The sequence below is a fragment of the Xiphophorus hellerii genome, chromosome 23 (genome assembly GCF_003331165.1).
Source record: "Xiphophorus hellerii strain 12219 chromosome 23, Xiphophorus_hellerii-4.1, whole genome shotgun sequence".
In the NCBI taxonomy this organism is placed as follows: domain Eukaryota; kingdom Metazoa; phylum Chordata; class Actinopteri; order Cyprinodontiformes; family Poeciliidae; genus Xiphophorus; species Xiphophorus hellerii.
In genome coordinates this window covers 4240865-4529222 of record NC_045694.1, presented here as the reverse complement: position 1 = coordinate 4529222, position 288358 = coordinate 4240865, and the positions used below count along the sequence as shown (strand labels likewise).

Here is a 288358-nt window from a genome sequence, read left to right as displayed (position 1 = left end):
CTTCAAAAACACATATCTATAGGCTGAATAAAACCATGTAAAACCCAATCACAGGGAAACAAAGTACAGCTTTAACTTTTTGTCCAGGTTTTACCTATTTTGTACATATCCTGGGGTTTTCAGTTAGTTTTTAACAGACTTTTCTTTTTGCATATTTCCTCTCACTCAGAGACCATATTGTGACGTCAAAGTACTATATACAGTATATATATATATATATATATATATATATATATATTGTTTTTTTTTACTTTACCTTCAGACCTCAAGAAAAGTTGTTTCTCCCTTGTGTTACCTCATAACCTGGTTAAGACAACATAATGTTTATTTTTCTTCAAAAGGTGATTTTTTTTCCATACTGTTTAGCAGCAGTTGCCTTGAATGTTTTGTGGAATATGTGCTTTATTGCAGTCTAAAACTACTTTCACACTACAATATTTTTATTATTCCTCTGAGCCGATGTAGACCCGGGTTGTGTCCTGACATCTCATAAGATTCAGATGGTGAAAGCAGGATATTTATGCTTTTCATTTAGTGAATTCCTAAATGGGTTAAAATGTGAGATGTTGTTGTTTATTGTACATCTTAATTTTAATGGTATCTGAAAAACTGAGAAAAAAATGCACTGCTGTGAACTCAACTTATAACTCTCACATATGGACAAGGTTATATGTGTATGCATATCAAGATTATGCAATTTCATAAGTGTGTCCAGTTTAGCAGACTCAAACAAAGGTCTGGAGAGTCAGCGGGTTCAAACATCTTTCAGTTTAAACGTCACGTCTGTCCATTTACACCAGCCTTCAAGAACAACCATTCAGAAACTTTGTGATGTATCCCTGTCCCTATATACATGTAACCATGTAGGCAGAAATTAAATACTTCTGTTATGTATATGTTTTCCATGATGCTGATTATTACACAAAATATGCACAAAAGTGCATTATGGTTTCCTTTATGCACCAGTCAGACTGGGGCTGAATGCTAACAGCCATTTTCCTATCCATAAAAGTTTTTGCAGGCCAGTCTGTTGCAAATGTAAAATAAAATTATAACAATGAGTGTTTTCAAGCCCATAAACATCCTTGAGACATTTTGCTTGATGAGTGCACATCCAATGAAAAGGAATATTACATCTGGTGCTAAATTTTCATTAGCACAATAGTAGCTGGCAGCACAGCACCAATATAATAACACAGTAAGGGGGCGACGTAAAGCTGTCAATCTGACTGAAATGGATGGGTCCTGGTCAGAAGGGGCTTTACGGGACCTAAATCAGTTTGAGTGAGACTTTGTGGCGGGGTGTACAGGCGTATTTGAGGAAGCATGGCAGGAAGGAATGTTTATGCTGTCTGTGGAAGTTCCTTATGAGTGTCCATGAGGCCCAAGGAAGGATCCAGGCCCTCCTCCTCCCCCCAGTGCTCTGCGGATCCTCTCCTGGCTCCAGTCGGGCTCTGGCTCTGATTAATAGCCACCGGAGGTGTCCAGCAATGGCTGATAAGGGACCTCCATCTCCCCCCTCCCTTTTCTGCAACATAGGGCCTCGTAACAAGCTAGCTCTCCTCTCTTTCCCCTCCTCAGGCACTCAGGGAAGCCAATTAAGCAGATCTTAAAACTCAGAGCGGTGACAACTGGTCTGGGCCTCTGGCTGAGGGCCATGATGTGACAGTGGCGTTCATTTAGAGGGTACTGCAACACATTTAACCTTGAATCTAAAGTGTCGGGTCAAAGGTGAGAACAGCTTGCATGTCTCTCCCAAGAAACACAAAGCTTCATTTTTAAGCTAATTAGTTAATCAACGTGTTTACCATGAGGAATCCTTACTAATGCAGTTGAAGTATAATCGTTTGTCAAACAATCCGACAATCCAGCTGCCCCCCACTTTGCAGTGATTTGGTTCCCAGGCTCTTCGCTAGGAGGGGAGGAGGCTTCTTCTGTTCTAGACGAGAACACAAGCTTATCCCAGTGGCTCGTTCCTCTATTTTTAAGTTGATTGCCAATGCTACAGGTGATCAAAGCACAAGACCATAGGAAGGAGCTTAGGGCACAGCAGCACGGCGAAACGGATTGCTTCCTGGTGATTTGTAAGTAGGAAAAGACTTTTGACATGAAAGACAACCTCAACAGCACAGGAAGAAGAATAAAGCAGCTGTAAAATGCTTCTTGTTGAATTGATGCAGAGGGTGGCTCCCACAACTATTTTTCTTTTGCTTTTTTGTGGGTGCCTGGCATTTCCTACTGAGCCATTTCTACAGTCACATGCACACAACAAAAGGCTACATCTGAAGGGGTGGGGAGCCTGGGGTCTTAGGGGTAAGGAGATGCTTTGTGCTGGGATATTGTGAAATCAGACAACTCCCATTTCTTTTCACTCAAGCCATGTTCGAAATTTGGTTTAATTCTTTGCTGTGACAAAAGTGTAGTTTTGCTTTTAAAGGATTAAAACTAAATGGATTTGTGATGGATCAGTTGTTTATAACTGAACAAGGCATTCTTCAAACAAAACATGCGTTTTTCTTTAGAGTATTTTATCCATTAAATTAAAAAAAACAATTGAAGAACAACTCAAATATAAGTTGCAGTATTTCCAGCTTTTAATTCGGACAAAAGTAAGATAATGGCTTCAAGGAGAACTGGAAAGGATGCTGATGTTGGAAAAAGTTGTCAGTTCCTCAATTGCTCTGAATGTCATCCTCTTACAGAGAAATCTGCACATCATCCTCAAGCAAAAATATTTCAACAGAGATAACATTTTTGTTTGTGAAAAAATAATAAATAGGCTTAACTTTGTTCAACAGACAAGAATCTGAAGACCATGGGATGAATTATGTTTACCTCCTTAATGTTGGGTCTTGTTTAATGCAATCCATTGACTTTAGATGTCATCTAATTAGTAAATACAACCCGACTGTGTGTAATGTAATCTTAATATAAATCCAGTTGTGCTGTAAAGATCTCAGGTTTATTAGAAAAGATTAGTAAACAGCACCAGGAAGACTGAGAGATACAGCATAAGTCATATGGAACGCTAGGGAGAAGTTTAAAATGGAGTTTGGTTATAAAACAAATATACTTCAGTTTGACCTTCTCAAAGACCTCTTTCAGTCCATCAAATGAACATGGAAAGATAATGACAGCACGAAACAATCATATAAGAAAAGCTGTACGAGGCAGCAAAAGAGGTTTACTTTCCAGAAGTACAATGATTATGGAATGGCCATTTATATAATGACCATCATAACCAACATTTGTTGTTGCAAGATGACAAAATGTGAAAAAATTCAAGATATTTAAACTCTTGTGCAAAGCTGTTCTTTTCCCAGTAGCTTCCTCAATGGTAAAATTGCATATTTTTCCATTTATACTGTTGAAATATTTATATTTTATTTAAACCTGTTATAAGAGCTGTGAAATTAATTCACCTCCTGTTCACATGCAGCCAGCTGAAACTTGTCTGACAGTTCTGGGAAACCTCATTGCAGCATTCAGTGGCACATGAGATGTGTTAGTATATTTCATGACAACAGATTTGGGCTGATACCTAGGCCGCTGATGAAGTTCAAAAGCACTGTCAGGAGAGGGAGAAGGAAAGAAAAAGACAGGAACGAGAAAGTATAAACTTCCTGTGGGAGGAATGTAACTGCTACCCATCACAGCTGGAATCTGTGGGGTCGCATACCAGAGGAATGGTAAATATTTAACATTTAATTTCCTTGCTGTAAGGTAGACTGGACACAGAGCACAGCCAACAACCATAGTGCACAATATCTGAGACACATAGATTGGCACTCATAGTGGAAAAGAGGCATAAATCCAAGAGACACTGTTAAAATATTTAGACAACATTTCCACATAATCAGCAACATAGACCTACAGAGGTAATATTTATCTTTTTAGCATCAATGCAAATGTTCCCATGCAGTTTTCAGGTTACATACTGTTCTAGACTCCAGTTTCATTGTTTTCTTACAACAGGTATAACAAGTTTTTTGTCCTTATTATACTCATATAAAAATATCAAAATAAAAAAATACTCACAATGTCTGAGATATTTTTATAGTGATCAGAATTAAAAATGGAACCTTGAATAACCAGGGATGGATGGATGAGGCTGCAGACAGAAAAGGAGAAGATAGTACAAGGAAGGATAAAAGGAATGAAGCAAGAAAGAAAGTAAACAAAGACAAGAAAGGAGAAAAGGCCACAACAAAGGAAGAAAAAGTAAGGACAAGAAAAGGAAGCAGGGATGGAGAAAAGATAAGGAAATATGAAAAGAGGTATGGAGAACACAGTAGCAAGATGGTGAAGTTGGGTGAGTTGGGCATTATAACTTTCTTCCTTTAATTTAGCAACCTACAGACCTTCAACTGATCACCAATATAGTGTTCACTCCTGCTGCACATAACAGAGACTAATGTCAAAAACAACAGAGAAGTTGATAACTGTTCCTACCATGCTTACCAGGCAACAGTGGAGACGGCATCACAGTTTGCACAGAAAAACCGTCTATTTTGTAGTGCCCAAGTTTACGCTGTGGAGCCTTGCTTTTTGTTTTGGAAATGCACAACACCGATTCAAGAACATGTTCGGGGAACAGAACAGGGTCCAATCTGTGTTGGTAGAAAAGGCGGCAGAGAGGACAGGACAGACAGTCGGAAGGCCACAAGGAAAGTAGAAAACAAAAACAAAAAGGTGAAAGGAAGCAAACCGGGAAGGCAGGGCTCAAGGAACGGAATCAGGATACAAAGAAGGAGACAGGATAAAATGGAGGAAGGATGAGTTAAAGAAAAAATAACAGAGAAGAAAGAAAGGATACGACTTACCCAGATGGAATATATTGAAATCTAATACCAGACTTTGCAGGAGCCGTGTAATGTTGAGAACATTTATTTGTACGACTTTCCGTTCAGCTTTACTAGCTTATTTTTAGAAGACCCTATTGTGCTGTAACCTAGATTTGTACAAGATGATTTGTAGTTTACCAGCTAGGACCACATTTGAAGATGTGTAGAATGCAGACGGCCAAATGACAGACTTGTCTGTGACCTCGTTTAGACAAAAGGAAAGCTAAGTAGCCACCTTGAGGCAAACAGGAGTGATCCCAACAATGACAAGTTATTTAAGGGGAGACTGAGGGCAGTCAGGTGCTAGAGAGACTGAATGCCAAAATTCAGCATGGCTTGATTCAAACCTTACATCACCCCTTCACCTGAGAAATGTCTGTGTTTAGTCTATACTGACCAAAATAAATCTATGGCTGAGCCATCCTTTTTTATCTGACTGGTGTCCAAAAGTTGGAGCTTATGGTTCGTTTTCCCAAAAAACTGAATCTGTTTCTGTAGATTGTTACTGGTGATAAATAACACCCGTTACTGATCAGTAGAAAAACAGGTTCAAACCCTTAAATGCACAGGAAACAACCTGAATCATGTTCACATTTTTACAGCTCAAAGACATTAATGGCTGCAGCAGAAGGCAGAGAGAAAATGTCAACATAGCAGAGATATAATGTGGTTTTAGCAAAGCAAAACTACCCTGTATTTATCTTACTATGATATTGACAGCAGTAATATTAAGCTACATTACTTAATGTTTTTTTTCACATACTAACTAATGAAATTTAGAATTACTGCCTAGTTTTAAGTTGTAGTACATAACTTTAACCTATAGAAAGAAAAGATAGATAAAAAAAGATAGCTTTCATATCTAGGTTTGCCACAATAGAAGCAGGAAAAGCACCTTACTTGGTCAACCGTGCTTTGTACTCTCCTGGAATCAATTTGTCTCTGTTCATGCCGGTCCAACCTCAAGGCTCCAAAGCCCGAGGGACAGCCAGGTTTCTTGTCCAGCAGTTCTTTGGCCAAAGGTTGAGCTAAGGCTATCAGAAGGACCTGGCCTTTAGTCTGGGATTTAAGGAGCACAATGATCATTAGGATTTTTAGTTTTCGCAAAACTAAAAATCATTTTATGAATTTCAGTTCACAAAATGGATAGTAGAGTTACTTTCAAGGCCATACGGTAGCAGGAGCATCTTACAAATGTGTAAATCAAAAATCCACTCTGCCACTGTGGCTAAAAACATTTGTTGGATGTTTAGTTCTTTTTGTCCAGGTTTTGCTCTTAAAGAGAAATAAATTTTGTTCAACTTAGTCATATGGGAATTATAACCAGCAGACAGTGCGTTGGAGCTGACTGGAAAGGATGTTCTGTGGAGCAGAACTTTGGTATGTTGCACTGGACCCTGTGTACTGCCAGCAAGGAAACTGAACAGTCATGGAAGTGAGAGGAAGGATGAATGACTGTGTCTGGCCTCCCTCATTGATATCCCTCCAGACTGTTTAGTTGACTCACTGATGACGCAGGCTGCAGCATAGTTTTGCTGTACTTCCTGGAAGCAGGGCGAAAACTAGGGGTTGCCTTGAAATTACTAAGACAGCCATCACCATGGTTCAAGTCATGGAAACCCTGAAAACACACACTCACTCACCACTCACAGCCAACTGCAATCGTGCACCAAAAACGTGAAACATCTGGACCTTATTTTCAAATAAGGTTTATTTAGAAAATGTGGTCAGTTTCTTTGGCACAGCGACTTTCTATAAATATTTAGCAGTTATAAGCTTTTAGAAAAGAGATATTTAAAGAGAAGCTTTGAGCCAGCACTGCAGGTGCTTCAGATTTATTTCCCAACTTTGGAGCTTAGGAGTGACAGAGTAAAAGAGTTTAATGACTTTAACTAAAATAAAAGCAAATTAGCTTGTATTGCATAACCCTAACCCATGGTTCTCAAACTGTGAGAATAGTACCACTGGTGTTACTTGGGCTACATTCAGTCTAGATAGTCAGGAGAAATTTTAGCTTACAGGGAAAAACTAAAACTATTCAAAATGCTCTACAAGTTTGGGGTTATTTCAGTCCTTATGTTAACGCTTCCAGGTTTATCAAAACCCTGGGGCAAAAAGATTGTCTTGCAGAGTGACTTTTTCTTTAATCACTGAATAGAAATCCTTCCTGTTCTCCTGTTTACTTCCAAAGGGACCACCAAATTTTTCTGGAGCAAAACCAGCTTCTATATTATTTAAATGTATCACCAAAAATTTATCACTGATCCATTTGATGTCTGTGATGTCTGTGAAAAACCATGATCAAAGTAAAACTCTGGTTTTATGGCACATGAGGCTCTACATGTGTCAGAGAAGTACCTTTTAAAATGACTTATCTGCATTGAAAAACAACTGTAATGTAGATTGAGAAATAGTTGTCATTCTTCCAAGACAGAGCTACATTTTAGGATTATAGCATTGGCAGCTAGCTAGATTGTCATATAGTTATCTAGCTAGCTATGGCACTAGCATTGTAGCTAGCTAGATAGAGACAGAGTTGATGTCAAAGCATATTAATATGTTTATTGTTCCTTACTTTTGAGCAGACTTGCTTTACTAAATTTTCTTTGCTCCTTGGAACTTGTGCAATAATGTGCAGTGTCGTGTTTGGCAACTATGACAACTTAGAAAAAAATCATATATTTACAAAGTAGTTATCAATTGTCCATCCATCCATCCATCCATCTTCTTCCGCTTATCCGAGGTCGGGTCGCGGGGGTAGCAGCTTCAGAAGGGAGGCCCAGACTTCCCTCTCCCCAGCCACTTCTTCTAGCTCCTCCGGGGGAATCCCGAGGCGTTCCCAGGCCAGCCGAGAGACATAGTCCCTCCAGCGTGTCCTGGGTCTTCCCCGGGGCCTCCTCCCGGTGGGACGTGCCCGGAACACCTCACCAGGGAGGCGTCTAGGAGGCATCCTGACCAGATGCCCGAGCCACCTCAACTGGCTCCTCTCGATGTGAAGGAGCAGCGGCTCTACTCTGAGTCCCTCCCGGATGACTGAGCTTCTCACCCTATCTCTAAGGGAGAGCCCAGCCACCCTACGGAGAAAACCCATTTCGGCCGCTTGTATCCGCGATCTCGTTCTTTCGGTCATGACCCAAAGCTCATGACCATAGATGAGGGTGGGAACGTAGATCGACCGGTAAATCGAGAGCTTCGCTTTTTGGCTCAGCTCTCTCTTCACCACGACGGACCGGTACAGCGCCCGCTTGACAGCAGACGCTGCGCCAATCCGCCTGTCGATCTCCCGCTCCCTTCTTCCCCCATTCGTGAACAAGATCCCGAGATACTTAAACTCCTCCACTTGGGGCAGGACACCCCCCCTGACCCGGAGAAGGCACTCTACCCTTTTCCGGCTCAAGACCATGGCCTCGGATTTGGAGGCACTGATCCTCATCCCGGCCGCGTCACACTCGGCTGCGAACCGCTCCAGCGAGAGCTGCAGATCACGATCTGATGAAGCCAAAAGGACCACATCGTCTGCAAAAAGCAGAGATGAGATCCTAAGGCCACCAAATCGGATCCCCTCAACACCTTGGCTGCGCCTAGAAATTCTGTCCATGAAAGTGATGAACAGAATCGGTGACAAAGGGCAGCCCTGGCGGAGTCCAACTCTCACCGGAAACGAGCCCGACTTACTGCCGGCAATGCGGACCAGACTCTGACACCGGTCATACAGGGACCTGACAGCCCGTATCAAAGGGCCCGGTACCCCATACTCCCGGAGAACCCCCCACAGGGCTCCCCGAGGGACACGGTCGAACGCCTTCTCCAGGTCCACAAAACACATGTAGACTGGTTGGGCGAACTCCCATGCACCCTCCAGGACCCTGCCGAGGGTGTAGAGCTGGTCCAGCGTTCCACGACCAGGACGAAAACCACACTGCTCTTCCTGAATCCGAGGTTCGACTATCCGACGGACCCTCCTCTCCAGGACCCCTGAATAGACCTTGCCAGGGAGGCTTAAGAGTGCGACCCCTCTATAATTGGAGCACACCCTCCGGTCCCCCTTTTTGAACAGGGGGACCACCACCCCAGTCTGCCAATCCAGGGGAACTGCCCCCGATGTCCATGCGACATTGCAGAGTCGCGTCAACCAACACAACCCTACAACATCCAGAGCCTTAAGGAACTCCGGGCGGATCTCATCCACCCCCGGGGCCCTGCCACCGAGGAGCTTTTTAACCACCTCGGCGACCTCGTCCCCAGAGATTGGAGAGCCCAACCCAGAGTCCCCAGGCTCCGCTTCCTCAGTGGAAGGCATGTTGGTGGGATTGAGGAGGTCTTCGAAGTACTCTGCCCACCGGCCCACAACGTCCCGAGTAGAGGTCAGCAGCACACCATCCCCACTATAAACAGTGTTGGTGCTGCACCGCTTCCCCCCCCTGAGACGCCGGATGGTGGACCAGAATCGCCTCGAAGCCGTACGGAAGTCTTTCTCCATGGCCTCTCCAAACTCCTCCCACGCCCGGGTTTTTGCCTCAGCAACCGCCCGAGCCGCATGCCGCTTCGCCCGCCGGTACCCATCAGCTGCTTCCGGAGTCCCACAGGCCAAAAAGGCCCGATAGGACTCCTTCTTCAGCCTGACGGCATCCCTCACCGAAGGTGTCCACCAGCGGGTTCGAGGGTTGCCGCCGCGACAGGCACCGACAACCTTGCGGCCACAGCTCAATTGTTCAATCAATTGTTCTGTAAAAAATTTAATTACTTACTGCATATTGAATTCCAATGTATATTTGTATGTTGTTATTTGTTTAGACCAACTTAACAGCACAGTTCAGTTGTGCTGTGGGAAAAAATTCTCAAGTACAAAAAAAAATTTATAGTGTTCTTATTTGTCATTCATTCTTGTGTAATTGTACATCTGAGGCATCCTGTTTGTGTGACCGTGGTTGTTCCAGGCAGGACTGGCTCAAGCCCCTCACAGTGCTTTGGCCTAACAGCTGGGAATGGCCTTTCAGTCTGACAAGACATGCCGTTCCTATGACAAATACCCATAGAGCAACAGTAACATGTGTCTCCCACCCCTACGGGTAGCCCTCCCCCTACACCCTCAGCCACACATGCACACACATACGCATGCACAAAGCTGTGCAGTGTACTTAATGAATAGCACACTTGGGGCTGCTGGGGTTTTTGCCGGAACAGCGAAAGAGGGGAGGGAAAAGTAAAAAAAAAAAAAAAACAGCCCCCAGTGACCTCTGAGGACCATCTGAGATAATAAATCCATGACCCTGAGTTCCGGAGTGCTTTGGGCAAGGTTGGGGTGGCAAATTTCCCACTTCCACAATATCATATGTTAATGGTAATTCCTTTTAGCCCATGTGTAATGGAAAAGGAATGTGTTCTCCTCCGCCTCATCTAGGGTTGGTGGAATCTGTTGAAAATGTGCGACAGCTGTGAAACTTGGCCAGCCTCAGCCTGTGAATGTATAAGTTTTGGAAGTGATTCTGAGCTGGGGGTACATGGTTGAAGTGCAGTCGGGGGGAAGGGGTGAAAAGGAAAAGGGTGAAGGGGCTTGTGTGGTTGTGGTGAGGTTTACTTCCTTATCTGGTCTCTGTCAAAACAAGGTGCCAAAATAGGGCTTTCTCTTCCGGCACAGATGAATCATCTGCATTATTAAATTAGCAGATATTTGTTCTGATATTTCTACAAACAGCTTAATGTCTCCATGAAGGAAAATTAGGCATTTGTATTAGATTTCCTAAAATGTCTTATTGGAGAAAAAGTATTTTTAAATGTAGTCATACTGAATCACTTGATGAATAACTATCCAAATTGTACAAACAGTGTATCAATCACTCATTGGTTGTTAGGCATAGGTTGTCTCTTCTTTGGCTAGTTAGAAGAAGGCTCTGCCAATTTTACTGGAATATGCCATAAAACAAAGATTTTAAAATATTCAGTCATTTAGCTCAACTAAACAGACAAAAGAAGTTCAAGTTATACTGCTTTTGGAAAGTATTCACAGCACTTCACTTTTTCCACATTTTGTTATCTTACAGCCTTATTCCAAATTGTATTAAATTAATCTCAAAATTCTACACACAAATACCCCATTATGGTGAAGTGGAAAATGTTTTAGAGATTTTTTGCAAATTCATTAAAAACAGAAAACGTCTTCACTGCCTTTGGTTAATACTTAGCTCATCCACCTTTGGCAGCAACTATAGCCTTGAGTCTTTTTGAATATGATGCCACAGGCGTACGTACATCATCAACATGTTTAAATGGAGAAATGCAAAATGCATTCCATACTGTTACAGTCATCCAGAGTAGTCTATGCAAATTTAAATAAATTGTTTTGTCACTACAGGATAAGAATCTTGCTAAGCCTTCTCCTTCTACCACAGGGGAGTTTCAAGAAAAAAAACCCTGAAAAATAATGAACAAACCGAAAAATGAGAGCTTTGTTAAGTATCCCAAACCAAAGCCCAGTGAGTGACTCCCCTGACACATACTTGGGTGAAATGTCAAATGTCACCTTATAGCAGAAATGAAAATGCTCTACCAGTTGCTGCACACTCTAGGTCGACAACAGACAGCTGTTAGCATGTGCACAACTGGAAAGAGACAAAAAAAAACAATGCAGGGAGGAGTGGTAAGTTTTCCTGAATCACTGCTTTTAAATATATTTTGCCAGTAGTGTGCTGGAATCTGCAGACTTCATAATAGCCAATTAAAATTCTGCATGTAGCTGAACACCTCATATGGCCATTGAGAAACAGTAATTACCAGGTCTTAACACAGTGACAATTGTAAACTGCATATATATTTAGCTTGCTGTTGGTAGCTTTCTAAGTACATAATATTGTGCTTTATCACATCAGCCTTGTGTTTCATACTTCCCACCTGGGCAGGCGTAGGAAGAAGATGGCACCAATCTTCCTCATACTGTTTCACAAAACACTCAAAGCTCAGCGAGACACTTTCTTGCCATCTTTATCTATTTTCTGATATAACAGATTACTGGATTTTAGCCAAGGGTTGTTTCTCTAATAGAAGTGATGTTTGAAAACTTAGTAAAACTAATAGTGTCTCACGACTCTGATGTTCCACACCCTATAGAATAAGAAATGCCTAACTCACATTTTACATGCAGCACTCTATCTTCAAAGCTCTTCATTGCTGCCCTGCACGGCACATGTCCAAATAGATTGTTGATTTATGCCAGAGATTTAGGCCAGAGGCAGGTTAGACAGAAGCTCACCTGTGCAGTTTTATGATAGATCGGTTTTGGCAAGATTATTTTTCTATTTAATTCTCTTAAGATAAATTTCACACAAATTGAGAAACAGTACCAGCAGCTGAAACCAGCTATTGACACTGTAAAAAAAGATGTTACTTCTCTCACTTCCTGACATCAAATCAGTCTAAGGTTTTCATGGTTTATGGAATTTAAGATTACTAATCATTTCTTTTTTTAAAATATCAGAATATTGAGATTTACATCGAGATTTTTTTTATTATCTTCTTCAAATTAAGATTACACACATTTTCTTTTTTAGTAGAATTCCTTCTTATTTTGTACAAATTCAGCTAACATTTTGTTTTCTCTTCTTCTGGATTCTTACAATACTGATATCAGAACCTTTAATTGTCAATCATAAACAGTGACCTTATTGCTTGTAATAAAGATGCATTGGCACCCCAACCTATACTTCCTGGCTGTCTTGAGATGTTGCTCATGATGCCAGGGATTGTGAAGTGCAGCAGTTCATCCGGCAGCAAATCAAAATCCCACATCACGATGCTCCTACCCTTGTATTTCACTGTTGGGATGGTGGTCCTAGGTTTGCAACCTTTTCCTTACGAATGTAGCAATTCTCATTCATTTTAGTCTCATCAAACTGCAGAACATCTCTCCAAAGATGTAGGTCTTTATATCTGTGTGTACTTGCAAATTATACCGTGTGATTATTAACATTTCTGTACTTTTGAAAAGTGAAGAAATAGGAAAGTCTTGAAAACCAAACACCTCTCACTTCTAAATTACGAGAGATAATTTATCAGTCTGCAAAACTTAAGTTGTGTTTTTTTAATAATTGCTGGCATAGTTTGTTTGTATTTTCAACTTAACTTTATCAATAATCAATGGCTCTATAGTGTTTTACACAGGTGCAGCTCTCTGCCCACTCTGCCCTTTCATAGTAATCAGCCCAAAAGGCAGGCTAGGGGGTGAACGGGTCACAGCAGCAGATAGTATTTCTCCAAAAGGCACTGCTTAGACAGAGCACTCTTTGTTGCCCTCCTCCCCCCCACTTTAAGAACGGCTTTCACTTTGCTATTGTGAAGGTAATTCCTGAGCTGTGCACCATGAGCCTGTCCCACTCCGGGAAAATCGTGACCTGCAGTCGGAAAAACATTTCCACCAAGGTCATCAATTCTCTGTCTAGTGAAAGCATTACATTATTAGAGAGACTGACTTTCAATGCAATGGAATGAAGTGCAAAAACATGTTAAATACAGGTTCAACAGGCAGATGAAACACTGCACACCTGTTTGATCACTCCGGGGGTACACTGAATGAAACTCAGACTTACTAATCTAATCAGATGTTCACCTTCAGTGAATTATGCCTGGCATGTTAAAGCTCTTCTATGGGAAGACATAAATGCCAAACTATCAGTTGTTTATGCTATCAAAAATTAAATAATGACATAAGTCTATCATCAGTGATACGGGTGCCACATTCCCTCAAGTTTTACAAAAAGTTATACAAGTTTTCTGTTAAACAAGTTTTAACAGAAAATGTCAGGAAGTAAAAAATTTTTTGCTTCCCACTTGTCAAAACGGCACAGTTGTAGCTTAGAGTTATAGAAATGACAAATGTGTTTTGAAAATTCATGTATTATTATTTTTCAGATTATTTTGCAGACTAAATGGATGCTCGATTTTAGATGTTTATGTTATTACTAAAAAAACAAAAATAAAATTTTTGTTTTGTCACAGGATGATAAATCAAATTTATTGTTTACATATTCTCATCATAAGCAGAGATGAGACTATAACAGCCCTATCAATCTAATTAGCAGAGTAGTAATGTTAAAAGAGGGGCATACAGGCTGGAAATCAATCACTTCTTGTGTTAGCAATGGTTGCCTGTAGTGAAAAAACAAGGCATTCATCATACACTTGGATCAAACTGGCCTCACATGCAGGAAAGTGATGCTACATTTCCAGATCCTCACAGTGAGAGATTTTGCTGCATTTAGAAGGGCTTCTCACATTGAGCTTGCTCATCGTTAGTATGTGGGATGTGCATTTGAACATATAGAGAGGTGAAGACTTTTAGATGATGGCCTTAAGAGAAGAGGGTAGAAAAGTGTTTTTCCAGTAATTGCATCAAGTAATCTGTCTGCACAGTAAAAGTCCTTCTGTGAATGGTTTTATTTTGAGATTCAGACAGCTTTACATTAATTCACAATTTGTCAATTTCAAATATTATGGTTAACATAAACCTTTCTTTTAATGTTTATTCAGTTATTACATGGTTGAAACCTTGAATATGAGAATCAGCACCAGCAAGGAGACAGATTGTTTACATTCCCAGTCTCTCTTTCGTCTAAAGAATGCAAAAACATCAATTTTTCACATTAGTTGCCTCATGCAACATGGTTTGTGCAATTCCCCATGTATGCTTCTGATTGACTGATCAGACAACTCTTTTTCTGGTTAGCTCCAGGTGCAGAGAGCTGAACAAAGCCAAATTAGACTGAATTGGTGCAAAAACACCATCAGATTCTTTTTGATATTTTGGTACCACTAGGTTCTGTCCAAAGTAAGAAACTGCAAAGACATCTTCTGAATTAAACCACAACCAACAGCCTGGTTCCTTGAACTTCAAGTTCAAGTCCCCTTTTGACCTGAACAGCTGGTATTTATTTTGTCATCCAATAACTGTAAACTTTAATCAGATCTAATAATAACACAAATACTACTTTTTTCAGAAAATGTTTTTTTTTCTATATTATTTTTGGCAATCCTAAATAAATCTAAAAAAATAAAACAGAAACACCTTGTTCCTTTAAATGTGTGGTGGAATGAGAAGGAAGAAACTCTCTACTTCAAGTAGATATTTAAGATAAAACCTATTTATTTATTTTAATGCAGTTTAAGGCGGTCTAATAACACTACAAGCTGATAATGCTGCATAATGCTCCAAAAATTTCATTGGGTTTTGATGTCATCACTGACATTACTTTTCAAAGATTACAAAGATGAACATCTTTTTCTTAAACAAGGGAAAATATCTGAAATTATTGAGGGGCACCAATCCAGATCAATGTAAAGATGATTGCTACATTTGTCATCATGCAGGATGAGGAGTAGTGGTCCAGAAACCCTTTCAAGAAAACGGACAAACAAAACATAAAACCAAGCGGAAACGTAAACCACCGTTACATCTCGCCCTCCGCCGCTCTACTTGATCCCAGTGTATTCCTCTCAGACCTATTGAGGACAGAGCATTCCTGGCACACCACACCCAAGATCATTGTATTGAAAATTCTTGCATCCCTGCCAAATGGATCCAGTTCCCCCAAATCCTTTTACGGAGCTTCACCAGACCCCTAGGCCAACATAGGTTTGACTGTGGCCTCGTCAGTGGCTGGCCTCTGTGTGTGTGTTGGAAGAAGGGATAAAGACAAGTAAGAGTAGCTTAAATCTGACGTTGCTTTAACAGTTCACTTTACCAGGATTTTCCATTTCATATCTACTTCTTTTCTTCAAAAAGTCTTAACCAGAATAGCAATATGTTGGCATTGATATAAAAGTGACAATTTTAGGCATCATTGCAAAACAAGCTGATGGTCACATTTTAAGGACATGTTTGCTAGCAGCTCTTCAGACACACATTAAGGAGTTGAGAAATATATTTTTTCAACTTCCCAAATAGAATGATGATTCAAATCTCTAAAACTAAAACAAACACACCATGAAGTAGGGTTTAATCATTTGCTCTGGCAAAGCCTGCGCTGTCTGGGAGTATTATCCTGAAAACCACAGAGGAAACATATGTTCCATATGATTTCAGGTCCAGCTCACAGAGAGAAGAGAGAAGTTGTAAATTGCTGTATCTGCAGCACTGTCTTGCTGCCATCCCTGAAGGAATCTAGTCTCCTTTGTATATCCAAATGGGTTCTGGTGAAGCTGGAATTAATTTTATGTGTCAATATTGTAGAAAATCAAAACAGTATTTTCTATTAAATACCATCATGTCTTCTGTTGCATTGACACAATATCAGCTGCCAAACTTGCAAAACCCAATTAGCTTTGAATGTCAATTCAAAATTAAAACTCAAAATAGGTCTTTAAATATTCCATCTGTCTCCACCCTTCATGGTTTCGATATTGATTCAGTGTCTAAATCCAAATACCTATTTTATTTCTAGCATTTGGTATAAAACAAATGTATGAGTGCGTGTGTTTGTAAATGAAGCTAACACACTTTTCTACTGAATTAGTGTTGGTCTTTTTTTGTGACATTAATTATAGATAAGTGTTTTATGTGAATATTTGTCGTCAATGTTTGACAGTCTACCGATCTTAGAGATTGCAGAATCATCACCAAATTTTTTTCTACCTTTAGATTGTATCGGTACAAAAATCAAACCATCAGCATGGCCTCATGTATAAAGCTACAGTAGGTTACCATGGTGACCCAGTTACCTGTTCCTAATCATGGTGGCAAGGCATCTATTGAGGCGGGCATAAATAAGCAGCTATATATTCTGCTCCTCACCAATTTAATCAACTCCAGAATCAACACTTTAGGGAGCTCATCTCACTGAGTTGTAATAACTTGTAAATACAGACATCTGGATGTTATAATTTTAAAGATTACAGTTTAATAACTTAGACTAATGTTTTAGTGACTTTGATGTCTTATGTGTAGAAAGTCTCTGTGTGTTGTATTTCACTGCAGCTTAAAGCTGCTTGGCCATCTTGGCCAGGACGCCTTGTAAATAAGATTCTGAACACCACTAGGTCTTCCCCCGTCATATAAAGTTATATAAAGGATAAACAAATAAAACATAAAAGTACTGCTTGGTTTCGGAAACACTGCCTTTCTTTTGTAGTTTCGGTAATTTTGTGCCCAATTTTCTTCAAACCACAGGACATTTTGTACTGACCGTTTGTCAATTTGAACCAGACGTTGAAAAATTTTGTGCCTGGTTGCTTTCACCATTCAGTCAACAGTAAGAAAATATGTTCATGTGCCTTCCGTAATAATATCCACTCATAGGAGGTTGGTCAGTTATTTTTATTTTATCAGAGGTCATATTCTCTCAATTTTCATAGAAGTCAACTAGAAAAAACAGGATTAGACCTATCGGTAATGGAAATAGGGTGCAAAATTATATATAGTCAAATTCCATTTGAGATTTACACTTTTTCATAATTGACTCTGTCATCAGAAAACTTAATTAAGAGAAAAACTGATTTGCGATGGTGAAGTACATTGGTATGAAATGTTTGTTTACTGGTACAATATTGAAGTAGATTGGGATAAATACTTATACAAGCTGCGGACAAAAACTGGCAAAGGGTCAAGCTGACTCAGTTATAACCTTACACCATTTCCAGATGACAAGCTCTCTTTCTCCCTTTCTTTGTACCTTAAACATTTTAGAGCTACAAAGGAATTATATTTTCAATTACAAATAGAAAATTTGAGGATAAATATTCAGCAAATTTGATCAACATCCATTCAATACTGCCAAAATGGCTCGAAAAGCAAATGGCACCAAATGACCTCATCCCCATGATTTACCCAACTTCTTTCCCCAGTGTATTATAAGCCTTTCGAGCCACCAGGCTTTACTTGTGCTCTCACCAGGCTAAGTATTGCTTATTTTTTTAAGTCTTTTTAAAATGTTTGCATTTTTTAAGACTTTATAGCTGGTGTTCAGGTATTAATCTTCCAGTCTTTTAATAACACATAATTATCAAGTGATATTTTCAAATTTCCTGTCAACTTTAAAAAAATTTAACTCAAAAAGATTTATGACTGCCCTACCGCCCAACCACCAGGCTTAGCAAGTTTTCTGGGGGAAACCCTGTTAGTCATATGTATGGTTCCATTTTCTCAAGTTTTTGTCACATCCATCCACAACTTTACCATTATGAAAGTTGATAAATATCACTTTATTTCATATTTTAAAAAGCTGTTGGTGATTAGTAGATATGACACTGAGATAATTCCTCAACACACTTTATCCTCAATTGACTAAATGGCGTACAGTTACACAATACATGTTGTGGTTAAGCTGTTAGTATTTAACCCACAGGTGGATAAAACAAGTTCAGACCTGCTTTCTGAGAAACTTTACTGCCACTCTGGGAAATGCAGGTTTTATCAACATGTCTAGAAATCAGGTTCAACCCTTAAAGGACCACAAAACATTTGCTAAACATATTTTCTGTCGTTTATGGATTTCCCTTCTGTATCACACAACTTCTCCTTTCTCCCCCAGAATGAAAGTTGGGCAAATCATACTTTTTTCACTCAGTGTTGTATGGCAGCAATAGTTTTTTTTCTCTGCTTTTGGAAACACACCATATCAGATTTCAGTTTACAGATTCTGATGAGCCAAAATGGATGTTTCCAAATTTTGATTTGAGTAAGCGAACCGCTAAGAGCATGGAGAAAATCGCTCCAAAAAATCTGGCACAGAACAACGTCCTGCATATATCAGCTTCTCATAAATGTTACATGAGCTTTTAATTTACAGCATTAAAACATGCTACAGCTGCATTACTATTTACCTTTCCATATCTGATAGCCACGGCCTGTTGCCATGGGGCTTCACTCATATTCAATCCCGGCCCCTTTGGCACACACTCTTATCTCTGTTTAAATATCCGGTTACTTCCCCCTCTGGTCCAGACACACAGAGACATGTCATTAAGGGCAGTATCTCTCGCCAACCCAGGCTTCCTTCCTGTGTGCATGGTGACGGATTGATTTTCTGGTTGGGATCCACTGTAAGAAATATTCAACTAAAGAGGTCATGTAACTTTGCAATTTCTTAAAGTTGAAGGTTTTGCTGGTGTACTGTGCCTTGCAAACATATTTATATGTCTTTAAACATTCAATTTTGCTGCATTGCAACAACAAATGTCAACATAATTTATTGGGATTTTGCCTGATGAACCAACAAAAAGGTGCACATAATTCTGAAATGGAAGAAAAGTTATGCTTTGTAAACAGTATAACTTTTTAAGCATTAGAAACTGAAATATGGTGCTATGATATCAGCAACAATATATCAGCTAATTGTTGTGATTAAAGCTCAGTGTAAATCCATCTGTTCTCTGAAGGCCTCAGAGGTTTGTTAAATAACGTCAGAGCACAAACAGCATTAGGAAGACTAAAAGCACAGCAGGCAGGTCAGGAAGGAAGCTGTAGGAGTTTAAAGCAGGGTTAGTTTCTAAAACAAATATCCCAAGAGTTTAATTTCTCACACAGTTCTGTTCAATTCATCATCTGAGAATGGAAAGAGTACAGCACAACTACAACCTACCAGGATATGGCTATCTGTGGAAACTGAAAGCCTGCCCAAGGAGATCACTAATCAGAGAAGTAGCCAGTAGTCCATGGTGATTCTGGAGAAGCTGCAGAGATCCTCTGCTCAGGTGGGAGAATCTGTCAATAACAGTAATTATTAATCATGTACTTACCCAGGTAAAGTAGGGAACACATATTTTTTTGTGCTTACATGCAAAATGCAATACAAGAATGTGGTGGAAATTAAATGTTGCATATCATCCTGAACATCCCATGTGGAAACATGGTAATTGCATCAAGCTGTGGGGAGGCTTGTCTTCAGTGGGAATACAGAAAGCTGTAATGAAATGGCTTAGATCAAAGTACACTGACATGTTAAAATGTCCCAGAAAGTCCAGCTTGAACAATTCTCCAAAGAGGATGTTTGACTCCTTAGCTGTACAAAGCTGGTAGAGGCGTGTACGTGACATTGTTTTTGCCAAGCAATCAGCAAAACTCTGTGTGCAGCAACAGGTATGGTATGTAGCTGTAAAAATCAGATGCAACTTATCTTGTTTTAGGTCAGTTAGGATCACCAATTTTATCCATTTTCTAAATATCAAAATGACATCCTCAAATTCAGAAGTCTGTGTTAATTTTCCTTCACATTTAGTAAAATTGCCTTTAAGCTGCATCACTTGCATCAAACATACATCTTCAGCTCTAATCACATGTTCTCTATGTGATTGAGATCAGACATTTGCAGTGGCCACTCAGTAACAATGACTTTATTTTATTGTTCCTAGATTATTTGTGGTAATTCTCCATTTTAAAAACCTAGTCAGCTTTTTCTTCTGGGCTGATGTCTTGAGACATTGGTTTCCACACAATGTTTTTTCCTCATGATGATACTTTGTGAAATGCACCAGTCCCTCCCATAGTCAAACACCCTTCCAACATGATGCCATCAAGTACAGGGATGTTCAAACACAGCAATGGCCACAAATTTGTAATCTGGATTTTTAAATTGCATCTGGAGTAAAGATCAGTTTTTGTGTAACTAACGTTGCAAGGTTATGTCAGTTCAGGACTCATTTCACTACAGATAGCCTCCCGTCAGTTTCAGCAAGTATTTTCTCAAGTATCTTCTTGACCAAAAGATCTGGCTTTTGATCTGGCTTTTTTTTTTACAAGTACTGCCCAGCAAAGCAGCAACAAGAATAGCCCAGGAGAAGCCCAACAGATTTACTTTAACAAGTGAAGCAGGGACAATCAATTGACCACACCATCCATCCATCTAGTGGGGTCAGGAGGAGTGCTGATGGCCTATCACTCCTATCTCCAGCGAGACATTTTGGGCAAGAGGTGGGGTACACCCTGGACAGGTCGCCAGTCCATCACAGGGCAACACAAAGACAGACAGGACAAACAATCATGCACACACATACACACTCTCACCTAAGGAGAATTTAGAGAAACCAATTAACCCAACAATCATGTTTTTGGACTGTGGGAGGAAGCCAGAGGACCAATAGAGAACCCACCCATTAACACGGAGAATATGCAAATCCATGCAGAAAGACTTTAAAGACCAGGACCTTCTTGCTGCAAGGCAACAGTGCTACCAACTACACCACTGTGCAGTCCAATTGAATAAATAAAAATTTAATCTATTCTAATTCCTTACTGATATCATGGCTGACCTTTAAAATTTCAAAAATCCCAACAGTGCCATCAAAACCTGCAGGCTATACCTCAGCCTAAATTGGAGAGATATTTTTGCAATAACAAATTTGTTCCCTGTTAAAACACCTCAGATAATTTTTTTGCAGCGGATGCTTGGCTCTATGGCTTGGTGTCTGCTCTCCACAGCAGCCCTTGGTACCCACAAGAGTCAAATCTCCCTCCGGTGTTTCTGAAAGAACAGATGGTCTTAGGGGAGGTTTATACTGCAGCATCTTCCCAAAAATCAATGGAAGAACTTCCGTGCTCTCCTTGTCCTCCACATGCACGAAGGACATATTGATTACAGCCCCTCCATGAATCCTGACTGCTTGTAAATGCGTAACCCGAGAGATTTCTGGTGATGTCTTTCCAGCACAGACCAAAGCTTCAATTTTAGGCAGTTTTTTGCTCTGTGTTTTTTCAAGTTTTATCAAAACCCATCATCATGGAAAAGTTTTTTTGTATAGGGATATAATGTTGGCCCTTAAAGTCATCCACTTTACAGCTTTGTGGAGTGAACACCCCATAAGGAAACAGTCATCCTGAAGTATAAAATTCCCTTTTAGCACCCCTGATCTCCTACAGGTTCCATTATGATCGTGTTACATGTCCCCACAGTAAGAGCGAGGGGAGTGGGCCACTACTGCACGTCTTTATCATAAAAATATTTGTCCATTGTACAGATGCCCTGAATTTGAACTCATAGAAAGGGTAAATAGAGCGGGGTATGGCCATGCAGGCCCTTCCTTCTCTTTCAGCTGCACTAATGATGTTGTGCCGGGCCACAGCTGTTTCTTCGTGGCAGGTGTGCAAGTGGGAGCCACAGCAGACTGCACTCGGCCCGGATCGGAGGAATGCCAAAAACAAGACGGAAGGAGAGGAGACAGGGTGCACAGTGAGGCGGTGAAATGAATATCCACATAAGATACTGCTCCCCGAGCTCCCACAAACTTGGACACAATATTCAATTGAGAATTTCCCCTCAACACCTGGCCACCAGCATAAGTGGGATATTGATGTGGGTCCCACGCCAGAACCCAACAGCTTGACTCATTCGAAAACCTCAGGCGATTTCATGCAGCATTACGGCAAAAATGCTTGGACAAGAACTCGTCTGGAGTCTTTTCCTGAGACGGGACATTGCCAGTGTGTCTTAAAGGTTAACTCTGTTCATGTGTGCTGTGCAGACAAAATGCCCCAGAGATTATTTCCTGCTTGGATCAGAAGTAGGACGAAGGAACATTTTTACAAAATACCTTCTCTAAAGATTGGGTCTCTCTGTGGATTACCTGCAAGTTTTTTCTTCTGTATGCATTGCATAGTTGGTTTGTACATTCACAAAAGTAAGTATTTTGATCAGCAATTTAGGATAGTTTATCAAATTCAAGAAAACTGGACATATTGTTTTTAACAATGTGTATAAACTGGAAGTGAAAATCACTGGACCATAATGTCTTTAATTCATAAACTGACTTTTTAAAAGTGAAAGGATTACAAAACTAATAATTTATAAAAACTAGACCTGGGTACACAAATTTGATTTCATGTCATGTGTAATCTACACACATTTAAAAGTACATAGAGGCTTAATGCATTCACCTCCACTAGTATTTGGATTAAATGTCCTTTCACAAGTTCCAAAGAAACCAAACTTTTTGTCATCAAGTTTGTGCTTTCATCTCATTTCTGTTGGGATATTTGGCCATTATTAGAACTGGTAGAGTTCTTCTAACATGCTGGTCTTCTGGAATCATCTTTCTTTTTGGCATAGTACATAAATTGTCAGTTGGGTTCAGGTGAAAGGAATTTTACCATTTGTTTGTATCAGAGTCCTGTTGGAATATCTAAATGTGTTCAAGTTTTAAGTATGTGGCCATAATTGTTACATCAGAACCAACCCAAAAGCCATCAAGGGAAGGGGAGAGGGGGGGCTGGTTAGCCTTGATTTAAAAGAAACTCTGTTGGTTGTTTTGTAGTTTTCTGGACATTTGTTCCAGATTTGTGATGCATAAAGACTGAAACACAGATCAGTATCAGTTTTGGAATGAAGACATCATGCTAGAGTTAAGCTTCTGACTGGAAATATGTGGACTATGCTTAAAAGCCGGGTCAGTGATACAAAACAAAGTAATTTAATTGCACTATGCCAAGAGAAAAGATCGAATATCCATCCAGAATCATGCCAGATGCTTGTTTATGGCTACAAAAAGGCTGTGGTCAAAATGAAGCTTCCTAAGAGACCCCACTAGAATTCCACCATATTTTAGTGGGGTTGTATGAGTTAGAGAAAAGACTAATTAAATCCCCACTAGTGCATCAAAGAAATCATTAAAAGCCTAAGATTGGTGAGAGTTGTGGCTATGGTGAGTTTATGTAAAGAGCTGACAACTGCAAAGAACAATTTTTCCAGATTGCATTTACAACAAGTTCAACTCTGCTGCCCAGCTGTTTTTTTATGTCCAGCTCTAATGATCTCTAAATAAAAACAATAAAAGGCTTAAAAAGGAAATCTTTAGGATTTACATTTGGAGAGGAAGTAAGACCAGAGAGAGAGTTCTGTTCTCCTTTGACTTGTACCTCCGGCTAATATTAAAGCTGAGGCCATACGTGGTAAATATTAGCTTTTCTCTCCTGTGTTGACAGTGTGTGCTTTTCCACACACACAGGACAAAGGTCTGCCATACTGCACACCCACCTGGGGACTCAGATGGCTCCAAGTGGCGCTAAGTGTTCATTGCCTAACAGTGGGGTTTCTCATTGTGTGGTTTATGATTATGAAGATAAACGCCTCCCTCAGACCACATGAATGACGGTGATAATGAAAATAGGAAATCATTACTATCCTGTAGTGGATCAGATAATTATTTATAAAGAAGTGTAAAATTGTGGCTTGGAGGAGGGAAGCCTGGACTTCTCGGCTGAGGCCCTGCCCCCTAATTAAGCAGAAGACAATGTATGGAAAAAACAATTTAATCATCTCATGGAGCTCTGTTCAAAGTCATCATCTAAAAATGAAAATGGCATGGCACAACTTCAAATCTACCAAAATATGGCTGTCCAAACTATACTGACACGCTGAGCAAGGCTTGTCAGAGTTTATGCGCAGATGGATGGAGCTAAAAACATGAAAATCATGTTTTTTAAAATGTTGGAGGCTGAAACAGAAGTGTGTGGCCATCAGGACAACTAACCAAATATATAGTCAGAACTACAATGGAATGCTTTAGATCAAAGCATATTTATTTGTTAGAATGGCAATGTCAAAGTACAGACCTAGATCATATTGAGGATTTGTAAGGAAAGGAAAAAACCCAATATCAGTGCTCACAGACATAATCCATCTAATTTGAGTGAGCTCGAGTTATTTTGCCAACAAGAAGGGTAAAAAAAGAAGTGCAACAATGGTGGAGACAAATCAAACGTCGCAAAATGTATAAAAGGGTACAAATACTTTTTGCAAGGCAGTGTATTCTTACAAAAGTTTATTTTGACATCCAGGTAGCAGTGAACTTCTTCAGAAAGGTTAGTAACTTTTACGTTGTTTCGAGCAGCATTTAATTATTAAACATTGTATTTAAACATTGTACTGTATAATTTGACTGACGCGCCGGTGAATTCAGAAATGTTTGGCTCAGATTTGGGACCACAGTAGCTACTGTGCTGAACACAAACAGAAAATATAACATTTCCCCATTTATTAACATGATTAACTTGAAGCATTTTCTTAAAAACAAACTAAAGTCTGATAGTTAAAAAAAGGTCTCTTTTCAGAACACATTTGTTATATGAAGTAAAATGTATTCTGTTGGCACAAATGCTTCTTCTGTATATCTAAACGCAAGAAAGGTCAAAAGTCATTTCCTAAAAAGCCGAATACCAGCGGCTGAGGTCCCATCAGAGCAACAGTCTTCTCCTCCTCCAAGCCCCGTCTCAAACACCTCCCTATCTTCTCCCACTTCTCCCACTTCCTCCCCTCCCCTCTTTGGCCTGCCAGTGTGGTTTGCCTTGGCTGACTGATAATAAGAGACAAAAATCCTCTTATCCCCTCTCCTCATTTTTTTTCTCCAGTGAAATGAGTCACTTCCTTGCCAGAGCCTTTGGTTCCTGGACTGCAGCCAGGAGATACCCTGCTATTTATTACCCCGTTTCCACCCTAGAAGAGGGGAGACTAAGAAGGTTTTTTCTTTTTTTTTCTAGAGGCAAGTCCACAAAAACACACATCCAGTTTTAAGGACACATCATAAAGACATGCACACATGCAGAGAAAAACCAAGCGTACTCAGGCACACAGTGCCTCTGGACTGGTTTACACATCCAAAAAGTACCCAGAACACATTCTCCTTGGATTCATACGATTGATGTTTGCGTTCCTCCCCTGAGCTGCAAGCCCACTGCCTTTAAGGTCTCCGTTTTCCGTGTCATCCCACCAGGAGCTGGGGAGATTTATACCCTCAGCTCAGGGCATTTTTCAGAGGGAAACGGCCTCTTTTTCTCTGACCACACATGCGAAGCAAACAGTCTTGCAAAGAGGCACACAAACAGGCTCTTATGATAAAAACAGAACAGGCTGGAGTTATAGCATGGCTGAAAGCATGCATAATTTTTTACACAGATGTTTTGTATACAGAGACCATCTTTCACAACCAGTTCATGTGTGTAAAAAGCCACTGAAGCTGCAGCTGTGCATTCAGGTTTTGCAGATTTTAATAAAATTCCTGCATGCACATGCAGTGAGACAGGGGTCTATTCATTTAGAATGCACATTTAACACAAATATACACACATTCAGTGTCACACACAGGATCCTTGTAAATCCAAAACATTCCTTTCAGCTCAAGTTCAGACACATCCCCCTAATAGAGGGGTTTGCATTTTATTCATAGGCCCTTCTTTGGAAATATGGCTGCTTTATAACTTTGTGCTGAGCTCCTTTCTTCACTGCGATGCATTGTCCCTCCAATGTTGCTTTGGAACACAGAGGATTGTAATTTAAATGGCTTTTGAGTACTGCTAATCCACCGGAGGCACGTAAGTTACACAAAAGTAGCTCCGAAAAAGGCAGAGTAAATTCCTGCAAGCAAGAGGAAGTCTTAAATCCAAAGCTCGATTTAAATACCATAGAGGTGACTTTTTAATGGGATGATTTTGTCTGGTGTGTATAGATGGGTCTTGATCAACTGTGATGGGCTCAGGTGGGTGGAAATAATACCAATACACCATGACAAAAGATGTGGACCAATAGAAGCTGATTGGTTCTTTTTGCTTTTTGTCCAGGGTGAAACAGGAGGAACGGTGTTCCTGTTTGCTTTTGAGAACAACCATACTTATCACTTATTCCAAACAATTATCAAAAACATTGCAACATACTGAACACATTTGTTTAAACATTTCACAGAGCGGCAGCTTCACAGACAGAAGGTTACTCCCACTTTAAAATGAGCATTTAATGCTTATTTACAGTTTCTTGCTGTACTTTGAGCTACTTTGAATGTTGTGATTAACTGGTCTGGATTAAGGCCTAGTCTTGGCATAGATTAAACCCTCAACCAGTCCAGAAAGTTTGCCCAGGAGGAGGAATTAACTGCAGAGAACAGGAGAAGGTCCTCAGAAGGAGAAGGTTTTCTAAATAATTTAAAGTGTATTTATGTAACTAAATCTGAGAAACTGCCCAGAGAATGAAACAGTTCAGTGATGCAGACATTTTCAGTGTCCTCCTGGAGGAGAGAATGGATATTGCACATGCCTGATTTAACTTTTTTTTCCCCTCTCCCACCCCAAGGAGAGCTGCATTACATTCTCAGATGTTTGACTTCATCTACCATTTCAATATCTGTCTGCTGTATCTTCTTTCTACCAGTAAAGAACGATAGAGTGACAGAAATAATGAAGAGGAAATTGCAAAAACACTGGAAGCAGCAAAAGACGAAAGAAGATACCGGTTAGAGGGTAGAGGGAAGGTAAAATTTATTCTGCTCTTTCGCTTCGATATAAAATCCCAAGTCAATTTCCTTTTCTGCTGAGATTAGATCTATCAAATAAACTCCTTTGGAAGCAGCAGGGGGTTAACCTGCTGGGTTGAGTAAAGATGTGTTAGTCTAAAAGCAGAGTATTTTTCCTCTAACCTTGTTCTAGGGCCCTGAGTGATCTGCGGCTGAAAGGAGCACAAACTGCAACACATGAGATCTGTAATCTAGGCTGGAAACATGTCCCAGCTCATTTCAATATATACACAGTATCTACATAACTATTTAACACAGATGCTAATAAGATGCTAGCCGTCTTCAAATTCTTATATTATTGACCAACTAGTAATGTTTACTATCTGTAAACATTGATTTCTGTAGGTATTCCCAAAAGCAGTGGTCCCCAACCCTGGTCCTCAGGGACCGCTGTCCTGCATGTTTTTGATGAGTCCGGACTCCAGCACAGCTGATTCATATGATTGCATTACCTCCTTTGCATTCCTGCAATTGCTATAGTAGTTGGTTAATCACCTATTCATTTAACCCAGGTGTGCAGCAGCAGGGAAACACCTAAAACATGCAGGGCAGTGGGCCCTGCAGACCAGGGTTGGGGACCACTGCCCTAAAGAACATATTGTAAATCCTAACTTACTGGATGCCAAATAGTGATGTGCAGTCACATGAGGTAGTGCAGTAATATATCAACGTTGATCATTTTGTCAACTTCACTGTTTTAACAAAAAAATCTGCATGATTCCGACAATGGTCAAAAATAGCTGAACTTATGCAATCTCAGCTCAAATACATTAGACAAGGGTAACATGTAGTAGTCTGGTAGTGCTGTGTCCAAATATACTTTAATATGTATTAACATGTACAGTAGAAACTGTCTTGGCACTACCACACAAGCTAGCATTGATGTCTTCCGTCAAATAACCAAAAATATGTTACATTTATGCTCTTTGATGATGACACTACAATAATATGTTCTGTGAAAAACCTGATCAACTAATGATTGAAACATAAATTTGATATCAATAAATTGTCCTGTTATGTTCCAAAAACAAAACTAAGGCTATTTGGAAAATGTGAAATCATTCACATGAAGTAATCAGGACATACATTTTAGAAAACAACAAAAGGCAATAAAAATTCTCCATAATTCTATTTTGAGAGATCTGTTTTTAAAATACAAAATACAAAAATTTGGAAATTAGTAAATTCAAAACTCTACAAATAACATATTAAGCAAAACTAAATGTACAACCAGAAAATCTTCAAAACTTTCTTAGTGACAGTATACAATTTAAAAATGAGACCTAATCTAAAAAGCACAATGTGCTTAGGCTACAATAAAACAAATGTGCATTAGAAAGTGTAGAGTGGATTTATGGAATAGTTTCAGTCAGGAAATAACAGTCTGTACAAAACTACATCAATTTAAAAGACATCAAAAATGTAATACTTTTTTTTAAAAGGGTGAGATTGAATGACGGATATAACTGGATAGAATAGGCTGCATATAATTTACTTTATTTTGCACAAATTGGATTTGCAAGAGGGGGTACAAGCATAAAAGTTTTACTTAACCTTACTCCCTTGAGCAACTTATGTTCTTCTTTGCTTTGGATGAATATAGATTTGTTTGTCTTGTTTGCTCAAATAAATGAATGAAATGTAGTGTATCTTTTTTCCGCTTTTGGTGTCATAGCCAATTAAGCGGCAAGAAAAATAAATATCGCTCCTGGATTGCCTGCTTTACAAATGCATGTCAGGCAGCATTGTGGTAGATATTTTGAGTTATGTGTATAGAGATATAAATAAGCTAATCAATGAGTACTGAATCACTAATGGCCAGGGGTCCACAGTATTATTTACTTTTATGTGACCAATCAAGAAATTTCAGGCATAATATATGGAGAAGCTAGTTGCCAAGGACAGCATTACTCTACATGAAGACTTGAGATGCTGGATTTGCTTTTTTAAATTACAGTTGCATTTGCCATCAATGCAGAGAAGATCGTATTAATAAAAGGTAAACCTTTAGGATTATTTATACATGTGAGAATGTGTGGAGTAGGTGGGTGTGTGCTAGTTTGTCACCTGGAATTGCAAAGATGTTACAATGGTGAGTCCAAACCCAGGACATTTAATTAATACTTTGCAAAAAAAAACAGAAGGGGCAATAGAAACCTGTTTTTCTCAGTTTGCAGTGGTTGTATAAGGTATATTGCTTGAGTGAAACTATGAGCATTACAGTCCAACCGCCTGCTGAAGTGAAGGCTTGCAGCATGGGGTTAGTTAATGTTTAGCCAGAAAATATGTAATTACAGACTTCCCCCTAATAAACTGTTGCAGAATGCAGACCACAATCCTCCTCCTGTGACATTGTTATTATCCACAGGCTTCAAGAACTCACTCCCTCTCTGCCTTATATACACAAACACACTTATGGCTCCACATGCACACAAGCCTCCAACAGACAGGTGAAAGGCACCAAAAACTGCTTAAGCACATGATAAGCCCAGTTCCAATGAAGTCCAAGATCTGGACCGATGATAAAACATTTGAATTTGAAACTCCGATAAGAAACTGCTGAGTTATTTGGGAAAAAAATTATCCTCTAATTGCAACATTTACACCACCAATCAGAAGTTTACATACGCTCGACACTGACATGACTTCTGTTCAGTTTTCAGTTCAGTTTATTTAACTTATATAGCACTAATTCACAACAAATGTCCTAAGATAGTAACAAAGAAAAAATTAAATCAATTCAGTGCAGTCACAGAAAGATTTAAAGTAAATTACATGTTTTCCGATTTGATTGAAGTTATCAAACAATGCAGTTGATTTAGTTTACAGCGAACTCTAGTATTCTGAGAGGTTAGGGACCAGAATCATCTATTAATAGTTGAAACACACAAACGCTTGAGATTCCTTCTAAACATTTTTGTTGCTTTATGAAAAAAATCCCAGAATAGAAAAATTTTCTGCAAATAATTTGGAATGACATTTCACAGATAAATATGCAAATAGGCGATTCTGCAAATCGGTGGCTGTTTTTTTTTTTTTTTTCAAAATGATAAAACAGTTTTGTAAGGAGAGAAAACTGAATATCATAATTTTGACCGTCTGCCTTTTATTAATGTGTCAAAACTTTTTTTGTCTGTGTGTAATGGTTACAGAAGTTAAACAGCGTACTTTTTTACTTTGTAAAAGAGAAAAAAACTGAATTGGGAGCTAAAGTTTGTATTTAGCAAATCTTTCCTCTGCTCCACATTGATTTCAAAAATTACCTATTCAGATTTCAAATATATTACACACACCCAGACCAAAATGTGACTATAATTCACTCAGCAAGTTACAGAGAAACTACAAACTTTCATGGTCTACAACAACTTGGCATAGTTCTGGCTGGGTATTTGACCATTTGTTTATTCAGGAATGGTAGAACTCATTTAAACTGGCTGACACTAGCACTTTCATGCATAGTTTATTCCACTTCAACATCATTAAAGATTATTCCAATAACTTAATGTTGGCCTGTTGAATCCATACAAAGTATCTGAGATCATTGTCTTGTTAGAAAACCTAACTGAGTTGCATTTTAACCACCTATAACAACTGTGAACAGATATTGGTTAACATTAAAATAAAAACAACCAAAGAGCCAAAGTAGTTCAAACCAGTAATAAATGGAAGATAGTGAAACAGTGGCATTGCCATTTTAAGTCACTATGGACCAAGTGGAAGATGACAGAAAGCTTGACTGAAACTGTACTTATTGTCCAGTGTGATGAAGGTTTGTTAGATGGTTGAAACTTTGGCTGTGTTTTCCAATAGAAGAATAATCCCAGAAACACATTAAATTTCGGAATGGACAAAGCAAGATGACAATAAGGTTGATCAACGCTGTGGATCAACCTTGTCAAGTCAAAGTTCTAGACAGTGGAGGGTCAATGTCAAACTGATAAGGTTGCTTCTGGCCCAGCAGGTCTTGTGAAAGGTGTGCATACACACAGCAAATAGTATTTTCTAGAAAACACAGCATGTTTATTATGGTAAATAATTTAACTCAAATGTTCATGCACGAAAAAAATCCTGTGATGATTTAATACATACCAACCAAATTGCAGTTGAGTGAATGAGTGAAGCAACTAAGGTGAACAATTTTGCACTTTATGAGCCAATATTAAATCTTGACTTTCAAACATTACCATCAGCTTCAAATAAAACAGCAGTGCAGCATTAACTGCGTACGTGAGGGAAGGTTATTACCATTTTTATTTGCCACCCAATAAAAATATTCTAATGTCAAATTTGCTAATTATTCCTTTAAGGAAAAACTAATTTGCAGTAAAGGTTTTTCTTTTTGTAGTGAATACCAAACAGCACTGAACCAGTCTGGAAAAATGTTAGAATTCAAATCAGATTAAAAACTAGTTATTCTGTTTCTCTGGCTGTGGAAGTAATGTTTAAGCCACAAAGCAACATTGGAAGTCTCAGTTGAAGCTGTGGCTGGTTGACGTAGCCTATATTCATGATTGCTGCTTAAACCATGTCTTTAAAAGACCATTAGGGATGGCATTATTTAATGCTGAAGTATTTTTACATTCTACAGGCACATTTCTGTCCCCTATTTGAGCATTTTCTTCTTTTCAAAAAGATTTGTTGGTTTCTGTTTTCTGTTAAGACCCACAGATTTCATGTGTTGCTTCATGACCTGAATTTCGCAGATTTGTTTTTACACCCATTGCCTCGGAAGCTGACATGCAAATTGGACATGGTTACTGAAGACAGATGTTTTTTCATCCATTATGTCAAGTCTTCAGCTGAACACTAAGCAAATCTGAGAGATGTTGCTTTGTTAATTACCTGGTGATGTCTTATTTCTTATTTAAATCTCAAGAAATAGGCTTGCACATACAGTATTTGTTTTTGACCAAATTTTGATCAAACAGCATCTCTGAATAAGCAGCAAGCATCTTTCCAACCAGATAAAAAGGGATGTATTTTAAAACCCATATATTTGATGCTTTGGAGCAAATCTAAGCACAAAAAAAAAAAATCAATGCAAGGATAGCTTGTTTACCATCATTCACAAGGTAATTCCAAGTATCTATTCAGATTTTAGAAAGGTATCTAAAATTATTTTTTAAGCAACACATTAAAAGTAGTAGAATAAAATGTCAAACATCACATGAATAGAAATAGTAAAATCCAAATTAGTCTGGCAACATATGCAATTTTGAAATGGAAAAGTTGTCGGAACATAGTTACATTAAGGTTGGGTTCGTGAAGAGAAGTGCTTCTTCGTCCCCCTCCTCTCTCTAATTGAAAGAGGGCATGCTGGCATCTCTGAAACCTTGAATTGGGGGGTTGAAGTTGGACGGTGGTGGTAGTGGTCTGGTGCAGTTTCTATTTTCCTCTCCTCTAAATCCATACTGCCCTGCTGCCTTTGACCACGCCTCTTCCGTGAGTTGGGTATAAAATGTGTGTGTGCTTAAAGTGGGTCTTATGGAGCCTGAACAGAATGGAACCCCTCACATTGTCTCACCTCCTGCACCCCAACCCATCGCCGTCTCACCCTCGTTCTCCCTCTTTCCTCTCCAGGGACAAAGAATGCCCTGAATGCCTGGCGTCTCCTGCAGTGTCAAATAACCAAAGGATAGGTCGAGTGGTGCAACGCCAGAGGAGGAAGAAGAGCAAGTTGAATGAGAGCAATACAGTGAGATCTAAATGGTAAACTGGACATTTTTCTTGCCTGGACTCATCCCAGTTACTTTAGTTTACTCCTAGAGTACAAAAATATGTCAAATTAATTTGCACAACTTAAAACTCCCAGTGTGTGCAGAAAGCATTTTGGGGGAAAATGTAATATTTTACTCTGTTATTAAATTTTCATTCGAAAGCTGAATATTTCACTTATTTTTTTCCCCCCTTTCCGAGTACTGTTGATTCATGTAGAAGAATCATCTTAAAACAATATTCAGCAAAAGTGGAGAAGGTTTAAACAAAGTTTGTTTTTTTCCAAAGAAAGTTGTGTACTCCAGAAGAAGACACTTTAGCTTGATGAAGATCAAGACTGAACTTTCAGCCAACATGAAAAAGACAACGTGTGGGAAAAACCAATACTCCACGACTTGAATAAAATCAACCAAGCTGAACACAAGGAAGTGGCAGTGTCATGGTGTGGGAATGCTATTTCTTAGGAGGAGCAGTGATTCTGGTCAGAGTTGAGAAAGTGGATGGAGCAAAGCACAAGACAATCTATTACAGACCAAGACTTGAAACTGAGATCATATCCATAAAATTCCAGGAAGAGCTGAAATAGCGTCAATGAGATCAATACATGGCTATTCAAGAAGGGTCTAGTTAAATTCTTGACCTAAACCTAAAAAAAATAAAAAATAATTCAAAGTAATAATACAAAAACTGTGGCAAGACTTGAAAACTGATGTTGACACATGCTTTTCAATCTCACTGAGTTTGAGCTTTTATGCAAAAATAATGGGCAGAAATGTCAAAATATGGGCAAAGCTGGTAGAAAAGACTTTCAGCTGCAATAAGAATGATGCAGCTTTACAAAGCATCCAATCTGAAAGGACAAAAGAAACATTTTATGTGTAAAACATTTATCTGTAACCTTGTGGTGGCTGATAACATAATATTATCTTTTAAAATAGAAATAAAACGTTTGTGGTTGTAATTTTGTCAAAATGTAAAACATTTCCTGTGATTAGTTGGTCGACAATCTCAAACTTCTTGACATTAATAATTCACAATCCTAGTATGTCTCTAACATACCTAAAATCAATGAATAATCACACATTGAGATGTTTATATGTAGTAAAATCTAAGGCTTTGCACATTTAAAATCATCTGGAAGGTGTTTAGATTATATTGACCACAGAGGCTGCAAGTGATCACACGTTTGAACATTTCTTGAAGTTCTTGTTACCATCTCATTTGTGTGAGGAGGACAATGTTCATTCGGCCAGGAAGTGTTCATATTCGTTTCTTTATATGTTGAACTTCAGCACAATGTTCAGAGTGTTGATGTGACAGAGGACAGAGTGAGATGGAAGCAGAAGATCGTTTGTGTGGTTACCCTAAAAGGAAACAGCCGATTGAAGATAACGAGGTTAGGAAAAATCGTCTGATGGTAACCATCAGACGATTGTAAATTTTAATTTTAAAATTTAGTTTTAGTTTTTCGAGTTTTTCCCTCCCATGTAAACCGAATGCTGAAGGACATCTTTCCTCAGAGGAAAAATCCAATTTCTTTTTGAGCTTCTGAAAGTAATAACCACCTCCTTCTCAGTGGAGACAGATTTATTTTTGTAGCACTTCTGCACGCATTAGAAAACACGTTTGGTAATATTTTTACCTCATGATGATAATTTGAATGGAATTGAGTAATCTTTCGGTTTGATTGATAATGGGAACAGATTGTTCTCCTCCTAAATACCATGCAGCAGTATGAGCTCCAATAACTCATGGGAAACTGTTTTGTTTCCTGCATCTGAAAGCTCTTAATTGTTTACTGGCAACACTCAAACACATATTTCACTCGTCACAACAAATATTTGCCAAAGCAGTCTTTTGAAACTACAAGTGTGGTTTTAAAATTGTCCCATGAGGTTTAACGTCTACATCTACAAACACACTTATGCCCTTTTCTCCTTCTCTCACATGTTATAACTTAGACATGCTGCATCCCTATCATGCAGGGAGTGTAATTGGTGGCTGTACTAATTGCTGCAGCACTCCAAAGCAACAAGAACAACATGGCCTCCCGACCACATGAAATTGTCCTATTTTACCATCAGCTTGTAGAAGAATCCGTCAAGCTGCCATGCTAACCTCATCCTCTCTCCTCCAAAGGTCAAATTGTTTTCAAACCATAAATTTACAGGCTGCTGCTCTGAAAAACACAGCCCAGATTGAATTATTTGTCTTTATCTGGTTGGTGTTATTGGGTCGGAATAACTTCCAATTGTGCTGCTCAGTGATTTGATGTAGAACCTAGCCTTAAATTACCAATAAAAGAAAGATACACAATTTGTATAGTTCTGGGAAATTTTAATGCCAGTGATGGGAAAAATAATATAATCCTTTCAAACATGCTACACATGTTTGGTATTTCGCCAACTCTCCTGTCAAACTTAAGCATATTGTGTCAGGGTTGCAGATTCTGGGATGGAGCTCTTTGTCATCTTAGCAGTGGGTGATCTGACCTGGGGTTGAATATTTTGGAGCATCCAATCACTGGAAGATTGTCAGCTGTCTTTAAAGTTGTCCCACCTGTGAATAATCTTTCTTAAGCCTTGATCACACAAACCCTTGTCTTTGTAAAAATACATATCCGCCACATCGTTTAAAAAAACAAAATTGTACACACAAGATCGGTTTAAGAAAAGTGTTCATCCACACAAATCCACTTAACTAAGCCACAGAGTTGTTTTAAACTTGCCAAACCCATAGGGCAAAGCTGAAACCTATGTAAGCCAATCACAATCACTAAACAACCACAACTTCCTGTAAGAATGAAACAGGGTGCCACAAGGTTTATTTGAGTGGGACAGACGGAGAGATTGAACTACTGTTAAGTACCGTGTTAGGAAATAAAGTTAATAAGACACAAGACAATGTTGATTAGGAATTGTGTCAAAGCAAGTTTGAGCTTGCCAAAGCAAATTCCATATTGGGAGCGATGGTTTGTGTAAAACAGCTGACCTCCAAATGCTCTTTCTCCTTTGCAACTCAATATATTGGAGCAGCAGGGTTGGGCTTGTGCAAAAAAACAAGCAAAAAGTGTCTGAACCAATGTAAAAATCAACACCTCTCTAAAAGCTGTATTTTTTCTCCACTACATGGCCAAACAATAATCGTCACAAATATGGTGTCAGCGCTGCATTATTTGTTGTAGTCTTTAATACGATTAAATTTCCGGTTTCCAATGTACACATGTAAACACAAATAAGGATAATTCTCAAATGTTCAGAGTTTTTATTAATAATAATTTTTTGTGATTGTTACGGCCCTGGGCCTTATGGACTGGGTTGCAGGTGTCTTGTTGTCTGTCTTTGTGCTCCTCCCCTTTACAGATTTTATTCATTTGCAGTGATATTAAACAGATTTTATGAGTGGATGAAAGGCCAAATCGCATAAAAATCTGTTCGATTTCCCAGATATCCAGCTATGTGTGTACCAGGCTGTACTCCAGAATAATGGACAGCAATTCATGGGCAGCAGGAGTTGCTTCTCTGTGGTCATTGTTAATGTCGTTCCATCTTGTGTTGACATAACCCTGCAAGCTTCACCCTGCAAGCTTCACTCTAGCAAACATCCTGAAATTCATCATTGTGAATAAATCAATCAGTATACTACATTTTTATTAAATCAGTTGGGTTTTTTTTCTTGACTCCACTAACATGGAAACCCTTTCTCTGACTGTAAGATGCAATTTAATTGCAGGAAAACATTTGTTATCTTCAGCAAAAATATTACTTCGCTAAAACTATGTATCTATTCAACTATTAAAAAGGACATCAAAATCAAAACATTTATTAAATGAAATGAAAACAAAAATCCGGTGCAGAAACAGTTGTGTTATATTTAATTAGCAACCTGAGTTCAACTCTCCTTGTGAAAGCTAAAGTTTTAATGGCTAAGCTTTAGAGAAAGAATGTAACTTCAAGACCAGCAGGTGGCAGTGTGAAGGCTCCAGTGCCGTTTTGGTGCCATTTGGCGGGACACCACCAACAGTGGCTTATACCAGCAGAGACAGGATGAAAGTTTGGCTTAGTACTGATCTCTGGTAAGATATACAGCTGCTCTGCAAATGGGCTGTTCTGCAGCTAAAAACTACAGTTACTTTGCTGTAGCACAAGGCTGCAAGCTTTCCGGGAGGGGGAGGGGGTTTCTTGTTTTTTTTTTTTTTTTTTTTTTTGTCTTCAAGTTGACAAAATTTCTTTCATCTGTTGATCAAAATCAATGTGGGATTGTGATATGTAAGAAGCCTGGTTCAGGTCCAATTGGGTTTGGAAGACTTCAGGGCAAACACACTCCAACTCTTATTAGATATAGAGGAGAAAAATCAGATGGAGCTCATTCCTAACCAAAACAAGAGAAAAAAGTGACAGAGTTGTTGCAAATGTACAATAATTGCCAACAGTAGGAAGTTTTTTTGAAACAGTGAAGTAAAATGCAGAGAGGAGCAGAATGACAGTCATGTGGATTCATCAGACACATGGTGTTTGTGTTGTGAAATAATCAGAAGTGTTTTTCCCCTCTCCTCCTGCTGACATGAGATATGTTCTGCAGGATGAAGAAAGAAAGTGAAGGCAATGCTAGAGAGCCAGAAATTAAATGTGCACATGTGCATGCACCCAAACAGCCCCAAGTTAGAAGGTTTTGTGCATTTCTTCCACCTGGAACAGGACTCCTTAAAAAGAAAAGCCTGAAAATCTAAATAAAATCTTGGGTCTTGAGCTTCACGGCCACCCTATCAAATACACAGAGTAGTTAAATCAAATGACTGGAAAGTGCACTCTGAACTCAGCCTTGGGCTAAGGTCGCATTCAAGCGGAAATGTAAAAGTTCCTGGCCCCCAACAGGGCCCCCTGTTCAGAGCTGTCCCTATAAAGAGACTTATAGCTGGTTACAGGGCTTGGAAGGGAGCCCATAGATGGTCCAACAAGCCTCGACCGGCATTATTTCCTGTCTGCCTCTTTGTTTGGCGAAGCCTTTTATTTTGGCATGGTTCCTATTGCAGCACTCGACATCCAATTCACAAAACAACCCACCCTTCCTCTGCTCATCCCTTCAAGCCATGAGCATAAATTGCTCTTGTAATGTAGTTGTGAGCCACAGTCCCCAGGTTGCTGGCCTTCAAATTTTCTGAAACAAATTAGTCAAGGCTGGCATGCCTTCTTTAGTTTATAACTTCTTATTTGAAGCACCAAATTTTGAAAAACTGCTACTTTAGCCACTTACTGCCTGGAGTTATTTACAATGTTTACAATGTCTACTCACATTGTGGATGTTTTCTTAAACACTTCCAGGCTTTAGTGAAATACTTACTCCATATTGGCGGTGTGATAGTTGCAAGTTAATTCTCAACAACAGTCTATAACAGGTTAATGGTTTATTCCTTAATTTACATGTATGTGTATGTTTCAGAATGCAGTGGACGCCTGGTATTCACAGGGGATTAGGAACCATAACCTTTCAAAAACAGCTAAATTCCGCAAATACTTGAGCTTCTTTAGAAAATATTTTTGAACTGCTTATTTTAATAGATCAAACACCAAATATACCTGAACTTAAACATGTCACCACCCAAAACATGTAATAGGTCCATGGCATTTATGGACCTATTACACAAAAGTCAATAGGTCCATGAATGCCAGGAATAAACCCAATCCTTTTTAACCCTCCTATTATGTTCGTTTCTGAGGTACAGCAATAATGTTCGTGGGTCAATTTGATCCGGGGAGTGTTTAATCATGCAATAGTGTCAGAAACCAATAAAATTCTCCAAAACATTTTTGCATCTGATTGATAACTCCAATACTAACCATTTAGTATTAAATCAATATTTGTGGAATGACGTTTTTTTATTTCTCACAAATAAAGGATCAATGACGACAACTTGCTCATTTACTCATTTGGACATAAAAAAATGGAATTTACATTTTTTTTATGTCCACTGAAAAAAAACTAGACACAAAAAAACAATAATTTCTTTGAAATTGATCGTTTGAATTTTTTTTATATTACATTTTGATCTTTTTTTTCAATGGGTGATCTTTATAATTGAACTTGAGACACATATACTGTTCTGGGTCAAATTGACCCGCTGATTAAAATCAAGTTAAATGAGTCATGCAGAGAGTATTTATGTTTTGCCCACTTCTGCTGAGTGTCCACTCAGAATGGGTGGAATTTGCCCACAGGAACAGTAAATGTTCCCGTCAAAAGTTGTATGAACACCTGCTTTCTCGCAGTTTCCTAGTGAAGTAAAGAAAATAGTGAGAAAGTGAGTTCATGGGCATGCACATGCGCTTGTAGGGGTGTTTGCCTGTGTGTGGTGAAATATGGTCCACAGCTGCAAGGAGAGATATAGAATTGGACATTTTTTTAAATCTTTTTTACTTTTCAACTTGACTGCCGGGTCAAATTGACCCAAACTGTATCTATGTAAACAGTAGGCGCAGGGGGGGTTGCAAATGTGTAAAATGAATAAATTTTCAATTTATATGTAGAGTGCACCTATTAAGACAAATAGAAAAAGTTTCATGGAAAAACAATACTTCCAACAATTTTTTAAAAAAAAAAGATTTTTACTTTAAAATGGATCAATTTGACCCGCAACATAACAGGAAGGTTAATTTAAGTACACAAGTAATGCTCACTATTGCATTTCACATATTTAAAATAAAACTCTTTATTGTCACAATAGAACGAGCAAAGTGTCACAGATGATAGATTTGACCAGAAACACATTTTATAGTAAATATAAAGTTTTTAAAAATCTGACCACAACTTTCAGAAAAAGTTGCTGCAAAATATTCTATTTTAAGCCATAACAATCACAGAAAAAAAACATTGCATCATCCTGAAGGGATTTATTTTTGCATATTAAAATAGCAGCTTAACATAAAATACTGGCATGGATTAACTAATCATTCTCTAGCTAACATAAAAACATTATGAATAAATCATAATACTCAGATTATGATTTATTCATAATTTGAGTATTTCTGCAGATAAAATGGCCAGTAAGTTTATTTCTATGCTCATTCATCACCCACCCTCTTATATTCTCATCTACATTTCTAAGCGCCACTTTGTTACCTGAACCAGATACCGTCTGTTGTGTCTTTAATTCAATCAGGCAATGTGTGGAATATTCTGCGCTCCTTGTTTAAGAATGCAAATCTGCACCAACACTGCAAGGGATCCGGACCCACAACACTGCTTAAGCTCTCTGGACTGGATAAACACACATATGTGACCGGTGGACTTCTGCGTTGTGTGTTTACAGGACAAACCATAAAAACACCGAGTCTGGGTTTGGAGGCTCTCCGTTTATTCAGCCTGTCAATCGGGAGATATTAGCATTAGCACGTAGCATGTGCTCCAGTTCTCCAACCCGATCTCTTCCCAGTGGAACGAGTAACAAAAGGGAAGAGGAAATGAACAGCTTAACATTTATATTGGTGCTGGAGGACCCTGAACAAAAGAAGAAGAAAGTAGGGCGGAGCTGGAGGACCAAACCCCTCATAGCAGACACAGAGGAACACAAAGACAGACAAGTATAAGAGGGCAAATAAATTAAAGAAAACATTTTGTGAAAATATACAACAATATAGACCCAGTTACACATACAAAAAAGAAAAAAAACTTTCAGGGTCAAATTTTAAAGGCTTTAAGGGATATGTCAATCACGTTTATAGCCATAACGTTTTATTTCACCCAATCCCCAGAAGTTGGTGTAAAAGAACAAAATTTCCTGGTTATTCGTTTCTATTTATAAATGAGCTGCACAAGCAAAGTTCTTTATTCTTTTATTGTAGGTGTAATTCATAAGTGTTCCAACAGTTAATAGTTTCCTTACCTCTCTTGAACAGCTTGAAGAGAATTGGAGCTCCTAATTAAATTTGAGCCAAATTTATTGTTACCCGATAAAATAAAGTTACCCTCAATTACCAGATAAATTACCCTCAAAAAGGTCCTGTAAACAATTCTATTTGGTCTTTATTTTCCCCTCATGTGCCTTTCTGAGCAGAAATGACTCTTAGAAGTCAGATTGAGTCATTTGGAGTAAATGAGCCACGGGGCTGAAACAGGTTGGCATGGTTCGACATGTCAGTCACAGTCCACAAGTAGAGCACAGTAGCACCTTTCCATGTTGCCCGGCCGCCTGTCAGCAGCTACATTAAGCCATTACACAAGTGTGGAAACCGCCCCCGTGGCTGGCCCGCAGCAGCACACACATCCGCTCAGGGATACATACCATAATTATCCCCCCACTTCATAGTCATCTCCCCTGGCAACTGCAATCATACAGCCGAAATAGCTTGGGCTAATTCATTACTTCAGTGGAGGGAAGTTGGCTGCCTGTAATGACACCAATTGCCCTGACCTAAACAGCGGTAATAGGACCTCTCGGTACACTGGCGAGGAAATGGCTGCAATTGAGACTCTTCTACTTCCTAGCAACCAAAGCTTGGACCTGTAACCCGGAGGGGGAAATGCTTTGCATTACCTGTGCCCCGCAGCTTGAGACGCAGCCTAATGAAGGCAAAATTGCACGAATTAAGCTGACTTTAGTGGGAGGCAACAAACAGAAAAGTGGAAGCATGTGTGTCAAATGGGGTTTCTAGCTGATACACTAATGAGTAGATTAGAGCTAACCGGAATATGCTGGTCAGAAAAATCAGGAAAGACCAGAGGGGAAACAAACATGGGCCGCCTGGTGAGTCCCTGCTGGACAGACACACTGTGGGGAGGTGGAGAAAAAGGTGTTGATGATGTAAAAAAAAGGAGGGATATAAAAGTTAAATCTGCAGTATGTAACTTTTATAAAAACTATTTTTAACATGTTTTTTGAAACTGTCTATGTCATGACAGTATGTTATGAGCAGATAATCTGTGAAAGAAACAAAAAACAGCTCCTCTGCCTTTCTCCAATGCTAACTAGCCACAACCAATCAGAGCCAGAAGGAGGGTCTTAGCGCTGTCTATTCCTGCAAAGTGCACACCACTCACAACCCCCTCCCTCCCTCTCTGCTAAGATACAGTTTCTATTGTGAATGCTAAGTGGCTAGTTAGCATAGATCCTGATGACAGCAGATAAAAGGTTCTCCTCCAACAGAGAGTTGTTTCTCCTCTATAAGCACATTTAGCAGCGCTTTCATGAGGTTGGCTGACAGCGCCAAGATGTACTTCTTCACTGCAATAGCATAGGGAGTAGGGCTGTATAATTATATTGATTCTACGATATTTATCGATTTTTTTCCCTCCTCGGAAGGTATCGATTTTTCATCCGCGAGTATTGATATGTTAAACCATAGGGGTCCATAGGCTTATACCATCTTATAAGAAGTAGCAGCAAGACTCCACCTCCTCCAGTCTCACTTTCAACTTGTGCTTAAAGTGCACATTATAAACTACACACCAGTTTTTAAATTGTGTTAATAGGCCACATAAAACTGGAGTTATGCTAAAATAAGTAAACCATATTTTTTCGAATGTCAGAGAAATGTCAAAAACCGGCTTTTCCGGTTATGTGAAAGGTTATGAGCTTCCAAACGTAAAAAACGAAACGCAACATTAGATTACTTTGTTTTTGGAAATTTTGCAAATCTTGAATAAATAACGATGGACTGTATTGTGTTGCTAAGAAACGAAGTAAAATTGCGCAAGTAACCGTGAAAGAGAAGCGGAACGGAGTAGCGGCAAAAGCAGTGAGATTGCGAAATTAATGCAAAGTTTGTATATCGGAGCGACTAGTGGCATCCACTTCGTAATTTGTGCTGAGCTTAGTGGTTTCTGTTCTGAATATAAAGGATTACCTGAAGAATGAACACGCAGCATGCAGTGGCGCTCTGTTTCGAGCTGGAAGACGAAGAGGGGAAACCCGCAGTCGCAGTCTGGGCGCAGTCAGGATTGCCATGATGAGATGACTGATCGATCATTCTTATTAGGAACTGACAAAGAGTATCAGAGACTGAGAGTGCGATGAGATCCTAGCAGTCTGAAAGGTAGCTACGCAGAGATCCAAGGAGGGGAATGGCGGCGCTGCGCAGCTGCAAGGACTCGATCACTAGGGGTGAGGCAGAGCCACTCCCACAGCAGCTAGTAGTAAACAGCTTACAGCCATGGCTAACTCCGGGAGCCAAGGTAGAAAAGCCTTTTCCCTATAGTCCTAAATACTTGTTTTACTCCAAAACGCAGGCACAGTATGTCCAAAACAAAACATATGTGCAATTATTTTCATACAGAGGCTGATAACCTCCCCACTCAGCTCCTGGATCACTTTGAGTTTTATGTCAAATCCACATGAATTAAATGACAGAAACTAATTTTCTCACTGCATCTTTGATTCGTTTGATCCAGCTGTAGACTGTTGGACTCTGTCCAATCAGAGTCAGGTATTGTGTAGTTGGCGCTTTTAATCAGTTTTCAGTTAATTAAATCCAAGTCTATGGAACACAAAATGTCACTAAAATCACTCTGTCCTTCTAAAATCTTTCAGAAAAGTGCACCGAATCGTATCGAACTGTATCGTTTGCCAAATAACGTGATAGAATATATCATATTGTGAGATTATTGTATAACTACACCCCTAAAAGGGAGGAGATCAATCTTTTCACAGATTATCTGTTTCATGCAATACTGTCACAACACGGTGATAGTTTTATCAAATATATATACAGTATATATACTGTAATATATATATATACAGTATATATATATTATAAAAGTGACATACTACAGCTTCAAGGAATTTTTAATTTGCAAAAATTATGTTGGGTCAAACAATATTAGATACTGTATATCCCATACCAGATGGTTTCTGCATAGAGTTGGACAATGCAAAGGGTGAAAGAAAGTTCATCCAAGCAAAGACAAGGGAATGTTTCCAAAAGTGTCAAGAAGGGACAAAGTGCTCTGAAGAAAGACTGACACAGGCCGAGAGCTCACATGGTCAGGGGGGAAAGCGTTGCATGAAGAACAAACACCGTCATTATTTACAACACAAAGATGGAGCTAAAATGGAAAATCTGTGTAGCAAAAATTAGCACACCCTAAAATTCAGTCGCCTGTTCTGCGACAATAACTTCTAATCAGTTTCTGTATAAAATCCTCCCAAGCGATTCATATTTATGGAAACTTTTCCTAACTATCCTCTTGTGAATGTCCAGAACAGCCTTTTTTAAAAAACAAAACAGATCTCGTAGAGGGTTGTAGTGTTATCAGGTTCTCCAGGCTAAACTCAAGTACATTCATGATTCTGCTTTGGGAAAACAAAATATTGAACTTTAAAAATCAGTTTATGGGTTGTGTCAATTTAAAATATTTAACCAGTGTTAAACAGCTTCATACAAACACACCTACTAACCCCAGAATTACCTCAAACAACAGCAGAAAATACAGGTTGGCCCCATATTACTGGTGGATCACATCCCTGCTCTCCTATTGGTTGGCCCTTAATAAAAGCAGCTTTCTTTATACAGCTCATCTGTTGGAAAGGCTACCTGTGGAATGAGGTATGGATCCAGGCGCCCGATTGGTCCATAGATAACGCCATCTGGCCAATCTTCAGTCAGTGAGGATGAAGCCAAGAGCCCAACAGGGCCAGAGAACCATTCCAGTGGTGGAGTGGTGGGCAGATGGGAGCCAGCAGAGTTCATCTTCCTGCTGTAGTCCAGGTGGAGGTCCTGGCAAACTGCTTCATGACACCCTGAGCACACAGACACAACAGTTTGTCTATGTATGTTTAAAAACATCTTGTTCAGTAGTTTCACAATATTTTCTCAACAATTAAGTTCAAACTTTCCTGGAAATCTAACAGAATCACTTAAAATTACCTTAGAGCCCAGCTGGATTCCCATGGGCCCAAACATTCTCTGCGATGAAAGACACCTGGAAAGAACCAGCATGAAGCAAAATGTCTGCAATCAATTTCTTGTCTGTTTTGAAATCGTCAACAGGTGTAACTAAACCAGAGATGCATCATTGGGGAAAAATGAAGAGCGAAAATCATCTCAGCTGTTGAAAGATAAAAACCACTGCTCTCAGTGGGAGTGCTTCCTGTGGCCTCAGAAACCCAATTACTGAGCTGTACGGGAGCATGATGGGCAGCCGGGGAGTTAATTTGTTTACATTTGAATTTGCAATGCGATTCCTGCTTGAGAGGTGTTTCTATGTTCAAAGAAGTACTACTTTTGTCTGTAAGGGTTTGATTCATCCATTAACCAGGAAAAACAAGCTGCCACTGCTTATGAAAAAAAATACTAAAAAATATATTACATTCCTCGATGGAGGTTTTACATTTTACAAGCCTTTTCTTTTCACATCTATTCACTTCTTTTTCCTGCTGTTCTACATAGAAATCCCATGAAAACATAATCATTTTGATCGGTTTGAATACTTTTGTACAGCACTTTTATCATGACATTGAGTAAGTCCGTGTTTGTTGATTGTGTTTGAGGATTTTAGACAGAAATAAGCTTCAAACACTCACCAAATGTCAAAGGTAATTCTTGTGCGAAGGCTACTTGGTTATATGTTTATTTCCTTGAACTGTCTGTGTTGGTGTTGCCATTTCCTGTCCCCAACACCTGCGTGTAGTTTGTTAATCACCACAAATGCTTCTTATCTAGTCACTTCATCTCTAAATAGGTCTATTCTCTACTTGTAAGTCATTGAATGACCTAGCTAAAAGTGCTCATTGGCAACATGGGACAAGTGTTGACATGTCCAGCAGCAAACGTCTTCATCCGCTTTCTCTTCTTCTGAATAAGTGCGACCTACTGGAACAGAGTTTTGATCGGGATGCAAAATATATGCCAAATGGATTTCATAAAAAAAATATAACACAAAACAAACAACACACACTGTTTTGTTCTGCTGGTGATTGGCTCATGTGCAACAGGGTAACATATTTCCTACTTCAAGTACACAAATGATTGTTTCCATGGCAACCCATCTAAATCCAACTGGACGTGCTTCCGACCAGGCGTCAAGGTGTTGCTGTGAAATTATAATACCGTGATAAGCCTGAAGCAGGAGAGGTAGTATCCAATGACTACCATGGAGACTGCAACCATACTGGTAAAGCAAGGATCCACAGCCCCAGTCCAGTAGAGCTACCATTCTGCAACTTCTGGATGAATTCTTTCTCCAACTATCATGGCATATTTGGGCCATTGTAGACAGAAAAAAAAGTACATTTCCACCAAAAAGTCAGAAATTCAGAGATTAATCTCAGAAATTTTCCAGAAAAAAAATGAATTTCTGTTTCAAAAGTTGAACGCTTGCTAGAAAAAATAATATTTTTAATCTCACAAATTTTCTAGAAAAACCCAGAAATTTCCAAAAGTAAATAAATATTGATTTTTAATTCTCAGAAATATTTGTGTTTTTTTTTTAAAGAAACATGTTTTTTTAGGCCGAAATTTACTCCCTTTTTTTCTATGTACAATGGCCCTACTCCACCATCGTACACAGCACACCTGACTTCCCTCATCAACTGTCATTCAGTTCTGCAGAGTCCTGGTAGCGAAACATTCAGATGATTCAGGTGTGTTGGATAAGGAAAGCATCTAGAAGTTGCAGGACGGTAGCTTTTGAAGACTGGACTTGGGCACCCTGGCTCTGTAGCAACATCTCCTGTTGCTTGGCTGTCAAGAGATATTGCATATTGCATCATGAGTGCACAATGAATTTTCAGCAAAGAAAATCAGTTGCAAAATATATTTTCTTTAAAAATAAAATTTTTATTTAGAGTTGCTTATAGTTAAATTGAGTTATCAACTCAATTTGGGTTCAACTGGAAATTGAACCCATGTGAATTCTGTAATCTGAAAATACTGGGATGTGGACTATGTACCGAAATTAAACTAAATTAAGCATTGTGGGGAAAAGCTGAGCTCCTCCTTTTGTGTGCTCCATCTGCAGCAGGCCGTGTGTTTGGTGACGCTTTGAGAAGTGGGTCAGAGCAGCTGAGAAGCCCACCATCAGTCATTTCTGGCCGCTTCAAGTCACATCACACAAACAATGGCACTTCATGGGTAGGGGCTCGTCTTCCTTCCTGCCTGGCTTCCTGTCGATCGTTCTGCCTGAACTGGCAAACTCAATGTGTCCCCCCTCCACCACCCCTTAGCCCCCCATACCCACTCCCGCTCTCCACGCCACCTCCTCCTACCCACTCCAGCAGTCCTCTCTTCTTCCTGAATCAAACAGCAAAGCTGGTAAAATGTGAGCAAAAGAGGGGGGCTGACAAAGTGACAGAAAATAAATGATAAATGACACCAACACCACATCTGTGGAAGTGGAACATACCAGGTCAACAAGCAGGGGCTATTGTCATGTAGATGGAGGAGGCGTTGGGGTGTGAAGGTATTGAAAGTACTGTTTGGCACCTACAGTGCAGTAAACTTTTTACCCCGCCTTCACCTCCAGCTCCTTTCTGATGCAAGAGCCTTGGAAACAGATTGATAGTATCCGTGCATTTCCTCTGCATAGAGCGCGACCTTTACTTCATTAATGGCTGACTGTTGAACATCCAAGGCCACAATGCTCACAAAAGAAAGTAGGAAATCCTCCTGTGATGGATCACTTTTGATGAAAACATAGTATGAAGGGAATCTATTTAATTACTTGCACCTACAGTTTACATCCTCTCATCACGAGAATGAGTGTTATTTTATGGTTTATTTCAACTCTCCTTGCATTGGGACTGGTGAAATAATTTTTAAATGTAAGACAAGTGGACAAGACTAATGTTTTTGAAGAGAGGTTTTATTGTTTGGAGGTTTTGGCTACAATGACCAGAAGTACTGTATGTTTGGAAGATCAGGTGAGGATTTCCGATCTAAATACACTGTACCAACTGTTCAGCAAAGTGATGGTTGTATAATGCTGAGGGTCTACTTTGGTGCAAGTATTGTTGCATTGCTGAGAATGGATCTAATTATGAAAAATGCCTTTTATGAAATTCAAATCAAGAATAGAGCAAAATATAAAAATCCTTTAGCAAATGGGAGCATGTAGATTCACATAAAAGTAGGACATATGAAAACAAAACAAAATATTAGAGAGTACAGCAAGGGCAATTATACAACATGAGGAAAATACATGACTTTATAGTCATTAAAATAGCATTCTTTGTTTCAGAGAAATGTGGAACTGATATGATTTTGACAAAAGTACATGTGCATGTGTATTTGTGCAGAAAAAATAACAGATTATTTACAATAAATGTAAAAACTCAGTAAAAACATTGTTTTTTGTAAACTTGGGAACAATTGTGTTCAAAGAGGAAAATAATCCAAAACCATTTTTTTAATCTATAAAATAGGATAATGTTGAATATCTGGAATGACCCTCATGGCAACCTAACTAAAGACTTTTGCACATTGCCTAAAAGTTGGGTCTGTGCAAGAAAACTGACTGATATGAATGAATTCCAGCAGGTCTGCCAAGAAAAGTTTCTCAAAATGTCCACCAGAATGAGAATATTCACCCAATTTTTTTTTAAATCACAGAAGTTGCATGTTGTATAATCAGTCAACCCTGAAAATGAAGGATTTTATTGTTAATATGACATTGAAGCTAAAGAAAGAATGTAAAGTTATTATTCATGTCCTTTAGCATCTAATTTGTAGAGAATAGCAGTAAAACAGATCTCTGCAGCATACCTCTTAACCCATAACCTCTGCAACACTGTAGACTCTTTAACTGTTAGAAGGGTGTACTTCCTGAGGATGCGAGATAGCTTATCTGCAGCAGACCTATTTAGGTCACTTGTAGTTCAACATGTCCGCTGCACAGGCAGAGGAAAAGTAGCAACCTTTAGCATTAAGAGCAACAGTTTCATCTGCTCAGGATGATTTATTGCCATTTTAATGGCATCCTGACAACTTAGCTATCAGCAATTTGAATCACAGATTACGGGTGGAAAGTCATAAAGTCCAAAGAATACCTGAGAGCGCTAGGACTGACATCACCGTGCTAGTCTGCGGACAAGAGGAAAACCTACTGACAGGGGTAGACAGATGGTAATTTGTATCTGTTTGTTTTCTGAGTTCCTCTCAGGCTATAATTGTAGATAAAGTTCATTCATACCATTTATGTAACAAAATGTTCTCTTTGTCTGTCCTTCAAGTGTCATGGTGGATTTTTTTATGTACTCCCTCTTATAAATCAGATTTGTAATGTTTTCTTAGTACACTGATGGTGTTTGATTAATACATATACACATTTGTTGTACAACACAATAACATTCTCCTTTGATCAGTTATACCAAGTTAGAACTACTCCACAGAGACAGCGATATCCCTAAATCACTATCATCATGCAGCTGATAGGAAGGAATGCAAAACTCAGAGTCCTAGTCCCCTGGCATCAGATGCAACAAAATATCACTCTGACCTTTAAATGATCATATAAAAGAAAGGAGTACTGAGAAAGGGGGATTTTTTTCGCTTTACTGCAGGCGTTCAGTCTGCCTCCAGTGAGAGCTCTTTTAAAGTTGCACCTGTGCAGCATGGCGGGGTTAAGTCTGCAGGCTTGATGTGGGCCCACTGTGTTCTCAACCCCCTCAGGAAAGGAAAGTGTTAGAAGGGGCTTTGTTGTCTGCTCTTGCTACACCTCATATATATTTTAAAGGGACAAACACAAAAGAGCAGTCTGGCCCTCCGTTGTTTATAAAAATCAGCGAGGTGGAAGGCCTCTGATATTCCCCTAAAGGTAAATTAAGCGTTTCATTGTGTCCACATTTCAACATGAATATGAGCCTTCACCATCGCTTTATCGCTCACAGTAGATGAGGCACTTCCAGACAGCTGGTTTCACTTTTTCGCTCCTCTCATGCTTTTCTTTTGTTCAAAGTCTACCTCTTTTGATTCATCCTGAGTAATGGTGTGAGATTCCCTTTATTCTTCTCACACGTCTTCCACAGCTGGTCGTCCTCTGAGCAGGACACTGGAACAGCCACGGATGTGGAACTGTAGACCTGTCTACACGATGGCCACAGTTTCCATTTGCTTTTTAAGTAACCAGCTGTCTGTACATGTTGTCTACCTGCACTCTAAAATGCTGCTGTTTAAATATACTGCACATACTGTATATCACTTTACAGTATGTTCTGCTCATAATCTGTAATTAAACATATTTATTGTAGAAATCAGTGATGTTAAGACTTTCACACCATTATAACAAGGACAAAGATCGTTAAATATGTTTTGAATTTGAATCCGTTTTATTATATTTGAATAAATTATACACAGTAGTGTCTTAGTTCCCCTCTTAAAAAAGATTCACAGCACTTTTGCATATATGTACATATATAATGCATGTTTCTCTTTTTGAGTTAATTCACTTTTTTATTCCATGTCACAGTTAGAATTCGCAGCCTAGGCTCTGGATATTGTCTTTGAGAAAGGAAGGGTTTAAAAATACAAAAATTGTTAAACATTTTACCAAGTCTATTTTGTACTTCTGCTGTACATGAGAAAAATTTCTGCTACTGGTGTTTAAATTAAAAATAAATGATTAAATAAGAATGGTTTGAGAACTGCTGGAGATATAACATTACAATTCATGACACTCCTGTCTACTCCAGTCTAGTTAAGTTTAGTTCAATTCATGAACAGAGCATTCACAACCGAAATAAGTCTGCACAAAAAGAAAGTCCAGCTGGTTCCAATTAAATATAGTTCTTCTCGTTCTCATGTTCTTATATTTCCTCACCTGAACTGGACGGAACAGCTTTACTGATTTGAATTCACCAGATTTTTCAGGTATTAACTTCAATACTATCACAGATATGTGATTATGTCCAGGAGTCTCCACTGTCACTTGACTGCCTCCAAAATAAACCTTTTTCTTTATCGTTTAAAGAAAAAAAACAGACCAATTTAAACTGGAGCACTTCTTGATACAAACATTATATTACTTAAGATACGTTGGTACATTGAGAGACTTTGCTACCGTCAAAAATATATTTTTCCAACAAGATATCATGGATGATTACATATGACTGTATTTTATATCAAATAGCCAGAGTCAGTGGTCCACAACTTAACAGAAGTCGACGTGTTGCACAAGCCTTTCTCTATTTCTCCCCTGAGCCTACACACATCCTATGAAGTGCCAATCATTCCACAGCTCACCATGTCAGGGTCTCGCCAGGCCCTGTGATGGACAGGTTTTTTTCTGCACAGAGGTGTGGTCTGCAGGAGTCAAGCTGAGTCGTATTATTGGGGGACATACTTAATAAGATCTACAGCAGGGAAAGTGCCGGCCCTTAAGGTTCGATTTCCCCTTTGGCATAATACCGCCTTTGTGGGGCATGGAGATAGAATCACACCTCTTGCAGAGTCCTAAATTGAAATGTAAAGGAGCGAGCTGGGTGGGAAAAGAAATGATTAAATTATGTTCAGAGGGAAAACTTCCAAATCCTGCCAGTGAGAAAAACATTCTTTCTACGTCACATTTGACGAGTTGTTGTCATTTTAATAATGATTAACTTATCAATCATTATTGTTAGCACTCTTAGCGCCTCGTTAAACCTCTTAAATACTCCTCCATGTCCAAAGCCGAGGAGAAAACAAAAAAGAAATGGAAAGAAGGTGATTCACTGATCCAACGCTGTAATTCCTTGACACATTTCTTGTAACCACTGCTTGATCTTAAGCCCAGAATCAACAACAGATAAGCCATTTCTGTGTCTCTTCTCTTTGATCTAGAGTACCCCTCCTTCAGCCTCCCGCAGCCCTCGGGAGTAGAAATCATACGGTTCTTGTTCTGGACCCCCGTTCTGGATCTGGTGCTGAAGACCCTTGAAGAAGGGGAAGGGGGCCCTGCTAAACAGATGCCTGAAAGCCTTCCACTGGGCCTCATTCCTTCACTGTAATAGACTGTCTGTAAACACATGATGATATGATTATGAAAAGTATTTTTAAAGGATTTCAATGCTAAACTACCTCCATCTGTAGTTTGTGCCTCTTCGTCCATACACCAGGGATTTGAAGCATTACTTACCGAGCATTTTAGTGTGTTTTACTTTAAAAAAGCAGTGACTTAAAATACCCTAAAAGGAAGAGAAGAGTCACATAAGGTCAGCTCTTTTATGGAGGTAATCAGAGTTCTCTTCCTGTCTATTCTTGTCCTATTCACAGAAGCTGGCCTTCTCTCCCAAACTGAAACTGGACACCCGAGGGTTTTGTTATGGGTTTACAGCTCCAGAGGACAAGGAGACAAATAAGCCAAAGAAGGGAAAAGGTGGGGGGTGGGGGTGCAGCGTTGCCTTTGGTGTTGGAGCTCTGCTGTAAAACTGACATGGAAAAATACTTCTGAGGTTTGTGCCTTTAATAAAAAATAGTAGTTGCGTTGCATGACTATGTTTATAGATCAATTAAACTAGTTTGAAAAGAGCTAACCCACAAAGGAAATAGATGCAAACTGTGAAATCATGTCATTGCATCCTGTAGGGATACTACTTCAGTTTGATCCAAGTTCATAAAGTCTGCACAGACAAAAGGAGACAGGATTTATCTAGCTGTAACTCACTCACCTGCAAACGTTAGGTGGTCTGCTCGGATATTTAAACAATCTTCCTACCTAAAATGACAGAGCTGGTTTCCTGATAGGCCTTTCAACAGGGTTGTGTTCAGCAGGGTCATTTCAGAAGCTTTAATGTTTGATGTTTCTATCATTCTCCTGTTAGAAAACCCATTTGTGACCAGGTTTCAACCATCTGACCCAAACAATCTCCCTCAGAAGAGAGGACATTAGTCAGATTATGCAAGAACAACATCATTGACACCAAAGCCTTTGTCCAGATAGAAGTGAGTCAAAATTCAACATCTTATTACTGATGGGAATTCTTCCCTGGTCTCCAAAGTCAACAGCTTCAAGCATGACTTATATTTCCACTTGGCTAAATGGACAAAAAACGCATTTGACAGACAAGACAAAGATTGATCTGTTTGGTCATTTGACAAGAACTTTCAGAGAAGTTAAGGTGATGTTTTCTAAACGTAAAACCGCTGTACCAATTGTCAAGCATGATGGTGGCTGCATCATGCTGAGGGCCTTTTCTAGTGTCAGTGCAATGCACAGCAGAGAGGGCCGTGTCCAGATTCACCTCCATATTATGCCAATAGCGTCGTAAAGCAGAGCTAATTTAGTTGCGTGAACTGATAAACAAGCAAACTGTAAACAGATCAGTGACTGACAGATTTTTGTCTACGGTTCCTTAAAAGATCAAATTCGGTCCCTGTTGTTAAACGTAGAAAAAAGAAAAAGTCAGAGAAAAATTCTATTCAAGAAACCCAAAGACTAAATAAATTAACTAAGACAAAGCCAAAAAAAAGAAAGAAAATCAAACATAGAATACAAAATGTTCCTCACTGTGGAATGTAGAATGTAAAAAAAACAAAAATCAAAAGTTGCAAAAATGCAACAAAATAAATCTCCAGGGGCAATTTTCTCTCCTAAAATGATGATGAATCAGGCAAAATAAAAAGTTGGTACAGATTTGGCATCCTCACCTCCCTGGGATCAGAGCTGAGTATTCGTAGAGAAACTGGTATTTCACAGAATCAAGGCCGGCCTGATCTGAAGCTCGACAAGAGGTCAAAATATGTCAGCAGGCCCACCTGTTGGTGGACCACACAGCAGACTCAAAGGTCTGCTGATAGTGCAGGAGATTAAAGTCTATCTATCTGTGTCTGGGCAGGCTCTTAAAGGGCGGCGGGGGTCATCAAGAAAGGGAGGTGAAGGAGGCTTTGAGGGTCGAAGGGTGAGCATCCGGCAACTGGGAGGTTAACCATGGCACTGGGCATGGGGGTTGAAGCGTTGGGACTTCCAGTCGGTCACTGGTTGAGTGATGGGAAAAAAAAGAAAGTCCCTCATGACCCCCACCCTTTTGCTCCCCAGCCGAGAAGAGTTGGAGGGGACTAAAGCCCCCCATTGTTGTCCCCTCACATGGGATCACCAAGTCCCTGGCAGGAGGAGGAGGATGGGGGGGCTGGAGAAAGGATGGCGCTGTTTTGGGAGGGGGTGGGTATGGTGTGTGTGAGTGTTGGGAAGTAACGGGGGGGGTTGTCCCGCCAGCTCAAACACAATCGTGTGATAGGACTTGGCCCTATCTAATCAAGGGCAGGAGGTCACTTCCGAACAACTGGGCAATAAAAGATTATTTCCAGCCACATAACAGAGGAGCCGTTGAAGGGGGAGGAGAGAGGGAGAGGGGTGGGACTGAGCAACAGCAGGATGGGGAGGGGGGAGAGTGACTGTCTGTGACGAGAGGAAGTGAATTGAAAAAAGCCAGCAGACGGGAACCATCTGTCTGGATGCGTAGTCTAATCTCAGAAAAAAGAGGGAATGATGTGGGGCGGAGGCGGGGTGAGGGAATAAAGAAAGGCCAAGCTTCCTCCTCTCCGTTGCCAAATCCGTCTGTCTTTTCTTGCTGTGTACCTGATGTGCATGTGGGATGCTTTTTTTTTGTTTTCGCTGGTTGAGATATCAAAGGAGAAAACGGAACAAAAGTGGGCACAGGGGGGCTGGAATGCAGAAAACACATTTAAAAAAAAGTTCCACGGGGTCATTAAAGAGGAACAAGGACATGATTTTTTCAGAGGAAAAGCTTAGAGATAGTTTTTAACTGGGAGAGAGGGATCTCGTGGTTCTTCATCATCAAGGTGATTTATCTACGATGCAGGCTCTAATTTCTATTTATTTAAGATGAAGTACTGTCAATACTTTGATGTGCAAAAAATTTCATACCAATTAAATGTTTTCAAAAACTTTGATTTACTTTAATTGGATTTTAAGTGACAGTAAGACATTAAGAAGGAAATGATTCACAGATTTTTTTCCTTTTCTACCATTTATCTAAAAAATTTGAAAGTTTTCATGTGCATTTTGTATAGATTTTTTCATTCATTCCCCGCAAAACTGCTCAAGCAGAATTAAATTGCATGTGAAGCATTTATGAACAGCAGTCTTTTCTGTTTTCACGAGTGAAGTATCCCCACAACATGATTCTACCACCACCGCGTTTGATGGTGTGATCAGGATAACATGTAGTTAGTTTTCTGCCACATAAATCTGCTTACGTTTAGGCTTTGATTTTACATTTTAACATTTTACATTTTAACATTTTTATTTTATTTTTTTTTTTACATTTTTTACATTTTGATTTTACATTTTAACTTTGGTCTCATCTTAGCAAATTCTTCAACACAGTTGTTTTGTTCTTCACATAACTTATGACAAACAGAAACATGTTACAGGTTTCCTGTAACAATGTCAACTTTTCTTTCTTTTCTTTTTTTTTTACCATTTTTGAATAAGGCAGCCAATAAGGCAGCCCGTCCATATGCATAAAACATGTTTAGAGCTACAAATGTTTCATGACCTTTTATTAAAAGACAACTTGAAATTCTTTAATAAATATCTACTATTTATTAAAGTAGATAATATTCCTATCTTTCCACATATAGGAAATTTGTGGTCATTTTTATTGTACCACCATTTTATTTCTGTTTCTTCGATTTAAAACAAAGGGGGAAAATGTTTCCAACACGATGACAAAAAGTAAAAAGTAAATAAATGTAAGCAATTGTGTCATTATATTATGGAGATTCAATGCAGGATTTATTACATGCAAAAAACTAAAAAACTGCAAAAAAAAATTTTTTCAGTACTATATATATTTTCTTTTTAAATCATTGGTTCTATACTATTTTATGCCAATATCAAGGCTGCAGATTGGAGACCCGTGTTGTAGGTCATTACACCTGAGTTGTGGGTCTCTGCAGTTCCTCCAGAGTAACCTTGGGCCTCTTGGCTGCTTCCCTAATTAAAATCAAATTAAAATTCAAACATACTTTATGCATCCCAAAGGGAAATTAAAGGTATCCTCGCAGGTTCTCTTTCCATCTTCAGATGATGGATTGAATAGTGCTCCATATTGTTTTAATAACTTGAGCAGGCTTTAGGATTCTCCCTGACCTCTCCGCTGCGTTCCTTTGTCTTCTACATGCTGTTTGTTTACTAATGTCCTCTAACGAACCTCCAAGACCAGAAACAGAACAGCTGTACACATGCATCCCACATTTCTGGAATTTTTCTTTTGAAAGAATGTTTGAAAGTCGTGAATTATTTTACTTCTACAACTATGAGTTGGTCTGTAACATAAACTACTAATAAAAAACCCTGAAGTTTGTTGTTGTAATCTGTCAAACTGTGGAAAAGTGTGTGAATACCAAAAGGCACTGTATCTTTTCAGCAATTGTTCACACATTTAGGGATCAGAGCCAGGAACTTGAATGCTGCTGTTTACAACAATAAGGCCGACTGATTGAGTTAGCTTACAGCTACCCAGCTGAGAATTGGCAAAGACATTTGTTACATCAACTTTGCAGACATTTTGAGTCAATAAATGTGATGAAACAGGAGCAGTTGATGAACAGCAAAGACAACGTTCAATTAATTACCAAAGGATCTCTGTAAATGATTGCTGAGGGTTGTGTGCTGCTGTGTTGATCTTCTCTCTCTGTGATTACCATTTGGTCCTTCTGGTCTTTGTTCAGGAAACTGACCCACAATCAGATGCTTTAGAGACTCAGGCCCTGGTGCAACACTTCCATCCTAAATAGCCCTTGACACCTGATACAACAGCAGTTTGTTCCTGAAGGCTGTTTAAGGTTCCAGCGGAGAGAAAAGGCTGCGTAAATAACTGTTTGTCCTCTCACATGCTGATGAACAGGAAGCAGCTGGAAGCTAATTGTTGTTTTGGGCTTGTGATGAACCTAAAAATATACTCACAGTTCGAACCATTCCACTGCAAGGTTTTTATGGAAACTTTTCATAAAACTTTTCCTAATTAATTCCTAATTTTTAATCATTAGACATGCACAAGAATTTATTGCAGTTATAATGATAAAACTTTTATTTACAAGTAATGCTTTTTTGAGAATCAAAAACAGATCTGTCTACTTGTTTTTAGTTTTATATCATAAAAAATTCTATTTTTGCATTAGTCTCCCATCGTTCATTACATCTAAACAACTGCGTACCCATAACCATATTTCTCCATGGAAACAGTTGACTTCTTATATGAACTAAACAAAGCTCTGTGTCATAGATTTTGCTTTGAGAGTTATTTCTAATCAAGTAGTTCAAAGTTTAAGCCCTAGGTCAGAGTCACCACCTCCTCAACAGTTCATACTCCTATTCCATACCTGCGAGGAAACCGGTTTACTCTGATGAACCATTGTGCATCATTTATTTCTCTTGGTAGAATATTTTGCTTATTACTTTCCGACAATTGCATATTACAATATATTTCCACTAGTTGTGGTTGCAACCACTATGTGACTCTCATGAAATATGACAGATTGTCACCACTCATCCCACCCAAGTAACTGAACGATCTCTGGTTGGTAAATAATATTTATTGAAGCCACATAACCATATTTTCCTACAATTATATATGACTAAAATTAAAATTTTAATTTAAAAAAATTACTTTAAATTGTCAGTTGTTAAGGCAGGCTTAAAATGGCACACCATTAGTATGACACACCCCATGGCAGACTGCCACATGTCCAAAAATACAAAGTGGTGAAGAGAAAGAGTGACAGAACATGTATTAGAATGTATGAATCCTTGTAAAGTATCAATAAACTATTATTTATCTGGTTGTTAATGAAGATGTAGTGTAATCTTGCTGTTCACCAGGATTAAGTCAGATTCTGCAGATATGTAGGAAAGCATCAATGTAGAAAATGTATTTAGCAATAACCATTTATAGAAACTTCTTACTGGAGGTCTTACAGTGAAGCAAGACCAAACACAGGAGAGATTTTAAGTCTGCTTTAAATCAAAATAGTTCTTCACTGATGTCAAAATCAAGCTGACTAAAAAGGAAAATGATGAGATTCCTTTTAAACTGACAGAGGCGTAGACTTGTTAGGGAATAAAAAATGTTCTTCTTCTTTATTATGATAATAATATTTGATAGAACTGACTCTCTGTAGTTTTGGGGAATTTTTTGGCATCGTTGAAAGGTTTTGTGGGGGCTCATTGATCTTATGTAAATCCTTAAAATGGAAGCTATAAGGCGAAGATAAGTTTTGGTAATGTTTATAATTTTGGTCTTTCATCTGGTGGCATGCAGAGCATTTATTTCTGATGTTTGAAAGTAGATGAACTTTTATCAGGACCTGTACCGGAAATAAAATCCTTACCCAACATTCCTCAAACTTCATGCGACGTGTTCCTCGCCCACAATAGAGCAGGATATCTGAGTAGATAACTTTCATAAACTTTGGTCTAAAAAAAAAAGCAGCCTTTCCTGTTAAAACCCCTCCACCTTCTTGTATTTTTTTTGTTTTGTTTTTTTTATCATGATTACAAATTTCTATTTATACGCTGTGAGGGGAAATAATGAAAACCAGATGAGCGTGGGGAGGAAAGCTGAAGTAGGCCTTTTTGGTGATGAATGTTGTGGAAGGCGATGACTGTTTATATCTTGCCTTGCCAGCAGAGATGCCCTGGCTAAGAAAAGGACTGCCCCGGTGAGGATGTGTGGACTGGAGGTTCCATCGTGACTCATTTGGTAGTCATGCATGTTTGTACTTTGGTAGCCCCCCTAAAAAAAACCCTAAAGCTGCAGTAATGGACCAGCCAAAGCTGACAGCATTACGTGGGCGTGTAGAGCTGCCAAATGTACTCTGAAACAAGTGCAAAAAGGAGGAAAAAGGGGGGCGATGTCACTGTTTGAGTCACATTTCAGTTTTTCACATACAGTGGAGACAATAAGTACTGAACAACTTCAGCTTCTTAACAAGTTTTTAAATGTTTCCTTTGTTCTTCCTTAAATTATATAATGCCTGAGCCATATGCTCAAAGACTGTCCCACACCATAATATTCCCAATATTAGTACACTTTTGGGTAATGTGTGGTGCCAGGATGAACATCCAAATCAATTTTGGTCTCATCTGACCAGACTATGTTCTCCCACTATTGCTGTATTGTTTAAGTCAGCAGCTTAAGTAATTTGAACATGTTTTTTCTTCAGTGGTTGTCTTGAGCAGTGAAAGTGCACAAAACTCACTGAGGTGAGTATATGACATGTTGCAATTATGTTTTTAGGTCTTTCTAAAGCTCTCCATGAGTGCTCCTTGAGTCCAGGCAACTCTCCTGCTTATTCATTTTGCAAGGAGCACCGAATCCTCGCTAGATTGTGGTTAAATATTCTTCCCAATTCCAGCTTATGAATTTAACAATGCTCTCTTCAAACATTTATACTCTTAGAAACACACATATTAGCAGTTCAAATGGTTATATAAATACAACCTATTATGAAAATCATCTAGTGTGATATCTTGGTGATTAAAAACCCTGTTAATTTATACAGGTTGGGTTTTTTTTCTACATACTAGTCAGTAAATAATAGTTTATTCTATAGTGTTCAAGAGTTCTTCTTTTTATTCTATTTTACTACACATAACCTACTTTATGGTTTTAATTATTTTCATATTCAGTAAGTATGGATTACATAGGTTGTTACCAACATACGTGGTGAGTTTGGAACATATTTACTGAGAAAAATGTTTAGTATTTATTTTCCCTGATGTTGCAAACTCTTACTCCTTAGACTTCACAGCTGACCTGATTAAAGATTTTAAAATAAGTATTGTTTTCACTTAGGTTGGAAAATGCTATGTAAAGACTTGCCTTCCTGTCTACTGACTCCTGAGTACAGTTTAGATCTCCTCCATACACCCCCAACCCTAAATCCGTAGAGGAACTACAGTGAAACCTGAAAAAAAAAAGAGAAAAAAAAAGAAAAAAGAGGCCTCCTATTGTTTGCTATCACCCAGAAGCCAGGAACAAATGGGGGGCTCAAATTACCAGACTGAAAGGTAGCAGGAAATTGACAAATCGCTAATCCACTCTTTAACTATTCAAGGCAACAAAAGGTACATTCCACCAAAAGCACACTGAGGAGAGAAGGGCCCGTTTGGGGAGGGTGGATTTGAGTCTGAGCAACAAAACAAGACACTTCCTGTCTACTTGGGTTTTAGTTTCAAGAAGAACCATTTATTTCTAAAGTGCTGAATCCAAAGATCCCCAGACATGTTTCATGTAGGGCAACATTGCCACCATGTCGCAAATCCAGCTGGGGGACATTTCTGTTCTGTTCCCAGAGGAATTTCCAGGGTGAAGTGTACGCTTCCCAAACTGCTGTTGCTTCTTCCTGACCAACCAACACTCAAAGTGATGATCTCATCCCCTAGGGGCCTGGAGGTGCAGAAGTGTGTAGGTGTCAGTTAGTAGCTGTGGGGGCTGGAGGGGTCAACGGACTTCCAAAGTGATAAATTCACTGACAAAAAAAAAAAAAAAAAACAGGAGTAGGGGGGTGCTTGGGTCTGGGTGGTGGCTGGACTGGCTCCTGTCGTTGCCTTTAGTGCAGGAACCGTGCCATAAAAGCAAAGCATTGATAGCCTGGGTTTATTATCTTTGAACAGGTGGCTCCAGCTACTCGTAATGGTCGCTCTTATTCCTGCAAGGCCTTCCTGCAACGTGGAGACCATTTGGGAAATTGGGAATAGCCTAATATAGCTGCACTAAAGTTTTGGGAATAAACTACAGAGCATAGTTTCGTGGTGACTCGTTTGGCTGGTGTAAGCGATCCACATAGTTTTTGTAAAAGAATAATGCAGAGATGCTAAGCTAATAATTTTAGTGACCTGTGCTGTTTAAATTTCAAGCCTGCTGTGGAGAATCACATCAAAAAAACCTTTCTGAGAATGTCAACAGTTGCTTTCAAGTTGCAAGATGTTTGTGCATGTTGCTCTTGTTTTGCCAGAAATCCCCCTCACAAACACACACGCGCACGCACACACCCGCATGCACACACACGCACACAAATGCAGAAAACTTCTTCAAAATCAGTTACAAGTCCCATCTTCTCAATCAAGACACCACACAGCACCATATTTTTCATTAATTAATATATTTTCTGCATTAAAGTTAACATAGTTTTCTTTTGTGCCACCCTTTAATTTTCAGTAAGTATTTTTGATATTTTGTTATATTCAGACATGAGTAAATTTAAGACTGTCTCTTGCAATAAATATCATAAAATAATAGAGCTTCACATAATAAATATTTTTTTACAACAAAAAAAAAATGTTTGACAGACATTTTTTTTCTTTCTTTTTTTTTAAAATAGCCAAAATTCCTCTTACGGAGCATACAATTTACACAAATAAAAAAGAAACATGGGAAAATGCCACAGAATGAGTGTGAACAGTCCAGATGGGTGGAAGGAGAAACATATCCAAGTGGAGAATACTATGAGATGGATGTGCTTTTGTTAATGCAACACAAGCAGAGGAGCCACGGCTTTACTGTGGCAGCAACAAACCTGTCTGCTACGAACACCAGGTAACAGCTACATAATCGCCCTAAAACAGATCGTCCTTCACAGATTTGGTGGGAGGCAGCCCCCAACAGGCACAGGCCAGAAGAAACTGCCAGCCTCAAACGGAAGAAGCACTTTTTTCATTTTTAATTAGAATAAAAAAATAGTGTTATTCAGGGAGCTGGGGGACAGACAGAGAAAGAATTAAGGCAAACACTGGTCTGTAAAAACATGGTCCTGATCCAGAGAAAAGCAAAAAAATGAAAAATAATTGAGTGGTTTTCGTTACTCCTTTGTAGCTCCTTCGTGTTCTGCAGCCAGAAGAGGAGTCATGTGGGAGGTGCTTGATAAACATTAATCTGTGACTGTCATTGTTTTTACTGTCATCATATGATCCACATCGGGAGCGTCCTGCGCGCACTCACAGGAAGCGATCAGGAAGGTTTCTCCTGGCTCTGTGGGGCCCAGCTCTCCAGTTTACAATACACAGTGTTGGAGTTCTTGCAGCGACAGCCGGGCCTGTTGACCTGGTCATAGCAACCCTGGCACGCCTTCAGACAGCCCTTGACAGGTGGGTAGCATAGCAGACAGGGGAAGAGTACCGACATTAATCCCATGCACAGGAAGCGGGAGCAGCAGTGGGAGCGCGACAGCGAGCAGGGGTGGTCAGCGCATGAGTCCCCCTCGTCATCATTGGAGCAGTGGTAGAAGATGCCTTTGACCAGGCACATGCACGTGCCGTGCTCCAGCGCACTCTCCGCCGAGCACAGGCACTGGCCGTTGCAGGCCAGACACGAGGGCAGGCTCCTGGGGGCCGTGCAGTCGCTGCACTTGCACTTCCCACAGCGCTCGCAGATAAACTGGTGGCCGGCAGCGGCGGCCGCGACCCCAAAGTCCGATTTCCCTTTGGTCGGGGGCTTGAGCGGAGCCTCCGGGGGCGGCTGGTGGAGGTGAGGTCCTTGCTGCGGCTGTAGCAGAGGTTTGGGTTTGGGCTGAGTCCGAATGGGCCGCTCTGCCCGGTGGTGGTGCTGCAAGCCCACACCGGGTCTCATTGGGGGGGAGCGTGTGAGGAGTCCCTGCTCAGAGGAGGCGCTGCTGTTGCTCCCCGAGCTGGCAGCACTTCCTGTGCTGGTGGAGCGACTGAGTCCCGGGGCCCGGGGGCCTCCATACTGTGGCCCCGAGGCCACCACCACCACGCCACCCCCACCGTGATGGTGGTGACCCGACGGCTGGCGCTCATAGTTGTTGTTCACATTGACGAGGATGACCTCATGGGTCCTTTCTTGCTTATCCTGGGGCCTGGGGGCCACACGGGGTGCTGGGGGCCTCCGAGCCACCGAGGGCCCCTCTGTGTACTCATTGCTGGAGCGGATGGCCTTGATTTGTTCCAGGGAGAGAATGGCGGCATGCTGGAGCTCCCGCTCGTAATCCGACCTCTGCCGGGTGTCGAGGGAAGGCTGCTGGATCACCACTAATGATCCGGCGGGGCCATGTTGACTTTGGAGCTCCATCTGGGGGGATCACCACTTCCGACATTCACCGTGGACATGCATTGGAAAACCTGTCCGGAAAAGGGACCAGGGAGAGACAAAGGACAGAGGAGATGCGATCAGATTGAGCTCACACTAGAAAACACACAGTGCCCTTATGGAAGAAGGGCAAAACACATTTCTAAGGAGTTTTCTGGTTACCGAAACACAGTGCTGTCATCTTATTATCATTATTACCAAATTGCATCATAAAAACAGGATTAAATTATGTCAAGTTCATATTTCTCCTTTACACAGTCCTTAACTTCTGATCCGGTGAAGTGAGGAGGAAAAGTTGAGTATTAACGAGACTTTTTGAGACTTTTCTTCCCAACACACACAGATCCAAACTTCAACAGGCCCTACAAACACTTCCCCTCCTCATTTACATTTCTATGACTAGTTAACATTTAAATGCAGCGCAGCGACGAAATGAGGACACGATCCAAGGGAACTAAATGAGCTGCCTCACTTAGTATTCTATTACAACACCGAGGAGAAGCTCAGAGACATGGGGGGCAAAACTACAGCATTGGGAATAAATAAGGTCAGGGCAAATTCACTCTGTTTGGGAGGGATGAAGGGTTAAAATGTGTTCTGGCAAAGTAGATTTTGGGAGTTATTATAGTGCAAATATTTCCCCTGATGTGCATGTTTACACCATAAATACGGGCAGGAATTTGAGTTTTAGCCTTCAGGGTGTTCTGAAGCAAACGTCAACCTGCAGGAGGCCGAAAGGCAGCAGGACTGACACAAAAACACATAAAGCCTTTCTGTCTGCTTAACTCAACACACTAAAAAGATCGATTTTTGGCTGTTTGGCAAATAAACAGACTCTTTCATGGTCTGTTCTCCTGCGTGAATTCGCGCACCTCGTTTGGATGATCAACGCAAAGCGCGTTTATCTGAGCAGGAAGGAGAGATAAAAACGGGATCCCGTGGAAAACACTCGGGAGTCAAGAGATCGGGACGCTTCCAGAGACACGGAGGAACTTATGAATGAAAACAACCGCCGTGGGTGGGGGAGGGGTGTTTATTACAGTGCAGTCACGGAGCGACACGGGCATGGAGATCCATCAACCAAAAACACCGTGAAAATGTTACGGAAAGTCCGAGCATTCGTGCGCAACTGTGCCTGGACGTTCAAATCGGAGCCCAGAGTGCTTCCTGGGCTTTAATCGACAAACAAATAACCGAAAACGCAACACAAATGACACAAAAAAAAACCCGACAGGAGAGCGCTTACCTATAAGCAAGCATCCATAACGTGGAATCCATCAACCAAACAATTTAGCAAAACTCCATTCAACAGGAAAAGGTCAATGTCCAAGCGCGGACTGCGAGGTCTAACGCATAACATTGAGTTTGATAATCCAAGCTCGAAAGTATCCCTTTAACTGCGTTATTCCTTTTGTTTTCGGTGTCTGCGTGGAGAAAAAGTTCAGCGCTGGGTGCGCATGCATAAATCCACGGCGGAGCTCTGATGAAGAAAAGACACAAGTCACCCGTAGGGAGCTGCTACGCACTTGTGGAGGCCGATCTGTAAATGCGAGTTAAAGGAGTCCAGTTGGCAGAGTTGCAGAGACGGAGAGAAAAAAAAAAACACGTCCAGGAGGAATGAGAGCTTATATCCAACCCTGCTGGGAGCACCGATTGCGTTCTGTCCTTTAGTTCTAGTTCAATCTGCGCGGCGGTGCGGAGGAAGGAGCAGGAAAAACAAAACGCTGCGTCCGCCGTGCGCTCCCTCCAGCTCTGTGGGCCTGTTCTGCACTGAATGAATGGGAACGAAGCGCTCTGTGTTTGCTCCACAAGCCAACTCCCATTGGCCATTCACGGCTCTGAAAAAGGATACACCGCATCCGCTCCTGATTCATTGGGCAGATGTGGAAGGCCGGCCGATGGAGAGAGAGGGCGCGCTGAGTTAAGGTGGAACGGGTTTTCCATTCTGAGCTGAGGAGGAAGAGGAGGAGGAGGAGGAGGAGGAGGACCAGGCAGCGGCAGAAACAACTACTTTCCGATTGTTATGATTAATGACATGAATGAGGTTAATATGACTAATAGTTATGTAATGAGCGCCCCGGGTGGTTTATTTATATCATCTTTCTGCTAATATTTGCTGCATAATTGAAATTTTTTTTAGAACTTTTGTACCAGCTCTGGCATTTTTTAAAATTTGTAGTTCTATTACATACAGAGTGATATTAAACTTTCATTTCTGTTCATTTTTACGTTAATTACGTACAAACTAATGAAATACCAAGATGTAAAAGTGAAAATATTACAAAAATGATTACAGAAACAATTTTTCAGGTTAAGAAGTATTCCACTCACAGATGCTGCTAATTCAAGGCACGTTAATAGAAAATTGTGTGGAAGGAAAAAAGTGTAAGGTATTTAAAAAGGGGTTTTTGGTAATGTAACTACTGTGAAAACATATTGGTTCAAAATATATTTTTCCTTCTTTTTTTGACTTATGTTCATCATAATGCTATGGTATGAATAAACATTTGCATTTAAATGGATTTTAAAATTGAACAAATGTTATTTTTGATGTTTGAAATTATAATTAAGATTAGCTGTAATTCCTGATACAATAGCTACAGTAGTATCTGTCAATATTTACATATAAGATCCATTTACGTGGAAAATGGGCTGAAAATTTGCCGTTGATGGAATTCTCCATGGGATATATAAAATTTTTACTATAAAATATTTTCCAACAGAGTAGCTGAAGCATATTGTGATTACAAAGGAAATCATTTGGTGTATTTTTAGAGATTAATTGAGTAAGTTTATGTCCATTTTAAGGTCAGTGAGATTTATACTGGTTGCCCTGTGCTGTCTTGATTTGCATATTGTTTTTTTTTTTTTTTTATCTTAATAGATACCATTACTAGAACCAAAATGAACACCCATTTGGGTAGCTTAACAAAACTTTGTAGTGATTCTTTTATTCAGAAAACCTTGCTTCCTGGCAGACCTCTACATGTTCCCAAGTCAAATTAGCCTCTCACAATATGGCGGACACACTCATGTATGTTTGAAAGAAAGCACAATGCTATGTCTACTCTTCTTCGTCTGTGACTGGGATACTCCATCTCTTAGAAACATAACAATTATGGCTAAGAAAGAGGGTCAGCTTGAGCTCACTGCCTCTTGTGATGTCATCAACCCAAATATACAAAAGCTGCAATCTGCATTTTCTTTTTTGGACTATTTAAAAAAAAAAAAAAAAAGAAAAACTTTGCATTTCGTCAGGTCTCACTTTGAAAATCCACATTCAATCTCCCAGTCGTAGTTTTCACTGTCACTGTTCTCTTTAAACAGCTCCGACTTCATTTGCGTGACTTTCCCAACAGATTTATGGAGGAACACATCAACAGGATGTCTTCTGAACTCCCTATGTTCCCATTGCGTATTCATGCATGGCATCAGAGGAAATGAAATGCGTGGCGGCGAGTTTTATGCATCATGCTGAAGTTCCGTTAATGTGTTGATTTATTTTTTCTTGCATGAGGCGGAAATAGGGTTAGTCTGAGACCACCTTAAGAAAAAAAAAAGGCAGCCCTGCAGCCAGGGGGAAAGACTCTGCCCCCCTCTGCGCCTCTCTGCTGCCACCAGCCCCCTCCCCTCGCTCCTCTGTTCCTGACTGTCTGCTTTGATTGGTGTCGCGGATGCGCTACATCCGGATCCATGAGAAAAGGAAGTTCAATACAAAGTCAATTTATCCCATTCAAATGGAAAAATCAATAGATGGATGACCCCAGGCGCCAATTCGGGTCAGCAAATGCTTGGGGGGGAAAAAAAACAAAAAAACAAAAGAAAAAACATAAAAATATCTATAGGCTTTAAGCTGAGAGTTGAAGCGAGTTTGTGGCGCAGTAATGAGTGGATGTAAAAGTCCAACCTCTTGGTGATACTGCAAATCCCGCGACAGATGGCCGCCTGGATCCCCACTCTTAGTGGTCGGAAGTGCGGACGGAAATCTCACGATTACAGCAATTAGCCTATTTTCCATGTATGGATGAGATGAATATACCAGCCGTGACCGTTTTTCTCCCCCGTGGATTCTGATCTGAAGCTTCACGAAGCAAAGTTTAGGAAGCAGAAGCAAGTTATTTTTTAATTAAATGCATTAAATAACTGCGTATGAACACTTAAATCTAAAAAAATTCTGTATATATATATATATATATATATATATGATATTGTACAATACAGGATATTTTATATTCTATTCCATTTATTGGGAATGTATAGGGAACAAACTTTGCCTACTTTAAAGAATATACTTTATGTGGATTTCATGTAACAGACCAACATAAAGTGGTGAAAAGAAAGGACGTATTTTAGTAGTAGGAGTTACATGCCTTTGTGTTCAGACCCCCATGTCAAAACTTTAGAGAACTGCATTATGTTTCACTTACAGTGCAGTACTTCTTTGTAAAGTACTTTGTGATTTTAGTCTGTGAACACTCTGATATAAATAAACTTTATTTACTTATGGTAGCAGCTTTTGTACATCTAGAGGCTAAAAGTTTGTCCATTGTTTATTAACAATTCAATAACAAATTTTTAAGCCTCACCACAGATTCTCAATTGCATCTCAGTCTGGATTTTCACTAGGCCATTCTAACGCTTGTATATGCTTTGATCAAATGTAAGTGACACAAATGCTATTCCAAGAGACACTTTTCAGATTAAATGAAAAATTGTGAAAACTATGCTTTTTTTCCTCTAACTGCACTGCTATGTACTACCTTGTCTATAAGATAAAATCACAATAAAAAGCCCTGAAGTACTTTTGCAAGTTACTGTAAAGTACTATACAGCATGGAATTTTGGAAATATTTTTCTTATCAAACATGAAACACAATTACACAAAAATATTGTCACAAAAACAGGATTTCAGCGTTCATGACAGTCACAAAATATCCAGTTTTATTTTGTGTACATTTGTTTACATTTGGATCAAAATTCAATACATAGTATGCAAGTGAACATGTGTGCTACTGCAGTGTCAAAGAGTCCAAAGTGGCGTTGTCAGAAGAAACAGAAGCCGCTGTGCTGCTGCTGATAGCTGACGTACGACTGGACGAGCGAGTCGGGGATTCGAGGCTTCACTGTGTTCAGGGCACTTTCAAAGTGTCTGGCCTCGATGTGTGCAGCTTTGATGTCCTCCTGCAGGGCCAGGAGGGCGGCCTCTCTGCATACTGCTGTTATCTGGGACAGGAAACAGACACAGACATTCATCTGTCAGGCTGAGCGGTCAACTTCACCGCGTCATGTGAGCGACTTCACAACACAGAGCTGCGGTTTACACCAGGCATGGAGCTATAAAAGGCTGAGAAACAAAAACATCCAGTTAAATTTGCTCATATTAAAATCTAATACAATAATAAAATTTTATATTTATTAATTCAGATCTACATAAACAATATTCATTAGATTGATTCTCTAAGCTCAGATCGCTTTGATTATCAGATGTAAAGATGGAATTAAAGAAAGAAACACATCTTTGTCATCTTCATACATACCTGGATTTGAAAAAATTACAATTGCCTTCAGAAGCGGCCCTAATTAGAAAATAGACTAATAGACTAGACAACTCAAAGTGCTTTACATTACTGACACATTCACCAAACTGCACTCACTATTGTGCACAGATTTACACAGCCATATGCAGAGTTGATGTTAAGTACCTTGCTGGCAAAATCCTTAAGTTAAATTGGTTATTTAAATAAAAAGAAGAATAAAAATTCCTATTTCATTTTCATGAATATGAATTTACTTTTGCATGCCCAAAAATAGTCTTGTGTCTTTAGAAAACAGATCTGTAAATCATACCAGATTTGAAGTGTAAAATGAGTCTTTAAATTTAGCTAAAATTAAAGAAGAGGTACTTAATTTTAGGACTAATTATTAGGCTATTCTCAGCAAAAAGTCTCTAGATGTGTGAAGGTAGTACAGACAAAAATCCCAAGACTCACAGCAAAACATGCAGCAAAAGGTGTTTCTATTAAGTATCAACTGATTGAAAATCGTTTTTGTTTAACTTCACAATTATGCACCACTTTTAGGCTGGTCAATCCCAAAAAATTCCAATAAAATGCAATAAAGTTTTTGGCAATACTGAGGCAAAATGTTAAAAATGTAGTTCAGTATGACTATGAATGTATCTGTTTCTTATGCAGAAAGAGGCAATGTTGTGACAGCCTTTGGTTTTACAGCTTTTTGTCTTAAATGTAAAGCAGATACACCAAAGTGGTTGTTGATGAACAAAATTCTTTTATAAGTATCCTAAAATGATCCTCGAATGACATACTCAGCCATCCCTACCAGAGTCGGACTACGAACATGTAAGAGACAGGAAAAAACACTGTCAATTGTTAAAGCACATGACGATCAAGGCGTTTTTCCAAAGCTGGAGAGTAAAGCAGAAAGAGATGGAGGTCTGAACGCGCTCAAGAATGCTCGCAGCATGCACGTCTCGGGACAGGTGCTTTGCAGATGTCAGGATGTGAGAGGCCTGTTTCCCCCTTTCTTCTGTTTCAAGCCAATGAGCTGCACGATTCAGGCAGGGTAAACACGCAGGGCCGGGTTAATTTTGTATAAGAGCTTCCCATCATTCAAGTCATTTAGGCCTGTCAGTAATAATGATGCAAAACAATGAGGCTATGCATCCCCGCCGCCTGTTTACAAATGCAGAGTGGCGACTGAGAGAGATGCCACATGTTGAACAATGAGAGTTCATAAAGTTTCCAGGCAACATCCACAAACAGGAACAGACAAACACTGCCGCACAATCAAACTGCAATTTCTTATTTATGCAGAAGCTTCTGCAAGCGGCATTGGAGCGCATTTGACTGTTTTGTACCACGCCCATCAGGTTTAATAAAAAGTTATCTGAAATACACAAACGGTGTGTGAAAAACACACACAAGCCCTCACATTCATCCTGTTCTGCGAGGCCGATCAACAACTCAGTGTTTCCTGCTGAGTGTTTGCTCGTACGGACCTTAAAAAACACCAAGCCACAAAGGCAAACAGGACGAGCAAAGAGCCGGGCTGTTTGTAGATGTGAAGGCATTCCTGAACTCAGCCAAAAGCCCAGCATTACCTTGATACCCCTAAAGATGGGCCCCCCATGCTCCTGTGATGGAAAACTGGAGGAAGGGAGAAAACTGCAAATGCACAGAAATGGTAGGCGTGTGTGGGGGTGTGTGTATGTGTGTGTCGTCAGTGGCAAAGATTGCTGACTTGTGGCAGGCCAAATAAATTGCAGAACTCTCTATTTTAATGTTATTGCAATGCAGACTTCATTTTTCAGTCCTGTCATAAATTCTGTCAGCAATCACTTAAATATATGGGGCGGGCTGAAGCGATGCACTGCGCTGGCAGCTCTCCGGTGGGCGAACACCAAGCTCCTGCTGGTGGCACGCAGCCAGTCATAAAGCAAAGCAAATCCCAAAAAAGTAATCAAGAGCCTCTCAGTTTGAAGGTAAAACCTGCTGAGTCATGATGAGGATAGAAGTTAAAGGCCAAGAGAAAATTTTGATGAGACAGCAAAAACCAAAGTAACACCTTGTACCCTAATGCTGCCATCATCCTACCAATTTACTGTAAACAGAAGTATCTTCAACATTTTCAATAATATATATATATATATATTTATAACAGATTATAACAAAAGTCTTTGTCAGTCTATTTTCTCATGTCTGACGTGAATCTAAGTATTTACAGAATTTCTACACAATCGTAAAAATTTCAAACTTTCTCAGATAGAAATTTAGAGAGTTCTGAGTTTTCATATTTAATTTTTATTTTGAATTTATTTAAAGTGTCTGAAATCCCTCCAACATTTCAAGATGGAAACAATAAACATGGATGGGGGGATGGATGGATGGATGGATGGATGGATGGATGGATGGATGGATGGATGGAGAGAAGGAGATGTTTCTGCAGAACAGGAAGTTGTTTCCTTCATTATCAGCTTCCGCATATAGGGTAGAAAACAGCAAAACCACAGGAAGTTCAGCAAAGTAACTGATAAATTTAAATACAAAAGATTTGGTTTTGCAAAGACTGCTCCCTACTTCCCAGTGGGAATTCTTTAAATAATGCAAATCTGGCTAATTTAATAATATTTATAATATTTAATGAAAGTTTATATTCATTTAGGTCTATATAACTGAAGATCAGATGTTACTTTTCTTGCACCACAAATGTAAAAGAGTTGACCAGATATTTAGGCCCAATAGCTGCTTAGTTCAAGTTTAACTAATGACAAATGTGCTTAGCATGGTTTTTGGAAACGTTTCTATATTATCATCTAATTTATATCTTGTACTTTGGCTTGAATGTTGGAGTTTGGACATTGAAGTCATTTTAATGGGGTTATGAAATGAAACTGGGCTGATTTTCACTCAGTGCCGCAGGCTGTTGCTGCTCCAGCCAATAGGGAGCCACAACCCAGAACCCTGAATACAACAGCAGCCTTTATGCTCTGCTGGTCACTGGACTACAGTCACAGCTATACCCTACATCATGCTGCTTCACTACACACAGCAATACTGAGCTGAAAAGAAGACACTGGACACACAAAGTGATACATGGCAGCATGTTGAGGTCTGCGTGTGACGTCCTGTTGTTGCAAGATAAGACAACTCTCAACCAGAATGTATAAAACAAGAGAAAATAGTAGCAAAACATTCAGCAGGAAATAAGGAAGAGTTTGAATGAAAATACTGTACAAACGCTCTTCTATCCTCTAATACCAGGTTCTAAAAACACCAAAATATATCTTCAAGCACACAGAAGATTCCACATTATTTATTAAACAATAATAAAACAGAAAAGCTGGGTTTAAGTAACTACGTACACTCTATGATTCAACTGTATGATTGACTCAATCTCAAACGAGGTTATAAAGTTTGAAGAAATTTGTCTCTATGCAGGTTGAGAATCTACCACAGCATTTCAATCAGGTTGAGGATTGGGCTTTGACTGGACCACTGAAACCCTTTGATTCTTCTATTTCTCAACAAGTAATAAGAACAAGAGTTCTGGTTGTTTTGGAAGCTGTGGTTGCATAACAAGTTCAACTCATCACACACAACACAACAAATCAAACATCTAAGTGTACTTGAAATAAGGTAAAATTAACAAACAAGTAACTTTTCAGCAAGATATAGGAGCTTATTTTAGGTCAATGACTATTTTATGTTGATGAAACAATGCTTGTTCCACTAGGAGATTATTTCACTTATGAAAAGGGCAAAATATCTTAATATAAGTGAAATAATGTCCCAGTGGAACTACAGTAATACATTTTAAAATAAATATTGAGAAACTCTTCACCTGAAACAAGCTTCTAATATCTTGCTGAAATCATTTCAGCAAGATATAGAAATGTTACTTAAAATGTTACTTGTATGTTAGTCTTGACTCAGCACTCAAAAACTAGACCAAAAATACTTGGTAAGATTTTGTGTTTTTGCAGTGAACTCCTTCCCTACCGTGCTTAACAGATAAATGCATGATTTAGAGCCAAGTTTACTGTTCCAGAATCGTTTTGAAGCTTTAAGGTGAATCAGATGGAAAGTTTGGCAGCTATCTTAAATTTGTCAACATTTATCAAAAGCTTTTCTCTCTGTGGAAGGATGCAACTATGGAGCAGCGAAACTCCTGCTTTTTTACAGCTCTTCACATTCATAAGCCAAATGCATTTGATCAGAAGCACCTGGATTCTTCCTTCCCTACTAAATACTTATGAAGAAGCAAAGGTGTGCATAGTGTTTCAGTATTTCTAAGATTGAATAATTTTTACTGCATTCTGCTAGGTAAAACCCTAGAATTATTTGCAAGAAGACTGCAAATATGTATTTTTGCCTGCAATATTTTACCCGGAGGAGGTAAGAAGCTGCACCAGTTAGAGGACAACCTGTTCAGCATGACAAAAATAAATCCTTCTCAAGGTGGAATGAGAGGGGGAAAAGCTTGTGACTGCTGGCAGCACATACCAACGTTCTCAGGTCAAATCTGTCTGGCGTACTTTTTGCTTCCTACTTCAACAAAGGTGCTCAGTGAGTGTATCAGACGGCCTTAATGAAGGGCTTGTTAGCCAGGCTGCTGGCTGCAGATCCACTAGACTTGGAGTGTGTGTTTACTATCAATCCGCCCTTGTGTCTACGGTGGGCCACATCCACTCCTCCCGCAGCCCCTTTCTTGCGCACACAAACGGTTACATTTACAGGAGCGAGCTCCGACAACTCCCCCTCTGCTCTGCCTCCCACCAAAAACCTCTCCTCCATCACTCTACAAGTCCTTTACACATAACCTACAGTGCACACGCCCTGGCTGACACATAAAGAACTGCATGTGTGCAAACACTCATGCAATCATTTCCATTTGGTTTATTAATCCAAGTTTTGAAGGAAATCTTTACGCAACCATGCATGCATGCACAAACACAAACACATACTCCCCCTACAGCGGACTCTGCATGCACACGCTACATGCACATGTCAGCCTGCTTGCAAAGACTTGCGTTCTTGGGAAGTGTTGAGTAAACACCTACATGTGTTCTTAGCAAAAAAATCAGTCATTCAACCCTCAGTAGTTGCAGCTAAAACACAGTTTTAAGATTAGAAACTATAAAACCACAGAAGAAGAAACATCCCATAATCAGATCTTTTGGTATAATCTCAGTTTGTGGAGTTTGCAGTACCGGAAATTATGGATATAATTTCTTTAATCAAGTGAATGTTCAAGGCATCGCCCTGAAACAACACTTTCCAAAATTATATTGATACAGGAAGACGTGAAAGAAAAACAGAAATGGATTATTTTGGCTTTAGTGGGGAACTTTATGCTTTACATGAATCACTCTCCTAAAATATGCCCAAACAGCAACATATTACCGCCATCCAGCATTTAAGTAAAATTAAAAAATTCAGGGATGTGTTGCATTCAGTTTTCAGAGAGGAAATTAAATAATACGTAAATCAAACAATGTTGGGGGTGGTGGAGCGCAGAGCCTGAAGCCTCGACCAGAAATAAAACATTTCATTCTTCAAAAAGGCTGAGAGGAAGTGTCTGCAGTGACATGCCTTGGCCAAGAGAAACAAGGCCTGACCACAACTCCATGTGAAACCTATTTAAGATTACAAGGCGAGTGAGAGGGGAGGTTAAAGAGAGGAGGTGAGGTTAAGCACGGAGGGAGGAGCGTCATGCGGGCGGGAGAGAACGGAAACATGGCACATGATCATAAATAGCAGAGTCGAGTGCCTGTGCCGTGGATGAACGTGAGCATGCTTGTGCTCCCAGCAGAGGAATTTAGGCTCTGCAAAGAAGTGTGATGATGAAATAGAGACCGTGTGAGCTTTCGTCACCGTATTAAAGCCCAGACAAAATGAGCAGAGGGAAAATATCTGATATTACAACAATAAATTATCCCTAGATGGATGTTTTTCTGTTTAAATAAGGCTAAACCGTAGTGTAAAACATCAAATGCCTGACACAAAAACATGTGGGAGTCTAAATTTCTGGATAATTAATATATCACTTCAGTAGAACCTGTTTGACAATATGAAGTAAGCAAAAATTGAAACACACCAAACCTGAAGACACATACAGTATCCAAACATTAGGAGGGATGCATGTGTGCGTTTCAGCCTCAATGTATCATTTTGATCCTGGGTGAAATTAATTCCTAAAAGTCACTTCATGTTATATAAGGTTTTACTTTGGAAATATAACAGTTAAAATATATATAATATACAGTCCAGCTTAATGATTTCTGGACTGGAATATTTGGCATGAAAGTGAAATTTCCCTCACATAAAAAAATATAGAAGTTTGTTTCTCATCTCCATAGTTACTAGTATAGTTTCTAGAAAACTAGAAGCATCAGGAGAAACTGTTGATGAAGGCTGTCTGCTACAGTCACTGAACATCTTTGCTGAAACATGGCTGCTTATGAAAACAGAAGCAGCAAAAACTCAAGTTGTTTTGGCTCCTAGACAGCTGTTTTATTTTGTATTGCAATGTTTTGATCTTTCATCCTCAATTAAAAATAAGGACAACATTGTATCTATTATCCTGAGGATACAGTTAGAACTTAGTTTTTCAACTTTTAAAAAATGATAAATTGTAGAGGAACTGATTTCACGCAAAACATGGTTAAAACTACTCAAATTTTGTCAATAAATTCAATAAATATATCAGTACAAACAGTACAAAACAAAGAAAAATACATCATACAACACATCATATTATATAAAAAGTACAAAAGAGTCATTAAAACTAATGAAACTGACAGGATTTATGCGTAAAGTCACCTGACTCTTGCTTGTGTTTTAATACCTTTGTGGGGTAACACCATATCCACTTGTGATTTACGAATGGCCAACGGGAGGTCAGAGGTCAAATTTGCAGGTTTTTAGATTGAAATGTTGTGTGAAAGAGGCTTATGCGTTCCCCCTACCACATATTAGGCCTTATTACAAAATCTCTTAGCATAAGCTTTCCAATACGTACAAATAAGTTAGCAACAGTCCGTATGTCAATAATATCTATGGAAAAAAGAAGGAAGTAGCAACGTTGGAACAAACTCCCTGAAAACCTGAGATGTGCTAAAACGTTTGGATCTTTTAAACCAAAACAGAAATATAATAATTTACTACAGCTTTCTCACAACAATATTTTATTTAATGTTTATGTAAGCTCTTTCAAATCTACAGATTACTGTTTCTTACTTCTTATACGATGGGTTTATGATGCTACATAAATAAACCATCTTTGTCTAGGGGTCACACCAGGCAAAATCAAGTATCCCAAACTTTAATTTATCTATTTCTAGGAATCGTTCCAGCTGGTTAGGAGCTGAAGTTTGCTGTAAACCAGCAGTGTTGTATAGTTCTGAGTTATACAACTGACACCTCTGACCAGATTGGAGTATGATTCAACTCATATTACCAAATAAAAATTAGTATGTAAAGCACAAAACAATAATTGAATAATAATTATTATTGAAGTTGTTTTTCATTTATAAAAATGCTGGAAGAGCATACTTTCTGTTTAAAACTGCTCATTAACTTCTATATGAGGGATTCAGGTGTTGTTCCACCAGACCCTCAGGGAATTTTTGTTTTGGAAAGAGCCATGTGGGATCGCACCTGTGCTGAGGCCACACTGTGTTATGATTATGTCTATGTATGGGTGTGTGTGCGTGTGTGTCTGTATGTGGGTGGGGGGTACAGTTGGGCCTCTTCTTTAGGGGGGGCAAATTTGTTTTTGCTCTTTATTCATACAAACAATACAACACCACATTTTCCCCCGGCTTAAGGAAGGTAGAAATGGCATATTTACCAAACACGCCCACACTGAAACGGTTTGGGTGTGTGTGTCTGTTTAGTAAAGTCAATGCAGGTAAGAAAAACCCCCTTGTGTCATTAGAGCTTATTTAAATAGATTTTTACTACCTGTTTAGCCTTTAACAATAAAGAATATAGACAAATCCCCAGTAGCGCAACTTGAAAAAACAGCAATGAACTAAGCACACATTCCTACTGAAATTTAACTGCTATGATAAATAAAACCAAAGGAAAGAAATAAAATTAAATAAACTAAAGGAATGGTTAATTTGCATCAAAAGCAAAAGACCAGAGGTATATATGAGGGAGTAGCCGCCTTAAAAGAGCAACATATTACCTTAGTTTTTGTTTTACTAGATTAAAACAAAAAATAAATTATTAAAATTGACATTCTTTGCATCTTAAGTTAGGAATTAGTGCTTAGCTTTAATAACGGTAATCATAGATCTCCATATGTATTCTCTATAGCACTAGTGTTTCAACTTGTTAATGAAATCACAGTTTATAGTTTACTTCTAAGTCCCTATAGACTACTGTTATAAATTCAACAAAAAATAACCAAACAGCCAAGGTGGTCTATGTATACCACTAATGCCTGTTGATGCATATTGAACACATACCAAAGATCCTAAAGGAAGCACACACATCTGCCTTCCTTAAATGTTGTCTGTTCTTGTCTTTCCCCTTTTAAAGAGTAAACTTAATTCCTTTATATATTACATTAAAATTTTATTTTTTTTAATCTAACCGTACCAAATTAAATTTAAGAGCATTCCCATTCTTACTGAATACATTTAAAACATATTAAACCCATAGTCTGTTGTAAAAAGTATTTATTTGAGGCCCCTGATAGTCTTTGGACTCTAATTCTGGTTTCTCTTTTCAAAAACTTTAATGGTCAGGTTTTAATCTTAATACAGTATAATAAATTAATCACATTTTATATTTTTCCTTCACTATATTTTTACTCTTGCCCTCTAGCTTAGGTTCTTTCTCTCTTTTTTGCCCATTTTCTACCACATTATTATAAACTGCGTGTTGGGCACGCTTGATGGTTCATATTTCCCCGAAAAAAAATCCAATTGGTTCTTCACCATGTACTTACACATAAACCACAGCGCAGGCTTTATATTTTTGAAATGTAAAATTAGGGCCGAATGGAAGCCTCCTCTGATCCATGGCTCTGTTAAGGGCCAAAACAGCCTCAGAGCCTGAAACAGAAGGAGAACTGTTTTCTTTTTTAAACCTTTATTTAACTCTGTCAACTAAAATAACATATTCACGCTGTCAGGAGCCAAAAGGCCTGTGGGGTGGAAGTGAACTGAGGGGTTTGAGGAATTCAGGAAAAAGGTGTTAATAGCTTTTTCCTCGCTTCCTTTGTTGAACGCTGATTGTGTTTTCTTTATCAGCAGCATCTGTCTGAGCTACTATGTGACTCTGTCAGTGGTCAGCCACAAGAAAATAACATACATAAGTCCAGACAGTAAAGTGTATTTTGGAGAATTGCTCATACATTCCATTACAGCTGACATATTCATTTGATGGTTATATTATGTTTTCCTCAGTGATCCTGCAAGGATTATGTGGCTATCAAGAAAGGAAGGATTGTATTTCTTCTTGTATATTAATGTTGCACATTTTGTACCGTCACTATTATTTACACAATGACACGTTTTGTGTTTTCTTTTTCCTTCTTTCTTTTAGGAGCTTGTGTCCTTGGTGATAAAAATCTTTACAACAACAAATACCGGGTCATAAATCAGACAGACAACACACAGAGCCAGAGGAGGAACAGCCACAACCACAACAGGTGTTACGAGGAAACCATTTGTCTTCCTGTGAGAGTGGTTTTACTTGTGCTTGTGTGTGTGTCATTATATAAGACTTTATGGTTTTTAATTGTTGGGAAAAAAAACTGCTGGAATGCCTGGATGCCTATTCAGACTCAAATTCTCTAAAAGACACGAGTTCAATAATATAAATTCAATATGCAACAACACAGTATAAAGGTCAAGATTATACACATTTGTGTTGCTGAAAGCAGAGATGCTTTCTCCAATTCAACTGTTTTTTAGAAATATTCTCAGATCAGACTTGGACCAAAGTGATCAGCTATCATGTCAAATTATTATTATTAGAGCTATATTAACCCAACTTCTAACATCTTTTTTAGCAGGATATTGAATTCAAATGTACCATTTACCATTAAAAATGGATTACCTAAATCTTCAAAAGAACCTACGTGCTTTAACTTTGTAGGTCATAGTTTATATCTATTTATCCTTGTGCTGAAATTGGCTACTTCTTTTTACACAGTTCTTCTCCTCAGGGTTTCTGCCTACAAACCCTGTTATTACTAGTATTATTATATATATGTTGCTTGACAGCAGCATGGGGTTGTGCTGCACAAAGTTGTGCAGCCAATCAGAAGAATTCATACATCCTAAATACATGTCTCAGCGAGCTGATCACACTGACTTTCAGAAACCTAGAAGATACTTTTTTAAAATAAATTAAACTTGAAGGTGGTCATTATCATGATGCTGCAACATAAACAGGTTATTATGAATCATTAACAGCCTGCGTTCTGCAAAAGTCCCTGGTGATTACTACAAACGCACCCTTTAACATGACAACCAGTTATTTATATACACTATCGTAACTCAGAGGGGTCATGAATAATAATTTACTTAAATAGTTTAATCCCTGATTACATCACACAAGGAATTTATAAGGTACGAGTTCCAGGATGTCAAATCTGAGTTCAGTCTTGAGTCTTTAGAGTCCTGTCCAAATCCAAGTCTTTGATTCGGAAACTTAAATGTCTCTTTACAGACAGTAAGATTGGGAAGATGGTAGGGTGGGAATTTATTGTATTATTTATCACAAGAAACTTCTCATTATAATAAGAGATTTGATTGATCATTTTAGTGATAAATTTTGATTAATGACTTTTAAAACACCCCAAATCTGTCCATAGTGTCAGAAGAGTTAGTTTGACTATTTTCTGCACTGGTTGTTCAATAAGAGTATCAATAAATATAAATACATATGCATCAATTGCATCAATTATATGCAGTTGCTGTGTGCAGTGTGTAGGTTTTGTGGTTGGTGCCCTAAAGAACACATTAAAATTGGTATGTTTTTTAAAAGCAGTATTTGTGTTTGTACCACTATGATTTATGTGCCATCCAGAAACCATACAATTGCCTAAAACAGAAAAAATAAATAGTACTTATCGTTACTTTTACTCTTATCACAATAGCAGCACAAAGTGCTTTGATAAAACTTGAATTCCATAGAGCCCACCCCTAGTAGAAGGTAAATCTATTCAATATTTAATATCGAGCATCCTGCATTTCAACAGGAAGTTTTACTTGCTCTTTCAAGTGTTTTGGTAAAAAAAGGGTTAAAGGAACCGTTGCACCACTGGTTGTTAATGGATGTTAATCACGCGTGTCCAAGAACACCAAGTAGCTCTGCAGAAAAAAGATCTTCATGGAGTCATGGTTGAAGTCATCCATGAAGTTTTATCTTTTTGACATAGCTGAATGGAGCTCAAGGTGCGGATGTTGCAACATCGTGAGATCACGTGCGAGAGCGCCCAGCAAGGTTGGTGCTGCCTGCTGGTTATCACCACCTCCATAATGTCAACTTCTACTTCTGAGCTAAACCTGGCCATGCATGGGAATCTTGTTTTTTCTTCCCCTTCTTTTTGTCAACAAGTTGTCAATGTCTGCCAAGAGCTCATTACTGCAGTGTTTTTGCACTCTGTTTCCTAGAGGTCACATGTCAATCAAGCTCCATGGGGGGGAGATCCATGAGATCCTCATCTGTAAGTGGTGGTAGATATTATTTCAGTCTTCCCAGATTCTTTTTTGAAAAACTTATAACATTAACAGAAAAACCAGCAAATTAGAAGAGAATATTTTTCGTGCTAATATGGCAAAAACACAGTTGAATGGATTTTTAGACAATTTTTATATCAAAATTTTTATATATTTCTTCAAACTCAAACTTTCAGAGTTCTCCATATATTTTCAGTCCAATATAAAAGTTTACTATGATATCAAAGTTTACTGTAGACATTTCTACATAGACAGATGGCAGATAGATGAATGATTGATGGTTGGATGGATGGATAGATAAAAAATAGATGAAGACTTGCATAAAAGATGGATTTATGGATGTATGGATGAATGTACTGATGGATGGACGGAAAGACAGATGATTGATGGATGGATGGATGGATGAACAGATGGATGGAAAAATGAAAGGAGGATGGATGGAAGAATGGGTGAATGAATACACAAACGGATGGATGAATTGATTCTTGTCTCCTTTTTTGGAGTTCAGGGAATCGCAAGGAACGTCAGAAAACAGTAAAACTAAAAAACATTTTGTTCACAAATCAAAGACATTTTGATGTAGCTGAGGTCTGCTTGCTGCCGATGTCGATATTAAAAATGAAGGAAGAAAAAAAAGAATTGCTGAAAGCTGATACAGCGTTGGTTTTTCAACAAAGCAACAAATGAGGCCAGAACAAACTTCATTTATCTAACAGGGAGCAATAATTCCCTAAGGTCTTTTCATGTTAGGGCTTGAGAAGAAGAAGAAAAAAAGAGCAGCACAGCATCACACCTTCTTTGAGGAGCAAGTTTAGCCTTTCTGTTTCTTCTTATTCTTCTAACAGCACTGTGATTACAGTATCAAATGTTGCTTCTGTTTGGAGGACTTGACGACAGAGGTGAGGAAGGAGAGCCGGGAGCAATTTTCTTGCCTGAGTGTGAGTTAAAATCTGTTGTGGGTGGAGGGGTTAGTTAGGGGGAAGGTGATGGTTGAGAAACCAGATGTCACTCCAGGCAGGTAGGAAGACGGGTGAATTTTTTCTTTTCTTTTAGCAATTTCTAGCTCCGAGGAAACAACAAATGTGTCCTGATGAATGACAATCTCAACCCCCATCTTACAACTCAAACTCTCTCTTCTCTCTTACCAGTCTGAAATGCCAAGAATGTAATAAAAGTCGAACCTTCAGGTAGTCAGACTGAAGAGTGAATTGTTCTGAATGTACCTATCTGCACCGCCTAAACATAGATCTGGATACCCAGCACATTTATCAGATTACACTGAATGTAAAAGTCAACTTCTCAAAGTTTGAGGCAGTAGTTCTCAAGCGGAAAAAGGTTGACTGCTCCCCTCAGGTTGGCGGTCAGACTGTGCCTCTAGTGGGAGTTTGAATATCTTGGTGTCCTTTTCACAAGTGATGGTTGGATGGAGCTGGAGAAGGATAGATGGATCAGGGCCTTGTCTGCCCAAGTCTGTTGTGGCGATGAAGGAGCTGAAAAAAGGAAAGCTCTTGAATTACTCAACTATGGTCAGGAGACATGGATCACAAGTGAAAGAATGAGATGCCGGACACAAGAAGCTGTATTGAAATTCCTCTGTAAGGTGGCCAAGCTCTGCCTTAGAAACAAGATGAGGTGCTTGGAGTAAAGGTACCTTATTTTGGAGGTTTTCCAAGCATGTCCCAATCTGAGGAAACCCCTAGATACACATAGAAACTACGGGAAGGACTATCCCTTCATACTGGCGAACAGCTTGGGCTCCAACAAAGGGGACTGGAACAGACCCAGAACTGTGTCTATATATACCTCTGGTCTACAAATGGCTTGAAATTTCCCATAATGATATTGGTAGAGAAGCAACATCGGAACAAGTCCAGGTCTTTTCCTGGGCCAACTGAATCATACAAACCAGAAGAAAACCAAGTCTTAACTATTCCAACAATCAAAGCCTTCACAAGACAAGTTAATGCTGCAATCTTTAAAAAATCAGCTCCAAAAAGAGAAGAGAAAAAAATGTGAAGATTACAAGCCACCTAGCTCATCCAGTTTGAGCTGAGAACACGGTCGACTGCTGCTGTGGCTCAGCAGCACAGCTGCCAGCTGAGTTAGCATACAAAGTCAAACATAATAGCTCCCAGCTCAGTCCCACAGAGAAATTTGGCTATTCCTGGTATTGTAAAGTTACATAACTTTAACATTACAGGCTAACATGTTACCAAAAATAACTAAAGATGTAAAATGGAACTAAATATTTATATAATCTTAAGTTAAAAAAAAAAAGTGGTCTTTGAAGAAACATACTGTAAATTTGAAGCTTTTGTTTAACAAGGTTTTTTTTGCAAGTCAAAAGAATCAATCCTCACATGAAATGTCATTATTCTTCTAGGGTAGAACTAACATGAAGGATTTGGTTTTTTTGACTGGTATGGAGTGATGAGCTTTAATTTAAACTCTTCTCTGAAAGATAACATTCTCAATTTAGGACACATCTGGCAATTCTTTATAGAGCAATGCTTCATATTTTACCTCCAAATTTTCTTGTGATACAGTCTTGTATCATTTTAGATATATAAAAACTTTGGCATACCTTACTGACTACTCTGATAACCCCACATATTCAATATTTCATAGGGTTATATCTCACTTTTCTTGTATCTAACACAAAATGCTCCCTGAAGCATGATAAAAAAAGGTTTTATTCTTCTTAAATCAAGTCTAGTAAGGACGCTGAAAAGTTTAGGCCCTTCTGTCTTCTCATTTTGACACTATATCACTACATATCGGTGGCAGATTGAGGTTACTTATATGGCCTCCCTAAATCCTGAAAGTACAAACTCTTCCCCCTGTTTCTGACAGAGCAACCCCCACCCAGAATTCAGCCTAAAGCAAGCGTACACCTGGAGGAGGTATGCAGCAAGAAACCAAAGCCCCGCTATCATATGTTGTGTTTGACATCAGGGTTTCTGGTGTAGTGTCTCATCTGTGGAATGGAGTTGTGCTGTCACTTGCCACTGAGTTCTCCAAGCTCCACAAAAATTCAAAGGCATGCCACAGTCGAGCCGATAAGAACTAGGTAGAATGGAAAGCTGCGTCTCACCTGGGTGGGCATTATATTTTACATGCTAGCGCTAAAGATCATATTAGATTAGATGAAACTTTAAACTCGCTGATCGCTGAGGGGAAGTTTGGGAGAAAACAGGATACAGATAACCAAACAACACGGCGCTGGAGATAAAGCTGTGTTTACAAGAACTGAGCCCTGAGGGACAAATACAACAAATGAGCACGTAAATAAACAAGGGTATCTCTAAATGGTATGCAACGATCGAATGGATGCACTTTTACTGTAAGTTGAACCAGAAAACTGCAACATTTCAATGCACACTGGAAACCATCACAACATTTACTGGCTTGCTTGAGAGATTCAACACATTATGCTTCAAAATATTGCATTTTCTGAACTCATAATTTATATTTTATAGTATAGAATGTCTGGTATCAAGATCAATCAATCTTCTATGTCTTTAGTCTCCATCTAATCCCTACATCCCAGCATACTCTTATCTTTTCTTTTGTCTCTTTTCTGAACGAATCCTAACCATTTCAGCCTTAATTCTCCAGCTTTGAATTATGGCCAAAGTGATCTGGGAACGATGCCAGAATTGATACTGGGCCTGTAGAGCATGGAGGGATGGGATCACTGTTTTAGCTAACAGCCCCCAAAAAGTAGGTTGGATCTTACCAAAGGATGGTATGAGACTAGCACCAGGAAGATTAATTTTGCCTCAGTATGCATGGATGAAATTGGAATCAGAAATCCGTAAGATTTTGCTGCACATGTACTTCACTACTTGATTGTAAAAACTAAATTAAAAACAATAAAAAGCAGCATTTTAAGAGTTTTGCAGCTGGTAAGTGTAAATGTTAAGCTAGAGAGTAAATTCAACATGATGGTATTTAAGGTTCAGTTTCTGTGATCCAAACAAACCTTGCTCCTGCTTTGTGTCAGAGAAGTGCATGAAAGCAGCAAGCAATCACAGATTTTTTTTCCTCTGTGTAAAGCTGCATTCACAAGTGTATCTAACAGAAACAGCCATGAAAACAGTTTTTTTTGCTACAGAAAAGGCATCAGAGCAAATGACTGTGCTTCTGGTTGTTTTGCATGCCTGTTTCACGACCTGTAAGACTTCTTTTTCAGGTCTGTGACCTTTGAAGTCTCAACATACAGTGGGTATTTACGTCTAGGTGCAAACATGCTGCACATTTTAAAGTAATGTCTTTCAAGTCAAACAGAAAATTAAGTATAGCTCGTTTTCAGCATAAATACAGTCTTGTGTCATAAAAACATGATTTGACAAAAACTACTTCATTCAATGGGAGTGCATTTTTTAAAATCCAAACTGTGATGCATTCTTCATCAAATAGTTTCCCAGCTGCTCAGAATCTTGAAGCTAGTCTTTCGTGGAGGACAGTAGCTGTGTTTCTGCTCGGCACAATGTGAATCATGTGGCAGACAAACACCGAGAAACAAATCTTCTACACAAAAGAATGTTTGTATGATTACTCCCTGTCCACAGTGAGATCACGAGGGCGTTCAGTGACACAGCACAGACACGATGCAGACATCATGGAAAAAAACACTAACATCCCTCTGGAGTACCAGAATCGCTTATCTGTATTCTGGAGTAGCAGAAGGTTAATAAGCTAAAAGATGAGGAAATAAATGTAAATTTCAATAATGCAAACTTGCATCTAGAGATTTATTTGTCAATGACAAATTTATACACAGTAATAGGAACATAATGTAGGGAAAAAAAACTGCTTGGGGTAGTTCAGAAATAGTGTTTCTGAGCACTATTCAGAAACACTATTTCACAGAGGAAACTTTTCTCCTCTGTGATGAAGAGAAAAGTTTGTTTATGTTTTGAAGGTGGCAAAGAGTGTGGCAATCATAACTCTTGTGCAAATATTCAAAACTTTAGTGCATATATAACCAAAAAGGTTTGCACTCTGTAACACTAAAGGGTCTGGATGTGCATGTTTTTCCTCTAGTCTATTATGAATGAGGTATATTAACATATTTTGAAAGTATAACACTTAAAGAAATCAGTTTAATTAATAAGAAGCCAAAGATCATGAGTCATTTTAAAACATGTTTAACTGAAACAAAAAGAGCCTTTTGAATTCTTACATTTGCACTACCATATATAGAAGCGGCTGTTTCTCTGTGGAAACTAATTTTTACACCAAGATTATGAAACAGATGGAAAATTTTTATTTAAGAAAGGGGACAACCTAAAATCCATGGAAAAAGACACAACACAGTTGATCCCATTAATTTGACAGATTACCTAAAGCAGGAAGTCAACAGCCAGACCACTGAGGCGACCATGGGCGGTGTTTGATAGCGTACATATAAACATGCTTTCTTTCCTTTGTCAAAATGAGAGCAGGTTTTATCACAAGTTATAATTTCCCAATGTGGTGAATTACAGATCTATTAGGTTTTCTTTTAAATCTCTGCAAAGAACACCAGTTACCTCACTCTTACTGCGCTATAACACATACAAAAAAATGTGTCGTGAAGAGGAAAAAGACACATAAAAGTTGCACTTGAATATAAGTTGCAGTTATTTAGAAGTTGTCAAACATGAGGAGGACCAATATGGTCATATTGTCTATGTTAATGATATGACCCAGTGACACATGTTCAGTTACCAGATTTTCAATAAACTCACAGAAAGTGCTGACCCTTGCTTGATAGCCTACCAGCAGTTTCTGACACCCGATATCCGTACTCTGATAGACGTTTATGTTACATGAAGTGGTAACACCAAGAACCATCTCCTTGGCAACAACTAGGGCATGAAAACCTAACAGCACCGTTGGCAAGCCTCTCCCAGCAGCACGTTCTTCAAGCAACCATCTGTGAACTCGTTGCTTTCGCTCTGGCTTTCAGACCGCGATTAGATTCCTTCGCTGGTGAAGAGGGTAATGTTTACTTCTTGGTTCATGCCAGTCAGTATCAATTAACATTTAATGCATCAGTGAAACGACTTGACACACTTCAGACTCCAGAAAAATATGTTCTAAAAAAAGGGGTCTGGTTCAACGTAGCCAAGTCGAGCTGCTTTGATTAGGTCACAGGTGTCAAAGTCCAGTCCTCAAGGGCCGGTGTCCTGCAGTTTTTAGATGAGCCACAGGTACAAAACACTGGAATGAAATGGCTTAATTACCTCCTCCTTGTGTAGATCAGTTCTCCAGAGCCTTAATGACCTAATTATTCTATTCAGGTGTGGTGCAGCAGAGGCACATCTAAAAGTTGCAGGACACCGGCCCTTGAGGACTGGAGTTTGACACCCCTGGATTAGGTGATATTGAAAAAAGGCCAATAGTTATTCATTCTGGACATGGAAATGATTATAAATATCTAAACTACAAAAACAAAATAGCAAAATTGAGAAATAATTATGGATGCCTTTCAAAGATACTCCAACTCTTAAAATTTGATAAAGTTTGTGGTCTAATCTTAACACTGCAAGATTCCAATTACTCAACTGTAGTTAAAACGAGTTCTTGTTTTATTTTGTCAAATATTTTGCTTTGTACATTTTTATTGTTCACAGATGCCATTGAACATTTTTGTTTTCTGTTCTCTTCTGGAACATTTTGTTCAGTCATATTCTTTTGAATTTTGATAAATCATTCTCATAAAGCGTGGAACAATTATACCACAAACACCTGCAAGGAAGAACTGGCTGCACAAGTTTGCATTTATTATGGATTTTCTCTGATACTAACAGGGTCAAGATCATATGAATAGGCTTAAATATCTAGATACACTGAGCTAAATATTTTTATAAGGGGTACTGAGCAACACAGAATGTCCTAACTTGAAAAGGTTACAGCCTAGTAGTGTCTGGTTGATAATCATGATTGGCTACAGCGGGTAAATTAACTTTGTCAGCAAAAAAAGAATTTGCTTCCCTGAAATCATTAGAAAGATCAAAACTTGGGAAAATGTAAGAACTCAGAGAAGATCTAAGAGGGAAAAGTGTAGATCAGCACCACTTGGGGAAGTTTTTTGGAGCCATTTTTAAACAACTGCAGATTTCAGAGTTGTGGACATAAGTACAAGTTGTCTGAAAACACTGGGTCATTGGGAAGGCAAACACACACTGAAACCAGTTCCGAGAGAATAAAACAAACTCAGACCTCAACTCAACAGAACATGTGTGCATAATGTTTAACCCTCTCAGATCCAGTGTTGTAACATTATAGTATTTCTATTTTAAAAAAAAACATACAAATATTGACTTTTGTCCTGTGTTTTTTTTGTTATCCAGGCTTGGAGATCAAACCCCTTTGTTCAGTTTTGGAATACTATTGGATAGAAAACTTCTATGTGAGATCCACAACGTGAAAAACCTTGACTGAGAAAGATCTCTGTTAATACCTCTGTACCAGATTGATCAAACAGGAAGAAAGTAAAATGTCTTTTCAAATTTGTTGGATGATCAGTAAAATATTTAGAACATGCACATGTAACATTTTTGGGGCAACATTTATACACAATTCAAAATCATTTTAGATTACATTTAATATTACATTTTCATTACAATTTACCTTACAATTCTCTAAAAATACTCCCACAAAAGCATCAACAAGAACTTTCTTTCTTTTTCTAAACTAAGCAAATTTAATAAAGATTATTAATTCAGCAAAAATTAATTATCATTGTATAATAATTCCAGCCTAGAAAAATTATGATTTGCATTAATGATCAAAAGCCACAAATCTTATTGTTATTTCCTATAAAGCATGTAGATTTACTCACTTCTGCTCCTGAGTACTTGTTAGTCCGAGTGACCAGCTCATCGAGGGAAACGTTCTCTGCTATGGGCATGTTACGGAACTGCAGGGAAAATATCTCCCGTCTGGTCGGACCGTCGGGAAGAGGAACATAGACAATCCTGTCAAGGCGGCCTGGACGCATCAAAGCCTGAGAAATAATAAAACAAAATTGAGTCAAATTCTTTGGGATTTTTTTACGTTCACAAGAACATTCCACATTGTTCCAAGTTCTCCAGCTGTTTATTTGTGACTTAAATTGCTAGGATGTGACCTCTGACCTCCTTAATGGTTGTTTGTTATGGTGAAGAGGTAGAAACTGAAGCTAAGACTCAGACAACCAAAAGGCTGAGAAGAAAATTGTGAAACTGAGGTTTTCAGTAAGGAGACAATGTGGATGTTATCTGATAAAGCCCCCGCTTCCTACAGATCACATCATGGTGACCCCAAAACAGTCCCAGAGCACCCGAAGCCGCCGCTGTCTCGCTTGTCAGACGTCATTAGGTGGCAGGCGCCTCTCAAGCCCAGACAGACAAATATGGCCCATCTACTTTCGCTGTCCTCAGCCTCGCAGTGACAACCTGTGGTGACGAATGCATTCTGACAAGCAGGATGAATTCAGGATTAAAAAAAAAAAATCTTGGTTTTTAACTGAACACAACTGAACGCTCAAGGAGTTTCAGCAATAAATGAAAAACAATGAAAAAATTCCAAGAGTGAGTGGATCTGAGGGTCTGGATCTGGGCCAGAGAGGCCAAACCGAGGCCACACTGGGGCTACACTGGGGCCACACTGGGGCCAGTGAAGACGAAGCAGGAGATAGACACAGACGCAAGCCAGGCAGGAGGTCACGTCAGAAGGGATCAGTGTAGGCTGGAGGAACTGGAATGGCAGCCTTAGCGCTCCTTTTCATACATCATGCTGCTGCTGTTGTTGCCACTTTACAAGTCTTTCATGAGTCTGACATGGAGTTACAAATTTGCGATTTCACCATTTTAGCTTATTGTTACTAAAAAAATTCCCAATTTTTTGGTACTTGAAAAACATTCAAGGCAGGTAAACAAATTGTGAGATGACAAGGAAGCCTTTTAACATCAAAGATAAATCAACAAAATGTCAGTGGAAGAATAAAAAAGATGGTTCGATTTTAATAATAATGTAACTGTACTCCTTTTACATATTTAATAACATTTGAAGAAATATTTCTTTAATTTTCTAATAATATAAAATAGGACATTAAATCTACCAGGGGTATGAATAATTCTGGGCTCAACAAGATCTTGAGGTGTTGAGATCCACCAAATTCAGCACTAATGTAGCAGATAAATGTTCATTATGCATGTATGTATGTAAGAGTGTATTCTCTCACAATTCCATTATTCTAATCATAATCATACTATTTTGGCATTATGAGGAGAAATTGCTGCTTTATATGAAGGTGATTAAATCACAGTGGGGATTTATCATATTTTTATTCATATATTACAATAAATTTCTTATGATAATACATTTGATTTATGGTTGTCACAAATTTCAATTAATGATGTTTAAAACAAACCAAAACTTATTGTCAGGATTGTTAGTTTTACTATTTCTCCACTGTTTCTTCAATGAGAGGATCAGAAAATATCATTAAATGCAGTTTTCTGATACAAATCAGTTTTTATAATTTGGAATGTTTTGCAAGAACAATATTTGTGTTTGTGGGGCTATGATTGATGTCATGAAGTCAGAGCAAAGCAGTTACCTACAACACAAGTGACAAATAGTTTATAGTAAACACAATAGTACCACAAAATATCATGATAAAACTTTAAGTCTACCCCTAATATCGCATACATTTGTTAATATTGTGATTCCGCCTCATACGCATAATATTGAAAGGTTAAACCTGGATTTAATTATTCTGCAGATACCTTAGGATTTCCAAATAATTTATTTGTGGAAACAAAAACAGGATTTTTATTTTTCTCAAGGATATTGCTTAAATTTCAAATGGTGATTTTAGTACTGTTCATCGCCTTCTGAGATGATGCACTGTTATTTTCCTTATAGGTAATTATTCGATTGCATATAATTCATAATTTGCTAAATGATGCCATTGCCTTTAGAGCTGAACGGCAGCAGGAGGTGAGGACAGTTAGGAGAATATAATGGAAGTTGAACTAATTTACCTACAGGCTCAAAAACTAGAAAATTCATTGCAGGTAAATTGATAAAAATAACCCAGTTTTTTCAAGGCTTGCTTTATTTTTTCCATATAAACTGTTTCCAGTGTACTGTGCCAACGGACAGCTTCCCTGCCTTTTATCTCCTGGTTTTCCTGTGTGTCTGTGGAACATGAGGTGACGGAAACCGTAGCTAGGCCCTGGTAACCACAACAGGGCCACGGCTGACAACACAGCCATGGATCATGAGTGGAAATTCTCTTGTTTTGCATGCCTTCGTATTATTCCACTGATTTATTTATTACTGGGGGAACTTTTCTTTATCAAAACCCGAAGGATTCCAGACTTGGTTTGGTTTGCCGAGGTGATTGGGTGCAGGGGAGGACTTCAGCCTGTTCCTGTTTGTCACAGCAGGTTGAGCCGGTAGCAGTGAAGCGTGCTGCATTATGCGGAGGACGTGCCAGGGACACTTCCTGAGTTGCCCTCTCTGGAAGTAACCGGCGGCTGCATGCCAACACAAACCTGCTGACCTCCAGCAAAACAGCCCTCATAGAGCGCAACTCCCAAGCATTCTGGCAAGCAAACGCAAACAGACAGAAATCTGTCCTTTTGGTCTCTTATTTTCTGGTTTCAATGTGAAGCCTGCTGCTTTATGAGGCATTATGTCCCTTCTAATACGAAGGAGACGAGCCTGCAGCTTTCCGGCGCTCCCAGAAAGTAGAGCCGAACCTCTCAGCTTTGAGACTGCTAAACTCATCTGACTGCCCTGCAGGGGAAAGAAAGGCCTTTTTTTCCCCTTCCCTCTCAGCAAGAGCACGGGGCCAATCCATCACTTAACAACATACACTTCCTGCTCTCAAGGATCAGGGGGTAGCTGTGGTGGCGTGGGGTAAGAAGAGGAGGAGGTAATGGGGGATCCTGAAAGATGGATACTTGGCATGTCGGGCAAGCGTTGATGGGCTTTTTTTCCCCACCTTAATGGTACGCTTCTTCCACCTGAAAATTTGGCTTGACTGGCAAGAAGGGAGAAGGGGGAAGGAAAGAAAAGAAATAAAAATAGCTGAAGGAGTTAAGAAAGCCCACTTTAAAGCACTGGAGGAGCAAAACCCTGCAAACAAACACAGATAAGTAGCGTGAGATGAAGCAAATCCCCACATATAACTCCAGGTTCAACAAATTCTCCGTTGTTTTAACATGAGTCTGCATGACAGATTGCATCCACCTCATTGCACCACTGACATGATAGGCACCATTACACACGAGCCATTAGTAATTAGAAATGCCCCCAGGTAAGAAATACCAACTGGCTTTAAGTCAACACTGAAGTTCACCATCAAGTCTGGGTGGGAGCAGTCAGAGAGATTTTCTTTTTATTATGTGGCAATAAAAATAAAATCATGAAAACGTTGCTGGGTTTGGAAAAGGCCATTCGAACTCACCAAGAGAAATAAAAAAAAAAGAAGAAAAACAGTCATCTGCTCTCTCTGCGCCAAGTTTCACTGCCGATAACAACAGTAATCATTCCAGGAATTGCAATCCTCCTCAAGAAGTGATTACCCCCTAATGACAGACGACTTCCTATCTGTGAAGGCCAGTGCCTCTCCTTAACCACCAAGGAATGCTGGGAATCTTCTGCTCGGAGCGCTGCTGCTCCTGCAGCACATTCTTGGCCAGCTTCAATCTGACCTGCAGAGCGCTGTCTACCCACTGTTTACAAATGGACGCCCACGCCATCCAGGTGTCTTATTCTTAGCTCCACGACGACATGGTTACATCAGGAGCGCATCTCTGTTGCAATCACAGCAGGAATTAAAATCAATAAACAGAAAACAAAGTCGGAGATACTAAAATTCCAACCTTATCTTTGTTGTTGCTTTTTTATTACCAAAATAATAACAGGTTGTCTGAGCAGAGCGGCCTGCCTGGGGAGACGTGAGTTGACTTTGTTCCCCGCCTGCAGGCATTCGCTGCATGCGGTTTCCTAACCTGTCAGTCCGCAATCCTTTCAAGCCGCCATGAGTCATTCTGACTCGGTGATGTCTCGTCTTGGATTCAGGCAAAGCTCACTCCAAAAAACCATACAAAATAAAAAGTAAATAAAAACACTCAGAGCACAATGGCAACTGAAAACTCAGGCAAAGGTCACCAAAGTTTGTGATGACTTTGGAAATTTTAGGGGAGGGCACCGACTAAACGCTGACAAATGACGACTGTTGTGTTGATAACACTTCTTCAGGACAATTTGTGAAACATTAACACACAGAGTTATTTTGTAGTTTTTTTCATAAATTCAGATCGATGTTTGTGTCCTTTTAGTTTCTCAAGTGTGCAGCAAACTCACGCCACCTTTTGTAAAATGGTGCTACATTTTACAAAAGGTGAAATGCGTCATATTCAACATGAAGCATGCCTTTCATAGCAAGCATAATGTTATTACTGCATCAAAAAAGTGTGAAGCAACCATCACATTTATCTGACATATGTTAGAGACCAGGAAGTACGAATGATGTCTCTAAGTAATGCGTGTAGAGAGAACTTCAAATGTTGGGAATATTAGCAAGTTATCTCGAACAAAATATTAAATAACTTATACTTCAATGTACTGGAGGTATAAAGTACTTCCATAATAAAAAAAATTTAGATTTCCCTTTGCAATTCTCAAAAGTAGTTTGTTGGTCTGGAGAACACAATGCCAAGCTGGAAAGGAATCAGCAATGACCGTAGAGATGCTACCTCCCATCTCTGCCTCTCTATCAAACAATCTGGGAAGGATTTTAAGGTCATTATTAAAAAAATGAAGTCCGTAGCTTCTCAGAAAGCAGAAATTGAAAACAGGATAACAGCTTTCCCAGAAGTGGATGTACCAGTGAGGTCAGACTGCAATTTCTCTAGATATTTAAAAATCCAAGAGCTCCACTTCAGACTCTGCAGGCCACAGGTGGCATGTTAAAGGTTCAAGGTCATGACAGGACAGCTAGCAAATGACTGAACAAGCATGGCTTGTTTGGGGAGGTGGAAATTGAAGGTCTTTTCTCTCTTAACAGAATATGGTCGCATCTGATCAAAGCTTAAAATCAAAGGAAAAATGCTCTGATTTCTTGCAAGTATAGCTGAAGCGATTATTCATTTTAATCGTATTAATTATTTAAATAATTGTCAACTAATTTAGTAATAGATTAATTGTTAAGTGGAGTACACAAACTTAAAAAAATTGCTGAAAAAACAACACACACACCCCTACTTATATATATATATATATACACTTTTGTCAGGTTTAGTTTTAGGAATGCTATGTTATTGCATTTCAGGTAATAAAGGATTTATTTTCTTATTTAAAAAAGGAAGTGAACTGTTTGGTTGCATATTTTAAGGTATTTCTAATATTGTATAAAAAAGGTTTAAGTGGTTAAATAAAAAATTTGCAGAATTTGCACCTTTTTTTAATACAATTAATCGATTGTCAGAATAATTACTAAAATAATAGTTAGTTACAACCATAATTGGATTTTTTCTGCAGTTTTGTACAAACTCCAATCAAAAAACAAAAGGCATTCATCCTCAACACAGTTGTCCAGGGTTTGACCTCTGACCTCTGGATCTTTGATGCACCTTTCCTTTCTCTTTGCTCCCTTTTCTGTCTGATCATTGTGAATAAAGGCCACTAAAGTAGAAAAAAAAACTGGGTCATGGATGGACATGTGAGAGTTTAGCAAAATCATACAGGAAATAACTACAAAGAGCTATTGCTGCTAGAGGTGGTTCACCATATCATAGGGTGTACTTAGTTTTTCATTTTTACCTTTGTGCTTGATCTCTGTTTAATAAATAATGGTAGTGTTGAATATTTTTGTGTTTTTGTGTACTACAGATCAGACTGAAATACATTTAGAATGTGATCTTAATCAGATCGGATGATTTGTAATAGAACTTTAATTAAAGCTGTAATTAAAAACATCAACCATTTGGGAATCAAAAATGAATTGTGTCCCTTGAGATTCCAGTGAAGGAAAACATGCCATGAGCTCATTCAGTTATATCACATTCCACAAATAAGATTTACAGTGGCCATCGAAGGTTTTTCGGAGCGCATCGCTCCACAGAGATGACATAATTTGTGCATGAGGCCTCGCTGTCTGCATAGGGACACCAGGCCTGCTTTATGTCAGAGCCGAATCCGATGCGCGAAAGGATCAGAGGAGGTACGAGTGTGCAGAGAAAGAGAGAGTAAATCACAGGCAGAGGGGAGGGGACGGCAGAGCCGAGGGGCCTGAGAGTGACGGGGAGGGAGGGACCGGAGTTGGCAACCAGTCAAAAACATGAGAGGCTTTCACTCTGGATTTTGCCCTTGAGTCAAACTTGCATCCGGCAGGCGAGGCCACCGTGTCCAAGAAGCAAATAACTCTGGCGCTGTTAACCCGCTGCAGCCCCACATGCTCTGCACAGCCAGGAGCAAGTCGAGATTTGTAGTCTTAAAAAGAAGCATAAACCACGGGAACAAGTGAAAACTTCTTACTCTTTGGTGCTGAAAAGGAACTAATATAGAAGAAGAATTATCAACCACTTACCCGAAAGTACGGCAAAACACACATTAGAAAATATCAAGTCAATATATAAAAAATACACACTCCTGTTAAAATGGCAAGTTTTTATTAATGTTTAAAAAAAAAAAAGAACAAAGATAAAACTATTTTAAGAACATTTAATGTGATCTTTAACTTGCTTATCTCCACTTAAATACAAGCTGAAATATTCCAGGGAGAAAAATAAAAAGATTGGAGTCGATCACTTAAAGTCCCCCTGATTAGACTAAATGAAGCTCGATTCATCTAGTAGGACTTTATTACATTTTTTTAGTAGCAAAAAGCTGATGGGAGCTTAAAAAAACATCAGTGATCCAAGTTATCAGCTCAAATAATTTCCAACGGATTAGATGCACCATAAAACATGGTGAAGACAGAGATCATAAAGTAGGGAAAATATGACACCATGAAGAACTAGAGGTACCTTTATGATTGATGAGGAGATGAGGAGAAAACTGGTCGGGGAGGCTGCCAGGAGGCCAGCAGTAACAATAAAGCACCTACAGGAATTTCTGGCAGGTAAGTTTTGCAAAAACACATGAAACGGCTCCCAAAACCATGAGGGAGAATGTTTTATTGGTCTGAAGAAACAAATGTGCAACTTTATGGCCACACATCAGCAAATATAGTGGTGCCTGGTGGTGGCAGCATCATACTCTGTGGCTGTTTTTATTCAGCTTTTAACTGGGCATTTAAGGGTAATGCATACAAGAACAAAAATGTGGGGGCTGCAGTAAAAACAAGTTGTTTTTTTTGCATGATGTCCAAGAAAAATGCAGTGGGAGGGGCCTATAAATATCTTTTAGTTCTGCACTGTAGTTCTGAAATATGAAAATTTAGTGTCAGGAAGAACTTTGCTCTTGTTCTTGAAGTCACAAGTAAAGTAAGAAATGTATGAGCATCCAAATAACATCAATGTTGGCACAAAACTTTGAGACTTCTGCTGGAAAACTGGAAACCAACACAAACCTAAAAAGATGTCTACTTTTTTATTGAGTTGTACTCGTCAAGGGTCACATTAAAAGTGGGAAAAGTTCTGAAATGATCTCTTGTGGTGTTCAGACTTTTCATGCTCTGTATAACAGGGATTTTAGTCAGTGTTGAAAACATTTTCAAAAAAGGCTTTTACGTGTATGTGGATGCATTTCAAGCAAAGCAGATAAAACTATATGATAATACTTATGTATGCAAATAATTAAATAGTGCAACAGAAAGAAGCGACAAATTATACCTAAAGGTAAAAAATATAGTCCTCATATACTCAATCAGAAGTTTAAACTGTCTAAAATGTCATGTAGAATCTTAAATATTGTCCATTAACTCATTCACTTTATATATAAAAAAAAAAAAAAAGAAATCAACAAAGCTCCAGTTTTGCACAAGGTCTGTGTGATTAAAACCTTATTTTCTTGCCAAATGTGCTTCATTTTTTTCAACTCTGCTTCGCTCTGAGATTTCAGCAATTAAGTTCTGGAGCGTACTGTTACTGTTATGAAAATAAGACTGAAGCTGTAATAAAACCAAAAATTTCCTTTAACACATAATTATTTGGGTGTTTGTTTAAGCCCTAGAGTGTCAGGCATTCAGATGTTTTATTTGTAAAAAAAAAGAAAAAAAGTGTGGTACCAGCAGGGAGTCTGGCTCCAAACCTCAACACATCTTAGTGGAATGTGTGTTTCTACATACGAAAGAGCATGCATTCATAGCACGGCTGGGCAAACACGCTCATTACAGAATCAGATGTCACACCTCTTTTACCTTTCATGGTACCGGTGTGTTTCTGAGAACCCCCCCAGGTGAAGGGGCTGAAGCAAGGTGAGAAGATTCAACGGCAGCTGTGTTGCTGCTCGTTTTGAGAGTTTGGGGCGGAAGGGTGAAGACTCTAGAGGCAAGGGCCTCACGCCCCTGCAGCTGCCCTGGAGGCCGCAGTCAAGTTCCTGAATCTGTCAAAACAAAGCTGAATGGCTCGCCCTCACACTTCTACGGAAATAAAATTGGCCAAGGCCAAAAAAAACTTATTTTGATAGGAGAAGGTAGATGTTGTGTGTGCATGTCTAAGGAGGAGGTTGTCCACCCAAAAAGGTGAAGAAAAGCAGAGGAAATTAGGCCGAGGCCATGTTGAAATGTCGACTCATTGGAGCCCAAAATAAAAACGCAGTAAAAGTAGCTGCCATAAAACACATGTATGTTTGCTTAACAAAGAGGCGTTTCCTGTGAGCTGTCCGCAGTTCGCAGTTTAACTCTGCAGGACCTTTGCTTTCGGTGTAAACTCGCCAGGTCTGGTTTCCATAATATGCCCCTGAGCCGGTGGGCACCCTGTCGAGCTGCTGCCTCAAACAAATCAGCAGTAACGGCCAGTGATCAGCATTTTTCCAAAAACACTTCATCTCATTATGCATTTGGCATGCTCACGCATTTACTGCTACTGTTGCCTTCATTCATGCATACTGTAAGCGTCTGATTTGTAGAAATTGTGCTGGATGTAAAAACTAAGCTTTAATTTATTAAAAGTTTCTTTAAATGACTTTAAAGGAATTTTCAAAACATTAGTTGTGCTACCACAATCACAAAAGTCCCAACAAAGGGAACGCCACTATAAAAGAAAACGAGGGGGTTAATTTAATAAAGTTCAATATGAGTGAGTTTATGGCAGATAAATGCAAAAATGCACCTGTAGCGATAAAAGTTTAAGGTCCTTGTTTGGGTGACTCAGTTCATGAAAACTCCATTATGCTCTTCATGACTCACATCAGCCATTAGAACAAGGGTCCTCTTTATGCTTTATCACAGCACACCCTGGCCCACAACATGGACTGTCCAGATGCAGCAATATGCTAAAAACTTATTTTACAGTAGAGCAATGCTTCTACTTTAGAGACCTGCGTCCAGATGGAAACAACCAACCTATTTGGGTTTATACAGTGGAAACCGTGGTATTCACAGGGTTCAGGAACATAGCTGCCTACAAATAGCTAAAATCTGCAAATACTTCAGGCCCCTTCACATATTAACGTTTCTAAATGACTGTTTTAATAGTTCCAACATTAAATATTCCTTAATGCGCTTTAATAGACATGGCTGAAACCATCTTGGCAATTCCACAGAAACCAACATCTAAAGTCTTTCTTATCTCCACTCTTGGGGGTACAGCCAATCAGTGTCAGTGGTTGGCTGCTTTGCAAACACATGTGATTTGCTTCTTGGTATTTCAGCTTCCCAAGTTACATTTTCTTTCAAATATTTTAGATATGCTCTCCGAAAAAAATCCATGAATCGGCAGATTTTCTGCAAATGATTTGGAAGTACGTTCAACAGAAAAGTCCAGGAAGAGGTGGGGGCGCCACTGCACTGGCTTGTTTTGGACTCTCTGCTGCCACTAAACTTTCAACCAGGACTCCTATACAATACCACAATACCACCATAGTGGTAAAACCACAATAACCAAACTACACAAGTTAGTTCACGTTCAAAATCTCCACAGCTGTGAAAGTCTATCACCCCAGAAAAAGTCACCAAGAGCTCAAAAAGACCATCCAAATTCTGGATTATTTATTTGTTTTTTTTTTACATTTTACATCATAATAGGTTTTAATCCTGGAACTCGGAGTTTGCTTTCCAATCTCAATGATCTAATGATGCATCGATAATTCTGGAGTTTATTTAGGGGTAAGATCAACATTAAGGCCTTACACTTGAGTAGTTACTGTATTTTACACCGCAGAACCATTTTAATAGATAAACTTCACAAAGAGAGTCTTCACTAAAGAGTGAAAACGTTTAAAAAGTACAACACGTCAGCAACACAAACTCGAAGGCGAGATGCTCTCCGAAATCATTCTACTAAATCTTTATGCTTAAAATAAAAATATCTACAGTTTAATTCCAGTAACCTAGCCTGTCCTAATGCAGTTCGTATCCATATACTGATGACGACTCGCAATCATTGTAATGAAAGTTTCCCTAAAAGAGTTAACATGCTGCATGGAGACAAGACGTTACAGCTTCTGCAGGTTAATGAGAACCACTCATCTACACTTTGCTAAACAGAAGACCAGTGTGAAGTTGGGAGAAAAGTGGCTTTTATCACCAGTCGGCTGCATGGTTTTGGTGGTTCAGGTTGCCTATTATACAAAGTGTGACTCCTGATAGTAACTGGGTTTTGTGTCTCAAGTTTTGCTTGAAGGAGGGTTGTTTAATCTTTCACTTTAGTTCCTGAGTTTTAAAGTTTTGCATACATTTCTGGTGTGCTGTCTCTTAATTCCCAGTAATTATTTATGGTATACTCTATGAACCTCCAATACTTTACAACAACTTTATAGATATAGATTGAGACCAGGGTTTGTAACTCTCTAAAAATGTACCCAACTGATTTCTTTAAACTGCTTGCTAGTTAGCAAAAGTATATTTAAAACCCAGGGTGATATTCATAATGAAAAGTCCTAGCATTGGATTTTACTGGCACTTTTAAACTTTGCATTTATCTGACTTTATAGGCTATATTCTTGCTTTCTATTCCCAGGTGATACTAACATTTTTAAAATGAGCAATTTTTTATTATCCTTTCTAATGGCTTCTTCTGCATGTTTTCCAGCCATTATTTTCCAGAAACACCCACATTTCCCATCATAACACACATACACAGAAGCCCCTCTTGCCCTGAGAGACAGACCGCAGGTGCCAGGCCCACCTCAGGGTCCCTGCCGTGCTCTCGTTAGGTCTGGTGCCATTCAGGCGGCTTCTAACACGCAATCCTGAGTGCTTTGTGTTTCTCTGACAGGCCTTGTCGTCCTCTGCATGTAGTTGTGGAAGAAAAGGAAAGAAAAAAGGAGGAATTCAGGGATTACTTCTTTGGAAAAGTTTAACAGAGCCACAAGGCTGAGACTCACCCTTTACCTAAAGTGGCTTAAATGGACCATAACAGTATATTTATTTCACTTTGGAGATCATTTGCAGCAAATTAAAACATCCATACTGTTAATGACGTAACATCTAAATATCTTTACATTAAATTTGAGTTTTGTCAGTCTTTTTCCATATGGCATTTATGTTATTTTATTAAAAAAAGAGCACAATTTTAGTTCATCCAAGCAATTATTGCATGAAATCAGAAAAACTAGACACTTTTCAGGTAAATTACCATAAAAAAGGTGAAAAACATCTGGACTGCTGTTTTATTGTGTGGCCTAAAGACAAAAATTAATGTTCAGATCATGCTTTCTATACAAGATCATCACCATCAATACCAAAATCATTTCCAAGGTAACAACACAATCATGAACCTCCGTCCAGAGCTCTTACAGGGAACCGCATCACCACCTTACTCACAAAATAAGAGTAAAAATACCATCTAAACACACTAAAAAGGAGAGGAAAACCAAGTGGTCACATATGTTGCCACTTGCAAATCCTGAACGAAACACCCACATACAGGCACAAACACAAAGGAAAACACAAACAGGCACGTTGCTGAGTGACAGAGGCAACTCGGCCAGATCAGTTTCCACTTCCATGAAATCTAAACATTAGCTTGTTTACCCTCATCCTAGGATGATACAAGCATGAGTGAGAAAGAGGAAGCATGTGTCTCTTCAGTCTAATAATGGGAGCATGTCCTTAGAGCAACACAAGACAAGGAACAGGGGAAAAAAACACAACTAAACTTTTAACAGAATAGACAGATAGGTCTACAGAGAAAAGCATGAGTCAGTTATAGTGTCAAAGTACAAGCATTAGTAGAGAAATAGAATAACACAAAGTTGCCCCTCTTTAACCTGTTCCCGTGTATTGCCTGTCAGCTGGCTTAAAGAAGGCAACTCCACATTTTTTTGCACATTGCAAAAAAAGACAAATTTAAATGTTGTTAAGAAAAGAGACATGCTTTGACTAAAGGAATACCTCAGATCTAGGGGAAGTGCAGGTTTAAACTACATTTGGCAGATATCTTTATCATTTGTGGCTCTATAAATAGAACAGCAACAGGCGTATAATTCTGTACATAGTACGTAGTACTATTCAGTAATTATTTGAATAGTACTACTCTATTGCTAGATGTGGCATCACATTAAGCAATGGAGGTGAGAATAAGGGATACAAAAATGCAACTATAAAGGTTTAGATCAAAGCATATTCATTTGTTAGAATGGCTTAATCAAAGTCAAAAACCAAATTGAATTGTGAATCTATGGCAAGATTGTAAATTGATGTTCATCCTGACTAAGTTGGGGCAATTTTGCAAAGTTGGACACTTCCTGGGTCCAATAGGACGTGTTGGACACTTCCTTCCTATGTCCAACCTTCTGTTTGACACAGGAAGTTGGTCCAACACAATTTTGAAAAGGGCATGGTGGGGAGGAGGGGAATAAAGAGATGGCACACTTTTCAGACTTATTTGTGAAAACGTATTCTTTATTATTCAAATATACAGTGTGTTAGTCTTTAAGCTGTAGATGTAAATGCAGCACCTGCACAGCTATCGGGACCCCTGGACAAGATGAATACAAGAGCCTTTTAAATGAAGTATTATCTTGGAGATTTGAGCCTCTTGCATCATGATTAAACATGCAAACACAAACACCCCTTTGTAAATCAATTTGTATTTTAATCGTACAAGTTTAATTGTACACAGCGGTCACAGGCTGTGTGCTTTCAGAGAATGGAACTAGGATTCCAGCTCCAAATAGGTGACCTACTGGAATAACATACAATTTCCTCTGATTGAGCTCCATCTTTAACTTACTACTATTTGCACCCTAGTCTGCTGATTATTCGTATTTTAAATGGACACTGGAGAGTCATCTGGTGATTCTGCTGTCTTTGTACTTGTCACTATCTGTCTATGAATAAATTAGACCATAGATCAAATGCATAGCATCAGTGGGTTAACTTGGTAACTCTGTGGCATAGGGATCAAAACACCAACATTTACTTTTATTTGTCCACAGCAGCTTTGCCCAACATTTTGTGGCTCCCAACAATGAACTAAAGTGTTTTCTTTTAAAATTTTGGTTATAGTTGAATAAAATATACTTTTACGTATGACTGCCCTGCACACAAAAAGAGCTACACGCTAAATGTAATCTCCAGCATCAGACCAATTAGCCATCTACTGCAGGAGATAAGAAAGCAGAGGAAGAGGGAGAAAGGAAGGAAAATGAAAAAAAAATCCCCCATCCAGCATGTGAAAACCTGTGTCAGATTTCGCCATAGACAAGGTCACCCTCTTTTGGTCTCGCCTCAGTGCCCCGGCTGGGTAACCGGATCTGGATCAGAATGGCGACTAACCAGTTTTTTGTCATAGGAGAGGAACTGTCTTGGTTTACAAGCTCATTGTGTTTACAACAACTTTACATGTTGATTTTTGGTTTTTTTTTGTTCATCGTAAGGCTTTAATTTACCTGTGGAGAGATCTGTGGAGGTGTGTGTAACTATGCACAGCTGTGAACACCACTTCAAACATTCCCCTCCCATGCATGCAAACACCGGAGAGGGGGGAAAAAAATGAGGAGGCATGTCCCAATTCCACAGTCTGAGCATCATCACTGGTGTTGTGCTACACAGCCAAGTTAACACTTGGTATGTTTGTAATTGTGCTGCCTATGAAACTGCACAGTAATCCCTTCCAGCTGCCTCCCTCACTCACCCATCCACCTTCTTCCTCCTCCCTGACTCTTCCCTTACAGAGAAACTGTAGCTGCGGCTCAGAGTATGTTTTCCATGGGCTCTGGTGGATTCATCCTGCTGACAGCGCCAAGCCTTTTATGCATCGAAAACACAGTATTTCCTTTCAGGTGGAGAGACGATGGAAGGGAGAAGGAGAACTGAGATGTGGGCGGTAGCGGCGGTGGGGGGAGAGAGCTAAGGACTGTCCCTGCAACAGCCCTCAAACTTCAAAATCTTGGTCCTCATCTCTTCCAAAAAAAAAAAAGGAGAGAGAGAGAGACAGACAGAAAGGAGGGAGGGGATGACGGATCAAGAGAAGAAGAAGGGGAGGCGGCAGTAGAGGAGGGGAGGGGGAAAAAAACAACGGCACAAAGGAGTGCGTAATTAAGACAGGAAATGGGAGAAGAGAGGAGGGCTCTGGGGGCTTTCAGAGAGAGGCTGGCTGGGGTCGCTTTTCCAGAGAATGGAGGAGTGGGGCCGATACCCGAGTCGTCTGAATGGAAATCAGATAATCTGCTAACACAAGGCATGGCCCAGATCCTGCCTGCAGACTGATATGGATAGGCCAGTTCCTGTTCCAATCCGCTGCTGTGGCACAAAGCGCTGCCAAGGCAACCAGCTGTTCCAGCCAAACTTTACCTCCCTCCGAGCTGGCCGCAAAAAAACACAACAAAAATGTAAAAAAATTAAAAAATGACAGGTGGGGGCAACAAGGCCGTTGCAAGCCGGAACGAGGTGATAACGTAAAGTTAGATCAACAGTAAGAAATTAACACCAGTCAATATGAGGACAAAATACTGTTGAACTCTGCCTTGGAGAAATATGTCAGCCAGTAGAACATTAATGGAGAGCAGACAAGTGGCAGGAGAAGAAGAAAATAAAAACATATTATCTATCATTCAGGTCCACAGTGCAGGTCAAAAGTTTACATATACTCCTTTCTGGCATTAATCTCAATAATGATAAATCATAATCAGTTGCAATGGGTTCCAAAAACAACAGTTCTGACTGGTTCAAAATTACAATATATATGTGCACCCCTACTGATATTTGGTGAAATGTGTAATTGCAGAAAAACAATTAATTTTGAAGCCATCAACAATCTTCTGATTTCCAGTTGGATATTTGACAACCCTTCTTCACAGAAATGGTAGAGCCAATTTAAATTGGTTGCTGTCTTTGCCCAGACCATTTTAACGAAAGTCTACAAATCTTCGACAGGGTGGAGGTCCAGAAGCTTAATATTAGCCTGTATTTATCAAAACCAAAACCAGTTTAAATCCATGCTTTCAATCTTGATTGAACATCTAACTGTGTCCAAGTTTTAAAATTGTCAACCATGATAAAAAAAAAAGTTAGGATGTTGAAGAATCACTAGAGTTCAAAGACCTTGTTATACAACAAAATTTCAAATTCGTCAATCAGGTGTAGTGGCATAATAAATAGATTGAAACTGAATATTCAAAACCCCTTCATTATCAAAAACACTATTTTAAGTGTCACATTCTGGAAAAGAAAAGCTGGTGTACATAACATATGGATGCTAAAAGTGCTTGCGTATTGAAGAAAATACACAGTCAGAGCACATAGATCTAGAATAAGCAAGGCCCAACAATACAACCTTGAGAAACCCCACTCATGGTCTTTGATTGACAAATGTTTCAAGTCTATGATTGACATGCGATGATCAACTCTGTGAAACATAGCACTGAAATCCAGTGTACACAACCTGCCCCTTCAGGAAGGGAATAACTAAACTAAAGGATTAGAGCCAATCAAAAGTAAGGCTCCTCCTCCTTGACTCTAACTAGAAAAATAATCTGGCAAAACAAAGGAAAAGACATGAAATGTGATGTTCCCCAGTGCAAATATGGCAGAAAATAAACAGTTAGCTGCATATTGAATTAAATTGGTTGCACTCAGATTTCTGGAGAAAATAAATTAAAAACCAATTTGACCTCACTGCATTGCAATTTTTATCTGCTTATTATGCGGATCTGGTACTGGCCATAAAATGACTGAACCATGGAAATACCGTATAAAACTTATAAAAATGTATGTATGTTTTTCTGCCTGTTAGTTACAGCATTATCTTTAGTGCCACTGCAGTACGTGCCATAACTTTTTACGGCATGATACAGACACTAGAGCCAGAGAAAAGGTGTGTGTAATCCTGTTTCTGACCATTCAAATCAAGTCCTGTCTGAAAGCATAATAAACTGGAGGCCAGATCGATGAAGGTCGCTACTGCTTCAAACTGTTCATTTGATCACATCTGGTTAATATATCACATTTTTTGCAAGTCTTAAGTGATCTAAGTCAAACACTTTCTACGTTTACACAGACTGAAACACTACTGATGGCTCCCTCAGCCAAACTCAACAGTCTCCCCTTTCCACACGCTTCCAAACAGTCCGTTTTACAACTTTAAACTCATTTACATTTTTGTGTGCTTTGTCACAGTATCGTTTGCTGCCGCTCTGAAAAACGTCCAAACCGACTGATCTAGCTAACAGCGGTGTTGGTCCCAATGAGGTGCGAGGATCAAACTCTCCCTGCAGCGCCATAAAAGGGTTATTTACAATGGTTTGAACAACTTTATAGATTCCCCTGGAGGTGAACAGGAGGCCAGAGCTCTAAATCAGAGCTGGTTAGAGGTAGCTATTTAGACCTTTTTAAATCTGAGCTGTGTTCGTATATTTTAAGTGTGACGACTTAACAACAAGGAGGAACAAATCTTTAGCAATAAAGCCCCGCCACGAGACCCACGTTGTTACCCCAGCCTCCTCTATGATTATCAAATATCTGCGCGAGAAGCGACAGGGGTGAAAAAACACACCTCCTACCGGACCTCCACCTCTGCTCCCACTTCAAGTAGAAGGCAGCGTGACATGCAGCGGCGTACCACAGCTCAAACTTCCCCTTCCTCTCAAGGGGAAGCCATTTTATTGTGTTCCACTGAGATAATTGCCAATCCTTTAAATGAAAGGGTTTTCTCTGTGCTCTAGTAATTACTAGATGCACAGCAAGGGTCTTGTGAAGGAGGTGGGGAGGTGGAGAAGAAAAAAATGACAGGCAGGTATTAAAATTCAAAGGGTGGGGCAGGAAGGAAGTCAAGAGAGGGATGTGTTGAAACACAGAGATCCAGGGAGGGCTGCAGGGAGGGCGGTACACAGAGCTGCAGCTGAATTCGTTGTGGGGGCTGAGAAGGGACATGTTTATGGTCTGAGGGTTGGGCAAAATTTTTTTTGTTGTTTTTTTGATCCAGTGGAGCAATCTTATGCCAAGTGCCAAAGACACATCTGCTTCTGGGCAATCTGCTGGCATGGTGAGGTGATTTATGTGGTGATCACTGACCTCTTTTCCTGAATCACTGATCATTTTTAGGAACCCTCCATCAAGCTTGAAGCAGCTGAGCCGAGCTGAATAATTCTTTCAGACAGCACAAATTACATACTGCGCTTCCTCCGCAGTGTGTTGAGGAATGTCTCCCAGTGATGATGGAGAGGCTGACAACCAAAGCAAACCCTAAGTGCACATGCATTCACACACCTCAAAGGTTTCTGGATATACTGGCACAGTTTCACAGCACAACTGTGATTCACCTCAGGTAAACACACACAGAGGCCAGCCGAATAATTGTTGGGTGCAGATGTAAGGATTTCACACTTATTAATTATTTCTGTTCCACAGTTTGCAAATAAAAAGGCAAAGCTGACAATTCTCTTTAGGAAACATTTTGTCATGATGGATTTGTGATGTAAAAAACTGCATGCCATGGAGGCATGTGGCTTCTGACTTCCAAAATACAAACATGTGGTCAGATTTTGAAATGCCAACCCGATCTCACAAGACTTTTTTTCTATGACACAACACCTTGCTTAAAAACAATAAAGTTTGTGCACTGTAAATTGTCCTGTTGACACAACAATGAGCAGAGGTCCCAAATCATTGGTGAGTTGGCCAATGATTTGGCCAACGTATGCATGGAACTCTACTTAGGAGCCCACTCTGTCACCAAAACAACCTCACTGTCTTCAGTTCATCACTTGCTATGGGAAATAATTATTATTAATTATGCCTCCTTTAAGCTAATAGGCAAATAACATATCTAGAGAGGGTGCAGAGAGACACAGCTCAGGTGGGAGAATCTTTGTGGAACAATGGCAAGAAGATGAACCCAACAACATGCCATCACTAGAAATATGAACAAGGTTTCAATTAGATGTTTTCTGTTGCTTGTATTAGTGTCTTTTTGAACCAACTGAGAATGATGCTAATCAGGATTCAATTTTCTGACAATTTGACAGAAAAATCCACTTCCTTACTTAATGCCAACATCATTGTCACTTTCATGGGAATGTTGGTGAATGGCTGACATGAAAATGAGGGCAACAACCCCAGGAATGCAATCTACACCATGTGCAGGAAATAAAATGGAAAAAAGTTTCTGCGTCGTCAAAGTTACAGCAAAAACTCTTCCAGTAAAGTCCTAGTATTGCTCAGGTTAATGTGGGTCATACAGTTCAGTTGTCCTGTAGTGTTGACAGGTATGGCTACTTATCAAATTATCTACTTACATGCCATCAGGTATCACTTACACGCTTTTGCCTGTTGTCTCTGACCCTGGAGAATGGGCCTTCAGATGCCCGGAGAGGCCCCAGGTTTGTCAAAGGCTTGCCTGTTAAGAGCATGCTGGCCTGGTGGAAAAAAGGTGTGCTCCAAGCTTGTTATGTGACACGGAGGGGAGACAGGCCAGAGGAAGGTGAGAAGAGAGGTGAGGGGTGTAGCGTGGGGTAGAGGGTGGAGGTCAAGGCACACAACAAAGGCCTCTCTCAAGTCGGGAGGGCCCATCAGTTAAGTGTGTTTTCCTGCAATTTGAGAAAGTGGAATCTGGTCAAATTGGTGTCCTCTTGAGTTCCGATTGCCTGAGTTATGTGACTGTGGGCTTTAGAAGTGGGGGTGGCTGGTACTGCCTTAATTAATACTTTCAGCTATTTGGAAAGGAGAACAGGACTCACAGTATGTCTGAATGGCGGCATTCCAGGTCAGACTGACTGTCTCCATGGCGACCATGGCTGGGGGGGGGGGGGGGGGGAAGTGTCATTTGCAGATGCGACTGGAAACGGATACGTAGTAGCAGGACAGTACCATGACCAACAAAACACTCTTCAGCCTAAAGTTCACCGGACTGCAGTGGGTTCTACATCTTCAATCTGAGCAAGGACATTCGATACAACGGTTTATCCCGACGTCAATGGCCACAACAGTTATCAATGTCTTCTATTTACTGAAAGCTAATATGATGAATCAATGCTGGGGATCAGGTATTGGACTCAAATATCTGATTGTTTGCTCAAACCAGTAAATATGGTCAATGAGCAGACAAACAGAAACAGAAAGTTTATAGTTGTTTCATACAAAGTCTTCAAGATCTGAAATAGAACATTTGAAATGAACAATATCAGACTATTCATTCTACCTCATCTGATTATATTAAGGCCTGAGGTGAGACGGGTGGCTTAAGTAAATCCACTACTGTTATGCATGTGTGATGCCAAGGGAAGTTATTCATAGGTATTGGTTACATTTGGCACTAAATCTAAGAAGTTCAACCTGAGTCATCAGTTCAGCTGTGACCACAACAACAAAACAAAACATCATCAAACCTACAGATGATTTTCTGAGCAATGCTCTCCTTCCCTATTCTGTCAGTTTAGATCATGGGGGTCCAGCTCCAGTCCTCAGGGGCTGGTGTCCTGCCAGGTGTAAATGTGTCAGCACCAACACAGATGATTAAAATGGTCCAACTACCTTGTCAGGATGTTAAAGTTCTGCAGAGACCTGCAGATGAACAATCATTTGATTCCGATGTGTTGAACCAGGGAAAGAACTAAAAAAAGGTGTTAAGGATAAACTTTGGACAACACTGATTTTGGTATATGGAGTCATACACTTTCCATTTTGAGATGTTGATTTAACAACGTTCAGTGAAATGTTCAAAGAGGGGGGTATTGTGCAAAATTGACTTTTTTGAGCTCATGTCCATAAAAATAATGTGAATTTCTCATTAAAACGTTGATTCTTTGGTGAGTGTTTCAGAAATCCTTGGACTTACCATGGCAGCAATTCGGGGATGGCTAAAAACCTTGCTTATACAAAGGACCACCTATTTACACAAAGCTGCGTCTTGGAGCTCAGTCCCCTGCTGGTTCCGCCCTCCTATTCTCCCCCCACAGGTGCCCTCCTCCCCCACCCCATTACATACTTATGTATGTACTTGCAATGTACTGTACATTATAAAGTTATTAGACCAAATTTCAGAGTAAGACATATAAAGAAGGCTCATCCCTTGTGCAAAGTAATAAGGTTTCAAATGTGAAAGCCTCCAGTGTTCTTGTTCTTCAGTCTAAAAAAGGGGAACAAGATAATGCTTGTTCCATCGTTCCAGCTTGGAAACCCTAACAGTGTACTTTGTGTGCAGTTACAGATTGTGTGGGAATATTGCAACGTGGTGTAAGGACGTTTCAGAGAATTATGAGGAAGGGGTATGATCTCCAAGTACTAACTGCATTATACACAGTCCTGTTTATTCAGTCGACTCAGCAACGCCCTGTTTGCAGAGACATGCATCCTTCCTTTTACAAATGGATATTATTTTACAGTCTCCCTGACCTTGGGCACAAGAAATGAAATGCAACACCACCCGCCAGTCTATTTCTGTATTTGTCTTACAGTAAGCTGCCGGTAACTGAATAATGCTCTCCAAGACAACTACTCGTGAATGTTGCTGTGAACATTTTCCAATTCAGTCACACTGATTAAGAACGAGACTTCATCTTTAAAATTGCAACATATACCTGGCTCGAGTGACCTTATTTCTTCACTTTTTTATTATTACCTGAAGGAGAAAGCGTTATGCAACAACTTAAATTCTTTAACTTTCGAAATCAGGTGATCCACTGTAAAAGTCGGCATCCAATTCTTAAATAAGATCTTATATATTTATTTGGTCTCACAATCCTTAAAGATAATGATGTATAAATAGATTTCTGATGGCAACAGAAACAAAATAGGTCTTTAACATAGTATGTTGGCAAGTTAATTTGGCATCAATGAATATTTTTCATGACTCACACTCTTAGTACACAGTGTCTTATGACAGATAACACCCAGGAGTTATGAAAACAGCAAACAAGAGACATGCAGAAAGAAGCTATGTGTTTATCCAAGCATCAGTCTGGTCTGGTGTAAAATAGGTAATTAAACAGCATATATAGTAAAACATTTCTCACAAGTGTGTTATTCTGTTTCATAACAAGTCCACAAGCAAACTACCTATGTGGTTGTGTAACAGTTCCGGATCTAAGTGATCCCTTTGGCAAAAAAACAACAACCTTCAGTTTCTAAAGATAGACAAACTGGTCTATTCGCATGCTGTCAGATGCCTAATCTCAAAACTAACAAACCACAAACTGAAAGTCTCTAGCTTTCCAACACTAGGTCTCTGCTTCTTTCCCAATAAGGTCAAAGAGCTGGAAATTCACCTGAACATAATCCAACTGTAATCCAGTGGCGGGGAAAAGAAAGTCATCAGTCATTGAGGGAAAATTTGGCCCCTTTGTTACCTGGTTCAGGGAAGTTCAAAACATATTGTTGGGTGAGGATTTTTCAATGCTGCGCCACCTTAAGTTTCTCTGTTTTTGCTTTTTCATAAAATGTAATATGTGACAAATGTTTTAAAATTGCTATTTAATTTTATAAAGGAAAACAGCTGCCCACACCAATCTAGTAATTGTAGAAGGGAAAAAACAGCATCTCTATATCCAGATTTAACTAGGTCATCTTAATGTTGTGCTTTGGATCAATGTTCTGCTGCATAACCCAAGGGTGCATACATACAAGGTTACGAACTGATGACTAGGCATTTTTCTTTTTTTGAAAGAGAGAACAATTTGTGGCTCCATTAATTACAGCAAGCTGTCCAGTTCCTGAAGTAGCAAAATAAATCAAGACCATAACTTTACCTCTGCTACGCTTATCATCTCATTTGTTTTTCAAACATGGTACACAACTTCCAATAAGGTACACTTTTGTTTCATCAGTCCATGGAACATTTTACCATACATTTTTGGGATTATAGCAAAACAGAGAAGTGACACTGTGTTCTGATTGGTCAGCAGTGGTTCTGGCTATTGAGCTCTAAAATGTAAGCCATTTTTGCCCAGTTTCTCTTTCCTACTTGCTGAATCATGAACTCTGACCTTAACTGAGTAAAGTGAGGCATGCAGTGGTTTAGTTATTGTTCAGGGTTCCTTTGCAACCTCCTGGATGAATCATTGATGCAGTATTAGAGTATGTAGACCAGCAACTCCCCCAATGTGGTTCCCTGGAGTCTCAGAGTCTTAGGAATTACTTTGTAAGCCTTTCCAGAATGATAGATGTCTATGTCATTGTTTCTTATTTGTGCTCAAATTTAGTTAGGTCAGGTCATAGTATGTTGCTTTATCAGATCATTTAGCCTACTTCATGTTGCCAGAAAAGTCCTATTTTAAAAAAATACAAAAATCCTTATTCAACATATCGGGTAGACATCAGGCTTTGGTCTGGCTGGTGAAATTAACATCTGCTTTTAAACAATTGAAATTAACAACAGTTAATTTATGAATTAACAAGGAGGGCAGGTAGGTTTGGAGAGTTTTCTATTTTTAATAAATGAAATCGTCTTTCACTGAAATTATCTTTGATAATAAAAATTGTTTGATGATCTTAAACATTTAAACAAAAGCGAAAGATCTGTGAGGAAGCAAATACTTTTTGGCAGCACCGTAAACTGTAGAGATTCAGGTCAAGCTGTCAGGCTGAATGCAGTCGACAAAAACCAGAGCCAGTCCGTTGGGTTTTGGAGGCCTTTCAAAACCCCCAATTTCAACAAAGCATTTTTACTATTAGAGCAACTAAACAACATCGCTGCTACGAGACTTTGGCTGGTGAGAACAGAACTATACAACATCAATCACAATAAAAGCAGAACTTTCACGTTGTTTGGCATCTGCTTGCAATTTCAAGTAAAATCCATCCGGAGGGCAAAAGTCCTCTGAGATAGTCATCTCCTGGGCAAAACTTTCTCAGATGAGGGTCTCAGGTCTAATTTGTGACCATTATCTGTATTTAGGTTCTTCAAAGTGTAGCTAAGTTGTTTGGGAAAGACCTGTTTTTTCGCAATAGCTTTTACAGTAAGACGTACATTTTGAAGCAGGCTTGACTTGGGGGTTCCTGAGCATCTGAGGGCCTAACAAGGGCGGAGCTATCGTGTGGTTTTCAGGTTAAGCAGGCTCTTGGAGACCCGGTTGTGATCAGGCGTTTGATAAGGCATTGTTGATGGGCTGTGGAAAAGCGTTTTATCACTGGAGCATAATAGCGTGCATAAAAGTCATGAACCTGAATAAATACGAGGGAGCACACACCCTCAACAAGACAAATGTGCGAGCACGCTGGCACATGCACGCACGCACTCGAGCTTGCACACCTCGTGTGCAGCAGCTCCGTTCCTGCAGATTATCTTTGTGAAAGAATGGAAATTTCTGAGGCTTTCTTTTTTCCAACTCCCTGTTTTCCCCACACTATCTGCCCTTTTTCCCTGCTTTGCTATCTCCTTCCATGTCCAATATTCCTTCCTCCGTGTCTTCTCCGTTTTGCTCTCCATGCCTGAGTGCAAGATGAGAAGCACAAAAGGAACACCTGGCACACGGATGTGGTCCTCCTTTTCTAATTGTCACACCACCCTGCTCCCACTCCTCCCTCTCTCTCTCCTTCCCTCCCCCGTTGACTCCCTTTTCACAGAAGCACTTGCAAGAATGGCAAACAAGGCTTTCAGCAAAAGGAGGAAAGAGGAAGAGGAGGAGGTTTGCCCCCACCACCACCTCCACCTCTCACTCCCTTCATCCCTCTCCCAGCTCGCCTTTCACACGCCAGGAAGTGCTATTCAGACCAGGAGCTGCATGTACATGTCCCTCTCAGCCAATAATACCTCACTTCTTACTCTTCCACTCCCCTCGTGAGTGTGCCGAAGTATTTGTGTGCAAATACGACAAGGAAAAATGGGGATGAGAAAGCAGAATGGGGAGTTTGTAGTTTATACTCAAGTATCTGTATAAAACATCAAAAACCCAGAAAAAGCTTCCCCAAAGCTAAAGTCACAACAATATTGGAAATTTACAGGAATACGTCTCATGTCCATGACTTGCTCAACACAGGCAGAGGCAGGTAAACTTTCTGATGAGATAAATTTGAGTTTGAAGCAAACACAAAAGGCTGAATTATGAGGCTTTCACTGCTATCTCTGCTGTGGCTTGACAGTTTAATGGCTTAACAAACAGAGAAATATTCACCTTGAATCCACTGTGTGCTGCCATCATTCTGGCTGAGCCTTCGTACATCTTATTATGACTGTCTCACATCTAATAAAAAAAAAAAAAAAAAACAGATCTGCACACACCCACATCCAAGGCTACCAGTAATCAACTTGACATTCTTAAAATTTTGCTTTGTGTTTAGGTTTCATGCAACCTTGTGATCATAATCCCGGAGTTAAGGACATTCACTGTGCAGCGTGATACTGATATTTTAACAAATTAACCAATGAAAATGAGAAGACCTTGCATGACAGTTGAAGCAACCCAAGTTATTTCAGGCAACTTGGGTTGAGTTTTTAGCTGGAATTTAATTGTCACATGAAGTCAACATAATGGAAGAAAAGATGGAACTTTGACAGAAAAAACGTCTAAACTCGTATAGCTTTTATATGATGAGTTTTGACCAAAGAAATATTTACTTACAGTGGACCTTTTCGCAGTTCAGTATTTGCAACTTTTTTCAAAAATTTTTTAAGATAGATGATAGGCTGCACACCCAAAAGAGCAGGTATTTATTTTTAATTGAACCGTAATGATCAAATTGGGTCTTGTAAAATTAAGTCAAATTTACTTGTACAGCACATTTAAGTACCAAGCCAATTCAAAATGCTTTGCACAATAAAAACATAATGCAGTAACCAATTACAAAACAAGGATGCTTGGTGAATAAGTATTCAGTTTGCTATAAAATTGTTATAAAATAGATACCAGACATCAAGCAAACACTGAAATATTTAATGCTCAAAACATAGAAACAGTGACAGAATGACGCAAGGCAAATGGTGAGGGTTGGTCTTGTGATGCCACCCATAAGGACCCTTCTGTCCTGTTATCTGTACTGAATTCACAATAAAAGAAATAAAGGAAGAAGACAACAAAAAAACAGCCAGAAAAATGCTTTTGTTCTCAAAGCTTCAAAGGGAAGAAATCAGGGTCTGAGCACCAGCAGCCCAGTGAGCAGCTCTTCATGTGATCACGTTCCTTTCACACTTCAGTACAGGTACCAGTATGCTATCGGCGGGAACAAAAGGCTTTTCTCTTGTTCTCAGAAAGTTTTTGTGAGGGTCAGGATGTTGTTCTAAGACCCCCCATCCTGGCATCCATATATGTTAAAGCTATCGCTGTTACCATCAGTAGCCAGCAGCACTGCATGCACAGGATGATGCAGGCCAAGTCAGCTATGGGGAATCATTGATCCATTGGGATAAATAATGTGAACAGGTGTCCAACGTGTCCCTAATGTCTGCGTTCAAGTGAATTAACATGTCAATAAATGTATTTATTTTATTGATTTTATATTTATAAATGATTGTAAGTGTTGGGATGTGGTCAAAAATGTAACTATTTAGGCTTTGTGATTCCACTAAATCACTCTTAAATAAACATTGAATGTAGTGATTTAATCATCAATCTTTAGTGTTTTCATGTATATTAAACAATACTACTGTCCATGACTTTGTAGTAAATTTCACCCTCTCACTATGCGGACCTTCTATATCACATCAACATCTGTTACTCATTGTTGGGACAGTAAACTAATAAACAATAGTATTTTATACATTTATTGTGTTTTACATTGTTTTCTGATGATGCTATTTGTTTTATATCACAGTACAGATATTTTATTATGTACTTAGTGGATATAAATTCATATCCCCTAATAAGTGGATAAAATTAATATAACTTCCATAATAGCAAACATATTACTTAAAAAATGACACCTCAGTAAGAAGAAATACATGAACATGTATTTGCAAATATAAGTTTTGTGCAGCTCTGACTGTTTGGAGAGTAGTGAGAGAAAATCTGACCAATCCCACTATCAAAAAGTGTCACTTTTGATTAATATCTTCAGCTCTACTTGCAACAACTCAAAGAAACTGCATCAAACCTCTAGAAGATTCTTAACCATTTTAACGAGAACTAGTTCCTGTCTGCCATAATTTGAGAATACCTCTGATTTCTGTTGAAATAACCAAAACTTCATATCAGCAAACAGTGAACGTTTTACATCTGTAAGCGTACGTTCATAGGATGTTGATCTTTAAAAAACTCCACACATATATTTTACAAAAGCCGTGCAAAATTGTGCAAGGTTGAAGTGAGCAGGTCAATACATAAGATCAATATACACCCTGAAATTGAATTAAGTCAAAGATCCCAGTGTGTCCCCTAAACTCAAAGGACTAAACGGGAAGTTGTAGAAGGGTGTACTGTGTATTCTAACCGATGCATGCCACAGATGTTTCACAGAAACCCAAATAAAAAAGCAAGACATTGCAAAGTAAAAAACATTTATAATATGGTTCCTATTTCTGTAGCTCTTAATGACACCTTCAAATATGCTCCATCTGCATGAGTGTGTTCCTATAAGAGTGGATGTTTGCTTCAGGAAGACTGTGACAGCTTTACTGCACTTTCAGGTATTTATGACTTCAAAACATTTTAGAGCCCCTAACCCAGGGCCCAACGTGCCTCTCTCTGTCGAAGGCCATCATCAGAGTGGGCCTCTGCTGTACTGTAACTCTGCGGCACTTCGGGATCTGTAAATCTCTCTGGGAGTGGGCCACTATATGTGTGTGTGTGTGTGCATGCATGAGGCTTCAACTACTGCAATGACAACGGGCGAGCCGTCCCAGTCTTAAGAGTTGCAATTTGTCTGTCAGACTAAATCCTGCAGCTTGCAGTTTGACTAGAGGTGGCTTTTACTGTCTGTCAAGAATGAGAGGAAGAGAAAAACAGGAACGGAAGTGAAATATGTGATATCTGGTGTGGAAAGTGGTGCATACCAGGAATAGCTTGACTTTTACAACTAGGAATCACATTTTCAGTGGGAGGCATGTTTTTTTTCTCGTTTTTGGGTCTGTGTGCGGAAATGACTATTTATGTAGCAAACACTGAGATGTGTAATTTGGAAGATCTTGTTTCAAGCTTTGTGTTCATGCAATTTAGATAATATAACACTTACTGTCTTATATCCTGTGAGCTGCTTGGTTTCAGCAACATTCCTAAAACATAATTTGTCCATTTCAGCCTTTTTGCCCCTTTCCTGATGCTTAGTACATCAATGACCATACTTACGTTCTTTTTTTTTTCTGAAGTAACCAAAGCTTCATATCATACTTTTAATAAATGTTCCGTTGAAAAATTTAGCCAAAGCAAAACTTAATTTGAGCTGCCCCTTGTTTCAAAGAAGTCCATTTGAGCTCCAGATTTTAACTGTGCACTGTGTAAAAAGAAGTGCATTTAAACTGCTTTTCCAGTTCGCGTTGGTATTTCTGTGCTTCTCAGATGGTCTACCCAAAGTATTTCATCCACAATGACAGCCATATGGAATACTGCTCTGCTGCACACATACAGTACAGAACCACAAAGCAGGGAAGCAATGGAACCAATGGAAACCAGTCGCTGGCATAGTGTACAGAAACATCTGTGTGGAATCCGAATTGGAGACTCCAAGGTCAAAGTGGAAATCACGTCCCAAGGCGGTTGAGAATGACCAAACTAAGATCCATCCCGATACAAACAGAGAGAATGCTGATGTATGATCATCGATAAACAGCCATTGTGATCGTTGTGAGCATCCCCAGTGATGGAAACATCAGGCAAAGGGACACAAAAAACCTGAGAAATACCAAGGGATTGATTTGATTGATAAGAAGGCAAGATAAAGACATCCCAATTTTGAAAATTGAGTTAAAGAGAATTAAATAAACTTGTTTCCTTTAGTAAGTATCAATCAACACAAACTAAGTGGACATTGTTTTTTTTATTTTTTATTTGGGGTCATAGAGTTTAATCTGTCCCTCCACAGGTGAATTAATGGTTACCATGTTCGCTTATCCACCAGGGCTGTGACGTATGTACACCTCCCCATTTGCACCAGGAAATGAGGGTTGACTCTGTTCCTCTGCGACCAAATGACCAGAAAATCTGTAACCAGGTGGACTATATACACAAACTAGAGTGCCTTGTAAAGTATTGGTGTCACAAAATGCCAAAAGGCTTAAGCGGTGTGAATATTTTTTTTCCAAGGCATGCTGTTCTTCTGCATCAGATAAATCTCCCATACAGAAAACTTTACAAAAATTACAACTTATTACAACTGTATAGAAAAATGCAGCAAGAGGAAATACAAATACTGTCCACTGCATGCTTATATAAAGTGAAACGGCAGTTAAAAAATTGGAAATTTCCTAATAAAAGCAACTCCTTAAAATTAAACTAGATAGGCTCTTAGCTATAAAATATTTAGCTTGAGTTGATCATCAAAAAAGGCTAATGAGGAGTGCTTGTTTGGCAAATAACTCATTTCCTGTCCTCAGGCAACACTGCACACAGTTTGTAGAACTCATTCAACAAATAGTTTTGACCGCAGATTCATGAGCATACGTCAGTTGAGGCAAACAATAACATGCCAAAAAGAGAAAGTGAAATTCCATCATGTAACTTGACTTGAGTGCAAAGAAGAACATGCCACCTTTTTAATTGTACTCATATTGACAAAAATCGTATATTGTTCTGCAAACTCAAAAGTAAGACTTGCAGTATACATACAAACATAGTCTGAATGAAAGTACAAAGAGGTCTGGCAGGATGTAAATAGATCAAAATCAGTAAACAAACCTGATTATGTTTCACTAGGAAATACAAATGCTGAATGATCTGTATACTTGTCCTTTTTTATACAAGCCATTTTAAACCTGGTAGATTTATTGTTTTCAGATCTGAGGACCCTTAGTTTGAACTTGTTGGCCTCTGATTTAGACTCAACTTTATTTTGTGCTAATTTGTCACATCAGTTGGCACTGGACTATGTCAGCCAGAAGGTTGCTCTGTAGAGCAGTAATTTGTTGTTCTTCTGTCAGAGGGCATTAAAAACCCAGTCATAACAGTTTGTAGTATGCGCTCACTAGTTTTAATGAGACAAAAATGTGAAGCTGCCCTTTCTTCAAAACATTATTCTGATTTTGCATTGTGTTTTTTTTTTTTTTTGCAAAGTTATTGTACTAGCAATTGTAAATGTGTTTGGTTCAATTACTTTATCCTTGATGCAATTTTTAGTTATCAAAGTGACAATTTACACTCACCTTTCTCATGTTAACTTTATTAACAACGTTAGCAGCTAATATCTGCATTCTTGAGGTTGTACTCGGCTAATGGTATATAAACAATTTATAAAGAAGTTTGAAATTTCAAACACAGCTTTTTATCCGGTCTATTAGAAACTGGTAAGTGGCACAGAAAAAATATAATGCAAAGGTTGTATACTGTGGAATATACCAGACTGACTAGCATGGCAGTGCTATCGGTAAATCATGTGCACACATGCTTCTACATTTAAAACAATAGTTCTGTATTTGATGCCAAGTTAAACAGAAGACTACGCCATCTGCCAATTACATGGTTTCAATGTTTAAATGACCTTATACTTGACAGGTTTTAATGCTAATGCTATGGTCAGCCATGACATTAGCATGCTAACATTGGTGCCCAATGCTAACTACTATACCTCTCAGGCTTTTAGAGTCCTGAGCAACAGGATACAAGTTCACATTAACATATATTTTTTTAATGTGTTATGTCTTTGTGATAAACCATAACACGTTTTCAATAAATAACCCTCCATCATAGCCGTGCTTTAAAATGTCATGGAAACTTGACTTAAAAAAATTGGAGAATCATTGCTCTACCGGTTTTTCACTTGAATCTCACACCATTAGTTTTCCCTCCATCAAAGATTTCCAACACCACTGTGGGGGACACACTGGCATATATAGTAAATTGGGGCCATGAGTTTCTATGCAACACCATGGTCCCGAACATCCATACAGACGTAATTGGAGCCCCTATCCACCACCATCACCATCAACAGTACTAACCCCCCGAAAACCCCAACCCCCGCCTCCTCATCTCCTCCATGGTGTTTATGCACTAATTGGGCCACTTCCTGAGACAGAGGCCAAACAGGGAAGGGAGGAATGCATGGCAAAAGGCCACTCAGACAAGCTAGCGTCAGGGCTGGAGGGAGGTGCAGATGGGAAAGAAGAGGGGTATATAGAGATATAAAAGAGCTGAAGATAGATAATAAAACATACAGACATATGCAACAAAATGTTTAGTTTTATGGGGAGACGGGTGAGCACCTATACATGAGATGAAATGTTAAATATGACTTTAGTCCAAATGGTGCAACATATCAGCAGCAAACATAACCTGCATGTACACTGTCCACACCTACTATTAAGTGTAATGCATAAGCCATGTGGTCTGCTAAGAAAAAAAACTCTATTAATGGGAACAAAATGTATATAAATCAGCAAACTGACAAATGGTAGGGTTAATACTCAACTTTTTTTTCTTTTATTCTAATCTACACTCTTGGGTTTGTTTGATGTGCTGGTCCTTTGAAGTTAGCCCACCAGGGTCTATTGGTGTTTTCCTGGGGTTAGAAGTTTAGCCCCCTCAGCATTTAGGGCCATTCTGTCCAGTTAACGGTTGCCAGATGAGTCTCCCACAGCTCTATGACACCACTGCATTTTCTTTCAAGCACTTTAAAGTGTGTAACAATGTATGAGAATCACTGCAAGAGAAAAGCAACAGTTGTAAAACATTCACATGAATTCCTGCTTTTGCCATTGCTTAAATCCCAGCATTTTATGCAAAATTTGCAAGAAACAAATGCAGTGCACATTGTTCAGTGTGACCAAAGTACAGTACCCTGAGATAAAGGTCACATACACAGCAGCCATTTGCAGAGGAAAGACCTGATTCGATGTGGACCGGTAAACAAGAGGCAGAATAAATACACCAGGCTGATCAAGAAATGATCTGGGGCTTGACACAGACCTCTTCCTGTTGTACTAAATAGCAACAATCAAGGAAGCGCTATATCTCCCAAACTTCCTGACCCATTAGCTCCCGGGGTCTTCAACAAGAGAGAGCTGGTCAGAAAGTAAACATGCTGTTACATCACAGCAGATCCCTGATAAAGAGCTGAATAGTACTGATGGAAGATGCATTCTTTAGTTACATAATCATAAGAAGTGAATCAGGGAATTTTGTTAGGTGCATTCTTTCATTTAAATACAAAATGTTTCTAAAATGACAGAAAAGATGAGAACATATGCTGTATTATAAAATGCTGATGAAAAAAAATGCTACTTCAGAATGATATCCTCATAAAATACCCTCAAAGCTGAGATGGAAGAAAAATTAAAGGAGTGATTATTTTTACATATAACGTTCTGAACTATGGTTAGAATGATAGGCAACTTCTGAGACCCAACAACTGCATGACGTTTGGCTGCTGTTCTTGCTATTTTGGCAGATGTGATCCTGCAGTCTGCAGGTGGCGTGCAACAGCTCTGATACTGGCCAATGGCACTCCGAAAACAGGATGTCTGAAACTCCCCAGGCTTGGGACTTCCTCTCCCGGAACGCCACGGCCTAGAGTTCAGCCAGCTCCCAGCTCAGAGGAAAGCATTACAGATCTGGCACGTGAAACGGTCTGCTGCTCACAACCGAATGCTGCCCCCCCGCCCTCTCTCTTTCCTCTCTCTGCCCCAATCCCCCCTTTTAACAATTTAAAGCTACAGAAATAGTCCCTCTGGTGCTTTTCCAAAGGAAAGAGTTCTTTTTCTACCCGTTCAGCTTGCGTCACTGAGGGCATCAAAAGTGCACCCTCTGCACCGTTAATGAAACCAGACCTTGGCAGCAAATCTGGCAAATTACATTCCAAAAGAGCTGAAAAAAACATACAGATTCAACCTTGACAAGAACTACAAAGAATCAGAGTTCACATGGAGGATGTGCACATCTTCACGACTAAAAACAAATCTCCCTAAACACAAACCGGTGAAAAGTTCTGCGTCACAGCACAAAATACTTGTAATGGTTCCTAAGTAATCCACACACAAAGGCACCAAAACAAATAAGTTCATAAATTATGCATAAGAGAATAATGACGAAATGAAAATACTAGATGTGAGTAAAGAAGGTGTCAAAAAAATAGAAAGCAAGAAAATAGTTGAAATCTGTCAGTATTTCGAAAGAAAAGGAAGCCTTTTGAGTGCAAGACAAAGGGTGGTGTTATGTATTTTCAGGCACATTATGCAATAAAATTGTACAATCATGTAACTATGTTACCTTCAGTTATTATAGAAATGCTGTATATATTGCACAGAACGTAAAAGAAATGTAACTTCATAATTTGATGCCTTCAAGGATTTCTCAAACATGCATAAAAGAATCAAAGCAACACACCGGGTACGTTTTTGATGAGGGGATAAAACATTATAATATGATAAAAAGCTCAGAAAAGTAGAATTTACATTAACACTCCCCCTTTGTCTTCTAGTTCTTCTAGGTTCTAGGTTGTCAAAAAGGCATAGGACACCGACTTATCAACACCTCCAAAAATAACCAAAATTAAAAGATGTAGTTTTTTTGTAAAAACAACAAAAATTGAACTGCATTAAACTGAAGTGACCTCTAGTCACACTCACTTCTCAAGTCTCCACAGCTGAAAAACAAGTATTTTGTAACTTGTTTAAGTTTACTGAGGAACATTTGGAGAAGTCCATTAAATACTGGGAGAATATTGTATCATCTTATAAAAACAAAACTGAACTTTCTCAATATCATTACAAACATGACATTGGACATCATCTCTGTCCAATGTCTTAAGTTTCGAGGTGGGAATATCGTTGTGTGGGTTGTCTTTCAGTATTTGTTAATGAATTCTCAGCAAGACAATGACCCCAAAAACAGCCATAAAATGACGTTTTTTAGAAAGATTTTTATTTCGTTTTTCAGATTAAAAGAAAAAAAAACTTTAAGCAAGGGTTAAACATACTTTTAATCAAGCCAACATTTCAGCATTGGAGTTATATATTTGTATTCTTCTGATGTCTTATAATCTCAAATGTTGTGCTTTCATTAGCTGCAAGTGGAAAATCACCATAATTCGGAGACATATAGACTTGAAAACATCAGTCTGTACTGAATTTCTGACTTAAGCTTTTTAGTAGTATTCTAATTTACTGAAAATAAATAACTTGACCTACAGAGGAATTTGAGTAGATTTTTTAGATATGTCCATTACTTGGTTTGTTACCAACATCTGGTGTAAATTTAAAGTCTATAGCCTCACTAGAAATGACATATTCAACACTTATTTTCCCCCACTAACTTATAGTTTGGATTGTTGCTGGCTTGTAAACTGAAACGGATTTGGCAAAGGTTTTAAGCTCGTGAATGCCGCTCCCCAGTTCTACATTTATAAAGCTAGACGAGTACTTTGCTGAAGCCATGGAAGGCCTTGGGGATATGTAATTTTGCTCATACATGGTAGTCATACATACATGGTACAAAAGTTAAATTCTCTCTGAAAAAGCTGATAGACTGAAGATGGTGAGAATAAAAAATAAAGTTGGAGCCATGAAAACAAACACCACCATTAACTATGAACAGACAGGGTTATATCCTCAAAAAGTCTTGCTGTGTACCACGCACCAACTTGGATCAGAGTGAATTCATTAGGATGGCACACTGCTCCCCAATGTGGTTCCAATTGGGCCCAAACTGTAAATAAACCCTGCAGGAAATGCAGCTGGGTGACAGACCGTCAAAAAATAAAGAAACAGGGATTAAGAGATGAGTATGTGTGGCAAGGGTGCGGGAAAATAAAACATGTGAGACACAAAGAAGAAGGGGCAGGGGGCATGATTAACGACACCGACACTTTGAAGACAGGAAGACACCTGGCGACCATCTTGTCTCTGTGGGCCCTGGACAGACGGTAATGCTTTAGTGTGTAGGAATTAGACCCTACTCATCTCACAGCTTTAGCACGGAAACACTGGCCAGATGGTGACTAAGCCACAAGGATTGAGGAAGACTCTACAGATGACACAAGACTGCTCGCTCAACCGGCAACATACTCAGTGTCTGCAATGATGAATAGTACCTCACTCTTAGCTAGTTGACTTCCCTTATTGACTATGATTGTGTTAAATCCCTCTCATGCTCCTGTACAAGAGAAAACTAATGAAGTGACTTGGCTGTGTGTATTTTCCAAAAAGGATCCTGTATACTTCCTGCCTTTGCCGATCCACAAACACCCATTGTTTTATAGCGCCTCGCAAACAATAAATATCAGGCGCCTGAAAAGTCTCCTGTCTGTGAGACTCTAAATATACAAGCTTAAAAGCCCCGGCTGCTGCACGGCATACAGGCATGCAGGCAGCTAATAGGAGCTTAGAGGTAAACATCCGTGTTTAACAGCTCTGTCGTATCAGGAAAGCATAAATATGATTTGTAAGTGTCATTAATAAAACTGTTTTCCATTTGAGAGCAACTGCCTTCTCCTGTGCATTGCAGTTTAAAAATTGCAGGATATATGCAGTGACTTCCTCCCATTTTTCCCCAAGAAAAACAACAAAAGTCCCTGAAACCTATGTTTATCAAATCCCCCCTCAACCAATAAACACGTGGTAAAATTTCAGCTTGGCAAGTTATAGTATCAGTAAGTTTGAACAGGAAAAGTGGTGACAGCAAGCTAGATTTGGAGCTAAGAATGGCCTCTGGGCTCCAGCCAGCTGTGGATCAGAGTTTAACTTGGAGCCATTAGTCTGAATGGGTGGGTGGGTGAAGGGAGTGGAGATTGTTCCTCTGGCATCCACACCAAGTGCCTTCTTCCTAAGGTTGTCTTTGTAAGTAATTGGTCAGCTACAGTTAAGCATCTCCACAGCATCCCTTGGGGGACAGACCACTACTAGCAATATTATTACTAGGCTTCCTTTGAAGACACCAAAGATAGAGCAGGAGGCTGACCATTCGTCATGCATTTCATTCCATGCCTGGAGAATCCCTGCATTGCTTCTGGTGACAAACCTCTGATAATGGACGGTCTTGCTTGTTTATTGAATGTCTGTTATTAGATGCTGACGTGCTGCAGTTTGGGGCAACTTTTATTTTTTGCTTATATCTAAGTTTTCACAAGCAGTGAACTCATTACAAAATGTGTGATGCAAAGCTGTGGATTAACCTCACGTCTTGAATCTCTACTTACAATAAAGGAAAAACAATGTCTCTACAACTATTAATAACTTAAAAAGAAGCAAAATGATAAAAAAATAAGTCGATTATATAAAAATTGCAAACTCTCAGCTACCATCAGGTCTTCTGGAAGACTATTTCACAGCTGAAGGCCACAATGAGAAAAAGAAGCCACAACATTTGTTGAAATTCTCACTCTAGGTACAAACCAAATGTTTTCCCAAGAACTAATATCTCCACTTTGGTCTCTGGCCAGAGAGGTCTTCTAATTCCTTCATAATCCACTTTGTAAGCCAGGTTCAATATTCGTTTTATTATTTTTAGAAAAAATCATCTTTTTTCTGGCAACCCTTCTAAATCAGCCATACTTGTTCAGACTCTTTTTCACTTTACTGTCACAAACTTTCAACATTTATCTTGTTAATTAAGGCCTCAGGCTGAATTAGCTGGGGCATCCATTCATAGGAAGATTGACTGTTTCAACCTGAGAATTATCCTGCTCACTGTAAAACCATTTGTCTAGAAGTTGCCTTCAAGCTTTTTCCATATATCAATAAGCAACAACCTTTGCAGCTCTATGAAGGTAATGCTGATTGTGTTTGTCTGTAGCATTGCAATATTAAACACCAACATGTTTCAGACAGATGAAATCCCAAAAATGTCTGGTGTCAACAGGTTTTGTGCACAGGAACAAAAGCCTTTCTACTGCAGGTAAAACCTAACAGACTTTGGGTATGTCATGTAGGACTCAGTGGAAGACAATCTATATCTCCAAGATCTCAGAGCTCACATAAACTGAGGTGTTTACACATTTTTCTTGTCATTGAACAATTGTGCTTGCTCATATTGGTTTGAAGACTGTGGAATTGAAGGCATAAACAATAGATTTGTTAAGTCAAAATGTTCTCCTGTAGCAGCACAAAAACTGAATAAAAACCCTACTATTTATTACAGCTTGAGCTCTGTGCTGCTGCATAGATGAGAGACGGATAAAAACAGAGAAGTCATTAAATTCAAAAGTCTATACTCTGCTTGTATACTCCGGATTTTATAAAGTCCTCTTTAACTTTCCAGTTAATAGCGAAATGGATTTCATAGAACCTTGTCTTTACTTGAAATTTACAAGGACGTTTACACAGGGTTCCTGACAAATTCTGTTAAATTAAGGTTCAACATCCTGAAAATGAATTATGTTATATTAAAATGTCTACATTGACACTTACAAAAACATAAAGGACTAGGAAATGGCTAGAGAAATAACTTTAGAAAAGAACAAGTATTCTATGTACATGTTTCATGACCCAGTCTCTATAAATATACACATGGTGGGCCAATACATACAAAACATGCCACAAGAAAGAAAGGTCCTTTGCAGCGAGTGCAGTGGAAAAGGCAGCCGACCCAAAGCTCAGCTTCAAGCAGGTTTCAAATCAGTGCTTGGGGAGAGCAAAACATATGTTAGCTATGTTATGGTTAGAATTAGCATCCCTGGTTTTCAGCGGATGTGGGTTTGATCCCTTTGGCCTCAAGGCTCAATCAAGTCAATCTAAAATTAGTGGGCTCCCTCTTTTTTCCGGAAGAGAAATAATTCCCCCTTGATTGTGGAAAAGGAAAAACCAAACATGTTAAAGGAACTTGGAAAGTAGGACGATGAATGCAACACAGTTATGGTCAAACCAAAAATAGTGACAGGTGCAGAGACCAGCTGTTCCAATGAAACCCGGTCTGACTAAAAACGCATTGAGGAAATGGGTGGGAATGCTGTTTTTAAATATCTAAGAGTTTATCACTTTTGGCATAAAGTTTGTGAAGTCAATAACTGCTAAAAATACAATACATGGCAGAGTCACATGCTTAGAGGTAAAATGATAGCATACTCTGTACAGTCCACTTCCAATGGTGGCTGCATCGTGGAAAATCACTCAAATGAAAAGAGCCCAGGAATACAGAAAAGGGTGAAATGTGCTCCTGTGTTTTTCAATGGAGCCTCTGTCCTGAACAATATGCAAACCCCATACTGGTTTCAGTAACAAACAAGGCATTTTGGCCACTAATTACAGAGGAGCTCAGGGACCGTTAGCTTTGAACGTTTCAACATGCAAGTCACATCAAACTTGGAGGCAGCTGGCTCCAAAGCACATAATCGTAATGCAAGGCCTGTTTACTGGCTTTTCATTTGTCTTTTTCAATGTTCTTCAATATGTCCATATGTAGAATCAGAAAAAAAAATTAATATAACATAGATAGATCCTGTCTACATGTTATCCATTTTTAAGGTTTGGTAAGAGCAAGTCTATCACATCCTACCCAAAAGGAACACAAGCATGTGAAGTTTGTTAGACGCAGCTAGGACTTTGTCTGTGCATGTTGGCCAGATGAAACGAAAGCTGTTGTCACATTGTATATTACCTTGTGGTTTTTGTTTGTGGATTAAAAAACAGCTGTTTTGTTGGTTTTGAGGAACATCAAGTTCTGTCAGATCTTGTAAGTGTTGAATAGTACATGTATACTGGAGTGAAGGATGTAAAATTCAGTGTTCTGTGTGTATTCTATGTGTTTTTTCAATATTTAAAGTTCATATGACCATGTGGGACATTACGGTTAATACTCAAGGAGGCCACCAGTTGAATTACTGAAACACTAGTTCATTCTTTTGTGAGATAGTTCAGCATATGGAGATGAAAAGAAACTAAACTGTCAAACTTGAAGGAAAGCAACAACAGAGCATTACAGACGCAAATCTGTGAATCTTGAAGTACAAGGAGATCCAATAGCATGATGGGGGATATTATTAAATATGAAGGAGGATCTGGGATGATGTGCGTTAGGTCTAAAATTTTAATTAAAAACATGGTGGTCTGTGGCAAAAAAAAATTTATTATTCAACAGGGCAATGAAAAGCTTATGGCCAAATCAACAAACCAGGCACAACATCTATCAACCTTATCCTAAGAGAGGACTTTGGTCTCTTGACAGTCTTGGGAGATTAAAAGATTCCTCCCTCTGTCTTATAAAATAATGTGCAATGCATAGATCAGTGAGTACTGTCCAATTAAAATGTATTATTTTGTTATATCTAATTTTCTTCACTGACTACTGGTCAATAAATGTACTGATACTATGGGGTGGATGTTTATAAATTTTTATTTAACTACAATTAAACTTGAAATTATGTAAGGGTTATTTTAACACAAAGAGTGAATAGTTGAGGATGGCTCCATTAATAAAAAAAAATGTATGTTAGCTCAAGTTTTAGCATGTCAGTGTAGCACTTTATGATATGTTAATTTTTACTGAGCTTAGATTAGAATACCACTCTGACAAAATTACAAAAGAACACAAAAAAAGGAGAAACACGGTAGCTTCTGCTGCTGATGTAATTAGATCCTCAAGTGTTTTCTCGGAAAAGAAAAAAACTGACAAGAAATATGTTGCTGTGTTATCCTGTTTTGTACATTTCCTGAAATCCAAGGTGCAGGGCACAGGAAAAATCCAGTTTGAGAAGGAAGGTCAACCTCCAGCATTTGAGGTCTGGAAAAAACATTACTGGAATGGAAGGAAAGAGACAAGGTCTTATATATTTCCCCTCTTTTGACTTTTCTCTGCATCTAAAAAAAAGAAAAAATGTTCAAGTACTTAATGTTCCTTGGAGTGTCACTGTGGGTGCTGCTGAAAAGGAAGCAATGACGAGAGGAGTCACCACACACTTGTGTATTCTGACAAAATGGGACAACTGCCCAAGCAAATGGTGCCATGGGGTCTTTGGGTCTGTTTGCTATGTGGCCATCTGCTGGTGTGTTTACTCACTTTTATATCTTGGGTGCTACAAAAACCACCTGGATTACTTTCGGGAAGAAGACAAAATCAATACCAGTAAAAGGAATTAAATAATTTCTCATAAAGATCTTATCTCATCTACTTCATGTTGTATTCAAGACTGTAAAACTTCTCCAAAGAGCTGATTTTATTGTACTCCAACATTTGCCAAGGAACTGTTTAAATAGTTTAGAGATGCTTTGGCTCACTTGGATACCTATTTCTGTGCTGCCTGTCTGCTTTGACCACAAAAGAACAAAAAATGCCTTGTGTATCCTGGGTTTACTATGGCAGTCCAAAGACAAGTGTTCTGGGTCATTCTGCCAACTAAACAGCATTACTTTGGAAGCATTCTGCCAGTGCAGGCCCAAGTCTTTTGTGAGCCCACTGTTCAAGAGAAACCCTGTGGCTTTCCTCAGGTGCTCAACGTTTCCCTGCAGCCTTCCAAAGCAAGCGTATTGGTTAACCACCCAAACCACTCGAGCATAATGCAATCTCCGACTCACAACACACAAAATGTACTGGCGGCACTCCAAGGAACCTAATCCAGGAAGTGGAAACATTTCTGCAAACAGACTCTTGTTGTAAAGTTCTAATGAATGGTTTCTCATCTATTCTGAATGGCAAGGATTTTTCCAACTTTTCTCGGTTTGTGTGTTTTTTTGTTTGTATTCCTCAGCTTGAAGTGCCAACAAGGGAGAAGTGCAGACAGACAGTGCTGCCTCTGTGCAAAAACACAGAAGGCAGCTGTCCTGGAATGTGAACTGGCATCCGTGCAAGCTCTAAAATTATGGCTCTGGCCATTGCTAAAGAAAATAAAATTGATGCAATCTGTAGAGCATGCAGCTTTTAATTAGTGGCTTCCGTCTCCTAATTGGTTTCTCTCCATTTCCCTTTGCTTCAATTCAGGGTTGGACCAATTGGCCGTGCTCTCTTTGGAGCGCCGTGTTTGTCTTGAAAGAAACCATACACTATAATCAAGGGCAGTACAGGCAGAAAACAGTCAATCTCTTTCTTTCTCCCCACATTAGGCCTTAATACCCAATATTTATGTTAGGGCTACACTCTATTAGATTGGGATGTTAGTGCTGAATATTTCATTGACTTCAGTATCAATTGAGATCAAACATTGAAACTGTGGCAGTGGCTGCCATTCAATATATTCTGAATCTCTACTTACAGTTTTCATACTGTATGTAGAAAGTGGAACAATGTGCCTTCATTGTGTATCTTTGTCATTTAAAAAGTCCAGCAGCATCATAAGGCCAGCAAAATGTAACCAGTGCTGACTTTTCCTTTAAATATTACTTTTTGTATGAAAAATGAGAATTTGCCCAAGTTAAAAGATGCCTTCATAAAAGCACATGATCTTAATACGAATGTTTACCCACAACCACAATAAACAACAGTCATGTTTATTGCAGGCAACAAAAAGCAGAATGAGTGAAAACAGAGTGTAATACAAAGTCATTGCACACTGTTGTATGTTTATAGCGGCCCCTATGACCTTAAATGAAAAAAAGGCACAGAAAGCAGCTGGAAACTGTAACTGCATGATTGTTGAAACAGACATAAGGGGTAAAGACTGCTGGTTCCAAAACATGCCGAGTGTGATAACACCAGGGAGATCTTTTCCCCAAACAACTACTGCTGGACTTTCAGTATGCAGGAGAGATAAGTGTGGGAAAGAAAAAGAATAGAGAAAATGAGGACAGAGGAAGAGGAGATAAGAGGAGGGAAAAGAGCAACCGCTGCTGACGGCTTGCAGCCGGGCTTCAGGGAGCAATCACTTGAGGTCAGGGACAGGTCCGGTTGCCTGGCACTAGTGGATTTTCACTTACACACACACATTCCCACTGTGTCATCCTGTCTCATGTTTACTGCTTCCTAAAGCTAACAAACCCATTTCCTCGTCACTGAGGCAACAATGGAAATTTATAGGTTTAAAAGAATATACATATATGTCACTTTAAAATGATCAAAAATACTTATTTTCTAACATTTTAGTGTGATTTCATACTTAAATTAGTGGTAGGACCCGGTTTACATTTTTATTTGAGTTAATTGCAGGGTCAAATTAAGTAACACATTTTTATCAAAAGCTATGAAAATAGATTTGTATTTGTACAGAAACAAAAAAACAAAAAAGAAGGAATACTGTAGAATTTTCCCTGTGGCTTATTTTGTGTCAACCTGTCATAAAAATCCTCAATAAAATGCAACTTTTAGTCTTAAAAGGTACTTTATGTATTGTATTTACTTTGCATTTCCACTTCTAAAAGGGCCAAACAGCAACTCGATTATGTAGCCAGGCTCTCGCAGACAATTGAGAATATAACATAATTCCATGCAACATTTAGTGGAGAAACAAGACACATATTGTCTTTGCATGTAAAGCAGTGCATGAATTATGAGGGACAAAGAGTGAAGCAGAAAAGGAGGGAAGGCCTGTGGGTTGAGGCAATAAAGATGATAAAGATAAGAGTGAAAGATAGGTAAAACAAAAACAACACAAGTGAGAATCATAAAGGAGTTCAAGAACAAGACAGAGCTAAGAGGTCCTCCACTCTGCTTTCTGTCTGCGAGCAGTAAATGTTTGAAGGTCCCTTTCTGTCTCTTCTGTCTGTTTACAATTACCGTGCCGGGAATGAATCTTCCACGAATGACCGCTCAACTGGCAGCCCTGACTAGCCAGGAACAAGGGAGCTATTAGTGGAGGAACTGAGGAAGGAAGGAAGAGGGGAAAGCCAAAGTGAAGGCAGGCCAACTTCAGAGGCCCAGTGAGGGAAAGGAGAGGGAGGGAGGAAACAAGCAGTTGTGCTCCAAGCTGAGAGGGAGGGAGGTGAGGAAGCAGTGCAGAGGGATCAGTGGAGGTATAGGGGATAGTAAAGAAGGGCTGAGCCACTTCTCCCTGGGGCCACAGAGGAGGAAGAGGACACAGAGGTGCTAACAACCCCAGCGCTCCCTCATCATAGCCACCCGTCTCACCCTCCCGGCCAGTAAGGGAGAAGATGAAAGAGATTAGTTCTGGGGACTGACCCAAAGGACAGTGGACAGGCTCAGAAATTCTTTGATTTCTCAGACAACAGGATTTAGAACGGGACCTCCCGATGCCCTTTTGACACAACAAATACACAAGAGCATTTCATGGGTGGGACATTCCCTCGACCAGTTCAACCCCCGATCCCACTTGAGTCAAGGCTTTTTTTCAGGCATGCAAAAGCTCCGGGGAACTTCCTGACAAGCCATAAAATACTTTGGCTTTAGAGATGACAAGGTGGGAACCAACAAAAAAAATTGCTGATGCCCTCTTTTTGTAACACTATTAACAGAAACATACACAAACAGACGTAAAAACAGAAAACTTTTCACACGGTCATTCATCAAGCAGGTCCTGTGGAAGAGGAAATGAGGTGACATCCTGCCATCATCCTCTTTCCGTCGCATCTGCCAAGTCCTTGTAGCAGGGACACAGGGCCCCAAAGACCTGCTCTATCTCTCTTCCTGACCTCTGCTAACTATTATTAGGTTCTTTCAAATAAAAAAGTCCTGAACTGATTTAATTTGCAAACTCCATGGACTAAACCTCTCATGGTTTTATTCTTCCACTAGCAAAGCAACCAAAGAGGATATGGATAGTAATAGAAATTCAAACTGCTCTAGCCTGCCAAGCTTATGCAGTGTGCAACTTCTGAGGTCAGGAATGGTCACTGGCGCTATCCTCATGTAGTTAAGCACTACCCACTTCCTAAACAAACAAAGGATAAACATCTTTGCAACTAAATCTCAGTAATCGCTGCCACATTGCTTACATTTGTGGGAACCAATGAACAAATTTGGCCAGCTAAAGCAAAATTAACACATATGGGCTGGATAATGATAAATTTTACATTTTACAAAGTATACTAACAAGTGCTGAAACATTTAATCAACAAGACATTTCATGAAAACACCAATAATCTACACCATGCACCAGTTACCTTTGAGTTAGCCAAATAAAACAAGTAATTTTGGGAAACCAACAAGGCTTCTAGAGAATGTATATAGGAGTTACAGTAACAGGCAAATTTTTTATGTCTTGCTTCAGAGTATCCTGCCTTTCTCAGAATCATTTAAAGCAGCCTAATCAACATTTTCTCTGGGATTTTCCTTTGGTCTAAGACACGGGTGCCCAAAGTCGGTCCTCGAGGGCCGGCATCCTGCATGTTTTAGTTCTCTCCCTGGTAGTACTGTCACGCTCATAGGCGATGACAAAAATGGGAGACAGACGAGCGGATCCATAGACACAATAATTTATTTTATCCAAAATATGCGCTGGGAGAACTGCTCAGCCAGTCCGAGAGAGGCGTGGACCAATGCTGCTTGTCCCGGTATGATCCGGAGGCCAACCAAGCAGACCCAGTGACTGACAGGACGTCAGTATTTATCAGCCACCCGGTGCGTTCAATTAACAGACCATCTACCTGCTTACTGAAAAGAACAAAGAAAACAAATAATGGACTAGAGACACCTACTGGATAGGAGGGGATCGTCACAGTACTAACAACCTTTTCAGCATGTCAGTATTCTTCTTAGGCCTTCTAACGAGCCATCATTTGATCCAGGTGAATTAAACCAGGGAGAAAACTAAAACATGCAGGATGCAGGCCCTCAAGAACCGACTTTGGGTCCTTGAGGGCCATCTTAGACCATCCCTGGTCTATGATGGCTATAAACAGTAGATGAACTGCATTTAAAAGTTAGAAGAAACTTTTAAATATAAATCAGGACACATAACAAGAAAGATGCAGTGTCTTTTATTTGATTCATCTACTGTATACAAAGAATATTTTTGCACATATTTTAGGGCCACAATAACTTCATGATGAAATACTGTTGTTTGAAATATAACTACATGAGGAAGTTAAACATTAACCATACATTGATGTCTCAGTCCTTGTGTTAATAATTCCTATTCAGCACAGAAAAAAGTGAGCAGAAGCACATCGAAACAGAACCCGAGCTCTGACAGCCAAATAGTCGTCCTCAATGGGTAACTTAATCCTGATGAAGACGACTGAAGGATATACTGCAGAAACCCATTTCTCCCCTGGCCTGGTCAGTCCCCACTGAAATAACTGCAGCAAATAATAGCTCATTTGTCTAAGCATTCTCTGAACACGGCACTGAACCTGTTGATGTGCTCAGAAACGAGAGCACAAACTGGCTTTATATCACAGGAAAAAACAGGAGGCACACTGTAGCTCCCTTAGAGACATTAACTGCACCACCCCTCCACTCCTCCTTCAGTCTTACACCTTATCCACTTGTAAGCAGCTCTTAATGTGGTGTTGGGATCCCCAGAGCTGAGAGTTAGGCTCAGGGGGCTTCTGTAGGGGATATTTCAAACATACAAAGAGGGTATTATTTGTTGAAACCCCCAGCTGGCCCCCTGACCAACTTCTATTTTGTATGAGGGTCTGACTGTATCCTGGTGGTGATGAGTGATGACTCCTTCCTATTCCATGATAATTGAACAGACAGGAGATACACCAAGTAGATCAGTTTCTCCCTATCAATCATGAAAAGACTCAATATTTATCTATTATTCAGACTGTTCAATCCTACACATCCTCTATTTCTAAGTTCAAATTAACTTGTGTCAGCATAAAATATTTATTGTTTCCAAAATGTTAGCTGTGATTTCCAATAACTCTCATTGCACTGATATAGCCTATCCGTACACAAACCTGTTGTGTCAGATATTTAACCCACGATTGGAGTAAGATGTTGAAAAATGTAAACACTATGTGGATATAACTCCCTAGCTACTATCTAGTTGTAAGTTAGTTTGCTGATAGTTAAATGTTTTACCATAGCTAGCTATTTGATTAGTCAGTTAGTTTCAGCACAAGATGTTAGCTGTTTCATTGCTAGCCAAATGTAAGATCTTAGCTGTTTCAACAAAAGGCTATTTGCTGTTTCAGAATGTTAGCTATTTCATCATAGAATAAATGTTAGTTTTTCAACATAACATTCAAGATGAAAAATAGTCAGCTACAAATTTGCATGTGTACATAGGTTTTTGAGTTATTTCAACATAAGACATTTGCAGTATTGACACTACTGCACACATATTTAGATAACTGAATATGTGTGCTGTATCTTTCTTGGAGTGGCTGGATTACTAAAATTACTCGGAACATCAATGACACATCCAGGAGGTCACAAAATAACACAGAAAACGTAAAGCACTGCAGGTCTTTCTTGCCAGAGTTAATGATTTAATAATAAATAGAAGTTGTAAAAAATAGCGTTCTTGTAGCATTTGCCAAAAAAGTATTTATGACCCACTTGACTTTTGTGAAAATATTCAATGTACTGATAAGACAAGAGTGGAACATTTTGAAGGTGTGTCCTGTTATCCATAGTATAAAACTAACCCATTTCAAGGCGATGCCTGGTGTAAACTGGTGATCACCAGGCTTCAATTCCCGGGTCCTTTGCTTCATGTCTTTCCCTCTTCTCTCTAGTTTAGACATCTAGACATTGACTACACATTAACAGAGTCCACAAAAGCATAGAGAAAGTTTTTCATATAGAAAGCAAAGTGTTTTGACCAAATACTAGAGAAATAAGATTACAGTGAAATAAAGACAAACTTAGATGAAAACGACAAAAAATATACAAGCTATTCAGCAGTATATTGGAAAGAGCGGGGTTAGGAGCAGCATTTATGAGAATAAACGAGATTTCCTGAACTGAGAGCATTCCAAGGGCGCCGGTGGTCTCAGCTTGCCAAAAGGCAAGACGACACATGCTGGAGATGTCTGCCAGGTAGCAGAGCACAAAGAGCCCTCATTTCCTCCTGTCCCTCCCTCTCTCCAACACAGCTTCCCCCCACCCTCCACACACACACCTCCCTCTCGCATCCCCATGTCTTTCCCACTGTTGTTCAGCAAAATAAAAGTACCTGATGAAAGATGAATACCTGGACAGAAAACAAACTAGTAAAATCTGACATGCAGGTATAACTCATATGGAAAACAGTAAGGTTTCCTTTTTATTATGATAGCAAACCAAAGGAAAGAAAGCTTTATTGTTCATAAAACTCTTGGATGAGCAAGGTCTGGTTATACAGGTTTTTAGTGCTCTGTATGTTGTTGGATTGGAGACTTATTGTGGTGGTACTGGATGCACAAATGTGTAAGCTGACACTAATACAGTCCTTGAAGTTTGATACTTGCCTTGGGATCCTGCTCCCCCTTTACACACTCTCTCTCTCTCTTACACACACACACCTTTTCTGAGCTCATCCCTAGGTGGTATCCCATTTCTTGCATGCAAAGACACACAAGCCTTTTTTCTTTTTTCCAAATGCAACTTTTTTCTTAGCACTTCAGTAGAAACAAATGGAAATCTGTATCCTATATCTTAGAAACATGGGAGAGGCTCCAAATACTTTGAATATCGTAAAATATTATAAAAAGCTTTTAAGCAAAGAGAATATGAATAAAAACACTATCTGAGTTCAGACACGCTAATAGCTACAGTGCAGATAATAATGGCAGCTCAGCGTCAGTAGGACACCCGGCACTGTGGCAGCAGGGTTCTATTCAGAACTGTGCAGTCAGGAAAAAACAGTGAATAAGCTCTAATCCTTTAAGACAGCATCAATAGAGATTCCATCATGCTTGGCTCGTCACGAGAGAAGAGCAAAGCTTGGGAGATGATAACGTCAGTCCAGCACAAAATAAAATATGGCCTGTTTTGACTGGCTGGCTTATAGGCACTCTTTTTGCTAAGGGTAGTTTCCTGTTTAGTGGAAGGGCGGCTCAGAAGGAGGTTTATGCTAAAGAAAAGACAAAACAAAAGCCATTCAGACAGGGAAACTCTAAGGATCCTTGCATGCCCTCATGCCAGGCTTAATAGCTAAGTCTTAAAAGTTGTGGGTGTTGAAAATAGTCTTTCAGAAGAAAGGAAAAGTCTTAATGTACAAACTGAATGGAAGAATCACAGAAGCATTCATATGAGCCAACACACAATGAACAACAAACATGAAGCTCTCTTGGATACAGACAAATATAAGTTTCGCTTTAGGTGTTTCCTGGCAAAACATTCAGGTCATTCAAGTCAGGGGAAAACCAACAAATCACCATGACTCAAACCATAAACACAATAGTAGCAGCATCAACAGTTTAAGACTTCCTCTGAATACTTGAGCTTCAACTCACTTTAATGGTTTGATTCTTAAAACTTGATGATAAGACAAAGTCCATACCAACAGGATGATAAATCATAGTTGGTTAATGCTTAAAAGCCAGGTAACCAACTCATTTAAATAAACTCAAACAATTCTGTCAATTAGAGTAGCCAAACATCCAGGCAGAATTATCCTGGAAGTTTGTTGACATCCATAAAAAAGCATGTCATAAAGAGGCAACTTGTGAAGGGACATTCAATCATTTTTGAAAGTAAAACTATGTAACTCGGGAGATTTTTTATAGATAAACCTTTATGAGACTTGTCTCTCACATCTAGGACTGAAAACTAACTTTCAGAACCTCAGAGGTACATAAAACATCACAACAATAAACATAAAATGAGGTCAGACTAAAATAAGCGATACACTTTGTGCAAAAATTGCATCACATGGCATAAAAAGCTTCAAAATAAACTTGCATGTAAAGTTTCTGTAAGCTGCAAAGACACAAACATACACAAAACACAGAAATGTTTACTGATCTGAAGTGAAGACCATTTCCCACTAGCTTCAGAGAACCAAGACATATTTGAAAATGTCTTTAAAGTTGCTAACAATTATTATAAATGGTCTGTTCAGAAATGTGTTTTTCTTTGAAGTGAACCATGTCTGGTTTGGCACCATCTTCTGTTCAGAAGCAACACTACAACACCAGCAGCAGACTTCAGGGCAGAAATCTGATAAAAATGCAGATAAATGAATAACTAACATCAAAGTGCAGAGAGTAAAATATGTCAGGATGAAGGTTGTAGAGCTAAATATAATCAATGCCATTAACCTGTACTGCTTCTGTTTAAAATTGTAATTATCAAGGCGGTAAACTCCTGTACTATTATATGAATGCTCTATGTGCAGCAATATTAGCAATGTTAGCTTAAAGACTTTGATAGTAAAAAAAAAAAAAGAATTAGCAGAGAACAGTCAATGCACATTTCGTCTGCACAATTATGGGTTACATAATGAGGCATATAACTAAAATATTACAAATACTGTAAATGAGTGGGTTTTACATTATAAACAAATGTTTTAATTCTAACAGTTCACAGGAGGGGAGCTAACAGAGTAGCTTCTAATGGCTAAAGTGGTGGGGAAGTAGAAGGAGTGACCAAAAAGTAAACAATAAAGTAAGATAAATATTTGAAGACAAGGTTTGTTTTCTACAACCTACAGAATAAAATGTGAAATAATAGTTTGATGAATTAGTCATTAAGACAGTTTTATTGCTTTTTATAGTTTTGTTATGCAAACCAAATGTCTTTGTGTTCTATCATAAACTGAACAACATTATTATGAGCCATATAAGATGTTCCATCTGGACCTGCGGAAACTGATCAAGAATCAGAGCATAGACTTTGAACAATGTAATTACTCTGAATCCCCAGTGACAACCAGCTAAGGGAGGAAAATATGTTGAAATGTAGTTTTTGGACTTCTTGTTTGTCTGCATGTTCATGTCAACAACCAGTTCACTGGACAGCTGCTTCACAAACACAGTGACAGGGCTTCTTCCTCTGCTGAACAGGGTGGACAAATATTCCTGGTGGTGCTAATCAATCATCAGAGCTTGGCTGTGGCAGGTCAGAGGTGGGGCACACAGAAGAGAGGAAGTGTAGGAGACTTTTTTTATAGAGTGGAAGGAGGTGTTGGTGTGGGCATTTTTAGACTAAAGTATTTTCTTTAGCACATTATCTCACACAGATATCCAGAAAAGAGAATGCAGTAGATTAGTGATTTCTAACCTTGGAGGACCTGGAAAGTTTTGAGGGGGTTCTGGAGTTTACTTTCAGATAGACTGCCAACATGTTTTGTACATAAAGAAATAACAATTAAACTTTAATTACATCATATTTTGCTTTTACTAACATATATGTCCATTACAAGTGTGCTTAAGGAGTAAAAAGAAGGAATATTTATTAATTGACACTATTAATTGAGTGAAATTACGTTGCAAGTCGAGTAACATTTTCATTTTTTCATTTTGAACTGGTTATGATCAAATACTCTGGTTTTAGGATATTGATCTGTAGTACTTGCTTTGTTTCTGTGTAAATTATTCTTATTATTATCTATTAAAATTTGTACATTTTGGAATGATAAATCATTCAATGTGACTTATATTGAATGATTTAAGTCAAATTGATCATTCAATTTGACTTAAATCATTGTCAAATGATTTAAATTTAATGAATCATTTGATTTAAGTTGAATGAAAACTACCAAACTCAGGTAGTTTGGTAGTTTCAAAACTCAGTTTTGGTAGTTTTGAAACTCTGTACCAAAACTCTTTTGGTAATTTCATTAAACTACCAAAAGAAAGTTTGTTTTGTTACAAAGGTGTGACTTTTTCTGGCCTTTGCACATATTACTACCAACATGGCTCAGAGGGAACCAGATATAAACGCTCTTAACCGAAGATAGCAACTATCTCTAACTAACAATCTCTGACTGATTACTGGGGGGTGAGGGGCAGGGGTTCGTTTTGGCTGATGTACAAATACTAGTTGAGATCGACAATAACCAATCTGCTACTTTAAAAGTAAACATGGCTTCCTCCTCTTCCTCTATCAAAAAGTCAAGGCCCCCGTAGGAACCTCCTCTGCGCCACTAAAACCTGACAATAACTTAATTGACACCCAAGTGTCTCATTAATCTTCATCTGCTCCATCATATCCTGACATCTGCATGGAAATAGCCTCCAGCCAATATCAGCACTCTGAAACATGGCAGAGTGCTGATATTGTGTACTGAGTTGGGGTGTCTGGGTGTCTAGCTGCCCATTTGGCTATTCTTGTATATATTTCCTATACATATGACGTGAAACTCACCAACCACACATACATAGACAAACTCACTCAGCAGGGGATGTGAGCTGGAGGAGGTAATCTGATTTCTCAGCTGCACAGGGGAGCACTTCCTGAGAGCAGCCGGGGGTTTCCCATCTGTCCACCCTGAGGCTTGACCCCCCGCCTACTGTTAATAGGGTTTTTTTTCTCTTCCTGTTGATGCGTCTTTTTCTTTTTTTTACTCAAATACACACATGAAACTACACACTTAGGGTGTTTCTAAGCTGCCACACCACTAATGGAGTTTGAAATGAGACGGCAACCAGTTATGGAGGTGGAGGAAGTTGCTGTCATCCCCCACCGCAGCAATGGATCAGCTCTCCACAAGTGTGCCAGAAATGGGTTTGGGTTTGGAGTTTGAAGAGAGGGTTAGCCAAAATTTGCATGTGGGGGGGATTTGTGCTGATGGATACGAAACGAACAGTTATCAGTTTACATAAAACAGCAGCAAACATGCCAGTTCTTGTCCTGAGCTGCAATGTAAATGTGTATAAAAGTCCTCTGATGGATATGCTATTTTAGACTGAAACTCCTTCTTTTCTGAGTGTGTGCAATTTTTCTGGGAGGAGAAGTGAAAGACAAAAGAAAGCAGCCCGAGTTGGAGCTCTGAGATCACTGTGACATTCTACTTTCCTCTTTGACAGAACACAGACTCCGTCTTTGATCAGCACTCAGGAAATTTCATTAAGACAGAGATGAGTGGATAAGAGACTAAATAAAGGTCCTGTGGTAGAGAGGAGGAAGCAAAGGAGACAACAAGAAGTGTAAATAGAAACTGAAGTGAGGGTAATGATAATATCTCCATCATTTTCTTATTTACACCGCAGGTGGACATATAAGGGCAAAAAAACAATCTGTAACAGTGAAATTTCAATTAAACTCCTTTTTTAACCAGAAGGTAAAATATGTTTCTGATTATAAATTTCACTTCCATTTAACAGCTTAGTTGTGCTGTAAAATTGTTGTAATCAAAATTTAGGCCATTCAAGACAAAGACCAAGACACGCCACTTCCATCAGACTCTTCACAGACCGATCCGATTTTTTCCTGACATACTGGTTCCAACTCGACCTCCCTCTACAGACCACCGGACTCGTGAGATCGAGTATTCATATGAGAGAATGTACCGGAAATCCCACCACCATACCCACAAGCTGGTTTGTCAGTGAACTCTGTACTTCTGGACTCCTACAATACTTTTTTTGAGAGTAAACAATTTTAGTTTGTCATTTCCCCCAAAGCAGATGTGTTTTACACAGTCACAAGGAATCGCTAGCCGTCTGAAAGGCCATATTAACTTAATAATATGTTCTAGTTGCGGCATAAATCATCCGACTCAACTTACAAACTGAACTGAAACTATAGCAAGGTAGCTCTGGTAAATGGCAAATTAAAACTCAAGCAAAAGAATGTTCTCCTTGTTTGCTTAAGGAGAATCAGTGACAACTTATGAGGTTCAGGAAGGGTTGCATGTTAAAACCTTGTGACTTATTTGGAAGCTGAATCGTGGTGTAGCTAAGAAAAAGGAGTCATCCATCGGGTGTTTTCACACCTCATAATACGATAGACTCGGTTCGATTGGGGAACAAAATTGCAACATTTGTAACATTTTCAGCTAGTCCAGTCCGCTTTCACACTCCACTATGTTAAACCAACAAAACCCTTTGAAAAACCTGTTCACCTCCTTGCCTGTGGTGGCGCAGTACCAAGAACCACTGAAGGAAACAACAGGAAAACCTCTGAAGAAGAAACTGAGTGTAACTTCCTTCTTCACAAGATTTTAACAAAAATGGAGTGCCATCATATTTTAGCAGTAGTAAAATTTCTCTTGTGTCTTTGGCAAAAGACCATGAGCCACTTCTCCTGTAAGTGGTAGACTGTGTGTTTGTTGTATTGTCGGATTTACCCAGAATGCTGTGAGCTGTAGACCGAATCGTGGTTTTGGAGTGTTCTCCGGTCCGCTTGGGGTTCACTTATGCATTTAAACCATATGCTTCAACTAAATTGAGACCTAAGTTTGTAGGAGGACCAAAGTTTGCTTTTTTGGTTCATATCAGTTTGATTGTGCATTCAAACCTCTCTAAACAAACTGTACTCTCTAAGCCAATGGACTAGAGTTTGATTAAAGCGGAATAAACAGGGCTGCTGTCAATGCACCCATGGACTTCAAATTTATGAGTCTTCAAAGATTTATGTGCAAATCCTTTGAAACACAACCGCATGCATCTCTCAGAAACCAACCCTCCTATTACATTCATATTCAGCTCTTAAGCATTGTCGTGTTTCAGACCTGTCCATCTTGTCAGCTCGGATCTTGCAGTATGACTTCAAGTTCAATGGAAATAGGACATTTGCAGTTATTGTTACAAGACACCACCAATATCTACAAGGTGAATCAAGCAGAACAGACCAGAGGAAGGACCTTTAACCTTATCAATCAATCATTATAAAAGTCAGGGAGAGGAGAAGAGGAGACAAGGAAAGTAAACACAAAACATCCACTCAGCCTTATCAATCACAGACCAAAGAGAGGGATGGAGAAATGAAGAAAGAGTGCCGGTGTCTTGTTTACCTTATCGATCATGTCAGGTCGGTTGGTGGCGGCCAGCACGGTGACATCTCGGAGCTGCTCAATGCCGTCCATCTCTGTCAGGAGCTGAGCCAGGACCCGGTCACCTACACCGCCTGAACCCGCAGAGCTGAAGAGGGGGTGAGTGAAAAAGTAAGATAGATATGTGAAAAGAGGCTTGCAGCAGGTGAGGAAAGATGAGTGAAAGGAAAATTACTGAATGAAAATTACTGAAGGGATGGGAAAAATTGCATATTTCAACCAATGGTTTTGACAGCAACAGAAATGTTGAATTTCACCCAAAGCAAACTATGGAACCATCATCTTTTTCCAGAGGAAGTACTGTTAAGAATATAATTGTTCTTACTAAGAACTTCACAAAAAGAGGCTTAGTTGCATCAAGTTGGCTTAATAACACCCAGTTCAACAAGCACCACAATCATGTGTGACATTCAGAAAACTAATTACAGCTGCTCAAAGATCAGTTTTCTGGATCATCAAGAACCTCATGATGAACAATTCAATTGAAAGTAAGATGGTTTCATGAAATCCAAGAAATACCAGTATTATCATATCTTTGAGGATTTATGTTGCCACCAGTCCAGAGCTTGCTCATCACTAGCAGTAGCCACTTCTGTCAAAGAAAAAACATCAAACAGGAAGTCTGAAAGAAGCAAATGGATGGAAAGAAAAGGCTGGGGAAAACACAATTATCTGATGAATCCTTTTTCTGATTGGAAAATCATTTGTCTAAAAATAAAAAGGTGTCTTTCTCCTAATTCTGACCCTTGTAATGTTTGGTGTCAAAACATTTTCAAACACCAACTTTTTTCAACAGCCCAGGTACAAATTGGTGGTGATCTTTGAATTTTCCAGTATGATTGAGGGTAAAATCGATCAGATGCTCAAAGATCACAGCAACGAAATGTCGGCTGGCTGACAAGGAAATGCTCAAAATATCAAACCCCATCTGTCATCACAGACACATCTTTATGTTCTGCGTCATTTGTTTTGGTTTCAGGATTATTTGGAGCTTATTATTCTCACTACAGCTTAACCACACCAGTTATTTTTTGGGTTGAGTTTTTTCTTGTGCGCTGCTCTTTGTGTATTTGGTTTAGAGGCTAATTCCTCTTTAGGCTTTGTACACAAGTAGCCAGGTCGTTGTTAAAAATGTGTATCTTTGTCCCTTCATTTAAAAAAAATAATTGTACCGGTACACACAGGATAAGGTTCAGAAACGTCTTCATCCAAATAAGCATAGAAATATCTTTGTTTTCCCAGATATGTGGCTATGTGTGGACTAGGCCTTAGTCCTATCTGTGTTGATTTCTTTGTTAATCAGTCATCTTCTCTCAGTTTTCATTCAGTTTTTCCCAGCTACACTTAACTCTCCTGCCTGGTCACACCTGATTCTTTTGTCACCCATCCACCTTCCTAGTAGTTAAAAGTCAGTCAGTTTCATGATGTCTTTGCCAGATTCTTCCGTTGTTCATTACTTGCATCCTTTCATACCAGCTTGTCTGTTTCCCTTGTATCTCCTCCATTTCTTAATGTCTTACCATGTGGTTCCAACATCATTATCCCATCCTCTTCTCAGCATTTGGGTCCATGTCCAAGTTGGTACCAGCCCCAGCGGCTGGGTAGAACCTGAAGAGGTTGCCAGTTCTACACAGGGAACCCCAGATGCAGAATGATGTACACATAACTGAGGACCATTTAGAAGAGACCAATTATGGTGTTTCTAGGCAACACTGTGCAGTGAATAAACTATGGCAAACAAATTATGATCAGTTAGATATCCTGCCTAGACAGATAAATACTGTCAGAAGGAGAGTCAAGTCTGTATTGTAGAAACATTTGTGTCATTGCTAAAACTTCTCACCATGCTTGCAGTTCATTAAGGAAAAAGAGCAAACACTAACAGAAATGAAAGATGTTGGAAACGGCAACAGATTTTTTTTTTAAAAGAAACCAAAAAACTCAGTAATGCAGCTAATGAGAAGTGATATAAATATGTCAAAAGAAACAAATAGGACTTTGAAGTCATTTTAGAGAATATTTTGATGACGACAGAGATTTAATTAACACTATTGTCACTCATCTTTAGAAAAAATAATCCTCTGGCAGCAATATGGAGCATTCTTGCCAGTGACGTAAAACCCTGAACTGAGAACAAGGCGACTGAAAACAGGTCATTCCTCTGTGATAAAGCAGCACTTGTTGGGAGCCCCGTTTGGACTTGTTAACATGGTTTCTCCACTGAACCGAACTGAGACGAAGAAAAGCTGCAGCAGGCAAACATTTTGTTAGGGATAATTCTAACAGTAACAGTGTGCCAGAAATTAGTGTGCTAAATCAGAAAGCAAAAAGTGTTTCTCTTTACCTGGATGAACCAATTTTGGCTTAATTAATATATACTGAACCAGGTGTACTCTCTACAACAAAAATATGTTAATTTTATAAATAAAAATTAAAAATAATGTGGAGAAACTACTCTGCAAAATTGGATCCAAGAATTTAAATCTGGTAATTAAGTAATGTTTGTAATGTAAAGATGAAGGACCAACTCAGATACACCCTTTTGCCGCTCAATAAAAGATCAGCAGCCTTAAAAAACTCAGCAGCGCATTAGTCATTGCATTACAAGGTGGTTATTTTCCATAGCACAGCACAGACAGCCATCCTTCTGGACTCAAACACACACACACACACAGTCTCTGTTGACAGGGCCAGCGGAAGTGCCAGACGTCATTAGTGCAGACAAGGCTTCAGAGGAGCACAAAAGAGCTCTGTCACCGAGTTACGAGGGAGAAGAAAGAGAGGAGGGGGACAGCGAAAGAGAAGGAGAGAAAGTTTGGGTGAGGGGGCGACATAGCATGCTAGACAGCAAGCTGGGGGAAAAAGGAGAAATTATGAAGAGGGTAAACGTGGAGAAGAGATGGGTAACAAATAATCTTTTTGAGAAATGGAATAAACCAGCATCTGCAGTTGCAGTGGGCGATATGGACTTATCATGATATCATGATATGTGACACTATTGTGATAATGATAAAAAAGATGATTAAAAAAATGCTTCATACTATTTTTTAGGTACCTTTATGACTGACTGTGTGGCACAGAATTCATAGCACCACAAATAGAAATATAGTTCTTGAAAAGCATTCCTATTTGAAATAGGTTTTTTCAGGATGCCACTTACTTAAAAAGTGTGATTTATATCACTTAACTGCAAACGGTATCTACATTCAATCATATTTTCCAATTTATTGATATTTACTTATGCTGTCATGATACAGTGGAGATAATAGTAAAAATAATATTTTTGATTATAGAGTCAGTTTTTTAAAATACCATTAATTGGAATTTATTGAGACAACAAAATTCTAAATTTTTATTGCAATAAGAACGTTTTCACAATAAATGATAAACAATACAATAAATGCCCACAGCACCCACACCTAATCTAATATGAAGTCTGGGGAAAAGAAAAAATATAACAGAAAGGCTGAAATGAACAAAGTCTCAACATGCTTGTTACTTACTCAAATTTCTCTATTTCACCCCAATATTTCAAAAGTATAAATACCAAAATTCACTATGGATTTATGGCAGTGGTCAAGGTTTAAATATAATGTACAAAATTCCATACTGTAGGAGATAAGACTGAAAGAAAAGGCAGAACAGAAAGAAGGTATTTGTATTTTTATTGTGACTTATTTTCTAAAAACCATAACTTGTCATATTATGTCTCTCTGAACTGATCATCTTTGCTCATTTCACTCCACCAGTTTCGACTCGTGGCAGGTAGGCTGACAGATTTACAGGTGCTTCTCATGTCCTGCCTCCAAATGAAACACACACACACACACACGCCCCCACACGCCTACACACACAGGAGCAAAAGCTGTCTGGTTGTGTCAACAGATCTGAATCCGCACTGGAAGTCTGTGAGCCACTTCATTGATTAAACACAGCAGGAAGTAAAGTCCAATAAATAACATTTACAGATCTGCAAGAAGTGCATTTCTCTAAATGGTGAGTGGCCTTGAGGCACAGGTCCAGTCCTGCTTCAACCAATGTGAGCTGGCAAACAGAAGAAGTAGCTGGCACTCGCTGAGCACATATGAAAAATTGATATTCATAAAAGCGGAGAAGAAAGCTCAATCAAAGTAGAAAAAAAACAGAATTGAGGAAAACTGCCAGCTCTACTGGCAAAGAAATAACTGATAAGGACAAATTATTATTTAGTGCAGACTGGAATTAGGCCAAGAAGACTAAATACACAAACAGTGCAAGTGCAGCACAATGATTCAATGAAAGATTTAGACATGATTTAAATAAATTCTAAAATATGTTTTATTTATCCCAAAGGGAAAATAAATGTCTTAACTCATGTCATCAGAGTATCTTCAAATTGTTGCTGTAAAGGGTGATGTTGCAGGAAGGATCTATGGTAGCAGTCTGTGTTGCAATGAATCTGAGGAGGCCTCTAACTAAGGAAACTCATAACAATCAGCTTAATTTTTGTGCAGCAGAGGTGATATTTCACAGTAACGGGCCCAGGATGAACCCAGCAGTTGTTGGCAAGCACTGCTAATCCACCTCAACTGCTTTTGCCACTCCTCTTAAAACTCTTCCAACTCCAATGGGATTTTTTTTAATTTATTTTGAAATCGAACATCCAGACACAGCAAGATATTTGGATGGTTGCAAGCTTGCAGAAAAACATCATGGTTAGCATAAATAAAGACGTGAAAACATAAACCTGTGTGGAATTAATATAGATAATGTGCTTCTCTTAAGGAGTTACTGAAATAAACTGTAAATTATGAAAAAAGTATAAATACTTTGAGCAAATTGAATTACAAAAATGATTATGATTATGAAATTTACAGGAATATTTAACACATTAAAGACCTGTTATTGTTATTGCATCAACCTTCCAGAACCTGTGGGTCTTCTGGTCCCTGTCTGTTCCTGTCTCCATCCCCAGAACTAGAACCAAACACGAAGCAGCACTCAGCTTCTGTGCAGCACAAATCTGGAATATACTTCCAGAAAACTGCAAAACAGCTGAAACCTTTTGTTCCTTTAAATCAAGGCTAAAAACTCACCTGTTTAGAGCTGCTTTTGAACCTTAAAAAATGGAACATTAACCAACATATATGATGTATATTGATGATTTTGATTATGGCACTCGACAAAATGTAATGTTTATTACTGGTTCCTCAATTCTCAATTGACTTTTTATTTTTGTTTTTTCAGCTGATTTGTTGCTGAAATGTGCTTTACAAAAAAACTTGACTGATTGATTTCAGCTGATACCTGTAGACAAAGTTAAATTAAAGTGCAACCTGTCACTGATGACAAAAAATGTGTGGTGAACTAACTGGGTATAAGGCCTGCTGCCCTTTTCTTAGCTCCATCCTGCAAATGTCATCTTTCCCTGGTTTAGCAGGAAGCACGCTGCATATTTGGCCTTCCCCATCTGCCGTGAAAGAGCACAATGAAATGTTTGTGTGCCTCCGGTCCATGTCCTCTACCCCCAACCCCCAGTCTCTTTCCTTCAAGCCACAGATGTTCCCTGTGCCATCCCACTGAAACTCCTCCGGACAACACTCTGTTCTGTGTTCTCTACTGGTGAAAAGCCACACAACTCTGCAAACACTGCATGGGAACCGGTGCATTCATGCAGACTGTTTCGGATGTTTGTTCCTTCTATCATGCATGAATCACAGTGAGATGTCAGAGGAGAGAGGCGGTAGTCGCATAATTAACATTGACCGCCGACATGATTATGAATTTGTCACACAAACGGGAAGAAGCTGTTTGAGATTATTCTTTTTAAAGGAATACCGAGAAAGGACAAACTGTACCTTCCTCTTTCGCTGGCCAGAGCATCGATCTCATCAAAGAAGACGATGGAGGGAGCGACGGCCCTTGCTTTCCGAAACACCTGCGAGCAGCGTCAGCAACAACGGAAGAGGCAGAAGCAGGACAAATGTTTAACAGGACAGATGAATCATCCGAGACACAAACATGAAGAGGAAATACAGCCATCATTAACCTCAGAAATCACACCGCAGGTCGTCCTTTAGGACGTCAGAACTGAACCCGTCAGGGCTCCACAATTCAGCTTGGGAACACAATGATCAGGAAGGATTTTGGTGTATAAAAATAGCCAAACACACCGCTAAAAAAAGTATTCAGACTCAGTAAACTGTTCTAAGTGTAGTCAGGTTAAAATCTAATTTTATTAGCCTTTTATATGATGGACCAACATAAAGCACACACTGCATAAATAAAAATAAAAATAAAAATCTGAAGATATGTAAATAAATAAATCCAGCAAAAACTTTTGCCTGTGTTAAATTTATCCTCATAAATCCAGATCATCTGTTTCTGGCTTCAGAGGTTCTTTAAAGAACATCAGTGAAGAACCTGTGTCAGGAAGACCAAGGAACCCAGCAGATGGGTCAAGAAGAACATTCTGGATGGGTTATAACAGGTTATGGAACAAAAACGTTATCCCAAGATTTAAACATCTCAAAGAGCTAAATTCAGCCCATCATCTGAAATTGAAGAGGAACTTTTTTAGACAGGACTGGCCTCCTTATCAAATGTTTTTAAAACTTTCTGCCAAATGAACACAAATACTCGAGTTAAAAAAGTTTTTCATTTTAACTGTAAACTAAACATGTAATAATTTACTAAAACAAAGATTTTTACCAGTTTTTATACGAAATCAATCTGTAAATCACCCTGTGATACTTTACTTATACATTATCCCTTACTTCCTGGTAACTTCTGCCAGTTATTTCTGCCAGCGATGGAGATATTTTGCAAAGAAAATCTGCAGAAAAAAGTTTCTTGATGCACAAAGCATCAACATATCTGAGCGACCGACATATCTTATGTCGGTCGCAGCAGTTCTATCTCTTTCAGGCCTCATTCTAAGGAGTTGAGTTATACTGAGTTATCTCTGTAGCTATGCTGCTATAATCTTAGGCTGCCGGAGGACAAACTGACCACTTTTTCTCACTTTTGTCTTCTACTGCTCCCCAAATTCACAGTATCTGCTGTTATTTCAACTGTTAACTTTATGTTTTCTCTGTTATATCTCTCTTTATAGAAGCTACACCTGGTCTGGTATTCAGTTTGGCTGTGATGCCTTTCTGGTTTATTTCTTCTGTTTCTTTTGTTTGTGTCTGTGTGTCTGCTCACAGACAACATTTGTATTAAGCCATGCTCTGGTTCTGGTGGAGGTTTCTTCTTGTTAAAGGGGACTTTTTCCTTTCCACTGTCGCTACATGCATACATCAATGACCCAACCCAAACGATTGTTGCTATGCGTTCGTCCAGGAGTGAAAACTGCAAGTCAATGATTCAAAGGGATCTGCTGGGTTTCCTTGCACAGCAAATGTTTTAAACTAATTTGAATAATAAACTGAGTTTAATTTACTGTTTGACAATGTGACTGCATTGAAATATTGAAATAATTATTTTTTCTTTTTGCAAAGTTTCTTGAGATGACATTTGTTGTGAAATGGCGCAACATAAATATCAAAACCTGATTTGAACTGAATTGAACATAAAATCCCCAAAAAATAAATTGAAGTCTTTGGTTCGAACATAATAAAAGGGTGTGAATACTTTTGCAGGGCACTGTAAGGAAGGTTTAAAGAACTTACCTCTCGAACTGCTCTTTCAGACTCCCCAACATACTTGCTCAGTAATTCAGGACCCTGAAAGAATAATGTATGTAGAACAGAGTTACTCATTTTATAACAGCTACAACTTAACGAGTATGATTGTGTTATTATGAATTTAAACAATCTAAACTTCTTCTACATTAGGACCTTTGACAAAAGACAATCATGTCTTTTTTTAAATGGCCAAAATCCAGAAGTGAAATTCTGAGTGACAACTGAAGCATCTGCTCCTTGAACGCAGCAGATCAAACAGAGAGACGGTGATCATCAAGTGTGCGGCACAGCAGGACGTGTTTTGTCTCTTTGTGTGAAATTTTTCCGCTGCTCACTGTACGCTGTGTACCGTTTCATGTTTGTATGTAACACATGTGGCTCACTTGGCAAAGATGCACATTTTCCACTCTGTGAGCATTAAAGTAGCACATCTGCTCGCACCATGGTGCAACTTCTCCTGTTATGAATGCATTCAGGCACATCAAATAAAATCAGATATTCGGGAAGATCTAAGGCATAAAATAGAAGGTTTGTGCTCACAACAGCTTCATAAATATAACCTGCAGCCATATTTGTCAAAGCTGTTGCATGGCTTTCAAGTCCAATGATGAAAGCTTTTTTTTTCCAAATTTTGTTAAAAGAAATAACAGAGGAGGACAATAAAATGAGGGGGAAGCAGAACAAACATTTCCCCAGAAACTTACTGCTATGTCTGCTGTTAACATTGTACAGGATGACCCAAGCCAATCCAAATCTGTCATTTCTGGTTTCCAGTGGAGGGCATACCTCCTTCATATAGAACCACTACAGGGTGTAGATCCTAAAAACAGCACCTAGTGTTGAAAGCATTAAAAGCATTGAGTCCTGCAGTTCCTACATCAGAAAGGAGAGGCTCTCTGGAAACTGAATCTGGTTCCTTGAAAATGCTCTGCAGCTTATGAGACCAAAGTGTTTAATTGTCCTACAAAATTCTTCAGAACCCAAGGTACCAGAACAATGTGCTGAACAGATCATCTGCTTTTTGCCAGCTACTAAACCCGACTTCCAATAGTCTAATGAAGAGAGTCCTTCAATCAGTTGTAGCATTGAAATTGTAGAATTATTATATAAATTGTCATAATTATTTTTATATGTTGTAAAAACTGTTATTTTTCTGCTTTGGCCTCCTTTTAATCAAAAACATTAAACTATTCAGCTTTTCCTCACATAGAAGGTACGCCTGGTAAAGTGCTTTTGTGTTTGGTCTTTCTGTTGGATAGAGCTGTGAGCAAAGCTTTGCTACCTTTGCTTCTATGTTTAGCTTTGTGTCATTAATATAAATATATGGATAGAGTTGGGATAGAGAAGCTCTGAGCGTTAACTTGCAAAAAGTTCAGAAAACAACTATCATAGAAAGTACACCAGGTTCTGAGATTGTGTTCAACTGTGTATCTTATTTTTATGAAGCCAGAGAAAGAGATTCACCAGCATTAACTCTGTGTACACACTGTTTTTCTCCTCCATAGAAAGTACTCCTGGCTCAGTGAATTTATGGTATTCTCCTTTCTGCTTCAACACCTGCTTAGCTGTACTGAAATAAAGTTTTTGGGCCAAAGTGACTTGTTGTGACATCTGTTGTGAAATGACCCATTTTATAAATAATATGAATTTAATTAACTCAGAAAATTTCAGCAACAATTGTTTAAATGTGTTGGGGTTTCACATTTGATTGCAAACATAGCTTAACAATTTCTTCTCTGCAACTTCTTCCTTTTATATATTTTAAACTTTTAAACTCTTGGATGTTTGCCTCTCTCAGAGACAAACATCCACTCAGTCGTTAGAGGAACTTCCTCCACTGCAATCTACTCTTTCATCGCCTCTTAGCTGATGGACGAGACGACACTTAACTTCCAGCCCTTTTGTCTCCTGCAGTAAGTGTGTAGGTTGACTCATTATTCCCAAGCTGCTCGTTTCTTGGTAGAGCTGAGGCTTGGATGTGGTGACTTTTAAAAAACACCAGGCAAGATACGAGGTGTGTGTGCGTGTGTGTGTGGGGGTGTGTTGGCGAGCAGGTATGCATGTGCGACCGTGAGTGTGTTTGAGTGGCTGAAGGGAGGAAACTGAAATTGACAAGATGATAATAGGGCTTTTTTACACAGAGGAAATAGGCTGAGCCCTCAAAGTATCCACATTTAAATCAGGATAATGTATCTGTGTCAAAGCAACCGCCGCACTGGAAAAATCTGATACTGTTATTGCAGATGGTTGAGAGCGGCTTTCAGCAGCAGGGGCAGGATGTTTTTTATCCCGTTTCAAAGAGCAGATTCTCTTGGTGATAACTTTAAACTGGCTGCAGAACCTCACAGCACAAATCTTTGTTTAAGTAACACAGGACCCTCCGCGCTTAGCGGCACCTCAACTAGAGATTTTATTAAACTAATAGATTTTTTGTATAGGTGACCAACAATATCTATGACATCAACCTAACCAAAAAATTTCAGGATTCGTTTTTAAGTTGCATTTTTCTGTGGAATGTGACCACAAATTAATTTTGGAAAATTTGCTTATTCTCTGATTTTTCTTTTATTTTTGAATATTTTAGATTACATCTAAAATGCAGCTTGTTAAGCTCAAATTGGTCATTTCAGCTAAATAAATACGCTACTTGTGACCCTATTGGCCAACTTTTGCAAAACAACCAATCCAGGAGCATCGTTCATTTTCCAATCCTTGGCACTGATTGGCTGTGCAATTATGGCATTTTTATGTTTGAACTGTAAAATAGGCAGTTAAAAGCAACTTTAGAGGAGGTCACACGTATTTGTGGATTTCAGCTCATAGCCAGATACCAGGTGATCTGAGCCACCTTTCAAAATGGGAAAGACAACATGATTTTCAACAGAAATGTTTGTTAAATCTTCAGAAATTGGGAAGTGGGTGTAAAAAAAGTAACTATACACCTAAACATGTCCATATGTACAGTCAGAGTAGCAGATGAGAACTTTAAAACAACTTGAACTGAGACAAACAAAGGCTGAAGAAGAACTGTAGCAGAGAGCTGCTGCTAGGAACGGCCATTTTTGGTCACCAAGTCTCCACAGCCACCGTTAAGATTTTATCTACATCCCCCATCAGAAATGCAGACATGTACAGTTTTGTGAACCACTGCAGAATCTTTACCTGGAACGGCTTGCTTTTGTCAGATAAAGCTTTGGGGTCTGGTGTAAAACAAGGGCTAATTATGTGGAACAGCACCTCATAAATATAACTATGGTAGATTATATGTAATGCTGTGTGCATGTTTCTATTTCTAATCAAATATTTCTGTCTGTGGATGCTCCAACCTTCTGAAATATTAAAAGAGAAGACTAAGAGTGTTTTCACGCATGATAGTCCAGCAGACTTGGTTCGATTGGGGACCAAAGTTGCCACATTGGTATATTTCCAGCTGCTGCGGTTCACTTTCACATTACATTGTGTCAAATCAACCAAACCATTTGAAACACCTCTTCCCCTCCTCACCTGTGGAGGCGCTGAATCATGAGCCTCCATGATTCAGCACAACTGAACTTCCTTCTTTACAAAATGTAAACAAAAATTAAGTTGCATCACATTCTAGTGGTTGTAGGACTTCTCTTTTGTTGTTGGTAAAAGACCACCAGTCATTTCTCCTGCTAGCTCTAGACTTTTGCGTTTGTTTTGGCTGTATTTGTCAAGAAAATACTTTGCACTATAATCCGCTTCCTGCTTCTGAAGCTTGCATCCACATATACATTCAAACCTCGCCAGAGTTCACTTCAGCTGGTTTTTAGCTGGACCACAGTTTGGTTTTTGGTCCAGATCAGAGTTTGGTTGCACATTCTAACCTCCCCAAATGAACCAGACTTTCTAGACGGACAAACTAGAGTTTGATTAGAGCAGACTAAATGAACATGAAGCTACCGCACATTTCATTGAATTGTGGAGAAAATAGGAGAAAAATCACCCTGCTTCACTGAGACAAAAGGAGGGAGGTCACGGCAGAACTGGCTTCTGACTTAATGATGCCAGTTGAGAGCTTCTGTCTGGACTTCCTGTCTTTTTCTAAATATTCACCAGTCAACAATTCAACAAGGCGATCAATCAACATCTGTCGACATGTCCTGAACGAGGGGGGAGCTGGCAGAGAGGACGGGGTGATGAATGAGAGAGGACAAACATTGGGTCAAGGGTCAGAGGAAGAAACTCTCTGCAGCTGTACCACCTTCAGCTCTTTAGGAAATCATCACCACCGGATCAACATCTCTGGGATTTTTTAATTTAATCTGAAATTTTAAGGAGTTTATAAATGTGCCAAATTTTTTATAAATGTACATAAAACGATGCACATGTCTTGAGGCATTTCTCAATTTATTTATGGATGCTTTGTTTCAAAGTTTTTTTGTACACCAAATGCTTATTCTCCTCATTGTCATTCACTTTTTAAGTATGCCCTTCACAAACTGCACAGTGTGCTATTACAGGCCACCACAAGGATGGTTTTCCCCCTATAACTGTGTCTTACTCTGGTGGTCAGCTGTGTTCCTTTTTCCTTTGGGGCCCAAGACCAGACAGCAATTCAATTTTTTCATGAAGTTGTTGATGTAATAGTTTGGTAAAGTCACCCACACTTTTATGAGACATGTAGCAATAACGGATTTTAAATTAACCAAGAAGCTGATCCAGACTGCAATGGGAGAAAGAGGAATGGAGTTCTGAGCAATCAATTTTTAATCAAAGATTTCAAAACGACTCAACTTCATAACTTTCACATAGTCACTTTTAATGTTATGGATATATCAGCAACAAATTTTTAATGAATTTTGCATATGCAGACTTGTGTGTTTAAGAAGAAACAGAAAGGATATTCTACAGTCGTCATTTCTGATTATTTCACAACAGTTACACTCTGAAACAGAATAAAGATAATTTCAAACTCAAAAATAAAATCCACTGATTTTATATAATTAATGTCCTCCTGTCACAAACATGCAGCATGCTGGTACTATTTAATCTAGACATGGAAGGAGAATATTTCATACTAAAATGCTGTAAATTCCCCAAAATAGATGATAGAATCCCTATTACCTGATTAAGGGAGGAAAAGCAACACAATTTGCATGACGAATGTTAAACTGCAAACGCAGAGACTGAGAGACAGCACAACAAATCATCGGTCCTCAGACTAATGGCTGACTCATCTGCACAGTTTTGGCAGAACATTCAATCAGGAAAATGATATGCAGAGGCACATCTGTAAAACATTATGTTTTCATTTTTATGTATCCCATTAAAGAAGAGAAAAGCAGCAAGCTTTGGTACCATTTTTGATTTTGACTAATCAGCAAAGTAATTTGATAACGTTTGGTCAACCCAGAGTGATAGAAAAACAAACAAAAAAAAAAACTTTAATGTAATGGTGAAAACTTACTTTAATAGCCAGAAAGTTGAGCCCACTTTCATTAGCCAAGGCTTTGGCTATCATGGTTTTGGAGCAGCCTGGTGGCCCATACAGCAGGACTCCTTTTGGTGGTTGGATCCCCATGCGGGTAAAGGCCTCGGGGTGCCTCAGGGGCCACTCCACGGCCTGTTTCAGTTTCAGCTTTACCTCTGCCATCCCACCAACATCTGACCAGCACACCTACACAGATGAAGCAAAGGAAACCTTCAACAAAATGCAAGATGATTAATCAGTTAAGTTTATTTGTATAGCACATTGCAGCAACAAGGCCGTTCAAAGTGCTTTAAAAACACAAAAATTAACAAATAATAATAATTAAAAAACAGCCATAAAAACATCACACAGTCACAAAATGAGAAACTAGTAATAAACGTTACATTTGTTGAGTGCCACCATCAGAATCATTAATGCACATCAGATATGTTGGTCAATGTTCCAGTGATCAAAAGCAGCTCTAAACAGATTAGTTTTTAGCTTTGATTTAAAGAAACAAAAGGTTTCAGCTGCTTTGCAGTTTTCTGGAAGTTTGTTCCAGATTGTGCTGCTTCTCATTATTTGAGATATTATCTGGTAAATAAGTCAGAAAATGGATTACAACTATTTAGAATAGTGGAAATAAAGAGGAAAAGACTGTTTAAATGGTAATAAAAAAACAACATCTTGAACATGATAAACAACAGTCAATTCCAACAAAACAGTCAGATGTAGTGTGTGGAGAAGCAGATGTGGAAGAGACGAGCATTATTTCACAGAATCAGAATCCAGCAGGTTCACTGAGGTCAAAAAACATGCAATCAGGAAAATGAATCTGTTTTACATTGGAGGAAGGCAGCAGGAAGAGGTCAAGCTCTAATAAATAATCTTCATTCCAATAATGTGCTGAAACGCACTCCAGTCCTTCATGCACTGCTAATCTGTGGCAGTTTGAAGCAAACCCATCACCAACAATAAACGCAACGAATAAAGCCAATTCTGTTTGTGCGCAGAAATGCTCTAAAGTAACCCATAAAAGGCCCTCTTTTAACTTTGGGATCACATGAGTAAACTGCAAGGAATCTCAAGTTCCTCCAAGAGTGGGCTGAATGGAGCAGAGGAGAAATATAAAAGCATATTTGGAGGGAGATGGAGGAACCGAGGGCTTGGATTGAATCAGGACGGAGTGAACAACAACAGAGCCAGGCTGCCAACAGCTGTCTGTCTGACAGATGGAAGGAAGGAGGGAGGGAGGAGAGGAAGGAGAGAGTCCGGCGGAGAACAACCGGAGGAGATAAAGCAGATAAGCAGGAGAGAGCTTCATCCAAAACCAGCTAACGTCTCTTTTTACCCTTCCTGTCTCACATTCCTCCTTCTTTCCTTTCCGTACTGTTCAGTTTTGTCCCACTCACAGTTGTTTTAACCTCCTCCTCTACATTCAGCCCATCCACTCAGCCTCTCTGCTCCATATCCTGTTTGATCTGCTCTCATATCCTCTCTGCTCTTCTTGTTTGTTATCTGTTGTATCTCAGCATCACTGCTTTTCTGTCCTCCCACACTTGGCTTTATCTTATTACACACGCAACGGAAGGAATCAGGTTTGGCAGGAGAGTCAGAGAGGCCGTCTAAGAAGGTCAGCGATCAGATAGTTTCCCTTAAATGGATCTTTAATTATTCATTGTTTTTTTGGGGGGGGGGTTTGTCAGTTGAAGTCAGAACAAAATGAAATCCAGGTGGGGAACCCAGATATGCTGTATCTTCTGATTAGATGAACTGTACATACATACTTTCACTTTAACCCTTTGTGGCCCCTTCATTTTTTCATTAAGTTTCTGCTGTACTTCATTAATTTGTTTAGTACTGACTAAAGTCTGTTTTAACATGTTGTTGGCTCTTATAAATAAGTTAGATTTGGCTGTATAAATAAAGGCAAAATAAAATAAAGAAATAAATTTTATGCTCCCCTTGTGTTCCTGGGACATAAAACAAAAGCTCCTTCATAGACTCCCATGGAAATAAAATATACAACAATATGTCATCATATATTTTATTACTAACTCGAGTCCTCACCACACATAAAAATCAATTTTCTGAATTTTAAAGTCTTTAAAGACAGTTTTAATGATAAAAGTTTCTCTCCTTAAAACAAACACCAAAATTGTATTTATTTCTTTGGTCTGACAATTCCAGATATTCACAGTGCCTCTATTGGTCTTCATGTCAAAAAGAAGCTTAATTAAGGATTACCATAGAAATGTTATGTAGGACCACGTATTTTGCCATTTAATTTATGAATGCAATGATTATCTTCAGTCCTCGCTATTCATAGCAAATAGTCATGAATGTTATGACATTTATTTTTATTCCTTTTCCGTGGAATTGTGAAGTCATAGTCATTAGAGTGCATAAGAACTTCTGCTCTTGACACCACTTTGTTAAAAATGTAAATTCTGTTGCGACACCTCCAGGCACTGCAACCATCTTCTGATGTCTATTTATTTCTCATTTTGTACTATTTATTTCTTTATCTTTGTATATTGTGTATATACACATAACCTGCATCTTAACTCGAGTCGAGCAAATCTCAATCTCGTTGTAATCTGTTGATGACAATGACAAATAAATTTTATCTTATCTTATTAGGCTGTTATTTTCTATTTTGTATGCAAAATAATAGATTTACAGTTCATGAGAAAATCCTTTAACTACCTGGAAATAAAAATAACATTTTGAAGGAATTTCAACACAAGGGAATAAAAAATTAATAAAAGTAGAAATCAAATTGCAATGGAAATGCTATTCAAAGATGGGTTTAATGGGACGATTAAAGGGACACAGATTGCTTTAGGATTGTACGGGTGAAATAAAAACAACACAAATTAAAAGCTCCCCACAAAATATAAAATTTGAGCACTTTTTATGCAAGACACAAAGTCAAAGTTATCAAAGAATATTCCAACAGTAGGGTTAGGATTCAGAAGCTATAAGAAAATTCAGACCTCTTTACTAAAACACTCCTAAATAAAATCTTATGCAGCCAGCTAGTAAAGAGTCCACCTGTGAAATTTAGTATCAGCTTCCTGTTTCTTAAAGATTGATCAACACCATTTAAAAGATGAACAGAAAGTTTATCTCCATGGAAACAAAGTATGCTGTAATTATATGTATTTTATCTCTTTTGTTTTAGCTTGGTCCTCTCATTAGCTCTGGATCACATGATCTAAATGCTAAATGCCAGGGTTTATAACTTTATCCCCTCCCATCTGTTTGACTTCCTCCTCCCTCCGCCCCACCAGCCCACAGAGGTAACACATCCCAGGCCACCGGCGCCGTCTCCGGGGAGCGAAGCACCTAATGGAAACCTGGCATCTGGCCACATACTGTAAATACCGAACGATTTATGGCCAGCTCTGAGCCAGAAGGAAAGAAATGCACGGAGCGACACGGGGTGTGGAGGAAGAGGGGACAGGCGGAGAGATGGACCAGACGCAACCCAGCAAATCAAAAGTACTAATCTAAAAGCCCAGACAGAGAGAAAATGGAATAAAAACAGGAGTAGAGGGAAAAACGTACTGGGAAGCAGGATTCAGCAGAGAGGTTAGGGAATCAGATCTACACAGATAGAAGTTATGACTAAAACGGCAAATTTGGAGTAAAATTTAAAAAGAATAGCATAGACTATAGCTGTGAAATATTATTGATGTTAATTTTGCTAAATTATAAGGGAATCTCCACTTAAAGCTACAGAAAAGTTAAATTTATCAGTAAATCTGCAATGAAATAATTTATTACAGGTTTTTAATAATACATTTAAACTATTTTTGCAGCGTGGAATAGTCTTGCAACAAACTTCAAGTATTATGCTTTGCTTTTATTGTGGATTTTCTCAAATAGATAAGATCAAAATCATACTGAGAAGTAAAAATATGTATCTCCCTGGACCTATAGGGCTACACAATGTTAGAACATCTTGTAGACGAAAATATTGAGAGATATAATGATGACAATATCAGTTATGATATAAACCTATTGTCTTCCTTTTTTCATCCTCATGCTGTTGACTTGAGTACATTTGAAAAATCTGGAGTCACCCAACTTTTTTCATTACACAACATATGCAATATGCCAGTGCCAGTTAGACAAATCCTAGTGTAATGCAACCACCACCGTGCTTGATAGTTGGTGCACTGCTCTTAGGTTTAAAAAACTAACTTTGACATGAATTAAGTTGAATTTGAGACAGAAAACCAACCAACTTAAATAAAGTTAAATAAGCCTGTTGCTGGCAACATAAACAATGTGGTTGAGCCCAGGAAAGATCCAAAACTTATTAAAGGGGCTCTTTTGGGATCTAGAGTTGTAACTTGTTTTCTTTGCTTAACAAAATAAAAATAAAGCATCAAAATCAATGTTGTTGACAATGTTTGACAGAGTAAATGCTGTAAAAACCAAATCAAAAATATTCTACTTTCTTGTTTATCTTTGTTAAATACTGCATATTTTGGAGTTTCCCCTTAAATAAAATTGTAGGTGTTTTTGGACAAGTGGCAAAAAATAAATAAAAAAATCAATAAATGTAGAAATCAAGACTGATACAGAAGCCTAAAGGTTGTCAAAAGTCAGCCTAAAGATGTATTTTTGTGAAAAGTAAAAACCATTTCAAAAAATTTGCATGTAACCACTATGAAAATAATCTCCCTTCAAGGGTCATTTGCTTAGTTCTTGTGGAGCGTTTGAACCTGTCAGCAGCTGCTTCAATTTGCTTAGTGTTGGCTGGGTTGTAAAGATCCACTTTTTAGTGCTTTAAAAGCATCCAAAATGCTTCTTTGGTTTTCAGCAATTGTTGGTTGAAGTAAACTTTGGAAACAAGTTTCTGACAAATGTCCTCCTTCTAGAGCATATTAATTAACAACATGAGTTGAAACCGTGGAAATAATTTGCTTTGTCAACAATCAAACCGTGCAAAAATCTAAAGTCTAAAAGGTAGGGAAAGTTAAAATTTGCAACTCATCACAGATGTCATGGGCATTTAATCCCTCTGGCACCTTTGTATTGACTATACACCTTTTACTGTTAATGTCATAAAAATTCTAAATTTATGTATTTTTTCATTTTTACTGCATCAGATCCTTCCAACAACTTCAGACCCATAAGTAGATTTAATGTGTTTGATTTTTAAAAAATCTTTCCATGTTCTCCAGATAACTTCTGTTAGCTTCCACTAAATACTATGTTGGTGTAGTGCTTTAGCACAGCTAATGCGAATCGTGTTTTTTGGGTTAGTGCAGCTAACTTTTTAGTTAGCAGTGCCCAAAATGGAAGTATGTAAATTACATAGAAGTTTTTAATTGTAATGTGATGAAATGTGAAAAAGGTCTAGGCGTTTGAGAAAATAACAAAAAGTTGAATCAGTTAGTGTTATAACTAAAACGTGTTAAAATTAAAAGCAAATGCTTTGACTCAAACCCCACTGTGGGGACTCAAACCCCACTCAAACACCAGACACAGTTATTACCTTTTACAGTTGTTTTCCCAACTTTACAAGAGGCCTTTGAATGGGAAAATAGGACAGAGTCTGGAACTTACCAAACAAACTAAACAAAGAAACAGGGAGATAAAGGGTATGGAAATAATAAAAGACAGATATAATAAAGTTAAACCAGACAGCAAGGTCAAAGCTTAAAATGGATGTTAAAATAAAAGGGAAAGTCTTTAGAAAGAAATAACCCTAATTACCCCTTAATTTATTTTATTTACATACAAATAGAATCTAAAGTGAGGTATAATCTTTAAATCCTGTGTGGATATGTGATCCGAGACGGTTTCACAGAAACTCTGGGCATGTATTCATCCGGCACCACTGGAAGTTTCTTATATAAAAGTGGATTAGAAACAAATGTTTGCACTCATGTGGATATAATCAAGTCCGGGGCTCTGCGGCTGGTCTTTCAGCTGAGCTGTGTAAGACGAATTACAAAAAAAGAAAAAGGAATCCAAACTCGTTCCTCTCTTGTTTCCAGGAACCAGCCACAAGGACTGAATGTCTCTGGGTGAGCTCAGAGCGCAGCACTCTGTGCAGAAAGAAAAGGGGAGGCGGGCTGAGGTGAAGGGATCGGACGCATGTTTCTTCTTCTCTTTCTCTTTTTTTAGCTGCTGGCAGGAACCGTCAGCGACCAGATCTGCTTTCAATTACCGGTGGAAGATGATGTTAGCCTTCTTCCTGTCCCTTATGTCTTGCACATGCAAACTCCAAAACATCCTGAAGTCTCACCGCTGTCCTCTCACCCCTCCTTCTTCCTCACTAACCTCCCATGTTTTTTGAGCCCACTTTTCCTCCATCTGCGAAGACAAAGTCGTTCATCTTCATTGCAGCAAAGGGTAAAATGGCCACAGGGTCTTTTCCACTCTACCTCGTGGTAATTCAGTGGTCACCAGAGTAAAGAAGAATAAGACAGTCTGGGAAGAGAGGTACTGCTTGATGAGCTACTTTTAAAAGTGGTGATAAGTGACTACCTTTTTCAGGATTTAGATTATGCTTTCATTGAGCCAAAAAATGCATGATGTAAGCTGGCCTGCTTCCTTTCAAAACCACCACGAGGCTGAATGTAACGCTAGGAGAAGTAGCTTTCAGGACGAATTGTGTCGTTAAGACTGAAGATTTAAACCAAGTAGGAGCGGGAAGAGGCTACTGCATCAGCTGCATCAGTGTACAAGCATCTCACATGTTAAACCCTCACACTCATGTCTTAAAAGATTAAGGATTTCCTTATTTGTAAAAGAAATACCAAAGCATAACTCACAAGATGCTCAACACTACTCATTTTAATTTTTTGTGTTGGAGTTCTCATAAAATTACTGCTTCTAATATGACATTATTGTTATAATATTATGACCTTATTGAAATAATTTAAAAAATGAAAAATCTTAGCCTGCTCCTAATATTCCATCATAGAGTGGACTTGATTTTAAAGTCCAAATAAACAGAAGCTGTAAAACATGCTTGTCAAACAAGATGGTGGCCCCGAGCCTGCATACTCTGAACTATGGAAACTCAAGGAATGCATTATTGAAAAAAAAAAATCCAGATTTATAAAAAACTAAATAATCAAAAACCTAAATATTCAATTAATCAATCAAATCGATTTATTGCCCAGGTCTAATGGATAAGTTGATGGACAGATGGACAGACAGACGGGGGAGGTTTCTGTACCTTGGGAACGTCGATAGCAACCTCTCTCATTGCACTGGGCTTCACAACAGTCATGGCCCACTGGAGGTCCTGCATGGAGACCGTCACCTTCCCCATTAGCTGCTGGTCAGATGCCAGCTGGGAAACTCCCAGAGCTCGTCTCAGTGCACGAAGACCTGAGGAGAGCAAATTTAAGAGATGAAGCTCTAACTAAAGGTACTCATTGCTTTTTCACAGCTTAATTTATTTATGATGAAACAATGTTAACATTAAATTAGTTAACGTTAAATACACTGACACACACAAAAAAAGAATTGCGGTCAGGCAACTCCAGCTGTTGAGGCTTAGAGCCTTCTAAACATGGGATTCTAACAAGTCATACAAATGTTTTAATAAGTTAGTTTAAAAACAAAAAATTCCCCATCATACTGTTCCTATGACTGAAAGTTATTGAGATGCTAGAGAAGGCCACAGTGTTACTAGAGTTTTATCCATGTGTTTGGAGCAGAGTTGGTCAGCGCTTCCTCACTCGTTTTGGCACATTACTGGCCACTGCTAAATGTTGTTATTGCTCTAAGAAACTAAAGGGGAGAAATGTTTCCTACAAAGCAGACAATAACTTTTGTGTGCCTCTTAAAGGTTTTGGCTGATCATCAAACCAAGGTTGTCCTAACGTTTTTGAAACATAGGCCAGAACCTTCAAAAGTTGAAAGTCCTCATAAGCCACCAAAATTTAACCAGCTCAACAATAGATTAAAATGAAGTAAGACAAATATAAGTAGACTTATTTTTGTTGAAAAGGGATTTGTAAATCATACAAGAACTGAAATCCAAAACGGTTGTACAAGTGTGACTGTATGGTTTCCAAAATTCTAGGGGGGTTGACTGATTTTGAATTTCTTGGCTTAGAAAACAAATGGAAGAATTTTGGCCACTCTTTCTTTCAAAATGTTTGCTATATTTCCAAAAGTTTAATAAACCAGGTAAATGCAGATTTGGTTGATTCTGAGTGAAAGTCACTGGATAGTTGTGATCCTATTTACGATAAATAGAAAGCAAAAAGCATGTTTACTAAAAGATGAATATTGTTCTTGTAGCAAACATTTAATTTTAGAAAGATTTCAATTTGTCAGTAAAAAAATGCCCTGATTTTCTTTTTTTTTTTTTTTGAAGAAAATCTTTTCCACGGTATGTAAGGAAGCATTCTGTTTCACCAGCCACAGTTGTTATCCATGTCAGAAAGGAAATGAGGATTGATTAAGGGCCTTGGTCTCAAGCACATTCTCTGCAAAAAATACCATTCCTGCTTTTCCCTCAAGCTGGACTTTAGTAGAGATCATTAGTTTGCCCACAATGATTTTATTGAGAAGGTTTTTTTCTGACATGTGTCACAACATTGCACACAGCAGCTATGTGTACGGTGTGTGTTTTATACTCCAATAAGCTGGGTGACAATTTGTCAGAACCTAGAGCTCACGCAAATGTACAAAGGGAGTGAAGTTGGGTGGGGGTCCTTGCGGGAGGCAGAGGGTTGAGGGCTGGTGGGGAACGGACGTGGACCAGGACCAGGGGCCAGGCAGCAGACGAGAGGGGATTTATGATCAGACAAGACTGCATCCTGTTTATGTTTTCCAGAGCCTGTCTGACTAAGCAAGAGGGAGAGGAAGAAAAGACAGAGGAGCACAATTATTGCAGTAAGTTTGCTTTCTGTAAGCATACACAGTCCTTATTCTATGTCATATCTCTGCTTACAGTTCCTTCTCTGCATATCAGCTCAATTTGTTTTGTGTTCTTAAATTTTTTAGCTCCATTTGGAAACTATAAATGTTGCAAAAGAAAGATTTCTGGTCTGAGCAGCATGGACGAGGCAAGGCAGAGTAAAATATAGAAGAAAGCACGTTTTAAGACTTTTTAAATGTCACCTTGAATTAACTTAAAGACCAAAAAAGCTACATTGGAGATGGTTGGGGGGTCCTAATGTATTACAATCAAACATAGCAGTTGCAGTGAAACTTCTGGTGGTTGATGGCAGCAGGTTTTCACATGCTGACCTAACCTTGTTTGGGTTGGCAACAGAAGTAAATCAGTAGCTAAGAACATCGTCCAGTAACTAGTGATAAGTTTGCATTTACCCATGTTGAACGCGAAAAAAGCTAGCTAGTTAGCTAACTAGCAAAGGTATATTAGCAGCTAGTTAGCAGTAATCACAGAATGCAATGAAGACATCTGTGTGTGACTCAAACTTTTGCCTGACTTCCTGTGTGATTAAAAAAACTACATAGAATATTTAAAGATTAAACAATCATGCGACAAATTTAAGGCCCGTTATTATGGCAAACCTACATTTTTAAAAAGAATTTAAGATTTTTAAGGCCCTACTTTTAGGCCTTATATGTCTTAAATATATATGGATTTAAGACTTTAAAACTTGAGTTTAGTCCATAGTGTGGCTGGTTTGAGTCTCAAAGATCAGATGAGGACCTTCCTCCGCTAAGAAAAACTGAGCATAATTGAGGTGTTAGACTGCTTTCTGAGTGACTCTTCTCGGAGGTTTTCAGGAAGGAGACCCTGTGGGACTAGCTTGAAGGACTATAAATCCCGTCTGGTTTGGAAGAACCTTAGGAACTTTGGCTTACCAAACCTCGAATAAGCAAAATAATTAAAAAAACAGATGGATGTGCATGTTAAGTTTGTTGTCTATAAATTCTGAGTCTTTCAAACTGACCAGAGATATCTTTGTTTTTATTATCTAATATTCCAGACCGCTAATTTAAGCGGTAATGTCATTGCTGCCCCATAACATGAAACCACATCTGACAAATGTTGAGCAACTCTCTTACAAAGATAATCTCTACAGAAAACACTGGGAAATGACCCATCTTAAAGAGAAACATGGTTCCAGTCTGATAGCCTGGAGGATGGCGGAAACCTGATTCAACGATGTAACTTTAATATTTTGCTTTAGGGATTCACTGCCTCCGAACTGCTCTTGGCTGACTCCAAGCACACATTTGGTTTTGTTATGAAAACATCCGATGGGAAGGGAGGAGGAAAAAACAGAGAGGCAACACAACACAGTTTAATCTGAACCTTATGTGGACTCGTGTTCCCATTTACTTTTTCTTGCGCTCTTACTTTCCGGAATCCTTCAAATTCAGCAGTAATCAAGTGGGAAATGAAAGTAAAAGGAGCCTCCTAGATGAACAAGAATGCACATTTGCAAAACATCAGCAAAGGCTCAAATTATAAGAATGAGTAGGAAGAGTTCACAGAGTTTGCGTGGCTAAGGGAAAACAGATTATTATTTGTGTTTTTATGTAACAGAAATGTTCTTAATTATGCACATCAAAAACAGATCTTCCCCCAAAAATCTACATCCTCTCTTTTGGGAGTTGGGTTGGAGGGGTCACATCCGCCTGTACGCGAACCAAATCCTGTAAATTTTATTTGGACTGAATGATCTCATCAACAAGACTTCCTGCTTTCTGCAACCAGTAGGTGGTGCTGTGACTATTAATGAATAGTCTATATGCTACCTCTTCAGACTTGGATCCTGAGGATGAGAGTTTTTTAGTTTATTAACCTTTTCATATTATGTTGACCAGATCAACACCTTCATCAGTGGTCAAATAAAATATGAATGTAAAAATCCTTTAGTAAAAACGTTAAATACAAATCTCCCACTACTCTGCAACGTTTGGAAGCATAAATCACTTTAAAGGGGGTGAATATTTACACAATCACTCGTTTTATGTTATGCTTAATTATTATTTCATAAAATCACTTTTCACTTTAACAGTAAAAAGACTTTTTTACATTTTATTTTGTCAAAAGAGGAAAATTTTGTTGATCATGATTAATTTGTAAAAACAATAAAAGGGTGAAACATCTAAAGGGGCGAATACTTTCTATAGGCACGATAAGTGATACAGTGTGTTGTTCTGTCATAGGGCTGGACAATAAATCAATAATATGCATTGTGATAGGCATGTGATCAATATCAACAGATTATTCATCTGATAGAATTTTCAATCATTTCAATGAACTCAATGAATTTGTTACCAAGCAACTCACTCACTCTTTGGTTACCTTGCAACAACCTGTTAAGTAACTGGCATAGCAGCAGTTTTGCCATTGTGCCTTATAACTGCATAAAAGTTTTAAAAAATACGATATCACCAGTTTGGTAATATTGCCGACATTTGAAATAAAAACATAAAAAAAACAATATCTATTGATATCGACTGAGCTGAAACGCATATACTGTGATGTGTTTCTCAGCAGTGTCGTCCAGCCCTAGTGTCACATAAAATATAAACAAATTCCATGAAATATAAAGTCTGTGGTTGTAAAATGTGAAAAGAATCAGAGGTATGAATACCAAAGAATGAGTTTGTGTCATCTGTCCATGCTACAACTCCCTTCTCAGGTCATTTCAGCATCATTATCTAAACTACATTTATGAGCAGAGACAGAAAGATTTAAATCAGTTTTAGGTTTCAGTAGAAAAGTAAATAATATTTCTGCACTTTAGGCAGAACACATATTTCAAAGAGCGACTCTCAGGCCGGAGTTGTAGTTCCTGAGTGACTCTTCCCTCTAATGAATTATGGAAATACTTTGGGCATTACACTATTACAAAACCACAGGAACGTTTTCATTACTCAGTTTCCGGAGCGTTCTTTGCACCTGTATTTAAAATACCCAACATCTGTTCTCGGGGCTGAAGCACGGCAATAATACGTGCTCTTCAAATTCACTCACACTAACAAATACACGTGCATAAAATGAGCATTACAAACCGATAACCTCAGAAACACACACACACACATACAGATGTGCCTTGGTAGAAGGTAAGTGCAGGGGTTAAGAAGTACAAGCAGCACATTTCCGGGTTTTATAAACAGACGCCTCAAATAAACTTCACATGCTGATCCAACTGATATTTATGTGGCCTGTCCTGAAATTCCTGCAGAGTCTTTAAAAGGACAAACGAGATGGAAAAAGTCCTTTATAAGGCAAGGCTGCTGCTGTAAACATCAGCAAGCATTTAGCACTGTTTGGCTCATTTAGTCTTCCACTGGAGAATTTATGTCAAACACACAAAACTGCGCTCATTTCAGCTGCCGTTTTTCTCCCTCGTTTCGACACAGAGGAGTAATCCTCGTTTCCTGCGCCTGCTGGCCTGGATGATTAATGGTTTTAGGTAAAAACTCTGAACCCCTCAAAGTTTGGCTTTAAGGAGGCTTTAGTAAGATTTTTAGTCATTTTTTTCCTGCACAATCACCATCTAAATCACAGGCATTATTTAATCAAAGGGCTTTCTGTGGGCACAACTCAAAACTCTGAGTTTATCCTTTCATAGAATACATTTTACTGGCCCTGTTTAGGTGCAACGGGCTTCCCCTGTTTAGAGAGGCTTGTAAACACTGCGCCCGGATGTGGTCAAACCCAAACGCACCCCAGCATACATGCTACATAAAATTTGCACTGTTTAGACTGTGGAAATGAGTCATCTACAAGCAGCAAGACCAATTGTGTTCCAGAGAGACGCCAGAGAGACTCCAGAGTCTGTGAGACCACATGAGAGCTTCCAAGAACACCTAAAGGAATCTGTTACCAAATGCTGCTCAGTGTAAGGTTCTGGTTTGTTGGGATCACGGTCAGAGAAATGATCAGGAAGCAAGACTGGGCTGTAAATCTGTTTCTGTGCTCATTTCTGATTTAGTATCTGAGCCAGATGTTTGTGAAATGTTGTCAACATGACACAAAGTGTTGGCTATTCTTTTCTAAGTCTTCATGCTCATCTTTATTCTTTATTTAAAGAAGATGCAGTTTAGCAATAAACTGTGAGGATAAGGCTTTATTTTCCTAGAACTTCCCCTCAAAACTGTAAATTTTTAGTGATTTTTGAGAGCATTTAAAGGGTAGTATTATGTAAAATCGACTTTTTGAGCTTTACATCATCTTATAAAGTTATTCCCTCATCAAAGAGTGTTTGATGAGTGTTGCTTTGATTCTTTCATGCATGAAAAATCCTTTAATCTCCCGTGGCAACTATTCCGTTGTGCAAAATGCCTGAGTGGACCGAGCCCCACCTTTGAGGCGAAGATCCTCTTTGGAGCTGTAGTTTCAAAGCTTCCACCTCACAGAGCAGCCCTCCCCCTTGACTACCCCACTCAACTCCTTCAGACTAGTCAGCACCAATTAGCAAACACCTGGTGGAAGTGCTCATCTGCTGAGCACATTATACAAGCTACCAGTGCAACAATGGTAAAAATGTTGTTGAAGAGTTAAGAGAGGAGCGATGTTATGTTGACTGCCTGGAGGTGGAGTTTCAGAAAGAGCAAGAGTTTTTAAAGCGACAGAGACCCAATTTTAAGACACTAAATTATGAAGTCAGGTTTCTGTTATGTTATATATATATATATATATATGTATATATATATATAAATATTATAATAACTTAAAGTTATTAAAAACTACATTTTCAAAAACCGACTCAGTCTGCAGGGAATTTACACCAAAATGCATGTCTTCTATATGTACATTACTCAACACAATAAACTCCAACATGAAGCAATCGAGTTAAAACTTCTAACCAATAAGAAATAAAATAAAGGATTTTAAAAATAGCTCCATCTCCGTCAGCCTGATCCATAAGAGCGTGCGTAATGACACACGTCAGATATCAGCCACAAGAAATGTCAATGTGCTACATCAGATACAACATGCAGGCTGCCAGAGATACTTTTATAAATAGTTACTGCCGTGCTCTCGTTGGATTCTTGTGCTGTGACTAACACAGTGCAGAACGACGTCTGAATGTGTACATAAATATGTCAGCCTGCATGAAACTATGATGAAAACCACCTTCCTCCTTCAGACAAAGATCCAGAGAGAACATTATGAAAGGAATGTGTTTGTTCACTCAACACTACCAATTGATAGGATTTAATAAATTTAAATTTAAATGCAAACATATTCACCTAAATCTATTAGGACTGTAAACAAAATCCATAGTAATATTAGTTTTTTTCTGAATCATGAAACTATGTAAAAAAGGAGAATGAGTGTTGTAATATAGAATCTGGCCACTGGAGGACCTCGTTTAGAGCAAATAGAACTGAAGTGGGAAGCAATGCTGCAAGATATTTAATTTTTGATTATTAGTTCTTCATCGTTCTGAAGGTTTTTCCAAGTTCTTTAGATTTTAGCACATCTTCACTCATTGGCAATCTAGATCTGATAAAAGAAAAGAAATAAGAAATGAAGGGAAATGTACAACACAAGAAAAAAATACTGTACTGTTATTAAATACTCAGGTTATCAGGAGTGTGAAACTGAGAAGGAAAATCTAGGAAAATACACAAACTGTGCGTATAAAACAAACACATCACTAACAGCAATATGGAAAAAAATCATGAACCCTTTCCAATATGAATCTCAATAGCAGATAATTTTCCTAGTCATATTCCCAAATAGGAACCTTTGAAGTTCTGTGTGGTTTAGAAGCAGGCTAAATAGCAGTAAAGTTACAGTTGTAACTTCTGTCCTGGTCATGTCTCTGCGCACTGATTACAGCTGCAGTTCATGCCACTACACTCTTAAACTTGGTTTAATGATCCAGGAGCCAAGTGTGGTGGTTACCTCTTTCACTGCATTTTTGTTTATTTTTTTTTCCTCTGGTTTAAAAATCATTTCATTCAAGGATCAAAGAATCTGACCTGGATTCCCTCAGTTTATGCAGAAAAGTAAAAGCACTAATTTTCCAAACAAATTGCTCCCCCTGCAGAGGCTTCAAAGGGATTTTAGGTGTCTTTGGTGGAACAGAGTTGCCTGTCGTCTAACGTTTCGTTCCAGGCTCGTCGATCTGAGATCCACTACAGTTCAGGATTGGTTATATAATACATCTGTCGTCAAGACGTTGTTCCTGGGGCTCTGAGTGGACAAACAAAAACTTCCCTGATGACATCAAGATTTCCATTCACTCTTGCGCGCACACACACAAAAACACACACACAGAAAAAACATACAATCACTTGGCCTTGCCATCCTTCCCCTTGACTTTCCTCAGATTGGAGCAGCTGAACTGAAGGTTCTTACTCTCTGATCTAAAAGCAGGCTGGTATTGTCTCAAAAGCAGGATGTGAAACCTAAACTCAAATGTGCGTCTCCTATGCATTAAATATAGAGCAACGGGTGTGTGTATGGGAGGGCGCCTCTCTGCAGCTGTGCGATGTAAGGATCTACTGCGTGACCCGAGCATGTCGGAGTCACCGTGATATGTCCCCTCGTTCTTATTTTTCAGGAAGCGCTGCGTCTCACCGAATGCTTCCCCCCGCAGCTCATTGTTACCTGAGCAGCAGAAGGAAACAACTGGTTGTTTTTCAGACTCTGGCTTTTGTTTTTGCCAGGGAAAGCATGGACTGGCACCATGTGTACAAATTGATGCACATACAAGGAATGCATCCTTATGATGGAAACTTGGTGAATTTACTTTTAACCTTCACATATGAAATGGTTTTTAACAAGACAATCCTAAATATCCAATGCATGAGCAAAGATGAACCCCTAGGAACAATGTGACCACTGATTTCAGTGTGTATGGCGCACAGAGTAGTGCAGCCCTGCAGCCCTGCCCCCCCCCCCACTAGTTGCCCTAAACTGTCAGTCAAATGGAAGTGAAAAAGCTACTACATTTTTCCCTTCCTTACAAGAAGATAAACTCGGCTGATTTGAAACATTTTCAGTTGCAAAACACCAAGACAGCCTGGCGTGGTCACCTAGCAATCAGCCAACACGTTTATTAAGGAAACCGCTAAGAGAAAATGACTGTTAAGCAGCTGACTGAAGCTAGTGATGTCAGTAAACGGACTACACAACCAGCTGTAGGAGTTAAGTGACAAAGAAGAGCAGCAAATAGTACATTATTTATATGATTTGACTACAAACTCCAAACTATTTTTTCTGGATTATCACAGTCATTTTTTTTGTGTGAGACTTGCTATGTTTGCATCTTAACTGGTACAAAATATAATAACTGCAAATAGAAAAGCATATGTTTTAAGTGACAGTGCTTGTATCTCTTTTTTGTACAGCTTTGGCTTTGACTTCAGTGTTCTTTTAGTAAATGGCCTTTTTTTGAGTCTGTATACTCCAGTTAATGATTAATCAATTACTTACTAAGTTGAAAACTATTTAAATCATCAATTAATCATGATTAACTCGATTAATTGTTTCAGCCCCAGTCTTCATAGATGTATCACACAGACTTATCAGCATATGATGGAGTTCATTAAGTTTCCATTATTGGCACTTTTCAGCATGGTACAGACAGAAACGTGAATGGTCCCCTAAAGTACCACTGCCTTAAACATCAGGTCATTGTATCATCTGCACCTCTTTGCAAACACCTGATCATTTTGATTCAGTTTCATCTGCAAAATAAATTTGTTTCAAATGTTATCCAACTGGACTTTTATTTCTATGAGCTGACAAAAAGCAGAAAGCACTTTCTGACTTTTATATGATTCCTGAAGGGCTCTGTGTTTCTCTAAGTAATTTTGTTTTGGATGCATTGGGAGGAAGTGAGCGGATTGGGTTGGGGAGTTTGTTGTTTCCCCCGGGAGGTGAAGAGGTTTCTGCAGAAAACACTCCCAGTCACGTCTGGCCCTCTGCGGATAGTAAATCACGCTCTCAGCCGGAGTGCTTCCGAGCAGCAGTCCCAGCTCCCTCCCCGGCTGGAAAGGCAATACGCCACGACCGAAGGCGGTGGGACCACCCAAGAGCCAATATGGGGTCACACACAGACACATCCACAGTAAAACAAATAAGTATGCAGTCGCACAATCGAGCCCAGGCCACTACACTCGTCCTGGGGATGTGAGGCGAGGTACTCTGTGGCAGTAGGGGTGAGGGGGCACAGGAATTTCACAATAACTAGTGGTTTCAGTGGTTTCTCTAACTGGGAGCACAATACCACACAAAATCCCAACTTCCTCTATGTGAAATAAAAAACAATCAAACGTTGGCTAACCCTGGTGCTCAAAAAGGCTTCAGGCGGAAAACGAACGCCAAGAAAACATGCCATCAAACCATTAAAAACCAAATAGGAAACAAATAATTCAAAACTAATTGGGGTTCCGTCAAATTTCTCCAAGAAGGAGTGAGATCAGGACAACAAGAGAAGATGAAGTGAAAACTCATAAACCGACTGTTTTTTCCGTACTAATTTGTTGGCTAGTCGGCTGAACCATTGAGGAAAACCAGTTCTAAACAACAGGACAGCAAATCTGGGAGTTAGATGAGGAACATAAACGAAGAGACGTTTAATAGCAAGCATCTGTTATCTGACTCTGTTCCACATCTGCTGGTGAAAAAAAAATAATAATTTTGACCCTGCTCAGGAAGACTATGGACAGAGATCAAAACTATTATTTTTTTTATTATTTTAGACTTTCTTGTCAAATTTCAAGAGTTTTTGTAAAAGTTGTTTTCCTTTTGTGGCCCCAATGGATTTTTCGGTTCCACAGGGCTCCAAATTGGGTTTACTACTTTTCTTTTTTGGCAAGATAATAAAGCATAAAAAGGAGGAATGAAAGGTAAAATGAAGAACATAAATATAATTCATTTGAGTGGCCTTTTAAATTTGTTTTAGTTTTGCTAATTTACCAGAATCAGAAACTGAAAAATAAAAATCTAAAGGGAACCACTTTCTTGGACAGCTTAACTATTTTTAACAATATGCCACCTTTCCTTTAAAAAGGACAAGATTAACAACCATCATTTTACTTAGGTTTCTGTTTGTGACTCCACAAACAGGGGACACCCACTCTCACCAAGAAAACCAGTTTGAAATCAATTCCTGGTCCAACAGTGAGGAAGTAGAAACACTCTGAGTTTTACTTGCCTGCTTCTTTGCAAACAGCGGCGAGATCGGCTCCGACGTATCCGTGAGCGGCGTCCGCTAGCTGCGTCAGCTCCACTGTGGTGGCGCTGCATGGCACCAGACTCAGCTGCTTCTGCAGAATGTCAGCCCGCTCTGCACTACCAGGAACTCCCACCTGAACAGAACACGGCATGGGTCACAGGTAAGAACGGGGAACTGGAAATTTCCAGGGAGAGACGTTTTGGAAAAAACTGAACTGCTGAATTTCAGCAGCAGCAGCAGCCATGACTTCAGACATGAGTTAAAAGCTTGTACGCACCTCTAACTCCTTGTCAAAGCGTCCCGGCCTGCGCAGGGCAGGGTCGAGGGCCTGGGGCCGGTTTGTGGCCCCCAGGACCAACAGCTGGCCTGAGTGACCCTCCTGGACACATAAAAGTGTTTCAGTATAACATAAACACATCTTAAACAATGACCTGCTGGAATGGTTTAGATCAAATCATATATAAACCAGAATGGCCTAGTCAAAGTCCAGACCTAAATCCCCTAACCCCCAAAATTGAGAATCTGTTATATTTCTGTTCACAGAGGCACTTCGTTCAACCTCGCTGAGGTTGACAACGAATGTGCAACAAACCCAACTAGTAAGTATTGACTCAGAGAGGTTAAATACAAATGAACAAAACACTTTTAGACACTGTAGCCCCATTGAGTCAGCAGACTAGAGAAATTAAATTACGTTCCAATTAAATTACCCAAGTTTAATAAATTAGTCCACTTAATTTGTGGTCCAATTTGCTAAGAAGATAAAATGAGACAACTTCTCTGATTTTCAACAGCATTTTGAAACAAAAAGTATTTAAATAATCCAATCACCTGAATATAGTTGACCAACTTCCCTCACTGATTTTCAGAGTTTCATGTTATTAAAACATTTAACCATCTTGAGATTCAAACTTGGCTACATCCGGTATTTCTTGAGCTGGTCTGCCTGCAAGATGAGTTGCGTGTTTGTCCTCTCCAACGTTTTTATGCCGAAGGGAGAAGTCAAACAGATAAATTGCATTGCAGACAAGAACACTGAGGAGTAGGAAGTGCTTTTCTGCATTCCAGAAGGCATTCGGTCCTGGTGACCCTGGATCCCCCGGTCCTGCAGACGGGTGGACACAGAGAGCAAGCTGCTCGACTTGCATGACACCATTAATCCTCGTGAAGGCGTTCTCTTCCCGAGGACACGCAGTTCTACTTAAATTCAGTTATGTTGGACCAGCTCAAGGCGACCATCTGTAATTTCTTTCATAAAATTTCTGGGATGTGTGTGTGTATTTTTAGGGGGAAGATCTTTGCTTTCATTAGAGCACAAACAACACCCCAGAGATCCAACCCACAGCGTCTGAAGTGCATCCAGCCTGCAGAGATGGTTTCTGCATGACAATCTACATTCCTGATGAGGAATCCTGACAGCAGCTGGACGTCTGCGTCTACTGAACCAGCACCTCCTGGACCATGGGAAGAGAACAACCTCAGACTGAAAAACGATGAAAAATTCTACCTTAATTTAGCATTTAATCAATAACTGTTGAGAAGCAACTAGAGTTGGGAGGTACCTAGTTACATTTACTTGAGTAATTTTGTTCAAAAAATTTACTTTCAGGAGTATTTTTATTACTGTGCTGTTCTTTTTACTGTTAGTTGAGTAATTTTATTATGAAGAAAAACTACTCTAACCTGAGTACAATTTCTGGATCTTCTGTCACTGTGAGTAATTTCTCTCCCAAAGCTCTGTGGAAACAGATTTGTTTAAATACTGAGATATTTTAAATAAAAATCAGGTGGTCTCTGCAAGAAAGCTGAGAATTGGTCATTATTGAGTCTTTCAGGATATTCCACAAGTGGCAAAAACAACCAAGAAAAGGTTCACCAGACAACAAAATCTTCATTTTTCCAAGGCAACCAGCTCACAGATATAAATATTTTTTTTGTATTTCTCAATAAACACATTTTTTTCTTTAATGTGTTCATATCTCTAAAAGCTTCTCAGTAAAAAATGCCCCCTTTCACTCCTAGTTGTTAGTAGTGCCAAGAATGCTGTGTAACTGATCAGAGACGACCTACCGATCCGATGCCGTCCATCAGAGTCAGGAGAGAAGCGACGACTCGTTTCTCCACCTCGTTCTGAGCTCCTTCTCGCTTCGGGCACAAAGCATCCAGCTCGTCTATGAAGATGATCGCGGGCTGCCTGTCAGAGGAAGGATAGGTATTTACCAAGAATACAGTCTGAACAGTAGGAATGATTCTTTTTGCTTGGAGCCATTTAATGTTTTACAGATTTCACAGTGAACTGGTTGGATTTACCTCTGAGACGCCTCTGTGAATATTTGTCTTAACCTTGCTTCTGTTTCACCGTAGAATCTGAAAAGATTCAAATAAAACATTTACATCTACTCACTATTCCCAATAAATTTATATTAATTTTAATTATTAATTGAACAGTTCTATTAACAGTTTGGAATCAGATTTAGACTCAACTGGACTTTTAAAAACAATAAATGTGTGCCTAAGCCTGCTACCACCATGGCAGTAAAACAGGCAGTGCCTCCAGTTGCAAACATAGAAATTCATGCAAAGTAAAGAGATTCCCGCATTTTTTCACGTTAAAGCATAATTATGAGTTTATTGCAAATTTTCCATTGAAATGGTCAAAATTAATTTTAAGTCACTGTTAACTCTCTCTCCTGAAGAGAGTTAACAGATTAACTCTCTTACTTTTTCTTACTTTTACTGCATTCATCCTTACTTTATGTCAAGTTATAGTCTGTAATCAAAATCAATCTGTTTAAATACCTTAAAAAATAAAAGTGTTTGTGTCAAATCTGTTTGGTTGTTACCTTTTTCTCAACTGCTTACGTCTACATGCAGATTTTGGAAGAGGTATAAATACGTAAATATAACACTAAATTTCTTGCAAATATTTCCAAAATAGCACCACAAAAATTTATGATTTTGATGGGAAAAAAATCAAAAATAATTGTGAAATCCTGGAGGACTGAAGAAGCTATTTAAAATATATATACAATATTTCACGAGAAAAATGGCACATAGATTGTTGATGACTATTAAAACTGTTTCCTCTGCAAATTGTTAACATTTGAACTACCGCCAGTGTGGTTGTATGTAAATTCAAACTAAAGTATCCAAATGTGAAAAACCATTGCAGTGGTTTGCTTTCTAAACTGAAAAAAGAACTGTTCAGATGAATTCATCTTTTCTGATTAAATCCCAAACTGTCGATGGAGAGAATCTGAGCCATGAGTCCATACTTGCTGATGACCTCTGGGCCGTTGATCACCACCATGTGCGCACCTAGCTCATTAGCTATGGCTCGGGCAATCATAGTTTTCCCCGTGCCTGGTGGTCCATACAGGAGAACGCCTCGAGGAGGAGGGATGCCGTAGCTGGAAAACAGCTCGGGTCGCTTCAGAGGAAGCTCGATGGTTTCTCTGATGGCTTCCAGCTGGCTGCTCAGACCACCGATCATGCTGTACGTGACCTTTGACTTGGAGGCTTCTTCATTCAGTTCTTTCTGCCCTCTTTTGATGTTAAACTGGACTTTGGTGAAAGATGTGACAGAGTAGAACGTGTTGCTGCTGCTAAAACCACCAGGGGGAGCTGTTGGTGCATTTCCAGGCTGCTCTGAGCTAATGAGGCTGTTTTCTGCAGGATCGGAGGTGGAGGAAGGAGTGAGAGGAGCGACAGGCGATGAGACTGAGGAGAGAGGAGCGGCGCGGAGCGGGGTACTGGCTGCAGGACCTGGCTCTCCAGCTGTGCCTGGTGCCATGTCATCATCTACAGTGAGCATGCTGAGCTGCAAGGAGAGGTCAGCTGATGTAGAGTTCATCACAGACGACTCTTCTGTTTCGGGGGCCGCTCCCAGAGGAGGATGGGCTCTCTGCAGGGTGACACCATCTTCTCCTCTTATGGTCTCAACCCGAAGGCTGCAGGCGCGACCAAAATAACTCAAAGAGACAACGTTCCCTGGCAAGATGATGCTCCCAGCTGGTGGAGGAGAAACAAAGTTATTCCAACAGAGAAAAAAAATCTGCACAAGGCAACACACCGAAACCGAGTCAGTGGACATGAAAAACAGTTTACATATTATACTGTCAACAGGAACTCACCTAAAGTCCTCACTAAGAAGTTCTTGAATTCATCTGCATCAAATGTGTCATCTTTTGACCTAAATAAAATATTTAAACCACAATAAACCACATTAGTTATACATTGAAACTTAATATATCTCTATTAATTAGAAGGAAATCAGTAATGGTTTAGAACAGGCTGCAAGTATTGAACCTTCCACAACGGCGCTTACCGTATTTTCCGCACTATAAGGCGCACCTTCAATGAATGGCCTATTTTAAAACTTTTTTCATATATAAGGCGCACCGCATTATAAGGCGCATAGAATAGACGCTACAGTAGAGGCTGGGGTTACGTTATGCATCCATTAGATGGAACTGCGCTAAAGGGAATGTCAACAAAATAGTCAGATAGGTCAGTCAAACTTTATTAATAGATTACAAACCAGCGTTCTGAAAACTCTGTTCATTCCCAAAATGAATAAACAGCTGTTTTATTATTTTCCCCGAGGTAAAGTCAGTGACGTGGTATTTTCATGACACAGTATATCTTTTAACAACAGCAAGGTATAACATATAGTGGAGGGGAACTTTTCCTCGATTCAATAAACACGTAAAAAACAGTCTGATACTGTTACGGTAAATCAAACGTTAGTGCAATCACAATATAGATCCACTTCCGCACCATTGATTCGTTCATGTTAAATTCTCTCGCTGCTGCTCTATTCCCGTGTTCTACTGCATGACTGATCGCCTTGAGCTTAAACTCTGCGTCGTAAGCGTGTCTCTTAATAGGAGCCATTTTGGGGTCTTTACACAAAACCCAGCGTGCACCGCGCGCTTCTTCTTCTACGGGGGAAAATGAAGTCGGAGGCTGCTTACTGTAGTTGCGAGACCTGTTGTGGCTCAATATTGGTCCATATATAAGGCGCACCGGATTATAAGGCTGGCTGCACAGTGGCGCAGTTGGTAGCACTGTTGCCTTGCAGCAAGAAGGTCCTGGGTTCGATTCCCGGCCGGAGTCTTTCTGCATGGAGTTTGCATGTTCTCCCTGTGCATGCGTGGGTTCTCTCCGGGTACTCCGGCTTCCTCCCACAGTCCAAAAACATGACTGTTAGGTTAATTGGTCTATCTAAATTCTCCCTAGGGGTGTGTGTGTGGGGGGGGGTGTGTGTGTGAATGCGTGTGTGTGTGTGAATGGTTGTTTGTCCTGTATGTCTTTGTGTTGCCCTGTGACAGACTGGCGACCTGTCCAGGGTGTACCCCGCCTCCCGCCTGGAACGTAGCTGGAGATAGGCACCAGCAACCCTCCCGACCCCATTAGGGACAAGGGTGAACAGAAAATGGATGGATGGACGGATTATAAGGCGCACTCTCGGCTTTTGAGAAAATTGAAAGTTTTTAGGTGCGCCTTATAGTGCGGAAAATATGGTAATAACTTAGATTAAAAAGAACCAGCTAAATCTAGATGTAATAACAAACACAGATATTTAACAGCTTTGATCTTCCTTTGACATTTGCATTTTTTTTTACAAAGATTGACACTAACAGTAGTAATAATATGTTTTTAAATATGTTTTTCATTTGGAATCTTTTTGTTTTACACCATTTCCATTCAACAGAAAAAAAATCCATCCTTGTGTTGCTAAATTTCAGGTTTATCATTATTTAGAAATACAAATAAAATTGTGGTTCTTTAAAATTGAAAACAGATTATTTATAGCAGATATTAATCTAAAAGATTAAGTTGTCTTTTTTCAAAATGTTGTGTAACATTTGCAGATCTAAGCAAGTTTTACTTTTCTTGCTTGAGAGTAAAACTGACTTTTTATGATGATGGCAGATTGCAAGTTTACACTTACTTCCTTCTTTGTGTCATTATTTGTGTGCAGTATTTTCAACAAAACATGGAGTCCCTCACCTCAGGGAGGAGCTTTATTTTAGGAATCATTATTTCTCTTTGTCATTCAGGCCAGTAGATGCTATAAAAATAATATGATTGGAGTAATGTTAAATGGAATTGAAAGAAATATTTATAAGTCCCAATTTAAATTAAAACTGCAGTTATATGTTTTACCGGCAGATGGGAGCATTTACCCCAAAAAAACAAACTGAAGATGACTTTAAACTTTTTCTACCTTTGTGTCTAAGTTTAAATTTTCAGGAAAATATAATCCTAAATATTTTAACTACTTTATTCATTTATTTTGGAAGACTTGAAGCTCCATTTCAAAAATGTGGCCAAATATAGCCTGGTTTACAAATATGATGATTATTCGCAATAAAATCACGTCACAATTTCTAAATATGAAATGGTGCTAAAACTATTCAAACCCAACATCAACACAATAGATTTTACATGAGGAGCTGACATCCCCAATCCTCAAAAAAAAAAAAAAAAAAGGAAACCTCACACACTAAAGGTCGCAGTTAAAGATCCGACAAATAAAAACCAATAGGACCTTCTGCTTTCTGTGAATGTGTTGTGAAAAATTACCGATTAGAGAGAACCAGCTCCTCAATCTGGACCACAGGACCCGTTACCGGGTGCAGCATCACCGCCTCTCCTGGCTTAACCCTCAGATTGTTCAGAGCGCATTTCTGAAGACCAACTTTTCCACCTGGAAACGATGCAACAGGCCAACCCAAACACACCTGAACAACAGAAAACAGGATCCATGATGCTTAGAAGATGTCAAAGCTGAACAGAATATCCAGAGAGTCAAAGTCCATCATTTATCCAAGTGAATATTCAAGCTTCTACAACATAGTAGCAAATAAGATGCAGCATGTTATCTTCCACAGTTACAAAACCAAAATAATCAGATCTTTATTTAAGTCAAAAGAAACAGAATGCCTTTCCTTCATTTAAACAGAAACCAGCTTAAAGAAAAAGAAATGCAGAAACAAAATTGGATGGTTTTCAATACTTTACCTGCAATTTTAACACTTTGAGTGAGAGGACATTAACATAAAGTAAAATACAGTTTTTCTCAAATGTTTTCCTGAACTATTTATGACTCATTTAATAATATAGAGGTTACCTCTTGTTGTCCTGATGGACTCGTCAGCAGGATCGGTCTCCCGATACAAACACCGGCCGACTTCATAGAACTGAGGCTCAGCTGGGCTAAAGTCCGTCTGCAGCTTTTAGGAGTTTTATCATCAGCTAGAAGGGGAAAAGAGGAAAAAAGTTGAGTGTTTACATTAAAGAGAAAACTACTAAATACAAATACAATCAGTTTTTTACTAGGAGCCTTTTAGAGACTCATACAGATCAAATTTTAGAGCTGAATCTAATATGTTAGATTCAACTCTAAATATATTATATAGATATATTTATATTAAATCATTTTCATATAAATAAAAGTAAAAGTTGAGATTGTCAGAAAATTTTACTTTGCTTTACAGTTCTCTTAAAGGAGCAGAAATCTTTTACATCACATTTTTCCCTCCCACTTAACTTTCCCTAAATATGCTTGAACACACCACTCTGGATCGCCCATTTCTTTACCAATGACTTTATGGTTTACCAAAGACGAGGCAACACTTTGCTCTGCAGTTTTTACAATGGTTGTAAACGCCATTACATCTATATGCTAAAAAATCATGTCAAAGTTTGTTATGTTATGTTAGCAGTGTGTTATCTATGCTATTTTTCATGAAATAAATATTATCATTCTTCCACGGGTCCAGCTGGAGGAGAATCTTTCAGCATCAGATCAACTGCATCCTCACTCCACAAATACCTCCATTTTCTCATCAGTTTGCATTAACTTTAGCTGCTAAAGGTCAGACTCCTGGTCTAAATTTCCACCTTTTTCAATGAAATCCATAACAGAGAATGAGTTGCAGTCCGGACTTCTGCAGTTTCCTCCATCAAGTCCAGATATCTGCAGGCTGCTGGACTCATCCTTCTGAAGCAGTGAATTATCTCCCTCACTCGCTCTTTTTGACTTGCTCTTATTCTTCTTGGAAGACATGATTACAGTAAAAATATGCTCCACGTGAATCCGGCGACATGTGTAAACATGGAGAGGAGACATCAACTTCCTGGTTAAAGGTTAGTCCCGCCTCTTTTTACCGTAAGAGCACTGAAGTAAGGGGCCAACTTTTTGCTGTAGCTGTGTGGTCATTTCTGTATGTACAAATCCAATCTAATTAAATGAAACTATAGTAAATTAACTAAGAGTAATTTCTTATTAATGTATTTTTTAATTAAATAACAACTTAACGCAAATATTAGCAAGTGGAGTGACTTCAACTCAAAAAAGATATGTGCAAAACTCCATTGAAATAGCATTATTATTTTAGATATTCTTCGAAATCGACTTTTTAGAAACTAAAACAAGATATGCTAATGATGTTTAAAGCACCTTTAATCTGCAGCCTTATATTCGGGATGACCCTCATATCACATGTATCTTTATTTCCTGTACTTTAAAACAGTTATTTATAATTCTTAGTTAGCCCTTTATGCTACAGTGGACACTCAGTCCGAAGCTCTCGCTGTAATTCAGTTGACATTTATAACATTACTTTAGGATAGTTTGTATATTTAAAAGCCGAATTGTAAAATATTACATTAAGAATATTTAACAGCCAATTTTATAGGCAAAATAACGATAACTGACATTATGATAAGAGTTTTGCTACAAGCATGTGAAGTTTACCTAGCTTCCCCCATGCACATTTAAACTGATCATTATGGTGTTTACGCAATATCCGGTTTGGACTTTATGTAACTGTACTGAATATGACGCTAACATGCCGGTGTTGAAATGAAGACGTTTAGTTTATAAACTCGCGTTCTTTTAGATTTTCTGCAACATGACCACCTATGCCTTCCTGTCCAGACTGTCCCCTCTGCTCAGAGGCCGGTTCGGTTGTAAAGTTCTGCTCAGAGGCCGGTTCGGTTGTAAAGTTCGGGCGATTTCATGCACTGTCACCTGCTCCCAGCTCCACAAAGTGGAGGGACCCGGCGGTTTGACAGGCAAAGTGGATCGGTTCGGTGGTGTGACAGTGAACCTGGCTGAGGTCGGACTCCCGGTGGACATAAGCGAAGATGCATTCAGCAGATTGCTGAAAGGTTTGTTGTCCTGGAGTCACAAAATTAACTCAAATATAATTGAAATGGCACATCTATGAATGAGCTGAGACCCATAAGACACGCAAAAGACAGGTTCCATATTTTTAATCATATTGTTAATAGATGTTTATTACTGCAAAAGCTATGAGTGACCCTGGGAACACGGTGTCCTAAAATCTATCCTTGTTAAAAACACACTCACTTTAATGAAATTCTTGAAATACAGCATCAACTCTACAGTAAAAAAATCTATTTTGTTTAGTTCTAACTGAACTAAAGTCAGTTCAGTTTATTTCAGCTAAATCTAATCATAGAACCAGCTTCACATCTAATTTGATGATATATTCAAGTCTTAATTCAGCTCCTCTGAAAAATACCAACTGGGAAAACAGTTGCTCACTTTCAATAGTCAATAAATAGTAAATAAAGTCCAACTGTGTGAAATCTAATGTCACTATTGCAACGTTTTTGTATTTTTTTTTTTTTTCAAATTTCTGTCAGAGAACATTAATGAACATAAAACATCACTAAAACCACAGCAGGTTACAAAATGTAAAAAAAAAAAAAAAGTTCAATTCAAAAATACTTTAATTATACCAAAAGGAAATTAAATTTTAGAACTCATGTCATCCAAGTACCTTCAAAGAGTCATTGTGGATGGTTATGCTGTGAACAGGAAGGATCACCGGTAGCAATCAGTCTCGCAACAAATCTGAAGACGCCTCTGCTTGGAGACAGTTGTATGATTTTTTTAATGGCTGCTCTGTCATGGTAACAGCTCAATGTCTGGACAACAGAGACAATATTCCACAGTAACAAATCTGACCAGTTCTTCTCAAGCACTGCTAATCCACCTCATTTGCGTGCAGTGCCATGCTTTTAGAGCCGTACCGTTAGATACAATAGTTTTTCATCATAATTTTTGACCTTATTACATTAGTTCCACAAAATATCATGATAAATTATTATCATGATCACCTACCCCTCATTACTGGTGTTAAAATAACTAAAGAAAGGTTTACAAAAAAGAAGGCTGTGAATGCTTGACAAGGGGTTGCTGGTAGTAAAAGATCAATTTAATTTGTGGATTCTTGGTAATCCCTGATATCTGAACTCTCCAGACTCTCTGGTCCAGTGGAAAGCTGAAGGGAAGATGGCGGTGTGGCTACAAGTTCCCATCTCACTGAGTCGATGCGCCACTGCAGCAGCGACTCACGGCTTCACTTTCCATCACGCCAAAAGTGACCACACCATGCTGGCTCTGTGGATGGGAGAAGGAGAAAGCAGGCTGCCGGGGTTTGCTACTCATCAGGTTGGAGTGGCAGGTAGGGATTTATACTCCAGAACTCTTTGGGGTTTTTTAGCAAGAACATTAATCAATACTCCTTCATTTCTAAATTAATGTGGATTAGGAAGTCCCACGTCAAAGCAAAATCAAATATTCGGATTTGTTTTTATTTTTTAATCCATTGTATTTTTATTATGTAATTTCTGCTTTAAGAAATAAGAAATGTAAGTTATGGTTGACAGCTTCATGATCGTCCAGCAGAGGGCAGAGCGACTTTATTGTCTTTACTAAAGGGCAGCATGTCAGAACATGTCCAGAGCATCCTCTTGGAACAAAAGTCCCCATTTTGTTGCCAAGAACTGGAACAAAATTCTGTTGGAAAAAATTGTTTCCAACAAAACAAAAGTGACATTTAAATATGAAACACTAAAGAACCCAAAATACAAAGATTTGTATGTTGTGATTCTTGTTTTCATTCCTGCCTCAGGGGATGAGGTCTACTAATGATAGCCTCCCTGAAGAGGCCTCCTCCTGCATCATATGGCACAAGAACCGAGGATGACATCAATTTCCACTTCCAAGTCCAAGTCGAGCTTTTCGGACAGCCAATCCATCTTTACACATGTGTGACATTCATTCAGCGCGTCCCGTCCTGCGCAGTCAGACGGAGTCACCGGAAAACACAGTGGCCCGTTTTCCTTCCTCGTCTTCTGCCTCCTTTATTCTGTCATCAGCAGCACATTGCTGCGTCTTTTAGTCATAACCTGCAGCAAAAACAAAAACCTTCTAAGGGAGGACAAAAATTTTTATTAATGTTAACATTAAATTTGGACACTGACATCAGTCAATGTTGAGTCACTCAGTTTTTTTAGCTCTGAAAATATTAAGATGTTTTTCCAGTATTTTTCACAAATTACATGTCTGTGTGTGTTACAACTTCTGTCTCTGGAGTTGCTTCGGTGTTTTGTAGGTTTGAACCTAGCTGGTTTTCTTTGTTGATTAGTAGAATAGGTGACTTTTGAAGAAAAGAGATGAGGTTCCCCCCTTACTGTCTTTCCTTCACCTTCAGGACCAGAAAACAAAAATTATCTTATTAAAATAATAATTTGCTTCCCAGTTAGTGTTTGATTGATTGTTTGACGGATTGATGAATGGATTTAATGAAACTAGAGTGAAACAGAATCAATGCATGTAAAACAGAGCATAGAAATGCAACCTTTAGACATTTGATTTATTATTTCATCCTTTGGTGGTGATGAACATGTATCTTCACCAGCGCTGCAGTTAATGATTATTTTAGTAATCAATTTTCTATTGATATTTAATCACTTAAGGATTTTTTTATACAATATTAGAAATACTAATCATCACTTTATGGTGGAGTTGGAAGGATAACTGAACTGAACTGAACTGTTATGATGTGACTGAAACTCAAGCTGCTGAAAGGTTGTTCACTTTGCAGGAACTCAACTTTGATAAAATCTCCCAAAAACCTTCCAGTAAATATTTTCTCACAGAAGCTACTTTCTTACTTAGCAGCCCAGGTAATGCGGAGGCAAGTGTTCTTACCATGTTTAAAATTAACACGTGATTATTCAATTTTTTTTTTCTCATAGGTGCGGTCCTTGATGAGTCCACTGGAAAAGTTCTGGTTGTCCAAGACAAAAATAAGGTAAATCCTCTGATAGATTAAACCTTTTTGCAGGAGTGTCTAAAAGCAGTCAGCCAAGTTTTTATCTTTTTAAAATGCTCTAAAAATGCAGTTCAGGCTTTAAAAATAATGTTGAGATGCACCAATCAGTTTTTCTGATTGGTGCATCTCAACATAGTTTTTATTTTCTCTTTTTTGAACATAAAAAAGAGAAAAATGTGTGTCACTTTATTTGAAAAAGACAAGAGTCTTGAATCCAACTGAAAATAGACTGAGTTTTTCATTTGATGCAATTTATAAACGGAGAGAAAAAGTCATATTTTTCAGTATTTGATCTGTAGAATCCGACCTCTGAAATATTGATCGATGAACTATTAAAAATCATTAGAACACAACAACTACATGGATTCTAACTAAATAATATGTTTCTGATATGAAACTAGACGTCCAGCAACACAGAAGTAGCATGAATGTCTTTGCAAGCTTCACCAGCACCACAATTCAGGCCTTAAGGTAATTAGTAAGAAAAATGAGCCAGAAAATCACAGATATCCTGTCGTTGCTAAAAATGCAGATGATTAGCCTTGTTTATTTATTGACCTGTGTTGGTTGTGTTTATCCAGACTGAGGGTGGATGTCCTCCCAGACATTGGGCTCCTTCAAAATCTCACTTTGCTCCAAGAAGCAAACAGTTTGTTTACATGAGCTGAATGTGTGCTGCACATTGAGCTCTCTCTTAGGACCTCAATCCACAGCTCCCACTGCTTCTCACCTTCAGTTTCAATGAAACTCTTTCAAAATCATTCCTGCACAGCTATGAGTACATTTTCTTTCTGATAGATAAGGTCTCCTCCAACATGGAGAAATTATTGCAAAATGCAGTTCTTAAATTGTGTAATTTCAGAGAAATTAATCATCCGATAAAGTTTATGAGACAGCCGGTAAGAGCCCAAAAACAGTTAGATTTAGTAGAGCCCATAACATTGATCTTACTTTAATTCATGAGATCCACTAGAAGCAGAGTGCTACATTGCAAAAAACATAGTCATCATTTGCCTCTCTTTGTGCATTTATGGAGCTCTGCTTGTTACCTTCTGTCTGAACTGAACTGTGAGTTTCTGCACCTGCCCCTTTAAAGGGAACCTATTGTGCAAAATTCACATTTTGTACATTTTTATACTTCCATTTGGGTTTCTACTGCTTCTAAAAACAGAACATTAATGTTGATGATGAGTGGATGTGAACATCTGACTGCAGACATATTTCACTACAGAGTTTAAGGATGAACGTAGAGGTGGAAAAGTGACTTAACTCTTTTATCTCTTCTGCTCCTCACTGAGCCACGTTTCCTGGAAATTAGGGCTTTAAGCCAAGTCCTTGGCACTAGAAAGCTCCCAGGAGGCTGAATGAGTTCATCTAGAGTTGTGGACTTACTGGAAAGAAACTGAGACGTCATAACTGTTCCATCAGCGCAAACAATGGCCGATCGATTCGTGAATTATGTAAAGGTTACTGTTGTATAATTTACTAACGTTTTCCTGGTGGATTTGGTGTTGGATGCGTGGCAGCGATCAAGCTCAGACACAAACATCCAGTCAAGCAGTACTGAATCTCTTTATTTCTGATAACACAATGCCTGTTATCAGCTTTACATGACAACAAAAGTTGCGGTGCTTTAGTGGTCCTCACAAAAAACAAAGAGGTAACCACAAAAATACACTCAGACGTCATAATTTAACCAGCAGCATACTGTTATTAATCATCAGAGTGTGGTGAAGCAGCTTCATCAGAGTCGCTTCAGCACAGTTAAAGAACCTTTCCCCTTCCTGTGTGTTTATCAGCGCTGATGTGAACTACAAAATACATGTGGCGTATTTATGGAGAGAAGCAGGTGATTCTATGTTTATGATGTTTTCTGTCTGCGATTCATTTCCAGCAGCAGCATTTTGTCACGACTCCTATAAAATGTCAGATTTCTATTTTGATTCCAGACCAAGAACGTCTGGAAGTTTCCTGGCGGCTTATCCGATCCAGGAGAGAATATCGGTGAGTGTCTCACTGAGCAGAAAAAAAAAACAAAAAAAAACTACTACAGTACATCTAACTAAATCCTTTAAAGTATAACATATACATTCATTATCTGTACAAAACAAGACACATGATATATCTTGTTTCTCCCACTGGAACATTTTAAAAGCAGCGTTACAAGTATTTACATGATTCCACACGAAAAGCAGCGTCAACCAAAAAAATAATAAAATCTAAATATACGCCTCTTTTATTTTTCTCCCCAGCAGTATAAACATATTTATAAATGTCAGGATTCTTTAAATGTCCCCATTACAGTTCTGTGCAGAAGTCTTAACTCAACTCTCATTTCTATATATGTTGCTTCCAAGCAGATCAAGTTACCTGGAATCACTGAAAGAGGTCCAGGTTAATAATTTATACGTGTTTCTTTGGACCCTGGTTGCTTTTTCACTCCTGGGTGAGCAGAAGTCAATAAACATGTTCAGTGGACTTGAACCGCCTTAAATAGCAGACCGACACAACATGCTACACCTGAAACATCATCAGCTGATGAAGAGACAGGCTACCGCTACATAAAAGACAGGGCCCAATAATTTATTGTCAGGAGACACAATTTTTCACCATTTTGATCAGCTTTTTTTAAAAATAAAACTAACAATAGAAAGATCCCAAGAAATAGATAAACAGAAGAAAAGGAAGAAAATAAATATATGATTGAGCTCTACTTGGTGGGAAACCCAAATGTGATGATCTTTTTCAATAATCCAAAACAATGAGTCTCCTTCATTGGTAGCAATGGTCTTAAAGAAACATTTATTTTAAATGAACTCTAACGAAGACCAAAATGAAGAAGAGCCTTTCTCTGTTAGTTGTTTGTTACCATTGAACCTATTTAAGTTTATGGCACTTGAAGTTCTCAATAATAAAAACCAGGTTTGATCTAGAGTAAATTGATATTTTGGAGATTTTTAGGAAGAGTTATTAATTTACTTTTGCCTCAGTGACAGTCCTTGGTCTTGTGACACAGGAAGTGCAGTTTATCAACCATTAACCCAGAAAGCTCCTAATAGGCCGTCCTATCTTTAGTTCCTGGCCAATTCAGTCTGAAAAACATGATTCAAAACGTAACCACTGATGGTTCACTTAGTTTCAGCTGCAGATTCTTGTATGTCAACTTCAGGTTGTAAGGATCATCTATCCTACTTTCTACTTTCTATCCTACATAGTTTAGTGAAACTGTCAGAAACTTTGAGAAAAATGACAAAAAAGTTAATTCACTTGGACAGTTTTTGATCGTCTTACTTTGGAGTCTTTGTCAGAGTCCCTTTTCAAATGTTGAAGCTTAAAGTTACATATCTGATTTAAGGGTTGGGTGATAAATTGATTTTATCAATTAATAAAATTTTCTGTATTTGAATATTTAACTTTTGTAAAATCAGCATTTTTTTCATCAATGCATTTCTTGAGTTTCCAAAGACCTGAGTGATGTTAGCACACCCAAGAACTACCATATTGTTTCACAAGTCAGTTTTAAACTTTCTGTTTATTTCAACTTTGAGTTCAAAGATTCCGGCCACAAAATAAGATTGCTTTAAATAAAATTATTGAAATGATTTAAATAAACGCCATTTTTATGATTTTTCTGTAATTTTTCTTTTTTAAGGAAAATTAAGGGGGGAAAAAATCACTTAAAATTGGAAATCAAATTTGGTATAAATTTGGTATAAATTTGATGTACCTCATATGAGATTTCAGAGATTTTATTTTTAAGCTGTACCGCCCAGTTTGAATACATGCAGCATGAAATATCCAAATGTTATTTTTTAATCTTTTTTAAGGGGTAAAAGCCTCAGTTAGGAGGATTATTCCCGCTGGTAACTCACACCATGATGGTGAGGTAGGAAGATTGGACTGAAAAACGAGTGAAAAAGCAACCAAACTCCCAGATAAAGAGATTTGAAATCCCTGGAGTGATCAAAACAACTTTTAAAGATTACAGTAATGTCTGACTGGCAGAAAGCAAAGCGTAAAGAAATGGTTTGGTTTGAAACCTTTGCACAGTGATATAAACGTGTAGCAAATCTCTCTCAGGTTCCACCGCTGTTCGTGAAGTGTTTGAAGAGACAGGGGTGCGCTCCAAGTTCAGGTCCCTGCTCAGCATCCGGCAGCAGCACCGGCACCCAGGCGCCTTCAACATGTCGGACATGTACCTCATCTGCCGGCTGAGCCCGCTCACCTACGACATTAACTTCTGCCCGCACGAGTGTCTGCGCTGCGAGTGGCTGAGGGTGAGCGAGCTGGCCGAGACCAGCAGCACCACGCCCATCACGGCCCGCGTCGCCCGGCTGCTGCTGCACGGCCTGGAGCACGGCTTCGACAAGATCGACCTGACCATGGAAGAGCTGCCGGCCGTCTACTCTGGGATGTTCTACCAGCTGTACCACAGACAGCTTCCTGCTAAATCCTAGAGCTCAGCTGGTGTTTTAATGCCCAGTGTTAACCGGGACTCTTTAGGTACTGCAGATTCTGTAGTTTTCACTTACTCAGGATTAGGACTGCAGCTAACGTTTATTTTAGTAATTGATTATTCTATCAACTAATTGATCATTTTTATTTATTTATTTAACCATTTAAGCCTTTTATTAATATTCTATTAAAATCATTAATTCAGTACCTTTTTAAAATAAGAAAATAAACATTTTATTGCCTAAAAGCAATAACAAGGCATTCCTTTAGTGAATTCAAACTAGGGGAAGTTAAAACTATGCCACTTGAGGAGTTTGGGAAAAAATATTTTCAAGCAAAAGTGTTTTCATCTTAAATGCCAAATTTATTTACATATTTTACAGTTTTGGCTTAATTTCTACTCTGAGTTTGTTTTTTTCTCAGCAAATGGGCTTTTTTTGAGTCTGTATACAATTAATCGATTACTGAATTAGTTGACGATTATTTCAAAAATCGATTAATCGTTTTAGCCCTACTCAGGAGTAGATTTTGTTATTGCTGCTGAAACTCATTGTGGTGGTTGATATATAATGCATTATTTATTATACAAAGTATTAAATTTTTTATTTAATACTTTCTTTCAAATTTAAATCAGTTAAACTGACTCTGATTTTGCACAAATTCTGTTACATAGATAAGAGGCAGCTTTAAAAGCTAATTTTTATCTATTAAATGTGAATGTGTAACAGTCTGGAAGTGTTCCTGCAATTTTAAATATGGATTTTACTTTAACCTCCTTGGTTTTTGGCTCTAGTTGCTGAATATCTGCTCTCTGTGGACTAAACCTGGAGTAATGCATTTAAATATGTGGTAGCGTTTGGATTTAAAGCTGAATTAATCACACATGTTCCAGAGGAAATAGTTAGATTGTCACAGCTGTTTTAGGCAAAGCCAATCCAACACTGTGGTCATTGGCTCCACATCGTGCAAAAGACGTTCTCTCTCTCTCTGACACCTGGTTAGCACTTTGCCGACATTGGTAGAAAGAGAATGGCCTTCTGACCCGGTCCGGTTTTGCTCCCGGACTTGTACTGGCCAGTCCTCTTCAGTGCCACGTACATGTTTGGGTATTTCCTGGAGCGGTAGGTGTTGTAGTTGTTGCTCTCAAGTCTCTCAAGGAAGTAGCACTCATCTGTTGGACGTCTCTGAAGAAAAAGGGACAGAGCATCATCATGTTACTGAAGTTTTGTTTTTTTTCTCTCCCCTCCAGGGGGTCTTTTGTGGGCTCTAGTCCCTTATATGAAAGTAGGCTGACAGGAAAAGAGAAGGGGGAAGACATGCGGTAAATGTCGGCGGGTCCGGGAATCGAACCCGCGACGAGGACTCAAGGCCTCCAAACGTGGGTCGCGCTATCCCCTACGCCACCACAGCACGCCCATGTTACTGAAGTTTAATCTCAACAAAATCATTTTGTTTCTGTTGAGGTTCTTTTGCATGTTTCTTTGTAGTAAAATAATATTAAAACTAAACCAAGAAGGAGAAAAGGTAAACTGGTTCTTTCTGTTTCTGCATCTTTTTTTATTGATTGAATTATAAATTAATTGTATCGGGTTTGGGGGGAGAGTTCAGGAAAATTAAAGAAATGTAATTGAATAATTAAAGATGACAAAAACAAAATTATATGAAGCCACACTTGAGTAAAAGTAAAATTGTTCTGTAATAATTTACCTTTTGTCATTTTTTAAAAAAAAGATCAAAGAGTTTCTGTTGTAACCTGACTTTACCATTTCATAGTAGTGGTTTGTGCTGCTAACAGCTATTATTGCTAAAACAACGGCTCCCGTATGTTCGCTCTAGAAAATGTCAACCACTATCGAATCCAAAAGGATTTCCAAAAGAGTGCAAACACTCCCAGCTCTTGGTCTTTCTTGCAGCTTGAATAAATCCTAAACATGCCTTGACATAAATGCAGTAAATAAACCAGTTCATATTTAAAATTGCTTGAGGACACTTTTCACTTTCAATATGATCAGATTATTATAGAAAAGGGACATTTTTCCTCTAATTCAAATTTTCCGTCATTCAGTAAAGATTGTAGTGAGATGAAATTACAGAGAAGTTTTAAAATTTAGACACATACAATAGTCAGGCTGGACATCGTCTTGGGAGGCAACCTCTTATTATGAGGAGGAAATTCCAATTCGTAATTATCCAGTACAAGGTTTTACAACCACCAGGCCTCGTAAATCACCACCACTTTGCAGTTTCAGTGCTACTGGAAGCAGCAAAGCAGCAGTATTTGCCTATTTACACCAATGTTTGGAGAACCTGGTTACCTGGTAAGCAAATTGGAGCTTGGAGCTAAAGTTACCAATTAACTTTAGCTCGAGAAAATTTAGAAAAGAGAACATTTCTGGGGTTGAGCGGGAAAGTTTAAGAGATGCCTAACTTCTTAATGTTATAAAGATTTAAAAGGATCTGGAGAAAGTTTATAAAAGAGACTAGGCTATAATAAAAGTTTAATGGTCCCCAATGGCCAACAAGCGCTGAACAAATAAAATCCTTTAACAATTTTTATTTTCTGTTTCAGATACTTTAAAGTAACAAAAAAGAACAGATGCAAAGGTGTTTATGTAAAAAGCATGAACACTTGTAATACTTCAAACAATTTTTTAAAAATTATCTCTTTTTGTGGATGTTTCCCCCACCCAAAAAGACTGAAGTGTTTAACAGAGATTGGGTTGGATGGTTTATATTTCACTTTTATCCACATCATTGTCTAGTACATATCTGTCTGTGCTTTGTTGTGACATTTGTACAGACATTTTAAACAGAAATGTCAGGTTTCTGAAAAGTATGTTTATTATTATTCATATTCTGTTGTGACATTTGTACACTCTAGATCAGGCAGTTGCACAATATGACCCCAGAGACTCTTATACAGACATTTTAAACAGAAATGTCAGGTTTCTGAAAAGTATGTTTATTATAATCACCCAGATTCTGTAATAACTAGCTGTGTGCTGGCACTAGATAATTCTTCTTCACCCCATATGTGGCTTCTGTCCGTTCTGTTGAGACGTTACCTATTACCACAAAGAAGTCCTTGTTCTTTAGGTAAGAATTGAACCGGTCAAGTACTCCACAACCTTCTCCTTGCCCTTTCTTCTGCGTTCTTTGGTCTTCCTGATGTTCACTAATGCTCACTAACCAACCTCCAAGGTTTATTTTCTAACTTTTTGAAACCTAACAGTTATGTGTGCTAATTGTGTTGTTGTGTCACATAAAATCATAAATAAAATGCATTAATGTAACAAAATGGAAAAAAGCTGAAGGGTAGTCAGCTCTTCATTTATATCTGCCTTTTCTGCAGGTTTAGCAATCTGCATTTTTAAAGGTAATTAACATATATTTATATGCTTGTCACATATTTAAATGCTTATTTTCCTTCCCAGTCTACTCTCTGTGGAAAGGAACACTAAATTGAATAAAAATTTTTATGGCATTTTAAACCATGACGTGTGATTACCTTTTGTAATCACACCTCTGTGACTTGGACTACAAGACTAAATAACTCAAACTGTTTAGACTTCATAGAAAAACATTTTTCAATTATTTAATTACATTACCAAGATAACAAAGTAATTTTATATGAAACAGACATAACATCTGTAAAGAGATAGCCACTCACCACTCCAAACAGCCGTCCATCTCTGTTCATCGCCAGATAACGGTTTGCACAAACTCCTTTGATGATCACCTCTCCCACTGAGGTTGCCTGTAGCTGAAGCTTTACTGCAGACCAAGATAAAAGTTTATTTAAATTGAGTAAATAGAAAGCACTTGTACATTCACAGTGGAATGTTTAAACACAGAGAGAGAATGAGCGATCTGTTTACTGAATGAAGGAAAATATAAAAGTGCATCTTCAGATTCAAACTGAATGCTCTCCATTTCCTTCAAGATTATCCATGTTGGCCACAAGAGACACAAATAATGTGGCGGATATATCTGAGGCATCACAGCAGTAAACATGATCACAAAGTCAAAAATCAAAAACAACTATCCAATCACAAGACCTTGAAGATGAAGATTCTCTTTGATGTGATTTTGTGATGCAACCAAATGCAACCTGTGGTTGCCTCTAAATACCTGAATTTGGTTTGTTTCTGCAGTTGTGATTGAAACGCATACGAGAAGGGCTTAAACTTAAAATAAATATATATTTTAAGTTTAAGCAAAAAAAAAAAATAAAAATAAAAAAATTGTTTGGGTTTTTCAGAAGAAAAACAAACCAAACAAATTTCTTTGGTTTTATCAAAATGTCTCTAATACCATAAGTGTCACATTTTGGACCCAAAACATACAAAGACGTTTAACTGAATGTCAGTGTATATGTTTAAAGTTAATTAGACCATCCTAAAATGTTTGAATACTAATCAATTACTTGCTCATTCCCTGGTATACAAGTATGATGGAGAGAGATGTCTCATTGCTGCTCTTTAAAACAAGAAAAGTTACAAGAACGGTTTAAGAAAATTGTTCTTAAAAATGTAAACTGCGGAAAGACAACAGGAAAACCTTTTGTCTTTCTATGGCATGATGAGAAAACTATTCTGTAGTAAGGAAGGTACAAACAATGTCCAAAGCTAACTGGTATCTTGGGGTCTCCCAAGTCAAGAGATGATATTTATGGCAACCAGTTGCTGGTAGAGGATCTATATTGCTGTGGTCCTGTTTCTTTTGTAAAGGCGGTGTGCCTTTTTTTTTCTTTTTTTTGTAAAGTAGAGTGCATGCCATCATGAACTCTTTGAATGATCAGTGTAACTAGGATAAAACTCCGGTGGACTCTGCCAGAAACCATAAAATCTGTCGTTAAATCAACACAGAAATGGTACACCAGACACAAAATTAACCTTATTCAGCCTTTATTCCGAATAGAAAATGTGTGGGATGAACTGAAAACGGCTTACGGGAGCGCCCAGGATGACGAGATTTCCAAGGAAAATATGTGATTTTTAATCCCATAAGAAAAAGTGTCTGTTGTCTATTTTCAATGTTTTCCTTTATTTTAAAACTTAAAAAGAGAAATGTTTGTTCTTTAAAAATTACAAAAAAATCCTTTCCTGAGGATTTTTTTTGTAATTTTTCATGAGAGCAAAAATTGCTTTTTGTTTTGTAAAGAGTGCAGACACCTGATCTAGAGGATGTGTGGAGGGCTCACTGTATGACCATCATCACCAGAGATAATATTACACAGTAACATGTCCAAGATTTGTTGTTGGCAAACACTGCTAATCCACTTCATTTGCTTTGGAACTCCTCGTCTTTAAATGTCTGTCTGGCCGTATGGTTAGAAAACCAGGCAGAGAGACATTGGAGTCGGGATATGAACCTTGCGCGATATGATTGATGGAAGAGAGGATTTGAACTTTCCCTTCTCTCTTCTCTTTCATTCTGCTCTCCATTCATGCAGCATCCTTTTAAACTAGTATGGAATTTCAGGCATTTTTTTTAACTTTTGAGAGGCTAATCAACTGCTCCCATCATAACAACTGTCTCATACTAAAAATATAAGAAAAAAATCCTTTCAGTTGCACAACATCCCAAACCAGAGGCAATAACTGTCTGAAAATGCAATGCCTCAACTTAAAAAGCAAAGAACAAAAGTCTACAAACAGAAATAACATAACTCAACATCCTGCAATCTGAATGTCTGTATGGTTCAACCTCGAGACATTTTAGTCTCAAGTCCAAGTTCTTTCCTGCTTTTCAAAAACTTCAAAATATTATAAGCATGGATGCCTATAATTGCAATAATGGAGATTTTGTTAAAAAACTGTTACGTTAAAGCCAAACAGGTTTCCTCTGTGTTCTGCCTACCACTGTGTGACATTTCATATGTAAATTAAAATGGTGGTAATGAGGACCCAAGCACCGCTGGTGACCATGTGACAGCTTCATCAAAACCAGATGAAAACCATCTCCACTTCCTTTTGTTTGTTAGGATAGAGACTGCTCATCTAACCAGCAGGAACCCATGTGTAGCAAGCCACCAAAAAGGAAGCAGCGGCCTCATAAGATAAATTACAGGATCTGTCTTAAAATTAACTCACAGTAAGCCTTTCAATGCATCTGTCTGAAGTTAGTTAGATGGTAGGATGTTTCAAGTCACAGATCAAAGAGGTGTGTTAGCCTAAATAAGAAGGTTTGCTGCTGTAGGTTTGTTTTTTTACAACATACTGTATGTCCTGCCCTGAAGGAGGACAGATACCAGCGTCAAAACTGTGTAACATTTGCGAGTAAAATACAGGAAATAGTCTGTGGTGACGTCTCTGTCCGAGGTTTTTAGGATGAGGAAAGCAGTATTTTGTGGATCACATGTTCTCTTATGTTTCCAGCTTCATCTGGCAGGTCTGTCAGGGTTTGACAAAAGGAGCATTGATGCAAGGAACTAAAATCACAGTTGACTATTTGAGTAAAAAGCTCAATACTCAATGTAATGAGGATTTATTTCTTTATAAAACAGCAATATTCTCCAAGAAATGTCCATAGGGAGAACAGCAAGAACTAAAGTACTTAAAGACATTTTAGAAACAATTACCAAGTGTCCAAACGATTTGTTTAGCTTCTCATGGCTGACAGGTTGCCCTTTATCTTCAACTACTCTGCCAGGCATGTGTTTTCCCAGGAGGGGAAAAAAGTCCAGGTCCATGTCCTCCCTAGTCCCTCCTACTCACTAATGAAAGTTGAGGACATACTTTCAAGTAATCAGTGACCTGGAAGCCTTCATAGACATAATGGTTGTTCATTCAAAACAAGCACACACATGTTTTCACTTAAAAAGGTACATAGAAGCTGACCTGACTCACTATAAAGCATCTGTTATAATTTCTGATCGTCCTGATGGCTCTGAGAGAGATGGATTTCATTTGCTGTCTTGTGTGACGTAAATCCTTCAGTGAGTGACTCAGCAGGGTGAAAACACAAACTAAAAACATCATTCATTCAAATTCTTTGTCATTTAAAAAACGTTTACTAATCTGGAGGTTTTGTGCTTCTCCTAGGTTCTCCTACATTAAATGTAGAATTAACCTCAATAAGCTGGAAGAGTCTCTATCTCCTTTCATTTTCTGTTGCATATGAAAAAATTTAAAGAAGCTTTGTGAAGTGCCCAAAGCAAAAACAATGAGACTGGAAATACTTACTGTGAGGGTCGCTTTTCTCCCGGATTCCATCCACACCCCCGTCAGGTTTAATCCTCAGAAAAAAGCCTCCGTTTTTACAGTACAGTCTCTTGGGGTCCTTGAAGCTCCCAGGAGGAAAGCCACCAGTGGCGCCGTCCTCAGGTACAGCGGGAAGTGTTGTGATTTCTCCCGTGGCCATCTCCTCCTTTCAAGCTGCTTCCTGGCAACTGCTTCGTCTCCTTCTTGAGAAGTGCAGGAGCCCCGCCGTGGCCTCCCACCTCCCACAAACTTCTCCCTCCTCCCCTTCTCCGCAGCCCTTCACACAGACTGATTCCACTTAACCTCAGAGGTCAGTACTCCTGAGAAGCCCCCTCTCAGGGCAGAAAGTGCCCTTTAAGGCCTGAGAATCTTGAGGGATCAATCTGATTGGAATCATTCATTTCTCATAGTTGTAGAAGTTTGATCTGCTGTCTGTAGAGCTGGCTGCCTCTGTGGCGTACATGCAGAAGGGTTTACATGCAGATCCCTTCAGTTCAACTCTCTTCTTGCAGTTGAAGCTGTGCAGCTGGCTTAGATCTCTGATGAAGGCTTTCCCTTTTGGGCCTCAGTTCGCATGCGCCCTAGGAGCAACCAGACACACATACGCACACACACACACACGCAATGCTCACACCCACTAATCCTTGCCAATTTAACCAGCCAACCCAGTAGAGGTTGGGAAAGGGGGACGGGCAGCTTGGAATCTGTCACTGAGGCTTCAGAGAACTGAAACCAGAACCAGCAGCAGCAGTATGTGAACAGAACCACTGTTTTCATTCATTCACTCACTCCCAGAGCAGGAAAAGAAGGCTTAAGAAGTCATCCCAGTGACTCAGAGGAAAATTCACTCATAATAAACTATTTCTAACAGAAAGTCCAGGAACTTGCTGAGAAAAGAAAGCCTCACTGAATTCGTGTAACTGTTATTTTCAACTTATTAAAAGCTGATCAAAGAGAGATACAAAATATCTAGACAAAGGTTTCTCAGTTATTTTGGCCATTTCTGAATGTTAAAAGTTTACTATAAATTTATGATTTATATAATTTGGATTGATGGCGGGATGGTAATTGGAGGGACAAACGGATGGAAGAATAGAACTTTCAGAAAATGAGAAAGTTTGGAAATACAAATATTTTCATATCTACTTGCTTCTGATGGCTCATATTTTAACAAGTAATAAGACTAGTTACTCTTACTGTAAAGATGAGACATAGTTCTACATTACAATGTCAACAGGTGACTATGAAACCATTCAAGGACTGAGCAGACGCTTAGAGTAAATCAGTGTGTGGATGTGTGTATTACGGCTAGAAAGTAGAAGGCCTGAAATCTGGAGTAGTGATGGACTCAGACCTAAACCTTCAGAAACACATAAAGACAATTACAAAGTCGGTCTTTGATCACCAGAAAAACAGTTTTACGATTACTCATCCATGTGCTATATCTTCAGTCGAATTCAGTACTGCAATATTCCCTTTACAGGCATGCCTAAAGAATCTATGAGACAGCTCCAGCTGATACAGAATGCTGCTGCTCATGTTCTCACTAGGACCAGGAAGACAGGGCACATCACCCCAGTTCCAAAGTCCTTACACTGGCTCCCTGTCGCTCAGAGGATACACTTTAAAATACTTCTGTTAGTTTATAAGGCACTGAATGGCTTCTGCTGTTGTTGTATCAATCTTCCAGATCACTCAGGTAATCTGGTTCAAATGTACTTTGCAAACTTAAAAAAGTAAGAGTAAAAAAGTGTTTTCTAAAAAGACTACCTAAGTATTGCGTAACAAAACCTCAGATTTAATATTTTAAAATATCAGATGACATATATAGCTTTGTGCAAATTCTGGTATTGTAAATGTAACTAGTTATTACCCATCTCTGATTATCTTCTGTGTTTCAATCAGTGAGGTGGATATGAACATCATAATTAATTTCTGGCCATATAAGATCCACTTGGAGTTTGGGTTTAACCTAAAAAACCTGACCCCTGGACAGACTGACAGATGTATCTGGTCCTCACAACTGAGAGGATTCTTGGAGCAATCTTCTAACATAAATACCACAATAATTAGTAATATTATCAGAAAAACAGGTTTTAATTTTTAAGGTTTTATATTCTTTCCGAAACAGCTTTTTCCCACTTGCCATCAGACTGCTGAACTCTTAACTGGACTGCACTCAAAAACTGGTCTCCACTTCATACCTTGCACATGTACAGAGCTAAATAACTTCTATTTTACTGTCATTCCTGCACTTTATATTTTATATTTAGATTTATATTCCGGAGTAACCTCATAACATTAGAACCTCAAAACATTGTTCTGAGCCGTATGCAACGAAATTTCGTTCTGTATACACCCTGTGCATGCAAAATGATAATAAAGTAAGTCTAAGTCTAAGTCTTCTCTAATCCAGATATTCAGATAAAGCATAGATGAGTTGCTCTGAACTGTCGGTCGGATCTGTGCCATTCCAGTTCCCCTGTCATTGCCTTGTGGTTGTCATGTCTCACTCGTCTGCCTCGTCACTGTCACCACACAGCAATGCCCTGGTGGAGCTGGGGAAGCTTTTTATTTCACTGAGCTAATTTTAGCACACATGAGACTCTCTCACAGGAAATGGAAGTACACGCATGTCATTGCCACCGTAAACGTCTAACATACAAAAAGGGGAATTCTGCGTACAATGGCAATACTATAACATTACATCACCATTGATGAGACAGTTCAAGAGTGTTCCTTAAAAGGTCCCCTTTCTAGTTAGCAGCTTTCAAGGGTGTAATTGTGTTTACTTGCATACATTTATTAAATATCCAAAATACTTTTACATCAGCTAATATTCTCTTGAAAGTATTGCTTTGAGGTAATTAGATCTTTATTAGATTATTTCACTAATTTCAATGAGTCTAGGTCAGGGGTCTGCAACCTACAGCTTTGAAGCAGCAAATGGGTATTTGGACCTTTCACAATGGCTCTGAATAACTTTGGCTAAAAAATGAAAAGGAACTAGCTAATGTTTTTAAATTTACATATAACAAACACAGTTTTTTAAAACATTTTTTCAGTTTATTCCCACAATATTTGCATTGCATTTCCACAAAGAATGACACTAAAAGCACTTGCAATGTTTTTTAGATCTGGATTCTTGTTATTAGGTTGGAATCTATGCGCTATTTTGTTTTTTTACATTTTCCATCCCACTCAAAACAATCCATCCTCATTTTTGCTAATCTTTATTTTAAATCCTAACAATTATTAACAAAATTGTGTTTCATTAAAAGCAACAACAAATTTTCTACAGTAAATATTTGTCTAAAGTTAAAAGTTATCTATTTTTTAAAAGTCATGTGATATTTCCGGCTCTGAACAAGTTTTATTTGACTGGCCGGTGAGTTAAGAATGGATACTTACGTTTAAAAGATTGCTGACCCCTGGACTGATTTAGACGTTTAGAAGCAAAGATTTAACAACAACCCCCCCCCCCACCACCACCTCTTGGATTTTTAAATTTTTTAAAGAATAATTAATAATTAGTCAATTTCAAAAGTTTACTCTGACTATGTTGCAACTTTGAATGAAAAACCCAGGTCACTGAAATGTTTTCAAAAAGTTTATTTTTGAAGATTATGTCTCTCCCTAGTGGTAGAGAATAGATAGAACACTCTCTATATTATCTGTGTTATTGATGACAAGAAAACTCATATAACATGACTTTAACAAAAAAATAACTTTACGGCAAATTGCAAAAGTTGGAAAACCAATAAATAAATAAATAAATTATTTTGTTTTTGGAACAATCAAAGCAGCATCAGATTCCCCTCATTTTTTTGGCCAGTTCCTGTGATGATTTCTGCATCAGTCTGTAGAACTAGAAAAACTAGGTCTAAAGCTTTCCTCCAAGCTTCCTGCTTCACACTCAAGTTATCATAGATGTTCAAAGTCGGTGTTTCATCTGGTTTCACTGCTGAGAAACCTGCATCCTCTCTTTTGCTCTGCGAAACAAGTTGCAAAAACTTCCCTGTGCTTATTTCATCTCTGTGAAATTCCGTCAGTTGCTTGCTGACAATAGTCCTAGCATTGGCTGCTGAGCACCTTCCTGTGTTAACCATTACAGCCGTTATGTAATCTATTAAACCATCTGCCATGAGTTGTAGCACGAGACCTCTGTAGAGGTTAGCTGCTGACCCAGTTTTGCTGTCTTTCACTCTGTTGTGTTCTGCTTGCTTTTGTAGCTGATGAACACAAAGCACCTCGGTTCCTCCAGCACCAGGCAACAGGGCTCCATCTTTCAGTGCATGGTGTAAACGGTACGCACAGGCCCAGAATTGGTCCTCCAGAGCTTGCAGCTTGCCATGTACGCAACTTGTTACAACCACTGTGACCAGCCCACTATTCCTCCCAGTGGAAATGTTCACAGCTGTTAAAGATTTCCTCTCATAGCTGCTGAGGTCCCTCCAGATCTCAACATTAACACCATCACCGACACAAGACTCCGTTAACTGCGTGGCATAGTTTACTGGAATAGCTCCAGTTGAGCTGCCAATAGTCTTCAAAACAGAAGAGTTGACCTTTTCCACCACGAGAATCTGATGCCTACAACAGTGCTGGATGACCTTCTGGCTGACAAGGCCAGCAGTTAGTATCAGTTTCACTTCCAGGTTCAAGAGTAGTTTCACAACCTTATCCACCCATTCATCCTCTTTGCTTGAAGCTGACAAATCCAAGTTCTCACGCACACATTGTTCACCTGGTAGGCTTTTGAAGCCCAGATGGCGGTAGGTCTGAGACAGATCTCCAGTAATAAGAGCAACTTTCAGGGGTTGTTGTTTTACCATATGAGCAACTACAGCCTGCTCGTCAGATAAAAGAAGAATGCAGCCTTCAACAACACATGCGCAGTCCTCTGGTAAACCAGAAACAAGACAGGTTAACATTTTTGAAATGTCAAACAAGGGATCGCTGATACGTTGTTGGTTTGTCTTTAACAGCATCTGAGCAGCTTCAACTGCCAATTTCATAGCCTTTTCACAACCATGGCTCAAAGACTCAGCAATGACTATCATGTCAGGCTGATCAGGATGCCGAACTGTGGAGAGCATTCCCGACTTGGTCCCACAAAAATGTCTGCTGAGCTTAACCTTTCTTTGTCCACTCTTGCTTAGACACTTGTCATGAAAGTTTGCCATCTCTTTAGATACGTTGGTAGAAGCTTTCTTTGTACCTCCAGGTGCAGCAGTGCATTTCTCCATTACAGTGAGGTCCTTGAATGAAACTGAAAATTTCTTGCAAACATCCAAGCAAATATCAATCCCCTCAGACATAGCTGTGATTATGTGCTGAACTGAAATGCCTCTCTGGAGGCTGTCCAATGCAGTATGGCTCCAAGCTCCTGCAAGAAACAGCAAGCATCCAGACCCTGTGCGGTACTGCTGATGATGGGCTCGAACAGTCTCATAAACCAGCTGACCCACCGTGCATGCAGGTTCCAGGTTCTCAATGATACGAAAGCATGAGCACACCAGAACTGAGTCCCCACTCGATTCATCTTGGATGAACTTGTAGTTTTTAAACGGACCAACGGAGGACCGTATCCTTCCTGAAAGTGCTGAGAGTTTCTGGAGTCCAACATGTTGTCGACTGTTTATTACTACGCCTTCCAGCATTATCCAGACTGAAAAATAAAAGAATCAGAAACACTCAGTGTCAACAAATATTATCTGTTTACATAGTAAATCTGCTTAACATTATTTGTGGAAAAAGGTTAAACAGTTTTTAATTTTAGCATTGTGCTCTAGAGAATGCTATAAGTTTCCAAAGATTATAGGCGTCCTTACATTAATGTTGGGTTTAGGTCAATGCTTTACATTTTATTTGGCAGGAATGTACTTTTCAACATAAAGTTTAACTCAGGACAAAAAGATCAGCATAAGAAAGGACTAATTACTAATACTAAATATGTCAAGTTGATGAGTCACACTTCAGTAACCTCTACATGACTGCGGCATTTGGCCAGGAGGCAATATCTCCAGGTGGTAAGTAGGTATACTAAATAAGCAGGTATACTAAAATAATATAAGCCAACTATTGTCTGCTTCACAAATGGAGTTAAGTACAACACCTAAAGCTTAAACAATCATAATGCAGCCCATGGCCAATAATCACTTTTCTTTAGATCAAGTAGAGGAAAATAAAAATAAAAACTAATATCTGCACAATTACTGTAAATACGCAAATGAATCAGGAGTTAAAGAAGTGGTTCCAGATCACAGAGAGCTGTTGCACTTGGGCCACTGACAGGAAACGAGGCCCCAACATCAGAGCTGCCATTTGAAACAATGAAATGGGTTAAAAATTCTTCAAGAAAGTAAACGAGTGCTGGACAAGCAACTCCAAACAAAACAGTAAATGTGAAAAATGGAAGCATAATGAATCAGTGTAGAAAATTCAAAACAATATTGCCTTGAAAATTGGAAATACAAAATAAAAGAAATAAAACTCAAAAGTATAGAATCAGGACTCAAAGTTTAGGAGCACACTGTAAGAACTTGGTTGAAAGAAAATAAGATAACAAATTTGCATATTCAGAGGGAATGATGCTAGAATAATTGTTTGGTATCATGCCAATGAAACATTAACCACTACTTTAAGAACACCATCACATTTCCACAGTCTGTGATGATGTGGAGCTGTATTTCTATTTGTGTCCATACAAAGTAAGTTTGGTGATATTTAAGTCATTATTCAAAATAAAAATACATTTGTTCAATGAAAAAAAATATTTTAACATCTGTTCAGGAAAGAATTGTTAAACGACACAGTCAACAACCAGTGCAGACTTAAGTTTGACTGGAAACAGGTGGAAACTGGAAAAATAGAGCTTTGCATACAGAGCTGATCAGTCAGCTTCAATACAAGAATGTTGGAACATTCATGAAGTTCAAGGCATGCCTCAAAAAAGTGAACCTGTCAGACAACACGGAGATACAAGCAAAAAGTTTATTTCATGATTTCAAGCCCTACTTGTTTATTTGATCTGAATAAATCGTGGGCCATTGAGAACAATACTGTGATTTAATCCTAATGCAGTATACTAACATAAAAACTAGAATGTGATGCTCTAATTCCATACTTTACAACATTCACATTGGTTCAAAATCATTCTAAGTCCACTTTTAAAATAAATATAAAATATTTACTTTATATTTAAGACGTTTTGCAGATAAGGCGCATGCAGGCTACCATTATTAGTATTATTAATGAAGTTACCCGTTTTATACCTGAAATACAATAAAACAGTCTTTTCTGAAAAGACATAACTGTTCGAATTTTATTCATGAAAACGAGCCGTTACCTTTATTTTTTAAGTCTGAACCATTTGTTTTGTTCTAAGCTCTCTTCCGGACGCGCGGGCTTAAAAAAAACAACAAAGAAACAATGCGCATGCGTTAAATGCCCTAGTTGCTGGGCAACAAAAAAAGACTCAAGTCAATTGGTGGAAACTTTTAGAGCCCACCCGTGCTACTTTCAGATTGGCTAACAAGACCAGATTCCGTTTTTTCCTACCTTCTATTGGTTGCCGGCTGTGTCCGTTAAAAATACAACCGTTGCTGCATGTTTTGTTGACATCTGATTAGCAAACACAACGCTGAAGTTTTCTTCTTTGGTGGATTCGGGGTTTTAAATGGTAAAGCTATGCCGAAGTGTTTAATATCTCATGTCTGCTCTGTTCACAATGTTTTATGTTCATTTTAGTCTTAAAGGCCTTGATTTTTTGTCTCATTCATTAGCCGAACGAGAGCTTTCGCTAGCTAGCTTGGTTCTTTTAGACATAAGGCGTTTCTTCGGGTAATTTCTGATCATGTCTGCTTCTTAGGCTACAAATTACCGGAAAACTGCTGCCTCAGCGAGCCAAAAGAAAAAGCCAGGCTCCAAATCTGATCTGACGGAGGAACAGAAGCAGGAGATCAAGGAAGCTTTTGATCTGTTTGACACAGATGGAACTGGGACAATTGACATCAAAGAACTCAAGGTGGGCTTTGGTAAAGATCAAATGTCATTGGTGCTCACAGAACCTTATTGGCTATTTATCTCCCCTACAGGTTGCCATGAGAGCCCTAGGCTTTGAACCAAAAAAGGAGGAAATCAAGAAGATGGTTTCAGATATTGTCAAGGATGGTTCTGGAACCATTGATTTTGATGACTTTCTTTGTATGATGACCCAGAAAATGGTGAGTGTATGGACACATTGTTCACTGTTCACCCTGACAGTTAAAAAAAGCCTTCAAAGTAAATTAAACTTTTATTGTTCTAGTCTCCTATCTCCTAATTAATTGATTTATATTTCAGACAACGTCAAGTAATGCCTCCTTAAAATAACACAAAGCCATTAATGTCTAAAGTGCTGGCAACAAAATTGAGTACACCTGTAAGTGTAAAGTTGTTCCCAACATGACAGTTCTTATGTAGTCCCAAACCATGACACTCTTACCACCATCCTTGACTGTGGGCAAAACACAGTTGTCGTCGTACTCCTCACCACCGCACACGCTTGATCCAGATATGTTTATCATCGTCTCATAAGACCACAAGACATGGTTCCAGGAATTCACGGTCTTAGTCTGCTTGTCTTCATCAAACTGTTTCTTTATAGTGTGATTACAAATTATGCTTGTTACATTTACTTTAAAAGAAGTACATTGTTTAAAATAATTGTTTAACATGTTTTTCTCCATTGGCAACTGAAAATGAGGCAACATTGTGTCTTCCACCAGGACAATGTTCCAAATTTCAACATATTGACATATTATAAAGAAGACTATTGTTGTTCTATCATTAAATGGGTTTGGCCAAAAAGAACTGACAGCAGGGGTACCATAGTTCTGCAGACAAAATATCTAGTATTGGATGCAAAAGGACGACACATTTGGAATTAGTGGATAATTTAGGGCTCAGAAGAGAAGTTTTAACCTGTTTACAGTAATTCCACGTTTACTGTCTCCTGTGATGTTAACAGAATGAGAAGGATAGCAAAGAGGAAATAATGAAGGCTTTCCGACTGTTCGATGATGACTGCACAGGAAAAATCTCTTTCAAAAATCTCAAGAGAGTTGCGAAAGAGCTGGGAGAAAACCTCACAGATGAAGAGCTACAGGTAACTTTGGATCTTTTATTTTATTGCTAAATTATCTATTTCATCTGATAAGTTACAGTAAAAGTTACTTTGATAAAAAATATATTTCTTTTCTTGAGCTACAGTGCAATAACCACATATGTGGGCTGTAAATGAATCATCAGTGAAATTATATTAAGAAAAATATCACAATATTCCTAATAATGAGAACAAAACACAAAGAGGATAACAGAACTCTGACACATGAACTTAAGAGTCCAAAGTAGAAATATTTATATTAATATGTGTTGGAGGTCATTTATTATTGTATGTACTACTCTCAGTACCCTCCAATCATAAAAATAGGAACATCTCAAATTGCAATATCATCAAAAATGATATTTTCATTTCACTAACTTATTTAAAAAATAAGTAAAATTTTCATAAAACATAGTTTCTTTACTTGTTAATGATTATTTACAGCAAATGTAAACCTCCAAATTCAGATTCATTGAAACTTACAATATTACATAAAATTGATTAATAATATGACTTTGCATTCAAATCTGTGTGTCTACTCAAAAATGTGTCCAGTAAATTCACCTATTACTTGGTTGGAGGTCCTTTTGCTTGAATTACTGTATCAGTGCAGCAGGGCATGGAAGTAATCATCTTGTGGTTGTGCTGAAGTGTTCAGGAAGCCCAGCTTGCTTTAGTGCTGGTCTTTGTTTTCATTACTGGATCTGAATGGGCTTCTCTTCACTATCCTCTTAAGGTTACAGTTATCCCTGTTTCTCCCACACTTTTTTCTTTCACTCAACATTGTCTTCCTCATGGATGTGTATGATGATATTTTAATTTAATGAGATGATTGTGGAGAGTCTAAATTCTTTTATGGATCAGCTAAATTAAGGTTGTTCTAGTTTCTCCTACCTTGGTATGCGTTCCTATCTGATATGTATTACACCTATCTGGTCCAAAGAAATACACATACCACGAGAACTCTCTACAAAAAGCTTCAATCTGCGTAAAAGGTGCAAACTTCCAACGCAGGTGATGGAGGCCGCTTCAAATTAGTCTTCTTCATTCATATTAGTCATTACCAAGTGGTTATCTCTCACTGTTCTCAAGTCAGATGTCCTTTTCTTAGTATTTTCGGGATTAGAAATTACATTTTTAGAAAATAAAAACGTTGCTAATACAGGTAAAAGCCAGTAAATTAGAATATTTTGAAAAACTTGATTTATTACAGTAATTGCATTCAAAAGGTGTAACTTGTACATTATATTTATTCATTGCACACAGACTGATGCATTCAAATGTTTATTTCATTTGATTTTGATGATTTGAAGTGGCAACAAATGAAAATCCAAAATTCCGTGTGTCACAAAATTAGAATATTACTTAAGGCTAATACAAAAAAGGGATTTTTTAGAAATGTTGGCCAACTGAAAAGTATGAAAATGAAAAATATGAGCATGTACAATACTCAATACTTGGTTGGAGCTCCTTTTGCCTCAATTACTGCATTAATGCGGCGTGGCATGGAGTCGATGAGTTTCTGGCACTGCTCAGGTGTTATGAGAGCCCAGGTTGCTCTGATAGTGGCCTTCAACTCTTCTGCGTTTTTGGGTCTGGCATTCTGCATCTTCCTTTTCACAATACCCCACAGATTTTCTATGGGGCTAAGGTCAGGGGAGTTGGCTGGCCAATTTAGAACAGAAATACCATGGTCCGTAAACCAGGCACGGGTAGATTTTGCGCTGTGTGCAGGCGCCAAGTCCTGTTGGAACCTGAAATCTCCATCTCCATAGAGCAGGTCAGCAGCAGGAAGCATGAAGTGCTCTAAAACTTGCTGGTAGACGGCTGCGTTGACCCTGGATCTCAGGAAACAGAGTGGACAGACACCAGCAGATGACATGGCACCCCAAACCATCACTGATGGTGGAAACTTTACACTAGACTTCAGGCAACGTGGATCCTGTGCCTCTCCTGTCTTCCTCCAGACTCTGGGACCTCGATTTCCAAAGGAAATGCAAAATTTGCTTTCGTCAGAAAACATGACTTTGGACCACTCAGCAGCAGTCCAGCTCTTTTTTTCCTTAGCCCAGGTGAGACGCTTTTCGCGCTGTTTCTTGGTCAACAGTGGCTTGACACGAGGTATGCGGCAGTTGAAACCCATGTCTTTCAAGCGTCTCTTGGTGGTGGATCTTGAAGCACTGACTCCAGCAGCTGTCCACTCCTTGTGAATCTCCCCCACATTTTTGAATGGGTTTTTTTTCACAATCTTGACTAGGGCGCGGTGATCCCTATCGCTTGTACACTTTTTCTGACCACAGAGCTCTGAGAACAGCCAGCCTCTTCAGCAATAACCTTTTGTGTCTTTCCCTCCTTGTGCAATGTGTCGATGGTCGCCTTTTGGACAGCTGTCAAATCTGAAGTCTTCCCCATGTTTGTGTAGGCTTCAGAACTGGACTGAGAGACCATTTAAAGCCCTTTGCAGGTGTTTTGAGTTAATCAGCTGATTAGTTTGTGGCACCAGGTGTCTTCAAAATTTAACTCTTACACAATATTCTAATTTTGTGACACACGGAATTTTGGATTTTCATTTGTTGCCACTTCAAATCATCAAAATTAAATGAAATAAACATTTGAATGCATCAGTCTGTGTGCAATGAATAAATATGATGTACAAGTTACACCTTTTGAATGCAATTACTGAAATAAATCAAGTTTTTCAAAATATTCTAATTTACTGGCTTTTACCTGTATACCAAGTTAAAATGCTTAAATTTGTTGCATGAGAATATTTGATAAGGAAGTTATTTGGATGACATGTACATCGTTTTATTTGTGTGTCATTTACAGAACAAATTAAATTTGTTCAAACACAATTTGTATCTTGAAAGTGAGTAAGAGGAAACAACTTTTTGAAATAAAATACAATTTCCATTACTCAAGTCACTGCCTCATGGCATTGCTACTGTCGACACTTCAGTATGTCACAATAATCTGTTGATGCAGAGAATTATGCTGCATCCGACATCAGCTTGGTTGATGCTAAGTACAGAAACTTGTCACTTTTTCCTTTATTGCCCACATCTTATTTGGCCCTGGAGGGAGCGGCTTCAACTGAAGCTGAGGTCATGGTAGGATCAGAAAAAGCAGAGAAACCACAACTCAGAAGCGATCATGTCGCAGCAACACACGTAGCCTGTTGCCAAAACAAAGCCAGGGTTGCAAACGTCTAGTAGAGCAGAATCTGGTTTGACCATCCAGATTAATGCATGAAGAAAAGTTCAGATTTAAGACATTCATATTTAGCACCATTCAGTAAAAAATTCTAATTCAGATGCATTATCTTGAGAGGTTCATCATTATAACACAAAAATACAGAGTTGTGGTGCGCCGGTTCTACACTGTTCAACCTTGGATTATTACATTTACATTATCACACCACAATCAAAGCCCCACGAACACAAATACTGCTCTAGCATCTAATATATGTTGTATGGTTGTATAGTTTATCATCACAATAAACCAAAATTCTTATGACAAAAAGAATTTCTCAGTAACAGTGAAAGGTGCAATAATTTCACATCTCTAAACTGTAGGTTCCAGAAACGCTTTAAATAGTTTCCAAATTTTGCACTAATTCAAGCTTTATACAGCACCTCTTCAGTAATGTCGGTAGTATCGAATGCACAGCTTTCAGTCATTAAATAAAAAATATGTTAAGGGTAAAATGTTAAAATCAAGATCAACTGAATGATACTGAATTTTAAAGGGGGAGTCTTATGTAAAATCAACTTTTTTGAGCTTCACATGATATCGTAATGTTATTCTCTCATTAAAAACAAACCTGGATGCTGCTTTGATTCTTTCATGTATGTTTGAGGAATCCTCGATTCTCTGGTGGCAAACATTTAGGGGTGCCTAAACGCTTGCTTATACACAGCACCCTCTATTTACCCAAAGCTCCTTCTCAGAGCTGCAGTTTCCAGTTGAGCTTCTGCCTCACACAGCAACCCTCCCCTCTCCTCCCCCCACTCCACTCCCAATCAGCTCCTCCAGACTAGCGGCAGACGCAATTAGCAAACACCTGGGGGAATTGCATGTCTGCTGAGCTCATCATAGGGACAACTTCTCAGTCCAAAGCTCCTATGTATGCTTGTAAATGACACCATGGATTAGTATTGCTGTGATGATGTGTTGAAGGTGGAGTGTCTGAAAGAGACAGAGGCCAACTTCAAGGCATCAAATTACAAAATCAGATTGCTCTTAAGTAATGCCTGATATATAAATTATTTTCATAACTGAAGTTACTATAGTTAGTTGGTTGCAGAATAAACTGACACTATGTGCCTGGAAAATACATAAAAATCCCTCTTTAAGTTTTGTTAGGTTTTGTCCTTTAGAACAATGGCTGTAGAAGCAAATATTTTTCCACACAAAGCTATTTTTTTCTCAGACTTATCCAGGTCTAGAAAATGATAAAAATAAATTCCTAGCTGAATTTACTTTGAATCTTTCTACCAGCTGTGTTCTAAAACCTTGAAAAAGAAAAACGGAAAAAAAAAATATATATATATCACAATATCTTCTCTATGTAAATTAGACATCTTTTTTATTGTGGAGTTCAGCAAATTGTCATTTTGCAGTTTAAAATATTTTATTCTTACTTTCATGTAGTGTAAAAAAAAAATATATATATATATATGTATAGTGTATATACTGTATACTGTATATATATTGTATATATATATAATATGGATTGTTTCACACAATTCCCTCCTTAACATTCATATTTGTCGGCCTTCAGGAAATGATAGACGAAGCCGACCAGGATGGTGACGGAGAAGTCAACGAGCAAGAATTTCTACGGATAATGAAGAAGACCAATCTGTACTGAAGTGTGTTGCAGTTTTAAAACCTTTTCAGGATTAAATTCTGACCTTGTTCCAACTATTTTTACTGTAGCTTTTCTGGAACTAAGACAGGCTCTCTTTGTAAATAACTTTTTAAAAATCCTTTGTCTTTGTACAGGTCCTTTTTTTCTATAAGACAAATAAAAACAATCACAGTTTTGTCTCATGTTTGAACTGATCGTGAAGTGTCAGTTTGAGAAGTTTTTTGTTTTTTTTTACCAACTTTCTTGTTGAAACGGAGGTGGTGCAATGCAGAGGCAGGTTACAGCAGCTCATGAAGATCTTAGTGAAAGTGATTTCAGTGCATTGCATTCACTGTTGTGCAACTTGCAAAGCGCAGCGTGCCAATGATGGTCAGACAGACAGACAGACATGACTAAGTTGATGTTGACTAATTCGAATTATCTTACTGTAAATAGAAATCAGCAGAATAAACCTGAGATGAGTAAGTCAGTAAAAGTGACTCTCACTTCATGCTTTGAGCTGAACTTGGTATCGCCTGAACGAGATCTGTTTTACCTACCTACATCTTTTGATCATCTTATAGGAAAGATGCTCCTGCTGATTAATTGTAACATGGAGCGGAAGTCTGCTTTTGTCCAAAACATCAAACCTTGCTTAAATAAACAGGATATGTAATGACGTGTTTTTCCGAACCGTCAGACGGCTGTCTATTATTTTGAGGATGCTTGCCACTGATTATGAAAGTTGTGATAACCTGTTCTAGACAGCGACAGAACCTCAGGTGGAAAATTTGAAAAGTTCTCTCTCAATATGAAATCCAACATTTGAAAAACATTCCATACAAGAAATGTTATTGATATTTCATATTGTTATGCCTGGTTTTATCGAAAAGGATTTTTCAAACATTCCTTTGCAGATTTCTTTTGTTTCTGCTCTTTTATTTTACTTAAGTCTTTCAGATTATTAAATACAATATGACCAAAAATAAAATTCCATTTTCATTTTCGATTTCTTTTATTAAGGAAATAAAGCTATACCACCCAATTGGTTCTTTGTGAAAAAGTCCTTCTACACCTAACAACTGGCTGTCATATCCTTGGCAGGAATGACAGATTGATTTAAAGGTCACACAACAGTAACTCAATCGATTTAGGTTCAGACTTTGACTATGCCATTCATAACATTTTTGAAGCCATTCAGAAGTGGATTTTTGATTTAGTTTTCTGTGAGATCCAAATCTGCTTGAGGTTACTTATGACATTAGGAGATTATCCTTCAGGATTTTCAGGCAGAGAGCAGAATTCATGGTTCCATTAAGACCTGCAGGCCGTTCAGGTCCTGAAGCAGAAAACCGACCCAGATCATCTACCACCACATTTAGCTGCTAGCATGTATTTTAATTAAATGTTTTAAGTTTTAAATACAACCATCATGGAAGGCCACTTTTGTCTCAGTCCATAGAATATTTATGATGTTTTTTAACGGAAGTATTTTGTATTTTATGGCCTTTTTCTTTTGCCTTGGGACACTCCTTACATAGATCCCATTTTTGACCAGACTCTTATTTTTTAATCACTAACAATTACCTTAAAGAAGCCGAGGAAGTGTTCTCGATTCTTTCCTGACTTCCTGAATGAGTTGGAATCTTGGGGTAATTTTGGTAGGCCAGAAACCTCTGTGGATAATGACCCCCTGTATTTTACTGGAGTCCTCAAGCCTAAGATATGGCTCAGTAACTTTTTCCAGACAGATAAATATTAATAACTGATTAATATCTCACATGTTTTGATATCTTTCAGCTTACTTAATGTCATAAGGTAAGTTCTGTTACTTAGTTGCTGAACCTACAGTTTTAAAAACTGAACCCAGCTTTACCAAAAATGGCGGTTAATTTAATTTGAAACACCTCTTTGCCTTTAGAAAGTGACAATTAAAAACAAGCTGAAGAAATCTACACTGCTTATTTATTATGGACCAAACTAAATTGCCAAGCTTGAACCTGCTAAGATGAAACTTGGAATTGCTTTAGGTGAGCCATATCAAAAGGCCAGTTTTTCACTTGCTTGCATCATGTAACCTGCTATGACTCAAATCCATCCACTGTGTTGCAGTTCAAAGTGCTCCACTCAACAGGTGAGAGCTGAAACGCAGATCTGAAGCTCACTTTGAGTGGACCAAGGAACTAAAAAGTGCCTCAGTAATACGCATCCTGATATTATGAAGGCAAGTAGCTATTCTGAAAATATGAATACTATTTTTTTTATATCTATTTTATGTGAGAGCTTATAAGAAATCAATATCTTACCCATAGGATGTGACTCTTGAGCAGGCCCAAGAATGAAGAAAGTGATCATGCTGGAACTCCTGTTTCAGAAGGGTAGCAGTGGTTTATACAGGTGTTATTTTAAATGATGAACAATTGTTATTTAGCTATTTATTTCTGACAGAGTATCCAAGAATCACCAAACCGTTTGAAGCATATACTGGAAAATCAGCTTTTTAATCTTGACATGTTTACAAGTCATTTTCATCAAGCCAAATTTCTGAGTGAAACTTTTTCTTATGGTTTAGGATTTTAAATCATATACAATTTGACCTACTTTAACATTCAAAACAATTCAGTACTCAACACCCTAAAACTGTTATGAGTGACTTAAATTATGTATAAAAAAAAAAACATTAGAAAATGCTTTTATTTTTATTAGCCAGAAATATTTTGGTTTATAATGACAGGAGCAAGTAAAGTTGATTTTGGTATCAAACAACCCAAAGTAATTTTTAACACAGAGTTCAGTTTAAGAGAAATCCATGTGGAACTACAGCAAACATAAACACACTATAAAATAATAATAATAATAATCAACAGCTGTGTTATTCACTAATAAGAGCTCTAGTCTGTAGTTTACATACTGGCCTACTTTCACTCATATTTAGAGGAGCTAATGATTGTTAATAAAAGTAGAGACTCAGACTTTGAGTTTAAATATAGTTTTTAAATGCAAGGCTGAGTCACGTCTGAAGGCTTTAATTTAGCGACTTAAATGTAACCTGAATCCAAGTCTGCACCTTATGCATGTAGAGCAAGAGAGTCCAAAATGTGCCTGGGGGGCCATTTGTTGTCCATGGAGTGACTTTTTTGCTATCCTTGACAATAAAATTCAAAAAGAATTGCTCAAACCTGGTTTTCCTTCTAAAGTTTATATTCAAAGAAAATAGTCTTACAAAAGATGTCACTGCCTTTCAAAAGAATATCTTTTATCAACAATACGTTTTGTGATAAATCAATCTCATAGTAAATATGCAAACATCCACTTGTTTTTACTCACAAGCAGATTTTGATGCACTCATTTGGAAAATTCAGCTAAATGGCACAAGATGTTTGCTTTTCAAAGAACAACTGATCCATATCGTGTTTGTCTTAATTAACACACAGACGAAGACCGTAGAAAGCAATCATTATTTAGGATGTTGTTTGCAGATTTTAAGTTTCAGTTGCATGATGAATTGCAGCTCCCTTTTCTACAGAAATCTGACTTCATTGTACAATATGTACAATTCTCATTGCTACTATACTTAGTATTATCCGTACATTTTCTTGTCTCATGAGAGTTAGTTTGTAACCATCTTGTCTATGTAGTATTTATTGTTGGCTCTTTAGCACAGTATATTAAACAGGCATGAATTTTATAACATGGTTTTAAGTACAAATATTTGATAATTATTGAGTCAGTAGGTTATAATATATTTCATTAAATTGAAATAAGGGACAGGATCAAATAAGTGTTCACTTCTTCCTGCTCCTTTTCAAACAGAAAAGTAATAGTAAACAAATTATTTTGTTCTGGCCATAAATTTCTTGTTAGATTTTACTTGCTATCAAAAGTCTCCGATGTAATTCACTACTATTTGAATAACTCTTGAGAGTAAAGCAAGAGGGATTTAAAATTTTATAAAATATGAGACAAAAATTAACTGCAATGACAATTTTGAGATTTGACGTTTAGTACGTACTGCAGGTAAGATATTTATTGTTCATAAGTTAAAAAGAAATTGGAACTCTATTGTACAGTTTATTAACATCAGACGGGAAATTCTAGCAATTTTATTTTGTGTTTTTTGCAAAAAGGGAATTAGATTACCGGTACTTAACATTCAAGGTTATGTTGAGATGGTTTTCATAAAACAATCATTTAACCCTGCCATGTAATTTCCAACAGTATAGATAGGTAAAAACAGGTTGAGACTTTATTGGCCAGATATAATTTTTAACCTCTTTCTTTGCAATCTGCTTCATAATTTGTCTTAACATATTTTTTTAATGTAGACATTGATACAATTATATCGGATCAAGGAACTGACAAAAGGAAAGGCTACTTAATTTGCTGACAGCAGACTTAATTTTGGTGAAGTTGTTATTGTTCACTAAATGTTTGATTTTAGAACAAAACTTTCCAATAGGAGTTGGATGTTTTTGTACACTGGCGGTTTCATGGCCTTTAATATCTTCACAGCCCCTCAGCCGGGCGTTATTCCCCTTCTGTTGTGGTTAAACAGCATTCACATCACACAGCCCGTTCAGAACTCCCACTGCTCCACCGCTTGTTGTGCTTTTTTTCTTTTTCCAATAAAATGATCAATTTCCAAAACAGCTAAGCGCTGCAAGTCTGGTCACTGCTGGTAAATGAAAGAAAAGTCAATTAACTCTTAAATGTCAAGAATGTGTCACCAGTATGTGGGCAACCTATTTACAGGGTCCCCTCTGTGAATAAGAGAAGTTCAACACAAAGTAATAACTGTCACTGTGCTGTGGAGAAGCAAGGACTGACTGCAGCAGTGGTATGTTTGACATTTTAATCTTAACCTATCAATTTAGCCTTCAGAATTAACTGAATTTATTAATATTACTTAATTCTGTCTGAATGTTTGAGGTTTCAGAGAAAACATCTTCTAATGTTGAGACTTGTATGTTAGAAAAAGTTGAAGTCTTATCATCAATGCTTCCTTTGTTTTTGAGATGTTGAAGATACAGATCTAGTCTTGAGTTCTTTATTTGGTTTGTTTTTTTCCCCTGTTCTGTAACCTTATTCTTATCCAGGAAATCAAAAAGAAAAATACATGTTTTTAAAAACTGAAACATCTTTAAAGATGTTGCTTTAATGTGACGTAGGCATAGACAATCCAGTCTTTTTACTCAGATGTGTTTTCCCCACCTTTCTCAAGTTCCTGTTGCACACCTGACTTAAAAAAAAAACACAGAAACTTCATAGGGCAACTTGTTAAGAGAAATCTGTTTCCACCCCTTAACCAATCACATTTAAACGTTTAGGGAGATCCGAGTTTTAAGGTTGGAAAGAAAGGTGTACACATCTTTTCAGTTACTATGCTGCATTACAAATGTAAATTTAATGAGAGTACATGTTTCTTTTCAAGTTTAGATTCTATAAACTAATTTGATATAACCAGGTGTTTGGTAGCTAATTGTTACATTTACTTAGTAACTTTTTGAAAAAGAAAATACTTTCAAGAGTTGCTTTATTACATTGTACTTTCTACTTTTGAGTAATATTATTATGACGTAGTGATACTTTTACTGGGGTAAAATTTCTGAATACTCTATCCACTGAGTAACTTCACTAAATGAAGATCATATTTTACCAAAAATGCACCAGACACATGCCTACAGTTTATGTTAAAGTGAGACTTCTTGTTGTTTCTACGAAAGTTATGTTATTCTAAAGCTACTTCATCTGCTGTCTAATGAACAGTTCTTTTGCTTAGTTTTTATTTTATGACATTTATTCATTCATTTGTATTAGTTTTAAAGTACATTTTACTTTTTAAAATACCAGGATTTGGGTACAACTATTTTTTGTCTGTCTGATTCACTTTTGTTAAATCAGATGTCATAATTAGTTACTAGAGTAGCCTTTTAACCATTTTTCTTTTTTAGCTTTGCTTTTACCATTTTTTAAAATCTTACTTAACACTCCTGCGGTCTTAAGAGATGGGATCATTTAGACCTAATGTGTTTTTTACTCTGTGTGCAGTCCAGTGTGGATGCACCAACCTTGTGTGCGCTTTTACTAATTTTTTTTTTTTTTTTTTTTGTAGTTTCAAAAATTCACAGTCCATGGGTGGTCTAAGTAATTTCTTGGATGGCTACTTTTTAATTGTGTTTTAGTTAAAATATGTTTGTTTTCCTTGAGTAAAATTTTGGGTACTTTTTGGGTTTCCTTAATTTTTAATTTGAATATTAAATTGAGTTTAATGCACTGTTGGATCATTTGAATGACGATGTGATTGAAATAAATTACTTTTTTTTTGTAAAGAGCCTCAAGACCACATTTGTTGTGAATTGGCTATAAGAAAATAAACTGAATTGAATAATAATTGATTCACCAATGACTATTATTAGATAGCAGATCTATGTTTTGGCAGATAGACACTTAAAAATAAATGAACTAATAAAATGTGTGCAATGATACTCATTTTAGTATATGGTAATTTTTTTTTAAACTTTTTTGGGCCTCTTGTGTTTTGGGAGATGAACATAAGTACATGGCACACTTTCACAATCATGAAACACTAATTTGTGTTTGCATATAAAATACTTTCTTTACATAAACGTTTGAGGCTGTAATGTAAGAAAACATTGAAAATATTCAAGCGGTATCAATACTATTTTGAGTTTTTGAATGTGGAAGAACTTTGAGATAAAAAAAATGGGGCAAACTGAAGTGATAGCTACCAATGAATCTCTGCAAAAAAGCATATGTGCATAGTGGTTGAGAAATAGAAAACGTGGGTGTAATTGCACATTCAGAAGAGAAATGAAACATTTTTCTGAGTCTTTTTATCAGATTCCAGCAGTTTTAAACATGAGCTGCTGACAAAAAGATTATTGTTGCATTTGTAAATCTTGTTTCCTCTGTAAACACGGCAGCGGAAAATCAATGTGCCAATAAAAAAAGGAGAAAACGGAAACAGGTGAACTTCCATGTTTGACACAGTTTTCTGGTGAAGATAACATCTAAACAACAGTTGCGGATTTGGTAATAGGGAAGCACCTTGAACTTAATGCTCTCATTTTGTTTTACAACTTTTTAAAATAAAATAATAATAGACACTTTAAAAAGGTTACAAGAGTCTGCTATCCTGATATTTTGATTGAAGCTGGTAAAGCCTTGAACTGAACAATGATTGCGATTTATTTATTATACAATTCAGCTATGTCATCCCTGGTGTCATACCGGTGAACAAACCTGAGCAGGCGATCCCCCACCCACGCCTGCTGTGTGTTCTTCCTGAACGCTTACGGTAATATCGATCATGTCGGATTTTCTGACTTAGAGAAAAAATATATGTCTTGGTTTTGTGTCATCATTAAAAGCTCTAAAATAAAAAAAATTCTGTGCATTTAACAACCTCTCTGTATATTAGAAATCCAGTTGATAATGTGCAGACTCACACACCGTCGTGTGTACGTGCTGCATGCGAGCTTTCAAACTTGCGCCCACTTGCTCGCAACCTGGAAATGCATAGTGTTGCCAAAGGGGAGACCGCAGAGTCAGAAGTCATACTACTACTGCAGGTGGGAGGAGGAAGTAAACGACATAATTATAATTTAGTAAACAAATCCCCCTGATGCTGAAATAGTTTGAAGTCTAAGTACATGGGTCAAATGTAACAGCAGAGTTTATGTACTTCATTTTTACTTAACATGTTGATTACATTTTATTTTAAATCACTCACACTCAGGATAACTAATTTCCACCACAAGTTAATGCACTCAGCCGAGATTTAAACTTGCTTTGTTAGGCTGAATGTCAACAAACACAAAAAAAAACAAGTTGTGTAGGTACAGTATGACCACGTCAACTCAAAACAAAAACAAAATTATGATACTGATGAGCAACAGTTGTGGCTGAGACACTGTCACTGATTTCTGATTCCATGATATAAAGACATAAAGTAAATAAACCAGCAGATACATGATGATTGTTGGCAGCAAAATGCATTCAATCCTTCAAATATTAAATTGGAAAAAATGCTTGTTATAATTGGAATTGAGGTTTTAAGTTGATAATTTAAACTGCAGACATTTTTTTTTTGCTAAAAGAAAAAAAAAAACACCCACTTCAAAATTTCAGTGTCTAATTTTGAACATGTTTCCACAGTTGATTTAATCAAAGGCAAAAAGAGGAGGTTGGTAAAAGTGTTTTGTCTTTGTTTTGCAAACGTAAAAAACATTTCTCACTTTTTAGCTATGTGTAAGATGTTACTACCTGGATCCTCTCTTCAAGTCGCACATTTTGCATTGTGTTTAACACTCCGGGTTACCACAAAAACTCTCACTGCGTCACATGTCACCTTTGACAGATTTAGTAACAAAAAAAGGTAACCGAGGGTAGCGACGCTTTTACATATGTTCAACGGAAAGAGCTGGGGCACCTATGATGAGAACATTTCTCCACACTCAATATCCAATTTTGAAAACATTTAATCACACTCACTGCTTATGTTCGAACGTGGAAAATTTTAATTGAATTTAAAAACACATTGAGCTTTTGAAGATTCCAGATTAAACACTTCTTTTGTAACAAATGTAAAGAGTAAATTTTTACTATTGTGAAAAGGGCTTAGGTGCCCAGATTTTATTTTATCTGTACAACAGCTACTTATTATCTCTAGGATTACCTTAGGCTTTAACTTTAGATACTTTACATTTAAACAAACACCCATTTAGGTTTGCACAACGCTGGTTAACTGTTTATGCTTTTATTACTGCAATAATCTGATATTTCAGTGAGCAATAAATGCTCATCAGTTTGTTTTTAAACTAATCTTTACGTTACAGCATATAAAAATACAACATTAAAAGTCTAACAACTGACTACATTCACTGTCAAAAGTTAGAAAGTTTCACATCTCAATGTTTTATTTCAAAAATGTGATTGTTAGATTTTCAAGTTTCCCTGACTTCAGGATACTGATATATACACTTTTATATACACTTTATTCAAATTTTAAACATAAATGTACATCAGACAATAAGTAATGAAGTTAAAGTAGCATTACTACCGGATTTCTTTGCTGCCAAAATCATGTTTCTATCAGAAAGAATTACGGTTTTCATGTCTGAGTCCAGAAACTGCTAATGAGGAAAATCCTATTAATAAACTAAATTAAATATGAAAACTGAAAAAAAGTTTTCAATTTTCAATCTGCATTTTTTCAGTTTTACTGGTTCAGGTTTTTTTTTTTTTTTTTTGCAATTTTGACTTTTTTAATTTGAACAAAATGTTTACTCTTCACACACTTTCCTTATTAAACAGATGCTTAGTAAAAAGAAAAAAAAGACACACAAACACACACGGTGGGTAACGGGGGGTTCGCTGATGGCAGCCCCAGGAGGAAATTCTTCTGAACTGAAATCTACCTGAAGACACATTTTCCTTTCTGAATGTGCATCACAGAAGGCACTCCTGATAAGCCTGAAGACTGAGGGAGAAGCACCTCTCAGACCTGTCCAAGCCCCCACCCACCTGTTCCTTTACGCTAACGCACACAGAGAATAGACGAGAGGGGTTTTCTCTCTTACAGTCACTCTCGCTTCCTCTCGTCTGGTTGCGGAGGATGATTGTGAAGATAGTGTGCGGAGAGAACGCGTGTGTTATACCTCTGACAAGGCAGAAACCCTCAGCTAGTTATGCAGATGGACATGCTGACTAAAATTTGGCGCCACCTGAATTTCCAAGGTGTGTAATATTATAGCATAATGGAGCAGATGACCTTAATCAATCATATCTACACTGATATTTCCATACTGATCACTTTTGTTGCGTTTTCTACATAAAGCAATGGTAGCCAAGGAAAGCTCTCTTCATCTGAAAATATTTCCAGTAGTACATATTCCTCTTTCCATCATTTAATTATTCTTCCCCCTCTTTGTAACAGACATTCTGGCTGCAGAGTATGGACAACAAATCATTTGTCAACATTTTCAACACCACTCACAGTGGGCTGTGGGACAGCTTTCCTTCACATCTACAGTTCTGCTGCAAGAAGTGAAAAATGTGTTGCAGTGCATGGTGAGATGAATCTGGGTCACTCTAACATGAAACAATCCCATGGAAATAAAGAGTAAATAACATCCAGATGCCGCTGATAAAAACAATGAACTGATTTTCAGTAAGTTTAACTTCAAAATGTACAAACCCTACTAAATATTTTACATTAAATGAGACTCTGTTATTGCACTACAGCTGTTCATGGCAATATAATCAAACTAAAATGCTTGCTTATTTAGGTGTGCAATGGTATACAAAAATCTATGCTACCGTATATTTTCAGCATCACAATCCGTCAAGAAAAAAACAATAAAATTTTGATATTTTTAAGCAGTAATCTATTTAACTGGTGAGTCTGTTTCCGTTTCTTACATTAATGTGATTTTCTTATGTTTTAAAACTGAAAAGTAAGGAACTGACTGGAGTTTTGGTTGGATTTTTTTTTTAATTATGTAAAATAAAGTAGTGTCAGCATGCATGACTGTAAGAGAGACCTCTCAGGTCTTCCGGTTCTGGTCTGCTCTGCATCCCCAGAACCAGAACCAAACGAGGAGAAGCAGCTTTCAGCATCTATGCACCACAAATTTGGAACAAACTTCCAGAAAACTGTAAAACAGCTGAAACACTGACTTCTTTTAAATCTCGACTAAAAACCCACCTGTTTAGGATTGTATTTGAAATGTAATCAATTACAAATTTATTGATGGAACTTGACTTAATGCTGTGTTTTGATTGTTGATTCTATCTTGCATTGTGTTTCTGTGTTTGTAATGATGTGAAGCACTTTGAAATGCCTTGCTGCTGAAATGTGCTATACAAATAAAATTTGATTGATTGATTGATTGATAAATTATAGGATTGTGCCCATGTTGAGAATAAAACACCTTTAAATAATTTGGAGCTGATTTGAATTTTGGACAACCTAATGTCAAAAATGAATGCACCAAGAACAGCTGTTTGAAACCCCGCTGCCCCCCCCCCCCCCCCCTCACCCCACACACACTCTTATTCCTCCTACTTGCATTTTATACAAGCATGATGTGGTTTCAGACAGTTAATTCAGTTAAGTGCATGGTGAGCTATCTTATTAATGGTGTTGAAAAGTGTGCATTCTGACATTAAGTTTTTATTCTCTTAAACAAATCCTGCAAACACATTGGTTTGAACAGGTATTTGCAGTTCAGTCAGTCTTGGCTCTCGCTATTGTTCAAACCAAGATGAAGACACTAATGTCTTATCAGTCTGTTAGTGGAGCTGTCAGCTGTTGGACACCAAACGATGGGTCCTTCCCTGAGCCCCTTGTATTTAAACAGATGACATGAACTTATTCCGTCTGACAACGTTAATACTGGGACAGCACAGTGGTGAAGTTATCACTGTTGTCTTGCAACAAAAAGATTGGGGTCTTTCTGCATGGAGTTTGCATGTTCTCCCTATAAAAGAACATGCATTTATAGGGAGATGCATGTTCTCCCTGGGTGCTACGCCTTCCTTCCACATGCAAGAAACACAAATGTTAGGTGAGCTAACTTCCTCTTAATGCATATGGTAGATTTGTGTTTTTGTGATGCTCTTTGATGGATTGGTGACCTTTCCATTGTGTACTATACCTATCACTATCTCATAGGAATGAGATTCACAGCACTGCCTAATTAGTGTAATAGTGTCCAACTGGCTGAATAATCATTTGGATCAGTTATTCCCAAATCTTCCAACTTTGGACCCAAAAATGAAAATTCTAGAGGCTCATGACCCGGACTCTTGTTTGAGCATACAATTATCAGAGTCAGTTAAAAAGTGGTTCAATGGCAACAGAATCAGCACCAATAACTGTCAAAAGCAACATATTGGTCAATATATATTGGTCAATATATTGACCAATATGTTGCTTTAGCTTATTCAAGTTCTATTTTTTTATTTTTAGTTTTTATGTACTTTACACTATTTATAAAATGCATATGGATTCTCATTGGTATTTTTGTCTTTTAGGTCATTTTTATCAAGAGGATCTCAAGACCTCAGACTAACATTTTTGTGACTCCAAGGGAGGTCCTGACCTCAACTTTGGTAACCACTGGTTTAAACCACAAGAGCATATTTTTTTCTATTTCAATGGCTGCACTAAATACCTTTCAAAATAAAATCACATTTCTGACCCATGGAATGGTTTAGAGGCTTACATCATTTGAGAAAAGCTCTAAAAACAATTGCCATTGTACTAATTTCCACTTACACTGCTTATTTATTATATATTTACACTTCCATTGTTAAATTAGCATTTAGTTATTAGTTTAGTGAATATAATTTAATTGGATGTGGTCTTTAGTCTTTTCTTAAGGATCCAAAGTGGAGTTCCTTCTATTTATGGTCGTTATACAGCAGGAAGACCATCGCGCTATCTGGTAAGATGCTATCGGTTGCTTAATGCCCAAAGTCTGTTGGATGTCCTTGATTACCTTCGGTTCAACATGAAAACTTGAAATGGGTTTCCTGTTGTGGCAAAAGGCTTTTTCTGTTTGTGTAGGTGGCCGAGATAAAGAACCTGCATTCAGGTTGACAATACCACGCTTACGAAGACTACCTATGAAACCGTACGGCTACGGCTCCACTGATTCAAAGTGAAAATGGGAAGTGCCGTCTCCCTGTAGTTTCCTGTCAGGTGCACATAAGTGACATTGCATTGACACACTTGTATGTATAGGCGTCACGCACGCGCGGCTTGACGACACTCTCGACTCGACGTAGTGGTTGCCAGTGGAAAAGAAAATTCATTACTCACACACAATTAGTTTCTACAGTTTTCCAGCTCTGCGAGTGGTTTTCCTATGTCCTCAGGGATAAGTATATAAAGGTAAGTAACAGGACGCATTTCCAGTAAATCTTTCATAGAGCAACTTTTGGTGATCTGACTCCTACTCCTGACGATATGAAGCTGGTTGCTTTTTGCCTCTTAGCACTCTGCTGCTGCACTTTGGCAATGCCAGCCCCAATGAGGACCTCGTCCATAAGAAAACTAAGAGAAACCCTGTTTGAACTCAGAAAATTTAACGACACCCTAACGGTCAGTATAGCTAACATTGCTTTCATTGATTTGCATACACTTTGCATAGTTTTTGTTACTTAAAACATGCTTTTTCATCTGTGCCTTGCAGAGTATGGATAAGACAGAGAAGAAGGTGAACATGCTACCAAAGAACATTGAGGTAAGCAAAGTTATTTTGTTAAATTAATATTGACATTATTGTGGTTGCTTACTCATTGTTGTTGCTCTCCCACTGTTGCTAGTAATTGTCAGATGATTGTTACTGTAGGTGTACATCAAATGATATGTTAAGTCACAACTAGTGCTAGTTGACAGGCACAGGCAATCAGCTGTAACTCTTTAGGAACAAACTGTGCTTGGAGGCTCAAGAAAGATGTTTTATTAAGTTCAAATTAAGGACAATTGTTTGAGATTTTTAAGGTTTTCGATGTTTTTGTAGAGAATGCGGACTATGTATCTAGAGCAAGCTAATACTCTGTAAGTAGATAACAAAATATGTCATTCAAAATAACTACATTTTAATATAAAGAAAGTGCATTTCTGTCAACAGTTAACTTTCTGACCTTACAAAAAAAATCAACAGCATTACTTTTAAATTCAAATTAGTCTTCCTTCTTGTTAGCCAAATGTTCTTCAGTGAGTCAACTCAGGAGCTTGCTCAGAGCACTTTTTCATTTTCTCACAGCTTCCGTTGAGTAAAATGTGATGAGTAATCAAGCAGAGAGCTTTTGAAACCATGGTGCTTCCTCACACTACCTCACAAACTCCAAACTTTCTGAGAAGACAGGCTATCTTAACAGAAACTTTAACTTTACACCCAAATCCTTTTTGAGAACTTATTTTGCTAAATTACTAATCCCCAATCAGTCATGGAAAAAAGTAAAAATCCAACATCAATTGTTGTAGTCAAATGAAAACTGTCCCACATGGGGAATTTTTAAACAGTTTTAGCTGTTCTTGTGTTTCCATGGAAGGATTTTGCTCTAACCTCACAACAGTCATACAAAAAACAAACAAACAAAAAAAAAAAAGACAAAAAAAAAAACTTTGGGGCAGGACAGCTGGACTTTTGCAGTATGATTATTGTTTCAAAAATATATATTTGAACAAAATTTTTTATTAAAGTTTGTGGAAGGATTTTACCCAGAACTTTATTATCATAAGAATATTGAAAGCATCATCTTGATAAGTTTCGCTTTAGGTAAAAGAGTTATTGATGCATCACACTCAGAAATCTGATATGAAACAAAGAAAAAACTTTCTTGGAAGCACTTTGAATGTTGCAATGGCAGGAAATGTTTTAAATATATATAAGAACAATAGCAACTGTGCTGCCATTAAAACAACCTTCAGAGATCACTTAATGTCTTGGCTTTACTCAAGTTTAACTGGTTTTGGGGGAGTAATCATTTTTAAAGTGCATAATATCAGCAGATTTTAGAGCCAAAAAATCTAAAAATACAAAAAAAAGAGAAAGAAATACAAATAAATCACAACTGACCTATAACAGATAAAAAGTTTGATAAAAACGAACATGAAAACAAACAAAAAAAACTCAATCCATTGTTGGTATAATGTGAAGTATTATAAATATGCAATTGAATTTCTTTTTTATATATTAAAATGTTTCAAGAGGAAAAACTGAAAAATGTGTTAATTTTTTTCCTAAATTCTTCATTTTACAGCAGGAGTGTGGTTGTCTGTCGGCTCTGAAGTGCTTTGAGGAAGGTGTCTCGACATTCAGCCATACCATGCAACAAATTAAACTATCCAGGAGCCTGAGAAACAAGTTAACTGTAAGTAAATCTGCTGTGGTGAAAACCAAAGTTTAGACTCACTGTAATGGTAGCTTGGATGTTCACAGCTAAAATTAACACATCTCTTTAAATTTTTACAGATAAGTGGGCTGCAGTTTTGTGCCAAAGATTCTACGGTAAGAGCAGCAAAGATATGAGATTTCCCATATGTATTTATGATGACTGGTGTCGAATATGGAGGACTAGAAGCTAATTTTCTGCATTTTGTCCCTTTAGCCCTCATGCAGTGAATGCAAAACACATCCCGCAGAAAGTGTTGATGAGTTTCTCAACCAACTAGAGTCTCTTCTTCAAATGGTAAAATCATTATTTTGTTTAATTGCACTTTTCACAAGCAAAGTTTATTTATATGCATTTATTTTACTACAATAATTGACCAAAAACACATATTTGCAACATTAAGTGGAATTTTCTTTTCTGTCAATTTTAGGGCATATCCAATCTGAGTATGAACTGAGAGAGGATGACGACCCAGACGTGAATAAGAGTTTAACATGGAGAACACACTACACTGAATATAGTTCAACGTAACAAATATATATTAGCCTTGTAACTATCTAATTTATTTATTTATTTGTGGTGTGGTGATGAACTCAGTGAAGCTACAAAGAATGTATGTCTGGAAAAGCTGCTTTGATGCCCCCCAGTGGACTTGCCTGGTCTAACTTTTTTTTTTCCTCCAACAATGAAGGGAAAAGTTATGTATTTTGTAGTTCTTAAAGAATATATTTATTAACATTTATACAATGTGTAATGTGGTATAGTAGAAGATGTTACATATCATAAAATGTGCCTGTTAAATAAATGAAATCGATAATAATTTTTGTTTTCTCGTTTTTGGATTTCAACTAATATTTAAGATTGCATTAGAAATAGATGCAGGTTAAAGAGTTCTTATCAAAGCGTCTCCAACAACAAGTAGTGGTTTGTATTTGGGGTCACACTTTCATTTAGAAAACCACAGCTTTTAATCTGCTAAACATCAACTCCAGATATGAAACTGATGAGTCTTTTTCTTCCGTTTGACTTGAAAACAAACTGACACTTAACAAGATCAGATACGTTTATCACTGCTGTATTTAAATGTATTTTCAGAGTTTTTTTTATACGTATTATAGTTTGTCTTTCAGCTGAAGAGGCTGATATACATAATTCAAGTTCTTGTCAAAAAAAGCCTTCAATCTACTGCTCAAAAGTTTAAAGCAAGAAAGGGATTTCTTTCTGAAGCCACAGCAATTTCTATTTAGAGCTCAATATTCATGGATAATAAAGATTTTCATCTTAAGTTGAAACTAGAGTAAAGTTACAAAAAAAATACCCCAAGCTTTGAACGTCTAGAACATCTGACAAATCATGGTACAGTGTTTCATGTAAAAAATTATGCCACAGTTGCAAACATGACATGGCCACCTACCTCAACTTGCCAAGACTAACCTTCATGGTCTATGTACAAAGTGCTATTTGTGGTGAAATACCAACACTTCACATTCCCCTGTAGATCTCACACCCACACTGGAACTGTGACAGCATCACAGAGGGGGACGCTTTTCCTTAGTAGAAAAGGGAAACTACTGAAAAGTGAAAGTCCAGACGTTCATAGATCAAAGTTCTCTGACAAAACTTGAAAGTTGCTCCATCCTATCTGGCCAAGCTTGAACAAATTTGTAAATTATGAACAAAACTTTTTATAATAGCTGTTCCAAGCTGGTAGAGGCCAAAACAATAACTATCATTAATTGTACCAAATGGGAAACTCAGTTTACAAGAATTAAGACTCAACTCACATCAAACAACCCGCATGACACAAACATTACAAATCACCCAAAAAAAAAAAAAAAATTACAAGAAAGCAAACAGATTACGTGCAGTTATTTTTGAAAAGATCCATTAAAAGAGAACAAAGGAAGTTCTTAATCAAACGAGTGGTTATCGCTCATCAACAACAGAACTGCCTCAGGCCAATTATTTATAATTAAATATATTTATTATTTCTTTAGTTTTGTAAAGTGTAAGTAGACAGTTGTAAAGAAACCAGACTCTTCTAATGACATTAAAACAACAATGCAAAAAAGAGACCTCAATTAAGTGAAGCATCATGGTAAAGTTAATGGACCAAAAATTCTTCCCAATGATTGAAAAACAACCAAAAAAAGAGTGACAATTACAAAGAAAACTACTTCATTAAATTGCTGGTAAAGCAGCTCTTTAAGCAAGCAAATCATGGCTGAACCTCATTTGATACATGCTGCTTTTCTATTGTTTTTGTTAAACAGATATTGACCATGGGGAGTCTGTGGAATGCCTTTGTAGATTTGAGATTAAATTTATGTCATCTTTAACCTTGTGGCAACTGAAACTCTCAACTTAATTCTGCTGACAAAATATCATTTTATTCTGATACAGTATATGACGTTAAACAAAGTGTGATGAATACTTACTTTTAAACAATCATAATAAGCATCAAACTTATTTATATAAACTCTTTCACGTCAAGAGTTAACAAGGTCTCAAACCGCCCAGTCCTGGAGGAAACTCACTAAAAACAAAAACCTGAAAATGACCAAACGTTTTTTTCCAACAAGCCATCAACCTGCTATCAATAAGTTAGACTATATTAGACTATACTGTATTATATTGTAAGTAGTTTTTATTTTATATTCCTACTTTAATTTTGCCCCCTTATGTACTAAAAGGTACATATGTATAGCTACAAGGATATGGTATTTCCAGAGGTGGTGAGTAACTAAGTACAGTTACTCGGTTACATTTGCCTAAATAGCTTTTTGGAAAAATTTACTTTTAGCAGTAGTTTAATTGTACCATACTTAATCCTTTTACTTATACAATATTATTATGTATCATTTCTCTTAAACTTTCTGGATACTCCACTACTGTGAGTTACTTAACTGAAGGAAGAACAAACATAGTTTAACCAAAAATACATGAGACAGAGGCAAACCTACAGTTTATGTTAAAGTGAGACCTCTTGATTGTACACAAGCTTTGCTGTTTTAATATTATCCTCTATCTCCTGAGCCATTTCTAGGTCAAAAACACAGTAAATACTATAAATTGTCACTGGAAGTACTTGCATATACTTTATGTACTGTAAGAGTTTCACAAGTTTTATATTGAAGACTAATTGATTAGGAAATGTGTGTCTTCTGCTTTAATTTGTTATGTTGTACTTATTTTTATTAATTGCACATACCTATATTTTTAATTTTGTCTGATAACATCAATATAAAATATTAAATCAGATGTTATGAATGGTTACTCAGTACCCAAGTAGCCTTTGTACCAAATACATTTTTTCAATTTCTTGGGATGGCAGCGTTTGCTTTTACTTGAGTAAAATTATATTGAAGTAGTATTGAACTTTTGGGTACTCTACCCACCTCTATATTTCTTTATTGGTTGAAGGAATAAAAACCCATTTCAATGAGAGTAACACATAACTTAAAAACTCTGCCTTCACCACCAGATGGCAGCATGTCAGAGGCAACAGTTGGAGGTAAAGCGTTAGAAATGAAGGGAAAACATGACCAGTTTCTAGCTTTCTGATTCAATGCTCATTTTCAGAAGATGTTCCTAATTAGATCTGTTTTAGACTGTGCTTTTCTAAAAACATATCCTGGATACAAACTGTGTAGATTTTTACCTTCAGATCAGCGCTACAGTGCCCTAATTACAAAAACCAGCTGCCACAGAGACCATTTCCTCTCCCAGGATGTCTTTCTGATAAACACAATGAACACCTTTCAGACTGAGTAGTGAGCATCGTCACAATTGTCAATTTTTTTTCTTTCCTTCATAATGCAATAAACTTTAAGTACATTAACATATTGTTACTTTATTCTTATTTTATTTGCTAAGGTTTATACATTATATATGCTGTGAATGCTTGAAAACTGAAGACAAATTCCACACAATCTTGACCAAAAAAGCTGATTCTGTTTTTCATTATTGTGACAGTTCAAAGTTCTGGGGGTTTTTTTGCACTCTTAGACAATTGGGTTTTAATTGCGAGTCATTTTATAATTCTATGTAATATGTAGTCTACTGCTTCAATAAAAACTACTTAGAATATTAACAGTGTGAACTTATGTTTTAAATCAATACAAACAGGTGCAATGACAAGCTGTGCAGCTGTGGTTAATGTTTGAGGTGAGACAAGTCCACTATGAAGCATGTAGAAACATGCTAGTCCACATACCACTTAAAAGTCTCACTATGACTAGGGTAAACATGTTTTCACCTGTTTTAAGCAGGTGCTCCAATACAAATATCTATACTATGTACTTCCCAGATTATAGAGGGGATTTTAGCAACAAAGAAATGCGTTAGATTCCTACCAAGATGTTACTCACACCTGTGAAAAGTGACTTTCGGGTTTTGTTTACTTAAACCACAACACAAACCTTGGCATATGTGTTGACCAAGCAGAAAAAAACAACAAGCATCAAACACTGCACCACAAACAAATGTTCACAAGAAATGTTTATTTAACCTTTAAGGTTCTGTAATGAGTGAAAAGGTTGAAATTGAATCATATTTTGAAAAATAAGATAAGATAAGATAAGATAAATCTTTATTGTCATTGTCACAAGGACAACGAAATTCAAAGGGTGCCATCAGTCGGTGCACATGCCCAAAAACAAAAAATAACTGTCTCACAATTCACACACAACGTAAGACTAAGCTTTTACTTCAGAAAATAGTTTTATTTTCTTAATTTTTAAAATTTAGAAGTGGCAAGCACTCTGGCCCCTACATGAAACAAGTGTTACGGTCAGTGTGTGTACTAATGTAAAAAAAGACCAGCGCTACACATACCAATGCCAGATGAAGTTGCCATTAAACGGATTTTTCTATAATCCGTTAATGGCAACAAAGGTCTCTTTGAAGGGACTTCAGAGAGACCTGAGGGACTCTTTGAAGTCCCTCAGGTCTTCAAAGAGGATGAATTGAGTTGTATTCCATTTTCATTTCAACCCTCCTACAACTTAATTATCCTCATTAGTTTGTAGATCCAACTAATGTGCTTTGGATAATGGTTGTACTCACTAACTTAGCTTTGGCTGATGTTTAGAAGGCTTCAAGGCTAACTTTAGAATAACTTGCTGTACAGCAGAGCTCATGATAAGCTAAATAACAACAACTACTAAGACTGAAAGAACACAAATTGTCAGCTATTCTTGGAAACTGTTATTGGGCATTTTCATGGACATGCTCATTGCTATGCATCACGATTAAACCACTTGATAATATTTTTCCAAAGTTAATAGTTTTAGCTGTTTTATAATCTATTTTGCTGTAACTTTACAGTAGCAAAGTAGACTGCTACTAGCAGTCTACTTTGGTAGTAGCAGTAGCAGTCTACCAAAGTTGAAGGTAGACTTCAACTTTACAGAGTTGAAGTCTAAAGAAGCGGTTACATGTTTTACAGTCACCTGAAGTCATCTCGGTGACTTAAGAAAAGTGGGCCTGTCTACCAAATGGTTAAACTTGGAAACATTTGGGCGTTCCAACAGGACAGTCATTCTAAACACATGAAAACCAGTTTTGGTATCAATAAAGGAGGCCAACGTTAGGCTTCTGTAAGATCTCATCCCAAAGCCCCAACCTCAGTTCTACTGAAATTTTGAGGAATGTGTTTAAAAGCCAGGTCCATGTGTAGAACCCAAGCAATTCAAATGATATCTACCAATTCAGCCAATAAGAATTATGACATTATGTGTTGACAGAACCAAAAAAACATGTGGTTGATGCACAGTATGCCAAGGAATATTTACCCACAAAATTCAAAGGAATTTTAATAGAAAAATTAAAGTTTCTGAACATCAAAGTTAAAATGTGAAAAAAGCATATCAACCAAAAACACTTTTAAGAAAACAATCTGGCAAAATTCTCAAAGGTATTTCAATATATAGATGGTGTGTATGGATCCCATGTCGGGGTCCATACACACAAAATGCTGTAGGTAGGTAAATTGGTATTAGCACTGTGGAAATATCAACTATTTATTAAAATATGAAGTGCAAAAAAATAAATTGCCTGATGCACCATTTGACAGATAAACACAGTCTGCTCACATCCTCATCAAAGAAGTGTGCATATCAATGTTTCCAAGTACTATGCCAACAGATCAATAATCATAATTTATATTCAACAATGTAGACAAGAAAAATGTATGGCTGAACTACGTACCATGGTCCTATGCAGGGTTTAGATTGGAATTTGTTGTGGCAGGACTTTGAAATGGCTGTAGTTTTAGATGAAGTCCACAATGCAGACAACCGCAGTCATATATGTTTTTCTACATTGTATCTTTTCTTTTGCATACATTCCAAGTTGTCCCATTTTGATTGCGCTAATTATTTTAATACTTCTACATGTACACTTGATATTTTTCAAGATGTAGAACTTCGCAGAGGTTTTCTGAGGGTTGTTCCATGACACAGCCCTGCTTACTGGGTGCAGTCCTGTCCCAGTTTAATCCCTGGTTCTATCCTAAAATATTCCTACAACAACATACAAATGGTCAAAAATGGTTAAAAACTAACTTTTAAATGTCTAGGGTGCAGGGAGGGGTTTGCATAATGCAACATCATATTGTAAATGTTTTAAAAGCATTGCAAACATAAAACACAAAGTTGTTTTTTATTTGTGGGCCATTAAAATACAATTAAACTATGCTTTTTGTTTTATATGCTCTTTGTGTTTATATACATAAGACACCAGAGAACTAGGAAGAAAACCCTGCAACATAGAGAGGAATTCCCAGCTTTGCAGCTGAAACCACAATCTTTAGCATGAAGGAAAACCCAGCAGCTGTGTGGCTGCTAGTAGAATATCCAATTTCAAACCATTTGTTTTAGTATTGAAAAAAATAAGACACAAGCAAATTATCTTTGTAATTGTTGTGATGCTTTATATTGATCTCTAAACAAACAGGCTGCACTTAATGTGTTTCTCTTATGACTTTTTAGATCTTTCTTTTGTTAATCATCAGCAACTAAAAGTATTTTTTGTGAATAATTTATGAAGCATTCCGTTTTGTTTTAATCCTAGTAGCCTCAGCCTTTATTGCACCTTGCAACTTTTGCTGTGCTCACATGATTAATTGGGCACAGAAAAGTATACATGGATTTGTACCACTTGCCATGCACAGTGGCAGTGGGCAGTTATAACTTTTGTTGCTGAAATTAGTTTATCTACCTTAATGATGGCAAATGTGAGAGCAAACGCAGAAATTCAGAGGATAGAGTATTTATTCTCCCACTATATAAACCATATGGTTTTTAGACATAGCCTTTGTGGGCTATGAATGTGCTCTGTGATTTCTAAGAAAGGTTGTTTGTTCAATCTTCAAAGCTTTCTTGTTACTTCGATTCTTAAAACCTCCCCCAACATTCAGCTTCTCACACAACCCTGCAGAGCAGCAGGCTAGTAGGTAAGCAAACAGTGCTCACAAAATTAGGGTTTCAATCCATGTGTTACCAGACTGTAATAAACATTTTTTAAAGAAATTTTAAAAAAGTATTTTTAAATTTCATAAATTATGAAATTTACATAAATGACATAAAATATTTAAGTTTATGTAAGGGTAACTGTGTCCCCACCTTAGTGTGTACCTAATTTAGTTCAGAGTAAACTCTTATTTTTCATTTTTAGTGTTTCATGTTGGACGGCTTTACAGGAGAGACCTGAAATTCTCTCCTCCAATGTCTTCTCATCTTCTTTTAATTAAATAAAGACTAATTTTCTGTACTTACCAACCGAATATCCGACAACAACAAACAAAAAATACATTTGTCTTCATGAGTCTTTCTGCAAAGGAATCATGTAGCGTTAAAACAACAACTCTGGCCAGATGCAAGTTAGCAATGTGGAGTAGATGATGGTTGTACTTTTCTGTTATTCTTATTTGAGCTGTAAAATTAAATTTTGTCAAAAAAAGCCAAATTTCAGTGACCATGATTGATTTGTCACTGAAAAAGGTGACAAATCGCAATGAAAAAGGTAAAACATTCAAGCAGCTGAATATTTTTTTAGAGACAGTATATAAAAGGTCTTTCATGCTTGTTTTACTATTACAAATGTGAAAATAAACTAATTTCCGGATAAAAAAAATATATATATATTGAAATTTAGAGAAAGATCTTAGCTGAATGATGACATGAAAGCATAACTTCTGTACGTCTTGGACAGAACGTGTTACGTATGCACTTGCCAAGCACACAGGACTGCAGCTGTGCACTTGTGGTGCTGCAGAACACACCAAATAACTGACAAGTGACAAGATATTTTCCTTGACATGGATTTTATTCATGTTTTTTTTACATTTGAATGTCCTCCATGACTAACATTGTTTTGGGAAAGATACCCCTTTTAATATTGTAAAATGTATTTACAGAACTAATATTCTTAAAACATTCAAAATAATACTTAAATTTTAGTTTAAAAGCAATACAGAGAGCTTCAGGTTAATCACTGAGAACCAAACAGCCAGCTGCAAAAGTCTCCAAACGATAACTATAAAATAAGCTTTGCCCTAGTTTATAAAGATTTCCTCACACATATCTCCATTTTGGTAAATGTATACTCAAAACAAATTCAAAAAGCCATATTGAAGAAATGAAAGAACGCGTCAGAAAACTGAAAACTTGGTCTTATCAGATCTTGGCACAAGACTGAAGACAAAAAAGGAATCCCTCAAGTTCCTCCAGTTAAACATGACCTACTTTATATGGGTATCTAAAGACTGTGTTAACTCTAATGGTGCACAGTTATTTTTTCTGAAGGCCACATCATGTTAAAGACCAAACGAGTGGCTAAATAAATATATTTATGTATATTCTTTTCCAAAATATACATAAATATAATGACAAAAATCCAGAAAATCAAACATGTTAGCTTAATTTCAAATTTCAAGAAGGTGTGTCAAGAACATGACCAGCTGACCGGATCTCAGCCTATGTATTATGAATTAATCATAACAATAAGCATATCAAACCAACCTTACTCGCTGTACAAAAATGCTCTAGAAAGTTTGAAGAGACATGCAGTTTTCTCAAACTTTCTTCACATCTCCAAACTCTTCTGACAGTCATGCAAAACAACTTATGTTTATGGTTTTTGAGGGTTTTTGACCCAGATTACAAAGCAAGAGCAGAAATTTAATGACTGAGAAAAATCCAGTGCATTCAAAACTAGTCAGCCTGAGAACCTACTACAAACTGTTACAAATGACGTGAATAGCTTTTATTTTTTGCTTATTTAGAAATAAACTGAGATTGATAAAGAATAGAATGAGACAAATGTAGAAAAATGACAAAAATTGAGGAATTCGCTCTTGATCTGAAAGACAAATAAAATGCCTCCTACCTACATTTGAACATTATTGTTCTATTAATAAAAATAATTGTGCTACCTTTTTAACACTGACAAGGATGCATTTGATTATAATGTAACATCTACTGCTAGAGTGTGACACGTTGCTGTGGTGGGGCCTGCGGTAACCAAACTTCCACCCTCTCCAATGGCGTCACTACTATCACGGAAACTAAAAAAATTATTTCCCTTTGATTCATTGAGCGATTATACACCAACATTCAGGTTTTGGGACATTAAGAGAAATTTGTGGTCAATGTGTCATTCACCTTACCTTACACATAATGTCGTAGTACACCTAGCGAAGACCTGAAAACATAAAGTCCAAAGTCTACCTAATTCAGCTTTTTAACCTTAACCTGTCCAATGCATGACTTGCAAAACACTACTCTGCACGTGAATTGATAGCAAAACTCGCATCTTGAAGCTTAGTTATTGAAACATGACTTTTTCATCAGAAAATTTTAATTTGGAATGTTTGAGGCTCACAGATCGACTACAAATCTGAACAAAAATATACATTTGTAGATGGAAACTTTCAGCCTCAGATCTTCTTGACTCTAGATGTCAGAGATAAAACATTAAGCTATTGGAAAAACACAACGTAATAGGAATTTTCTGAATATGGACAGTTCTCATGCCCTGTAGGTTAATTTGTGGCAAACCACAACTTTAATTATACTTAATATTAGTAAGTAATAGTAGTCATCACTAAAAAATTATACTTAGCCCTTACCTTCGGTTCAAAGTGGGATTCTAATTATTAAAGAAAAACTGTAAAAAAAAAACTGTTAACATGTTCAAATTAAATGTATGTTCTCTATAAAAAAAAAAAGCAGTGTGTGCCATCATTAAACAAAATTCTTCAAATGATAGCAAAATGTCAAAAATGTTAAGCATTTTTTTCCTGTATGGTCATGGCATCCTGATATTAAAAGTTACTATGAGTGTGAAGATGGACTTCAAAGATATGGAAACAGCAGGGTGCCCCCCACCCTCAACCAGCAACAATTTCCATGGATAGAAATTTCCCTACCCTCTTCAATAACGCCAATATCCTGACACATTCACTGCCATTCTGAGACCTCAAGGAACCCCAGAACTGAAACCTAAATGACTAGTGAAAGTATTTTTTTAGCAATAGAGAAAACTGACAATTACATCCGATATGATTTAAGCAGGCGTTTGGTGGTGATGCTAACCTGTGCTACCCGGGATTCTAGTGGGGATTCCCCCAACAGTGTGGGCGTCTAGAGAAACCCTTCATTTCTGCTGAGTCTACAACTGGAGAATGCTTCCTTTCCTTTTTCTAAAGCAGTCCTATGTTTTATTTTGATGATTATTATTTTTATTATAATATAACCCATGTTGATTAGCTTTACATTCTGTATATTTTAACATAAAAAACCCAAAACATTTAAGAATTAACCTTCAATCTGTATAACTATTATTCCCCTAGGTTTTCTATGTAGCAGATTTACTTAAATATAATATCAAACTCAACTGACAACCTCTCAAGGCAAGTGATGTCACGTTTGCATACGCTGCAGATTTTTTCATCAGCATGAGAAACCAAACCATTAGACCACCTGTTGTGCTCATTTTTTAACCAGTTCAGTGGATTTACAGTCACATCACGTTTACTACAGCACCTAAGAGCTCAACCAGAAATCTAAGATATACCATATGGGAGGCAATTAAGATTTGATCAATTTCAAAATGATATGTTAAGATGTGGAATATAAAACTTAAAATTTTTTATCAAATCACTACCACATACACAGTCTGTGGTCACCTGGGTCACAGATTTGGGTTTTTTCCCCCAAGCAGGTGGTGAGGTAAGAAAGCACAATGATTAATAGGAAAAACTGAACTGTCCATGTCTTTATCAGCCCACCTGTTTTTCTCTACACAGCCCTATAAATAAGCAGCCTGTACAGGAGATGAGTACAAGCTACTGACAAAGAAAACTACAGCCATTCTTCATAAAAACTGCAGTGAAGTTAGTTCATCGATTAAACATGGAGCACTCTTTCAGAATTGCCATCTGGATGTTTCTTCTATTAGGATTTCTTCAAGCAAGGCCGGCTTTGGATGGGCTAATCAAAGACTTTGGAGTCACACTTCTAAGAAACGAGGTCTCATGTGTAAGTAAAAAGAAAAATTGTGTTTGATTTAGAAATATGTTTTCTAAGATAGGGTGTACATGATGTTTACACCATACAATTGTGCACATACAACTTGGATATTGAATATATATATTTTTTTTTTTTTCAGAGTGAAAATGTGACATTTGTATCTCCAGCAGTGAAGATAAAGAAGATGGTAGGATATTACCTGTTTATTTAAGAATGTGTAACTACTGCAGTCTGTCACTGTATTCTGTGTACTTTGACTTTAGAAGCAAAGCTGCCTGTCTCAATTTTCCATATATCTTTTGATGATTTTATTTAACAGGGAGACTGTCCAGGTAACCCCCTGACGGTCATGAAGGATGGACTGAAGCGGGCGCAGAAAGAATGTACAATCAGAAATGAGAGAGTTGACGGTACCCTGGATGTGTTGGACGTGATTCAAATGTTCTATCCAACGGTGAGTCTTGACACATCGTGTTGCTTTCTAATCAACCTTAAAAATGTGTTGCCTAGTACTGAACTAGTTTTCTCTTCTGACAGGAAATATCCTCATACTGCACGAGTCAAGAAGCAGGAAACTGGACGCAGTTTTTAACAGGCTGTGAAAGTCTCTTTCAACGTCTCAAGAGCAAACAGTGATTTGTCAAATGTTCTGACATTTTACACCATGCTGCACTAAAATATGACTGAATGTAAAAGTTAGAAACACTTCAAGAATTTAATTTATATTTGTTGAATGTTGTATTATTTAATATTTTACTAATGTGCTAAATTATTGTGCAAGGAATGCATATTTTTAAAATAAAGTGTTGGAATAACATGCAATATTGGATAGCTTTCAATTATTTCTCCATTTGCTAAGAAATGTTGAACTATGGTAAAATTCCCAAGAACAACATTAGTAAGTAAATAAAAATAAGATGAATTATCTAAAATGTCACAAACAGCTGTCCTTTCAGAGTCAATAGCTATAAAACAGTATTCATAACTAGGTCAGAATTTAGTTTCAATAAATGTGACTGTAGACTAAAATAGTGCTCAACATATGACCGCTATTCTTGTCTCAAGAGAATAGAAATCCAAATTTATGAATCCTAAATAATCATAAATAATTAAAAAAGTTATTAATGCTTCTTGGTTGATTTCCATCGCGATTTAAAACAGAAAGTTTTACAAAGTGCCACTCTGAGGGGACAAGCTGCTTTAATCAAAACTTGGTTATTTTCATAAAAGAGTCACAGTATCTTTGCAGTTTTCACTGCATGTAGGAAGCGAATACTGTAGGGGAAAGTTCACAAAATGTGCTTCAGTTTCTTACAGAAACATTCAAATCAGTCCACCACAGTACAATGACATTTCCATGGTTTATAATGGAAAAGTCCACAGCGTTTTCCTTTGATATTTCTTGAATGATACTTGACAAAGTCAAAGAGTGGAAATACTTTGACTAATTTCACCTTAGTAGTGCAATCAGCATCAACTTGCAGGAACATAAAACCACTGTTAGCCAACAAATGCACCTACGTTCTCAGTCCCAACATAATAAAGTACATTTACATGGCTATATGTTAACTAAAAAATACGTCAATGGTATTTTTCCCCCCACGTCCCATGCCCCAAAGAATCTCTTAAACTGATTGTGTGAGATAAGCAGCAAATAACACAAACAGCTGTCATTTTGAAAATATAGTATAGCTGCATCATGGACTGGAAAACAACTGAGAGAAAGACCAACATACGTTAGAGTTACTAAACCCACAAAAAAGATCTTACAACAAATAAAATCAGATCAAGCTTTATACCAGTTTTAAATTGTACAAGTAATTGTAAACACTTTTCTTACACATTAAAAGTTTTTGGGAATAGACCTTTATGAAATGAAAAACAAACTCACATTTGGTCCTTGGTATTGGCTGTATAGGTGGCAATACCAAGGCCAATTGGTGGCCAACTAGTGGCACCCAAGGGAGCATCTTCACCGAATAACACACTCAGCTGATGCAACATAAGTATATAAAAAGATCTTTCAAGTCATTAAGTTTTTCTTTTCATAGTATCTTAATTTTATTGTGATTGCTTTTGCGAGTCAATGTTAACCTTTCATAACAATTTTTTTCCATACAATCCACTTTGGGTAAATATTGCTAGCGCCTATTTCTGCGTTACTTGAGTAAGCTGAAAATAATATTTAATTTGCAGCTTTTTAAAGTTTTGCTTATCTACCTGCTGATTTAAAAGTTTTGAGTCAATGCTAGCTTTAACATAGTATTTTTCACCTGAAATGGCAGTAAACTCATTGTTGAATAGTCTCAGAGTTTGGCAGCTGAAGAGTTTTTGAAAAGCATCTCCTCTCTGAATAGGGCAAAGAAAGGCCACACCTAATACTTCCACATAAATCTGCTTTTATTGCAATATCAATGCCATTTTGTATATTTTGCATCCTGCCAATGCAAACACACACACAGCCAAATGTTTTATTGTTTCAACTGTTAATTCACCTGGACCTGTTCCGCGTTATAAGAATGTAAGGTTGTCCGATTTTTTTTAGATGTAGTAATTAGTGTGCGACTCCTACAAGGTTTTATCTGTCACTCACAGGACAGATACAAGCAACAAAAATGTCAAACATGGACTAATCACGAGACTTCCACCAGCTTCCACTCACTGCAGCTTTATCTTACAAAACCACTGACTGACTCACTGCTATAAAGATGGATAGTTTGGGGAACAGTTGCTAACGGAAATAGAAGTTCTTAAACATTGATGAAACTAACAAAGCTAGTAAGAACATGAATACATGTTACTTCAGATGCCACAATCTACTAAACTGCAGATCTAATTGGTAATCTTATTTGTTGTTTAAAAGGTGAAAAATCAGAATTTTATTCCCCGTTCAGTTCATGCATCAAAATGAATCAGTCATTTTGATGACTGATCAAAACTCAGATGGTGGGAAGACTGCATAGGCGTGGAGAAATACAGTTTTTGACCATGTATGTCGTCTATTATTTGGAACAAAAGAAAAGAGATTGTAATGTGATTTTAGATTGTCAATTTTGTATTTGCATATTTCTACATAAAGATTTTTTGCTAACTTCACGGTTTTGCACACGTCCTTTAGTTTTACAAAACTGCTTATCGAATGACACAGAAATGTTACCATTACACTTAACTTGAACTTCTTTCATGTTACAGGAAAATTGAACCTGTCCATGCTATAAAATGCTTAACGTTTAAAACACACAACATAAACTGACAAAGCCTAAGATCTCTCCCTGGTTCATTTCACCCATTTCAAACAGTTTTCTGAATCTCCATAGCCTGTCACAAAGTCCCCCAATAGACTGCTAGGGACAAATTCATTCGAATCAGTTGTGTTCAGGAAGCTAAACTACTCAAATAAGCAGCATATCATCCATCAAGACTGGAAATAGGAAGAAGAAGGATTGTTCTTTATTCCATGGTCAAAAGAAAATCGTACTTTTATTCAGAAATCAAATTCCCAGAAACTGGAGGAAGAGAAAAGAAACAGAATTTTCACATTTGATGAAACTCTCACTATGTTGTGATGATACAAAACAGATAATTTGTGAAAAAAAACAAAAAAACATTTGTCTTCTCCCAGTGCTAATTAGAAACAACTAATCAGAGTCAGGAGGAAGGTCTTGGCACTGTCCATCACAATTTCATGTGGCGCTGCTCATCCTGTCCTCCCTCTCCTTAAGTTTCACGTAGCTAGAGACTGTTGTGAATGCTCAGGCTAGTTAGCATGGGCGCCGATAACTGTGGATAAGCCGTTTTCCTGTAATGGTAAGTTGCTTCTCTGCCATTAGCACATTGAACAGCGAGTACATGAGGATGACTGACAGTGCTAAGACCCTCCTCCTGGCTCTGATTGGCTATTTTAGGTCGGGAGTGGACCATTTCTTCAGACAACAATAGTAGCTCAGTGAGGAGGTGGAAGAGATCAATCTTTTCACAGGTTATCTGTCTCATAGCAAATTGTCACAACATGGTGACAGTTTAAATGATATTCCAAGTTATTGGGATGTGTCAGTATATAGGAAAGTAGGACATATACTAACCTAAACTCAACAATGCAGCCATTCAATATGTCTGATGAAAACACAATTTTCACATGATTAGAATTAGAGTTTACATAGACTGATGTAATCAAAAGTGAGATGATTTGGGGGAAAATCCTACTTCCTTGCTTACAAACCAAACAAATGTTATCGCCTCTGCACAGCACAACTCTTTGATGTCATGAGTCATGACTCAACCTAGAAACATCTGTACAAGACCTTCTCTATTGCTTAAACACACATACACAAATGCATATACACACACACACTTGCATATATACTGTATATATACATATATATATATATATACTGTATATACATACACACATACACACGCATGAGGCAACCTCTTTGAATGAGTTACATTACTCAACATACAACTTCTTGAAACATTTAAATTCTTATGTACTATTTGGTTTGTAAATGCTCATTTACACCTGTGGTATCATCTAAGCGTAGGCACAAGGAATATACCACTAAAGGACAGATGTGGTCGGAACACACAAACCACAAATAAGTATCATGGATCAAGTGGAAACTCTAAAGGCAGAGATAAAAAGCGGCAATAAAATAAGTTCCACCGTGAGAGTACATAGAAATGTTAATAAAATAACTGGCAATCAATTTTCAAAATGAAATACTGATTGCACTGCCAATACCACCGTTTCTCCTTAATCACACACTTCAGATTTTACCAACAAAGACTTGGGTGTACAATTGCAGAAAGGTGATTAAAACGTCTGTTGATATGAGAAGTTATCATCATTCAGTTTCTTATAAACATCTGAATAACTGAGTTTATAAAGAAAGGAGAGAAAAATAATAATAAAAAAAACAAGAAAACTAGCGACAGTCAACCTACTTTCATATTATCTTGAAGTAAAGTGCTATTCTACAACAGGCCACTGGAGGGATTTTACCATACTACAGCAGAACGGCAAAAAAAAAATTCCAAGAGTCATCTAAAGGAAAAATAATGTTGTATGCTCTCGGTAATGCACAACTAATTCAGCCCACCCTTTCCACCACAAAGCCATATAAATGACAGCAACACAGGGGGTAAGTAAATCACTTTTACTAAACAACTTGCTTATCACACCGACAAGACTTCAATCTGAGGATGGAGAATTTCATGAGGATTGCATTTTGGATCTTTACCCTCTCTGTCACACTCTCTGATTGTCATCCAACTCTACCTAATATTATTTCTGATTTCAACATTAAATTCATGAAGAAATTAGCATGTGTAAGTATTTTCTTTCCAAATATTTTAAACATTTTTGTCCAATTTTGTACATCTGCTTATAAAATGTCATATATTCTTTTGTCTTCACAGGAAGAAAATGGAAAATTTTTCACTCCAGAATCAACAGATGTAAGATAATATTTTTACTCTGCAAAATAAATTATACATGAGTAAGAAACTAAAGCAAAATATAGCAAAAAGTGTGAGACTTAAAGAGGTCAGTAAAGAATATAAATTGACAAGTGAACATTTAAGTCATGTTGGGTACTCCCCTGCATGCGTGTAAGAGACCCAGCCTGAAGGCTTTGAGTTTTTATAAACCACATGTAAAGGTTCTCGAGTACAGGAAATGAGCTTGCCAGGTGTTGAATTTTCACACATCTGTGACTACTTGGTGACTTTACTGTGTGCAGCCACAAGTCCGCCTCAGTCAATACGGCAAAAGGACGCTAAACATTTCTCTCTCCCTGACAGGAGAAATGTTACAAGAGTGTACTGGAATGCATCTTTATAGAGTTGAATGGAACAGCTGCAGTGGAGTGTAAGGACCCAGAAGATCGCATTGGAGATGGACTTACCACTTTACAAAGGAAAATAGATACAATGACAAACGACCCAGTAAGTACAGCCTCTTCTGTGATGTGAAGTTGAATTTGATGGAGAGTTAAAAATTATACTTCTGACCAGACCTAACTGGACTTATTTTTGCTTTAGGCACCATCAAACCCCTCTGCATGTGCCTGTGAAAGGTGGCCTCAAAAGTCTTTCATCGAGTTTCTGGAAACGTATGAGTCTTTGCTTCAAAAAGAAAATGAAGCAGCTGCAGGAAGATTAAATAGACATTTTGGGGCTCATAAAGCCTGAGGAAATATTTGCACAACTGCTTCCCCATCAGTTTTAGTGGAATGAAACACTGCTGAAAAGCAGGAAGGAATGGACGTTTTCATAAAATAAGTGTTTTACAATTTATCTCAATGTCTTTTAACTTTAATAGAATTTAATCTATTTTGATTGATTCTTTCAATACTGCTCTTAATTTTTTGTATATTTATAGCCATGTCACTGGATTGTGGAGATATTCTGAAACAATTTGTATAGCCTACAAGTTGACAGCTTATTCCTGTATTACTATATTTAAATCATTTATTTGCATGTCATTGTTGTGGTAAACTTCTAGGAAGTTCTCAGTTTGTTCATAAGAAACAACGAATGTATCTCAAGTAAAGTTTGTCGAGCTCTAAATCCTATTTATATATTTATTTATTTATTTATGATATTTATGTTTGTTGGTGGTGCTCAAAACGTGATAATGGTGTAATTAAGATGTTCTACTTAATCTGTGAAATGCATTGCTGTGTGTATTAAAAAAACTGTAAACTTTTAAAGGCAAATCTTCATTTACTTTTTGAAAAAGCCTAAAGATGTCTAATACTCAACTCAAATTTTGTTTTAGCACAACTGTCATAGCTGGAAATATTAATGTGGGGGAGGAGCAGGGGTGTGGGAGGATTTTTCCTTCAGTATTAAGAGTAACTAAATTAACCGAGCTGTCCACAAGAGGTTTGCGCACGGAAAACCAACTCAGTCATTGTGAATAATTTCAGCATTACATTCTGTACATTCCCACGGTGCTCAACAGTTATAGTTATAGAAAGTAAAACAATATTGCCATCAAAGGATAAAATAAAGTCTATTAACTGAACTTAACAGAAGACATTAATATTCATATGTCTACACAAGCAATTTTGTATTGTATGATTGATGGGAGGATGTTTACGTGACAGTTGCATGTGCTCCTTTTGATCAGATCAATATGCATCAAAATGTAATAGCAAACCAGGTAAAGAAAATGTTAAAATATTAATTTAAGAGAGGACTACTAGAGAAGTTGGCTAATTAAAGAGCAAGAGTTGATGCTGGCAACATAAAGAGAACTACAGTTACAGAAAAGAGTTTGTTTCCACTGCTTTGGCATTTTTCAAGCCCAACTTGTCTTTAATACTGAGATTATTTTTGAGAAGCCACAACAAACTTAGTTGCAAAAATAGATGACATTTTTAGGGGAATTTTCTAAAACGTTTTAGTTGCCCTCTCTCTCATTCACTACAGGGATGTTCCATATATGGAGAATACACACATTGGTTCCAATGACGAAGCAATCATCTTTAGACTTAGTGAAATTACATTGGATGTGGTAGGTGATGAACTCTATTTTTGAACTCATCAGGTGTTCTATGCTGCATAAAGATCGAATGACTGTGAGCAAAAAGCTGAACATGACATCTGTGCTTGCTGCTCTGAAGCCAAAATTATTAAATCTTGGCACATCAACTCAGTCAAAATCGCACACCATCTCCTGACGTGTAAAGATTTTTTTTCCAATTATCAAAGTTTTATTTCTATCTATGTTCAAATTATTGGTTTTAGTGGAACAAAGGGGGGATAGTTGGTTTGACTAACAGACTGTCGAATTTCTCACTGATGGGTCTGATGTGTATTTGTTACCTTGGTAGCTACTTATCTTCATAGAACACATAATATGTCGTTCAGCCTGTACAAAACTAAATGTTACAGCCAGTTTTCAATGTTTTATTTAAATGTAAATTGTAATTTAATCATTTAAACACTCACAACAAACAAACTAATGATTTCTGTCACATGGAGACATTACAGTATGCAATAGTTTATTGAGAAGAGTATTGCTCAAAATAAAAAAAAATTTTGTGGGATCTAAATATATTACTGTGGTGTGAAAATCTGCTTCCTGATTTTCTTTTTTTTTTGCCATGTTTGTCACACTTCACTGTTTCAGAACATCAAACCAATTGAAATGCTAGTCACGTAAACAAAATGCGGTTTTTAACTTGCATTTTGCATTAAAGGGAAATAATACAAACCTATATGGCCCTTTGTCAAAAAGTGATTGGCCTTCCCTGTTCACTGCTAAAACAAATGTTTATCACATCAGAGTACACCGTCTCTGGCCACACCCACACCTGATTACTGCCACACCTGTTCGTAATAAAGATATCACTGAACCAGGACCTGCATGACAATGTGAAGTACAGCAAAAGATCATCAAAAACTACAAATCATGGCAAGATCCAAATAAATTCAGGAACAGATGAGAAAGTAATTCAGATCTTGAAAGGGCAATAAAGACATTTCTAAAGCTCTGGGACTCCAGTGAACTAGTGAGAGCCATTATCCACACATGGTAAACATATGGTGAAAACATGGAGCGGTGTTTACCAAAAGTTACCCCAAGAGTTCAGCACATCCAAGAGGTCACAAAAGACCCCACGATGATACCTTCCCTCTGCTAAGGTCAGAGTTCATTCCTCCACCTTTAGAAAGAGACTGGGTAATGATGAAAGCCACTGCAGAGCAAAACAAACATTAAGGATCGACTACAGCTCTTTAAATTGGCTTGACGTTCCCCTTAAGTGTGACAAACATGGAAAAAAACACTTTTTCACAGCACTGTATGTTGTCCTAGAGCAAATCCAGACAAGAAAAAAATGCTTAAAACAGTTTGCAAACAGACAAGGGCAGACTGAAACGACCACATTGGATTTCCAAGCACCAACTACAAATCTTGCCAAGACCTGCAAAACTGCTGCATCATCCACAACTACCAAGCAGACAAACTTACAATGGGTGCAGAAGAACCAGTAAGCCACACTATGACTAAGTGATCCAAAAACATTAATCCATGATGAATGTGGAAACATGTATAACACACTACAGGACATCCAGGAACGAGTTGCCACAGCAGATATAGAGAAAAAGATTTAAATTACACTGGTGAAAATTGTGATTTTCCCTTTTTTTGTTTTGAAAAAAAAAAAAAAAAAAATATATATATATATATATATATATATATATATATATATATATATGTATTTATTTTGTTTTTGTAATACTTGTACAGCTGTTGAAAAAGAAATGCTCCTCTGGCCATTTACTTTAAAGGATGTTTGTAAGCATGCTCCTTGAGGGGAAAAAAAGTTACTTTCTCGATGCTAATGAGATTACGGTAATCAACAAGCAGTGCAGTTTTGTTTGCAGTTTGTGCACACTCAGCAGAAAATGAATTATCCAATGTGAAAGCAAAATAACATATTTCAGAACCACAAGCCACTGAACTTTGATAACTTTAAAGATTAATATTGCTGAAAGTTTGTTGGTAGTGTACCAAAAATGTGAAATCTTTTTACTTTTTATTAAACACACCTAAGCTCAGAAAATTGCATGGGTCCAGTTATTCAAAACAATGCCCATTTAGAAATTTGGCAAGTGTTTTTATTATATATTATTTTATTCACTGATAAAATTATACTTTCCTGACATAAAAATGTAAGAAGCCATTGCTGTGCCAGTTTAGTTATTAGTCCTGAGAGCTATTTACAAGAATTCAGACCACACTTCTGTACAGCACAGCATTTACAGCTTTAAAGACCTTAGTTCGATTTTTTTTCCACTGCGTGACCACATCAAACGAGTTGCATATCCTGTTTATCTCTAAACCTACTATTATCACCTCAGTGACTCAGTGATCACAAAAATGTGTAGTGTAATTGCAAACACTGTAGTTTAACTGTCTTACTTTTGTTGGGAGTTTCAGAAAGATATACCATTATAGCTCTAGATAAACACTACAACAGGTCACATGCTGAGAATGTAATGCAGATTGTTTCTAATATATGTATATAAACACCGACTTAGCTGACAAAGGTCTGCTAAAGAAACAGTGGTATGAGTTTGAAAAAATGGTATAAGTTTGCTTTCTGTTATTTTGGAATAACTTTTCCTCTCACAAAGCACACAACCGTTACTACCTGCAAAATAATTGCATTTTCTTATATTGAAAAACAATAAAAATAAAAATAAGCACTGACTAATGCAGGAATACCAATTTGCATGCAAACACTCTATGAAGTGGATTAAAATGTCCAATTGCTTAATTAAAGGTCTAATTGAGTTTTAAATGTTGTTACAAAAAAGCTGCATAAGTGTCTGCACAACAGAAACCAAAATAGATCATTTGGCATAAGCTCAGAGTACCTACTTAAGTCAAGGGAATCCTTACTACTAAGTGCACTGAAACATATTAACACCCCAAACAAGCAACAAATATCAGGTGTTCTCCAAGAAATAACATTTCTTTATAAACATAAACCACACTTTTTTAAGTAAAGACAACAACTCATCAAGTCACAGGTGAAGAAATCTTTTTGTTGCTATACATACGATTGAAAGGACTGATCACTGGGCACACATTCCCTGCATCCTATGGTGACTCCATTGCTTGCCAGGTCAAGTAGGAATGCACAGCTCTCCATTCACAAGGCTGCAGCCAGACATTTTAACATAAATGATGCGCAGAGCTGCATATACAGGAAACCAGAGCATTTCCTGTATATGTATATAAAAAAAGAAAATGGTGAGACAAGCTTAAAAGCACAGGCAGAGTGACAGGTCAACAGGTTTCAACTGACGTGAAAAAATAATTCAGAATTTCGTTCTTGTAGATAAAGCATCAATGAAGTGCAACATGAACTGCTAACATTCTCTTTCAATATTATAATAAACTTGCACATGGTGCAACTGACCATCAACTTTACAATTGTCAAAGGCCATATAATTTGCATATCAAGTGCTGAAAACGTTGGCTTATGTGCCTTCTAGTAGCAAAAAATGAAAAAGTTACACTACCTCTAATGATGCAAAACATGCTGCACGGTGTTTGTTCTAGATGTTCCAACTCTGTGCAAATTGAGTCATTTACATACCAGTTACTAGTCAGTATGAGTATTCATTCAAGTTAAAGCCAGGCTGTCAGTGGTCTTGAACTTAATTCCTCGGGGGCCATAGTCCTGCAACTTCTAGATGTGTCTCAATAGCATGCACTTAAGCTCTACAGAGCTTTGCTAATGAGCTAATATTGGAGCCAGATGTGCTGATGCAGAGATACATCTAAGAGACACCCGTTCTTCAGAACTGGAGCTTTTTGACTATTGCTTTAGACTGATTTTCAGTGGCAGACATGTTACAGTAAGGCGTTCAAAGACAACGTGCAGTAGACATATACTGTTCACTATATGAACCAATGCTTGATTGGGGCTCAGCCTATTGTTCTGCTGAGGTGATAAAGAAGCCAAGGTTGCTTCAATAGTGGCCTTCAAACTGTCTGCATTGGTGATTCTACTGCGTCATCTTCCTATTGACAAAGTCCATGAGTCACAGTGATACCATGGTTATGCAGGTTTGGTATATTTGGCAGAGTGGGCTGGGACCAAGTCCTGCTGGAAAATCAAATCAGCATAAAGCTCTTCAGCAGAGAAGTATTAACTCTTCTAAAATGTTCTGGCAAACAGCTCCTCTTACTGTACACCGGATAAAACACCAGGCCAAGGCCAGCAGATGAAATAAATATACAATTCATCAATGGCCATAGAAACTTCCCTCCTATGCGTCATTATTTATCCAGACTCTAGATTTATGAAATGAAAAATGTATTCAATCTAAAAAAAAATAAAATAAAATGTCCTCAATGCCATGTAGCAGTTGATGTGCCGACTGTAGTCACAGTACATTCCTCTTGAATTGCTACTAATCTCTTAAATGAGCTTCCCTTCACAAAACCTTCAAGGCTGAGGTGATCTCTGATTCTTCATCTTTTTCTGCCACATATTTTTCTTCCATGCAGTATACTATACTATAATTCGATGCAGCGTTTTGAAAAGCCAACTTCTTTAGTAACAACCTTTTGTGGCTAAGCCTCTTTGTGTAGGGAGTTTAAGTCATGGTCTACTGGACAGCTGCCATGTCACCAGTCCTTTTCTATGATTATGTAGGCCTTAATCAAATATTATTTTGAATCTTTTTTCGGTGCAATATAATTATTTTCAGAGAAACTTAATTGCAAGCTTCGATTAGATACACCCCATAATCATCAAAATTGACAGAAATTCTTGAAGTATGGACCACTGTGTGCAAAAAATATATAAACTCAACACATATTTTTTATAACATGCATTTTGTTTTATTGCTCCATCTCTGTATATAGGAAAAAAATCCCTTAATATAAAGAAAAAAAAGAGAAATAAAAATTCAACAGACATAAATCTTTGTTAAGGCAGTCCCAAAACAACACCATTACAACCTCGACTTAACAGAACATTATTTTACAAATAAGATAAAACAACATCGGGAAAGAATGTAGTTTTCACTCGATGATCATGCCATACACAAAAAGGAAAAGTAAAATGATTGGCCAACTAAAGAGTCAGTTGCAAATTACGAGAAAAACAATAATTGTTTCTGTTTCAACTTTCTAATCTTCACAAACCTGCTGAAAAGATGAACAATGAAGACCTCTGAGGAACCACCGTCTAACTTCTAAAACCCATCAAGACTGCGGCAAACAAAATGATGGTTTAATTCTCCCCCCCAAAAAACGAGAACGATTTCAGTTGAAAATTGCTCCTTTAGTCATTAAAGTTGTCACTGCCAGGAAGCTTTTCCAGCCATGAACCAAAGCCCTGCTGAGACAGGTATGCCCGCAGCACACTTTTGGCCTCCTGGTACGGCTTAGCCATCATCTTCAATGAAAAGAAAGTAATAGAGTGAATAAAAAGTAGAGTAATTTCCTAAAACCAATAATTAATATATTTGAAAAGATTGATGAAAATGTCAGACAAATAAACTACTTTCACAATTCTTTTTAAGTTGAAAGTTTTGATCTAAGACTTGAGCAGGCCTCTTGTTAGAATTTGATTCTTGAGTTAAAATGCATCATTTTCAATTTAAAAAAATAAGTTTCCTGTGAACTTTAACAAAAACAATCATCTTATCTTCAGCCTAAATTCCAGTTTGTTGACACAAAACAGGCTGATAGAAAAAATTAATTCTACTTTTAATGGAATGCAGGTCTGTAGTGTAAACGCTTATGTGTAAATGGGTACCTTTAATTCTCTGTAGCAGCTTGTGGTGACTAGGTCCTGTCTCTGGGCCTCTTTGGCCACCAACCTGAAGCGGTGCAGCATTGCTGCTTTGCACAGGCGGCTTGCCAAAGCAGGTCCACTCTTAAATGGAGACCTACAACAAGGAAATCGGTAATAGATTAGATAGGCCCAAACATGAACCAAAAATTCATTTCCAATATAATAACATGACAATTATGTTTTCACACAGGGCCAGGTTGGTTTGGATAGCACTTTCCCCTTGAAATCATCACTAGAGAATTGCTGTTCTACTTACTTGGATTACAATACAGAGTTCCCACAAGACTGAACCGGAAGTGATAAGCACCACTGAACCGCCATCCTGGTAGGCAAGAACAGCTCAAAGCATAGATGAACTATGGCTTTAAGACCAACAAAATGAAAGTCATCAAAAATTGTAATTGAGTAATAGTTGTAGGGTACTTCTATCATTTATAATTTAGAAAAGAAGGAACCGAGAGTTAGTTCTAAGCTGTTGGCTTGTTTATTGTTGCCATTGTAACTGTCAAGACAGTTAGTTCTGGATACTTACCAAGATGGCTATCAGCTACAAAGTTCCTGGAAGTATGACATCACATGAGAACTATGTATTGTCTGACATTAAAAGTTATTAATAATCTGAGTCATTTGGGTGTCACCAAAACCCCCCAAAAAGAATACGAAGCTGTGAAAGAGTTAATTATAGTTTTATGGCACATTCTGTAAATTTTTTTTTAATCTGTCTGCATACCTTACCCAATTCAAATGTATAAGCACTTTATGCAAACCTTGAACTCACAATCATATTATTAATACTTTATGGCCTAATAGTAATTATACCTCCAACAAACAGCACAACTGTAAACTAGTCATGAAGGTATAATAGATGCAAAATATGACAGGCTTACTCTTCAATGGTCTTGCCCTCTAGACCATCCACAACTTCCACAGAGCCGTCTCCTTCACACCAGTTGATACCACAGGTGAGCTGACTGCCGGTGTCAGAGGTGACCACAGAAGGCACCAAGCTGATATGGGGTCGCATCATGCAGTAGAACATGGGCAGCAGGGAGGTGATTCCCTCCACACGCTGGTTCACAGACATCTCCATCCCTCGGATTTCAGTACAACCAGAGTCACCTGTTTTGTTTCACATAAAAAGCTCAAAACTTGATAATTTGGCAGTGCAGCTGTGACATTTATGTAGTTATTAGTTTGTTCAATTTTTATACTACTTTTTATAATGTCCAGTTTCTGAATTCTGAAAAGTTGAAATGCATCAAAAAGAAACTGACAAATTACAACAATTGCTTTTAATTTTACTCTCAGATTTACTGGCAACATTATGAACCTAAAATATAGGAATATGAAGCATTGAGCTCACTGTGATGCTGCCATCACTTCTCTCCACATTTAGCTAGCTTAATATCAAACGTAAATACATTTTAAGTGTACTCTTTATAATCTTTCTTCAATTTATTTTGTGGGTGTGCATTTTCAAAAGATGGACCTTGCAAAAGATTATTTATATGCATGAAAATTATAATCACAGAAGTGTCACTGACCTTTGCTAAAGTCACAGCTGTAACCACCTATTATCACAGAACCTAGCTTTAGGTCCTGTTGTTAAATTTAATAGGTTAGAAAATAAATATTTCTAACAGTTTCTCCTGACTTTAGTGAATAATGGATGAATACAATGTCAAGCCCTTTCCTTTAAAGTGTGGTGCTTGAAAAAGCCGTTTCAAAATAATCTGTTGCTCGTTTATTTATTGTGTAGAACAGCACAGTCACTCACATTTTTACCCTATTTGGAAATACTTTCTAAGCAATTAACACTCCCCTTGTAAACTTAAAAGCCTGTATTAATACCTACACAGAATGAGATGTTTCACAATAAATATACAATGTAAAAGCAAATTAAAATAAGTTGACAAGATATACATATATATTGTTGTTTTTTTTTGTATTTGCCATGCCGTCCCATCTCATAATCTGGGGTTGCACCTATAAACATTTTCATTTAAAAACAGCACAGCTAACTTTGGAGTTTCCCCTTGTTTCATCCTGGACAAATGTGATTATTTTGCCATGTTAATTATAAGAGGTGGGGACAATTAGGCACCCCTCCAACCTGGAAACTATGATATTTTCACACCTTTTATCTTGGTTATAGGTCTGGGGAATTTGCTGGTGCTCAGGAGCACCCACCTTGAGAGCAAGCTGCAGGCATCAGCAGCGTGAGATAAGGAACTATTTTTAAATGAACTTTCCCCTATTCAGGAAGAAACAGAGCACGTCAGTTTCATATGCAGCTGTGGTGGAACCCAGTGTAAAACACATTTGAATTCATTACCAGTCAATTATTTTAGAAAATATGTACCATTAAGAGAAAAATTATTCATGCCCCAGCCAGATTTAGATTTTAAATCATTTTCATTAAACCAAAAGTTTTTTTCTTGCAGTATGTTCCACGTCTTTGAGGTCAGAAAACCTCCTTGCCATCACCCTATTATTTTGCTCCCTCCATAAATTTTAAGATTTTCTAGAGGATTCAAGTATGGACTCTGGTTGGCATAGGGATGTTGTAAATGATTATTTTTATAATCGAGTAATCTATCAGTTTTTTGATTATTACTGTAGTAATTGAATAAAGAGAATTCCCCCTTTTGTAGTAGCTATTTAAGCTAGCAGAAGAAATCTATGAAAGAAAAATTGATAGTAGATAAACAATGCAGTTACTTTTTTTGAAATAAGAAAACATTTCATTTGGGGTCCTCCAGAGATCGTTAATCGGGTTGGATTTTTTTAAAACACCGATGTAAACTCTAATGTTTCCTGTTGAGTTGCTATAGCATCGAGGACGTGCTGTTGTGAAATACCAACTGTTGTGTAGCACATGCACTGAGTTGTCTCCTTCTTGGAGGCTGGTCTTCCTCCATAGCTGCAAATAGCACTTAATACAACAAGTGAGAGGGTTGCGCAATACAAATAATTAACCAGCCAGAACATAATTTAATAAAGCCTAGAGGAATTTTAGTAATCAATGTACTCAAATCCTTTGATGAATCATTCCAGTCATAACTGGCATTATACCTCCATGTGCCTACATGCTGGACAAATGAAAATAAATTTAAATCTAGATCTGCCAGTGGAATAATTTTGAGTGTAAGTGAATGAAATAAATTATTGCATCCAACACAAAGAACTTGACAACATAGTGAGAATGTTGTTTAGACATTCATTCAAATAGTCATTAGATCAGGACAAATTTTAAATATTCAGTACATTTGATCTTGAGGAATGGAGTCGGCCACCACTGATCTACACTTTGGCACAAACCAAATTAACAGAATGTATGACATTTAAAAACTGAACCATTAACTACAAATTATGTCAATAAATTTTGCATTCTTGTTTTTCTATCACACTGTTAGACAGAGGTATGATGTCGCATCAAACTTTCTGATAACTCACTTGAGGAAATCCTCCTTAACCAGAAAACACACAAGGAGAAATTGCTAAAATCAAAGACAAATGGCTTGACTTACCTACAAGGATGCTTTGGACATAGACAGGCTCAATGAAGTGGCTCAGTAAGGCTCCTTGGTATCCAAGCACCTGCCACTGAGTGATCTTATCAGTGGTCGACATGCTGACCATCTCGCTAGCAGAGTTATCGAGGGTTGAGGAGAAAACTGAAAACACCTTTGAAAGAAAAAAAATGTTTGTTGTTAAGGGTTAATATTTTAATCAAAAACCACAAATACATAAAAGAAGCTTTCAAATTTTATTCCCATAAATGACTGAACATAGTACCTTGCCCTCAACTGACAGATGTAGGCTGATCTCACTGTTGACTTGCCATGTTGTAATGGAAAAAGGGTTCAGGCGCCTGGGAATAAAGGACATGGTACATATTAAGATTTAGACCTTTCAGTTTAGATTTACTAATTAGCTTTTACTCTCCAGGTTAATACAAACATGAGAAACAACCTGACAATAAATAATGACATTAAGAAAAAACTCCTGGGTAGGGCTGGCTAACTGCAGAAGAAATAATTATGATAATTTTGGTCAAAATTGAAATCATGTTTTGTTTTGTTTTTTTAAACAAGCATTCACTGAGTTTGAAAAAGGGATGTATTGATTCCATTGGAGAACATGGACTTATCTTGAAACATAAGACACAAGTTTCTTTTATGTCTTCTTGCTGAATCTCCCTTAAAATAAGAAAGAATTTTTTCAAATGTTGGATATTCTATCATTTTTTTTATAATACAAGTAACTCAGCGGCCTTCAAAAAAGTACTAATCTACAAATTTAAAAACACTCAAAATAAAAAAAAAGGAAAAAAAACCTAACTAAACATAAAGTACAATAGATATTAAATAAGATATAGCATTCTCCCAAAAAGGTACGCCATTGTACTTCTGGTCGTTTTGGGCTAACTAAGATGATCAATTGCTAAAGTTACTCTCCTGTTTGTGACATCTTTATTTGTTCTGACTTCTAAAAAAATGCAACTGTCCTAAGCAAGTGGATTAAACTGCTTTAAGGGTCTTTGCTGTTTAAAAATCAAGCACTAACAGAAAAGTGGGGAGAAAGGAAAGGCTGGTGTTATTTTAGGCAATCACAAGCCAACAGATTTACTAAGAACATTGCAAGTTCTTAGCAAAGGGGAACTTCATCAAGTAAATTAAAAAATGAATTATTAATATTTAAATCTAAGTGCCTATTTTTAAATTTATCTTTCATTCTTCTGTTGTACAGACAAAAGATGAACAAGAATTAATTTTGAATGTTCTTAAAAAAGTTGCAAACATGCCCAACGAGCAAATGCTTACAGCTTAGTTGGAATCTGTGCTGCACCCTTTGGTAGTTGGTTTACATACAGATGCAGGGTAATCCCACTCTTCAGGCTGAGGAGTTTGCTGTTGATGTTATGAGTGAAGATGGACTTTGCAGTCAGATTGGCATTTTTGCTGAAATACATCAGCAGGTGCCGGTACAGGTACCTGGTAACACAGAATGAGGATGGCCCATCACATATACTTCACTAAACATGTGGTGACATGCCTTGAGTTGTAGGGTAGGCTTTAATGTATCATCTTTTCAGAAAGATGTCAAAAATATAGCTGCAAAAAAGTTATCTAACAATATTTAATGCAAACTACTTCAAAGCTAATAACAAACTAAAATATTTACTCAAAAATCTATTATGCTAGAAGAATACAGCTATTCTGGAAATGTCATGGTCATACTCACTGTAGCAAGTATCAAACAAAAAAAGAACAATTCTCTCACCAACTGAGAAAACTACAGCATGTTTTGTAGTAGACTTAAGTAGACCATCATAGAAAAATAATAACCAAATACCTCATGAGAGACCTCCTTGCTGTAACAACAGCATGAGAATCATGCACAACCCGTCCATTTGATGACACTTTGGTGTTGAAGTTTCCAGTCCCAAGAGCAACAACCTCGCATCCAGTGGCTACAAGAACAGGGCTAAGTTAAATATTTCAATACTTAAAAAAAAAAAAAAAATATATATATATATATATATACTGTATATCTTGTTCTTAGAGTCATGTCCAGTTTACATATCTTTAGCGTACATTTTTGACAAACAATATGATACATGCAGTTACTTCACTCGTCTAGCTTACCTCATGCCCACTCCACGTTTATTAAGACCTCTAATAAATAAGTGTAACAAACCCTAAGAAAAAAAATATTTTTAAACCCCATCAGGACTTTAACTGGAAGTTCCCCCACTTCTATCTGCCAAGACCTTTTTTTATTTATTTTTTTAACAAGAAATATTCCAGGTCAGTCTGGTGTAAAATGGATGAATAGGTTGAAAAGCATATCATGGAAACTGTTGAGCATGGTGGAGGAGCTGTAATGCTGTGGGACAGTTTTTCTCCCAAATGTCTACTTACAAGTTTTGACAATGAATGCAGCTGTTGTTTCCCCACAGCTAGAGAACTCTGGATGGTTGTTCAGCAGTTTAGAGAGCTGATCCTTCACAGCATGTGGAATCTGGAGGTTGACTGAACTCTTCCTTTCTGAACAACCAAATGAAAAACGAAAGAAAAAAATATCAATATCGACTCAACTGTATTCATTTTATCAATAAAAACTAAGTGTGCAAAAGGATACTTAAAGTAGAGTTTTATTGAAACTTTTATTTTATTTGAACATTAAGCTTGCTTGTTGATCTAAAGCAAATGGAATCAGACATGTAACTTTTCTGATAAAAGATAGTGCGTGTTATCTATATAAGCGTATTGCGTGATAATAGTATGCACACTCTGAGCAGGATCCTAAACAGAATGAGGCTGCACACACTCAGTCCGATCCTCTATGGTGTTCCTAACTGACCACTTGGAATGAATTTATTTACTTTTATTTTGGAGAGAGGAAGTCTTTTATTTTGAAAAATGCTTAACTGGATCTACTTTTGTCTTTTGTCACCATCTTGCCTTCTGTTGATTTTGGTTGTTAGGTTATGAACAGCCGTTGCCGTTATTCAGCTATTGCATTGTTCAATAAAAATCTGAACAGAAAATGTTCAGCAAATACATCTGAGCCTCCGTTGAGTTTGAAGAAGCTTTCATTCTGTAATAATCGCCCTTCAGCCATTTCCCAAATCAGAAGCTGCAATCGGAAGCCAACTTCAACTTCATTCCAGACGGTCAGATAGGAATGCCGCAACATTTAAAGGATCGAACTGACGTTTCGTTCTGTGCAGTCCCATTCTGATTAGGATCCTGCTCACAGTGCGCATACTATGAATGACTTCAACCACAAGCAGCATCAGTATCTCTCCATGTTTTAGACCAATCATGAAGAAAGCTTGACCAATTCCTGTTATCCATTGTACTCGCCACCTTCTGGACATAAAATTATCACATTTAAACAAGATAACTATCATGTTTATCCAACATATTATCACGCTTAAACAAAATAAGTATCACTTTATAATGTGATAGCACTCTAAATTATTTTTCCTCCGTGATAGCAATACGCTTCCAGATTTTTCTTCTTTCAGAGAACAAACATGACAAGGCATTATCCTTTAAGATGTGGTTGCAGAAATACCAACAGGGTATTCACAGAAGAAGTGTGGAAATTGGTTCGCACACCAACACTATCAAACAGAAATCTTGAGTTACCATAAAAGGCCCTAGAAGGATTTCTGTCAGAGATGGATGCATCTTCCTTCACTGGTAAGGGTGGAGGAACATCTGGGGACAAATAGTTATAAGAAAGGTCAAATCTTAAGAGATAACTTTGTGAATAAAGTGCTTCACACAACATGCACCATAGTCAATTGCCAGTGATGAGCATTTTCCTTGTATCCTCTACCTCCAACTAGTCAAACTTGGCCCTTTCCTTTTTATTTTACTACATTTAAAGCTGTATGAAATCCATTTAAATTTTCCCAAATTCTGCTGTATCCATTTGTGATTTTCTGAAACCAGATTATTTTCCATTCTAGCAACATTTTAAACAAAAAAAAGTGTTTGATTATGGAGTGAAAAATAATTCAAATAGGCAAACAGTTCCACATTTAACAATTCTTATTCAACTTTCAAAAGTATAACAGTGTTGTGGTTCAGCAGAACATTGAGTGTTTCATGTATGAAACAAATCGTACATATTTCACATTCAGTTTAAAAAAATTTTTGTGTTGAGTCCTTGTGTTCTGGCAAACTTTTTTATTTTTTCTTACAGAATATCTGTTTGAACACATAGCAACAAAATCTTAAATAAACATACACCTTGCTTTTACTTTAAATGTTCAGTTTTCTCATATTTATGTGATATCCATTGAGACCATCAAGCATCCAAAAAAAGTTTGTAAAATACTAACCTGATGTTTGAGGGAGATCAGATTTTAGACAGCCTAAGCTAGGCAAAAAGTCCTCCAAAGCAGCCTTTGCTGCATTTAGACGAGCTTCCTTTTTAGTCACTCCCATGCCAGTCTTGTACTGAACACCATCGATTTCAACAGCAAAAGCAAAATAAAACCCTGATAAGTTCCCTATGTAAAAAAAAAAAAAAAAAAAAGAGGAAAAAACAAAAAGAAAAACAGGTAATCAGACTGCAGTCACTTAGACAAGTGTTAAACAGCTACTTAAGTTTGGTGGCTCATTGAGCTACATGTTTTGTGTTGTTTATACTTTTCAAAATGGTAAAATGTTACATGATGATACACCTTATCTTACTTTTAATACAACATTCCAAACTATTTTCCCTTGTCTTGGCAAAAAAGAGAAGTATTAAAAACACACAATAAGAAAGCTATGGGAACGACACAAACTAGCACACACAGATTTTCACAGAATCTCAGTTATTGACAACTACAGAAGACAACAACTTTTAGAAACATAAAGCAAAGTTAGATTTGATTATTTTGTTGCTAAGCAAATGACACAAAATGCAAATACAACAGATAGTGTAACAGAACCTTCCACTCAACAATCCACACCTGCCATAACAGCAGTTTGATTATTGCTATTATGGTGCCTCACCTGTGGTAACTGTTTCCTTGATTTCTAGATGAAACTGTAAAACTTGGGCCAGCTGATGAAGCAAAGACACAGCATTTGTTTCACCCTTCTTGTATTTTTCAACCAGCTCTTTGGGAGAGGATTTTGGCTTCTCAAAATGACCTTAGTTGAATCAATGGAGCAGAGAAGTGAATCATTAAAGCACACGCACACGTTAGACTGCCCAGTTTTCCTCATCAAAAACACTGATGAGGAAGAACAATCCTGAGATTAAAAAGAATATCACTAGTAAAATGACAACAATCTGAAAATCCCATTGCAGACGATACCCGGTCTGAACGACTTAGTTCCTTGTCTGATGGAGTCACGTTCCTGATCAACATTGAAGAAGTATTGCTCCTTATTTGACTCTCTTGATTCGGATGTTGGTGGCAGACTCTTCATTAATATTTGAGCAAAACTGGTTCCTCTAGAACCTCGAAATGATCCACCTGCTGAAAACATCCTGCAAGCCAAACAAGTTCTGAGTGGAGAAGAACATATGTGTTGGTCAACTAAAGTCCAGATATATTTTGATTTATTTTATACATTTACATAGTTTGGGTACATATAAACAATACAAGCAATTTTTCACGTGGGAAACAGAATGGATTTATTTCTTTAAAGTTATCAAAACGCTATATAAAACGTAAAAAATGAATACAATGAATAATAAATGTAGTTTGTAGGGCATAAACCAAACAGTAATGTTTTAGTCCTCAGGTTACCTACAAAATATTCACAAGGCAGATTATGGCGATATAACACAAGCAAGCCTACATAAAATACTTAAGTCAAATGTATCATTAGAAACGGGAGTACGGTATGTCCAAACAGCAGCTCTGTCTCTCATTTGCTATAAAGTATTACTCAAATAATGTCCGCCATTTTTCTGAGAATAATTAATTGTTTGGGGAGTGACATTCTTCATTACTTCAACTTTCTTCTAACTAAAAACATAACTAGGTTAGCATTCACTTTCTTTAGATCAACTAATAGTTTCACCTTTTGGTAAATATGATTAACGGTGGTGGGAGGTTAAACTGACAATTGGCTGAAATCCGAATATTCTGCACGTGTTGCTGCTGTAGTTTGCATCAACACGTGGCATGAATTAAATAAATGTTTTACAGCCTCGGTCTGTTTTTTTCTCTCTTTTCAACGGGAAAAGGTGGACTGGATGACAGCCAGATACCCCTCCCCCACCTACATATTGCATTGTCATCTCCAGGAAAATACATTAATACGGACATGTAGATTTTTACACGAAAAGTCATATACTATCAACATACAATAAACACTAGTATTTTTATTAACAGACAACAAAAACAGTAATTTATTTTCCCCCGCGAACTAATTTTTTTTTATCATTTCTCCTATCTTACAGCTAAGCTATCTTAGCTAACGTTCGGACTTGCTAGCGTAAAACGTAGCAATTACCCATCAAGCAACTTAAGCCAATTTCAACCATCACTTAGCATGATGGCAGAAATTTTCATGGAGTAAATTTTCAGTTTTGGTTAGTATGTAGCTCTACGATTTACCGTCAACTCAATCTGCGACCTGGGTACCAGCTTTCAACGTAGAATTGATACTGCAGTCTAACGACGCCATTTATCAAGTTCTAAATTCAAAACCAAGATCAAATGTAAACTTTTACCTATTTTGGATTCGAAAGATAAGTAGATCTGTAATGGTGTCTAAAAAATTCTGGAACACGAACGACTGCCAAACTCACGCACGACGCTGCTGTGTGTCTGTTGAGGCGCAGAGATCCTTTGCAACGGATGATGGATGATACCGTTTGAAAAATGCAGATCAATTGTAGTCGCAATTTTAGTACTGGAAACCTCTAACTGAGAGAAGAAGGAGCTAAAGAGCAGCTTAATTCAACAATGCATTTACTAAACAATAATTTATTTTTTTTAAAGTAGAAAACAAATAATATTTCATGTTATATTTTTTGTTTGACATTTTACTAAAATCTGAAATCGAATATGTTTGTGTTCTTAACAATAAAACATACTATTTGGTTCTTGCAAATTTTACATCTCTGGGCAAATTTTATTTAAGAAAAATGAGGGAAAATGGCTCTTTGGATTGTAAATGTTTCTGACCCCTGCCCTTCCCAGCTGGCAGTTGACTAGTAGTAAATGAACCATTCACCTCTGGGTTATGGGAAAACTAGGTGTTTTGTTCATAAGTGATGGTAGGAGGGTATGGGAGATGGATAGACAGATTGAGGTTTCATTTACAGAATTGTGGGCACTTTTCTAGTCTTTTTTCATGAAAAAAGAGCTGAATCAAAAAGCCAAACTTTTCATTTACTGGTCTGTCTACATTCTGATTCTCATCTATGGTGATGTGACATGGTTCATGACTAAAAGAACAAGGTCCTGGACAGAAGCAACCAACATAAACTTTCTCCAATGGGTGGCTGGATTCAACTTTAAAGACCAGGGTGGGGAGCTCGAAGTAGAGCCGCTTCTTCTCCACTTCGGAGTGGAGAAGTGGAGAGATGCTGGTGCCTGCGACCTGATCTCGGATAAGCTGAAGACAATGGTCAAAAGTGAGAATGGATGGATAGTTGGAATAAACCATCCTATCAGAATCAATTCACAAACCATCCATTGCACTCTGTTTTTTGCAACAGAGTGCAAAAAACCACAAAAGCAACAAAGCTTTTGTGCAAACATAAAGTTTCATTATGATATAAACTGTAAGTTTGTGATGGTGTCTGGAAATTTATTGGTTAAGCTATGTTTGTTTTTTATTGGGAGAGGTGGTGGAGTAGCTAGAAATTATACTCAAGTAACTGTGGTGTTACTTCAAAATAATATAACTTAAATCGAAGTAAGAGTTATGGTGCAGTAAATCTACTTTTTTCTAAAGGTTTCTCAAGTAAATGTAACCATACACCTCCGGGTATTTTTATCAGAATGATTTCAAATGGACACCTTTAACAGTAAGAGTGGCACAATATAGACATACAGTAGGTATTTACCTTCATATCTTTATCTTCTCACATCAGACTATTGATGAGATCAAAAACTAAAACTGTACAAAGATTTTGACTATTATTGCATATTGGATGCACACTGAACCTCCTCAAATTGATGAGTCCCTGCTACAAACACATGGAAAAACAATTTAATGCTTATAAGATTAAATTTGTCAAATGATCAGATGAATCCTGTTTATAGGATCTCAATTAACAAGCTAAAATATCTTCTTCAAAAGACATATTTATTGCAGTTGAAATTCATGAAATCATTAACTAGATGTTTTACAATTAGCAAACAGATTTTTAGGTGTATTTGAAACTGTAATATTTAGATGTTCTTAAGTTATTAACTTTATAAGCTGAATGTTTTTGATAAAACCTTTGGAAGGAGACTTGTCATGCCAAGTGCCATAAGGTCACAGTCAGAACTGGAAATTTCTGGTCTGTCCTGAGTTACGTTTTAGCAGCAATATCACTTCCTGATCTGCTTTGGCCCGAGTCACATCACACTTTAGACCATTTAGGCATATGTTTCCATTATGTTTGTTTCATTTCTTTCAGTGCAATGGTGAGGTAGTGGGACGAAGTGAAAAGGAGGCTTCCGCTCTCTTTCACCTTTGGTAAAAGATAGTTGTGGTGCGCAGTAGTATCCTCCTTATGTAAATGCATAATGACCCTTTGAGAGGCTATGTTTGTCTTTGGGGAATCCCCCTTTGATGAGATTGCTTAAAATAGTTGCTTGCATCGGGTTGCTTTATCACATTATTCTAAGATAAGGGCTTACTATGCATTTATGTGTGTTGCTTTTTTTATACCTTGACATACTGGTATCCAGTTTTAGATGATGACAACATAACAGGACAGTCAGAGCTTCAAAACTTCCCACTTTGGTATGTACTTTTTTCCAAAATGTAACAAAATGCTCCTAAGTTGATCTACCCTCTAAACAAACGTCCTTTTAAAAAGTTAATTTGTACCTACCTGAGTTTATGAAATGAAGAACTCTGAAAGTGGTAAATATTCACCTTACAGGATGTGGCTATTGTGTGGTTGGGCAAGACGAGGTGGGGAGAAAGCCTGACGCGTTCAGCCAAATAGCTGAATTGAAACCTTTCATCTGATGGAGGGTCGCTGTCAGCAGCTCTAATCATAAAGGATCTTCAGTGGGGATAGTGATTAGCGATTATGAGAGTGTGTGAAGTAAAGTGGAACAAGCAGCCCACAGGCAGAGAAATGTGAAGGTTGCCACAGGAACAAACATGGTTTAACACCCCCACATTGTTAAAGTTTGAATTTTCAAGTTTGATCAGTCAAACTTGAAAAGGGAAAGGGCGCAGGGTGAAATGACTTGTCATGCCTCATCCTCTTGTTCCCATAAGCAGTTAAAAAAGGAACAAGTTGACTCACTCTGATGCATGCCTGGCCTTCAACCACAACATTTTACATTTTAATAAATCTGGAAGAGGACTTTGTTTTCTTCATTTCTAGAGGACATTTCTTCAATTAGTGGTGGTTAGCAGTAATATCCGTGATAGTGAAATATAATGCATATAAGTCTTTTATTTTATTGTTCCAGTGGAAAAATTTGAAAGCAAATGTTACAATGTGAGTGAAAATATACAAAATCTGCAACACTGTGAAAGAAAGCGATAAAAAGTCTTCTTGTTGTGCGTCTGTTCAGCTCGGAAAAGTCAGAGCAGGCTATCGGAAATGAAACACTCCCCACTGGAAATATTTGTTGTTAATAATAACATCTCTTCTATCTGGAAAAGCTAAACCCCAACATAAAGCCATTAAAGGTATCGGAATTTCCCCCATTAAAGACTCTGATTATCAGGACATATCTAGCAGAGACAGATAGAAAGTACCCTCTTTTCTCATCTCTATTATATATGGAAAAGAAGTCTAAAAAATAAAACATGCATCACAGTGAATTATTGGAGAAGCACATAAAGAGTCATAACACACAGAATCTGATGTAATTCGTGACACCACAAAAATGTAAAAACTGCACATGCAAAGCAAATATGCAAATCAACTTTCCATGGTTGGAGTCTTACTTCAGCTTCCACCTCCAGTTATGATCAATAGTGTAATAGTAACCCATTAAAATGATTGGAAAGTTATTTCTAAGTTTTGCAAATATACAAATACTTTATAAGACTCTTATTTAACCATGAAGTGACCTGTTTCTTAGCTCATCCCAACGTGACATCCATATTCCTCTTGTTTAACAGCAGAGGGCAGTGTGAGAAAGCAAATCAAGCTGCGTTGTTCAGTGCAAATTGGAGTTTGCAAACTTGCTTGTGATGGGATGAAAAATAAGAAAAACATTTTCAGAGTGAGTCAGTGGCCACATTTGAGTCACTGGGTTTAAAACATTTTTGCAGCAACATGTTGCAAAGGCAAAACACACTGTTTCCTCTCAGTTCACATCATGAAATCTGCTTTATCTGGAAAATGTGATTGAATTGAACCTATGTCTGGAAAGCAAAAGCGAAAATATTCTGAAAGGTTTCATTACTATCATAGATAATGCAATCTAAGACGTCAAAGAGAGAAATCCGTGAACTTTATGATGTTTGCAACATGTTGTATGTGCACATTTAGACAAAAAATGTTTTCTTTGTATATTACAGAATTACAAGTTTATGATCAATTATCGGACCTAAAAGCAGGCATGCACATGCAGTGGTATAACAAGTATTTGCCCCCTTAAGGATTTCTTCTGTTTTTGCATTTTTTACACTTAAAGGAAAATAAAACCCATGCAAACCAACTTCTTTGAAAAGTAATTGTCCCGTAAGCTTATATCTTCCTGCTAATAACAAGCAGAGCCTTTTAGAGAAATGGTATTCCACTATTTTTTTTTTTTGCACAGTTGTGCACACACTGGACAGTTTTATAACATGAAAAGTTTATTTAAGGTCAGACCAAAGGATCTGAATTGAATTTAAGTCCAAACCTTTACAATTCCTCTCCACAATCTTTATTTATTTTATTCTAGCTAATCCCAACATGCTGGTGTGCTTCAGATCATTGTCCTACTGCATGACAAAAGTGTCATTAATTGATGCCCAGTCAAGTTCAATAAGTCATTTAGGTCTTGAAGCAGCAAATCTTCCTCAGACATCCCAAAGCCTTTGAAATGTTTTTTTTTTTAACACTTTCTGCACTGATAGAATTTCCACAACTCTTTAAACTACTGTAGAATGGAGCATGATTTCTTGCAATTTAGGGAATTTTTTAACTACTTTGTGTTGTCAGACACAAAGTAGGTTAAAATTATTTCTTGATTCTACTCATTCCACAGTAAGTAAGCACATCTGTGGCAAGGGACCTTGAACTTAGCTTTTCAAAAAAAATTAATTAACAACACTTGATTCATCATTTATTTTACTTTTTCACATACGACCAGACTGATTTTGCATTTAGTCAAGTCAAATCTGACATCATGATTTGAAGACTCTAAATGTGACAAAAAAGTCAAAAGGGGCAATTTTTTTTTAGTTTTGCTGTATGTATATCTTGACACAAAAGTAACAGTCAACAGAAAAGCTACATGAGTTGTAATACTGAACAGAGTCTTAGAGCGTAGAAACCAGAACCCAGTGCCCCATGGCTAACGTATGTTTGCTCTGACAGCACCCTGTCATTGATAAATAACAGCCGCTCCTCTCTGGCCTGCTGCTGCAGTCACATTCAGCTGCAGCCCACCAATGCGTCTCCACATCCAAGATTGAATCTTCCCCATTCATTAGACTAAGTGGATGAGGCTCTCTAATAGGGGCTCCCTTCCCCTCAATAATTGCCGTTGATTGGCGTAAATTAGACCCTAGTTGCCAGACGAGTGATTCTCGACGACGATAATCTGATTCCCAACTCAAACTAATAGGATTTTAACTCTGGCTTTGGCCTAATGTCCGTCTGCAAACCCTGGCTATGGCCCTATGCCCCATCCAGTCGACGTCCTGTGGATCATATTTGAGGCAGACCGGGCTGAAGCTGAAGCAGCGTGTGGATTCTGAGGGGTTGGGGGTCATGTTCTCATCTATTCATGTGCTGCATCAATTGGTCATTCATGTGTCGCTTACATCATCAACGGGATATGCTGTGAATGAGACTGCTGGAGCAAAAAGCGGATGTTGGATGACTAGTTGTTTTGCCGTTTAGTGTAATACACAGCCGCAGGATATATTATAGGATACTATAATTATAGGATTAAGGAGTGAAACATGAGACTAAAGGAAAGCTATTTTTAATGCAGAATAAATATGATGTAAACAAAAAAAATAAAACAAAATGGGGCGTGGCGGAGGGGTTGGCGCGACCCACATTCAGGCAAAACGTAGCCTCGACGCGGCGGTCGCGGGTTCGACTCCCGGACCCGACGATGTTTACCGCATGTCTTCCTCCCTCTCCTTACCCCTTTCCTGTCAGCCTACTTTGAAAAAGGGACAGTAGAGCCCACAAAAACAGACCCCTTGAGGGGCGATAAAAAAAATAAATAAAATAACACTATGAAATCCAGATATCTTAGTTTTGTGCAAGCAAGCAATCTCCTGCAGTTTCATGTGCAGAAAAGCACAATAGTGGTGGTAACTTAGGTTTTAAGCTGATTCCAATCTCATTGGAGGCAAAATAACAATAATTTACCACGTATCAAGGAAACAGTCTATTAAATGTGTTTAAATATTTATGCTGCAAAACAACTTGCAACATTCTGTAAAAGTCTGAGAAATAGACCACTTTAACCAAAATGGACTTAGTTGTTTTGGCTTTTAACAACAGATTAAGCAATTTTTCTTTCTTGCTTTCCATCCCAGTTGACATTTTGCTCCAGCTACCAGTCTAGAAGCTTTTCTGTGTCTGTTCCCAACAACATAAAGTCTATAAGTGAAGCACAGTTAATGTTCTTTTGTCATTTAGTTGATAAGGGGACGTTGCTACTACTAAGGCCTGAGGACTAATGAATCTCCACTCCATTACCGCTGAATCGGACAGATTGCTCTCCCGGAGAAATGAATTGAGTTTTTTGTATTTGTGAGATCATTCTCCCTCCATTAACTGCTCTTTATCCCGTCTCTTCATCACAGGCAAATCAGGTTAGGCAGCCATGATTAGCTGGGGTGGCCTCCCTTTTTAAAAGGTAATTGGGTTTGGCGGCTCAGCTGATAGTGCCATTAGGACCAATAAAGGCTGGGCTTGGCTCATCGAGTGAAACAGATTCTTCAGCAGCAGATGGCAGATGGAGGGAGAGGGTGCTGATGCATTGAAGCCAAAAACAAAGTTTGTGTAACCAAAGTAGTTTGGGGGCATCCTCTGGTTGGATATTTGCTCACCAAACCCCCAGACGAATTAAAATTTTGTCTGAAAAATATAAAAATAGTGACTTAAAAGTATAGATTAGACATTTTTAAACAAATACAAAGCCTTATAAAAGTATTCCCATCCTCTGAATATTTTTTTATATATATTTTGTCATGTTACAACCACAATCGTTAAGGTGCCGCTCCAGAAGAAGTTGCCCTATGTGTGTATGTCACTCTGAACACACCTTCAGCAGCATTTTGCTGTGAGGAGGCTTTTCTTTAACAGGGATAGTGAATGGGATGATGAAGGTTGCTAAATATGGGGCAATTCTGGAAAAACGTGTTAGGTGCTGTAAAAGGACTGAGACTGTAGCAGGACAACAATCCTGAAAATGCACCATTTATGTTTCTGAATGTCCTAGTCAAAGTCCAGACCTGTCTGCAATTAGAAAAACTGATGTTCACAGATGTTTTCCATCTAACATGACTAATCTTGAGCTGTTTTCTGAAAAAGTGGTAGAAATGTAACCCAAAAGACTTGCAGCTGTGACTCCAGTGACTGGTGGTTCTACAAGATACAATCATATTCAAGAAATTAAACTATTATTCAAGACATTATTTACTTCTGTGACTGAATTCCCAAAGTGAAAAACATTATATAGATTATTTACACACAGATTGATGTTTTCAAGCTATCATTTGCGTTATGATGATTTTCAATTTATAGCTAATAAAAAGAGCAACCTTTAAAATTAGAATACTACATCCGACCAACAACAACTAAATTTTTAATTCAGAAATTTGGCCTAATGAAAAGTAAGTTTAATATCTGCTTAAAGGTTCTTATTTTTAAAATATTTCAAATCTGCAAGGCTGGGCCTGCATATAAACAAGTGAGATATTTTTTTCAAAATTGTTTTAAGAATAACATTGAAAGCAATCATACATTACATTGTGTTGGTATATCTCATTATATCGTTTTAGTGACGTTTGTGATTAACTTTATAAAATGTTTATGGAGTAAAAATACGTTTGCAAAGCACTGTAAGCAATATTTCACATGGAAATGTTTCAGTAGAAAACATTTGTAATATGTGCACCAATACTTCATTGCTTATACTCCTTAAAACATGAATATTATAAGTTATCAAAGTTGCTCTAGCTATAAAAACTGAATTCTGAAGGGCAACTTGAACTGGTAGGTAGGTAAGCTATACGCAGCATCTAAAGCTTATCAGGGGTGTTGAATGAAAACATGCTGTGTTACCAACAATCGATAGCCTCCATCTGTATCTCCCCCTGTCATCGGTACTAAAGGAAAGGTGAACTTGCCAATTCCGAGAATTCCCGTAAAGCTCCAGATAACCTTACTGTATCTGGGGCTTTGTCCTATAGGAAAAGGTGCATTAGTAGTGACAGGAGGGCCGTCGGGGACTGGTGCTGATGGGAGATTTAAACGGCTGGAGGTGGGTCTGTGTATTGGGTGGCTGGTCATTGCTGTGACTGTCTCCCGCTTCTCTTTTTTCACTGAGGAGGTCCAATCCCCACCGCTTCTCTTATCTGTGGTTAGGCTTAGTTTTTGCCCACTTTTCTTTTCTTCCCGGAATCTCAACCAGCTGAAAAGTGCGTTTAAAGAGGCTGCCCTTTTTTTTGTATCATCTTCAGCCCATGTGTGGGTTTTGATTTCATGACATACTACATTCACCTATAAAAACTGAGTCTTCTCTGACCTTATCAACCTTGAGGATTATTATCACTCGAAGCAAACCCAAACAACTGACGACCGCAGCTTCAACTGTAGAAACAAAATGTGCTGATATAGTTGAAATGCACTGTTCTATTTGCTTCTGTGAGCTTGTTTTGGTGCCTGCACACACCCAGTAATATACTGCTGAAGCATAACAAAAGGACTGTGGTGCATTTTCACCTGAGAGCTGCACATTTCCAGCCCTCCTAAATAAAACATTGTGTCGCCAGGCGCCGGTAAATGTCCCTCAAAGAGCTGAGGGAGGAAGGGTGAGGGTAAAAAGCGTCCAGGTTAAGTTGTTTGAAAGGCCTTGGGTATTAAGAGGCATTTTACACTTAAGAAGTTGGTTTCGCTGGGTTTTCTGTTTCCCCTCTTATTGATTGATGCTCAACTATCAATGCATAATAGAAAAGCACTCAGAGCAAATGCAGGGTTATGGCCTTGGGAGGGAGTCGGCTGACGAGACTGCAGCACCCCCCCACTCCAATGCCATTATTGGCCCATAAAGGATCCCTGGGGAAGTCCACGGTGTTCAGATCAGCACACACCAAATACCCAATTAAAAAAGGCTTTAAATTCCCCCCTCTTTCCTGGGCAAAAATCAATCTGAATTCAATCTATTCGGCTAGGATTCCGACAGAGCAGGTAATTGCCCATAATCGGTCAGCTAGGTGACAACAGCTTAAAGGGGAGACAATAATACAATCAGGTGTTTGCTTTCAGCGCCCGTCCCAGGACCAGACCTTGGCTGTCGAAAAACAGGTAGAGTGCAGTTTATGTAGCCATCAGACAAAAGCGTATATATAAAGTTACACAAGTCTTCTATTGTGGGGCGTGCTCAGCAGCTGATAAAGAGATCCTGTGAAGTACTGCAGGAATGATACTTCCTAAATGACCCGTCATAAAGCTGCAATGAACGTATTCAGCCATCATCCTCAGAAATAGTTTGTCAAGGAACTGGAAGCGATACAGCACTTGTACTCCTCCATAAAAGGTTCACACTATCAACATACACAGCGAGCAGACGGCGACTGCAGACATGTCAGGATGATTTCAGAGAAATTCCACACTCCTCGTAAAGACCCAACAAACTAAATGGTTGCATTAGATAAGTAGGATACTTAATGGTAGTATATTACTGTATATAACCCCGTCCCAAAGGCTGAATGTTGTTTTTCCTAATGCACAACCCAGAGTGCAGCCTAATGTTGTTTTTTTTTCTTCTGAAGGAGCTCTCTGGACAAATATCCCCTTTTAGTTGGCCGTCACAATGTATGATAAGGCAAATATTACAGATGCTTTGATTAATAAAATACTTAATGGATGGGGGAAGATCTTGATGCCAAGGCCAGCTGTCAGATCTGTGAGTTGGACTTCTTGTACTACCCAAAGCTATATTGCTCAAAGCTGCAGATTAGTTTTATTATAAAGATTTTTTATTCAAAAGATGTCTGTTCAACTTGCTTTAACTCTGCGTTTGACTGGCTGGTAACATGATGTCTCAGGGTCAGCGGGGGTCAAAGGGTCAGCGGCAGGAGGCTACAATTAATGGATCTCTCAATAAAAACGGGAGCTAATATTACCAACACTCTCTGCCTCGGCTCAACTGCAGAGAAGTGAAGAGGGAATTCCTTGTAGTAGAGAGGCAAGCAGGGCAAACAGCTTGGCTCTTGAAATTACTTTCTGTAATGGGTCCAGCCTTCTAAAGTGGAGGCGCACTTTTAATTGAACAATCAGAAGGAAACAAAGCAGCCAATCCTCGGACACAGAGTGGAAAGCCAATCGAATTTGTTTCATTTCCTGCCAGCTCCATCGCAGTTTAAGACCGTCAGGCAGTACATCAACGCAGTTGATTATGAATATATCAAATATACAGCTTCTCTGAGAGGTTTCCTACATTTATAAGCACACCAATATATATATATTTTTTATCGTAGAGTAACTTGCTTAGAGTAGTAGGATGAAAAGATGCCCCTCTTAATATCTACTTTGTCTTCCTTTTTGTATTTTAATTTCCACTGGAAAAAAAACCAAAACAATCCAATTGTTTATGGAAAATTGGAAAACACAAAATAGCAGCTGAAATGTCAAAAATCTAAACAGTTTCTTAAGGTCTTAAAAACTAAAAATATGTTTAATAAACAAATATTTTTAAGAAGTCCCTGCTTTCCGTCAGCCATTCTGATCCTCAGCAGCTGTGTTAAGCTCACTGAAGGAGAATGAATGTGACTGGCGTTTAATTGAATGTGCAATTCATTGTCTGTCCAGAAGGTGGCGTCTAAGGCTTCCAAACCACAGATTCTTCAAGTAGTATGAAGTCAGCAGCAGACAGCGTGAATGGCTGCATTTCATTTTGTCTTAGAAAAAAAGAAAACATTTAGTGGATGGGGATTTTAAAATACCTTCTGCTGTAAGGGTTCAATCCCATAAAGGAATACTACACTGAAAAAAGTTTCTGTTCCAGTTTCACTTGTAGAAAAATCAAAGGCAAACTGTCATGTTCCCAACACGTAACACGTTTTTTAAGATATGTGCCTATATTTCTACTGTCAACACAGCAAGTTATAAATTACCATCTTAAAATAAGTCTTCAAATATTTATTTGTCTTTTTAGGAGTTAAATAAAGCACAATAAATCAACAAATAAAACTAAAAAAAATTAATTAAATCAATTTAAATCTATTTAGCCAACAAAATAGTTTTATTTCAGTTTAATAAAATAAAATATAATATATAACTTTGTGAAAATGGAGAAAATGTTTTTAAAAAAGTCACTCATACTGATTATATTCATTTAAAAAATATTTATATACATACATCAAAATATATTTGTCCTATTTTTTATTTAATTCTTTCAAGTGGACTTTTTCTGAATCAGTGCAATTCATCAGTAGACAATAACTCATTTACTCTGTGGAATACATGAAAATGCAACATAAATGTGAATTGATGTGCATAGTATTAGCAGACATCATGCTAATACAATAGGGAATTACAATTCCCCATTTTTAACATTGCTGTAAGAGATACATACTGTGATGTACCAGCTTAATGTACACACAGTCCCTAATTTATTACATCTCAGTGTCTTTGCTATAAGGTATTTGATTACATGTTGAAATGAACTGAACAAAACAGAAATGTATGTAAATAGATCTAAATTCTAATCTGAATCGGATTAAACTGGAATGATTGTTGTATTGCATTGATGTGTAAAATCTGGTTTATAAGATAGCTTCCCTAATGTAAGAAAAAACACACAACTGAAGCTTCTGATTGTAGTTTCATACATTAGTAGTTAAAAAAGCTAAATGATGGTGGCATTCATGAGCTTTTCACAACCATAGCGTATCAGGGCAACTTTGAAGCTGTGAATGACTCAATCTGCTGCTTTCACACAGTCGGGCGCAGCGAGCGCTGCTTGTATTTGATTTCACAGAAAAGTGGTAAACATGCTGGTCTTTTCCACGTCTCTGTTGTTCTGACACGCTCAGCTGAGACAGAGCAGCTCTAAAGTGTCAGCTTGAGGATGTGGGCACTGCAGGTCAGCTTTCGCACACACAAACTTACACTTCTCACATTTCAGCCCACAGTATGGGTGGATGCTACTTCCAGCGTCCCGTTGCATGCTTTTGAAGAAATGCTGCTGTATATTAAGAAACATTCATTTGATTAATTGAAAAAGGGTAAATCAAAGCAGCTCTCACACTTTTACTCTTGCTCTTACACTGCTTAATTAGAAAATATGACCAGCAGAGAGGAGCAGCTTACTGTAGGAGTATAACAACTCTGACTCAATTATGCAAACACAGAAGGACAACGTGAACTCCTCCTATGTCCATTACTCATTTTTATATGTACTTTTCTTCTAATATAAATAAACCGGAAATATATTAGAGGGAAAAGTGACTGTATGAAGAACCAATGCCTTTCAAAAGACATTGATCTTTTTCAAGGTGGCACATACTCTTTTTATTTTGAATACCTGCCAAGATATGGTTGTCCACCTGAAATGACAGGTCAGGCAAGGAAAGTATTTATGTCAGAGGGCGCAAAAGACTTGATATTATAGAGGTTCACCTTTCAGCAGGATGACAACCTCAGCCAGAGTTGAATGTTTGACTGGTGTCAAACTCCAGTCTACTAGGGCAGTCTCCTGCAACTTTTAAGCATTTCTTTGAAGCAACACACCAGAAACACATAATTAGGTCATTAGGAGAGGACTGCAGAACTTAAGTGCATGAGGAGGTAATTCAGTCAATTGACCAAGTCAGGGGTGTCCAAAGTGCAGCCCAGGGTCTATTTGCGGTCCTCCGTACAATTTTGGACGGCCCTCCATTACATTCAAAGAACAGCCTAATTTTAAATAAATGCTAGGGTTTACTTCTAACTGAAGATACAGTCAAATTAAAATCTTAATAAAATTCTATATTTATGGTGTAAAACACAAGTATTAATTGTTTATCAGATATGTTTAGCTTTTAATGAGATATAATAGTAAACAGCATTATAAACATCCAGTGACTTTTACTAAAAAGACTTTTACTACTTAGGAGCACTCAGTTGTTAGACTTGGCAAAATACACCAAGAATGCACCACATACTGTTCTTATTGAAAACACACACATACACTCACGCACGCCCACCCCCACAAGCCCACACACACCCACACACATAAATCTAGAAAATGAAGATTCACCTAAAAGATTTAGGTTTACTGTTCCTTCTGCAACTGTTTTGGGGATTTTTTTGCAATCAAATCACAGATGTTTTAGTTCTGCTTTAAAAAGATTTGTATGGGATTTTGCAATATACACATATATATTTATTAAACCTCTTCCAAAATATACATATGGAAGAAAAAAGGTGAGAAAAAAATAACAAGCAGACTGATTGGACACACAAAAACTTTTACCTTTAAAGAACTTAAATAGCTTGAGGTTTTTTTTTACCATGTCAATCAGAGACTGTAATTTGACATCAAGTAAGGCTGAGGCAACAGTGTAGTAGAATTAACAAATACTACCACCTGCAGATGGGAGGTCGCAGTCATTTAAAACCCAATGTTTTTGTGAAGCTCAGAATTATGCATTAGCAATGAAAAATATGGGGTCACGGATCTGTTCATTTTGCGGAAAGGATTGTTTTTTCCGAGTCCAAGCTGTTTTGTTAAGAACAGCTGTTGAAATTGTCAGAGCTTAATGTACAAAGCTGGTCTAGACATACTTTGAAAAATCTGGAGATGCAATGCCTGCAAAAGGTGGTTCCATAAGGTGTTGAATCAGAGAGGTTGAAGAGAAATGTCTATGTTTGTACATCTTACCAATGAAATCCATTGTGACAAAACATCAAAAGTTCAAGGGGAGTGAATACTATTGCAAGCCACTGTAAGCCAACAGGTGACATTAGTTGTAGCTCAATATCTTTGCAGCTGTGATCTGTTGATGAATAATTGTCTTTTACCTTCACCCTGAGTCCACCAAACCAACACGATGTGATATCAGTTCATAATGAGAAAGTGATAGTACAATGGCTACCTACTCTCTTAGGACTTATCATTCAGAAAGATGTTTCCTTTGTCTCCTGAAATAATATACGGCTGTTAGAGATGATGAATCCCCAGAGACGGCTTTTATTAACTCCATCTCATTTTGATAGGTGTGATAGCACCAGCATTTTCAGAGCGGGACACTGCAGCTGCTGAGGCACCTGGAGGTTTTCCTGTCCAGCCCCTGAGGATGTGAGTGGGACACAAACCCCACCCTCCCCGTCTTCTAACTCACTGTCTGCCTGTCTTCTGTAGAGTCCTGTCAGGCCCGAAGGCCATCCTGTTGTCACTGAGTAAATCAGCGTTCCCTGCCCTGTTGACGTCCCCTCGCTGCTTGCCCGTCAATAGAAGCTGTCCGCGCATTGATATTCCACCCCCCCTTCGTCCTCTACCTCTCTTTATTATTTTAATTAATCAGAGTCGCCGCACCTGTCTGTCAATTCTGCCAGTTGCCATTCCATACAAAAAGGGAAAGTAATTAAAGAGGCTGGCAAGGCATGCCGGAGGTTTGGTTTTGGGGCAAAGATGGCAGCGCAACGTTGACAAGATGAATTGGATACAGATGCCAGAGCTTTCATTAAATCCACTCCTCCTTCCTGTCTCTCTTTCAGCACCTGAAGCCCTTTTTATGTTTGCAAGACAATAGCCAGGTAGGGAAAGAGTTAATAAAGCAGGGGCTGTGGTGTTTCTAATTGTAAAAATGAACAAATGATTGCTGGAGGAAACACAAGCTCTTAGAAGCCTTTACAGTAGCTTAAGTGTCTAATAGCTTCTATATAACTTACACTTTTAACATGTATTATCTTCAGAAAGTTTAATAGATGCTTATCCACAGCTCAGTACGATCTTATATTCTATTTGATATTAAAAACGGACTTGAATTTTTTCCTTTTAAACCAAATTTGGTCCCAATTAGGGACAATCATAAAGGATTTGATCCTTTAAATGGTTTAGTCGCTTTTGTCAGACAATGTGAAAATGATTGCAAAAAACACCTGCATCTGTTTTAAAGTTCCTCTGAAAAAAGTTTACATTTTAGGGAGAATAGAAAGTAAGTGTAAGGTGTAAATGTTAGCCAATCAGAATACAAGAAAGTTAACATAAACTACATACAATTTCCAAAACTAATACCTAAAAACATTCAAAAATAGTAAAAAAAACTGATATAAAGGAATACCAATGTTTATATCAAATAGATTTATATAGCATGTTTAAAAACAACAGTTATTAAGATAAGATTTCATTGTCATTGTCATCAACAGATTACAACGAGATTGAGATTTGCTCGACTCGAGTTAAAATGCAGGTTATGTGTATATACATAATATACATAATATACAATATACATATACATACATACATAAAAAAACAGCAAATATAATACAACTGTAATGAACTTAAGGTATAGAATGTTTTTACAGAGCACTGAACTTAAAGATGCTGTTCTTTACATGACAGACCGACAGTGACTCTCCCTACCATATTTAAACATGGTGCTCAGGTAATCTACCATAAGCCTCTCTTCTTGATTTAAAGTTAACAATAAACATTAGAGAATTTTCCTTTACACTGTTGCCACATGCATGCTCAGTAGGAGATATTGCTGCCTAGTGTTAAAGGCTCAATCAAATGTCTACATATGTTACATGATCATTCAGGAGGAGGGACCATGATACAATCAGCTGAGTTTCCTTAGATATGTATATATATATTTTTACCAAATCCTTTTAATAGGAATTGGTAAAAATAAACTGAACCTGAGTGACTTGTTTTATAACTATGACTGAATGGACTATAGATTTCTGTATATAAACCAGATATACTGGTTTGGTAAAGTAAATTTGGTAAACAGATGTTGTAACGACACAATATGAATTGAATAGAAAGTGAAAGCTTATGCTTTAAGCATCAAAACTGATTTCAACTTGGGTCGGCACCCTCTTCTGATATTACTGCTTGCAGACTGACTGCTGGCATGACATGCAGTCATGATTGCATGTCATATTACAGGTCTTTAAAACTGCACTTTACCGAACAGGTTGAAGTGAGCATTTTTACTATGTGATCTCCAGGATGATGAAATAATTGGAATTTGAGATTCAAGGGGAAAAAAATAACCTAAATCTGAGGGAAAAGGAAACAACATACAGTAGTTCATGAAACAACTAGGAAATAATAACTCAAGAAGAGAGTCGACAGTGCTGGTGTTGTTTGTTTGTGAGCATAAAGTTTCTGAAGTAAAGTAATGCTTTTCCTTACAGTTGTTTATATGATAAGTAATCACTTATCTCATACAGTACATGGGAATGAAAAGCAGTTTGCATGAGCTAGACCGAAATGAAAAGTTGTAAAAATGATTGTTTTTGTCCCGTAAACAAGAAACCAGAATGAAACCTTGAATTGTTTTCTGCAGAGAGAACTGCAGTCATATTCTTTCACCATCAGTTTTCTCTGCCCTTGTTTTCATTTTGAAATCATTACCCATGACTTTATTGCGCTCACATCTTAAGCCACACCTCATGTAGCTGTTTGTCTCCGTGCTTCAATAACTTCTGTTTTCAAAGCACCTTCATGCTCACACTGAGGAAAAGAAACATCTTTGTCATACGCATTAGGACCGCCTTTCGGGGGCAACTCTGTGTCAATAAAGCTTGCTGCAGTCAAAGCGACAGCAGGCGGCAATGGACAATCAGAGTGTCTGCAGGAGATCTGCAGGGAGACATAACATGGCGGGAGCTCAGAGAAGCTCTAAATCTAAGTGGGAACTTGGGGTCTTTCACAGCATTCTGGGTAATGATCTGCATTATGAACCATCAGGGCACTTTACGAGAGTCCCTGAGAGGGCAGTAGAGGGCCTGTTCCCTTGCAGTCATAGGGAGACACAACGCCATGCGTCCTGAAGAATGAGGACCCAGCTAAACGGGTCCATTTGGAACTGTTAGCTGAAGCCTACCGCTGCCTCCCCTCCCCTCCCCTCTTCCCATCCAACGTTAGTGTCATCTTCACTGAAAAAGGAGCAAAGTGCTTTAAAAGGGGAGATGGGAATACAACGAGGGGGAGGGTTCGGGGAAAATGCGATTATCATCAGAAAAATGCTATGAGACCGAGAGCGTTTAATGCACAAATGCACAAAAAGTGATATTTTATTACAGCTTGAAGGCTTTCAAAAATTACTGGAAAAGGCAGGAAAATGTGTCTGAGATGGAGACTTTGAAAGGCCTGTTTAACAGGACATAATCGGTTTAACCCTGCTGTGTCCTGTCCTTTTCACACCAAGATATGTTTTTCTGACCCCTGATTTGATTAAGTAAAACTTCATTTTGGGGCGAAAAACCACTTTGTTGCTATTACTGGTGCATTTTCAAAATGGATGGATTCAAAAAGATATAAATTTTTTTATGTCGCTCTCAGATGGTTTACTTGACTGACAGTCCATACGCAGGCATGTGTGTGTTTGTGTGTGTGTGTCTCTCATTTTAAAGGGAAAAGTGTCAGATTTCTGCAATTTGAGAGAAAAGTGTTTAGGATGACTATGAGTTACAAGGCTTCTAACAGAGGAGCATTTCCTGATTTTATTTAACTCTAATCTGTTTCAGAAATTAAAGTTAGAAACACTTCCTCTGACCCTCTGTGTGTCCATGGTAGCTCAGTAACACATGTTTACCAGTTTTGATGTGATTTTACTGGAATTGATCATACTTATGCAAACCAAAATATGCCCTTGTTACTGAAAGAAAGTCAATACCTCTGGAATGATGTGTTTCCTTGTATTTATACACATTCAGTAACAAGGTAAGTGAGTTACTTTATTCTAGTTTGATTAGTTTAAATTAAGTTTCATTGTGTTTTTGCTACATGTTGAAGTCAACTTCACAGTAATGTTTTCAGCAAACAAAAATGGTTAGTGATACATCATTCAACCAAAGAGAAATCTGACTTTTTCCCCTCAACTGGTTCAGATCAATGATTGTCAGGCCAATTTCAGAGAGAAAGTTTATATTTTTCTGGCTCATTAAATGAATTGAAATGGACAATTCCCTCTTCTTTTGTCTTTAAACACATCCAAACTTCAAATAAAGTTTCACTTACCAGTTTTTTCCAGCTGAGTACCCGTGTTCAGTTTTTTCTTTCTTTATTCTAAATAACATTGGAGTTTGACTTGCTGACTGTTAGTCTAACCAGATCAGAGCACAAATTGGCTAATTTCAACCTCTGTCAGATAACCAGCAGCACAGTTTTCGTTTTGTGTTCAATATTTGTTCCATATACAGTATCTGTTGCATTAAGACGTTTTTGTTGTAGTATTTAGAAGGAAAAAGGGAGCAGGCCAAAATCAAAGTCTGATTGGTATTATTTTGAGTCTAATGAATGATATTCAGAATAGAAAAATGTAAGTTATGCATAAAACAGAACTATATAGCTTTTCTTTTGGCTTTTGGATTGAAGGTTAGATCCAATTAAGCCCGATTTGTTTTTGCATCAACAATTTTAAAATTTCTTTGCCCTTGAAAAATTATTGCCTACAACATTGAGGAACAAAAATGTATAAAGTTGAAAATAAATGGCTGTTCACAGTCATAATAAAGATGACTTGTTTGTGCTTGAGTCCTTAAAAAAATCTGTCAGCCACAACTAGACTGAGAGGTCAGGTTTTTATTTAATGATCGGCACAATCCTTTTTTGTTTATCACTTTTGGTGCATTTAGTGAAAAGGACAACTTATTTTCTTATTATTTATTAAATTGCCTATCAACAATCAGAGCAATTTTGATTATTATTCTTTTTTTATTTATTAAAAACTTTTACATTTATATTTATTTGGAAAGTTACTGTGAATTTCAAAAAGCAAGTACAAAAAATATGAAATATAAACCATATGAAAAACGTTATGTAACATACTTAACCACTTTTTTAATGAGTATATTTGTCTGGAAATCAGCATTGGTTTTTAAAAGTCTGGTAAATACATAATACAAATAATAAACAGCAAAGAAAAGAAATACTTATTCCCCTCATTCTTTTTTATTACACACCCCATAAACCTTTAAATTGTTTTATCTAAATGCATTTTTGTCTCAAAAGCTTTCAGATTTTTGATGATGCACATTATCAGCTTATAAAAAGTATGTTTTCATTGTTTTCGTTGTGTACACCTGGTTGTTCTATATGGAAGGATTTTCCCACCTGTAAACTAAAACACTGTTTTAGCTTAAAATAGAAATATAATACTTCTAATAATATAAAACATTGATGAAAACAATGCTTTTATGGGTATTTAAATTAAAAAGCAGATCATAGTCCCAGTTCAATCTTTTGGTTAATTAGTTGCAAGTAAATGCCATCAAAACTGAGGCCTCGATTATCTCATCAAACACTGGAGCGTTTCAATAATCAGTCTGAATTGAAACATCTTAAAACTGAGACAATTAGAGCTGACAAAATGAACGCCGCTTTCCAATTGAAATCCCAGTGTGGAACATCCCGATAAACTTAATCGCAAACTTAATGGCACTTGCTCCGAGGCCGTTTCTTACAAAACAACACCGTGTCAGAGGATGTAATCAAATTGTAATTTTGAAAAGCTCCTTGAACCTCATTGAACATCACATTTGCACCACAATGGATCCACCCCATTTCTCTCTAAAAACCCTTCACAATGTGATCCATCTGACAAATCTCCATCTCCCCTTTCCCTTTTGTTGCTCTAATAGGTAACATTATCCCATATTAATGGTGCTCGCAGCTATATGCCGCTGCTAGCCAAGCAAACGGGTGACTACAGATCAGCGGGGTGAGGCGGGCAGATCATTAACCATAATTACCTCCAGCTAATCCACTTCCAAGCGGTACAAAATAAACAGCCAGGCCCATTAGAGGAGCTGACTGTCAGCCTGCAAGTGGCCTGTGGCTCCTTTGGCAATGATCTGAACACACAGGGGGATAAGAGAAGAGGGGGAGAGTCTGCATGAGTGATGGTGGGTCTCAAAGCTCCTCTCCCACCTGACTGGAGAGGAGGGGGGGTGAAAACATGCATGGTGGCATGGTTGTTGGTTACATGCTGGCACCAGCGGTGCTTTTGTTTTGTTTCACCCCATCACATCCCTCACCCGCCTCCCTTTCATGTACCCAGATGGTGTTCATTTTGACCCCCTCTTTTCTGCACCCTCCTCTCTGCTTCAACCTCCCATTCATTGTATGCCTGCAGGCGTTTTCCCACTCTCTTTCTCCTCAGTTGCATGCACGGACTCAACGTTTACTCATATAATTGTGTCACGACACATGATTGCGCTCAGTTCTGCTCTATTTCAGCCTTATTTGCAGCAATTATCATCTGTGCTATATATTTAGATACACAGAAAAAATATTCAGCTGTTGCTGTTTGGGCTCCAAAAGTCCAAAGCCCAAATATTTAACTAATGTTTTTCTCTGTTCAAACCAAATAAGATTACATTTTAATATGCAAATCTACACATTTACTATTCATAATAAGATCTAAAAGCAAATTTGTAGATTGGGTTGAAGACCTCCTAATGATTTGGCTGTGGACTCATTAGCCACTTTGTGCCTCCTTATTTTTAAACTATTATTATTTTACTTGTTATTGTCACCATTTTTATTTTGGTTGTATTTCATTGCTGCCATTTTCCTCAAATAGATGAATCTGTGAAAACTCAGCTGTTCACTGTATCTTACTTTCTTTCTTTTAAAGAGCAAATCTGCACCTGACAATGCAGGGCATTCAGTCCCGCCTCAGTCTTTGCATCTAAAAGTGACCAGACAGGCCAATTGAATAATCATCGACGAAAACTGCAAATGTTTAAATACTTCAAAGAAACACAAATACTTTTTATCAGTAGTATCAGCAAAATCATCAGTGAAACAACAACAGCGACAAAAAAACTGTTTAGAAAGTCTCATTTGATAAGCGGCTGAAAGATGCTGTTCGGTGGGTGATTTAAAAAGGATCATCAAAGTCTTTATGCTTTCTACTTTTCATCAGGCTGACACTTTTTACAGGACGATGTGTTAAAATGCTGCTGGTATGAGTCAATGTTTACCCTTGTCTTTTTTTCTTCATGTGGGTATTTTCTGGGGAAAACCCACACAGGACATGACACATGAATGTTTCGCAGGTTCGCCTTCTTTTTCACACATATTCAATCGTGAAAATAAAATAACCTAAGTATTGATATAATTTACATAAAATAATTTAAAAAACATTACTGTAAAGAAAGCAACGTTTATGCTGGGCCCATTTGTTTTCATTCTGCTCTCTTTCTTTTTTCTTTGATGTGTGTGATGCTGATGAAAAGGCTGCACCCCGCTGTACACCCAAAGAGCAGCTTTGTAGCAGAAGGATGAGGGAAGACTCATCTCTGTGTTACTTTGATGCTTGTGAACCTGCAGCAGCTGTTTCCATCCACTAACTGACTGCTCAGAAGCAGAAGAATGACACATTAATCCTCTGTCCGATACGCGCTCATCTTGTTTTTTCTGCTGTGGTTTTGGTTTAAGCGGGAGATGATTGGCTTTTAAAAGCATGCAAAACGTCAATCTGAAACAAACCACAACATCAGAGGCAGGCGAGTAACTTGCTGTGAGAGAGAAAGTGGGAAAGCGATGGAAATTAAATTTCCTCACAATTAGAACCTCTCCCTCATAATGAAATCTGAAAGGGGATTCTTCGGGCGTTGCTCATTATTTTCTTAGAAATCGCAGGCTTTTGACACAGGAAATTCAATTCATCAGGCACTTGGTAGACTTCATTTTGAATCAACGGGAAGTGAGAACAACCCTGCTAAAGGCGTTTTAATTCAGTGAGAGCTTTAGGCTGAGAGTAAAAAAAAAAGAACAGAAAGAATTACAAATGTTAACCAGTTGGAAATACTTGAAAATATAGTTTGTTTGTTTGAAGAAGTGTTCTGTGGTGTAGTAATGAGCAGTCAGTATTTTACCCACTGTAGACAGTAGTCAGCATGGTCATGAATCAAATAATCAGGGATAAATGGTGACATGAATGTCAGGCAAGCAGCCATATGTTTTAAATCTCTTCACCTATCACTTTAGTGTGATTTTTTTTTTTCTTCAGTATTCTTGGATGAACATTCTCTTTCTTTACCTGTAAGTCAGGGGTCTGCATCTTCAGTCCAGTCCAATACAACTCACCTGCAAATTTTAGATGCATCCCTGCTCCAATGGAAAATGGCAACAGCTTGGTCATTAGATGCAGAGATACATCCAGAAGTTGAAGGACATGGCACTTGAGGACTGGGATTGTGGAGCCCTAATGTGAGTTCTATGAATATGTTGAAAAGATATTTCAAGGCTATAATAAACAAATCTTCATCACAAACTGATATAGTTTGGTATATTCTGTCAAATCAATGTTAATCACAGGCAGTCATCAGATTCATTCTCAAAATGTTTGGTATCCCAGTGAACTACAGCAGCCATGAAAAACAAGTGGGTAACTAATTTGCATGCTTTGCAACATCAGTTTCCCTCCAATAAACATGTTTAACAAGTCTGGTGAACCACTTGGTTTCATGTTAGAAGTAAATCCTTGTTGGTTAGGGCAAGAAAAACATAATAGAGTCAGCATCATGTCTGTAAAGCAAGTTACAAAGATGGACAAACTCACACTGGTAAGATTTTAGTTTTGCCAGATAATGTATCACTCCACCAGTCATTCACAGTTCAGTTCTGCTCAGTTTCCTCCTTCTAAGAAGAGTTAATTCTCTCCGCTGTCGCCAGATGTTTGCTCACAATGAGGGATTGGTGCAAAATCAGTGACTCACTGCAAGTGACTGTATGAGTTTAATATATTATAATTATAATCCAAGTGGCTTGTTATTACATATGAATGTAACTATAATAATATGAAATGACTCTGGACTGATTTGAATTCTTTATACCTCAAATGAATTACAGAAGTTTGACTTGTAAAGTGCCTTGTGTTGAAAAATACAGTTAAAAGATATGCTATACACTTTATAAAAAGATGAGTAATCTCTTTGTTCCTCACTGTCTCACATTAAGCCAGACTAAACATTTTGTGTTTTTGGTCAGTAGAAATTACCTAGACAATTTGCCAAATGCCACAGTAATAAGAGATTTTTTTTTTAAATAATGTTTTTAAATCAAACTTTAAAAAACTGAAATCTCTAAAATCTATTGATACTCAAAGAGAAATTATTGGCAATCCTAAGATCCTAAGACTACTTTAAATTCAAATCTTCATTTAGAAATTGCTTTTCATTTCTTTGTAATGCATTAGTAAACAAAGCAAGAAGAAGTCACGAGTCCATCACTTAATTAATTTGTTAAAAATACATTTGTGATGTTTAAATTTAAACTGAAACCAACAGGTGGTTTGAAAAAAAAATTCAGGAGAGCCAGATTTGTGAACTTCTTCATTATTAGTTATTAAAACAGTTTCTTTGTGTTTTACATCAACTGAACCAAATCTTTGAAAGAAATATTAGTACTTTATATTATTTTTGTATGTTTTTTTGACACATCAAGACTTCCAGATTGTCACGAACTAACTTTAGGAACAAGACACGAGTCTGCTCAAGATTGGTAATCAATGCCTGCAAATAAATCACCTGGCCGGAGAAAAAAAAGACGGCCAAGCTCCAAATCAGAGATCAGGTTCACATGACTTGCAACAACAGAGTTACTGGATTTCACCAACAGGTGCACTTGACAGAATTTCTGCGTGTTTTCTTTTTATTTTGAAAAACACCTGCTCTTGCAAACTTTTCTGTTCTTTCAGATCAAGTGATCTTGTTTCCAGCAGTTATCCAGGGCAACACTAAAAGCCACCCAACCCAAGAGCAACCGGGAAACATTAACTGGCCGCTCCGCTACCCACTAATGGATCGGACCCATTTCATCAGCAATCTGACATTTAATGAATATATATTTTATCTTCCCATGCCAGTTATCGGAATTTCCTCCCCGTTCCGAGAAATGGTCGTCCTGGGACTCTTTGGAGCGGACCTTTTTTCTTCGACTGGCACCTGAACACCAATGATATTCTCTGCAACTGCTCCACAACCTTCCCTTGTTTTTCCCCCCTCTCTTCTCTCTCTGTCTTCAATATGGTTGGTGGATTAATAATTCATGGCCAGTTATTAGGGCCAGTTCAATAGGAGATCTGCTGATGGAGGGCCGGTGCTCGGCGAGTGTGCCCGGAGGGATGCTGCGTGTTGTTGTGTCAGCCCCCATCTGCCAGAATGCAATAAGGCAAACAATGGAGGCCTTGATTTCCACCAGCAGGCCCATAATCTTTAAATGGCTATTAGCTGAAGAGTGCAACCAGTCAATAACGACAAAATCCTTTTAAAAGCCTTTCTCTCTCTCTCCATCTCTCTTTCAATCGTTCTCCTCTCAAGCTCTTTCCCTTTTTCACCATTTCTCAGTCTTGTTCGTCTTTCTGTCTTCTCTCAAGCTGAGGTAAGAATACAACTAACCTCTTAATTTGAGAGTATAAAAAACAGCCAAAGAAAGTGGCAGTAACAGAAGGAGCATCAAATCAGATCAAAATATGTTTTTAAATAATCTTATTATTTCTTTTCAACTCCAGTAACAATTCTTTCATTCATACTGTTGTGGAGCTTTTTGACCTTGTGGTTAACATTTTTCATACTGACATATTTTCAGGGCTAGAACTGAAATAAGCAGAAGTGAAAAAGGAATTTTCTCTTCTGTCAAGCGCTATTCAACAGGAGACAAGTCTTGAACCAGGAGGCAATTTTCTCTCTGACATTCTATGGATGACCAACTTCTGCTTTTGCCATCAATCACAAGAGATGCAGCTTGAAAAGGATTGAATTACTGTTTACAAGGATGAGATTAAATTGTTTTTAATATACAATGTTATGAAAGCAATAACCTTTTTGATGACCACAATCATATCCTAATAAAACTGATATTCATTAGTGTCACAGAAAATTCCCTGCTTCCAATCCTGTTGAGCTAATACGCTAGCTGAATCCCAGCAGCTGGTACACAACAAAACCTGTTGTTCCTCATGGCTGACGAGGTAAACACGACCGGTGCAGGATGTAAGACAGATCAGCCACGAGGGAGACATCGTGGTTTTGAAAACAAAAACAACACAAACTCTAAATTGTAGGACTCACATACAGATCTAAGCAATTTATATCTGGAAACTCCTGATTCAGATGTTGAATCATTCTCTAATTCTGTTAATTTTTGTTTATTAATGTAGCGCTTCTCAACTAATGTCAGCTTCCAGGACTTTCCAAATTTAAATTCAATAATACTAAATCAAATTAAGGCCAAAACCAATACGAGTCAATCTAAATTATTCCCGTTAAATCCAATCATGTAGTCAGATTCATATCCAGTTACATACATTCAAATGTAGTGGATCATTTAATGCCAACTGATGACAAGTAATTTAAGAATTGCATTCAGTCGTTGACTTTGCAGCAATTTCTTATCTCAAAAACGGGGCCTAAATGCTAGGCTAGGAATATTTCATATAGGAAGAAAAATCAGTGTAAGCAGAATTAGGGGCAGCATTATCTGCATCGACGGGTCTGTCCAGAATAAAACCAGAAAAAAAAGAAAGTTATATTGTGTATGTTGGTGGACGACCCCACTTGACAAAATGTCCAAAATGTACACAATCAAGTAACAAGGGCTGCATAAAATGAGGAAAACATGGATGATAAGAGGGCCCGGACTGAAAGGGAACCTACAGGAGAATCTGACAAGGAGAGAAAGAAAGTCCGTAAGTGAGTTGCTATGAAACTGGACAGTCTAGCCTTTAGATTTTTTCCTGCCCTTACCTCGGTATATGTTCTGTTGCCTAGCAACACTAGCTGGTAAAAATGAGGCTCAAAATCTTGCTGAGTTTTTTGTTATTTAATTTTTTTTAAGTAGTTAAATGAATGAATAAAATAAATCAATTATTTTTTATGCAACAGTGCAACTGCATTGAGAGATTGTGTTTGGTCCTGCCAGATGGTGATACACTCATATTTAAAATTGCACTCCTCTTCTGCTTTGTCCGCCATTTTTTGACAGAAACAAAGATCTCCTTTTTGGCTATAGAATCTTGGGATACAGTGGGCTGAGAAGGATCACCTTGTCTGTCCTTCAAATCCTATAAGAAGAAGGAGGCATTTATGAATTCAGTTGGAGAACCATTGGTGTATCGTTATGACGTAATCTGCATTTTAAATGGAGCCTTCGGGGGATGCAGCCCTGAAATTAAACCAACTATATCAAAAGCGTACTAAAACAAAAACTCAAAGCTAAAGTAACAAAGGTACATCAAAGTCAAGCAGATCAGAACAAGAATGGCTAAATATGTGGTAAATGGGTCAGGCATACTTTCAATACAAGCTACCATGGAGTTAACAGCAGCAATACCTGCAAGTAATACAAATATTATCTCAGACTGAAGAGGTGTCAGTAGGTTTTACAGCCACCTAAACTTAAAGCAGCATAGCTACAGAAATAGCGCAGGGTTATCTAATTATAAACTTTATCACAGTAGATAATATATGTGTGTCCGGTTCCACTGAAATGCTTCCTAATTAGTGGTGATCTCGTACTTTTAGAATTTCTAAGAAAAGGGGGAACATAAAGAACAGTCAAATATTTCATATAAGAAGAAAATCTTTTAGCACTTTATATGTCAGAACTGGTAATATTAGTAGAAATATGATCTCTCCTATTCCTTTTTGCTTATCGTTGTGTGATCATTCCTCCTTCTTTATAATACATTATTACAATAGCTATGCCTTGATATTATAAGTGCATTGAGAAGATTTTTGTTTCTTTAACTGCTTACAATTTTAAAGCCTCTACTTCAACCATCTTGCACTTTGGTGAACATAATGTGCAAAGTATAAGCCTGACAAGACCCCCGAGCAAATCAAATGAGTAGATGAGACATAAAACATAAACTAAAGACTGGAATATGCTGCCTCCAGTGGCCTTTCTAGGAACTGCTGTTATTGAAGGCACCTTGTGCTGAACGCATCTGACTGCAAAGTCTTTCTTAAAATCTCTGATAATAAGACGTTTACTTTACACAACCCAGAAAAGGAATTAGACCAGAGAATACTTAGTTATACTTTCTACCAACCGTGAATAGGAGTATCTAGTTTATCTAGTTTATATACTTTGAATCAACATCATTAGACTACTTTTTAGATTCCCGTTCTTCCAACCCAGAAATGGAATTAAACCAGAGGATTCTTATCTAGCAACCCTGAATAGGAGCACCTACTTTACATACTTTAGATCAACATCTTTCCTTCGGTTTGTTATTTTGTTTGTATTTCCCCTTTAGTCATGTAAAGCACTTTGTATTGCCCTGTTGCTGAAAATGTGCTATATAAATAAAATTACCTTCAGTTTTACCTTTATATAAAAATGAATTAGATTCCTATCCTCAACATGGCTTAAAACACTTTAATTGCAAGACTTAGTAAAACTCTAAATTTCAAGGTTGGCTTAATTTGTTTAGTGTGTTCCACAAATTTTAATTTTTGTGAAAATATGATTAATAAACTTTCAGTTTCTTTAGCCTATTCCTCGTGACAGACTGGCGACCTGTCCAGGTGTACCCCACCTCTCGCCCGAAACGTTCGCTGGAGCACCAGCACCCTTCGGACCCCATAGGGACAAGGGTGCACAGAAAATGGATGGATGGATGGATAGCCTATTCCTAAAATTACGTTAATTTATTATAACTGTGTACTTTTCGAAACTGTTGCATAAAAAATGAAGCAGGACAGAAAACAATAATCCACAAAAAGTATTAGCTTCGAGTCACACAAATCATATTACAAAATTATGCATCATAAATGTTTCAGAATTCCACAAATTCTTCTGAAGCTAAATTATGCATTACCATTTTCCCATTATCTGAAACAATAACTCTGTGGTGCATTGCTCATTAACTCCCTCCACCACTCCCAGTCTACTGAAAACTGACAGTGTTGACAGGAGTGGAGTCAGTGAGTCATTGTCATGCGTCAGAGGTGGTGTTTTGACAAGCCAGTGTGACCCCTGTGTTTCACTATCACATGATCACAACAAGTCAGGTCAAAGGTCG

At 38.0% G+C, this 288358-nt stretch overlaps 7 protein-coding genes and 1 long non-coding RNA gene across 11 annotated transcripts; 3 read left to right on the top strand and 5 right to left on the bottom strand.

The window, feature by feature from the left end:
- Positions 1-60821: 60821 nt before the first annotated feature.
- On the bottom strand, positions 60822-64700 carry spry1 (sprouty homolog 1, antagonist of FGF signaling (Drosophila)). The gene is made up of 2 exons (XM_032555155.1): positions 64028-64700; positions 60822-62813 (listed from the first exon to the last, which is right to left on the bottom strand). The coding sequence occupies exon 2, from the start codon at positions 62761-62763 to the stop codon at positions 61687-61689; it is 1077 nt and encodes a 358-aa protein (XP_032411046.1). The 5' UTR covers positions 62764-62813; positions 64028-64700; the 3' UTR covers positions 60822-61686.
- Positions 64701-67617: 2917 nt separating this feature from the next.
- Positions 67618-180611, bottom strand: afg2a (AFG2 AAA ATPase homolog A). Its single transcript, XM_032555555.1, has 16 exons — positions 180383-180611; positions 179610-179734; positions 179063-179220; positions 176605-176663; positions 175747-176482; positions 174782-174838; positions 174542-174665; positions 172749-172850; positions 172451-172604; positions 161560-161714; positions 154347-154556; positions 148901-148954; positions 147086-147165; positions 141210-141336; positions 87840-88004; positions 67618-68004 (listed from the first exon to the last, which is right to left on the bottom strand). Exons 1-16 carry the CDS (start codon positions 180609-180611, stop codon positions 67825-67827), a joined length of 2715 nt encoding a protein of 904 aa, XP_032411446.1. The 3' UTR covers positions 67618-67824.
- Positions 180612-181305: 694 nt separating this feature from the next.
- nudt6 (nudix (nucleoside diphosphate linked moiety X)-type motif 6) lies at positions 181306-189292 on the top strand. Of its 2 annotated transcripts, XM_032555438.1 has the most exons (6): positions 181306-181441; positions 181472-181654; positions 182776-182979; positions 184559-184614; positions 186585-186639; positions 188716-189292. In XM_032555438.1, exons 1-6 carry the CDS (start codon positions 181396-181398, stop codon positions 189090-189092), a joined length of 921 nt encoding a protein of 306 aa, XP_032411329.1. In that variant the 5' UTR covers positions 181306-181395; the 3' UTR covers positions 189093-189292. The 2 variants fall into 2 exon arrangements, with proteins under 2 accessions (XP_032411329.1, XP_032411328.1); XM_032555437.1 differs by having other exon boundaries at positions 181306-181654.
- A 307-nt stretch (positions 189293-189599) lies between these two features.
- On the bottom strand, positions 189600-198437 carry fgf2 (fibroblast growth factor 2). The gene is made up of 3 exons (XM_032555567.1): positions 196278-198437; positions 192761-192864; positions 189600-190274 (listed from the first exon to the last, which is right to left on the bottom strand). Exons 1-3 carry the CDS (start codon positions 196453-196455, stop codon positions 190089-190091), a joined length of 468 nt encoding a protein of 155 aa, XP_032411458.1. The 5' UTR covers positions 196456-198437; the 3' UTR covers positions 189600-190088.
- Positions 198438-199633: 1196 nt separating this feature from the next.
- bbs12 (Bardet-Biedl syndrome 12) lies at positions 199634-247445 on the bottom strand. Of its 2 annotated transcripts, none has more exons than XM_032555404.1 (2): positions 247342-247445; positions 199634-201966 (listed from the first exon to the last, which is right to left on the bottom strand). In XM_032555404.1, the coding sequence occupies exon 2, from the start codon at positions 201956-201958 to the stop codon at positions 200093-200095; it is 1866 nt and encodes a 621-aa protein (XP_032411295.1). In that variant the 5' UTR covers positions 201959-201966; positions 247342-247445; the 3' UTR covers positions 199634-200092. The 2 variants fall into 2 exon arrangements, with proteins under 2 accessions (XP_032411295.1, XP_032411294.1); XM_032555403.1 differs by lacking the exon at positions 247342-247445 and adding an exon at positions 203647-203735.
- Positions 203860-210517, top strand: cetn4 (centrin 4). The gene is made up of 5 exons (XM_032555405.1): positions 203860-203979; positions 204169-204324; positions 204395-204523; positions 205309-205446; positions 210227-210517. Exons 1-5 carry the CDS (start codon positions 203977-203979, stop codon positions 210314-210316), a joined length of 516 nt encoding a protein of 171 aa, XP_032411296.1. The 5' UTR covers positions 203860-203976; the 3' UTR covers positions 210317-210517.
- LOC116714690 (uncharacterized) lies at positions 213543-220921 on the top strand. Its single transcript, XR_004338106.1, has 3 exons — positions 213543-215132; positions 217524-217613; positions 220254-220921. It is a non-coding gene; the product is annotated as an uncharacterized LOC116714690 (long non-coding RNA).
- Positions 247446-249132: 1687 nt separating the features above from the next.
- adad1 (adenosine deaminase domain containing 1 (testis-specific)) lies at positions 249133-260394 on the bottom strand. 2 transcript variants are annotated; one of them, XM_032554277.1, is made up of 13 exons: positions 260301-260394; positions 258931-259124; positions 258623-258763; positions 257962-258132; positions 257261-257332; positions 256025-256150; positions 255456-255573; positions 254924-255094; positions 253896-253971; positions 253628-253784; positions 250985-251216; positions 250059-250191; positions 249133-249695 (listed from the first exon to the last, which is right to left on the bottom strand). In XM_032554277.1, exons 2-13 carry the CDS (start codon positions 259103-259105, stop codon positions 249582-249584), a joined length of 1686 nt encoding a protein of 561 aa, XP_032410168.1. In that variant the 5' UTR covers positions 259106-259124; positions 260301-260394; the 3' UTR covers positions 249133-249581. The 2 variants fall into 2 exon arrangements, with proteins under 2 accessions (XP_032410168.1, XP_032410169.1); XM_032554278.1 differs by lacking the exon at positions 260301-260394 and having other exon boundaries at positions 258931-260277.
- Positions 260395-288358: the final 27964 nt, after the last annotated feature.

Coding starts and splice junctions, on each gene's coding strand:
- cetn4 (XM_032555405.1), top strand. Junction 204,325..204,394: donor TTGACATCAAAGAACTCAAG/GTGGGCTTTGGT, acceptor TCTCCCCTACAG/GTTGCCATGAGAGCCCTAGG. Junction 204,524..205,308: donor GTATGATGACCCAGAAAATG/GTGAGTGTATGG, acceptor TGATGTTAACAG/AATGAGAAGGATAGCAAAGA.
- afg2a (XM_032555555.1), bottom strand. CDS start 180,611: ATGTCTCCTCTCCATGTTTACACATGTCGCCGGATTCACGTGGAGCAT. Junction 179,735..180,382: donor TATGGATTTCATTGAAAAAG/GTGGAAATTTAG, acceptor TTCCCCTTCTAG/CTGATGATAAAACTCCTAAA. Junction 172,851..174,541: donor TGATGGACGGCATCGGATCG/GTAGGTCGTCTC, acceptor TTATGTGTCCAG/GAGGGTCACTCAGGCCAGCT.
- bbs12 (XM_032555404.1), bottom strand. CDS start 201,958: ATGCTGGAAGGCGTAGTAATAAACAGTCGACAACATGTTGGACTCCAG.
- adad1 (XM_032554277.1), bottom strand. CDS start 259,105: ATGTTTTCAGCAGGTGGATCATTTCGAGGTTCTAGAGGAACCAGTTTT. Junction 257,333..257,961: donor TGATCTCCCTCAAACATCAG/GTTAGTATTTTA, acceptor ATTTGTCCCCAG/ATGTTCCTCCACCCTTACCA. Junction 250,192..250,984: donor GAGGGCAAGACCATTGAAGA/GTAAGCCTGTCA, acceptor TCCTTGTTGTAG/GTCTCCATTTAAGAGTGGAC.
- spry1 (XM_032555155.1), bottom strand. CDS start 62,763: ATGGAGCTCCAAAGTCAACATGGCCCCGCCGGATCATTAGTGGTGATC.
- nudt6 (XM_032555437.1), top strand. CDS start 181,396: ATGACCACCTATGCCTTCCTGTCCAGACTGTCCCCTCTGCTCAGAGGC. Junction 181,655..182,775: donor ATTCAGCAGATTGCTGAAAG/GTTTGTTGTCCT, acceptor TGAACTCTCCAG/ACTCTCTGGTCCAGTGGAAA. Junction 184,615..186,584: donor TTGTCCAAGACAAAAATAAG/GTAAATCCTCTG, acceptor TTTTGATTCCAG/ACCAAGAACGTCTGGAAGTT.
- fgf2 (XM_032555567.1), bottom strand. CDS start 196,455: ATGGCCACGGGAGAAATCACAACACTTCCCGCTGTACCTGAGGACGGC. Junction 192,865..196,277: donor GGAGAAAAGCGACCCTCACA/GTAAGTATTTCC, acceptor CTTGGTCTGCAG/TAAAGCTTCAGCTACAGGCA. Junction 190,275..192,760: donor ATGGACGGCTGTTTGGAGTG/GTGAGTGGCTAT, acceptor CTTTTTCTTCAG/AGACGTCCAACAGATGAGTG.